This window comes from Aptenodytes patagonicus, chromosome 11, assembly GCF_965638725.1.
Source record: "Aptenodytes patagonicus chromosome 11, bAptPat1.pri.cur, whole genome shotgun sequence".
In the NCBI taxonomy this organism is placed as follows: domain Eukaryota; kingdom Metazoa; phylum Chordata; class Aves; order Sphenisciformes; family Spheniscidae; genus Aptenodytes; species Aptenodytes patagonicus.
The window spans coordinates 4,041,359-4,285,151 of record NC_134959.1 but is presented as its reverse complement, the minus strand read 5'-3'; the positions used below and the strand labels follow the sequence as shown (position 1 = coordinate 4,285,151).

The 243,793-nt window shown below is 41.8% G+C and overlaps 6 protein-coding genes across 13 annotated transcripts; 3 read left to right on the top strand and 3 right to left on the bottom strand.

Annotated features, from left to right (window-relative positions):
- Window positions 1–18,268: 18,268 nt before the first annotated feature.
- Window positions 18,269–21,343, bottom strand: HSBP1 (heat shock factor binding protein 1). The gene is made up of 4 exons (XM_076349043.1): window positions 21,219–21,343; window positions 20,320–20,386; window positions 19,982–20,101; window positions 18,269–18,527 (listed from the first exon to the last, which is right to left on the bottom strand). The coding sequence occupies exons 1-3, from the start codon at window positions 21,261–21,263 to the stop codon at window positions 19,983–19,985; spliced, it is 231 nt and encodes a 76-aa protein (XP_076205158.1). The 5' UTR covers window positions 21,264–21,343; the 3' UTR covers window positions 18,269–18,527; window position 19,982.
- LOC143165540 (uncharacterized) lies at window positions 20,763–147,131 on the top strand. Of its 2 annotated transcripts, XM_076349040.1 has the most exons (7): window positions 20,763–20,818; window positions 50,893–50,972; window positions 130,810–130,869; window positions 134,572–134,788; window positions 141,306–141,382; window positions 144,543–144,665; window positions 147,034–147,131. In XM_076349040.1, the coding sequence occupies exons 4-7, from the start codon at window positions 134,705–134,707 to the stop codon at window positions 147,116–147,118; spliced, it is 369 nt and encodes a 122-aa protein (XP_076205155.1). In that variant the 5' UTR covers window positions 20,763–20,818; window positions 50,893–50,972; window positions 130,810–130,869; window positions 134,572–134,704; the 3' UTR covers window positions 147,119–147,131. The 2 variants fall into 2 exon arrangements, with proteins under 2 accessions (XP_076205155.1, XP_076205156.1); XM_076349041.1 differs by lacking the exons at window positions 20,763–20,818; window positions 50,893–50,972 and adding an exon at window positions 121,060–121,117.
- On the bottom strand, window positions 58,107–77,491 carry KCNG4 (potassium voltage-gated channel modifier subfamily G member 4). Its single transcript, XM_076349036.1, has 3 exons — window positions 77,286–77,491; window positions 75,602–76,401; window positions 58,107–58,892 (listed from the first exon to the last, which is right to left on the bottom strand). Exons 2-3 carry the CDS (start codon window positions 76,349–76,351, stop codon window positions 58,107–58,109), a joined length of 1,536 nt encoding a protein of 511 aa, XP_076205151.1. The 5' UTR covers window positions 76,352–76,401; window positions 77,286–77,491.
- A 13-nt stretch (window positions 147,132–147,144) lies between the features above and the next one.
- Window positions 147,145–164,098, top strand: WFDC1 (WAP four-disulfide core domain 1). 3 transcript variants are annotated; one of them, XM_076349037.1, is made up of 8 exons: window positions 147,148–147,707; window positions 148,223–148,299; window positions 155,501–155,696; window positions 156,292–156,375; window positions 158,083–158,223; window positions 159,444–159,485; window positions 160,338–160,412; window positions 161,349–164,098. In XM_076349037.1, the coding sequence occupies exons 1-7, from the start codon at window positions 147,611–147,613 to the stop codon at window positions 160,394–160,396; spliced, it is 696 nt and encodes a 231-aa protein (XP_076205152.1). In that variant the 5' UTR covers window positions 147,148–147,610; the 3' UTR covers window positions 160,397–160,412; window positions 161,349–164,098. The 3 variants fall into 3 exon arrangements, with proteins under 3 accessions (XP_076205154.1, XP_076205152.1, XP_076205153.1); XM_076349039.1 differs by lacking the exon at window positions 156,292–156,375 and having other exon boundaries at window positions 147,145–147,707; XM_076349038.1 differs by lacking the exon at window positions 147,148–147,707 and having other exon boundaries at window positions 147,719–148,299.
- A 4,939-nt stretch (window positions 164,099–169,037) lies between these two features.
- ATP2C2 (ATPase secretory pathway Ca2+ transporting 2) lies at window positions 169,038–197,478 on the top strand. Of its 2 annotated transcripts, XM_076349029.1 has the most exons (28): window positions 169,038–169,225; window positions 169,415–169,453; window positions 176,368–176,478; window positions 177,810–177,926; window positions 179,724–179,813; window positions 179,896–179,931; window positions 180,024–180,085; window positions 181,276–181,384; window positions 181,465–181,614; window positions 181,707–181,775; window positions 182,604–182,679; window positions 182,925–182,991; window positions 184,243–184,367; window positions 186,363–186,460; window positions 187,193–187,294; window positions 187,946–188,035; window positions 189,464–189,565; window positions 190,133–190,289; window positions 191,687–191,857; window positions 192,465–192,562; window positions 192,648–192,698; window positions 193,187–193,353; window positions 194,008–194,076; window positions 194,159–194,275; window positions 194,976–195,123; window positions 195,724–195,819; window positions 196,133–196,274; window positions 196,977–197,478. In XM_076349029.1, the coding sequence occupies exons 1-28, from the start codon at window positions 169,142–169,144 to the stop codon at window positions 197,090–197,092; spliced, it is 2,859 nt and encodes a 952-aa protein (XP_076205144.1). In that variant the 5' UTR covers window positions 169,038–169,141; the 3' UTR covers window positions 197,093–197,478. The 2 variants fall into 2 exon arrangements, with proteins under 2 accessions (XP_076205144.1, XP_076205145.1); XM_076349030.1 differs by lacking the exon at window positions 169,038–169,225 and having other exon boundaries at window positions 169,232–169,453.
- Window positions 197,479–197,772: 294 nt separating this feature from the next.
- Window positions 197,773–211,512, bottom strand: MEAK7 (MTOR associated protein MEAK7). 4 transcript variants are annotated; one of them, XM_076349032.1, is made up of 9 exons: window positions 211,417–211,512; window positions 210,720–210,994; window positions 209,518–209,694; window positions 206,555–206,785; window positions 205,652–205,796; window positions 204,566–205,006; window positions 203,165–203,283; window positions 201,763–201,942; window positions 197,773–200,706 (listed from the first exon to the last, which is right to left on the bottom strand). In XM_076349032.1, exons 3-9 carry the CDS (start codon window positions 209,683–209,685, stop codon window positions 200,560–200,562), a joined length of 1,431 nt encoding a protein of 476 aa, XP_076205147.1. In that variant the 5' UTR covers window positions 209,686–209,694; window positions 210,720–210,994; window positions 211,417–211,512; the 3' UTR covers window positions 197,773–200,559. The 4 variants fall into 4 exon arrangements, with proteins under 4 accessions (XP_076205147.1, XP_076205146.1, XP_076205150.1 ...); XM_076349031.1 differs by having other exon boundaries at window positions 210,725–210,994; XM_076349035.1 differs by lacking the exon at window positions 201,763–201,942 and having other exon boundaries at window positions 210,725–210,994.
- Window positions 211,513–243,793: the final 32,281 nt, after the last annotated feature.

The window sequence follows — 243,793 nt, the reverse complement described above, 5'->3', positions numbered from 1 at the left end:
ACCCGTCTGTACCAACTGCCTCTTCCATTAAGTTCCACAGGGAACACTAACTGCTGCTGTGGATATCTTGTGTGACTGAACCACTAACAAGAAATAGGTTACTGCTGAACACGCTAGCTTTGAATTCTGCTTTAGGGTCAGAAGTGATTTCAGCAAGGGGGATTTCTTAGCAGTATTGTTCATGGCTCTTGATCGTAAACCTCACAGCAACAGGTCAGCAGGGACCAACTCTGGGACCTTCCACACAGAAAGCACTGGCCTCTATCAACTAAAATAGAAATATTTCTGGTAAAGGCCAACTGCTTGTGTTAGCTCTCCTCTGTTCTGGAACAAGAACGTATACTATTGTAATCTTGAGCAGGGAAGCTCTGAACTTGAGAGGCTGATAATGGGAGACACGTCTTTGTTTATGGCCAATTTCTGAAGAGGTAATTGGCAGATTATTGCTTTGCTCTGCCATCATTCATTTCTTAGCAGTCTGCAGTGGTAAAAATATGCTAAAGCCGTTCCTGAGTTTTCTGTGAGGACACTTCCGTTTGTGACCTGTGATACCTCAATGGAGGAGAATCTTTGGCTCTGTTTTTTGCCTTTACTATCCACGGTGTACCTCACTCCACAGAAAACCCGTCTGCCCACACGTTGCTTTTTCTCATTTTTAGATTACTGTCTTAGTAGGGTGCATTCTCTTGAAACAAACTTTGCGTGATTGTAAAGATAAAGTATGTATAGGAACATTAAAAATTGTTTGGCTGGGTCAGTTTATCATGAGAAAGTAGAGGCTTCCCATTCCTCCAGCACAGGACTAGCAGTAAAGCTAGCTCTTTTGACTTTGTCAGTGACCTACTGAGTGACTTTATCCAGCAAGGACACCAATTAGCAGTAGTTTAGTCCAATGGGATTAGCTAGAGACTGCTAAATTCATGTCATGTGTGCCTCTGAAAGGCCAGCACCAGCCTGTCCTTGCTGGATTGGGTATGAATGGGCGTATGAAAGGTGAACTATTCTATATTCTATTACTTATCCCCTTGGGCCACGCAATCTTCCCCTGTAAAGCTGAACTTTAAATATGATAGTTATTAAGGCTTGTCCAGGCTTGAGATTTAGCTCATATAAATTCTGACAGGAACAAATGACTGTAAATTGTGACCAAACCTTTCTTTCTCCCTATTCCTTTGCCCTTCCAGGTCTGCTGTTCGAAGAGGAAACTGAATCAGAATAGCTCAGGAAGATAAACAGCTGCTTTAAAACAAAGTTTTCCAGTTCTCTTCCTAATATAAAAGTTTACTGCAACATGCTGTGCTACAGTTGAAAGCAACATGGTTGTGATAGAAACTTTTCTATTTTAAAATTGGCTCTTCGAGCAGGTAATAAGTGGAGTGGAGCATCTCAAGCTGCATGCAGAGCTCCGTGGAGGAGAAAACATGGTGGAATTCAGTTTCCTGGGTAAAAGCTCTATCAGATAATACAAGAAAGTGTTGATGGAAAAGCAGGTAGGCCAAGACAAATCACTAAAACGTATTAGGAACCAGCTAGATCTGGGAGTTAGGACACTAGGCACGAGGGGCTCTGGGAATTATTTCTGACTATGCTATTGAAGGGCATATCGTTTCCCCACTTCGTCCCTGTTCTGCTCCATCTTTTTTTTTTTTTTCCTATTCACGTGGCAGGCACCAAAGAGCAATGACTGTGGGTACTGCAAAGTTGGATTAATGTACGGTCTGACTTCAAATCAACTGATTGACTCAAACTCATGTCAGAGAGCTGCAATCTGTTCTTTCAGTTTGAGTGAAACAGCATATTCAGAATGGCAAATGAAAAGCAAGGGCAGGGCTGGGAGCCTGCTGCCACTGATATTTGGGGTAGGAGGGGTCACTAACTAACGCCTCAGCCCATCCCAACTCTTCTTTTGTCAGGAAGCAGCACTAGCCATTCAGACTTTTCGTGGATCCGGCACAGGCAAAGTTGGCGGGAAGCCCATGGCCGTTTTGTTACTCACAGCAGTCTGCTGCTCAAGGCAACTGCCTGCTTTGCCTCTACCTAGAGCTGACCATGAAAATACACCGCTGTTAAAGACAGCCCGCATAGCACATTTGTCAGTTCAATTAAATTAGCTTAAAAAGATCTCTTATGTTAAATATGTAAGAAAGCTGCATCTATTCAAGGACTGTTTTTCAAGGACTGTGTGTACAGCATCTAGCCTGCCAGGGCTCTGATCTCATTGGGGATCTTGAAGCAGTATCAGGAGCTGATTAAATACAGTTTTACTTAGGTTGAAACAACATGTCCTTTGACTTAAGATAATGGTACTCTGCAAAGCTGCATGAGTCTGCTATTAGTCAATGGTCCCTGTAAAAATACTCAGTGATGTTGCAAAGGGAAAGAGGATAAAACCAAACTGTCTTGTGCCAAGTGATAAAACCTTTTGCGTATGGTTATACTACTATCCTTTGCCCTTATAATGCCTTTCACAGAAGGATCTTGAGACATTTTCCAGACGTTAGTTAATTAATCTCCATAACATCCCTGTGAATTAGGTGACTTATCTACTATTTTACAGATGGGTGAACTGAGGCGCATAGAGGTTAAGTGTCTTTCCCAAAGTTAAACAGTGAATTAGAGGGAAATGCTAGGAGTAAAATGAAGGGCCACAATTCTGTTTAACAGACCTGTTCTCTCACCAACACTGTGGTTACCCAAGAAAGCTACCTCCCTCTCTACACCATGTCCTGTTTAAAAGGAAAGTGGTTAAGTTCAAATATTTCTGTGGGTGTCTGCAAAACATTAGCTCATTAGTAAGTATTTTACTTGTAATTTAAACACATAACACGGATTCTTGGGTATTAAGTGGAAGATTGTACTGTGTAAAACAGTGATTTCTTATTTGAAGCCAATAAATCTTTCTCACGGGGGAATAAAATTGGGTTTAAAGACACCAACTGCGTGTGTATGTTTTGCCATAAAAGCACTAACACCTCAAACTGAAATGTCTATTTTTGAATGGCTTCCAAGTTTGGCAATGTAGGCTCTCTTGTACCTTAGAGAAACTGATTTTCTGTAAATGTTCAGCAGATTTTTTTTTTATCATACTTCCCCACCCTCCCATCAGAAAAAGGAACTACTGAATTGCTTCATGTTTAAGTAGACATTCTGGAAGTCTGAGAATACATGTTTTATATTTGCAACTTTTGACAACCTGGGAAAAGGAGGTAGGTATTTAAATACCTGTCTCACATGGTATAGCCTGTCCAATACATACAACAGGAAGGGCAGCAGTCTTGTAGAGCATTGCAGTTATAGCTGCCACCTGGTTTTTTGCAAGTACCATATTTACTGGCATAAAGCCCATTCATCTTTGAAATGTTCCAGCTGCTGATGATCTATTCTATTTTAATAAGGTGTTTAAAAATCTCCAGCTGTTTATGAAGAACCAGTGCAAAGGAGATGATCTATTTGACAGGCAGAACGTGAGTATGGGCCTCACAAATACTCCATTGTGACTTTGGTGATTAATATTGACATGTTGAATTTGGCAGCTCTTACTGAAGCAATCTACTGCCAGATGGTGAAAGAATGGAGGGAGCCTGGAAGGAGAGGCAGAGGGACTTTCCACCTGCTGCTACCCAGTCAGTAGTCACAGTGGCGGCACAGCTGGGGATGAAGAGGAGGCTGGAGGGTAGTACTGCTACATGATGGGCTGGGTGGGATGCACCTTCTGGTCCTGCATCCCATTTTCTGTCGATGACAAACCTAGGATAGGTCATCAGTTCTTCTCCCATAAGGAAAACAAGCATCCATGGCCTCATTCCAACCCGCAACAAATTACCTTTGTTCTTCCAATTAATTTAGCCTTCTGCTTAGTGTGTAGCAAATGTATAATTAGCTCTAGAAAGACAGAAATGTTATTTCAAAAAACTGTTTGAAATGTCCCAAAGAGGCATTCCAGCAGGCTTTACCCAGTGTTCCTTTATCTCCATTCCCACTCTAATTACCAGTGAGCCTCCTTGTTTAATACTATTTTATGGAGCTCTTCTTTCCTTCTCTGCTGCTATTAGAAAGTTGCTGATGTGGAAAAAACATGGAAAGTGTCATGAGAAGAATCATGGCAGAATGAGTTCACTTTGAAAAAAATCACTATTCAAAACTAAAGAGGAAGCTTGCTTTTTTTTTTGGTCTGAAACACCAAAACACTGAGGGACAGGGATGAATTCTCAGCAGAAGAATGCTGAATCTGCCATTCTTTCCTCTTTTTGCTTGGGGAGATGGGAGTAGCATGATGGGTGGAACATCATCTCTCTCGACCACCTATTCTCTTATGAGAGTGGAACAGTGCAGGCATAACAGTACAACATAAATTTGACTTTCACTGTAATCAGAAGTTGTGCTTATCCTGTATTTGTCAAGGTGGGGTTTGAAATTCAAGTGAATATAAGAAGAGAGAAGGTTGTTATTTTCATCCAAAAGTGAGATAACAGGGTGATCTGTGGCTTTCATCTGTGGATTCCCTGCCTCGCCATCCCTAGAGTCATGGGTCCTCAGTATTCCAAACTGTCACCTGAGTTGGGGGGAGGAGGAGGACATTAGTAATGCATCCATCCATCCCACCTCACTCATGGTGCCAGCCCTCAGGAACAAAAAGATTTATTTTCTCACACCATTCTGATTCTGCCTCATTGAAGTGAGTTGTTTCTGATTTGTGCTGGGATAATAATAGAGAATAAGATTTTTGCAGAGGAACATAGAGATTCTACAGATTCTTGCTTTGCTTAGAAAGAAGTTTGAAACCTTCTTTATCTATTTTTGTAGGAGAAAGTGGAAATGCTGCTTCCTATTTGGTCACCAACACAATCTCACTGCGAAGTTTCTGACCCATTTCATTTTTCAGTCACCAGTTTTACAGTAAGTAAAATACTTTGATTGTTGTACTGCTTGTGTTGAATTTTGCAGTACCTTCCCACGCCCATTATATCCCTAAAATGCTGTACATGTATGCCCACATGGTTTTATTCATAGTTGATATGCAGCCTATGTACAGGATTGGAATACTGCTATCAGCAGTGATTTAAGACATGATGTAAAGGATACCATTCTGTCCAGTTTCAACACTGTGGGGAATTTGGTTGCAGTCTGACCCTGTACTGCAGCAACGGCTCGTGTTCACAGAGGTGCTACTATTGAAATGGGTCTGTCTATCTCTTTTAGACTGAGGTCAGAGAATGACTTCCTTAGCAGATAAAGAGTTGAAAAAAGGGAAGCACACCATGAAGGAGACTGGCTGTGAAAAACTGAAGGACCATGTCTTCATTTGCTTAATTATGTAACTTGTAAAGTGCCTCGCCTAAGCAAAATATCTTTACTGTCTGAGATGTCTCTTCATCCCCAGTGGATTACCAAGTATTGTACTTACACATCCAGAAATCATCCAGCACAGGCTGGAATACAATTCACTGCTGGATTGGGAAGTGGCACTGAAATGACCAAGGAGTTTAGGACAGGAAATGAATGATGCCATTATGCCCAATTTCAACTTCACAGGAATTTTGGGAGGCAGATTGTCAATACCCAATCTACAACTGGGTCATTGGGCTATCAAGCCTGGAGTTGAAAAGCACCCTGGATCCTGCCATCTGTTAAGGCCTATCAGTGGCACTTACTGCCACGGTATCTGAGCATCTAATGACTACAAGGAGTAAGGATCTCAGCTGTACTTCTCATCCAGAACCTGATTCTTCCCTTAGTGCTGTGCTGAAGCATGGCTTCGTTACAGAGGGTAGAGTGCCATCTACTGAATCAGACTGACAATATGTTTTTGTACCTTCCTCAAAAATGTGAAACGATCTTGTACATTTATTGATTTACCCTAGCGCTCTCTGCTGACTATTCATTTAAGATAGCGCTCTCCACTCCTTCAGTTCGTTCTGAGTCCTCCTATATGTTCTGTCTAGAGCTTAGTACACTAACAATAAATAATGGACAACAACTTAGCGTCAGTGGTACAGAATAATCACACAAGCAATTTTGAAATCACATTATTCCAACCACTTTCCTGTATGGTTTTGTGTCAATTTGAAGACTATTTGACAGGTTTCATTGAAAATGTCTAGTCTTTATCCAAATCACATATCTTTCCATCAGCTTTTAGACTCTTTTGCAGTTGTATAGCTCTTGAACTCTTAGCTGTTTGTGAACGATTATTGTATATGCCACTTACTTGAAAGCTTCCTAGTTATACTGACTAACATACACAGAAACGCGGCTGTTCTGAGAGAGGAAGGGAATATGGGATCTACTTGGTGGGCCAGAGTCCTGCAGTAGATGGAGACTGATTCTTAAACAAACACTGAGGTTTTCTATAGCTAATGAATTAAATAGTACTGTCCTGGGTGTTTTTAAAGGCTATACACACCTGTCATCTAAAGGAGAAATGGATGAGATTCGCTCTTTTCATGTAACCTGGGAGGTTTGCTATCCCATGGGCTCTAGGTTTGACAGTTGTAAATGCTTTAGTGCTGCTTCGCTCCTTCCCTTCAGGCAATAAATCTGTTCCTGCTCTTTGGAACAGGAGAAATCAAGGGATCGTTCTTGCTGTCATCACGAGGCTCTGACTCCAGTGTAACAACTGCAGATTCGTAGGTTGTTGAACTATCTTGCTAAAGGCTGTGGAGACAAGGATTTTTGGCTCTGAACCTTACCAAAATTCAGGGTCTAGGTTGGGTCTGGCCTATGCGTCTGCTCACTGATGTGATCTCTTCAGAAGCCAGTAAGTTCCAACCAACTATACCTGAAAAGTGGTAAAAACAAAGCAATGGCTAAAGTAGAAGATTTATGTATTTTCCATGCAAGTCAGCTTACCTGGACTCTCAAAAACCTGAACTAATTTCACACTGAAGCAAAACTTCAGCTGTAATAAGCTCCTGTAATAGAAATGTAGCACCAGTCCAAAGAGGTCTGCTCAGAAAAAAGTATATTTCTGCTCCTGAACCTATAGAAGTATTTCCTCTGTTAGCAAGATTTTTGCCACCCAGTTGACAATTCAGTTCTATGCACTAGAGAACAGTGGGAATCTAATCAGTTAACATTACTATAAGACTAGGATTTAACAAATGGTCATTGTAACAAAATGGGCTGATGTTTAAATAGCAATAGATATTTGGGTGAAGATTAGAGGATTTTTAGTCATGGATCCAAATTCCTTAGTTAAATAAAAATTCTAGTGACATTTGTGCAATAATTCTGAGGAATTATACTGTGTATATTTAGTTTGTGATAAAGCTTAACGTGTAGGATCTCCTCCTACAGAAGTATAAGAGCCTAGTTTATCATATAAAAGTTGACCTGCTTGACCTGATCTCACTGTTTCTGGTCTTCCACCTTGGCACGCATCATCCAAAGCCCAAAGAATTACAGGTTGAGCATGGTCCGTGAGGCTGGTCCAAGAGGATGCTCAACTGGGAGTGCTCCAGAATCACAAAACCTCGCTGAAATTTCTATCACTGAGCATCTGTAAGAACAGTTAAACTAAATCTGTCAGACTTCATAGCATAGGTATGCTTTGGAGCAGACTGAGAGACAGCTGACTTCTCAAGGTACTTTCTAGTTTTTTCTATGGTTCTAAAGACAGAATCATAGAAAACAGAGCTAGAAAAACCTTGATATGGTGTAATTGCCGTTAGCAGTTCCAATTTCCCATTTAACAGAAACAGACACTTTTCAAGTAGACTTGCGTTGTGTGGCACATAGCCTTTCCCATCTTTAAAGAAAATTTCCAATAACTGTATATTTATGCTATGCTGTGAGTGTGTGTTCACCATCACCTTGGAGTTGGAGATACTGTTTGCAGTACCCTGAGGTAAAGCATGTATCATCGGTGTCCTTGCAGTAAGGGCATGCGCCCTCGCCCCTTTCTCCCTTTGAGAGCTGAAATTCCCTGTTTATCTCCAAATAACAATTTTTCTACTCAGACCCAGTTAATACATGCTAACCTTAGTGTAAACAGTTTTTCATAGATAAATTCCCTCAGGAAAACTTTCTGCTTGATTTTTTTCGAGTTACTCAGCTGTAATCATGCAGAATTCTCTGGGTTTCTAGCCGTGTGCCTCCTGCAGAGGTGTTCTGCCTGCTAATGATAGGCACTCAAGCTGTTCATTTTGTTTAGGCAAGGGCACTTGAAGGACAACTCTCTACTTTTACCACTCCTTCCTATCTTGTACAAGAAAAACTGCAGAACTTTTGCAAAGTGTCACAGTCCCTTTGCTTAGTAAACCTTCCTCAGAAAATATATGGGTGTTGCTATCAAGAATGAGCCACTTGTTTCTGTGGTTTTTAAGAGGTTGCTATAGGGAGAGATTTCCATCCTTTACTGGGACTAGCTGTAAAACAGTAAGAAAAAGACTAACTGATACCAAAAAAGAAAGCTTTCTGTCCTCAGAATGAAGATTCATTACACAAACACCAGGCAGATCTTTAAGAGTGAATTTGGAGTATGCAGTGAAAACAACTGTTCACTTAGTTCTAGGCAAAGCTGTCTCCTTCAGATTATCTGCTCCTTTTTATAGGAATCAGGCTTATTTAGCAGGGTTTCTGAGACAGCCCTGTCGCAGACATAGAAAAGGTTGCTACAGTCTTTGCTGTGCCACTATGAAGCATTGCACTACGCTTCTGCCTTCTCCATGGCAGGCACCAGCTTTGTAAATCCCAGTTCCAGTGCAAGTCCCTCTGCTACCTGAAGTGGCAACTGCCCTGTGGGTACCTGGCACTGAATCATATCTACACGTTCCTTTGAAGGGGCAAAGACTTGCATCTATGCCAACTGGTTTTTGAGACATGGACAGACACGCCCTACACTGCCCCGATCTCCCTGTGCCTTTCAAGCAATCTGCAATATCCCTCCTTTCTTGGAGGAGTTGGGGAAGGATGTGAACAGTTGCCCCCCCATTCCTTCTGCAAAGAGCGCAAGTCCTTCTGCTAGACAAGTAGTTAGTCTGAGATGCTTGGGAATGCATATTCCAATAGTGGACTATATTTATACACAATATGTCTTGAACAAGAAAAGGTAATGAATCACTTTACTGTCTGTATGCATGCAATTAATAAAGCATTAATAATACAGGGGATGGTAGCCCCTGTGTTAATGTTGCCTGCCAGCTGAATTCCTATAAATAAGCTTCTCCTCAAATTTCACTCATTTCTTTGCCAATGCTCGGAATACAAAATCATTTATCCTGCAACGGTGATTCTGTCTCCTTGTTTATCTAGCGTGTTGTTTCCTTTAGTAGTGAATGAATGGAACTCGGGGCCGTGGTAGGGGCTCCAAAACATGCAGTGTGCTTCAGTGATCCGAACCCCCTAATATCTTCTCATTGCAGGGCTGTACGCAGTGAAACCAAGTCAGTGCAAAGAATAGAGGAAAATTTGCAGAAACTGGAGGTGCAGGTAATGCAAAGAGGAAAATGAGCTAATAGCCTCTGGCGCCTTCAGACTCGGCTATCTGGATCCTAAGATTTTGTAGCGTGGTACGTGGCGAGTGCTTGCTCTCCCTGCCCGGAGAGACAGGCTGTTTGTGTAACAGTTCAGTTTGAAGAGATTTAGTTGATGCCTGATAATTTTAGCATTCACGGCAGGAGTGACTGCACCTATATACTCCCTGTAGAGCTCTACATTCACCTGTTACTGATGTTAAATAATCATTCTTTCCAGGTATAAAACATGGGGTTCCAGTGGGGAAAATCTGCAGGAAAAGCCAGCCAGGTGAGTACATTTGGGTATTAAACATGGCTGAGAGAGGTTTCAAATTCTAATCATGACTTTTCCTGAAGTATTTGTTCTGCCCTATCAGCTAATACAGCAATGGTGCATGCATTAACATCCTGAAATTGAAATAGAGATCAAGGGTATAGGGTATAAATTGGTTTTAGAGCATAACGTTAAATAATCAAACCATGCTGGAGCAGCCTCTGTGACAAAATGACTTACATTTTTGGTGCTGCTTTTTAAATGTGATTATGCATTTTAATTGTTAACTTCAGTCTATGGAGTACTTTCAAAGATGTTTTAAAATAACTTACGGCATGAAAAGCCTCCTGATTTTTAAATACGCCTCAAGTTCAATAAATTTGTTTTTAATTTTGTGTGATGTGTGAAACAGTGATTTTTTTTTTTTCAGTGCTTTCAGGGGGATGGAGCAGGATTTCCTAAAACACACTGGATCAACGAGGCTACAAATTTGTAAAGGCGGTAGAAATTTCCATTCTGTTTGTTGTCTTGTATCACTGGAAGAACACAGAGCTCCTATAAATTTCACAGTGTTTGGAAGAACAGGACACTTCTGCTAGTCCAAGCCTTAGAAGGAACAGCACTGGGACATAAAAGGCCTCCAAATAAAGACGCAAAGGTGACTGGTTTGTCTTGCTCCTCTTCAGCCATTCATCTCGTTATCTCCACGAAGCAGAACCCTATCCCTAGTTCCAGGTGGCCCAACCGAATGCAGAACCAATTACAAACCTCAGTAAATGTACTTCAGCAGTGTCCATATCCCCTCCCATGAACATGAGGCAGGAGCGGGTTAATCTGGAAACACATCGCACAAGCTCAATAATGTGTGAAAACTGAGGTTTAAATCTGCACTTTATTTGGTTTTGCTCCCGACTATTCAGAGAGCAGAAAATCATAATTTATAGTGCCAATTGTCAGTATTTATAACCAAATCCTTGCTTCAAACACCGGAAAGATGGTGCAAAAAAAAAAAAAAAGCAGATGGTGTCATTCTGCTAAATATTGTTTACTGCTGCCTGTTGTTCTAGAAGTGCTCAAAATGGAATTTAAACAAGAGCTTTATTGTGCAAGCGACAGACCTTTCCTTCAAGGGCTTCAATTTAGTACATTTCTTGCTAATGAGTGGCACTAACAATCTAGTTTGTCAAACACCTCGGGTCCCAAACAGTGTCTTTAGTGGGGGTGTGGGGGGGAAGGCCTTGAGCATGTCTGGGATCTCTGTGAAGCAACTGAAACTTCGTGGTCATACTCGCTTCCGCAGTTGCTCAGTAGTAAAGTCTTAAACTGCTCTCTTGATTTTTATTTAAAAGTGGTTCTGACCTGAAAGAAAACCAATGTTAATGTGAAGACCTTGTATAAAAATAAAATTAAGAACATTTAAAACCGTATTATCAAAGGTACCCCAATCATCTCCTCCACTGCCACCTGCAACAGTCAAAGAATTAAGAGCTCTTGCTTATGGATTCTGTACTGGTTCTGAATACATTTTTTATTAAAATGTTCAGTTAAAAAGGTGAGAATTGGGGCTACTCATGAAGAAGAGCACAATTCTGTACCTTCTCATACGACCGGACAACACTAATAATTTGGAAAAAGGACTTGCAAAGAATTTCCAGAGCAGTGAATCCTGTTCAAAGATCTACAGTTAATTGTCTTTTAAGATGCACCCAATTCTCAGTTGCATGGTACACTTGTCGAATTTATTAAAATGACACATCTATTTGTAACCCTCTGATAAGAACCTGATTAAATTTTTTGCCTGACTTGTTGGCGATCCCAATGATATCCCTTCTAATAAATGTCGATTGCATTTGTCATTAATTTTAACATTTGCAGTCCCATTAATTTTTTTAAGAAGATTTGGTCTGATTTATGCTTTGTCTGTCAATAGCAGGAGGCTGGCTTTATTGAAAATAGCGTAAGGTTTTGGTTTGTTTTTTCTCCCCTTATATCACATTAATGTTCATTAACAATCACTCTTTCAGTTGTTGGCTCTAGGTTACTATTTTTTTAAAAGATAATAACGTGACTGAGGCCCTGTACTTGTGTTTCTCAGCATGAATTTAGGCAAGCAGGCACTCAGGTTGTTTTACCTTTGGTGACCAGTCATGTACATTAAAAATTTGCTGCTCTGTAGAGCCAGGAAGAAATTCACATACTTTTTCCTAAAAGATCTGGTGATGAGCCTTGAAGGGTCGTCTTTCTGGTACTTCACAAGTGAACAAAATCCTTGCAGAATCAATCTGTTTGCAAAGATCAATGACATTTGCACTTTTGGGCCTTAGATATTTAACTATTGTAGTGCTCTTTCTTTGATTTTTTTTTTTTTTTTAATTGCCTTCTAGCTCTAAAGAATACTTTTTAGAGTGAACATGTCTTGAAGAGAGGATTTGGCTGAGGTTCAGCTTCTTACAGTCTAACTTAATTGGGCACTTGTATGATACAAAACTTCTCCTGTTTTATAGCAGTTGGCAAGCTAAACGAATTGCTGCTCTGCTGTTGAGCAGCCTCTTGGGAAGCTAACGAACGCTCCTTTGTTATTGCCACTGGGATGTGTCATATGTCAGAGCTCAGACCATGGTGGACACTTTACCACACACAGTCTTCACACACGGAGTCTTAAATGCCTAGAAACTAGCAGCTAGCCTCATGTCTTAACGTTGGTCTCTCTTTCCTTTGTGTTATCAGTTGCTTTAATTTCCCCAAACTACACAACATCTGTCCTGGATATCCTTGGCCTCCTGACTTCTCAAAGTGCATGTGAAAATAAACGAACCAACAAAAACTTCCTGGACACCTTTCTGTGTTGCTCCTAAGGAACTGCTATTTCTATGTCAGTGGATAGAGAACAGCTGAATTCAGTGACTTCCTCCAGTGTGGTGGTGCAGGTTAAAATATGCAGGGACATGGTTTAGTGGACATGGTGGTCTTGTGTTGACGGTTGGACTCGATGATCTTAGAGGTCTTTTCCAACCTCAGTGATTCTATGATTCTATGAAAATGCAAAAAGCTTCCCTAATAGGCTTTAAAGAGACAGGGAGCTGGTCTTCAAAACCAAACACGTCTGCAACAGAAATCAGTGAAATATTTATTAGAGCTGTGTGGGAATCAGAAACTTTTATCCATTGGGAAACCCATATTCTCAGAGAAGGAGGAATTGGACCGAGGAGGAATGTAAGTAAAAACTGAGGTGCCCTGCAGGTGAATTACTTTGAGCCCGAGCAACTGGACATGTCAGCTGGCAGAATACCAGACAGGTCTTTGTCAGTAATCCACCTAGCCTGAGCTGATGATATTCCTACGTGCCATGCGATAGCATTTGGACAAACATTTCTCCACTTGACACCTACATATAACAGAACGCTATGCTGCATCAAAATTTGGGATACCTTTTGCTGAAGACGAGCAGACTATGGAGCATGTGGGGTTTTTTCTGATCTAAACTCTTAAGGGGATTCAGATGTGAAGGAGCAGATTCTGATTTTGCAAGTACACCTGCCTGCCTACCTGTTCTGGGAGAAAGGCAAGTGCTACATAGTCTGTCTCAAGTGTTTTTTGCAGGTGGCTTAAGAAAGATTTAAATCTAAGGCCTGGCTCAGCCACTGATACGCTGTGAAACCTTAAGTAATTTGTCTCATCTCTTTTGCCTCCGCTTTTCAGGTAGCTCCTTGCCCGTTTTCCCCATTTTGCCCTTAAAAGGATAGATTATTTTGCTGCATTTTCCATATCTGTACAGGGGCTTGCATAAAAGGGTCACGGGCCTTCCATCCAGACTTGTTGTATTAACACCTATGAATCTGAGACTTGAGAAACACTTAACTCCATCACTTCTCCAGTTGCTATTTCGAAGAGGATTTAATCTCTTGAGCAAGGATTGCATACTCTGCAGCTTTGTAAACTGAAGAAATTTTTACATATGTATCTAACTACAAGAGCTTCATAAATAAAAATGTCAGGTCTGTGGCAAAATGACATAAAAGAACACTTTCTATTAATACATGTGCATTTTTCAGAGAGACAATACCTGCTTAGCCATTCTTATCTCGGAGTGCTCATATGATGTAAAGTCTCTATTCCCATGCTGTATTTTCCTAATGACCTGATTTCATTAACTCTACATCGGAGTCAGAAAAAAAATCTCAGTGAGCATCAGGTCTTTTCAAAACACAGTGAAGCTTAAAGCTCAGGAAGGGATTTGTGTATCCTATTAATTTTCTTAATTGTAAACAAAGCCTCAGTGTCTTGTGTAATAACCACATTTCAAAACAGCACGTGGCTCGTTAAAGTCCTAACATCTGAACTTGTACGTTAAAGGTAACTGAATAATTAATCTGGGTAGTGTTCCTTCTATTAGTGAGAGTGTGCCCACTAGAAGGCAGTATCTGCTAGAGAGTTTTAATCTTGAGGAAAAGTAAAATGCTTCATTAAATAATTCCATGTGAAAACCTCCAGGAAAACTGCAGACTCAGGTGTCGTTTTAGAGAGAGGATGGACAGTGTCTCTGGCCTTGGTTACAGGTGTTCTACAGCAAAACCATACAGAATCAAAATTTTTTTCTTTTTGAAGGCACGGTGTCAAATATGTTTACAATATGAAGGAATGAATTTTGTGAGCTTTCAAGTTTGGAGGAAGAACGAGTGAGCAACTTCAGCACTCCCCCAGCGTTTGGAGGACAGGCGGGTGAGGTCTCTTACCGATTCCCACAGTAATCTCAGGCAAACCAATTCCCCGTGCCTCATTCCACCTAAGGGAAGGAGCCAATGGTACCTTATTGGGAGTGTTGAGACAGTAAGTCTAGAGGAGGCCAGATATAACATGAATTTGCACAAATGTTCCCTGTCTCCACTGCCAACAATAGATTGTGAGAATTGCAAGATGAAGTCCAAGTAATTTCTCGTGAGCTCCGTCCCAAAGCAGGCAGCGATGCAGGCAGTGGTACGTGCCAGGCATCTGGGAGACCTGGGTTCAACTCAGGGAGAGGACGGCTTTGAAACCAGCTCTTGCAGACAGCGAGTCGTAGTTTAGTGTCTCTCTCCAGCCTATAACCAGCTTCATTTAGCGCACGGACCAGATGGTATTAGTTGAAGAGCTATCTGTGTGCAGTCTTATTTACTGTACATTGTCTTTAGGGCAGAGATTAAATGAAAAATCCTCTTAAGGATACCGTAATTCTGGATCACTTATCAATGGGCCTAAGTGTTTCAAAACATGGATTTATTATAACACTATTCCTCTGTACTGAGAGAGTATCATTCCTGCTATAAAGATAGGAATTAAGACACCAGACGAGACGAGACAGGAGTTTCGAATTTATTCCTGTTGCCCAGTGTAAAATGCATAGGCCACACAGCTCCTGGGATCTTCAGCTTGTTTCTGGGTTCTCAGGTCTTAAGTCTAGCATTCAGAAAACACTACTGCTATTAACGATTGGCTATGAAAACTGTGGTTGAAGACTTGCATGGTGTCACTCATAATTCCTGTCATAGAAAAAAGCTGATTCTATTTGCTGTTCCTAATGTAGATTTTTTTGTGAAAGAGCATCTATACTCAGTAGCTACCTGGAGGCAGTTTGGAAACAATGGCTTTTTCCTCAGTAACAGCTGAAATTGAGCCTTGAAGAGTCAAGAGTGGAAAAGAAGCTGGGGCTGAAGAGGATGGTGGTAACGGAAATTTGGAGTAGAAGTGGCGAGAGGTGAGAGCAGGGACAATGGAGAGCTTGAGGAACTTGGACAGGAGCAGGGGGGGTTCTGTCTTCTCCAGCCCCAGCTGTTCTTCCTTTTCCCCATAAATGCAGGACCCATAGAGTCTACTCGTTCTGTGTAATTCCATACCTCACGCTCACTTACAAAAAGTAGCTTTGCTATCCCCTTACTTGCTGCTTGGGCTAGGACGGGAAAGAACGAAGGAAGCGGCAAGTTCAAGAGAGTGCATTTTCCATCATCTACCTCGCCTCCTCCTAGACGGCAGCTATTACACCAGAAACCCTCTCCCCTCTTGCAGGTAGGCGGGAGGCAGATGTGAGCAGACACCCACGCTCGCTCACACAGGCAGAGCAGACTATTCTGCTGCCGCAGCGTGGGTCTGCTGTGCTCATGAATTGCAGCAGGTCTGCTCAAAGTTACACCAGCTTTGAATTGCAAACAGGAAAATGCAGCATCCGCCGTGCCCGCTGGTACAAGGAAATCGGAGTAGGGTGCATTTAACCTGTAACCGTTTGTGAAAATAAACTGTAGGAGGTAAACACATCAATGATAAAATCCGAGCGTATGTTACCGTGATGACAGGTAGCAGAAAATTTCTCTTAAAGTAGAAAGTGCTTACGTAGACTTTGGCGTAGAGACAAATAACTAAAAAAAGCAAGCTGCAGTCTCAAAGGATGGTCCTAAACAAAACGCAGCACTACATAGTTTGATTTAAATTAATATATGGAACGGCTTGCTTGCTGTTCTAGTACGGAACACAGTCCCTGTTCACGAGCTTGATCCTCAGACTTTTTTTTTCTTTGTGAGTGAGGCAGCCCAGTGGAAAGGACAAATATTTATCAGATAAGATGTGAACCAGCATACCGAGAAAAAAAACAAGGATGCTATTGTTTTGTTAAAGTGTTATCAAATCCATATAAAGTAACACTTAAGAACAGTCATCTTCTGCTTTGCTGTGTGTATTAAACTAACCGCGCTTTAGGAAATTGTGGCCAAAAGGGATTCTACTTTGGCTTGCATGTGCTGTTTCTACGTAGAAGCTCTATCGCTGGTTCGGAGCAAGAATAAAAAATATTTCTCAGAAATATGCAGTATTTAAAGAGCTACAAGTAATACCTTCCTGTCCGAAAGGCTTGTTTTGAATTGATTTGTTACTTTTCAAAATCAGTTAAGTGTTAAATTTATGAGGGAAAACTACCCCTACTGAAAAGTGTTTAGAATCTTAAAGCTGAAATAATTTCCCAGTAAGTTATTCTGACAAAATAAACTCCAGGAAAGCAGGCTTACTACTGCCGTAGATAGGATAGCACAAGCAAATTCAAGAACGACCATTTCTCCTACAGGAGGAAGGCGGCCAGATGAGAATTTATAGTTGTGTAAACATCGTACAAAATGATCCTCCGCTTTAATATGCTTGCCTATGAATTTGGTCTATATTGTCATTACCTAGGAAAATCCAGATTTGGCAAGGCATGACTCATGCTCACCCGTTTATTACACAGCACACGCCTCTCTTCTATTCTGTAAGCAGAGGCTGTGCTAAAGTCTTTCCATAACTCGTAACGAAATACAATCTCACATATAATGGTATACTGATGCTAGATTTTGCTTTAATATATATGACCTGACTATTTGTGACAATGTAATAGTTTATTAGATTTTTTAAATGACATTACAAAGAGCCTAAGGCTGGTATTACAAGGTATATCGATACATTTCCTATGTTCACAAAATTCCCCTATTATTATGAGCTTTTATTACAATTTCCCCTCAGTTTTGAAAAATGACCTGTCATATTGCCTTTGTAATACACAGGCGCTAATCTGGTGGCGTTCAAAGAGCAGTCTTGAGTGTGGTCCAGGTGTAACTGCTGACTGCCACTAGTGCTTTCTTAAATTTATATTTCAAGCTGGAGGAGCATTGCAACGATTGTCAGTAAAATCCGACATCGGTCATTTTTCTTCACAAGTGACATAGTACAGACTCTTCTAAATACACTTTTCATTGCCAAAATACTCTAACGTAATCCATTAAACTCCAGGCCCATAAATGTGGATATGATTATAAAAGCAAACACCTTTCTAAACCAAATGCTTTGAAGAGTTCCGGCTAGCTGTTATTCAAAGAGAAGCAAGGCTTTACAATTCTAACTGGGTTCTCTCCTTTTTTCGTTACTGGGTGTATCGTTGCTTTGTCAGCAAACTGTTTACTACAACGAGCCAGTGATTTAAACAGAAAGACCGCACAAAGACACTCCCGCAATCCCATCCCCATTCTGTCCAGTATCACTATTTTACCCGCAATTGTTGTTCAAAGGTGATGCTAAATGACGCTCTGTCACTTTCAAAGCGGAGATTTACAGGATTAAAAACCTTAAATCCCATAGTGAGATTTTTCATAGTTAATAGTTCCTCGTCTGTCTACATGTAACAGATTTTGAATGGCAGTGCTTGCCCAACTGTGTACAGATGGCACCAATGTTAAATCTCTATGTCTGGTTTATGTTCTAGGAACGCACAGGTAAGGTGACACCAGGAGTAGGAGTGTCTTATGTTTCCAAAATCACCGCATTACATTTATGAGAAAACAACACACAGTCCTCAACTAGTTGAGTGACTGATGCTTAGAGCTAAGATTAACGCTAAGTTTCAATCTTGTGCTTCACTCCACAAAGTTACGTAGGACAAGTTAAGATTTCCATTTGACAGGAGTCACTAGATGTTTAGCTATCAAAAATGAGACGTCTAGAAAAATATGAGAGAGAAAAAAGTGACTTCACAAAAAAATACACCCAGTAGTTGCGATCCATAAGATCTGTGTTTTAATAACACAACTCATTGATCCTCATAACAAGAATTCAAAAAGTGAAATTACAGTACACAAATCAAAATATAAACTAACCTATCCCTAACTATACAATATACATTAGGAATGCAAGCTCTGTAACAATATAAAAATGCTTTTACACACAGTAGTTGCAAAAAGCTGTTCTGTAATTCCAAGGATTTGTAGAAAAAGAAAGAAGTCTTCCAGGATTCATCTTAAGTTACTGGCAACCTGTTGGGGAAAAATAATTTAAAAAAATATATTACTGAGAAGAATTAAGAGAATCATGCTCATCAGAAATTTTCATTTGTGGGGTTCAGGCTAAGGGAACTGGCACTGGGGGCAATGAAGCCCACAATAATTTGTATTTTTGTCAAAGCATCACAAAAAATAGGTACCTTAACAAGCAAGTTGTACACCTGTTTCAAACACCCATGCCTATTATACGGGCTGCATAGTATTCTAGACGTGACCTCAGAATTTCAAGCCTAAGAGAGGCTAAGGCATGTCTTTCTTAGCCACCCTAAAAAAAGTTAATCTAACATGATATATCTAGTAGTTTATTTACCAGTTGCCTTCCATGGATTACAAAAATCAAATTCTATACAAACTGAAGTGAAATCTTAGTGCTCATATAATTATAATTACGCACCACACCCACCCACCTCGTTTATGCTGTAACAGTTTTGGCACTCTTGCATTGCCCCCATCTTCTGCAGTGCCTTTAGCAATTGTTGTAAATGCTGTGTGTGGTGCTACGTGATCACCTGAATTTATTTACATGTTTTTGTACTAGATTTTGAACTGCTGCTTGCCAAGTAGATAAAACATCTACTTCTCCGATGTTTTTGTGTAATATAGGGGCAGGTTATCAATTAAGAAATTACATAAGAAGAATATATAATAATATCGCATTTATCTTTCAATAAGAAATTTCATTTTCCAGGGAGCGTTGCCCTAGAATACGCCTTGCCTCACGTCTGAGTGTTGTCTTACACTGTCCGAGTCAGGACCTGCTGCTTTGCAGCGGTTTGTGCGAGTCATGTACTCCCAGCAAGCTCCGAACTTACACAGGAGGGATTTACAGCTGATTGACAGTAACTCACTCATTAGCCCTGGTGCACAGCAGCAAGTCCACAGTCTTTAGGAGCTTAGTGGGAGCTGAAGTCTACAGGATGCAGTGGAAGATTGAAGAGTAGCACCATGCTCACACGAGCTTTCTAGCTATGGAAATCGGAGTGGATGTTGGTAGCGTGTATGAGATTAGTGTCCTTTTCAGAAGGCACAAATATGATGAGAGAAGGGAAGAGAACAGCTCGCTTTGCTACTGATATTTTTTCCCCGTCTCTTCTTCCCATGCTGCAAAGACAGTCATTATTTCAGATCTTACTAAGAGCACCAGAGTGAGTAACAGAGGATGAATATAGCTATTGCACTTCCTCAAAACTAAATGGACGTGAATAACTCTCCTCCCAATATTGGCGAAGAAAACATCCTTGCTGAAGAGGCTAGTAGGAGCCTGCTGAGGACAGCTTTTTAAAGCTTCTTGTATTATACTGTACAGAGCTGCTCTGAATTAATTTCAGACTACCTCACAAATCAAAGGAGAAAGTCCATCTACTTTAAAGTCAGTAATTTCAGGTGACCTGAGGATTTGTTTCAAGGCTAGCAAGCAATTGTCTCACTTTAACTCTTGTTAGTAGCAGGGGTCTTGTTCTCGCCTTCCAATTCTTCCACTCCCGCTTGCGTCATGAGGTCTGCTATGTTCTTCTCCAGGTCATCTATGCGACAGCTCATGTCATCAAGTTCACTGGGGTTAAGGACTACAACCGCAATCTAGTCATGGTTGGGTTGGGATTTTAGGATTTTTTTTCATTATTGTTGTTTGGGGTTTTTTATTACGGCTTTGCTCAAGCACTTATGGTCACTTTAAATTTATCTTCTAAATCCCACTGGTAAATATACTGCAAAATACTTGTGCATCTGTAGTATATAGCACCTATCTGACTTTAAAAAAGGATATTTCTTCCAATTATTTGGTCAGACATGGTTTGAAATTTGTCCTGCATTTGCTGAAGCAATGTCTGCACCTAATAGAAAAGAAAGAAATCTGTTTTGTTTTCATTAAAGAGGTTGTTGCAGTATATAATCTCATGTAATGAGGTAAGTACAATGTTTTCTTTCATCGCTGAGCTCAACTGTGCACAAACTCTGCAGTATAATTCCATATTTAAGTAACATTTTTACATATATATCTGTGTACACACAGGAGAACTGAGGCTCACGGTAAACAACTTTAAGATCTAGAAAATGCCTGCGTTCCACAACCAGGACTAAACCCACAGCAGCTGCTTCCAGTGTCCTGCCTTAATCGCATGATGACACTTTTTTCGGTTTCGGAAGAGCAGCCTTCCCCTCCGCACTCCCAAACCCCCTCCCAGACCCCGTAACTCCTCCTCACCCAAGGAGCCCCGGCTGGCAGCACAGCCAGCCTGCGAGGCGGCACTAGCGGGGCGCTTCAGGTAAGCGAGCGGCTTTAGTGCCGCCGTGGGAAACACGACTGCAGCCGGGCTCTGACCCGAGCCGTCCCTGGGGGACTCGGCAGAAACAGCTCTGCAGTGGAAGCGGTTTATCGTAGGGCCCGGGAAAAAAGGCCCAGGCAACACCGCGAGCCCAGCAGCCCCTCCAACGGCAGGCAGACGCGGGTCACCCAACCTCGGCCGCGCCGGGCCCCAGGAGGCAACGCCAGGGCCCGCGAACGGGGCGAGGCCGGCGGCTTCCACCCCCTTCCGCGGGGGCCTCTCCTCAGGGAGGCCGCGGCCCGCCCGCCCCGCCCCGCGGCCGCCCCGGGGCGGCGCTCCCCGCTCCCCCCAGAGGCGGCGGACCCGGTCCCGGCGGCGGACCCGGTCCCGGCGGCCTCACCACGGCGGTGAGGTCCTGCACGGTCTTCGGGTCGGTCTCGGCCATGGTCGGCTCGGCGGGCGCTCGGGTCCCGGCTCCCGTCTCCACGGCAGCGGCGCTTCCGGGCCGCGCCTCGCGACTTCCGCCGCCTCTGGCGAGAAGAGACGACCCGAGGGGCATTCTGGGAAGCGTAGTCCGCGCCGCCTCAGCTCCTGAGGGGCGAGGGTGGGGACAGGGGAGCGCCGGGCGATGGCCGGCGAAATCCACCGAAAGCCCCGTCGCCAGGCTGCCCGCCGCCCCCGTGGCGGGGAGGGTGTCCCCCGGCAGGGTGCCGGAGCCCGCCCACGCCTCGCCAGGCTGCTCCGCGGCGGCGGGGGCCGCGGCCCCCTGGGCTGCAGGCGGCCTCTCCGCAGGCTGCCGGCCTGGACTGCGGCCTCTTCCCCTTCCGCCCCCTTCACGGCCGTGGCAGGCCCCCCGCAGGCAGCGGGATACGGAAAGTGAGGAGCTTGTGGGGCTCCCCGGTACATGCTAACTCAGCGTAGGAGGTGAAGCCTCGTATAAACTGAGCGCTGGCACAGCTGCGTGGAAGGCAGGGCATTAAAACATCTTTTTTTTCCCCAGAGCATTAAGCTTACACGTAATCTTACACTTAGAATAAAAGCTTTCCTCACAGTGAGATTTAATAGTTTTGCTTATGCTCTTAAAAAATAACTGCAAGTTGGCGAGATTACAGATGTGTTTTTCTAGACTGAGAAACGGTGCTGTCTGAAGAGGCCGTCTGCCTTTTTACCAATTAATTTAAAAGCGAATGAGCAGTTAAGCCCGGCCAGCAAATACGTGCAGGTAGTCTGGCTTCAGAAAGGGGCTCGCTGTAGGAAGGGTGGCATTACGGATTAGCGCTGGAAGTCGGGAATGTTACGCAAGTGGATTGATGATTAAAGGGAATATATTATTGTGGCATATTGTCTTCATGAAAGAAAGTACAAATAACAAAGTTGCATGCATTAGATTAAATTCACGTCTGCCACAGATTAGTGACATGGTCTTTAAGATACTGTAAAGCTTTGTAGACTGGATTTTTGCGGTGGGGATGGACGCAGGGTAAGCATTTCCTAAGTGTAAGTTTATAGGCTTTTTAGACCAAAACTACTCATTTGTAGTTTCCATTTGTGAAGTGAGTCAATGTTTACACGGCTGGGTTATTGTGTCCTGAGATAAGATCTAAACTGAAGTTAACAAAAACATTGAATATAAATTTGTAAATGAATAACGTTTCCCATTAGCAGCAGATGATTTTCAAATGTCTCATCTCACCTGAAAGCCAATACAATGCACTGACACACTCTGCTTTATATCATAACTAGTAACAAATGTGAGATGCAGGGTGTTTGCATTATTTATGTGCCTTTTGGAGCACTGCAGTAGTAATAAAAAAACTACTTAATGCTAGTTTGGGGAAATTTTGTTGTCTGTTTAAAAGTAAATACGGCTTCTGGTTCTGAAAAATGCTAAGAAATTAACTCCCGTTTATTTGTTTGATGTGTTTACGAAAGGTGGTTGTTTTTATAACTGCTATTTTGAATCACATGAACTATTGTTTTGAAAAGGTCGTCATACCTGGTCTCTTGGTGCACGTCAAAGCATAGATCTCTCAGCTCCCCCGAATGCTGGTGTGAGTCGCATGGCAGGTAGTGGTGCTTACAGGGTCGGGCTGTGGCTGCTGCCTGCCCGCTCCAGACCCCAAAGGATGTGGCATAGCAGTGTCTGTCCGGGGACCGTGTCTTCCCCAGCACATGTTTGAACATGTAACTACAGGGAGACCACACGGTGCTCACTGACATGGACTCTCTCCCGTGTGCACCGTGTGTTGCTCAGTCAGGCAATTGTGGCTTTCTGCAATGAGTCCAGCAGATGCAGACACAGTGGGGAGAGACACGCGCAGAGCAGGAGAGGTCTGGTGTGCGTGCTTGTGTCATCTTGCTCCCAGCTGAGGGTGATCTTTATTCTATTACGTGTTCTTCTGGTAAAACTAAATTGCTGTGTCCCGTTATCTTCTTAGTATTTGCTGTTCTTAGGTAGTGCAGAAAAGGGGGGAGCTCTCAGGAAGCTGCTTGACATATCAAGATATTGGAGGCCATTTCTGACTCTCTAGCCTCCTGACCGGGGTGCAAGGCTACAGCCTGTAGCTAGATGCCTCCCACAGAAGACATACAGCCCAAGGCCCACTCTATGCAGCAGTCCTCCAGGAGTTTCAGCAGGTGACAATGCACGTGCCTTTATTGGTTCTCCATCATTTAACAAGAAAAAATATGGATTGGCCTGATTCTCCGGCTTTTTTCTTGTAGATAGTTCTGTTGCAGCTTGACCTTGAGAGTGAGACGTTAGTGATTTGACTTCAGCACTTTGGAACCGTGACCATACCATTACCAATTGTGGCAAGTTTAGATGGGGCACTTTATAGATTCAGCTGGTGCATTTTCTAGCTCAAACAGCCCAATACCATGTTCCATTTTAGGGTATGGGCAAGCCCTAGATGGTTTTGACATATCATTTAACATGTGTGTCCACTAAACTGGTATAACGGCCCTTGTTATGCAGGGAGTCAGATCTGACTAACAAAATGATTCCTCAGGCCATTAAGGTTTTTAATAAGTGTCAAATGGCTGCACACTTGTTCTCATAACTTTAGGAATTTTTTTTCATGGTGGGATAAAACATTTTCATTATTCATTTGCTTCCTAGCACGGCATAGTTAAACAATGACTGACTTAAAATTTGCAGGGTTTTGTCTCCTTTTTGAGACTGGACTGAAAGAAAATGCTATGCAAGGAGGACTGGTAGGATTAATGATCCTTTCACAGTAATGTTCAGAGATTACTAAAATGAATGGAGCTGTAGAAGGCTGAATTTTCTTGCTAGCTTTTTACTGACAGTCTTAATTTAAAGTATACAGAGAAGGAGGACCTTAAAAATTTACAAAGAGCCTGTTGTTTTCTTTAAAATCAAGGGAAATTTGCAAAGATTAATTTAAAAATTGTTATTGAAACTCCTTTAAAATGCGGGGATATGTAATTCCAAAGTAGAATGGTTGGACCTCATATAGCAGTAAGTCATGGTCAGGCTTTGTACAAAAGCAGGCACATCTTCAGTTTTCCACAGAACTGAAAATGAACTTTGCCTTTGTGGAAACATGATAGACGTTGCAGGTATTGGCGTCTTTAGGTCTGATTCAGTTCCTGTTTCCTTTGGTGACGCAGGACTAGGGCTCAACATAATTCTCATCAAGTAACCACTTGAAAAAAAGGCTGTTAATTTAACAGCTTATTTTTTGTGCCAGTTAATGCCAAAATCACCTTAAGTGGTTAATGCTGCAGAATTAATTGTGTATTTGTTGTTAGGCATCCTTTCCAGTAATCATAACACAGGGATTGGGAGGCATCTAATGAAATACAAGTTTAAAAAGGCAGAATAAAATTTCCCAAAGGCAATTTTTGCAAAGACAGATGTTTTTGCAAAAGACCCTGTTCTTGCTAAAAACACTGTTGTGGATTCTGTAATGACTTCAAAGAGTTGTGGTCTTATATTTACGTCTTTTAAATAGCAGCTCTTCCAGAGGACCATGTTCCTGGTAGAATTCTGGTGCATTAGCTCAGTGGTAACAATTTAGAAAAGATTATATTGTTATGTCTGTGTATTCTATGAGGCAACAAATAGCAACTATACTTTAATTGCTTTGACCATCAGATCTTATTTGGGCTCCCTGATGACTTTCAGATAATTGTGGTAGTTCTGAGTATTATTCATACAATGATTGTGCACTGAAACTGTTGCAACTGTTCTTGCCTGCTCCCTCATTTGAGTGTGCTGAGTTTATGGATCTTAAGATACTCAGCACGTAAAATCACAGATATATATTGCTTTTATTCAAGCCAAAGACTTACAATGAAATCTTGAGAATGAAATTTTAATATCTCAATTGCAACCTGAGTTGCTCATGGCAGAAATTCTTGAGAAAATATAAAAATGTAACAAATAGAACTCATTTATTACTTCCAGAGGAATAACGCTCCTTAGAGGCTGTCAAATATACATGAGGTCAGGACATATTAAACAAAGAACTGTGCTCAGAAAACAACTGTCAAGGGAAAAGTAAATGTTCAATATCATGACTCGTGAATATTTAACTGGATAAACCACAAATTATGGAAACAGCAAAACCAGGTCTAGAATAAATGTGAAAGTGATTTGTATTAAACCAGAAACAATTCTCTGTGCTGTTTTCAGATTATTCTTCAGCAACTAAAACAAATAGCTTTTGTATGAGTAGTTCTCACATGAAGTTAACTCCTGTTACAAAAGGAAATTATTTTTGCGGTAGTTATTCCCCTCTGGTAATTTATCCTGTGTTTTGCATTTTCAGTCGTTGATTAGCTTGCTGTTACCTGCCATCAGAACTGATAAAGGAGTAGTTCCCTGGGCACTTCAGATCTTTTGGGCCACGTGAGGGAAGAGAAAGACAAGCAGGGATTCATTAAGAGTAGACAGATTTCATTTTAGGAGGTCGGACCAGAGGAAGGTGAGCAAGGTAAGAGATGGAGGTATGAGGGATATTACCATATTTCGTACATTACCCTTTCACTGTCTCTTTCCTCCTCACTCTCCCACTTCATTCTTGTACACAGACACTTCAGAATGTTACTTCCTTAGCATTGCTACTAAACCCTTTGTGACGGAGAGAAGAAAAGCTTTTGTAATCTATATTTTAGAAGGGAAAGGCTTGCTGATGGTCAATGACCACAAAGACAAAAGCCCTTTCCAAAACTGCTGAGGTGCTGGAAGGAGAAGGATGTTACACTGTTCTTCCTTTAGATTTGCTAAGCTTTCAGCAGCAGAAAGCAGTCAGAAACAATGCCAAAGTGTGACAATGCATGGCAGTATCAGCGGCCTAATAACAACTGCTTTGTAATTCATGGTAATGTATCGTATTGCTTATTGGCATCTCTAGGGCCAGGACAAGAGGAACTGTGCTCAAGGAACAACCTGTAAGAGGACAGTGAAGAGATTATAAGATTATACTTTGTTATCTTTAGTGGAACCAATAGTTCTGTAAGGAAAAGGACAAGTCGTACAAAATCAGACATTTTACTAGTAGAAAAGTCAACTAATTATAGACACTCTCATTGTTGACAGGTGAGCCTTAAAAGAAACTACTAAGATATGTTTTGCTTCACACAGCCATCTGTCCTCTGGTAGATTCAGTCTTTGGAGATGTTGATCAAAGAATCCATGACCAGCACATGCCTAAAAATATGTATGTGATCCACATGACCAGCATGTGTACAATTCATTTGGTAGCAGTCCATTAAATGCAATAATTAAATTCACCAAGAGAAATGCGTGATTGTACAAGAGCAAAAAAGTGCAGTAACTTTATAAAGCTATTTGAATTTTGGTATTTTATATATGGGGACATTTTAAATTGAGTGTGGGAAAAGACTACAAGATAGGAGAGGTAAGGAAGGGTGGAGCTCAAAAAGAGACTTGACTTTAAAACTGCAGCTTCCAGTTCTAACTCTGCCTTGATAAAATTTTCATGAGGACCACTGAATCCTGAATCCCGTTATTTCTGATGGGCGTCTGCACAGGACAGAAAAATCGGGCTGTGGAATTGTTTCAATTGAGTGCCAAAGGACCAGGAGGAATTCCTACTGAAAAGAGAAAGTCTTTATTAGTGTGAGGTTGTCTGAGCTGCTCCTTGCCTCAATGCTACTGCAGCTAAGGCAGTATGAGGAGAAAAGAAAGGGCCATACTCTGCTAACACGAAGTATTGCTGTCTTGGTCTCCTTTGGGCAGTTCTAGAGATGACAGTCTCACTGATACCCCCCTCTTTCACTGCCAATTTCAGGTCCATCCCTGACTTGTTGCCCCTTAGCACCAAATACCAGCTGATTCTTCTGTGAAGAATCACAGAGTCCAACTTCAGTGGAAGGGAATGAGCTCTCTGGCTGTCCAGTACCTTACAGGTAAAATGTTAATGTAGGGATATGAATCTTTCATCATAGCTATGTGCAGTGTGGACCATGCACCAAAATGAAATATTTTCTTCTCACATACATTGACATTTATGACCTATAGTGCCTGAAGACCTTCATTTTTAGAAACCTGACGTCCATTTTCTCCTTCAATTATAAGCATTCCAGAGGGCATCTCATTAAGGTTCCTGAAAAGAGCAAGCATGCCACAGATAGGAGTAATTTTGTTGTGCTAATTAAATGTAAGTGATCAGATTTTTCAATCAAGTAATTACTGGGAACATTGGCTGAAATTTTCTGTGGCAAAAGGAGATTTGCAGTGCAGAAAGAGAGTAGTTCTTAATGGAGATTCAGTTTCTTCTCCAGATAGTGATGCCAGTGAAATGTTTTGTATCTTGCTGGGTCTGGCTGTGGTGTAGGTTCATGATGCTTTTTAGTACAGATCACTACCTCTGTAACAGTCACTGATGTGCTGCTTTCAGAGGTGCTTGAGTGGCTGTTGTCGCCCTATCCTAGGAGTTGCAAGGCTCCAGTAAGATACAAAACTTGTGTCCAGGATCACTGGAAGTGATCTTCCTTTGTCTTGAATTCTGGCATTTCCTGGTGATGCATCTTCAGAGCAGAGACACATCAAGCTGTTTTGTAGATTGTACTGCAGGGAGAAGAATTGGCTTTTAACCACAAAGAGATACACTTATGCACCAAGAGACATTGCAGTGCTTTATCTGCAAACGTTGGGTTGATATTATAGTGTTGCTGCTGAGCACTTAAGGGTGGGGGTCAAACTAACATCTGACCCACTTCAGTGAAAATTTGTTGGGTTTGAAGATGCAGCCAAACCATTTTGAACTTGACTTTGAGCATGCAGTCTTACTGTTCATGTTCCTAAATTAAGGAAAGGATAGTCAGTAAGTGCTAAATAATGTATTTAGTTTTGCAGTAGTTTTTCTGAGCTTAAAGGAACTGGAATTGCACTTGGGCAGCAGGCTAGTTTACTTGCAGCTTTCAATTGAAATTATAACAAATAGAACAACTGGATGCTGGTTTTGCAGTCTTTGCATTTCAAGTCTAATCAATCAAGCCAGGGAATTACTTGAAGGTTCACAAAGGTATAGTACAATGCAGTTATTTTATGGTTTAACTCAGAGGCAGATAAGCCTGTGTCTTTACAGTTTTATCCTGTTAATTAGCCCTGTCTACTTCTTTGCCAAAAAAAGAACGGGTACTGAGAGTCTGATCCTGCACATTACTGATTTTCCACGGCTGTCACATGGAATTACAGGTGCTGAGCACCTCAGGACATTGCAGGATTGAACCATGTTTCTTCTACAGAGCTAGGTCAGTGTCACACAGAAGGTGGAAAAACACAGCCTGCAAAACTAGTCATTTCCTTGAGGAAGACACTGCAGGTTATAGAGTGTGCCAGACACTAATTAAATGTTGGCCAGTTTCTGGTTTCAATACTAAAAGTGCTCAGAGATGTTTGGGCTACAGATGAGGTGATAATATTTAATCTCAGCTGGGAAAGTTTGAAGAGCAAAAAATAAATTTAATACAAGGTTATAATAGCAACCTCCGTAAAGGACACAAATTACATTGGTTTACTCTTGTGTAAAAATCCCATGTTGGGTATGGGAAGAGAAGTGCTTTGGAGGTTACAGACTCCAGTGGGGTGAGGGCGGAATTTCCATCCAATGATTGTTGAGGCTTGAGTGCTGTAAACTGTATGCGAACAATGACTGTAACTACATGGTAAGATTGTTTCACCTTTGTTTTCCTGAAAAATTGTTATCATTGTTAGTTGTTAGAGTTTTCTGAGAGACATCAGTACTGTTATTCTCGTGTCTTCTAACTCCATTCATTATATTTGTCATTCTATTAAAAGAGCTGCTCTGCTCTAACAATTACACATTTTTGTTTGAATTACAGCTGTTGTCTCTGTTTAATATATCTCCATGTACAACTTGTTTGCTGAAGTCCTCATTTCTTTCCACAAAGATAATACAACAATTTATTTCCCAGTTTTAGTTTTTTATGCACAATAATGAAATGTTCCCTTAATTTATTTCTTGCCTTCTTCTGGATGAGCAGTTACGTTTAGGTATGTCTTACCTTTTGAATGTTAACAATCTACCCAGAATTAGCTGAAAATTTAAAGGATGACATTTCCTTGAATATTTCTTAAAGAATTCATTGGCATTTCTGCTGCTTCAAATAGACAAAGCTGGATGTATTTAATTATAAATACTTCATGTGTGGAGGCGAATAGGTAATTATTCTTAGTGTCTGCTCCACTAAGATGTTTTTTCCCTCTGTTATTGAGTTAAAAGAAGTTTGGCAAATCAATCACAAATTTACAACTACATATCCTAGACTAAAATTAAGGACAGTCGAAATTTTTCCTTATTGAAATTTGAAATGTTTCCTTCCAATTCCAACTCTATAAAGCCAGGAGAAAGGCGTCATTTGTAAATGGACAGAGGTGCCACCTGGAAAACAAATGGACAACCGTGGAAGCCAGCAGGGAAGTCAGACCAGAAGAGGGGGCAATTACACGGTTGTGCAGCCACTCTGAATAACGGGGTAATTATAACGGCAGAATGTGTAAATCTATAACACTGGACATCTTGGGGCAGTGAGAGTCAATTCCTACTGTGGCTAAATCTGATGTTAAATTGCTGTTGATTCTGGTGCGATCGCAATTAGGTCAATGCTGAGCTCTTTTTCAAAATCCACCCACCAAGGAATGAATAAAACCAGCATTTGTATGTTCAGTACCGTGATAGGAAAGGAAAGGTTTTCTAACTGCAACATCCAGGCAAATATGGGTCTACATTTAGCTCCCCAAATTACTCATTAGAATGACTTCTTCATTTCCTGCCCAAACTGTGCACCAGTGCTCTCATCACATAAAAATCTGCAGTTGTCTCATCTGTTGTAGGTAGACTGTGATATATTCATGTTGCAAACAGGGGATTATCTGCTTTAGTATACACTTCTTTAAATGTTAGCAACCTTAAAAGTAATGCCTGTAGTACCCTGTAGTTGTCCATGTGCTAAAAGAGTTTTTGACAATGGACAACAAAAAAGAATTCCTCCATGTTCATCATCCTTTTCCCAATTTTGGGCCATGTTGTTAGCAATTCAGCATGATGCATAAGCAATAAATACTATTCTGTGCCTCAGATCTAGACAGCTGGTTCCCAGATTTTATGCAGAACTGTTTTACAACCTGTTTGCTTGGCATACAGCAGTTCCCTGCTGAATTACTCACTTTATTCTGTGGCCAACAGACTGGATAGTTGTGACATGTCAAGTGAAATTCAATCACTACATTTGATGTAAACAAACTCTCAAGACTTGTCTCTTTGAGGAATAGAGCTTTTGATAATGTGATCATCTTCTCCCAGTCTGTCCTTAGCACTCCCAAGGGAGGCATTTATAAAGTGAAGGCAAGATCCTCATCATTTAATGGTAGTGCACTCCCTGCCCTTAGTCCAGTTTAGATCTGGTTGGGGTGAGAATGAGTACGAATCAGAAAAGGAAAAGGTAGTTTGCTCACAAGAATCCACACTCGAAACCACTGAAGTATAGAATCATAGAATTATTAAGGTTGGAAAAGACCTCTAAGATCATTGAGTCCAACCGTCGACCCAACACCACCATGCCCACTAAACCATGTCCCTAAGCGCCTCATCTACACGTCTTTTAAATACCTCCAGGGATGGGGACTCAACCACTTCCCTGGGCAGCCTGTGCCAATGTTTAACCACTCTTTCAGCAAAGAAATTTTTCCTCATGTTCAAGTAAAAGGGGTCTTTCCAGTAACCCTGGTGGGATTTGGGGCTTACATGGATCCTTTTCAACAGATAGTGGGGCAGAAGGACAGAATACATTTGTGCACATGAGCATACTTTTTTTTAGTAAAACATATCTTGTTTGGGGGCAATCGCGTAGGTTCTGGAGTCTGACTTTGGATTTTTGAGTCTTCAAGCTGCTGGTGCTGGACACTATCCATATCAGTTGCCTCAGTGTGGGACACTGATTGATTTTTTCATCCCTAGAGTCAGGGGGTAAGGAATGGGGTGGAGAGTGTACTCCTGTTGCCCCTGCTGCAGGAAGGGAAGATCATGTGTTTAAAAAATGGCAAAATGGTACTGTAAAATTCAAGCCTTAGATTTAGATTTCCTCAAGTTCTAGATGTGGCGTGGAAGCCACATATGTATCATTTGTTCTACCACACAGCAAAAACTGATAGCACAAAGGAGATGGTTGGATTTTTTTTTCTTCCAATACTGGGGAAAAAAATATCGTTTGTTTTACTCCCTTCTCCTTCTGAAGAAAAGCTTGAACTGTCCTCAGTAGAAAAAATACAGAAAATTGTTATCACAGACAAACTAGAAATACCACTAGTGAAAAATAGGTGCTTCTTCAGGCACATTGTAACTGGCAATATGAGGTGCTTCAAAGTAAAAAAAATCAGCTTTAATTACAGGTGACACCTCATATTGGCATAACATTCCTAGATTGCCTCTTTTTTGGGGCCCTTCCCTTTATCTCTGAGAAGAATGAAAACTTTTCACCATTTTCCTGAGCTTGACTGTGACAATCCATGTACTAGGTGAGATGATGGAGGAGGATTGTAGGAAAGATTGCAGCTGGCAGATCTGTTCCCTTTAAAGGCACTCCTTTGAGAACAAGAGCTGGGCTGAAAGCATGCACCTCTTATTGCCACGCAACAGTCAGACAGAACCCCGGGTACCAGACACAGCTCATCCATAATTTCATGGTTTTTCAATATCCTTTTCAAATGTGGCTTCCAGATCTGCACACAGTCTTCCAGCCTCTGCCTCAGCTGTGCTGTAAAATAACTTTCTTACTCCTACTTATTAGTCCCACACACATACATTTAAAGATCCTGTTAGTCTTTTGTGCTGCCACACCTCATCAATTTGTCTCTTAGTTTCACATTATGTCAGTGCTGTTCTGTCTCCATTCATCATAATGCAACAAGGTCTCCTCGTGAATTTAACAGCAGATCAGTCCTAACATTGGACTTAGGTCTCTGCTAAGATAAATAAGACTCTCAGTGCAGGGAAAGCAGTTAACGCATGGCTGTGGAAAAAATGTCCACTGATCCACATTTCTTCTGTTTCTAAGTAAGCATTTCCTATGGGAAGCTGTGTTCTTCACGCTGGATTCAGTGTGTTGGTATAGCTGTGACACAGTGCTAAGAATATGTTATAAGGCTATTTCCTTGCCAGATTCGATGAAGACCAGGTTTTAACATCTTGCTCTCTTTTCCCCTTATATCAGTAATATGAGTTCTTACTAGTTCTTTCTTTATGTTGTTATAAACTATATAAAGATGCTCAGAGCATGTGATAAATGAGGTTACACTTGTCTGCGTGTGAGAGAACATATCTGTTCTTGGGTCTCAAAACACTGCCTGTTTTTAGACTGCATTGATAGTACATGATTATTTTCAGTTCTCGGATGCAATACGTTTCCATACATTTCCTTTGATATTCAATAGTGAACGCTTATGTATGCAGTAAAATGCATAACAAGGTACAGTATCAAGCTATAAAAGTGTATGCAGGACTACTGCTATAATCTCCTGTTGCATAAATATAGTTTTGACTAGCTCCGTGCAAAAATGTGAAGGCTATGCCAAGCAGAAGGTTATTGAAAAGATCATAGAGTCATAACCCATTTGGAAGAAACAACCAGCAAGTTTAAGAAGAAATGAAATTAAACTTTAACAGCACCCTAATTGCATGGCAGTAAAATTCAACTGTTATAATTCTGGTTACATTATCTTAGAAACGCTTTTACTGTATCTTAAGCTGTAGAAGAAATCCATTAGAAGCATAACCTGAAAGGAACATGAAGAGGTCATCTTTCATTTTCCTGCTGTAAGGCTGAAAAACTTCAAGCGATGTATTGTTTCAAAAATGGTGTGTGCATGCATGGCTGCCAGGGGAAGAGTTAAGGTTATATACTATAAGTTTCCTACTTTCAGATGTCAAAATACATAACTTGAGCAGGGTCAGTAACGCATAGTCATGTAACTAAGAGGAAGATGGAAACTGAGAGGAGTCACATTTTGAAAATAAATTGGAACTGGAAAACAATCCTAGAAACAGTGTGATAAATACTTGCGAATCAATACTTGTCAACATGTTATTTGTGCACATTGTGGTTTCATTATTCAGCCAGCCATGAATAGAACTCCATCTAAAGCTAGTGGTTATTTTCCTGCATTTTCCATAGTCAAAGACCATTGAAATTAAACTAGTGCAGAGTTAATAATGTATGCTGACTGTTTTAGTTACCACTTCTGTTCAGATCTGCACTGGTAGTGTCTGGGGAACACAAACAGTAGTAGTCTCAGAGCACCTGTAATTATTTCTGCAAATTACTAAATTGACCTTGTCAGAAAAAATGGAGCAAAAGTTCTCTTGTTAATTAATTTTCTCAAATGCTTTTGTAACTTGTTTGTATAGTATGGAGATAGGCCAGATAAAGAAAAGGCAGGCACCGGAGAGATGCACTTAGGGTGGTAAATGATGGATGAAGTACTGTTAGCAATTTGGGCATTGCATTTTTACATGTACTAATCTGAGGAATACCACAATTATTAGGTACTGATGCCTTGAGAAAATTGGTTAAAATGTTCTAAAAATGTTAAAAAATAAAGGCAATTAAAAAGGACATTTCTTTATTACAGTCTGCAAGTGAGGGTTCTGCTCTGGTGGCAAGGAACTTGCGGAATATTCTTGTTTGAGTTGGTTGATCTTGGAATAGAGCCGTTTCCCTTACTTGCCACTGGCTTGCAGATTACAACACAGGTTTGAAAGCAGCATCTGCAGGTAATACCTGTCCTTCTGTGGGAAGCAAACTTCCACTGCTTTGGGCCTTAGCCAGCACAGCTAAATGTAAAAGGACGAAAGCTGCACAAAGCAAGAGAAGGGTCACCAGATTGTGCTTCTGACCTCCTGTTCTGCTTGCAGAGTTGCATATCTATGGACTGCTGTTATGCAGGACAGTTTGCAAGATACTCTGTTGATAAACTATGAAATCAAGTTACTGATAACATCCTGGGTATGTTTGGAAATGCCAAATGTTCAAAGGATCTTCAGGTATCAGAAAAGATGGACTGATGAGGGTTTTTTTTTTTAATTGGCATTTCTTATAATCCCAATGTCCACTGTGTTCAGTAGTTTAACTTCTGGGGCGATAGGACAATGGGACCCTTTGGCTGGGCTATGGACGAGGCAAGTGCTGGTGGTTTGGCAGGATCTGGAAAGGAGAAGGAAGAGGAGGGGGAAAAGCACTTCTTTCGCCCTTTAAATCAAAGCCAATGGCAACCATTGGTTTAATCAGAAAATTACTGCTACTGTCAGGAGGAACTCTAGGGACATTCCTTCCCAAAAGCTCCTTTGCTCTAGAAGGATGAAGGAGTTGCTTCATTTCACAAGGTTTCTTGCGTTTAATTTTCTGCTCTGCCTTCCTTTATTCAAAGTGGAGAATACTGAATGACTGTCCCTGCTTTTCCATACTGCAGCCATGCTGCCTCCTTTGCTTGACTAGGAAAGGGTAAGATCACCTGAGCCCTGCCTGTTACTGTCTGGGGCAGAACTGAGGTAAGGAGCTGCCCAGGTGGATGTTGAAGCTGGTTTATGCTTGCCGCAGAGTCCTCTTGGCAGAGATTTCTAGTGCTTTATCAAAGTGTCTGGCTGCATCAGTTAATTGCTTGTTACAAAGTCATATCAAAGTGCTTAAAGGTTGCAATGCACTTGTTAATTTGATTCTTTGAATAGTTTAGGAGAGCTCAGTTGTGCTGGGGTAACACAAAAGCAATCTTACAATGTACCTGCAGCATGCATGCCTGCCAAAGGCAAGGGTAATCAGTCAGTGTGTTGCCACTACTATTGATGTAGTCTGAGATGGAGTTTGACTTGAAAGATGAAGAGGAAATTAAGCATAACAGAGTGATAATAGAATGATCAATGCTGCTTGCTGCAGACTTTGCATGTGTATTGAAAAGGAAGAAATTTTGTCAATGCTAGCCACAGATGTGTAAATGAGGTGATAAGTCTTATCTTAAATACAAAGCTAAATAGAAGTGACTAGTATGGTAGAGTTAACATTGGTGCTTTACTAACAAAGCAAGAAAACCAAGAAGGATGAAATAATGTTCCAAACTTTCTCTTTCAAGAAAGCATAGATAGTTCTGGTTGTTGTCATGAAATTCCTTTTTCTCAGTATTTGAATCATGGCTCTGTTTTCTCTCATAAACATTGAGTGGAGAAGTCATTTTCCTCTAGCACTTGAGTAGCCTGGGTTGTGAACTAGAAACCTGTTGTCGTAAAAACTCTTTCTTGTTATTAAAAGACTGCTTTCAATGGCAATAAAGTCATCAGTTTGGGACAAAATTTTTCTCTTCAATGGGATATTCTGTAAAAGGAGCCTTCATTCAATAGCAAAATTTGTGCTGAGTATCATGGGCCTCAGATTCGCTAGTATGAAGCCTTTTGTTTACCAGAGTGTTCCTGAATACTAACATGGGGAGGAATACATTTGTAAGTGTCTCACCTTGGGAATCCTCTGCAGTCAATAGGATTGGTCTCTGTAGCAGGCATGTTTGCCAAATTCTGTTTGTGTAATGTGATTATTTTATTATGTTAATAGTTTCCATAAGGGAAAACGAGACTTCTGAATGTCTGTTTGCTTATAGGATCTAGCATTTATTATTTATTCTACATGCTTTTATTGATGGTTGTTGCTAAAGAGGTATCCTCATCCTTGTGGGTTTTCTAGTGCTTTTACAGAATGTCAAGTTCTCAGGAAATCATTAAGGAAATCATTAGGGATCTTCATCTATTTCGCATCCTTCCGTGCATGTAAGAGTTTCAGTGTCACCCCAACTATGTTATTTTCAGCATTCTGACTTGCTGCAAAGACTAAGGGATGCATTTCCACACCCTGGCCTTTTTTTGAAAGCCCTCAAGGTTTCACAGCATCTAACCCACTCTCTGAAATGTTCTTAGCTACTTTCCCCAATAATATCAGATGATGAACCAGATAATTGGATTGCTATATCCCAATCATATGCTTTAAAAGATCTTGCGGCGTCACAATTTCATTATTTTAATGTTCCATTGACCATTATATGAACTCCTTCAATTCACTGTGGCTTTTCTACAAAATTGCATTACCCAGCAGTGGCTTGTATGAAATCTTTTTTTAATATCCTTGAATAGTCAATAGCTTTTTAATAGAAGATTTTGTTCTAAAATTCCTTTTCTGTGTAGTAAACTTTTATTTCTTGGCGTTACTGTCCATTCAAATGCCGTGTCATTTACCTTTGGTTTTCATTTAATGTTAACCTCAGGTTAAACCCATTCACACGTCAGTCGCCACTTAGCTTTAAATCCGTGTAGATACATTCTATAGAACTTTTAATTAGTTGAACAGATATCCGTAGTGAATCATAGCAGTCTTCTAATCCAGAATGACTGTAGCAGTCTGACCACCACCTGAGCAATTCTATTTATAGTTTAGATGATGACAATCGCTACATCATTGTTGGTGCTCTGAAATTGGCAGTCTTTGTCAAAACAGGAAGTTTTGAAGCAAACAGGAGAGAATTGGATTGATATTTGGGTAATCATTTGAATATGGAGGCCAGTCACCAGTTTCAGAGATCATTTGAGTTTTAAAAGCCTTGGGTGAGTAGGAATTTTTCAGAGTACACTACAGTGGATTAGGCATTCAGAGAGAAACTCAGCTGTGAGCAAGAGCTTGTCATGAAGCCTCTGCTCCATCAGTGTGCTTCTTAGGTTCCGTTTTCAACCCACTGTCAGTCAATTTCAATCTCTCAGTACACGACTGTGTAGTTCTTTGAAATTCATTGCATTCAAAATCAGTATTGTTGGGGATTTTCTTCTTTTTCCTTTACTTTTGTGAAAGGTTATTTTTAAGTATATACATTTTCAAATTGGATGCAACCTAAGCCAAAACTCTGGAGTGTTTTCACCATATATCTGGATTTGGCCAAACATTTTATATCTGAATTTAGATATTCGTATAACAGATATTAGACTCGACCTTTAGAGCTTTGAATGCATGTGGATCCTATTTTTTTTGAGAGATCATGCTTTTCCTAAACTTTTGTCTTCCTTCCGGGACTTTTCAGTCGAGCCAATGCCAGTGCAGAGCAAGATCTGTTGTTATGATCAGCATGATCTTCTTGATCTTGCCCACACCACGTAATGTCTTCTGATAAGTGCAGCTAGAAATGAGACTCCCTGCAGCACAGAGGCAAGAGTTCACCTTCTCTCCCACAACAGTCATGCCGGCGTGCCCCTGCCTTGCATCAACTGAGATATTCAATCTCTTGTGTTTGTGAAGGATGTGGGCTCCACACCCCTAATCTTTAGCATACCTTCCCCTCCTGAAGCATCGATGGTAGGTAATAAAAATCTCTCAGAGCTGCTCTAACAATCCCATATCTTTGAAATGAGCAAGAAATAAAGTACTGCAGGAATCACACTAGGTAGATGACATGCTTTAACTGAGCTGAGTCCTTGAAGAATTAGTCTGGTGATTATGGGAAGACTACAGCTGAGTGTCTTTTTAAATCAGGTAATTTGAAATTAAGTCTCTTTTCCTTATCTAGTTAGTACAGTCCATTGTTCTGATGGTTGTTATCTGATGTTTAAAACATAGCATTTCCCAGAGTGTCTCCTGATGAGTTTAATGTAATTTGAGACTCTCTCATTCTTGAATGCTACAATTGCAATGAGATTAGGAAGCAGAGTGGTTAAAATGAGTTTCCATTGCTAAAAAAGATATTGGTAGATAATTCAGAACTTCTCAAAAGTAATCCATATTGAGAGACTGCCTGCTGTCCAGAGCAAGCATGGAGTCCAGCTTCTTCAAGCTGCAGTTCCCTTTGCTTTCTGATAATATGCGAGATGTAACATGAATGTCTCCCAGATCAAGTGTTGCTTGATTAAAATGGGTTAGAGAAAAGAAATGCAGTGAGAGCTTGCCACTTTCTACTCTGTGCGACTCATGCTGCCTGCCAGGCAAACAGGCAGCAGAGCTATTATCATTCAAATAGCAATAAGATGTGTGATTTAGGTTTTTCAGGTCTCTGCCTTTTATACTCTCATAATAGAAATCATTAGGGATCCACTGAAATACTCCATTTATCACAGTAGATTTAGATGACTGGAGACATTAAGTGCTGTTATGGGTCTGGGTCATGATTACTGCCAAGCAGAGTCCTGTTCTGGCTGAGTGAGTATGCATTAATTCAAATAACTAGATTATTATCCATCATGGCTGTTGAATAAGGCCCAGTTTTTCTAGCAACAGGGTGGGTAGGAAAATGTCCAAGAGAAGTGTCTGCCTCTTGCACCTGAGAATGAATTCAGGATCAAGTCTTCATGCTTTTACTTGGGTAAATCAAAAGTGTTTGAGCTAATTCAGCCTTTCCAAATTGCACTTTTCTGCTTCTGCATGCTGACTGAGGCCAACTCCTATTTATGCACTGGAGGAGAGTTATTACCTATGTGCCTAAGAAAAGGAAAGGAAGAGGCAGGCATCTCTGGAGCTAGACAGTGATGAGTTGCAAGGAAATTACACTCCCAACTACAAACATACAGAATTATCACATACGATTAAGTGTTTTTCTCTTCTGTCACACAGTTTATGTCCAATCTGTCATGGCAATCTAGCTCTGGAATTTGAGTGAATCTCAGCCTTTGACTTCCATCCTCTCTAGACAGGTTTTTACCTTTACAACCAAAAATCAGGTAGCTTACAACATAAATTCACTATCTTGAGTTCCAAACACTGGCTTTACAAATTGCACTTTCATTATGTAAAATAAAGCAATTTATATCCATTGACAGTAGATACAATGCTTCAGTGCACACTGTTTGGCTTGATGTATTTGGTAGCTTGAAACTAGCTGCCTTCCAAACGTACGAGGGCTTGTCCTGCTGCATGATCCTTGTGTCTATAAGCACTAGCCTGCTCATCTTCCAGAATGAAGTAGGTCGGTTTTGAATTATGAGTTTAGCCATTTAAATCTGGAATGAAATGCACAAATAAAATAAGTTAATTTGTTTGTCTTGCTGGTAAACCTCAGGCTTCTGCTATTATAAGACTGCATATCAGAAATAATAATAAAATGCACTTTTTTCCTCTGAAACACTGGCAAGGTATAATTATATTATGATTTATTTTACAACTTGAAGACCAGAACCTGAAATACTTACTCAGGCAAAATTAGAAATCAAGGAGAGTAATCAATCATTCACAACTAGGGAACGGTAATTCTTTCTAAGTCCATTTAGTAAACTGAGTACAGAATAACCCTCTTGTTTGGACCTCTGACAAATGCAAAGAATAAAAATCAGGTTTCTTGATTTCTAATGCCCTTTTACTCTGAGCCTTATTAATGCACCTCACCCTGAGTAACAGTCATAAACAGTAGTTCAGCCTTTCTAATACCCAGGATACAAGGTATTAGTGGAAATGGTGATAATTTGGGACCCCAATTACCTAGCTAAACGGGCGCACTGGACAAGGCATTCTCCAACTTCACCATTTCCTTCCATGTGGATATGGCAAGTTGGTGGGATTTCTCTCACTGGTCAGATCTACTCCAAAAGCTACCAGTTGTGTAAGATTGCGCTTGGTTTTTGGGGGACGGATGTGTTACTGGTTTTTGCCCATGATATTTTCCTCTTCTCCAGGCCATGCTAGGCATTCCTGATGGATAGCTGTCCTACTGTGTGTTTTAAGATCCCAAAGTCACTACAACTTTGGATGTAAACAGAAAAACTTCTTACGGCATTTAACTGTATGGAGATACAAAAGTAGATTACAAATCAGCAATGTGTTCAGGGTAGAAAACTGCCCACCAAGGAACTGTTAGTGTATGATTACTCAAGCTGATTTGAGAAAGAACAATTAGTATGTTTCTGAAAGACACTTTAAGAATTATCCCTATTTTCAAGCCTGAATCTTTAGGTAACTGTAAATCAGTATGTAGAAAATGGTTTTTCATGTCTAATTCATGTTTAGTGAAAAGGTCATAAACGTCTCCAGATTCTGCATTCTTTTAATTTCCAGCTATCTCAGGAAAACTAAGAATTGTCACCATAACTCTAAGTCTTGATATGCGTTTAGTTAACAAAACACTTAGTAACATCACTCCATAAGTCTTGACATGAATAGTCAATTTTTCAGCTTCTTTCTTCAAGTGAATGGTGAGTCTAGAATAATAAAATACAATGGAATCGGTGTCAACCAAAATGATTATTCAATGAAAATTTAAGTAACTGAGCAGGCAGGTAACCATACCTGAATCGCAGAATGAGGTCAGCTGCTGAGATTTAAGTCTTCACTGTTTAATAATTTTGATAGGTGCTTAGGGTTCATTTTGTAGCCTATTAAAAATGAGACATCATTGTGTCATCTTGTCCCTTAGAAATGAACTGCACAGAGGCAATCTCATACAGTTCATTTAAGAAATTATTAGCTGAATCTGTTAGAAGTTGGTTTTATTTATTTCACTGGAGTTATGCTGGTTTATATCAGCTGAGGATATGATGGATATTTCCTTGGATCTTCCACAAATCACTGCACATACAGTATTTTGGGAATACGTACTTGTGAATGTGAATAAAAATTTCTGACTGTGTGGTTTTTGAGGTATGTTGTGCGTGGAAGGACTCTAGGCCCTACCTATCAAATATATGCAGGTGTATTTTGGCCAAAACACTCTGGAAATGATGCTGTTCATACCTTTGATTTCGAAGTGGAACATTCACTGAAATTAGAATAATGCCTGAAAAATTCTGAACAGATCTTCTGCCTTCTGATTTCGGGTCTGTTAGGAAAGTTATTTTCCAGTGGAAAAAAAAACAGCTATGCCATTTTATTCAGGCTACAGGAGCTATTAATCCTCCAAAATGGCTGTTTGCAAACAGTAATGTCTGGTAAGTTCTTCCTTACAGCTTTTTTCAGCTGGCCTGCACAGAATATGGGTATAGATGTGCTCATCCCTTACGCTTTTACAGATGCTGCTCTGGCAAGTGTCATTGCAGCAATGTCCATCAAAAATGTCACTCAAGAGAAACATTTGCCAGATCTGCCTGCCAGCATGAGCTAAATCATCTCACTGTGGATCGAATGTAGTTCATCCTTGCCTCTCCCTCCCTAAGAAAATCATTAGGGAGCCATAGAAGAGCTGATAACTAGCCGTGAGTGACTTGCAGCAGATGCTAAATATTGTAACACTGATAACAGTTAATTTTTTACTGTGAGATCTGAAACTCTACCAACTTTATTCATTACTGAGGAATGGTTATTCTATTTAAGGGATTGGATAGAGGAACTTGTGGTAACAGAACAAGCTAGTAAGTGAATATATGATCTAACTAATAAACCTTCCATACTAGCCCTTAGCCTGCAGTATCCTGACTGTCAGGATAGTGTCAGCTAGCTGACACTCTCACTTATTTATGCAATGATGGACCTCATTGAAACTACGAATCAGTAAGAGGCCTTCCATGGGTTCACTGAACACTGATTTGGTTCATGTTTCCTGAGAGAGGTACAAGGCAACATTAAGTCAGGTGCCATAAGTGGGATACGTAGGAGACGGAGAGCAAAGCAACATAGAGATAAAAGGTACAAGGACTTTTAAGCTTGTTGTAATTTGCCTAATCCTGTTGAGATGAATGTTTCATGTATTTTATTTCTGATAAGTAGTCTTAACATTTTTCTCCTGCAGATTAGCACTTTCCATGGCTTGTCAATCTATGCTGAGTTTCAGTCTGAAAGGATAGACAGTTGTGTGCTGCAAGACTGACAAGAAATATTAAAATTAATTCAGGAAGTCAAAGTTGGTTCTCACGTTTTCCTACATAGTCCAACTGAAGGGGATGTACAGTGCAGACCTAAGACCCCAGTCCTGCTGCTGCCAGTTTCTTAGCAGATCACTGCATCCATGTCAGAACTTCCTTGAAGGCAAAAAGTGCCCGCTACCAACTGCTGGGTCCAGACCTTGCCACGGGAAAGATCTGACCCTGGAGCAGATGAGCAGGAACTTCCTAGGTGACCTCTCCAGCTGTCAGAGTCACTCCCACTGAGGTGCCTTTGATCCCAAGGACAGGCATGAACCGATGCATCGCTGTTAAGGTAACTAATTTTAGCGGCTTCATCTGTTTAACTGGGACTCTCAGCAGAACATGACTGCAGAGGGAGCCTGGAGGAAAGTAAGAGATCACTCGGGTATGAATTGCAAATGTTTTAAAGCTTCACTCTTCCCTGGATAAATCTTCCCAGGAACCGCGATATTTGTGCTACTGCCATTCCTGGCCAATCTCCTGCACTTGGATGGGAGGTTTCTTCCAGTGCAGGAGAATATCTAATAGAAGTATACAAGAGTTCTACTTAATATGTGGCATTTCTCTGTCATACAGCATGATACTAAATATTTTCCAGAGCTACTGAAAATATTTGGACATTTCGAAGGCTATTTTAGACCATTTTCATAATTTTCTGCATGAGTTGAGTGCTAAACTCCTGGATTTTTTGTTGATAGCTGTAAAAGGTCCCTTAAATACTAAAAATATCTTTAAAATGTCTAGAACCGAAGCCACCTTTGAAAATCTTAAGTATTGTGTAGGAGGCATATCAGTTGCTCTCTGTGTCTTTTGTTACCAAGAACCGTATCTATCATTGTTACCTTTTACCTGTTTATCAGAGTCCTGAATGCCACTGATATTTCCAATAGAGAACTTGGTGAGAGGTGCTGCTGAAAATGTAATACTTAAATATAAGAGGAAAGCCTGATGTAGAATTGTATTAGGAGGTTGGCTCTAAATCCACCGTCTTTCTCATATAAAAAATTAACGTTATTTCAATATCATGCTAAATGAAAATTTATCTATTTCATTGTTGATCTATTTTGAAGAATGTGACAGTGCTGCATAGTCAAGAACTGGATATAACCTTTTCCATCAGTATGTCAATAATACATTGTTTCTACATTTAGAAACAGAGTGCCAAAAGGTAAGACTTGAACGTGCATCTGCTTTGGGTTAGATTTACAGGCCGTCATGGAAACACAAGAAAAGAATAAAGAGGCATTGCTTATAACCTGGAATAATCTGATTTCAGGTTTTGCATCCAAAACTCAGATTGTTATTCTCTTTTGAAAATAACTAAAGGTTGGCAGCACTCGCAGTTATGTGAGAGTGACAGTATCCTTTGTAGTAAGGGATTTTTGGTAGAACACGATGTGTCGAACTGATCTCCTTGTTCTCTTAGAAGATGGATCCTACAGCTGGTAAGTCAGTGACGAGAACTTGAAATATGCTTTATACCGTGCATTCAAGTTAAAATAAATGTTGAATCTGCCAGCAGTTTTCTTCAAAATACACATAAACACTTTCCACAGCATTTTGTTTATCAGTGGTTTGCTGAATACCTCTTCAAACTTTGTGGCAGTCTGATGTGTCAGGCTTTTCCAGTTGTGTCAAACTCTGACCACCAGTGCAACAAAAGAGTTGCCTGATTTATAGAAAAATTCATTATTGTTAGTGCTAAGCTGTCAAAAAAATGAACAACACCGGAGCTTCCTGATCCGTAATGTTCTGTAATACACAGTTGTTGGAAGCTGCATTCCTCTGGGAGAGGTGGATGGGAAAGTGTTGCTGTTGAGAAAAACTGTCTTACCGAGACGGCAAGCGGGAAGCCAGCTTTTGAGAACCTGCAAGCTGTGAATTCTTTTTCCTGAAAAAGAAACAAAGGATTTTGTCCTACTTTTCTAGAGATTAGCTTTTGTTTAATCTCCCAATCTTCTGGCATACTGAATCACTGACTACTCTAATAACAACATACTAGTTAATCCTTATGAAACATGTGGTGATAATTCAGCCTAAGAAACAATTCGTGTTTTACTGCTGCCAGCTAAAAGTTTATGTTAAATTTTCTGCTGTTACAGAAAAAAATGAAATGTGATTTTTTTTTTTCTCCCCAATTTTCTTTTTTTTTTCAGTGAACTCTCTAGTCACAGTATTCTCAGTTATTTCAGGCATCCTCATCATATATGGTCAGTTCTCACTGGGTTTCACTTTATATTCTCTTAGAGCAGACCAAAGGTCCACCCTCCCACTTCATCAGTAAACAAGTAAGAAAAGAAAACCTGTTGATTACAGTTGGTGTTTATGTCTAAAGATCTGATCTAGCTTCACATAAATCAACAATTTTAATTGTCTTGGGAAGAAAAACAGCTGTTTGGTAAAAAGAAAAAAATAATCTATAAATAGAAAAAAATCTGCAAAATGTCAATATTTTTTGCTGATAGGAGGAAAAATTTTTTTGAGAAAAGGACAGTTTGAGATAAAAATGTCATATCAACAATTTCTCTTAAAGACATTTCAGCAGTATTATGCTAGTTCAAAAGATACGTATTCCTAATCTGCCACTTTCTGCTCATTTCCTGCATAAAAAAACCTTCCTAAGACTCCAGGTTCCACAGCAGCAATCATACAAGCTGGCAAAAAGATAACTTTAAGTAAGTTTAAAAACTACCAGGCCAACAGCAAAATGTCTGGTCAGGCTGAGATGTACACTTTAAGCTACTCTTCATGGACCTACTGTGCTGCTTCATGCTTAGTATGTGATACTTGAACAGCTCAGGGGCATTTTCAGTACGTTAATATGTAAGGAGCAGAGCAGTAGAGAATTGGGTCAGGATTGAGCTTTGTAAACTTCAATTCAGGTGTCAGCTTTGGTTTTCAGCTGGAATTTGTGAAAATCTTGTGTGGTGCTCTCCCAGGATTTGAATCTTCACATGTCAGTAACGTAACTAATGATTTTGCACTGTACCTGAAGTGGGGAAAATCTGCTTGTTAAACAGTACTAATGAACATACTGCTTCTGCTATTAACCTTTCTGCATATTTACTGCTGTCATGTGGGAGGGGAAATGGCCACTGTTTTCTTGTTGGGTACATGCCACACAAAATACAGGCTTGACAGTACTTCACAGACAAGTCAGTAGTACAGTGAAAATCAGTGAGACCTGGTGATGACAAGCTTTAGGGCTACAATTAAAGCCACATTTCAAAATGTGCTTTTATGGCAGTGAGACAGCTCTCCTGCATTGTACATGTTCCAGCCCAGTTCCCTATGCATGGACTTGCCTTCTTAACCTTGTCCACTGTGCTTCATTTTTCTCTTTTTAATTTGCCTCCTTCAGATCTTTCCACTGCCTCATTTACTAGCACATCTTTCTGAGATGTTTTAAAAATAGATGGCTGAAAATAAGAATGTTACATAAAAGTGTGGAACCGCTGAGACACATGGAAAATCTTCATAATAAATCACTCTCCCTCCTTTACCTTTTGCATTGACTGTGAACTCTTTTGAGCAGATACCTTACATTTTCTCTATAGGTAATACACTCAGTATACGATGTTGCTGGACCTGCAGACAATCAGCAATGAGTAACCCTGTGTCAGGCTTAGATTCAGTCATTTCAGTGGCTTAATGTGAAGGCAAAGTCTACAGGCCAGACTGGATGATCAAAATCATGTTTTTGGGCTTCCAGTTTAATGGGACCACATTTGTAGGTGCTTGTCAATGTAACATGGTACAGTAATAACTACTGTGTTCAAGAATAATTGTCTTAAGAATTTTATGCTTTACTTCAAATAGCATTGGGTATCAGTACTCAGTGTAAAAACAAACCATTGTCAAAAATATGACAATTATAGATTAAATAAATTTAATGTAATATAAAAACACGATGAAGGAATTTAAATCTTTTAAATGTGGCATTTAATCTTTTGTCAGTATAAAGATGTGAGTTAATTTTCAATATTCCCTATTTTCCTATTGCTCTTACATTACTAACTCGAATTATTTTTTGGTTTTGTGGTTAGATTTTTTAATCTGGCTTACTTATGTTTAATTTCAACAGAGGTTTATCTGCAGAGAAAAGGCTGAGGTCTAAAGATCAATTAATTTTGTTATGTTTTCTTCCCAACCACCTTTTCAAGTTTCAGAGGGATAGGGAGTAATTTGTTTGCTTTTCTGTATGCTTGCACACATTGTATTTGCATTTGTAAATGACAAAATACCAGCCTGATTTTTAATACTTCTGTAATTTGGTCCATTTGCTCTGATACATTAAAAAAAGAAGTAATTTGTTTCACCAGGAGCTCCCAGGTAGCTTTTGAGCTATTAGTTGGAGCTTCCATTCTGGAAAGGTACACATCAGTAATCAAGTCTATTTACTTCTTTCAGTGTGCATTCGTTGTGAAGGAGGGCCGGTCCTGAGACCTCTCTGTGATTGATGCCTCTGAACTGTGAAAGGAGCTAGTATAAAGTCTATGACAAAACCCGCTGCCTTTTTTCATGGGGGCAAAAAAGCTGAAAGTTAATTACTCAGAGAGTGCATAACGCAGCATTCTTTTGCTGCACTATGTCCTGGGAAACTTATTGTGTCATTTTTCCTCCCTAAGGATATTATCTTCCATGTAAAGATACATGTTTGGATGAGTGCCAGCTAAAGCTTTTCCATTTCTCTTCTTCCTTTTGGTTGCTTGCAGGACTTTACAAAGAGACAGAGCCACAGCAAGTGAAGAAACATCCCTGTGTTAATTAACCAGGCTGGGGGATGAGGGCCAGCTGGGATCATTATAAATTACTAGGAACAGCATGTATACACCAGTTCAGACAGCTGGGGCTGGGTGGTCAGCATGCTGGCAGATACAAGGAAAAGTATCTTCTTTTCTGTAGAGAATTCAGGCTGGAGGAAGTAAGGGGGTGTTCTCTGTCAATCTTTAAAGTTAGAACTAGTTTCTCTTGCATTATTTACTGGTTGTAGGGTTTCATGTATCCCTTCTGAGTGCTGGAGGAAAACATTGCATACAATTTCTCTACAAGGCATCTCTGCTGAGATAAGCTGAGGAGTTTAATTGAGTTAGGGCTTGAATGTATTGAAGGTAGAGGAGAAGCAAGCTTGAAGTCCAGTATGCTGAGATCTGCCAATATCCTTATCTTTGTAGCTGACCAGAACTAACATTCCTTCAAATCCTATTTACAAGATTTCTTTCTAGTAGGAACCCTGGGCTGAGTAATCTGCCTGATGCCACTCGGATAGTAGTTTGAGTAGCTACTGTATTCTGGGGTCAAATCATGCTTTTGGCAATGAGATGTTCCCCTGAACCGTGTCAAGCTATCTACTATGAATTAACCTCTACACGTACAGCTAAAGGCAAACACTGGAGGCAGCTGGCTTTCTTTGGGTTGCTTGTGGTATATGGAATAATCACATCTGACTCTGAATACTCATGCTGACTCTAAATCTTCTTTTTCCTTTCTTTCTTCCCTTGACACTAGAATACATTCTTGCCCTCTGGGTAAACCTGAATAAAACTTAACATTAATTTTCAATCTTCCTGCCTTCATGCTAAGCTACCCAAGATATTTTACTGTTAATTTCACAGTTCTCAGAACCTCAAGGCAATGCAGCACCTGTAAAGTCTCAAAACTAGTGAACGATGTCTATAGTTAGGAATGAGTGCAATGGTCTACAGAGCTTAGAAATGTGATCAGCATTACATGGGTTTCTGTTACTTTGTCATGCAAAGTATCTTGTAGATTTGTTTTAGCTCTCATTGCTTCTGCTGGGGACAATGCAGACCGAGGAGGTTTACAGAAGGGGATATGTGAAGACAAAAGCATGACAAAGATCTCTAGGTGATTCTGGGCAGGTGCTGTAAATCTGAGCATTTAGAATACAAAAGGATGCAATTGGTAACTGAGGAAGAAACTAGAAAAGTTCAGGTTGTATTTGTTACAGTGGGCAAGAAGTACTTTGAGTCAACTGGAAGTTAACTGTAGCAAGGAGCTTCGTCTGCAGAAGGAATCTGACGACTTTTAATTGAGTTGCACAAGATGCATGCTTGAAAGCAGGGGAGGGATAAGAGGGGCGCTGAGGAGGAGTATGCAGCAGCAGCCATTAGAATCAATGCCGTGTGCGTTTCATAATGAAAACCTTTTGGCAAGACTTTCAGAGAGGCTAGAGTGGTATCGTCAGTGTCTGTGTCCGTGGTTGAACCACTTGTATACCTTGTATATGTCCTGGAGCAATCACCCATTGGGCAGCAGTGCAGGAAGAAAGCGGGAATACCCCATGCTTAGTTTCCCCCTAGAGAGGAAGTGAGGCCTGGCTGCAGGAAGGAGGGAGGTCTTGCACCAACGTTTGTTCGAAGGAAGAAGCTGTGCTAGCCCTGTTATCCGTTACCTCGTCTCACCTCAGAGGCAGGATGCATTGAAGAGTACAGTTGGCAACCCTAAAAAGTTGCCAGCCACAAACAGCATTGTGGTGATGTGTTTAATGTATTATACATAGTAATTTTTTACAGGATAATGGCAAATAAATAAAGTGACATAAGTATAGAGTATACATTGCATCCTCCCAGAACAGCTGCTGGTTCTAACAGGAGAGAACCCGTCTGTCTGAGCACTGTGTTGGCTGCTCCTTTACCTTGCTAAGTAGTGCAGGTACCACTAGATGGCTGTCAGACAGAAGGTGTGAGGACCCTCTGGGAGAGCATCCAGGGCAGATCAGGATTCAATGCAGAGCCTTTACAAAGTGGTTTTGAGGTGGGGTCTTAACTATCAGAAAGTTTTGGAGGGGGGAAGAGACTTAATCGCACTGAATTGTGTTTGTATGATGCGAGCTGTCACTGTTAATTATAAATGAACTGATGTTTTGGCTTGGAAGGCATCATTCAGAGGCAGGGTGCTCATGGTCTGCTATGGGGGTTTCATAGGCTGGAGGCATCTCTGTGAGCCACCGGTGTCAGGTTAAGTGAACTCTGATTTGGTAGTTCATATGTTGAAGAGACAGAAGGTCCCAGAGGCAAAAAGGGCTGAATCACTGGAGCATTTTCCTTTTTTCAACTTAGTGTTATAATTCGTGTAACAGCATTAGAAGTGTATCTTAAAGCTGCCTTGTGATAATACGAAGTGTTTGTCTCAGAAGGCAGTAACAAAATTGAGAAGATGTTGAATAAGAAGGGGGCCAGCACAGTGACTTTACTGTGGGGGTCCTGTTTGGCCCCTAGTCTTAGGCTCAGATCTGTCTGGAACAGAGCTCGAACAGAGCCCCTGAAGAGTGAGCACATCATCCGTGCATGTGTGCTTCACGTCTTTGATGGACTGGAAGAGTGGGAGAAAATCCTGAACGCTGACGTCTTAATATTGGCTCAACACCAAAGCGGTGTTCCTGCAGATTCAGTTACACTCATCTGGACGTTTGGCGCACATGTTGATAAGATGCTTCTTCAATAATTTTCTTCAGTCAGTAAAAGTACACCAAGTGACTATATTGGAAGGGAGGCCAATGCAATGTTACAAAAATACTCTTCACTCCTCAGATGTGCAACTGCAGGTCACAGCTGAGGAGATGTTAGCTTAAAAATTGTGTGCCATGGCACAGCTTATTTACTGATCCTCCTAAAGCCTATGAATGGATTGCCCCCATGCAGCACAAAAGACATGAATGGAAAGAAAGAAAGAGGAAACTATATCTGTGGCAACCAGTGAGCTGTGGAAATTGGAGTCATTTCTTACAGGCAAACCCACAGGTTTCCTGAGGAAAAACCTCCATTAGTACTTGTTCCTCTAGACCTGCTTTGCTGCTATTTTGTGAGACCCGGTCATGCAAATACAGTTCCTTGGGACAATTCCCATGCATAAATTTTGGCAGGGTTAAGCTCTCTGCAGTCTTCATCTTAGAAGCCACTGGACTTACCCACCATATCGTGGAAGAGGAAAACTTCCAAAACTAATATAAGCTTGATTATTCAACAGAAAAGCAGTTAGGAGAAATGAGTGCTATTGCTGTCTTGTTATGTTCAGGGTGCTCCAAGACTTCTTGGCTGGCTGTTCTTGCTCTCTGAATAAAATGAGAGAATCACATAAATATTGGCAGTCCTCAGTGCTGCTTTTAGGCCAGAATTGAGCAAGCAAACGGCTATGACTACGCCAGCTTTTCTCTCAAATAAGCATGCCCTTAAGGAGCAGGTTTAGCACCTCCTTGTAGTTATAATTGGAGTGTATTCTCTCCCATGCACAGGAACACAACAATTGTCTAATAATGGTTTACAGGTTGGGATATTCCCTGCTATTAGAGACCCTTTGGTGGTCCCTCTTCTCTCTGTTGGAAACAGAATGAATCAAGAATTGCATCCCTTTTCTTCTAGTTTCCCACCCAGAATCAGCCACGGTGGAAATCTTTGAAGGTCTTATGAAACTCCCTCCCTTTTGGAAATGCAAGTGTTTGAGAGCATTCAGTGTAACCGTTTCAGAGAGTGCATGGTCTGTGTTTTTAGGAAGATCAACATAGATATAAAACCACAGCATGCAGTGGGAGGAGTATAGATAAGAATGGAAATACTAAGGCTTGTGTTTGTGTCTGGGTTTGCAATTCTTGTCAACAGGTTACAGGGGTCACAGTCCAACAAAACTTGTGAAGTCTGAAGCATTGATCGTGGCTGGTGGTAAAAGGAAGGTTGATCTTTCTCTTCAGCTTTCTTTACATTTCAGAATCACTTGATGAAGGAAGAAAATGACAGCAAACATATTGCAGCAATGTAGAAGTGCTTACAGCCTTATTCTCAGCTGCGGTAAGTTGGACTAAGTCTATGGATTTTAAAAGTGATACTGATTTGCACCACATCTAGGCTGCTTTGCTTTTCTTTTTTTCTTTGGTATCCCAAGCTGAGATACAGAAGCAGGCAGTGTGAAACACAGAGGTCTTTTCTAAAACCAGACAGGATCTGTGTTACTTCAATGAAATAGTGTAGTCAAGCATAAAATTTAACTACCTTATCATAATATTTAGTTGCAGTTCTTAGAGTTTTCAGTATACTGGGTGATTCAAACTCTCTAGACTTTCCCAAAGCCAGAGGCACTTAGCAGCTCACAGGAATGATCTGACAACCTGCAAAAATGGGCCTTTAATTTGCTGTTATTTCAACAAACAGTGATTAAGGACGAGCAAACCTATTACCCTGTACTGCTGACATGTTTTGCTCTTTTGGGCGATAATTTGAAACTGATTTATCTGTTGTTCTGTGTAGTGTTCCCTCCAATATTCTTGCTCTTGAAATGCATTTCTGTGTTTTTTGCTTTGTTTTTCTTTTTAATGCCACTTGTGTAATAACTCTGAGGAATGGACCCTTGGTTACAGTTTTATTCAGAAATTCTGTAGACAAAATGCAGTTTTAAATTCTGTGGACAAAATGCAGTTTTGAATTCTGTAAGAACATTTCACAATCTCTGAATCACTAATGGCATAAATCTATTTGACCTCAATTTCCCTTAGGTATCTTTGTATCAGTACGAAATTAGTTTAATTTGTTTAAGCATGCATACTTACACCTTAATGAGCTGATAGCATTACCTTTATCAACTCTGGAAATGACTGTACTAAATCCTACTGACTGCAAGCACCGTTCAAGGTATGAACCTATGTATCAGACTTGGAATTATAGATAAAGCTGGTTTCAACCTATATGATTTCACCCTCTCTTTCCTAAAAACATCCTGTAAAAAACATAGTAATTGTGCTGTATGAATCTATTAATGTATCTTTGCTGAACTGTGTAATAATTTTTGTTTCTTTAATCGTGGGTAGCTCATAGCTCTTTCATCTCTCTGAAGCTTTGAAATTTCCTGGAGTTTGTTGTCTTTGAGCTGAGATGATTTTTGTGAAATTCTCATATAAAAGTCTCTCAGAGGTAGAACAGCTCTAACTAATCTGGTGTGGAACTAGGCAGTTAGGAAAGCTTCAGGATAGCTAGGTAAAACACCAGACTGATGAAAACATATAATTTGGAGAAGTAGATCCTCAAGGCATAAAGTTTTATGATTGTTGCCTGCTCTGTTGTTTTGGTGAAGATATTTCAAGAACAGTGATTTGCAAGTCTAATTTTAATTAGAAAATTTTAGCGGATATTTTCCTAAAAGACAGTGTAAGACACTTAAAGGACAGTACAAGACCTGTTGATTGAAGGACATAAAAGCACTTCCTTTGTTTTATTAGTATTCTCTGTTCATGAGTGCAATCCAATTATCTTTAGTATTTGTCACACGGTACCTTTAAGGTTATGAATTTTAATATGAAAATTCTTTAACGAGATGGCTTTTTAGATAGCAAAAGAGCAATTCCTGATGTGGGGTTCCAAAGTGGGCAGGCGAAAACAAAAGAAGCTGCGGAACTAGGAAGGTGCTTGGTCAGCGTCCTGTCCGTGTGGGAAGTGATGTGGACCTGGATGCGGAGTTAAAGCAAATGGAACATCAGCAAATGATCATGCTGTTTGTCTGAAATTAAGTGAAACATCATTGGATTCTCACAGAGGCATTGTGAGGGCTTCATTGCCCTGCAAGGTCAATATAAATTGTACCTCATCTGCTTTAACTTTAGGCAGAAGAAAGATTCTGTACCACTCCATTTGTTCTTACTGAGAATAGCCACAGTTTCTTGAAAGCTGATGGAAAGAAATTATTTTGAAGAAGCTGAGATAAAACCTGTTGACTCGTAGTTAGTCTCTAACTGACTAATATTTGTCTGAATGCTAGAACTGGCAAGCAGGAAATTTTGGAAGATATTATGACTTTATTATATGCATGTATAGAGTTCTATGCTAATACATTAAATCCTAAAGGATTTTTTTAAACAAAATTGTCAGGCATGAAGCAGTAGACCTTTTAATTTAAGATTTAAAAATTTTAAGTGTTGTTTCAGGATGATTAAGTTTTATTACTTAGTTATGGTACTTATTACTGGTGATATAACAGACTATAACTTTCAGAAGAGAAACACCGGAAGGGTCTTCTACAGCCCTTCCCTTTTAGACATATGCTTGTTTTTTACAACTGGTGTAGTTATGGCAGGAATCAAGTATGGAAATAATGAAATCTGAGCTGGATTTTTACCCCTCTTGCTGAATCTACTGTAATATTCTGCTAAGGTGCTCCTTAAGCACTTCTACTTGGTGCTGATGATCCAGGCCTGCAATTTTTACATGCGTTTCCTTGGTACTATTTTGAATGCAGATCTCTCTTATAGTGAAGTAGCTTTGGGTTAGGTTTTTTTCCCTTCTATGTGAGCTTTTCATGGTGATCAGATACAGGCAGAAGGGAACTACAGGAACATTAAACTTTGGGAAAATAAGTTTTTGAGAACTAGCTTCTATTGAGAGTAAAACGGTAAAGGCAGGAGCACAGGGGCAAGGGAAACACCTTAGTTCTTTCTCTTCATCATCTTTTCCTCGTTTTAGTCATCCAGAAAAAAAAAATAGAGTAACCTAGAGTATTAGGTTTCATCCTAATATTGCAAATTAAGAACTGAAGGTTCCAAACAAGATCTGCACCCCATATGCAACAACTGGTTTGCCCAAACCTAGTCGGGGAGTTCTGCAGACCTCGGTTGAGCTGAATGCTGGTGTCCTGTAAGGAGCGAGGAGTATTCAGCTCAGTCTCTGTGCTTTGCCTGCTGGGAAAATCCGGTTTAATGCCCCATGTCAGAGGCCAGCAGAGAATCCAGCGTGCGTATTGAGTACCTGATATATTCACAACCTAGTCCCATTTCTTAGGGCTTTGCCAGGTATTGTGCCATGGCTAGGACTCAGGGAAGCGGTGAAAGCCCCATTTACCTCAGATAAGTCATTGCTATGGAAGCAAAATAGTTCACAGGGAGGAATTTAATACTTTCAGTAAAATGTGCTAGAATATCTAGGTTTTTACCTTGCAGAAACCAGACTCCATTTAGGAAATGTGAGTATTATATCAGCCTTTTATCAGTTTTAACTTTAACATGTGGCTAATAATTTATTACTTGTAGAAGTAAAAACTTTCTAACACTCCTTCAGGGAATGTGCTGTACTTTTCATTTCCTTGACCTTCTAGGTTTTCATCATTATTTATAGATTACTGCAATATATTAAAATAATTTTCTGAACAAAAAAAAAGGGAAAAAATCTTCCATTGCGAACAAAATCAGAGGGGGCATGCAGAGTGTAATTTTTATCAACAGATGTGCTTAATTGTTCAAAATAACTGCAGAATACTGTTTGGTTATGTTTGAAATAAAAATATTGAACAATACAAGTTTTAAATAGTTCTGCTGTAATTTATGCATAGGATATGCAGTACACTTAGTGAATTCTTTTGCAATTTACTCCTAAAGTAATGTACTATTCCATGCAATGAATTTATGTGACTTAAATAATAAACCTGGTAACTTTAATTTTACTATGAATACTAGTGACTGAATGCAAACTTCAGATTGCCGAAGACAGATGGAAAGCGAATTTCAGGAGATCTAACAGTAGGTTGAAAGAATAAAATACTGAACCTATGAAACCAATGGGAGTTCATTACTGAAATAATAATACGTCCACCTTATGTAATGCTTCTCTACCAGAGGAACAGATGAAAGTCAAAGAGGAGAAACAGCTGGAGAATGGCTGGGAGGTACGAGGGCTGCAGTGAGAATTTGAAACAATCTGCAGAATCCCGGAAGAAATGAGAGCTAGGTCAAAGCAAAGGTCTTAGCCCCTCAGTACTATTTCCACATCATAGAAAATTTGCATTTAGTCCGTGATCAAAACCCGTTCACTGTGTTTTGGTTCCAAGTCAGACCACTAATTGGAAGGGTCCTGTGTTGCATTTTCATGTGACTCTGTCATTCTCTGTCTGGTGTCCCTAGCTGATTTACAGAGCAGGATATCTATCAACTTCCCCAAACAAAGCAGCATAGTGGGGAGTTTTGTGGGTCCTTTCATTATATGGTAGATTTGTTGCTATATCAGAGTGGCAATTAGAAGCTTAAAAAGAGATGTCATGCATTGGTGAGGGCTGAACAACATGGTTTCCCCTGGAAAATGGGTGCTGTTCCTCTGCTGCTTCTAGGATTTAGATTCGGGGAAAAGGCTTTGAACTAAGAGAAGCTGGATGCCAGGCACCTAAACTGCTCTTTTAATTAAGTCTGGTTATGAGATGATATGATCTTGGCAACAACAATATCTGCTAATTGTAACCGCTTGTTCTGAATTTGTTACTCAGTTGAGTTACACAGGAACTAAATGTTCCTCTCAACATATTTTTTCCCTCCCTAGTAATACAATGAATCATGAAGGACATTTTCTATGAAAGCTGGTGCAGCTCAGACCCAGCTATAGGAAGAGATTAAGTTAGAAACAGAAATATATGCTATGGTCCTGATTCTGCTGAAAGTGCAAGCACTTACTTCAGTGTTAAACACTGGTGATTGTTTGTTTGTTTGTTTGTTTTACCTCCATGTTTCAGCACATTCTTAGATTGTGTTTTGGAAGAACTTACCCAAGCTTGACACTGAGTCAAGGTTTGGATTGCTGTGAATTTGGATGCGTGTTATGTCCACAACCCCACCTACATCACAGAACCTGTTGGACATTAAGCTGTTATAAGTACTTGGGCAGTAAAAGCTCCGATATGTTTCCAGCTATCTACATGTTTAGAGCAATGTGGCTGGGCTAATTTTCTGTGGGACCATGTTGAACTAACTCCTGAACTAGCAAGAAAACTGTTAATTAGGAAAAGCAAATCAATTGTACTACCTAATTGTATTTCCAAAGAGTGTGTCAGTGGGGAGAAATGTCTTTTTAAAGATGTGGCTATTCTGCATCAGGATACGTGTTCTAGCAGGGATCAGTCAGCAGGGGGCAAGCACTGTCTTTGGCTCTGCCAGACCAGAGGGGCAGAAGTGGACTGTGCTGGGTATTGTGGCAGCGTGCAATTGTTTTTCCTAAGAAACTGGCATAACTCTAAAGGAATATAGACTCTCCCAGAGAAATGCAGGTCGCATCACCATGAGTAGGACCCTGGAGAGGTCTGGGTCATGGTCCAGATTGGGGTTGGATTTTGTCTCGTTTACCATCTTAGTCCTATTGTAGAGAATTGCTGGCAAAAAATAAATGCTAATTGTGAAAAATAAAAAATCAGATGGACCTATGCATAAACCAGCAGAAATTCCACCCTTTATGTTGCAAATATAAATGCCTGTCATCTAGTGTCGACTTGTTCCAATTGTGTTGGAACATCCCATCTATAATCCGCTACAGTTTCTCTGGTTTAAATCATAGGGTCAATAGCAAGATAAATCCAAGAGATTAATTTGAGTCGCGTCATCCAAATTGTGCCAGCAACTGTGCTTTTCTGTACTTAAGCTATGCAGCGCAGTAAGGATAGTATCTAAAAACTGAAACTCCCAAATGCCTGCATGAAGTTGCATAACTCTGCAAGTGACTGTGTTCGTGTGTCCACGTGGGAGACAGGTCACAATGCCTGGAAGTATCCCCTGGGCTCCAAACTGCACCGTACTGTGCAAGAATGGTGCCTGCTGAAAACTGGAACTGAATCGTCACTTCACTGAGCTTTGCTCCGTCACAAGGTCATGGGGACCTTGGTAAGATTTAAGGAATGGAATAATGAAAGCTGAAAATCTGATTAAAAAATAATTGAGGCCTTGATTCATCTCAGCACTTAAAATACATGCCTGACATTCAGCGTGTCAAAGTTCTGCGGGTATCAACAGGCCTGCTTACAAACTGAGGACCTGTGAGCTGACACAGGCCCTAAACACACAGGTGTTTGCACAGCCCTGGCCTTCATGTCTCGGTATCGGTTTCACCAACTGCATTCACAGCATCCAAAAGGTTGAACTGTAAAAGATCATCTAGACTATCCCATGAAGTAGCATTGTTGACTTCTGTGTAGTCCTATCGCTTTCTTCTGGCTATACTTGGATATCCCAAAAGGGACATCTTCCATTTGCATTAGGAAACCACTTCCACTGCCTCTCTGGCAATCATTCACCTCATTCTGTGCTATTTATACCTTTGGATACTTCTGAGCTGTCATCTCATTTTCAATAACTCTATTTTTTATCGTTCTTCCAGAGAAGCCATCACCATTCAGTAAAAAAGATAACACCAACGCTTTTTAATATGGTCAATAAGCTTGGGGTTTTTATTCCTCATTATTATTTTAAATAAGTATATGAAAAAGAGGTTTGAAAACTTTTGCTGTCTAGTATGAAATGTTTACAGTTTGCAGACCGCAACTGCATTTCAAGCAAATTCTCTTGCAAACACTATGTATTTTATACAATAGCAGTGCAATTGGTTATTTATAGATTGATCGTCTGGCTACAGGCAAACTTTGAAAGTTTTCACATACATACAGTGCTTTTATTTTAAGCTTATTAGTGGCTTTAGATACAGAATTCAGATTTGTATCGAGGCTTCTTCTGTATGCCTGGTGGATGAGCATTGCATAAACAACACTGGTGCGTAGCCCTGAAAGAATCCATTCTAATGCTTGGCTCAAGATGTTAATTGCAAGAACATTGGAAACTCAAAGGCAAATAAAATAACAAGTGTATTTGTGCCAACAGAATCTGTTTTGTTTGTTGCTCGTTCAATATTAGGTATTCAGCAAGATACATGACTGGCAGAGACAAAGTTTATTCTTATTAGTCATAGAGAAGAATGAATATTTATTATTGAATAAATTCTGACTTTTGACATTCTCAAAACCTCCAGCTCCATAATGATGTGTTGGAGCTAGCTGCGTTGGCTTGACTGCTTATTATACCTATGCTGGCAGAGAAAATTAGCATCGTAACTTATGTTGTTGCTTTGCTTTGTGTATTATGTTGACATACATATGTGTGTATTTCTATTCCTGTCCTTGGGAACGTTTTACAACCAGGCTTAGTTCCCTGTGTAAATGTATTTGACTGGTGATGCTTGATCCTCCAGGATCAAGCTGTCTGTCTCATTGAAGGTGTCACTTTCACTAGAGTGATTGGCATTTTTTACTCTGTGTAGCCGAGACTGCAGTCGTTCATGTTCTTTTCTCAACTCCGAGTAGGAATGGGAGAAAGTGTGGAATATTGATGTTGCAGGAAAAGACATGATGAGAATCCCACTGAGGATGCTGCTTAAAGCCACCATCTGGCCTGGGATGCTCCGTGGTACCATATCTCCATACCCCACAGTGGTCATTGAAATGATAGCCCACCAGTAAGAAGCAGGTATGCTTGTAAATTCAAGCACCTTCCCAGATTCATTCTCGGCGAGATAGACCAAAGGAGAGAACAGAGTGACAGCCACGCATAAGAAGAGTAAAAGCAGGCCAAATTCCCGTGTGCATCTCCGAACTGTGAGGCCCAAAGTCTGCAAGCCCAAGGAGTGTCGGGCAAGGCGCATTACATACAAGATCCTCAAGGCACGTAAAACCCGTAGCACCAAACCAACCTTCTCCAAATATGTGTTGCTGCTTGGCCTGTCATCCTCCTCATTTGAGTCATCCTCTGAGAAGATGAGGGAAATGTAATAGGGTGAAATGGCCAAGAAGTCAATGATATTTAGGGGTCCTTTGAAGAACTGACACTTGCTCTTTGCCTGAATGAATCGGAGGCAGAACTCCAGGGAAAACCAAGCCACACAGATGGTCTCTATGACGAAGATGTAATAGCACTTCTGGGAACACTCGCCCTGACACAAAACAAAAAGAGAATTAAATAAAAGAACAGTGTGTGAACTGGCATCCAAAAGCACTAAGAAAGAAGCAATATGTATCTGCTTGAGTCACTGGTATCAGAAATGAACAAATCCCAGCTAGCAGGTGTCGTACGGCAGCCATCTTTTAATGGTGTATAGACGATAATGAGCATGTGAAGTATCTGAATGAGCAGATATATCTACCTGCTTATTTTTATTATGTTGCTTCTTCCAGTCTAAATGAATGAAACTCGTCTCTGTATAAAGTCTTGGCATGCAGCCTGTAAGTCCCAAATGAGTCCCACTTTCTGCTCCCAAACAGAAATTAATTTAAACTTGACTGGTTTATAAGCCTGTACAAAAATCAGTTTCTCTTCGAAAGAAAGATTAATGTTTGAATGTCTCTGTAAACTTCTGGTGCTGTTCAATGCACGGTGCTTTCACAAATGCTCTGTACTCTGGTGCAATTAAAAGTGGTTCAGAGATATTCATTAAGTCATCTGGATCCTTGGCTCAGTTATGCCACATATGAATCATGTTTCTTTCTGTACATGCAAATGTTTTAATCTAAAGGAAAATAAATATCCACCCAGTAGGTGAAACTTGCCTTGAAGAATCCTCTCCCAGCATTGAGGCCACACGCTACAAGCAGTATTTTCTCAGTTTTGTTATCAAAGGAATTGCTTTAGTTGAATTACCTTGGATTCACATTTTTTATTTTCCTGAGCTGAGCTTAAAAAATGAAACTTCTTTTGGCCTATTCCAGTGAAACGAAGAGGCAAATGTCAATTAACTCGTAATTATTGGGGTAAGCAGGAGACTACATTGAGCTTTGTCCTTTAGTGATGGGCAGCCACTAGGTTACATCCATGCAGAGAGCAAGCTAACAGATGGACACATTGGTTGCAGGGACTGAGGTGTACATACTGCCTCCTTCATATGCACAAGTGTCTGCTTACTGTATTTCAGCTGGTAGAAAACAAACCAGGTCCTGCCACCATTTTTTGCCTTATGGAAGATAAGAAATAGCAACGAAAGCAGCATGTACTGCTTAGCAGCTGGACACCTCCCCCTGAAAGGAACACATTGTTTTTAAATACTGGTGTCACTGCTTTCTTACGCACCCTATCCATCCTATTGATAAATACATTCCTGTACCTGTCCAGAGAATTAATATGTTCTTAAGAAACCTGGTCTTGTGATTGGGCTAATGCTGGTTTTTTGCTTTTAAGCATTGTGAATAAGTCTGTTGAAGAATTCCACCTAATAGATACTTGTATGATATTTTCACAGTGGCATGCTGCTATTTACATTAAGTTCTTGCATCGGTGCAAATATTTGGATTACAGTTCTAACCCAAACCCAGTTCAAGTGAACTGGAGTCTTTCATGGACTTTGGCTGACTTTGAAGCACCCTTGTGTGCTTTTCTTTGCTGAGCACATTATCAAAACACTGGCATATGAAGTGTACGGGGTTTGGATTTTTGGTGAAGATGAGAAATCTCAGCTATAACTGGGAACCAGAGAAAGGGATTCACTAGTATCGCAACCCTTTGAAATTCCAGGCTGGACTCTGAATATGGGTTGTCACTGCATTTGTTCCAGAAAACGCAAATGGAGAAGGCGGTAATTTCATTTTAGATTCTTAAGCTGCTTGAAAGTTAATATTTAGCAAATAGCTCTTTCCAGCTACAACTCTGGTACATGAAGGCTTTGCAAGGTTAAAGAGTCTTCTCCCTGTATTCTTGCTGAACAGGGACTTGCGTCTCTGAGATGTTCACAACTACAGAAGATCAAGCAGAACTAGGGATGATGAAGGAGGATCTGTGCAGAGAAAGAACCTCCTTTTGGGAGAGCAGAGTGGCCATGTGTTATTCAGGAATAACTGCAGACTCTTGGTTCGTGAAAGGCTTTTTTGTAACCTGTAGAATGAAGTCAGGGCTGCTGTATGCATCTCTCCTGAGAGCCTGTCTCTGAAATGAAGCAATTTAGAGGAATAGTTCCTCATATAGTGTTGCCCATTCTCAGCCAAATTTCATGGGCAATGTTGATTAAAAACACCATGGGAAACACATACTTCTACTACTAATTAAACTTACTACCAATGTTCAGTTACCCTCTGCATTGCAATGCGATGGTGGTTTTTTAGAGTGTCCCTTGTAATAGAACTACTGCTATTCTTGGGAGTAACAGTCTTTTTGTTCAGGCAGTGTTTATATCGTTGGCTATCTGAGGTTCCCCAGGTAAAATGGTAACATATCCTTTACATATATGTTCTACCCTGTCTAGCCCTCAGAACAACTTAGCTCTGTAGCACCGTTTGGGGATTTTTCCTCTTTCTGAACAGTAGACTGTCAAGATCATAATTTATCTTTTAAAGTAAACATCGCAAAAGGTAATGCAGACTTGGCCGTGCTAGAGTTACGCGTACAGGATCAGGTTATATAGCCCCATTTGAAGTCATTGCCATGGCAGTGCCGAGAGTGCATTGATGTTTGCAGAGCTGCTGACTTGGCTTGATGAGATTGCTTGCAATCAGCAGTTGTGTTAGGCAGTGTTCACTTTTTCTGAGTCCTAAATTATTTGAACAGTGCAGCCTGGACTCTGCACAGACCTGCCTGTGGTCACTCTAGTGATGTGGCCTGTGAATTATTCATTGTTCCCATCAAGATTTATTTTATTTTTTGTTAACTGGGCTGAATTTCCAGTACATCTGTTACTTATTTACCTTTATACATTTACAGGTGACGTTGCTCTCAGATCATCATGTAGCTTTCACTATTCCTTCCTTGGAAAATACAAGAAAAGAAATTTTGTTTGCTGGAAGTTTTAACCATTAAGATCTAGGGTGTCTTTTGAATTGAGTGTGAAATTTCAAGGTGTAGCATTGTAAGGACTGGTTGGGAGATTTTTTTCTTCTCGCTGTCATCGCTTGCCTCAGTATTCCCCGTGTAAAGTTATGTATATTTAGAGAAAGCAATTTGTGCAGTCAGCTTCCTAAATGTGTATTTCATTTTTCAGAAGAGCATCCTTCAAATCAAACTTTTCAGGAATGTTACTGTGCATTTTATTTCTCCTTTGTGCGTAGTTGTGGATGTAAAGGACGGTGAGTTCTCCCCTGTTAGCACACTTTGTCTTTTTTATGTACTTTGCAAAAGACATTTCAGAAATGTTTGCATATGATTCAAACCACAGACCCTTTTTCTGCTGCAGCAAACAAAAGAGTGACAATATCACAGTCTCTGACACTGTGACTAATGCAGAGAATTCTGTGCTTCATTTTTTTTGGAAGAGACAGAAAAAGAAGGATGTGTTTGCTTCAGATATGCCTACACTACGTGAAGGCATGTGGCAAAAACACCCTGTTTCTCTCAGAGGGAACCAATTTATCCATGCAGCACAGGAGTTCTGTATGGAGGTGACTAACTCGAGCCCTAGCAATAATGCAACTGGGCTGCCATCTCGCAGCAGGGCCATTTCACTCCATTACGTAGTGTAGACGTACCATGATTTAATCAGTCCATATACAACATCTGCCAGAAACTTCCAAGCCTCTTTCTCTGCCTGTCTCTATTTTGCTGTCACCAGTGTCTGGAAAGAGAGTGTAAGACCCTGGCTCTGTGGTATTTAATGAGAACATGTTCATTGATTTCACACTGGGAGATAGATTTCATCCAGTGAGTTTGTATGTGAATGTTTTATATATTAGGAATATTTGTATATATTACGTAATATGTGTGATATGGTTTATAGAGAATATCCCTCTCTAATGTCAGTCTCTTTGAAGATTCTTGATCCTTTTGAACATCCTGTTCAAAAGCAGTGAATATTGAAATAGGAGGGAAAAAGGAAATATTAAGTACCAAAGCAAATTTCTGTTTCTCCCAGTATTTTTGATGATTTTTAGACCTTAGAGTGCTTTATGTTCCACTTACAACTGTTGTCCAAAGAGCAGGGAGAATAACATACTGACTTCAAATACTACGTTCTTACCAAAATATGGATGCCTCTATGTCAGTGGTAGATTTCAAATTTGCTGTTGTCACCAAATGTCCGTTAGCTGTTAGTTTCTTTCAGTGAACTGTCAAATTATGGCCCAAATACTCTGATCCATGAAAGGGTTTTTTTGCATAAATGGCCAATAAAGGAATTTCTGCGCCGCAATGACTTCTATATATTTCCTCTTTCTGAACAAAGCAACCACATTTGGGAAATTCTAGTGATCAGTGCCTGCCAACACAAAACACAACAACCAACTCTCTCTCTTGACCTCACCATTAACTAGAGCAGAATTCTGAGCTTTTATTTTCAGATCTTTGAGTCAAATTTGTCACTGACTGCTTTCTCATCTTGTCTGCATTTTTGCACCTAAAGTACCATGGTGTAGTGGAACGTATAAAAGCTCCAAGCCAGTATGGTGTTGACTATGAACACGAGGGAAAGATGAGGTTTTATTTATAACTGATCACAACATATTTTGGGTGGGCTTTTTCAACAAAACCCTCTGACATGTTTTACACTACCGTAGCATCCATCAGTACTCAAACTATCATCGACTCTGACGAGAGAACAGTTATCACAAAGCCAGTGGTGTGTGAGTATCTAACTCTTTATACTTTATTCATCCTGAAGATTTAGTTTTGAACAATGCAAGAATTTATCAGGATTTATGGAACTTGTCTCTAGCTGAAATTCTACAATGTATGATATAAATGTAATAAAATGAGCGCCTGGTATTGATCTTGCGTGTGAAAAGAGCATTTGGCTCAACAATGAAGGAAACAATATTTTGTATGTAAACAGATATACTGAGCCTGATGCCTGAAATATTGAGTGATTTCTTAAATTTATAAACCACCTCAAAGAAGCAAAGTAGCTGTTTCAAACTTCTGTACCACCAGAGATAATAAGCAATTCATGCTTCCTTTTCGTTATTGCCTTCCGCTGTATAAGGCAATGGCTCATTTTCTGGGTTCTCTTAGGCGTTGGAATGTTTATGGTGTTACAGTAAAATTTCTCATTTTAGGATACTTCTATTAACTTCTCTTTAGATATGAAAAAATAGGCTCATAATAAAATACAAGAATGGCAGTACTGAGCCCCGTTAGCCCAGTGCCCTGTTCCCACAGCCTGAGAAAACAGATGCCCAAGGCAAATCTCCCAGCTGCTATTTTCCACTCCAGAGCTTTCTGAGCTGAAGGTGGTGTTCGTGTAAGCAAACTGAATTGCTCTTCTATAAAGTTCAGCCATTCTTTTATCTGCTGCCTATTGCATGGAGACTCACCTCTTTCTTTGCTTTGAACAAGGTTCCTGTTAGTCTCATCTGACGCCCCTAAGCTCTGTCACTGGAAGGGACGCTGGTTGCTTGATTGACATTTACTCGTTTCCTGCCATTTGCGATTTTGTAGACCTCTGTTGCAGCCGCTGTTGTAGCTTGTTCCCATCCTGAGGAATTCTGCCTGCCTTAGTCCTTGTGTGAAGTCGTTCCATCCTTGTTGCCTTTCTCGGGCCCTTTTCCTTTTTGAGGTGGAAGGGACCGAGACTGCAGTTTTAAAGTGTGGGTGAACTGTAGGTTTATATAGTCAAATTTACATCCAGTTTATGATCAAGAATTCAATAAATTTTGCTTTTTATTGTGCACTCCTTACAAAAGTTTAAGCAAGCTGGATCTCTGTAGGGACAATGCTTGGAATGTAATATTTCTAATAGTGAGAAATTGTGTGACTCTGGTAAGGGTTACTGCAGCTTTCTTGCAGTACCTTTTTCGAAAGGATCTGAGGTTCAGGAATTCAGCACCTCCGAGGCCAGGACTGGCCAGGGTAATGTGTGGTGGCTAAATCTCAGACCTCAATTGCACAGGTGTGTTTACAGAAGAGAAATTTATTCACTAACTGAATTCAAGCTAAATGAACTTGAGATATGTGCCACTCACAAGATAAAATAAATAAGATAAATTTCCTGGCCAAGTGCCCTCTTAGTTTACCAGAAACATTAGTTAAGGCATAATGACATCTAGGATAATAAACAAAACCAGATCTCAGAGTTATGCTGCACTAACCTATCTTACAAGAGATATAAATGTCATCTAGCAAAAATAATATCTTTACATGCATCAATAATTATAGCAATGCCCAGGGAGACTGAATCAGAATTTCCCCAGCGGAATATATATCTTGTCTATCCACCTTGGTTTTCAGATGCAACTCACTTTGTTACATTTTCTAGACAAGGAAAAAATGTATTATTCATAGATAACTGGATGAGAACACCAAGGAACTATTCTTATGCCTTCAGGGTCTGCTCTGTGCTGCCCATTTGTGTCCCACTTTGTTGCACTCTAAGACACTTTATAATTAAAATATGCTCTGGAAAACTTGTTCTGAAACATTACCTGATCTGCCAATTAATCCCCTACTGCCCAAGATTTACCCCAATACCTTTTGCAGTGGATATTCACTCTTTAGTCCATTGTAAGGTGTTTTCCCATAAATGCTGAAGCAAACACAAAACAGAGTGATAATCTATATTTTGCAAATCGCACACTTCGGTATGTTCCTCTTGTAAAACCGTTTGAGGATTCTGAGCGTTCGAACCTGAGTCTGTCTGGCCTGTTAGCAGCTGAAGGCTGTGTTGCACATTGGTAGAAAGGGTGTCAGGTTTTACCTCTGGTCCCCTCACCAGTATCAACTGGAACAGATCTGTTCTTTCTAATCCTCTGCAGAGCACCGTGGAAATCAGTGGCACCATTTTGATGGTAAGGTAGTGGCTGACTACTTACCAGCAGGCTAGCAAAGTTTGGCACTTTTCTGAAAAGGGGTGTTATATCCCTGCCTGCTCTATATTGTGGCCATGGACTCTTCTTGTTTTGTTACTGATTCTTAAAAACAAAAAAACCCCAAACAAATCCTTTTAAAGCAATTTCTGGAGTGTAAAACAGGGAGCTGAAACTATCTGAAAACCTTAGAGGGAGGCATGCAAAGTTTCTCTTAATCTGAGGAAAAATGGGGAGAGAAATCCTGTTGTTCCCATTATATTGGAAGTGCAGTGCTGCAGCTGTATTGGGATAGGAATTGGATAGGTACCAACTTTCTGCCCTTGGTGTGACTGACTCTAAGTGGAATTTCATTGGCAGCAATCTGAACCTGTTTTCCGTGGTGTGTAATTTGGGATTTCACACAATCTAGAAATAGGGTGGAGTCTGAGGTGTAAGACAAGCAAACCTGCAGCATTCCTCATGATCTCCTTTCTGTGCTTGCCAGTTAACACTGTTCATGATGACGTTAGTGATTTTAAGTGTTTCTTGTGTCAAATAATCTATTTCCTAGTTAAATGGCGAAAGTTGCACCAATGCTTGTAGAACACTTTGCTAATAAGTACGGCTAGATCAGTATATGGATTATTTCAGAATCACGTCATCCCTACAGAGATTAATATTTTCAAAGCTTTAGAGTGGAAATCAACATGTACATCAGCAATAAGTGTGTATGTTGCTTATACAGCTTACTTATGAGAAAGGCAACTGATATTATTTATGAAGCCAAGTTGATAAAAGTCCTTGAACCCAGCTAGAAGTCATGATTGAACCACTGTATGTAAACACTCTCACTCCCAGTGTGTAAACACTCTCATTCCCAGGGTATATTTATGGAAACCAGCTGGCTCATCATCATAAAACAAATGAGCAATGGACAGAAAGGATCTGAAACCTCTTCCCAGCTAGATCCACCCTAGATGCAGTAGTGATTGCTTCCGAGTAAAGGCTGTTTTGGTGTTCAGTCACCCATACTAAACAGTCTCAGAACAAAGCAGGGAAGGAACTCTTAAAGCAATATGCTTGATTCTTCTTGATTCAGACTCCTGATGGAGTCCTAAAGGAGAGTTTCCTTAAACATAGGACCTGGACCTGCTTAGCACTCTGCAGTCGAAGGCTAGGTTGCCAGAACATCATCTTTCACACCAGAAATGTGCCTGGCTCCATGGCTGATACAAGGTCAATTCACATCTGCTAAACCTACCCTGGCAGGTCCAGATTTTGTTTGACACATTCAAGTACAGCCAGTTACTGCTCAGATCCTTCCCTCTGATACACACACTGTTTTGTGGACGGAGGCCAGTGTCCACTGAAGTGGTAGCAGATGGGATCAGTCTGTATTGTGCGTATCGACCTGCCTTCTGCCTGCTTGTGCTATCCAACACTTAGTAGGGAGGCTTATCTCAGCAAGACTGCTCTTCTTGCAGTCTGGCCTTTTGGCCACTCAGAGAAAAAACATTCAGCCCTCTATGTGGAGGATTTAGAATCAAAACTCGCAGGAATTTTCCTCCCTATGCCCAAGGTTGACATTTCCTGGGCAGGGTGCTGTTTTCCAGCTTTCTGCACTTCTCTCAAGGTTATACATGGGCACTGCATCCTGGTCTACAGCTTCTCCTCGGGCAATTCCCTCTGTGGAAAAAAATACGAGCTAAGGTAATAGTGAAAAAACAAGCTTCGGTTCTTGCTCTTGCCTGCCCACAAATCCAAGGTGGTGGGTCTACAGAGTGAGGCTACAAGTCTAGAGAGTGGTTGGGGAGGAGCAGAGGCAAATCAAGACCTCAGTGTAGGGAACCGAGATACCTGACCGGCTCCCGGCTGTTCTTATCCCAGTCCGCAGCAGGAAATGAACAGATGCAGGGGAGAAATCCCTTTTGGCTGTAAAATGATGATTCGGTTAGTAAGTGTTGTGCCAATCTGTGTTCCCTGCTTACCTGGAGCTGTGGGATCCAGCTGCAGTGCTGCAGGTACTGCTGAATCACTGCGACCGCATTGCCGCTATTATTTGAATAATTAAACCATGCTCTGCTGAATCAAATGATGGTTAGGGAGAACTTGAAAACCCTACGTTATGGATCACTTCAGTACTTGGATTTGTGGTTACAGACTGATGCAATAAAATCAAAAGGTTTACAGCCTGATGAGAAAGAGACTGTAACCTGATTTACAGAATGATGAGCTTCTGCGTATTCTGATCACAGAACAATTTCCCGCTCACTTTGCTTTACGGGAAAGAAGTCTGGACTTATGAAAACATTTACTACAACTACTACATTTGAGGAAACTAAACGAATATTGGGATTATATTAATGTGGACAGTAGAAAGAACATAGAAGGAAATTATTATCTCTATATCCAACACATAATTATCTCCTCTGGGGCAGAAGTGTAACTAAAATAAAATATTTCAATTAACTTTTAAGCTTGGGTCCTTATTCTGCAAACACCGTGAGAATCAGTCTGAAGAATTTGAATTTGATTTAAACCAATTGGTGACCCCAATTGGTCAGGTTAGGAGAAAGATGTGGAAGTATTATCTTTGTCTTGGTTTTCCAGTAAAATTTAACAGGCTGCATTTTGTAACTGTGAAGAAATATAGTCAAAATGACAATCTGGGACTTAGGAGGATGACCTTCAATTTCCAGTTTTGCTGCTGGTCAAATCATTTGCCTTGTTACTGTTTCTTCTCTGCTTCTCTCCTCACTGCATTATAAGTTCTTTGGAGCAGAAACTACTTGTTATTGTACCTGTGTAGTACAGGGTGTACAGCAGGGTTCCAAATATGGTTGAATCTGTTATAAGGGAAAATACTAGTGCTAACAGGAGATGCTGACACTGGGGGAATAAACACAACATACACAGTTCATAGCCCTGATGCTGCAATGAAATTAGCAATTAGATTTGCTCAGAATTAAAATACCAGATTGTGAATTTGACTGCAGCAGTAGACTGAAGAGTCCTCAAAGATTTCCATCATACTCAAAGAGGACATTCTAAAACACATACAAATTTGGGTGGTTGTTTATTTTTAATTTTTATTTTAATACTCGATGCATTATTGCTACGAACTTGGAGGATGCATTGATTTCAAAGAGCGTTTTCCAAAGATAGAGTGCTTCCCTTAGAGGAAATACCCATCTTCCCAAAGAAGGCATTTATTAAGCAATCATCTGTGCTGAGTCAAGTGAGGGAAGTAAACAGGATTTTTTTCCTATTGTAAGTATTACAAACTTGAAAGCAGCAACAGGGAGAGGAAAGCATGATTCCCAGTGAGGAACACATGTGCTGGCACATTGAATAGCAGTTGATGGACTGCCTGTTGCAGAGCAGCTAGAACAGCTGGGTGTCCCCCCAGGATAGCGTGCAAAGCCAGGGGACTTAGTGCTGCTGGGATACAGCCAAAACTGGATGAACACAAGGCAGACTAATAATGTCTAATTGTGCTTTCTGAACGTTGGACCTTGTACTGGCAGAGCCAGCTTTTGAAAACCGTGCAGAATCCATTTACTCATTGGAGTGTCCAGCCTTTCTGAAGAAAATTGTTTTCTGTGGCAGCGAGGGTAAGCTGAGACACAGATGTTCAGCAGCGTCTACCCCCCACTGGTGCCCCTCTTTGGTTATGTTGAGCAGGGCTTAAGTAACGTGAACTTCACCAATGTTGTACATATTAGATTTAATGCTGAAATATGCAATTCTGTTTGCGGATGCTTGGAAAACAGTTACTAATAATGTGGAATTATGAAATCAGAGCCTTAACATAATGGTGCAATTTCAAGGTCAAAGCTTTTGACCTTACTGAACGGATACGCAAACCTCAAAAAAAGGCAGATCCCATAAAGCAATAATTTCTATATATATCAAAGTCCCAGGCTTGAATATTCTGATTTCTGTTGTTTCACGGCTTCTTATTTCATATCTTTCTTCAGTTGTTATTAATTTAACTAAATCAATCCACGAAGCAAGTAAGTCAGCTGGATTCTACTGTGCCGAGTACACCTAGTAGACTGGGAGTTTTTTGGTGCTTCAGTGAAGCACATTTTCCTACTTTAAAATGCTGCGATACTTTCATTGCTGATCAAAATGGTTAGAAGAAATCAGAATTGTACTAGATGACTAGATAATTTAGGAGAGTGAGTGGCCGCAGTAAGTGTCCTGATAAGAACTCAGAAAAATGTACTGCACAGATGCAATAAAACCAAAGCACATCCAGCTTTATTTTGTTCCAAGTTATTTCACGTCATATGTATATACCAATATATTTATAGATGGGCATGTACACATACACCTTTATAGTCTTACACTTTTAAATGAGCATTAGAAGCGTTTCCGAAAGTCAGGATTTCATTAATCTCTTTGCAATAGAGCAAGTCATTCCGGGCCATGCTTTGTGTGACGTATGCTTGTGTTAGAAGGTAAGTTTGAACACCAAGTTACTGTGAAATACCCCTGCTTTTCAGGTATATTCTGAATAGCACCCCACTTCGTTAGTAGTACTCTGTACTAGTCGTTGAAAAAGATATTTTTCAGCAGGTATCATTTTGCCCTGGCTAATCAGCTAGAAAATTCTTTTTTGATCAGTATTTTAGACCCCCTTATTTAAAAGCTATCAAAATGGTAGCCAGCAGTATCTGTCAAAATCTGACTGTCATATTCAATTTACCAAAGGTGATTGGTTCTAACCGTTGGCCAAATTCCCCTTTGATGAAGAGTCTTATCTTTGCAGACTACCTGAGCAGCAGAAATAGGTTTACACTCCTCTCATTGACACTCTCCATATGGATTATTATCTCCTCCAGTCACTCCCAAGTTCTTCAGGTTTTCCTTTAATAAGTTCACTAGATATATTTAATGTTATCTGCAGGTTATGGGCAGGGTTGGAGCTTTACGTTCTAATGCTTTTGTAATGGATTTAATAGCTTGAATACTGAGAGTATATTCCCCTTGCAAGCATATCTTCATATGTGGAACTGGCTAGGTACAAGTCAATGTGAATTTTTACAATTAACGTATTCAGCTGTGGCAATGGTAACCCTGATGAAACAAATATCTTGTTTGATTTTCCTTCTCTTCACAGTAAGACCAAAAAATTGTTTTTTCCCCTATAAAGTAAAATTACTCCACTTTTAAAGAAAATGTGTTTCTCGGCAGTTTCCTCTAGTGTACAAGCCAAATATGCTGGGTTTAGTATCATATAGACAACATCAGCAACATCAAACATTGACAAACGTTAAGTCAGGCCCCCCAGAATAATGGTGTGGAATGAAAAAATAATTTTTAAATGATTCTATATATTAGGTACTGGATTCTTTTCCTCTGTTCATGTTTTCTGGATTCTCAGTGCAACCAGAGACTAAAAACTTACTCTTTTAAAAGGAATTAGATTTTCACATAATCAAATGACCCCAGGAGTGGGAGCTTTAAAAAAATGAATATTCTAAGTTTCAAGATAAAATTATTAGGTCTGGCAATACTTGTTGCAGCTTACGTTGGTTATGTTTCATTAGGTTATATACAATACATAAAACAATTACAAGCTTGTCAAGGTCAGTTAAGAGCAAATACAAAATTTAGTAGTAACAAGGTCTGACCACTCACTGATCACCAGAGAAGAGAGGGAGAACAGAGAATAGACATCTCCTTTTCTCTTAAACCACACTTACATACGACATCATGTAAGCGTGATTTACTGGGAGCCGTCTGCACTGGGAGAAAATTATTTGGTTGTTACTGGTGCTGAGGGACAGGGAATGGAAGCGTCTGGGGTTTCTTTTTCTTCTCCCCTGCCCGACCTTAATTTGCTTGCCTTCCTGAAGAAAAGACCTTGCTGTATCCTTTCTGCTGAGTCATTTCTCTAGAGGACGCCAATTTTAGGGACTCATTAAAAGAAATACCTCTTCCTAAAGAAAATCCCAAGAGTGCTTCAAAGCACTGTCCAAGCTCTTTCTGCGGTGGTTTTATTCCGTAGTTTTCTGGTATAATTATGTTTTTTTCCTTTGGGTTAGATGTGCTGAGCAGTGACTAGTTCAGTTACACCTCTTGGATCCTGATTGTAACTCTTATGTGGGACTGGGACTTTCAGGGGACTTTGATGGGACTTTTGCCTTGTCTCTGGTGGGATAATCTTAATTCTTTCATTTGAGGGAAATACCGGTAGATTTTGTCGTTTCAGCTTTCTTATCCTGTATGCATAGTCTCTGATTCAGATTTGTAGTTCTCTCAGGCTACCCGTTCAGATCAATAATAAACAGAGTTCCTCACCTCCAAATATGCCTTTTTTTCTATCTCTACATACACACGTGCCTTAGTACATTTTGGTGATATTATATTTGCTTCCTTACTGAAGACAGTTTGGTCTCCATAAAGGGCAGATGCAAATATCCTGGAAAAGGACGTACTGCCATTGGAGGATGTGACATTTCAGTTGTTTTATGCCCAAATAAAATAATTTGTTACTAATGAGTCCTCTTTCCTTAGCATCATGTATGATAAATCCGTTTGTATATCTGTTTCATGGTCAGACTTAAACTTGAGGTCACTAGAGCTGTACATTTACTGCTCCAGAGTTTTCCTGAACTTTTGGCTTCCTTCGCCTGGGGCTGTTCCCTCTGGGTTGGGATTCACGGCAGGCGCTTGTGTGATATATAGTTACAGAACTGTTTGCCCATCTATCTGTGTTTTTCTTTCATATCTCTAATGAGGAGGTTCCTAAATGTCATTTGACATATTCTAGTGTGTGCGTGGCATCAATTATAACTCGTTCTTTATTTTACTTTCAGCTGTATTCCTACCTTTAAGCTAACCCTCCCCTCCCTTTTCTGCTGCCCATAGAGATGGCTCCTTCCCTCCCCTCTGGTTGCCAGGGTGACTGGGCTTCCCTGATGCGGATGCTCTTGCCTTGGCTCCTTGCCATCCCTCTCCCGGAGACTGGAGTTTTCGCTTTCCCTCGGATGGTGAGGACTCCTGTTTGCTCTTCTGCCTGCCCAGGCAGCTATTCTCCCTTCTAAGCAGACCTGGTTTAGCAACAGCTAAAAGGACAAGTGAGTTCATGTGCCTGCAGGGTGGGATCAGCCAAGCCTCTGAGTGAAGTGGAAGTCACCTTGTATGATTTTTCCTTTTTTTTTTTTTGACTCTCATCCTTCTCCTTGAGCTGGAGTCCAGCCAGTTGTCACTCTCTTAATGTGGCTGTGATGATGAGAAAAAGAACCCTAGAGTGGTACATATGCAGCAGAGGTAAAGCCTTTTTTACTTGTATTTCAGAATGGATAAATTCAATTTCCAGTGTTAGTGACATTGGAAAACGGATCCTTGCAGTACTTGTAAGCACATTTACGCACAGAGGTTTTGCCAAGCTTTAACTCAGAAATGAATAAGCCTCAGGACAGGGCATCTTTGAATGCAGGTGTGGAATTACAGGTTGTTCAGAAACTTTATTGAAGGAATTTGACTGGTTTTTGTCACTGAGCAAACAGATATTGTGTGATCTTTATGTTTAGCCCAAAGAGCCAAAATTTCAGATGCTGCATGCCTGTCCCAGGCTGCAGGTAAATATGGCCCCATCTTGGAATCACTTTCAGAGGTCAGCAAGTGAACAATTTTGGGTTACAAATCAACGTAGAGTTGCAATTTGCCTGGGTGTGACTCAGCCACAACTAAGAAGTAGTATTTTTAGTCAATTAAGATCTCAGAGTTATTTGTCCAGTTCTACCTAAAATGCTTTTTTGAGATCCCAGTAAGAAAATCTTAGGTATTGCAGGCTAAGAATTTACGGATGGAAATTTAGGGAATTTTCCATCCCTGGGGATGGAAAAACTACTATTTATTAGTTCCTATTCTCTGCTTTTCCACAAGGCATGAGTATTTTGTCTCGTATATTCCCCTATGTTTTCTCTGGCATAATTTTAAATGATTCAAATAATAGGACTTTTAATACTCTGTTCTGTGCCTCTGGGACACAATGACAAAGTGCATTAGACTGGTGCTGTAAGTGCAAATTATGTATTGTTTCCAAATATTTGGACAAATGTGGTCCTTTGCTCAAGTTCATCCTTCATCCTCTCCTCTGCACTTTAAACATTCCATCTTCTGAGCTTGTTTCAATCCAGTTTGCTTGTTTTTAAAGTAGTGATTTATATACAGATCTCTAAGTAGTAATGAAATCTGTGTTTTATAGGAAATCCAGGAACAGCAGCTACACTGCAGCTACCAGATATAACCCTCAACATGCTTCCTGTTCTAACACACGGTTAATTATTTTTAAAACACACAACATATTACATCTAGCTGAGCTCTGAAACATTATGTGCTTGTTCTTTTGCATGAAAAGTATTTATAAAAGCTTCTTCTGCAGTGCTTGGGAAATTAAGATAAAATGCATCGGGCTACTTCCATTAACAAAGTTAGCAGGAAGCACTTGCTAGAGCAGAGTTTGTAATGTTTTTACATCAACTGTAAGAAGGGTGTTCTATATTTAAAGCACTTCCTTGGAAGAAGCATTGGAACAGTGTTACAGTTTTTCCTGCCAAAAGTAATAGCTGTGGAAGGCTGCAAGAGCACCAGACTTACTACTGAAAGGTAATAGTCTTCCTATGCAAATGTAAGTTAATATTCAAGGGGTTAAATGGAACAGGGAATGAGCTTAAATTTCAGCCTTCCGTGCAGTCCTTAGTTTTATTCAAAGACATCAAATATCATGACATATCTTCACCATGACTCTGCTGCTTTGACTTACTGCTTGAGCAATAAAATACGTACAGATTTTTGTATTGTGCACGCCATGCTGTGCTATAAATGTAAAAATGACTTTATTCATCAATATATGACATTCTGCGGAGTGTCTTGTCTTATAGCAGTGGTTGGGGCAGGGAGTTTATTTGACCTGGATTTCCTCAACACTTCTGGAATGGCAGTGTGCAAATGAAGTGCAGGATTCATTAAAGAGATTAGTCGAGGTTATTTGATTAATTTGGACATTACTACATCTGAAATAACTTGGGATTGTTACTTTCCTCTGTTTTATTATTAGAATAGCAAATCTTTAAAATGCTGAAATAGTCACAACAACGTTATAGAAAAGATCCTTCATGTATGACACAGGTTTGATTTATCTGCCCTGAATTAATGTGGATGACTTACTTGAAAAGGGTTTAAATGCAGTTAGCAGTTCAGCTAGTATTTGGCACTACTCCTACTATATGTACATATATATGTGGGCAAATACAGAATTCTATTAGCATGGAATCACGATTTTTGGAGGTGCAGCTTTTAAGTATCAGTATCTGTGAAAATACTTCATCTGTCTCTCATGCTTTAATCTTTACGCAACTATTGAAATGTAACATTATAAAAATTAATGAGTATTTCTTCCTCTTTAAAGATTTGACTGTATTATCACAAGGGAAGATACCCGGCTATTTTAAAAGTAAAAATGTCAGAGGAAAATATTTCTTTAGCTGATGTGTCCAAACGAGAGATTGCTTTTAACTAGAGAGTAAGGTGTGTTGGAGAGAAAACTCCACGATATTAGTTTGAGAGTCTCAGTGCTAACAAGTTAATATAACTTACACTAGCAACTGCTTCTTAAGAAGGAAGAACAATGCCGTATTAGAGAGCTGCAATATCTATTCTGTCCAGAAGCTCTTTCCTGTGTTTTAGCTAACAATTATTAAAATACTTTGTTCACATTATTCTTAACTGAATATCACTTTGAAAATGATAGAACTAATTCAAGCCATTGTTGCATTTTCTGTTACAGACCATTCTATTACCAGCGACAGGTTTGAACCTCATCGCTATGGATTTTCTGTATCTCTTTTATCTTTTTAATGATGTATGCCTAGCAAGACAGATAAATTTCTTTTAATTCTGTAGTTAGACCAGTTAAAAAGGACTTACTTACCCTGTCTTCTTCAGCTCTTAAGTCTGGCATTGTGCTAACACAAAGGCTTATAGCTGTGGTGGCCACAAAGAGAATGGAGAGACAAGCAAAGACTTTGCCTGGGAGTCCTGACTGGGGATTTTCTACCATATCTCTGAGTCTGGTCATAAACTGTCCAAATTTGGTTTTCTCATCCAAGACACATGTAGCTTCTTTGCTGCTCCGAAGCTCCTCTTCTTTGCGTACCTCGGCCAACTCCTGCAGTTTTTGAAATAGTTTTCGAAAGCAGCAGTTCTCCAGGTTGGATTCCTCAATCCCCCAGTATCTCAGCTCCTCCTGAAAAGACAAGGCACACATGTCTCTTAAGAGCATCAGCTTTCCTGCCGCTAGAAAGCTGACAATCATCCCAAAAGCATTGGGGTTCCTGTCAAAGAAGAACTCATGGGTGTCTTCATCGTAATCGTCACACAGCTGAATTATTTCTTCATAGCTGCTGCAAAACTTAAGTTTGCTCAGTCTGGTCAGGGGAAATTCATCTAAAGTACTCCAAGGTAGCAGGTACTTGATGCCTCCAACATTTATCATGATCTCTGTCTTTAGATCGACTGCAGAGACTTGATCAGGATGGTAAATCCTCCTGGCTCTTTGGTAACGGACCCCTTTGACAGAAGGGGTTTCAACAGAGACAGGAAAGAAGTGGCTCAAGGAATTACAAGAATTGTAGCTAATGTTACTATAGTCTTGGTCACTGCCTCCGGAGAGAATAGGCATCTCTAAGAGTTCTCACTGGGACATCCGAAATGGCGTCAGAGCAGGATTATCTGTCAGCCAAAAGATACAGGAAGGAGGAGAAAACATAGTAGAGGTTATTGCAAGAGAAAAGGTGTTTCAGGCTACTTTCCTAAATCACAAAATTAATGAGTGCCAGTTTTGTAAGTAAAAGTCACCTCTATGCTTCTTCCTGAAATCTGCAGCCTGTGAATGCGATTTGCTTTGCAGCCTCATTGGTTGTCTGGCAACACACAGACACAGAGGAGAGCTAAAGCCTCGTTCATAATTATCGTGAAGGGTCGGATGCCTGCAAATCCAAATGTGAACAGATCGGTCTCTTCTCCCAGCAGATCTCGGTCATCATTAGATCGTTGTATTTTCTGGTGGTTGTCGCGTTGTTTTCTTGTTTCTATAAACCCTTAAATACATGCTAACTCAACTAAGCTGCTTAATAGTTATTAGAGTTAGAGTGGTTAATTACCTGCCATCAGCTGGATGTGAAGTTCTTAATTGCTTTAACTTGAATGCTCAGATTGCAATTCCTCTTCCTTTCACTGCACGCCTGTTTTGCCTGCCTCTCAGGCGTATTGCAAGGATTAGCTAGTAGGTGTTTGTAAAATGCTTTAAGAGGTAAAGTGCTGTATAAATGATGACTATTCTTATCAACCCGGTCTCATGTGACTGCGAATTACTGAGAAGATACAGGGAACATTAACCCACCCTGGAGAAAACTTTGTTAGACAGGCAGAAAGCAAAAAAGTATTTTGTCAGCTCAGGGAGGGGGGGAAGCAATTGAAAGACACCTTCCCTTCACTTCCCCCTTTCAGGAACAAACCCATGTTTTTGTTCATAATCTCCAAAGATTCAAAGGCATTTATTACCGCAAGACAGTGAACTGCAAAAATTGCAAGGAAACTTCCCCGAAGTTACTTACCATCGCACCACAGGCTGCTGCCCGGTGCCTGGCTTCCCCGCAGGTGAAGTACACATGCCGCAAACTGATCAGCTGTCCTCTGAGTTACGATCCAGCAGAAAGACCTGGGGATATTTTATGGTATTGATTACAGGAAAAATCACTATAGCACTCTGGAGATCGCAGTCTCTTTCTTCTTTCTCTTTCTCTCCTTCTTCCCTGGAAGGGGAAAATATTCGTATGTGTTCATATAATATATGTTGTACTAAAAGATCCTTTGCAAAGGAGCCAGTGTCCTAAGTGGCAGCTCCTCTTCCTGACTCCTGGGGCTTCCTGGTGAAATATGCTGAGTGAGAGCTGGTGGATCCTGCCCGCTCCCTGTCTCTCCTCTGTTTCCCTTGGGACTGTCAGTGTGGTCCTGGAAGAGGAGGGGAGAGGGAAGGGGGAAGGGCTTAGAAATAATCTCTCCAGCATCACTCCGTCTATTCAGCAGGCAGCAGGCAGCAACTGGGTAAGAACATGGAGTACAAGGACAGTCTCCAACTAATGAGGTTTAATAATAAGTAAATTCTGGCAAACCTACTTAATAAAACAATTTCAATGTCTATTAACTCCTTCCCTTGTAGTCATACCACAGTTGCTTGCTCTGGAGACACCAGTCAAATTTATCGGGAGCAGTTTCCATGTCCTGCATCCCTCTTGAAATTGGGATTTGCTCTTAGATATCCCTAGATGAAGTGGGAAGTTTTTTGGGTCCATGGATGCTGGGCCTCAGCATTCCTTTGGCTACTAGGGACGTGCTTTCCTCCCGTAAAAGAAAGGGTCTCTGGCATGCAAAGAATAGCTGCTGAGCACTTTCTTTTCCAGATCTGCAGTGCTTTTCCAACAGCCAAGAACTTTCTCCTCTCTTCTTTACAGATGATGGGAAATCAAACATAATCCTTTTCTGACATTTCTCATACATGGCTGTAGGGGGGGTGGGCTTGCTGTAATTCTTTCGGGTTCTGTACTGCCAGAAGGTCTTGGACTGCCTCAGTCTAAAATTGGGATGACATTGATTTGACCCATATTCTACTTGCTTGGCCTCAGTCAGTGAGTTCAAGAAGCCTACGATCAGATCCTATTGACAAGTACCCTCTGTGGTACTCCCAAATGCAGTAAGAAATGCCTTAGCTTATGTTTATCCCCCAGTGTGGCTGAAAGCACTGAATCTGAATCCTATTACTAGAGGTGTGTGTGAATCTGTAGGATTTACATGTCCCCTGTGAGTATGAAGGTCACGTGGAGAAGTGTTATGAGCTTGGATCACAGAGCTGCTTTTCTGCCATTTGCACAGTGGGTACAAGGTGCAGGTGGTGCCCTTTGCTTGCACTGTGCTACTTACCCTTGTAACGTATGTGGGACTTGTGCACTGCTGAACTGACGCACCTTGGAAGCGGATGTTGCAGCTGTTTATCAGCGCTGAGCAATGCTGTGGCACAGCCTAGGATGGGAAGCCTTTGCTAATTGGACTTTTTGGCACATCTCTCTTGGCCCACGTGGTGCCCAGAAGATTAACTTCTTATCAGGCTTCACCACTGGGGTTTTCACTCAAGTCCTAATTATGCCATCCACAGAGAAAGACCAGATAGATGCCTGAAGGCAACTGAGTTCTGGGAGCATAGCTTAAATCCTACCACCTTTGTGCAAGATGCAGTTTGCTCTGCCTCTCAGTCTTTCTTATGGATTATTTTTGCAAAGAAAAAGCAAACCTATTCTAATTAACTTTGGATGGATTGTTTCACAAAAGGATAAAACCAATTAGCATTTCCTTCTTACCTTGTGAAGCCCTTGTGTGGTGGTGTTAAAGGTTGTATTTCTGAAACCAGCTGACAAGAAGGTGAATAAATCCAAAACAATGAGTAAATGTTGTACATAGCTGAGTAATTTGTTACTTATTTATCAAGAAGTACATATATTTTAACTTTTAAGACTTCACTTCCAATACTGGGTACTCTAATATTTGCTTTATTGGGATCTGCAGCTGTGTCTGTAGCTAGATCAGGACCTCATTGCCGGCTAGAACCATACAAGTATCTGTCAGTCAGTCCTTAAGAGTCACCTGTCTTCATAAATGAGACAGAGAAAGTATAGAAATATTTTTATCTAAATTTTATTAATGGGAGATGAAGGCACAAAAAAGAGACATACTTTATTTGGTGTCTGAGGAAGCCGGGCCCTGAACCCATCTCTGAAGGTCTTAAACATGTAACTTACCCCCAAAGCTGTCCTTCCGCCCTGGCCAGTCTCTGCCTTCTGCTCTCCTGGACCCTACTACCATGTCTTTATGAGAGACCCCTTAGTAGTGGAGTATCTAAAACTATTAATGCTGATACCCCAAATTGAAATCTCTCCCCAGGTGGGACAGGCATATTCCTGGCTCAATTCTAACCTCTGCTGGCTTGTTTTTTCACTTTTTTTTTTTGTTTTTCATAACTACTGCTGTAGTTTTCCTGTTAAATTCCCTTTGGACCTGCCCTATTCATTATGAAGTTCATAATCTTCATTCAGTTTTTCTGTTCTCTATTTCCTTTACAGTTTCTGGAATTGCTGTCTCCTTGCTCCTTAGCCATCTGGTCATGTCAACTTCTTTTACATGCCCTTTATGCCTTAAATGCAGTTTCCATATGCTTCATTTATTTGTTGACATGAATGTCATTCCTCTCTCCGCCCTGTTGTTTCCCCCCTTTTGTTGTTTTGCCATTCTACTGTAATTTGTTTTAGACCTGTCTCTCGCATCCGCTTTGTACAAGGGCAACATGCTACTGCTGAGAAGAAAGCTGAGCAGAAGAGGTAGTTCTACCCCAGTGGCTCCAGGGACAAAGCAATTGCACGCTGTTGTACAGCTCTCTCAGCAGGACTAAGCCTAACCCTATGTAAACCAAGGTTAAAGCCTCAATCTAGGCTGTATGGTAACTGATGGTGTAACTCTTACTGAATTCAAATTCAAACACACAGAGCAGAGATCTACTAGGCTGGCTTGAAAGTTTGTGGGTATGATGGTGCAGTTATCATCACGTCCCTGTGACACGCACAGGAGAATCTGGTAAGAGACATCCATTACGGTGAACAGATTTTTCTTACGTAGTTCAATAATGAAATCATTAGCAGGACTAGTATTTAGATATTGATAATAGTTAAATGCTGTAGAAGATGGGAAAGCCAGTGACGTTCACTGGCACTTGCTTACCTATGATGTCATCTCCTGTATTTTGTTCTCTGCAATTATGCCAGAATCCTGTAGCAAGCAGCAGAGACATACAGAATATAGATATACAGAAGCAAGCACTTTTTTCACAAAACACATAATAAAACTGTAGAATTTATTGGCACATGATGTTGTGGTGGCCAAAAGTGTAAAGTATTCTGAAAAGGACTGAGCAAATTTATGCAAGGAAGGTCCAGCAGGTAGATCCAACGTCTGGCACGGAAAGTCAGTAATCCACATATTGCTGGGCAGCAGGGAGGTATTTTACCACAATGTATATGCTTGGCCTGTTCTGTTTTTTCCTAGATTTTTGATAGATGATGCTGCTGCACAGACCCTGGTGTGGCCCCGTGGAGATGTTCTTATGCTGAGAAACCTGAGGAGGGTGGCCTAGGCTCTACTAGTTTGGTCACGCATTTCTGGGTTGATCATGCACTACTTACCTGACAGTATTTCTCTGTCAGAACAGCAAAAAAGAGCTGAAGACAAAACTCTGATTATAGATGTATGTGCATGTATATATATCAAGACTAATGATGTCTGTATATAATGGGCAATCTCACCAAGGGGTAGACTGTACACTCTGAAATTGTATGTGCTTGCAGGTCTTCCAGTCATTCTGCAGGGAGCAGGCATGTAATTTGATAAAGGCGCTGTTGTCAATCTTCCTTCCTTCCCAACTGGGCTTTTTGTAACACTTAAATATAATACAAAGAAAATTACTTTGCCTGGCATCTATAACAGAAGACACATTTCAGGCTTTTAAAGTTAGAGAGAAAACAAAAGTGTAAATCGAAATAATTATTTAAGGAAATATGAATGCACTCAAAAAGAGGAGAAAAAATAAGAAAGTAAGTAATTTTAAAAACCCGTATTGTCTTCATTCATTGGCTTAGAAATTAGCCCAGTGCTGAATCTTCAGTTGGTGCAATTTTATCACAAAATTATTGGGTGTTGTTTCTTTTATCAATTGAGTATACAGTCTTTTGTCTGTGACGGATAATTCTTCTCTAAGCTTCAGCCAATGTATAGACCTGGCCTTTCCCAGGTTCTTTAGGTTTGTGCCATATGAACTCTTATGATAAATAAAATAATTTTTCATTTATTTGCAAAATAATTGACATGGGATTGAAAAGAGCATTTTAACACTCAAAAATTAGTTTAAATGCTTCCATTGTGTTCACAGGTGGTTAACACTTCTGGAAATAATTGGATTTAGATAGCCTTGTTACATGGAAATTCAAGATCTTTTCAGATCCTTGTATTACTCATTGGGCATAAAGAATAGCTTAGCCTTCTTTTCTTAGTTTAATTATGACATTATGCATTGCAAGGTAAACTTTCAGGATTTATGCCAACATTTTATTCAGTCCAGCAATGTTAGCTTCATGTTCCTGTTTATTTCCTCATAATTTGTCTTTATGGAGCAATAGAAATACCCTTTCTTGCCAAATGCCTAGTTTGTATGGATAATTAAATTGACAGTAAAGGGCTAGATTCACCTCTTCATTATTCAAGTCTTACTGAATTGCAGCATTATTGATTCCAGCAGAATAATGCAGCAATTGCCCAGGATTATGTGGTAAATCAGGCAATGGGTACCCTTGGTTTGTTAAGCACTTTTATAATATATTGCTAGTTCATCCCAGCTCTTAGAAACCCCAGTCATGATCCATGGTCCTGTTGTGCCACAAACTGTCTTGGAAGATTGAGTCACATATTGTTGGCGGTGTTTTATTCCTTATTTCCATCCTTGTCTTTTTGTAAAAGTTGTTTCTTTTTTCTCTGTCGAGTTTGATGAAAGCCAAAAGGGGCCACTTCTCATTAGGCAAAATACCACTAAAGCAAATGAACTATTTGGAGCATTCCTTTGCTATGTAAATGTAAAATAAGGTTCATATGTAATGCATAAATTTCTGTATCCTTTCACTCTTCTTCATGCATGAAGACTGAGCCTAGGAATTAACTTCAGATAAGTTTCCCAGTTTTCTGTGCTCATTTCCTCTTGACCGTCTAGAAAATTATACCTGTTAATGGACAGTAGCCAAGGAAACTAATTTCAAATGGATAATCATTCCTATGTCAATCCAAATGAATTTTGCATAAGGGCTGAATCACTTAGGTTTAAAAGGTTTTAGGGGATTAAAATGTTGTGTGGCATGGGCAGAGGAAACAGAGAGCTGAATGCCATGGCTTAGAGCTCAGTGCTATTATCTCTCCACATAGCAAGACTGATTAAGTGAGATATGCCCAGGTAATGCGAGAGTCATGCTTTAGAGGAAGATAATCTCAAGTCTTTCACAACCTGATCTAGAGAATAATTCCCTCCTGATTACAGTTCTGGTGATCAGTCTCACCCTGAGCACCACGCACAAGTTGAGCATTTGAGGAAGAAGTTTTTCTACCATCTCTGAGCACTGGTCCATTCGGAGGTGCCAAAACTTTTTATGGGAAACACGTGCAACCTTCCCTTCCTTGAGTCCAAACCAAAGGGCACATCTGTCTAATTGCATGCACATCAGGAAAAAAATTTGGTTGGTATTTTTGACCTCACTGAGAGCCTAGCAACTGAGGGAATTAAAACAGAGTCCCTGGTGATAATCAGCATGAGGCTGTTGCTGATAAATGGAAGTTTTCTTCAAGAGTACAAACTTCCATTTTCTGTCTTACTCTGCAGGCAGATTTGGACTGTGCATGTTGATGTTTCTATCAAAGTTGGAAACATCTTGACAGTGTAAAACCTTTGGTGAGATAAAAATTGGGAATGATATAAATATTTTTCTTACCAAATGCTTTTCATTTCAAAATTACAAAGTATTTATGAATCACACCATTTTCATGACTGGTATTGAAAGAGTCATTTCAGTGATCCACCTCAGAATCACTGAAATACCACAAATACCCAATATATAGTATTGGGTACAGCTATACACATGTAACTTCTACTATTTCTGAAGACCCTCGAAAACCTGGTATTTCACTGCCATTTGAGTGTCTAGGTTGGGGGGGGGTTGCCATTTTCATGCATTTCTACAGTCGGTAACAAGAGACATGATTAAGAAAGAGAAAGCTTTGCTTCAAAGAGAAGCTATCAGAAGGGCATCTGCACAGGGATAGGTAACAGAGAAATTGTATCTGTGCCACCATGCGTTAGGGAAAAATAACACCCATTTCAGAATTTGAAGAGGGAAATGGGCAGAAGACGATGTTGCAAATTTGCTAGGAAGAAAAACTGAAGAAACACTTGACCAGATGTTTAAAGTAGCATGAACACTGTTGTTACGTGCTGAGGAGAATGCTCACTCGGGGGATATGTATGTCTATAAGTACCATTGATTTTGGAGATCACAGGATAGTGGGTATCTATCTGTATACATAGACACACACCTGACTTACTGTGCACACTAAGACGTCTGCCATCGGGCAATGCAGTATTGAAAAAGGTAATATTGTGGTTACAATCCAGAAGTGCTCTGTTTATCTCTTACCATTGTAAAATTCTTTCTTTGTCATCCCAGGCATATGACTTAATATCTCTGTGCCTTGGTTTCCTAGTCATAAATCAAATAAATATAACTACCGTGGTCTTGTAAGGAGAACTCTGTTTATAATACTAAGATATGACAGCAAGCTCCCATTCGGGGACAAGGACAGGAGGCATTAAAAAGTTGATCTTCAACTAACTATGCTGGAGAAGACTGTTTTTTAATAGGTGGGTAAGTTACTAGTAAGACTGATTGTCTGAAGTTATGTAGTTTAAGAATAAAATACAGCAATGCTTTCAGTTTTCAAATAGAAAGCAGAAACAGTGTTAAAATTACAGTAGCTACTGTGACGAACTGCCAGATGAAAACGTGAATTGCTAAGCAGGTGAGGTGGGTTTGAATACTGAATGTTGCTGATTTTTTTTTCCCTCTCCTGTTAGAGTTTATTTCTCGAATCGTTTAAAACTAGTGAAGGAAGGTCTGAGAATTTTTTTATAGTTGTTACTGGTGAGATTGATTACTTCATCTTGGTTTTTTCTAATACCATACTGTTCAAATGAACTACCGTGCAAATCCAGTTCTCCATTTATGATGCATTAAATGTCAAAAAAAAAGAATCATTCCAATTATATTTCTTCCCAAGTCCTGAGACCTTGTGTTAAAAAGCAATATACATAAAAGACATTGTTGTGCATGTAGTACCACCCAGTTGTTAAAAAGTACCCGTAAGCTCTTCTTAATCACTTAGCTAGTTCCTCATTGAGATCTGTATCTATTTTAATCAATGAAAAGTTAGCCTCATTCAGGCTAAAATACAAAGATATTATGATTTGATCATACTAGTATGAAACTAGTTGAAAGAGACTATGTGCTTGCATTGCAGTATCTGCAAACCCGTGGGAAGATCCCCATCCACTGAGCTCTGAATAACTGTTTTGCTTTTCCCTTTGAGAGGAAAGGAGAGAATTTTTCCTCCTTGTGCTGGTTTTGGGAGTTCCACCATCTGCTTTGGGGACAACTTTATTAGGCCGACACTGAACATTTTTTAAAAGCCCACCATCAGGTGGGAAACCGAGCTCTTCCCTTGAACCCCCTCCTCAGACCCATTTTTCAATCCATCTGACAACACCTACTCTGTGCGAGTTCATATTTCAAAAGTGAATTAAGAGCTGCAGAGCCATTTTCAAAAGTAAGCCCTTGGTTTGAGCTTTCCTCCCTTCAAACTCCTTCCCCGTTTGTTTGGAAATTCACATTAGCAACCCAGGGACAGACCCCTCTCAGCACACAGGGCTGCAAGGCTTCAGCAGTGAAAAGCTTCAGTACTGCAAGACCTAAAGGATTGCTCAAGTTCCAGTCCTGCTGTCAATAAGTAAGTATTTTCCACTTTTCCCTGATCTCTGGCTGCTTCGTCAGCCCTTCATGTAGAGGAAGTTTTGGATTGCTTTAAGGTACGCTAGAGAGCTGGCTTGGCATGCAACGGCAGAAGGATTAGGAAGGTACAGGTGCCCCTTGTGAGCTTCCCTGCCTGAAGCTGACATTCTGGGCCATTGCCTTTTCGAAACTGATCTGTTCTCAATCTGTATTCCCTACCTCCTTCTAGCCTACAAAGTCAGGAGGACTTAGCAGCTGCAAGTGCTGAACTACTAGAGGGGAAAAATAATCAGAAAGTGTTTCATTCACCGTAATCTTAATATTATCAGCATAGTGATTCAGAAAAGGTGTGACTCTGAGTGGCTGGGCAACGAATGGATATGTGATTCACGTTTATAATCCAGCTTTTGTTGTAAACACTACAAAGATGCATTAATTAATGATAAAATCAAGGGAAATGTCTGGCAGGATAGAGAGAGAGACAGAGACGGAGCTAGAGAGATTAGAGAAAATGGTAGGCATTAATAAAATTAGGCTGAACCTGGTGAAAAACAGACTAATATGTCCACTATGGGGGACTAATCTAAAGGCAAACAGCCATAAAGTAGGAAGAGAGGTGAGTGCAATGAAAAGCACGTGTCTGGAAAGCAGAAATGCTGTTTGGTTTTATAATATGATGGGGTAGCATAAAGCAAAACATAAAATTACTCCATGTATCATCCATACATCCACCAAACTAATCAAAAGACGCTTGTAGAGATATCTAAAAAGATGATGCTATGGATCATGGATTAAATGGAAGTAAGTGTTAAGTTTTCAGTTCCTGTGGCTTTGGATTTAATTGTTTGAAAAAGATTTGCAGAATTTGAAAGGAGTGGGGTTGGCAAAGTCATTTAAAGACATGAAAGTTTTGTCTTATGAAAAAAAGGCAAAAAAAAAGAAAATAAGAACGTAAAAGATTATCAGTGACATGACAACCATTCACGGTTGTTGAATGGGTGTTAACATGAAGCGAAAGGAAATATTGCTTTGAATGATTCAGGTAAAGACACAAAATTTCAGTCTGAATGCTTGGGCTAGACAATAGAAAATGTCTTAAATAAAAAGGACACTTAGGCTCCTGAAGGGAGGGGAGCTTTTCCAGTGAAGCTGCTCTTCTACCCAAAAGTTTTGTCCTGCCAGGAGGTGTTAGCAGCCAGTGGCTGGTCTGGATGAGTGCAAGCCCTTGGTGTAAGCAGGAGAGAACGTTGTTTGAGAGAATGATTTTTACCCTTGAGTCAAGTAAGGGCAAGATACACTGCTGTACACTGTAAAAGTAATGGTCCTGAAGGGCTGGTCAGACAGAGAGGAGGCGTTGGAAAATGCCAGTATTCCGCTGTCCTTCACTGAGGTGCCTCCTGAAGCTGTGATGAGAGGAGGTTGCCGTGTAGAAGCACGTTGGGTACTGTTGGGTATTCCCCCAGTGTTGGACCTCCCCATGCTGCAGAGAGGTAAGTAAGTTGTGTGGGAACTCAAACATACCCTACTCTCTGTGAAGCAGTACAAACACCGGTCAGAGCATTTTCACATTCACTGCTCTCATTTGTGCTTTAAAACCTCTTACGTGGAGCTTAAATGACAGATACTCCTGTTTCTGCAGCGCTTTCTTCCTAGTCCCTTTCAATTATTCATATTCGTCTACACCTCATTCCCGTGCTCCTTTTCATTGCTCCTTCGATAATTAAACAACAGGACATGAAAGGTATGTGAGATGCTGAGATATTACCGTGGCTCAAAATACACCTGACGTTTGAATGAAGTAACTTAATTACCACTTGGTCTCTTATCGCTTGCTTGGGAAATAACCAGGCAGTTGTGTTACAATGTATGGCAGCAAGCGAGAGAGAAAAGAGAATTTGAAGGCTCGTTGTGGCTGTAATATTTCTTCACATGTTGAAGTCAGAATTCCTGTAGTTCATTTTAACCATTTCATGTGGAAAAACACAATAAACATGACTCCGTGCATCCCTTTTCTTGAGGTAAGCAGAAATTATCATGTTTAGTTGAAGTGGTTTTACCCTCAGTAAAAATTCCTTGGTTTAGACATGGGCTGCAGAAACTTTAAGTCCCTGGTAATTTTACATCAGCGCATGCATTTTGTTCACAGACTGTGCCCAGGACGAATCCTGTCTTCAAGATGTCGCTGTTTAGAACTTCCCTTTTTAATAGTGTTGTAGAAGGACTTAAGTAAATGGCAGCACTTGGCATAGATCCATCTCACTTAATGAAGGAGACTAATTTGAAATGTATTCATTCCAGACTATTTATGTGGATAGCAGAAAACAAGAAACTACTTAGAGGGTGATAAAGGTCTCAGAAAGGCTGACTCTCTCCTGATGCTTGTCCTTCTCTACTGGGTATATAGCTGACCAAAAGGGACTGTCTTTCAACCTTAATGACCTCAATTAGATAACTAAACTCAATGGATGAGTCCAGGCTTTGTGCATGGGTGTCAATTTTCCTTCTAGTGATATTTAATCTGCTGAAGGGATTAGAAATATGAAAAGGTTTTGATTAGAATGAAATAACCCAAGTTGTCATAAGCTCATAAAGTAATACAGGCAGCAGAAGTATCCGTAAGCTTTCTCTAGTATCACTCTTGATGGGCTCTTTCAACTCCCTGGTTCCTAATCATATACCTAATGAGTTTTCATAATGCTCCACACTGATTGCTGCTGCGGTTTGTTGGTGCTGCCATTTTGTACTACTGCTGCAGTAATTGTCCTTTTCAGAGGAACTTTCACCAGCCTGTTGTCCTCTCAGGAATCATCTCGGTGTATCAGTCCATGCCGATGGAACCAGGCAATATAACGCATCTTTTTATTCATTAGGTGACAGTATAGTGTATTATTGCTTGTATTCTCCTCTGAGCCCTACTGATCATATGTTACTGCAAAAGCTTGTAAAATCAATGCAGATACTTACTTCTTTTATCTGTAAATGCATCAGCAGATAAAAACAGGGAGAGTACTTGAGGTGATGTGATCTAAACACAAGATTAGCAGAGGGCATCAGTTGAAAGCACAGTCTACCCTGAACAGTGACTAAGGAAAAAATTGTACTGCTTTACTCAGCACCTCTGATTCCCTACTTGAACTCAGAGGCAGAACTGCTGCTGATACTGACAATGTTGCTCTCCTCTAGCTTTGGGGAAGCAATCTTGCTAGCAGAAAAGCAGCTAAATCATCTTCCTTTCTATGCATTGTCAACAGAATTGGTCACTATGTCCAGGCAGAGTTCGGTGACGAACGAGAGATAAAAGGGACCCAAGGGCATGGAGGGCATAACTGGGACTGCAAGTTCTTCATTACCGGTGATACAAGAAGGAAAAAACTAAAGCTGATTGGAAAAAACAAAAGTGGTGTAATGTTCTCCTGGTTTTAGGATGAGATCTTAATTTTAAGAAACAGCTTTGTGAAGCTTCGTATTCCAACATATTTTGGCTGGCTGCAGGGCTTTGGAAGGACCAGTAGATTCCAGATTCACATTCTGGTAGGGCTGATGATAACTATTTTACTGTTAGAGAAGTGTTACGAGATTCAACAAGACCAAGTGCCGGGTCCTGCACTTGGGTCACAACAACCCCATGCAGTGCTACAGGCTTGGGGAAGAGTGGCTGGAAAGCTGCCTGGCGGAAAAGGACCTGGGGGTGCTGGTCGACAGCCGGCTGAACATGAGCCGGCAGTGTGCCCAGGCGGCCAAGAAGGCCAATGGCATCCTGGCCTGTATCAGAACTAGTGTGGCCAGCAGGAGTAGGGAAGTGATCGTGCCCCTGTACTCGGCACTGGTGAGGCCGCACCTCCAATACTGTGTTCAGTTTTGGGCCCCTCACTACAAGAAGGACGTTGAGGTGCTGGAGCGTGTCCAGAGAAGGGCAACGAGGCTGGTGAGGGGTCTGGAGAACAAGTCTTATGAGGAGCGGCTGAGGGAACTGGGGTTGTTTAGCCTGCAGAAAAGGAGGCTGAGGGGAGACCTCATCGCTCTCTACAACTACCTGAAAGGAGGTTGTAGCGAGGTGGGGGTCGGTCTCTTCTCCCAAGTAACAAGTGATAGGATGAGAGAAAATGGCTTCAAGTTGCGCCAGGGGAGGTTTAGATTGGACGTGAGGAAAAATTTCTTTACTGAAAGAGTGGTGAAACATTGGCACAGGCTGCCCAGGGAAGTGGTGGAGTCCCCATCCCTGGAAGTATTTAAAAGACGTGTGGATGAGGCGCTTAGGGACATGGTTTAGTGGGCATGGTGGTGTTGGGTTGATGGTTGGACTCGATGATCTTAGAGGTCTTTTCCAACCTTAATGATTCTATGATTCTATGATTCTATTATTTTCATGTAAACTGATATTATCTCATATTTATATTCCAACTCAAAGCAAGTGTTTCAGGGTATTGGAGTCCAACCACCTCTGCAGTGCGTCCATCTTGCCATGTACTTTCTCTGATGTTTTTGCTATATTATGGTTCTGATCTCCAGCAAAACCCAATGTTTTGTTACATGAATATTGTCTAGAAATCAATGCTGTCTCTCTGGTATCTGAGACAAGATTGGTTTTGCTATTACTTGGTCATTAGGGGTGTTGCAGCAGGGCTTAAGAATCCAAGAAAAAGACTTGAACACCCTCTTGTTTGGTAAAAAACACAGGACAAACAGATGGTTGTTGTCTCAGGAAGCTCACCCTTGAAATAGATGCAACAGACTAAGCCAGGCACTGTGGGTTTGTTTGGACTTCAGTATCGTATGAAAACATTTACCATTTTCAAGGCAAAATTGGGTCTCCGGTTTCACTGAGAGGCTCTTGAGTGAATTCCCATAATTGTCATTAACTGGCCAGCTGCCTGATGCATCTAATTTAAAGGCGAAATCCTGTTTGCCTCTGTCCCAGGATTATTCTGTTCATTTCAGTCATACTGGATGCTGTCTTGTTAGTTGCGAGCAGAAAATGTTCATATGGACATGACAAGCAAAATCTGTCAGCACTTGTTCGAGAAAAAGAAGGACCGTATGTTTTCAGGCCAAGGCCAAAGCTAAATGTTTTAGACTACAGTAAAGTTGATGCTGAGCTGTAGATTGTACGTGGAAAAGACTGTCGAGAAGAAGTGTTAGTATCATTCATATCTTCAACTTTAAATTCACTTCACAGTAAAAGAGTCTTTGGCTGATATTAGCACATGTTAAGCTAATGAGTCCTTTGAATTGTAGTCCCTTCCAGAATCTATTTACAATGGACTTAATTGGCTAATGGTTATATGTTTGAACTTCATTGTTTAATAATAAATTCCACTGATAATTCTTTGCTTTTCTGAAGTTTTGTCCTGTTAGATTCACACCACGTATCTCTCCTAGGGTGTCTTTATAATAAGAGCAGATTGCAGTTACGTAGTCAGAAGCTTCAGAAGCTACACACCTTAATAAAAGATGGAGTAGTCTTCAAAATACCTTGTTTTAAAAAGATTTTAATTTCATTACATTTACAACTCTAACACTTAGTGTTTGTTCGATAAGTGTTTTGATTTTATGTTCCCAGTATATGGAAGCTGGAGTGAATTTGTTATAAGGGGTAAACTCTTCTGGTTGGGGACACAATATGGAGATACAAGCATTCCCATATCCTTGTATTCCCATTAAATTCAAGTTTTTAAAAATCAGTTTTTAATTACTGATGCCAAGCATGCCCAGAATACAGAATGTTGATTCACTGGTGGTCCTTTTAGTGTTGTTAGCATAGCAAAGTGCTTGTGACCATCTCACCCAGCCCTACTGCCCTGCATGTTCCTGAATTCAAGATTGTCCTTTATCATGCCCTTCATAGCATGAAGTTGTGGGGGACATGTCACAATATCAGCAAATGTTTTCCTTCTTTTTGCTAGATATACTCGGCTACAGTTAAAGTTTGTTTAGGCTGACTTAAAGACGAAAATAGAACCTATCCATCCTTTTGATATTACTAAGAGTTATATCATCTTTCAGTATGAATGTAGACTCTTCAAAAATACAGTCTTCTGACTAACTCATTTAAGATGCTTTATTCATGAGAAAGCCCCAGAAAGTGCCAGTTGACTTATTATTAACATTTTCATTACAATACTCATAAAAAAAATTCCAAAGCAATTTTTTTTATTACATTTGATCATTTTTATGCAGAAACCATAATGTCCTCAGTTAGTTGCCTCACAGTTCAATACATAATTGACAGGAAAGTGATTTTATTGCTGTTCCTTGTAGCATTTGTTTCAAATAAGCACAAGAGGAAAAAAAAGCCGGATTCATTTGTGGATAGAATCATAGAATCATAGAATCATAGAATCACTGAGGTTGGAAAAGACCTCTAAGATCATCGAGTCCAACCGTCAACCCAACACCACCATGCCCACTAAACCATGTCCCTAAGCGCCTCATCCACACGTCTTTTAAATACCTCCAGGGATGGTGACTCCACCACTTCCCTGGGCAGCCTGTGCCAATGTTTAACCACTCTTTCAGTAAAGACATTTTTCCTCATGTCCAATCTAAACCTCCCCTGGCGCAACTTGAGGCCATTTTCTCTCATCCTATCACTAGTAACTTGGGAGAAGAGACCGACCCCCACCTCGCTACATCCTCCTTTCAGGTGGTTGTAGAGAGCGATGAGGTCTCCCCTCAGCCTCCTTTTCTCCAGGCTAAACAACCCCAGTTCCCTCAGCCGCTCCTCATCAGACTTGTTCTCCAGACCCCTCACCAGCCTCGTTGCCCTTCTCTGGACACGCTCCAGCACCTCAACGTCCTTCTTGTAGTGAGGGGCCCAAAACTGAACACAGTATTCGAGGTGCGGCCTCATCAGGGCCGAGTACAGGGGCACGATCACTTCCCTCCTCCTGCTGGCCACACTAGTTCTGATACAGGCCAGGATGCCATTGGCCTTCTTGGCCGCCTGGGCACACTGCCGGCTCATGTTCAGCCGGCTGTCGACCAGCACCCCCAGGTCCTTTTCCGCCAGGCAGCTTTCCAGCCACTCTTCCCCAAGCCTGTAGCGCTGCATGGGGTTGTTGTGGCCAAAGTGCAGGACCCGGCACTTGGCCTTGTTGAACCTCATACAGTTGGCCTGGGCCCATCGATCCAGCCTGTCCAGGTCCCTCTGCAGAGCCTGAATAGTTTAGCTTTGAGAGTACATGAGACTATTCCCATAGTTTCATCATCTTAAAGCAGTTACCTGCTATGCTGTTTATTTGTCCTATTGGGTGGGTTCAAGGAAACCTAATTTTAATCCTTCAGTGTTTAATCTATGCCGTAGCTTTCTTTTGTTACCTGAGGATATCGAATAACAAGTTTGGGCTTAACCTCATTTTTGCTTCCCGACACTGCTACTCCCCCAGGCATGCGCTTAAATGAAGATCCAACCCTTTGTGCTTTGGTTTCCCATCTGTAGACTGATGATGTTTCTTCTCTCTGTAGATTTAAAGCCTTTGGGAGATGATCTATCCCTCAGTATGTGTCTGCACAAGACCTAGTACATAAGGGGCTACTTCTACTAGGAAACTCTAGGAGCTCCTCAACAAAGAAATAATAAGAAAATAAGTTTTGGAGGAAACTCTGTAGTATTTATGAAAAGAGAGGGACTTGGTACCTCTGAACTTGTCCAAGACAGCAGTACAATAAACCGATTAAAGCAATATACAGTGACTAAGATCCAAACAACCTAAAGCAATCAGGTATTAGGGAAGTTTGCTTTTGATATATATAGAAAAATGCATGATAAAAATTGGTGCAGAAGCACTCACCCTGCAGTCCAACACTATTTTATTGTGTAAGTTGCACTTTACTTCTCCCACATCAAACTCTCTCCATAGTGGAGCAGGAAATACTGGGTTTACACTAGTGACACCAGTACTTGTTTTTTACACTAGTGTTCACTGCTGAATCTTTCCCTTCTGTGTGCTGGTAGGTAGTACGCTCATTTTAAGGAATTCATGCTGCATGAATAGATGAACTGCAGTCTGACCAGAGACTGAACTCTCATGCAAACTAGCTGCAGAATGACAGTTAACGTTCTTCATTCAAGAAAGGCAGTTTCACAGATCTTGTAAAAGGGTGATTTTTCTAGGGTTCTGGTATCTGTTCCTTGCACTTATTCCATATTGTTCTTCCAGATCAACGTTTGTGTTGTAATAATGCTGGATGTGGAAATGGTAGGGATTAAAAATCTTTTCTTTTTTCTCAGCCTGCTTCAGTGAATAAACTTTCAGTGCCTTTGATATCCTGGCATTTAGAATTTAGTTTTTTAAGGGACATAAATGCTTTGATACCTATATGAGTAAGGAATAAGTCCACTCGTGTATTTGAAGTTGCAGAGTCTGGAATGTCTGGCCCATGCTGGAGGTAAAATGAAGGCACATATTGAAGGAGAGTGAACCATGACTTTTTGTTTGGGTATTTCTGGATTTTAGATATGAATTTCTTGGTCGCTTCTCTCTGGGAATATTCAAATGGTGTTGTCTAATGCTGATTAACCTGACCTTTAATTTTTGCCTATTCATTTGTCTTCTTACCTAGACAAAAATATAGACACATGATTTCTGCCAGTTTCTGACTTTGTCTGACACTTCGCACAGGGGAGCAAGTTATGTTCTGACTTTTTGGAATCATTTCCAGTTGTAACTTCATTTCTGCATCTGATTTTATCCCCTCAAGAGCAAAGCTATTATATTCCTTGGGATTACACCAGCTAAGAGAGATTAATTGAGTAGAAAATCGGGCCAGGGATGTTGAAATGTATTTATTGCATTGACACATTTTGATTAAACTGTATATTTAATGTTCTTTTTAAAATCGTTCACTTATGCAAAATAATGTTATTGCAAAACAAATGGAGTCATCACATTTGTGAATGAACCTTTATCGTCTGTATTTCTGCCTTTAATGCTGTCATTGATAGCATCTAAAGAGGATGCTACTGTCAATCTTAATATTTTTCATTGCTTCATCCTTTTGCAGTTTGGTTCCACTGTTGCTAATCCTATTCTTTTTAAGGAAAAGTTGTTTCTTACTTATCTGTTATCAAAGTTGAATCTGGGTCATTTGACCCATGACAGACACCCTACTCTTTCAGAGGAGAAGGTTGGGCTCCTAAAATGACCTAATCCAGTGAGTTATCCAGCAGGAACCGAGTGGGAATACTTCCAAAGCGTTTGGGAGGCAATCAGCTGCTGAGCCGCACCAGCTATCCACACTTGGGTTGTGCCAGCGGTTGTGGATAGGTACCTTCTCTGGCAAGAGTTAGCTCTCGTCTCTTTGGCAAACAACGAGAGAAAGCCAGACATTTGGGGTCACCTCAAACACCTGTTAAAACATCCTATTCTGCGAATTTGTCATTTTTGTTTGGAATCAGTAGAGCTGCATGACAGAGGATTAGTTTTCTTCATTGCCAAGTCTTGGTTTTGCTCAGTGTGTGGAACTGTTCTCCTCTGACATTTAATGAAGGAAAATATCTCTCTTCCCAAAGGCTGTTTATCCTCCTTTTAATATACAGTCCTGCTGCTGTCAAATATCTTATTAATGGTTTAACCAAACAGGAGTCGTTTGATTAAGGTCTTCTCTTAAGTCATGAGCAGCGAGAGGTCATCATTAAAACTAGTGACTCAGTCATGGAAAGAATCATTCCAGGAGAGGAGGTTTAGAAGTCTGTCGTCAAAGAGCCCATCTCTTCAGTGGTATCGTGTTTGTTTTGAAATTGGCCTGTTTGGTGGTGTTTGCCTAGCAGATGATCTTGCTCTTCTGCCTTGCCCTTGCGTCCCTCCTGCCTGCCTTTGTGCCCCCTAACAATGCTGAAACCTGAGGCTGGGGCTTCCTTCACACCCTGTCAGTGCAACAACATCGCAAGGTGTCGGATCACGGCCGCTTGGTTTGCAGGAGAGTAGCACTGGGTTTTGGTAGCAGTCACAAAAAATATCCAAAGAAAACATGAACAATTTAAAGGAGCATTTTGTTAGGAATGAAAGTATTTTTCCTGAATTGGCAAGGATTGGTTATTTACTGAGAGGAATATGACAAATACTCATATTTATGTAATTTCAAAAGCATTTTATTTTCATGCAGTGTATATGCAGAAGATGATGTATAAAGACCATTTTCTCACAGCCATTTTTGTAGGGATCGCTTTCATGCATGTTTTATAAGAATTGTTGTTTACCTCCACTGTGTAACACTGCATAACTTTATTTTCTTAATTCTTACTACTTGTGTTGAACATATTTGTGTGTGTAAATAAATATACATATGCATACCCACTGTAGGATATAGACACGTCACAAATGATGAATGATATATCATACCTGATTTTGAGAAATGCAGGAGGCACAGTCACTGCTCTGGCTCCTTTAAGAAATCTTTGGGGTCTCTCTAGACAGGAATGGGGAGTTTTCTCTTCGACATTCCTGCAGGACTGGTTCGCAAAATGCAGAAATCATTTCCTGCATAACATTTCAGTGTTACAATTTCCTGTAAAGAGATTTAACATACTCCACAACATTTTCTATTTCAATACAATTATTTTGAGAGAATTAATGCTCTTTTATTAGCTAGAGAAATCAGGGGGAAGTTATTTAAATGGCTGATGGATTATTCACACTGGCTTGTCTGGTGCTAACAATCAAAAGGGTTGTACTGGCTGTGGACTCGGAGCTCACAAGCAGCAGATTTCAGGCTCAGTCCTTTCAACTTCCATGTTCAATGAAGAGTTCAAAGTCTCTTGCAAAATTATGTCTGATCTTGACTAGTTTAGACGTGCTAGCAAAACAGCAGCCACTGCAATTGGTGAGGCTATGGCTTATGGCTAATAATAATGTCTCATTCAGTAATTATCTTACGAAACAGGCAGATTAAGCAATCATATGGCCACACAGATGCAGAGCACTGTCATGTGGGTGACTTTGGCAGATTGTGCTCATATTAAGCATTTTGTCTAAGAAAGGGTGAGGAAAGAGAGCCATGTAACATGGCTCCTCACCCCTTTTGCTTTCCTGTGTTATGTATCTCTGGGGCAGAGTGTGGAAAGGTTTTGAAAATTGCATAGAAAGTCCTAGTGAACGAACTGACGGTGTAAAAGCTAAAGCTTGTCTTTGATAGAAAAGGAAGTGAAGAGAGATTGCTGTCTAGAAATGACATTCTTCCAGTCTAAGTTGCTTGTATGGGTGTGTTATCACAGGATCTGAGTATCTTGCCAGCTTTAATGCAAGTACCTTTCCAATCTCAGGAGGGGTAAGGAACCCTTATCCCCATTTTTTCTATAGAGGATAGAGGTGCGGCGATTGCACCTTTCCTTGCCTACTGGAGTGACCTATGATGCACTCCAGGATCCTCATCCCCTCACTATCCAGGCCACGAACCCCGTGTAGGACATGCTGTACCCCCTGCACACGCAGGTTTCCTTCCTCAGAAGCCATGGTGCGAGGAGGAGTCCCCCACGTTGCCAGATCTTGCTGCAGTGTGGGATCACAGCACTGCCAGAGGGAATACCTGGATCAAGGAATGTGGAAGTGTTCCTGCAGTCTGTGCAATAGGCAGAGGCAGAATAAGAAAGGATGATACCGATACTGAAAATGGGACTGAGGTGGGGGGGATGGATGGCGGATGATGGAATTACAATCCTAAAAACCCACAGTCAGTTTCCATCCCCATTTGGAGGTAGCTGCCCTCTGTAGCTACTTGAGTTCTTAAGTCACCTGAGGAGCCCGGTGCTTTGCTTCTGCTCCTTCACCCCATGCCCAAGTCCAGTGGGGACCCAGAAATGAGACGCGCCTTCCACATGCCTCTCAACAGAGCATTTCTGGGTTCAAAACATGCACGTGACCCATCCAGTTCAAACCCATCACAAAGTGTAAGGGTGGGAATCACTTTTTTTATGCAAAGGGTGAGAATCACTTTTTTTTTCCCCGTTTTTTTTTGTGTTGTTGTTTATGCTAACTACCTGTGTTGAGAAACAAAGTCACGTCCAGTGGTTCAGGTTCCTGCCATCATGTTTCAGTAGGGTCAGAGCTGAACGTGTGGCTGCTTGCTACAACCAGAGTTGCCTTTCAGGATACTACTTATCCCATCACCTTTTTCAAGGATCAGGCTGTTGTTTGGCAAAAGCGGATTTCCTGCCTACGCCCTACTGGTCAGAGCAAAATCAGTTCCAGCAGGCCAAATTAAGCAAAAGAACAAAAAGCTTCATGTAGGCACGAATACTGCTCGCTCCGGTGCAAAGGTCAGTCCTCCCTCCTTGCCACAGCTCTTTGCTCACACTGAGTGCATGGGTGCTCTGATGCAATATGGGTGCAAATGTGAAGCACATGGCACCGCAGGGCTGTGCGGAGAAAAAAAAAATCACCATATTCGAAGTAACTGTGTCTATATGCGTATTTTATACATTCTATAATGTTGTATAAATCTTGTACTCTAAACATTTCATAAAATACATGGGTTTTAAAATTGCTGAATATTTAGATTTAAAAGCTTGTAATGAAAATTCCAAGAACCATATATCGGGTTCCTATAAAATCCTAAAAATGAAATTATCTCTGAAATTTCATAACTTGGGACGATTTGCTCCCAGTGAGTTCAAATTCTAAGAACTGTATTTCGAAACCATTCTGGAAAATGGCTTACTCTTGATTAATTCTTCCCTACGAACTCTGAATTCTTGTTGCTGATCTCAGCATAATGAGTGATAGTACAGATTTTTGGTATTGCAATAAAGTGACCTGGTGCTGTGGTTGCAGCTGTATCAAGGTGAATAAAACCTTGAAGATCTAAAGGATTAAAGTACCTCGTATACCCCAGGATTATAGAAAAGAGAATGGGAGAAAGAAATAAGGAACAAGAAATTGTATTCAAAGGCCTAATGTTGGAGCAAAGCCTTTCAAATGCGACCTATATATTAATTCAGCATCACTCACGTGGCTGGAAATGAAAGAAATGCTCCATTTGTTTTGAATGCTTTGGGTTTGCATTTGAAAGTAAAACTGCCAAGGTTAAAGTAGCCTTTTATTTGCTTGGCTTTTCTGTGTCTGTATGTTTTCAGAGTCGGATAAACTTTATTACTTTAATTTTAATAACATATCTGGAAGATGTTTGCTCATATGTTTTTTATATTCAGCATACCAACATCAACTTTTTTTCATGGATTTGTGGATAATTCTGGCTCACGTGTTTCTGGAAAATGTAAAGGCTGACCAGCAAAAATCAAGTGTGAGAGGGGATCTGGATGTCGCAGTTAATAAGTATCTAAAGAGAAGAGGTGATTTTGGACTCAGTCTAGTAGTTCTTAAAACATATTTCATAAAGTAAGTGTGTTCCCTGTTAAAAGGTCACCCATCAAGACTTGAGAATATCCTTCTTGGTTGAGAGAGGGGCAGTTGCCTTCATAAGCGAGTGCTCCCTTGTCTGAAACCCTGCCAGTTATCTGAAGTCCGGTTTGAAGCCTGCAGTCACCAGTACCCAGCTTAGAGATTCCCATCAAGGAGGACTTTCTACATCTGGGTTGTCCAGTAGTACCTGTTTTAATGCAATATCTCACACCTCTCTCTCCCCTCTCTACTTTCTGTGAACAAGTTGTTAAAAAAAAGTAAAAATACTCCTATTTCACCTGAGGATCTGTAGCTTTATATTTTCGAGAGGTCTGCCCTCTAGTCAAACCCAGATGTGACTGGCCCATTGCCTATTTGTGAGTTTAACTAATGCCTTCCATCCCCACGTTTGGATATTCCAAGAAAGAAAAGTATGTGTTGTTAATAAAATACAACAGGCCTCTGGCATATGGCTGTATGACCCTGAAGTTTGAAGAGCTCTAGAATCACACCTGGGTCTAAATTTTAAATCTAACCCTTAAGGTCTGTAAAATGAGCTGACCCTGACCCTACTTCTCTGTGTGCCACTGTACAGTGAGAGAGGTCATTTCTCATTGTCCTGCCTTTGTAATATATTCATCTCTATTTCATAGGGAATGCTTTATCACCGTTCAACTAAAGCTGTTTGCTGAACACAAATTTTTTTCTGTTTAGCTTTTTATATATGTTTTTTGCATATGTTAGAACTCTCCTTTTTTCTCTCTTTTTTGGTGAATGTAGAAGTATCCAGGCCAGCAGGATGGAAGAATTTAAATATTTAGTATCATGAATATTTTAATATCTTCAGGATTATATTTGAGTCTGAAAAGAATGAAAAGGAACATTTACTTCTGCCCATCTCTCAGACTGTCATGAGCCTGGGTCCAGCAGCTACGGACTTGCTTAGCAAAATAATCACAACATTTTAGAGATTATACTATTAGGAGATGTTTATTTAACTGTAAGGAGTTTTAGTCATACAAGCCTTAGTGTCTAAGATTATGTGACAAGGTGTGTCACATATGTGAATGTCTTATGTATATGTGTATTTTTTAAAGCGTAAGCCCAGTAAAGCCAATGGAAAACCTTTATTGACTTCAGGACCACTGAGAAACTGGAGGTGGCTTTGTGGTGCTTCTTAGGTGGGTTTTCTTGACCAGGGCACGGTCTCACTTTGTACTTGTGTTCCTGCCATTTTTCACCCTGTTGCCCAAAATGTGTGGAAGAAGATATTTCACTTTCCAGACCTCCCTCCCACCACAGTTAGCAGTAGCCTAGGGCTTCACTAGGTTGAAGGTATGCTTTTTGGTGTGCTCCTCTTGCCCCGTCCCTACCAGGGACCTCTGTGGAGGTGCTCTGAGCACACTGTGGTCACCGCAGGTGTGAGCTAGCACCTCCAGGACCCTGCGCTGCACCCACGTTATCCAGCACTGATTGAAACAAAAAACATTTTGAGGAATTTTGAAACATTCCCAGTGTTTTTTATTATGTCGTTTTTGTAGCTGTTCCTCTTTAAGACTCAGGACAAATTGGTCAGAGGTTTTAAATCTTAAAACAAATTCAATAACTTCTTTATCAAAAAAAGTGTCATCCTGTATATTATCATTTTGAGGACTAGAAGCAAGTTAATTGCTGTGTAGTCCACTAGAAAATCTCTGCTCATCTAAAGCTGTTGTTCAACCCAAGAAGGACTGCAATAATAAGATACTTCAGAGACAGGTGGTTGTTCCAAGCATGGATATCAGTCAGGCTGCCATCCTCTTAAGTGGGGTTTTCTAAGTGTTCAGAGGAGAAGCAAATTTTACTGGTGCATTTATTCTGATTTATAGTGCTCAGAGATTTCTAATGATGCTAGTAGTCTCAGGAACAGCAGAATAGTGAGCAAGGCAGAAGTTAATTAATTAAATTACTCTGTCAAGTTCATCAAACTGCTACAACTGTCATCTCTCTCTTCCAATAAGTGATGTAATGAAACACAGTTTCTTGTCTGAATTCAGAGTTCTGAGCGGCATTGCAGTCCATTTGTGTGGTAGCTATAATACTCAGCCTTTGCAATAACTTAAGAATGTGTTTTATTTCTTACTGCTAATGTTTGTTTGAAATTGGGGGAAGGGGTTATATTTTTAACCATTATTGTCCACTTACGATCTGTAAAGGAAAAAGGAAAAGCAGATGTACAAGCAAACTCTAGCTTTATAGGCAGGGAACAAGACAACCTGTCACTGCACTGTTAAGTACTAAAACCGCTCAGTTACAGCCTATCTTTACAGGGCAGAGTGTCTTCAGGTTACTTGCTAACTTCTGGTGACCCGTATTGTATGTGGAGCTGATCTCTAGATTGGTTTTCTGTATACCTGACACTGGCAACACAGTGCTCATTAAGCAAAAAGAAACTAATCCTTACCTTTGTCTGTGTCTGACATGTTCTTCTGACAGTTCTCTGCCATAATTAAATATAAAAGCATTTGTTTCAATGACGAGGAATAATAAGGGTGCCCAGGCATTCATTTGCAGTTCAGTATATCCACAGGCAATGCTCACTGTAATTTTTGAATGAAGGAGTCGTGTGACTACAGCTTACTCTAAGAAGTATAATTACACCTGATACCTGATTATGCCACTTTCTTACCTGTCAAAAGGCTTCTGCAGAGCATGATTCAGCCAACACTTTTCATCTCAAATACATGGTGTTCTTGCAGCATACTAGAATTTAAGTACTTACAATACAGAGTATGTGACAGTCTCCCAGCATTAGTACTATTTCAAGCATCCATACTGCTCTGTCCGTAATAACTCTCTATTCTGAAAGACCAGCTGAGAAACTTCACCTTGCTCCATTAACAGAACTGTGAAATACCTGTCTCTATACCTCCGTGCGTACATGAGTACCGGAGAGAGTTTTATAACCAAAGTGATCTATAGCATCTATTCTGATCTGTGTAACAGGGTCAGAATCCTGATTCCATTGGTCTTGTGTCAATCCCACTAGCTTGTGGCCACCCAAAGCATTCACTGCTCTCACTGTGAGTTTGCTCAGCGGTCAGTTTTCTCACTGCTATAAATCTCCCATTGGATTTTGTTACGTCTATTTATGTATTATATCAAGAGTAAATAATGAAATTTTAAAACAGAGAGAAAGAAGATCAAGAGTACATTGTCTGCTCCAAATTAAAAAAAAAAAGTTTCTTTTTTCCCTCCCCCTCCTTCTTTGAATGTCTTTCTACAATAATTAACATAATGGAGCAAAACGAAATACCTAGATTATAATTTCAGCCTAAAGTGAGTACCTCAGGGGGTCAGAACAAGGGGAATGTGATAAATTTTGAAATGCCAGCAGTCTGACAAGGACCGAGATCATAAGCTACACGCTGGCAAAAAATACACATGCTGGGGAAAAATGTGCATGTACTGTAGTTGTGTTCATTAGGATGGAGGATAGTGTGACTGTGGAGGTTTATAAACATAAGGTGGGACTGAAAATTATTTGTGGATTGGAATAAGTAGGAGATAAGTCTCATTGTACAGCATTTTAGTTTTAGACTGTCCCATAGACATCTGAGTTTTGCTTTTACCACAACCATTCTTGTTAAGAAACCGAGGGAGGAGGTACTTAATGCTGCACTTTACATGAATTACTTCCTTGAGGAACACAGGAATAGTTAACACAAGCCATACATCCCCTGTTGCTGGGTGAGACTCTCCTTGGGAGAAATACTGTTGCCTTTGAGCAGTCGCAGAATCATCTTTGCCTAGAGGGCCTGCAGAAATCTTCCAGCTATACTTAACACAGAGTAATAAAAAATAAGGAAGGAAACAATTTCTAGAGGCCACATAATCCTGATCCCAAAGCAGGCTTAACTTTTCTATCCCATTTGTAACAGATACTTGCCAAAGTTGATCCCCTTGCTGTCCATTCCCCCTCCGTTGCCATAATGGCAAATTCAGAAAACCCATGTTGATCCGTTACTGTGCTGCTGGTGCTGAACTCTCTCTAACAGCAGAAGGGCATTTGTTGGGTTTTTTCCTAGTTTTCAAGCTCCTTTCTGCAGTTCAAGCCTGCTCTTTCTGGTCCATCACCAGTGGATATGGAGAACTGCAAAGAGAAGAGCAGTCAGCAAAATCATCTCGTGTAGCTTAAGGCTGTTATAACTTCTTTTAGTGTCCGGACTAAACATTCCCAGTTCCACTCTTTCCTTGTAAGCGATGTTTTCCAGCTCTCCCATTAGCTTTATTGCTCTCCTCTTATTTCAAGGGACATGCTATAATATTCTTTACACCCCTGGGCTACAGATACCAAAATAGTTCAGATTGTAAAGATGGGAACTTGTGGTGTTGTGCAGCACCTTGCATAGCAGTCTGATTGGGGGCCCACAACCACAAAAATAGAGCTTTATCTTGCACTTTCAGAAATAATGGACATTTTGGTACCAACTTAGGAAAGGATCAAACCCTTGAGGATGTTTGCATATTGTTTGCAACAGTTCAGGCAACCCAGTAATATGCTGAGTCTGCAAAGCAGGGATTGGCTTGCATAATGTATTATTGCGGTTAGGAATAGATGTAATGATTTTTGAACACAGAATAGCTGGCAGGAAAACACCTGGATTGTAAATGATCTTTATAAAATTAACTGACCCCGGTCCTATTGAGAATGTGTGTTGTGACTGTATCTGGAAGCACTCTCAGGGGTACTCTTACTTCTCACTTTCCCAGCCTCGAAGACATTAACCTGCATATTGTTGCCAAGTATCGTACATGGAAGACGCTATAAAGCATCATTCATTCATTTCATATGTCAACACAACTTTAATGTGAGCACTGGAGGAAGATTTAGAGTCATTCTTTCTGGAAATATAGCAGAGGAACTTAACTTCTGAAGCTTTTCATTTAAAGTCTACAATTTTTAGAGTGAATATGAGTTAAAACCAGCAGAAGACTTCAGAAATTAGAAAACAGAGTTTCATGCAAATAACTAGTGTAGATGTCACTCAGCATCAAGGTGACTTAACACACATTTTAGTCCTGTTAGATTATTAAAAGAAATTGGACTAACATGCCAGATAGGAACGTTAATACGGAGTTACTGTTACTATGTCACTCTGCTGCAGTACTTTATATTATCAATGCAACATATTTTTGAGGCATAAGATAAATATCATAATACCTTTGTTATTTGCAGAAAAAAGATATATTGTTTCCACTCATAAACATTGTGCTGCCTATGCCCAGTTCACGTCTAGAATATGACACGGTTTCCCAGAGAAAGCAAATACTTCAGTGAGCTGAAGATGTACGTTAAATGCAAGGTGAAAGGCAGCAATAAGGAGCATCAACAACAAACACAGTCCTGCCTTGCAAAGTGGAGCCACCTCATGAGGTGGGTGCTTTTAGTCATGTAGCTCAGCATCTTTGCAAAGATCCCAGCTGACCCCTGCTATGTGGACAGAAAGGTACAAATATCATGGCAGCAACTTTTTATCTGAATCTTGTTAAGTTTAGGATTTGAAAATTATCCAAATGCGTATGCTTCTAGTAAGATATCAGAGAGAATAGGTTATTCTTGTAATATAACTATGTTGGGAATAGAGACATTTTTATTTAATCTTGGAATAAACCAGTGCAGCCACAATTTTAGGTTTTCATTCTGCAGAGATGTTGAGAAGTTTTGTGAAAAACCTGTTACTGATCAGAGCTACTAAATAACAAAGCTAAGGCAGGGCTGAATTTATTTTTCTGTCATTTTTATTTCAATAATATGAAAGTTAGGAGAAAATTTGGCTCTAGGCCTGTATTTAATGAGAGGTACCAAGGCACTAAAATCTTGACAGCTGGTTGCCTGTCTAGATATTATTTCTTTATAAGTATACCTATCTACAGCTTTTCATGTACACATTTAGATGCAAGAAGCCCATAATATCTCTTTATATATTTACTATCATTTGTTGCTACTTGTATAATACCACTTCTTTGTATAGAGCCAATTGGTTATTTTGTCATGGAGCAGAATGTGTCCACTCATTGCCAATGCTGATAGAAATGTCCTTCAATATTAAATTAAAAATATGTGATTCTATCATAATGTGTCTAGACCAGTGACTTTCATCCTTCTGTTGCCTGCTGCATCATAACAGTTTTCACATCTTTCCACAATTTCATCTCCATTTTAGGTATGAGCAGCAGCACACGTGGCAACCAGAAATAGCCTGATTGTCTTCCAGCAAAATGTCAGTCACCCGATAAAGCTAATAAAAAGCCCAATACCTCACTTTTTCTGCACTGCAGTTTCCATCTCACACGTCAGGAGAATGTACGTCCAAGGCTGTAGGACTGGCCATCTGTTCTGCTTACACAGTGCTAGTACTTGGGAGTACTGAATTACTCAGATGCTCCAATTTTTGTAGGCATCTGGAACTGGTGGCCATCTATTAAAAAAAATGCAACAGTATAGAAAAAATGAAATTGTGCTGAGTGCCCTCCCCATGGGATCACGAGAAATTGCAGGACCAGCATTTCCTGGTATCATCTATCTGCCTGGTGATATGATAAACATGCAGCATAGTTCACTGTGGTATTTTTTTATAACAAGGAAAACTTTTGTCCCATAGTCTGCCTCAAGGCATCTTCTCAACGTTTCAAAGAAATTAGACATTGTATTTAATTCTAGGGAAATTAAATATAAAGCTGGAGGGGATGACATCAAAGTTAGTCGGTCTTACTAGTTTGTTTTCTTAATGATGCCATAAAGCATATGATGAAGTAGCAGAAGACAATCAAGAGACTGATGAGTGCAGAAAGTTAGTAAAATCAAACTGGGTGACTTAAGTTATATACAGACAAACGGGTCAGGTCGTCAAGGCCTTTATAATGGAAGTACAATAAATATATTTTAGCATTATAGTATTAATTGGTACAGAGGAATCCGAAAGATGTTCTAATGCATAAGACAGTTCTGTATTTCATGTGGGTTTATCAGTTAGCCAAGGGGACTTTGGCCCATCCCAGTAGTCAAAGGAAGATTTCATGTGTAGCGTGACGTGGTAATTCAGCTGCCAGCCCTCCTCTGCCCAGCTCCGCTGGAATCAGCTGTCCCTGGGCTGGAAGAGAAATGGATGTTTGCAAACATGGAAACCTCTGCTCGCAGTGAAGAGAAGTTGTTCTTCCTTGGTGAGGAGTGAAGGAGCAGGCAGCTGGTGTGGACTCACTGCGAAACACATTCCTCAACAGTCATCGAGTCAGTGCTTCATCTGGAAGTATGGCAGAGAGAGGGCCCTCGGGTAAGGTGCTTTTTAATGCAAGTGCAAAGTCAGGATGGCAGAAGTGGGTACAGCAGCAAGATGACTAATAACTCTTCATTAATTGCAGCTTCAGTAGACACAGTGTGTTGTAGGAGCACACACGGACGCTCACGCAATGAGCAATGAGCAACAGTCCCTTGTCCCATCTCACTCGATGTCACGGTTTCCTGGGGAAATCGAGCATCTGCCATGGGCACTTACTGGGCAAAATTGTTATCCCCTTGCATGTCCGTGGAATGTCACATTTGCACTCTCACAAGGCATTTACACTAGACAACACTCGCTTTTAAAAGTAGAATAAACGCACTAACAATATAAAGAACATTTTTTCAGTATTGAAACTATTGGAAATTGCTTGCAAGTCCCTCTTCGGTCCTTGAAACAGTGATCAAGATCATCTACAATTGCTTTTCTTTCTAATACAGAATTTGTTTCAGTTTGACTGTTTAAGCAATCAGAGCAGGGAATTTTGTTGGAGAAGTTTGGAGATCAATTACCTTAAAATTCAGTCTTGCTGGGAAATTTCCTGCCAGCAGCTTTTGTTTAGCAACATAGTTGTTCATGTACTTAAATTTAAGTGAGAAAGTCAAATGAGCCAACAGGATTTCACATGGATGGAGCAGGTGCTTAACAATAGTATTGCCAACACCTGCTGTTAAATCACAAATTAAGCTTCCTAAATTATTACTGGTTTACAAAAAAATGAAGATATTCTCTTACTTGTACCTCCTGTTTGGTTCTGAAAGGCATATTTAGACAACCTTTTTAATCTTTTCATTGCAGCCATGAAGTCTTATTGTTGAATTTCTTTTTTTTAATTATTTTTTATTTAATATGGGCTAAAACTCTTAGAACCACCAACTTGCTGGACCTGAAACTTAAAGAAAGAGGGGAAAGCACCAAAGAATGGAAAATAAAATTGCAAATACTGGCTACGTGGCTTAATCTTGTGTATTGCTGCTGTGAAACCTTAAAGCATGTATTCTATACAATGATGCCGCAATGAAAACGCTACTTGCAGGCCGGGCAGGTAGTTTACACCTGTGGAGCTGGCGATTTCTGGCTTTTTCCTTTATTTAGCAGCAATGGCTTTAGCTGAAACATTTTCACACAAAGCTGCCTCCCGTGGAGAGAACTTGAACACCTGGGTAGTAAGTAACCTGTGAGACCTCAAGAAGTGGGATTTTATCTTTCAGAACTGACATGTCTTCAACTGTGCAGAGCAAATGTTTACGTGGGAGCTTGTGAACCTCAGAAACATTAAATCACCCTTTATGAGAAACATTGCTTGCGGGGTCTGCTAAAACAATCAGTTTAGAAATTCATGTCCAGTCTTTTCTCTGAATTACCATCATTTTATTGCTTCAGGTCTAAATATTAGCTGTTGTAAAGTAATACAGGCTATCTGTATCTACTGCAGGATATTATTCCTGATAGTGCAAATTTGAAGTGACTCATCACTTGGTTTACTTAAGGAGGTGCTTGTTCACATATATATAAAATGTTCGTATATATATTAAATGTTCAGTTGAATTTTCTGCCTTTATTGTAGCAAAGTAGTTAAATATGGGCTTAATGCTCATTATATGACTTGTTTCTTGGGCTTCGCTGCTACTACACATGTTTAAAACCAACCGCTCACTCACATGCTTTGCTGCGTCCGGGCTAAGGCGCTCAGTGCCTTTGAAGACTGAACCCCCAGTGAGCAAGCCACAGATGGCAATTTGTGCCAGAATACATGGGTTTATTATTTAACATCTCAGATGGCTATTTAATTTGTTACCATTTTTGGCTGGAAAACTAGCTGTTAATGTAATCAAACGCCTGCTTTCTGTCAGGCCCGAGGCATTTATTTTCATTACTGTGGTTGCCTCAAACAAACTAGAGGACGGGTGTTGGAATTAACATCTTTGGAGATCTGTATGTCCATCTGGTGTGTCAGTTTGGAATAAATAATTTCATCATGGTGGAAACAGGGCCTGATGCATCCTTCAGGAGGTGTGCGAGCAGGATACTTAATAATAGTCAGTGGGAAAGTTGCCTGAGGACCACAAGATTTAACTCAGGTTGAAAGGATCTTAAGGGAGTGAGGAGTCCAGGAGGCACTGAAATTAGATGGAAGTTTTCACCCTCAGCCCCCTCAGTTTCTCTAGTTATAATTTTTAGCTATGTTTTTGAATTACTTTCACAGTGCGTTCATTTCTCAAGGCTGTCGTCCCTCACAGTCCTCGGTTGGATTGCCCACCTCTGGCTCCTGGCTTCTCTCTTGCTTCCCAGCATACGACTGCAGGACTTTCATCCCTCCTGCTTTTTTCCTGGCTGCAGCTGCAGGGATTTGAAAAACAAAAGCAGCTGGAAGGACTGGGGGTATTGCAGGGCACCTGCAGCTCAAGATAAAGGAGAAAGATAAGGAAGATAGAAAATCAAAGGAAATGGAGTAAAATGAGAAGAAGAGGAGGGAAAAAAAATCACATTGGATAGAGAAAAATGAGGGCAAAAAAAAAAGAACATTGGAAGTGTCTGAGGGATGCAGTAACCTTTCTGCAACATGTTTTCCATAAGGCACTGAGCAAGATACTGCTGATCAGGGAGTGAAAAACAACACAAGGGAGACAAAATCTGTTAAAATATTTGTTATTTCTTAGCTGAAAAGGTAGTCCTGTGACATTATGCTAAACAACCCAATTAAAAAGTATTAAAAATTAGTTTGGGTAGAAACAAGGGAGAGAGCTGCTAATGTTTGCCTAAGGCTGCAAAAGCCTACAGCCATCCAGGTTCAACAGGGCAACATTACAAAATAAAAGCCAAAAAGCAGGCAGGACACGGGGAGGAAGGCAGATGTTAACACAGTGTCAGTGGTGGCCAGAAGAAAATATTTTCAATCCGTTTCTTTAGGGAACAGTGTCTATCAGGTGCCACGTCTCTGCTCTACAGGCACTGACCGCCCTCTCATTTCCTGGAGGACAGCTGGAGCCCGTCATTTGTGGCAAGGTGCTAAGGATCGCACCTGTGTCAGCATGTCCCAAGCCCTCGCACCGAAGATCGGTTGCCTTTTTTTTTTCCCTTTCCTTCCATCCAAACATGCTGGAGGCTTTGGACAGATGAATGTGCTTTTCTCACTTAGAGCAGTGACTATAAGGCAGGGGCGGACAACATGGCAAATGCCAGTTTGTTTGTAAGTGTGAAGAGCAGAAGTATCTGCTTATCTATTATTTCACACGCTTATCTAGAAGAGAAGGAAAGTTACCTAGGTAAGTCCAGTCTGTTGGCTCTAACGGCTGAATGTTTTATCTGTGGGAAGCTGTCTCTTGTTTACAAGTATCATGGACAAGTGTAATAGCCCTAGACTTGGAAAACAGTGAACTGGGATAAGATTCGGCTTCATTAAGCTCTTGAGAGCTTTTTACCTGTTTCGGCAAAGTGGAGACGTCAGGGTCTTGGGCTGAAATGCTCATCACAGATCGGTCTGCTAAGGTCAGCTTCAACTCTCTTCCTGTATGCATGATCGGGGAGAGAGGCAGCTTCTCTGGGGGTGGCCCCGGACTGCTGTGGAGAAGGAGGTTGAATTGCACAACATTGCCGTTCCTCTATTTAATCATCTACGCAAGACAGATGTCTTCCACAGGGTTTGGGAGCCTGTGCAAACACAGGGAGGATTTCTGTAAGGTGACATTTGAAACATATAAATGTTGTGGTCTGGGTTTCGCTGTAATTAAGAGAAAGTATATAGCAGGGAGCAGAGTCCCGTCTCCGTAACTTCCTCAATGGGAAGGGAGAGCGAGTTTGGTATCTAGATGCTGCAGCAGCCTTTCCCGGCATGGAGCTGCTGGCCTTGCCTGTGCTATGGATGTGCTAACTTGTGTGCCGAAGGTCAGAGAGCTGTAACATACGTAAACAGACCTTATTTTAAAAAGAATCAGCCTCTGAAAAACGAGAAGGAAAAAAGTCTTCCTTCCACAAGTGATCCCACTTAACTACCAAAGAAATATACAACAAGAGATGGAATAGAGATGAAACACATCTCTGTTGTCCCCAAAATCTTTCTGCAAGACTCGTGCCAACTTTACATTTCCTTTTTCCCTGACCACAGAGATGGAAGATTAGACCTGAGCTGGACAAGCCAAGCACTGTGTTAGAATACGGATCAAGCCGTTCCGTGCCATAGTTCACTACGTTATTGCTGTTTGTCGACATGTTCTGTGTAACTTAAGAAACCAACTGGTTTCTCTGGCAGTAAAGTCATATGGGTGTCTGGGATTTTCTGTCCTGTACTTGATTATTTCTTCTGTCTACACAGTAAGAGTCCAATCTGTCACCGGATTATGTAAATTTACTTAGCAGAGAGATTTTAAGACTGAAACAGCTGTGTGAGAACTGTCTGCTGAAATCCTAAAGCCCGTAGGTCTGTGAAAGTGAAATGTTGTTGGGGCGGTTGAATAATATATTCTGCACAATACAGCCAATACACAAGAAGCCAATCAGCGAAGGCAAGTGACTCATTCCTTTCTCTCTTTTTCTATCATGCATGTGTTTTATTTTTAATTCAGTGTATAGGTAACAGGGGTTTTTTTAGAAGATAATTTGCCGAGGAGTTTCTCTGGGTTGTTTTTCTTTTTACAGTGTAATGCCCCCGATTACTTTTTGAGGTCTATCATTGGCAAAAGTCACTGGAAAATGAAAACACGGGAATCCAGAATGAATGTTTGAAGCTGAACTAAAACGCTGGGGAAAATCTTTGGCCAGTCAGGGCAAAGGGTCTTCCATAACCCCAAGAGCAGTCCATGTTGCTACGTGCTGCTCTTGCCCATTAGTTTCACTGGGGTTGGAGCCTGACTGGGAAGGTCAGGAAATATTATGCATTCTCCAAATTCATGATATTTATAACAGCATAGCTGGAAGCAGCCAGAAAAAGCTGCTGATGGATCTCTTATAGTTTATTTTCTTTCACAGTAGAAAAATAAGCAAGAAGGTGACATGAATGTACCGATATATACAGCAACTGGAGTTGCTTTTATTCCCATTTCTTAGTATGGATTTACATTCAGTCTTCTCTCACCCCCCTCTTAGCTCAGGAAAGTCAATTAGCTTCCTCCAAATATGACCCATATCGCCACGATCCTTTGGAGGAGGAAGTGTAGCAAATAGCACAGATGTTTGTGGGATGACTCCACAGCTAGAGCTTCTCCAAGTACGCTCATGTATTTATGTGGGAGTATGTGGGTATCTGTGAGTGACTGCATGGATGTTTTGACCTACCATGCAATGTGACATCTTCCACTGAGCTTTGGTCTCAGTCCTGCTCTACCTCTGAGTCATTCTGTGGATTTTCTTGTTCTTGGAGGTTGTTAGTGGAGGCACAGAAGATGAAAAGGGCAAGACCTCGGCAGCAGATGGTGGCTTCTTCATTGCAATGCACCCAGGAGTTTAGTAAAGCCAAACTGGACGGTGATGCAGCAGATGTTTATGGCTATTTCGCATTTTAAATCAGATTACAGTGATGTAGTGATTCAGTCCATTAGGGATTGTCCTAAAGTAACGAAGGATATTGTATGTGATAGCTCGTTTAGACAGCACCGTAACAAGAGTCGTGGCGTCTGCTTCCAGCTCTTCCCAAGCCAGACTTGCTGAGCGGGCACTGATTGCACACCCATAATCTCTTGCTGCATCTCATGATTGTTTGTTCCAGCCTTTGTTCAAATGACATTAAATGCAAAGCATGGGAAACCGTTTTACTTGACCTTTCAAAATTAACCAAATGTTTTAAAAAATGCATGAGTTAAAAAAATCTCCAACTCTGTAATGTAGAGACAATCAAGGACAAAGTGCACAGAGCAATCTCATTGCATTTAGCTGTGTGACTAATTTGTACATGCCATAGGCTTGAAATCTCTTGCAGTCATTGAAACATGATAATGACAAAGCCTGAACCTTCAAACGGAACCATAGAATTTATGAAAAAAAAAAATCTTAAATTAATTGTCTAAAGAAAGGTTGAAGCACTGGTCTAGAAGGTCAAGAGATCAAAGGTCAGTCTCCAGTCCTGCCAGCAACTTTTGTTGTATCTTTGCCCAAGTCCTATGAACTATCTGTGACGTAGTTTTAAAAATGTGGATAAAAGTAAAATGATGGGGGGGTTCTACTTAAAGAGTCAAAATAAAAAAAAAAAATTGTCATTGAGACCAAATGAAACCTAGAGGAAGTAGTTACATCACTGAATGAACTATTTTCATCAAGCAATATTGCGTTTTCAAGCTTTTCTGGTTTCCTAGGAAACACATTTTTTGCCATCACCCAGCCTGTCTGTGTCCCCTGGCTGGCTGAGTGAACCCACCGACTGAGTTACGGAGCTTTCACAGCAACTCTGGATGGGCAGGGCACGTGTCAAACCTCTGCAGGCTCTTCCCTGGGGCTGGCATCAGCGGTGTGCAGGTCAGTGTGGAAATACTTGGCAGGACAGAATGGGAAGGAATGTGTGAAGGAAAGATATAGTATAGGTGTAGTCAAGAAATCACAGAAATGCTTTCTGTTTTCAATTACAAAAGTCAAACCCAGACACATATATTTCATTAATGCTTTTGTTTGTGAAATCCCTTGGTTCGTACGCTTCTGTTTCAAAAAACTATTTTCTTTTAGAAAGGTTGTGAAGAAAAGATCCCACTTTTTTTAGACTGAGATTTTAGAGAGTAACCGGAAAAGCCAAAAACATTTCAGTCAAAATGGGGACAGCTTTTGCCTCTGTAAACTTCCAATTTCCATAAAAGAAAATCATGTAGCAGTATTTTCCTTAATTAAATCGTGAGGGATATTTAATATTTGTAAGATTCCTGGGTAGAAACATATGTCTACTTCATTAAACAGATAGCAGCCAGCTGCCCTCCACTGTTCCCTGTCTTCCCCTGGATATTGCACTGGTAATACAATGCCACGGTACAGTAGTTCTCTTTGGCTCTTATTCAAGTTGACTATTTTAATTCGGACACTATAATACAGGTAACTGAGGCCACAGACCTATTGATTCCTAAAGAAATAGTCACCCTGAGAAATTCTTACCTGAAATTAATAGAATTTTTCCTTTGGTAAATGACAAATTTTTAAAGGACTTTCTTGGCTTAATTTTTAATGATTTTAAAAATAATTTTCAAAATAAGAAAATTGGTGTTTTTCTAGAAGGCATTATTTTTTCATTGCAATATTTTAGGTAATATCTCCAGTTCAAAAAATGTAAATGCTTCAAATAGGAACAAAATGTTTTCAAATTACAGGAATGAAACTTTTTAGCTACACATAACCGATGACAAGAAATCTGATTTCTGTTCCTTGAAGATTTTCAAAGTGTTGATAGATTGTCCCGATGCACAACATGAAACATTTCCAAAACCTTACAGCTCTTCAGGGAACAGGAAAAATCTTCCCACTCAGTTGTTGTCGCAATGGAGGTATTTCATACTGAACTTTAAAAACATTGACAGATTTCTTCCTTCAGTCGAAGGAAGGCAGTGTGAGTTTATATATTTCAAAGAAAATTGATATTCTGGCAGACAACATTAATGTCTATGTGTGTATCTTTCAAAATGCAGTTGTCATCTGATGCAGTTGTACTATGAATCATATCCTGAAGAGTTACATAAGGTTTGGGCTATGATTAAAATCTGGGGTTTTTTCCAGGGAAAGTTTGAATCTAGTGAAAAGTGAAATGTATTATTATTTGAGATATAATTGCAACAATTACTGAAAAGCTGAAAGCCCTAAAATTAGGAGCCTAGTTATCCGAGTTCAGTGTATTGTATTTATAAATGGATAAATATCAGTGTAGAGTGGGTGAGTTTAGAGAACAGCTTTTCTGGCCTGAATTTAGAAAACACTCGATTCTGATGATAAATAAGAAAGGTCCCCTTGGTTATGTAAGGGGAAGAGGGAAGCGTCTCGCTGAATAATCCCAACAGATTATGCGGTCCCAGCGAAAGTCCAGTATTAGCCACCAGCCAATAGCGTCACATCTGGAATCGGGAGCCGAAAGTCAGATAGTGGGTGGCACTCATTAAAAATAGATCCGCTGAACAGTTAAGATGATTATTGGTCCTGATTCGCAGGATTAGACACAGGGAACAGTCTGTCGGGCTATTTCTTTACTTGACTACACAAAAAAGCTTCTCCAGGGCTCAGACAAAAATCGATTATATGGCCAGGGAGGGGAGAGGGCAGCGTCTGGGAGGAGGAGAGGAAAGACACCTTCCCTCTGCTCGCCTGACTTTATGCTCCCTTGCACAGCAATGCTTGAAGCCAGAGCTGAGCACATAATCAGTCCTGCAGAGATTTATATGGCTTAAACGCTGTAGATGTAAATGTAAATTATTAACATGATGTCTCTGCCTGATGCTGTGAAATCTTTGCAGCTGGATTTATATTGAGTTTATTGAAATTGCAGGGTAAGGGGGAATTTGCAGGTTCGTTTCTTTGACAATGAGGATGACTGAGGGGAAGAACAATCTGGATATATGAGAGTCTGAGAGTAGTGGGTGCAGTTCATAGTTTGAAATGAAACACGTCAGCAGGACTACACAGTGTAGTGGCTAGCTGAACAGAAATGGAAATATGCAATAATCTGACTGGGAAACCCTTGTCTTGCTTGTTACTGTTTCTTCTTTATGCTTATTTGCAAAAGTGTTCTGTTTTGCAAGAAAACACTTAGCAAATATTGCAGGGGAAGAATAGATTTCCATTCAGGAACAGAAAATTACGCACTTTTTGTGACTAAACATACAGATTGAATAACCACCGGTATTTGTTTCCTAGCAATCCATTTGCCTTCATTTGCTGAGACAATGACAGAACAAACAGTTTAAAATAATAAGCACATTCAGAAAAATTACATGTGCTCTCTGTCAGAAGGAAAAGTTTCATTCAGCAAAGAAACTATTACAGGTAGTTTGCCCAGATCTTGCTAATTTCAATAGCTACAAGGAATTTCTCATCTAACTCCTGTTGCGTGCGTTTACTGCTGGCAAATGAATGTTCTGTTGAATCATTTGAGCACCGGGCTTTTAACTGGCCATTAATTTAACTGCTGGACAGTCAGACCTGAACCTCAGAAATGCAGATTCAGACGACTTATTTGGTAATTGTTTCATCAACAGTTCCTGCTGAATTGCTACATGAATTTTGTTTTACCTGGGGTTGTGTCATCCATAGTTAGAGTCCAGACTAACCTTTCAGCTCAAGTGAGAGTAAAAAAAGTACTTTTTAATTGGGTTTTTAATGCTCCCATCTGTGGCTTGGACAAAATATTTAAAGATCCTTTTCCACCTTCATTCAGATACTCTCTCCTGACACACGTGAGTGTTGCTTAAAAAAACCTAGCCGTCAACAACAGTCAATTCCCCATCGCAGAAGCAGGTGGATTCGAAGGGGATCCACGTCTCAACGGCACTGATAATAAGGGAAGCCCGCAAACCCAGGTATTGAAGCCATTACAGGCAACAGCACTTCCTAAGCCTAACGGCTGCAAACAGCGTGTGATTTGGAGACAATCTCACTTAGTGCTTTCCCTGTACATAATAATAAGATACAATGGATCTGTGGGAATTAAGTTCTTAGGAGGCGATGATGTCATCTCTGCAGATTCAGGGCACTATTCACTTGCTTTTGGGAAACATTTTATAGTTATGTAATATTCCTCAATCCATGTTCTGGATCAGCTTTGTTCCATCAGGCTTTTCCCATTACTTTAATAACTTCTGTCCCCAGCTTCACAAGTTTATTTGAAATATGCAAATGGATTTAAAGAAATAAAAGAAAAAAAGCCAGGGAAGCCAGCATCTTCTAAACCATGATCATTGCTCACATGGATATAAATAATAGGGGTGTTTAATTGAGGGCAGCTTATTTCTTATCTGCAGAAATATTAATGCCCTCCCTGTTATCTAATTCAGCATAGTGTAAGGGGATTTAGTGGAGATTAAGAGGAAAAAGTGGGAGAAGGATTTATATTCTTTTGGGCCATGCTTGTGCTCCCAGGAGTTTTGGCATCACTTCCATTAGAAGAGGTGATTGCTCTCCGAGGAGTTAAAAAGAATTGGAAAGAGAGGCATGGTCTTACACTGGAGTGAAAAAGTCCTGCGGAAAAAAGAAGCAATTGTTCAAGTTTCAGACTCCCTGCCCTGCTGCTGGAGGGAAACATCTTTGTTCTCAGACCTGGATCCTGAGAAAAGGCCAGTACACCGACAGCACTTAATTTTCAACAGCTTTGTTCCTCTGCGTGGAACAGAAATAGGCTCTGCAGAGATTCACTCCCTCTGGATCGTACAGCCTGGCCAGACAGTGACAGAGCACAATTCTATAATATAATATTATCGAATCAGTAAAATTATATATACAGCTCCTTGGGGTGCTTCAGGTTCTGGGAAAGAGAAAGGCTGTAATACAGACAGGCTATATATTCAACATTCCCCGAGTGAATGGATTAAGGTTTATGAATATGTATCGGTTTGATACAGGGAGAAACTTTCTTTATAGGGGAGCTTTCTTAGAAGTATGTTTCTATTTGTCCCAAACAGTTTGTTGTGATTGGTGGTGTATCTAAGGATCAAGGCCCCAAATTTACCATTGCAGCCAAGAATTCAAGGAAGTCTGCGTACCAGAGTGCCTCTTTCTAGTAAAAACATGAAATATTAGAATAACATTTGCTTAGCTGCTCATCAGTCTCAGAGCATAAAGTATCACCTTGTTTTCTGAAGGTTGCAGATTTCCAGAAGCATTTTGGAGAAGTAAGATGAGTCTTTTTGTTGCTGACTTACCCTTGATAAGTACTTCCTAAGCAGAAAAACACTTATGCAAGGTCAACCACTATTCTGTGGTTTTAGTGAGATTTCAGCTGATGCCAATAACAGACTCATGTAAATTGTATGGGAGCCTGATTGTGTTAAATAGCCTGCACAGCGATAGAAGTTTTCTTTAGCATCACTGACAGCATCTCAGATTGTGTGTAAAATGCAAAGTCGACATTTTTCCCCGTGGATGTGACATTGGTAGATATGCACAATTATACCTCGATGAGGATGAAAATATGATACCTTCAGGGCAGAATTAGGGCACTGGGCTATTTATGACATTTGATCTTACGGTTATGCTGAATGTCACTGCTCATTTTGGTTTTAACTGAGCAAAAGCAGGTTAGAAACTCGATACTTCTTGTGCTAGGCTGTATAGTGAAACAAATACCACCTCTCCACACCCCCACAGATATAGCAAAGGATGTTTGAAGGGCAGGAACAATCTTAAAATGTGAATTTTCACTGAGGAAGACTACCTATACAGTCATCCTTCTGCATCCTGTGAGTGTGGAAGTCTGTGAATGTCTGTCCCTCCCGGGACTGCAGCAGACTTCTGGCCATGGTCTGTTATCGCTGTCATTTGTGACCAGGGATCATGAACATTAGCTGTTTTGAAGCAGGTTGGGGGTAAATCCATCCAGATCACTGGGTTTTACAGCCCATTTTTATTGCTTATTATTCTAGGCAAAAGTAGTAATCCTCTGGGAAGTGAAAGAAAAAATCATCCTAGATAAAATAATATAGCTGTAACTATGCTGTTCACTCATTTGCATTCACAAATGGAAACTATTGTGTTTTGTGAAAGTGAAGGTTGTAGCCATTCTCTGGTCAGCTTAATCCAGACAGTGATCCCATAATCCATGTTACATTTACTGGCTTCCCCTTCTAATCGGTTTGGAGTCGGCATGATTTCTTCCAAATGTTAATGAAAACCAGGGAGCACTTACTCAGGAAAGCAAATGGAAATAAAATCCACATTTCCAGCCATTATTACAGCTAGTGTCTGACTTTGTTTTTATGTTGAGCTCAGCTTCCAGTCTTTGTTCTTTTCTGACCTGGAATATTAAAGGAGTTTGACATGACCAAGAAAATACTTGCTTAGGAAATCAAAGAAACGGCTTCCTATGGAATCCTCAAATATAAACAAACTTGTTTTGTTTGTGTTTTCTTTCCAAGAAATATGAAAATTACGTGCCAGATTTCTGAACTTCCTCTGTTTATCACCCCGTTTTCCCTCTTCTTTGAATGTGTGCAGCCTTCTTGTTGGGCTTATCCCATGAGCATCTTTTGTACCAGGAATGCCACCCCACTCGACTCATTTATTCCTTCCCTAGTGCGTGGACATCCCTGCCTGGACCTGCGAAGCCACTGGGTGGATTCTCACCAGAATCCCTCTTCTGGAACAACCACTGCTGTAACTCCAATGCAACGTCTACTTCTGGTTGTGTGGTTGTACATTTTTACTGCAGCTCGGTGTCAGAAAATAAGTGAGATGCTGCCCTCTATTCAGTTTCTAATACCTGGAGGTCCTCAGAGGAGAGGTCTGGCAGACTCAGTAAATCAAATGGGAATTCAACGTTGTGATAAATGAATATAAGGCTGAACTACCCTCTCTGTTAGGGCTAAGCCAGTCCATGACTTGGACTGAGCAGGCAGTGGTGTGGCATGGCACTGCAGAGCGTGTGTCACCACCTTGGCTTCTGTGGGTCCTGTCTTAAGACCAGAGATGCATTTCTGGTGTACTCACAGCTGAGATTTTCTGAGGGATGCTCATTTCCCAGGAGCACAACCTCATTTGGTTTAGCTGAGGATGCTGTTGGCAAGAGAAATGGTCTGTGTTCATTAACCTGATGGAAGAAAAGAGGTGTTTACTTTTTGACTAATTTCCTCTTGACTTATTTTCCACCTGAAGGCGTGTTCTTGGATGACTTGTGGTTAATTTGTAATCTTCTGTAAAGTACCATATGTGAAGTAATCTGACTCTCATTGAACCTGAAATAAGAACCCTAAATCAGGCCTCCATTTCAGTAGTCTGCAGCAGGTTTCTTCAACACCACCTTACTTTAGTCATTCCTGACTGAATTATGTGTGGAGACACTGAGTTTAATTGTGTTATTCCTGGCAAAGAAGGGGGGGGGGGGGGAAGGCAGAAGAAAACTAGTTCTAACAATCCAATTTGTGAGTTATAACTGTACACTCTCATCTAATCATGTTTCTCTTTCCCCAGATGTGGAGAATTTTAAGAGTGCCTCATTACCGACCACTAATTAAATCTAATGGGAAAGAAATGTTGGATGAAATCCTGCCAGTGTTGAAGTTTCTGGCAAAGCTCCCATTGACTTCAGTGGAACTCAAATTTTGCTTTTTGGGTTTTGGACTCTGCTGAAGATGATAATTATAATTATTTATTATCTGGCAGCATCTGGGATCTCCAGTTAAAGCTCAGGCCTCATGGCTCTGGGCAGGTGAAGTGGCTATTTGTTTTTTAGATCGTTACACTCAATGTGACAAGCAGAAGAAGCCACTGAATGAAACAGCTAGGCAAGGTGGAAGGCGGTGGGGAGAGGGAGCTGACCTTGAGACTAACGAAGTTTGTCATAACAGTGAATAGTTTGTTAGAAAACATAACATAGTGCTTTCCTTTCACCGTGGGTAAAATGTTCAGAAGTGCCTGCTTATAACCAAATGATTTATTCCTGGGGCCAGCCAGCCCTCTTTGAAGACAGAGTCTTTTAAGAATGTGTGTTCGGGTCTAATGAGAAGAATTATCAGTCCCAAATGAGAAGGGCTCAGTGGTTCATATAAAAGCCAGACATCCTGGGCAATCCTGGCTGGAGTTACCTGTGTAGGTGTTATCCACACATATGGATGTTGTGACAGGAATGGGGGCTCGTGCAAGAGGGATCTGTAATGACATCCGTAACGTACGAGAAAGGAGTAAAGAATGTGGGGTCTGGCTTGAGGGGGATGATCTGCACAGGCATCTGTAAGAGCTGTTGCAAGCAATATGTGTGAAAATCCATTATATTGTTGTACTCAGATCTGTGATATTTGCAACTATGTCCTGGCTTGATTGCGACTTTCCTAATTCCTTCCTAAAACTCATTTAAATTCCTCACTGGTTTGTTTTTCTCTTCCCTTTAGCACTCCTTGATCTATGTAGTTCAATTAAAAGGCAGCATGAGGGCAGTATCTACAAGAAGTTGTTTATTTCTGCACTTTGTTGCAAACAGAAGTTCTCTAAATGCTCAGCTTCTAAAGCAATGTATTTTCCACTTCTTAGGGGAGAGAGAAATAAAAAGCTGCTAAAACTTTGCTTTAAAACTGCAGCGTGGGTTAACAAATGTGTGCCCAAATGTCTGCCTGTTGGTATAAACTGAATTTTCCATTAGTGACAACTCACATGATTTGTCAGGCTAATAGGGCAGATACAGAGTGTATCAAATTTGGTTTCTTGATTTTCCACTTTGCTCATGGTGGCACTGCAAAGAAGGGGATTTTTCTAGCTGTGTTTTACCTTTCTCTTTCATCAGCGCTTTTGGACTAGATACCTTCTTGTTTCATCCGTAAGGTTAATTGCAGATGAAAAAGGATATAATTAGGTCTTTTTCACCGCAATGTGTTTGCTGCTTTTCTTGGTTTATTGTATGCAGGTTTCAATGTCTCCCTGTCAGCTGCTCCCATGTTGTACTCGGAGATGAAGGTCTCAGGCAGAGTCTCCTTGCTGGCTGCGTAGGGCAGTGAGGGAACCTGGGAGAAGCAGAGGAGCATTAGTTTGAAGAGCAGATATGTTAGGCTAGGACTAACTTTAAGAATATTCTTGGGAAGTCCCCACCAGCTCCAAGGAGCTTGTAAGAGGGTATTTCCTTGATGCTGGAAGTCAGACATCTCCCACCAGTAAGTTTCTCTGAGACTTAGTAAATAATTTATTTCGTACAAGCTCTTTCTGAAGTGCTTTTCCTGTATTCGGTGTACATCATGATTTTTTTCCGATTATGCTTTAAATATAATTGAGTGCTTGTTTACATGATCAGTTGAGGGGATATGTGTGCCCTTACCCTGTAGTGCTTAGTTTGGCTAATTACAAACCTGTTCAGTAATTCCCTTTCATTTGTGCCAACTGTTTACATCTCTGAAGAAAGATTGCTTAACATGACGATGTCTGCAACACTCAGCTGTGGAACATCGCTGCGTGATCACCAGAAGAACAGTCCTTTCGTTTCAACTGTAGTGTGACTGCTTCGTGAGGAAAGGTAAAGGCTGTTGTGGAAATTTATCCTAAGTAGTTTTTTATGATACTGTGTTAATTCAGGAGCTGTAACTGCTACAGGTGTATTGCTTCTGTCTATCATTGAAATGTGGATAGATTTTTCTTTTAATGTAGGGGAGGCCATGTGAGTTTCTGGGAGAAGTTCTTTGTCTTAAGCAGTTCATATATCCAGCTGATGTTAAGAGGTCTCCTAGTGTCTGTGTCGTGTCTTCTATTCTCAGATGGATATTCAGTGTTAAAAATGGCAGTACATCAATATCAGGTTATACATTTAGAAGAACCAGTATGCGATAAAAATAAAAAATCCCACTGCCTTTCATCTGTACTATTTTCTTCTGTAGAACATGTGGTTTATGTCTGTGGAGACAAATCTGAATCAGAGGTTGTCAATGGGGTGTGAAAGGCAGTGCAAAGCTTTTAGCTGACATTAATCAATGCTGTTAAAAGGCAGAAAAATAGATGGCGTCCCAGGTACCTCATAGTGTCTACGCTAGCAAGCAGTGCAGCAAAACAGGAACCAGTCTGGAGAGCTGAGTTGCGGCTAAGGACCCAGATGTTGCTGAGGACCCAGTCTCCACGCCACGGGACTTTACGTATCAATTGCCATTTGGAAGCAGGGGTTCTCGGGTAGCTCCTTAATCTCAGCTTGCATATCCAGATGTTTTCACAAGTCATTACGTGGGCAATTGTATTCAAGCAGCAAGGACTGTACATCTTCTTCCTCCTATTAAGAAAGCATCATACGCATGAACATTGCAATATCTTCATTTAAAAAAAACCTCTTTATTTTGATAGGGACAGTTGCATTCTTAAAAAATGACTAAGACACTCTTAAATGTCTCGGCAAAGACATCTCCCAGTCTAATTCTAAAGTGGGTCTGAGCCCCCAGGCCAGTCCCAGTTTGCAGTGCCATGCCATGCTTTCAGAAGGTGGAGGATCCTTGTATTCTGGAAGAAGGCTGTTTCTATTGTGACATTTTCTGCACAATAAAAACACTCATCCTTTCAAGTTAAATCAACAGTTGTAGCAAAATGGCTAACAGAATTGCAGTCAGATTCTCAATTGCTTTTAAAAGAAGAGAAAATGTTATGACATTTGAGGATGACACTAACAGCATCACTAAAATAAATTAAATGAATGTTATCTATTTTTCTGAGTGGCTTTTAGAGTCTTTAGAATGTTTTTTGGGTTGTTACTGCTGAGTAGTATTAACAAAGTACCAAACCTCTATTTCCACATAATTCATCTTTTGCAATATTTGATAGTCTTGAAGTAATGGAAGAGTCAATTGTAACTGGAAATGGAAGAAATGAAGCATCAGAAAAGATAGGGTGCTATCAAATAAGAAAGTAAACAAGTTTCTGAAATCAGAAAATGTGAGTTTGCAGCTTCGAGAACCTTACTCAAAACAGGTGTGATAACGCTGTGTGGGGTTACACAAGACTTAACCATAGCTGTTAAGCTGCAAAGAGCTTGTGTAAATAGATTTCATTTCCAAACAAAATCAGACCTCACTCAAAATGAACACTTCCCTCTATGTTCATCTGGAAATGGCAAATTTCTCAAGAAAGTTTGAGCCCTGACTTCTAGGCCCCCACTTGCAAAAAGCAAGCCTGGTTGTGAGTTTGAAGCTAGAATCTCACAGCAGGTGGATTTCAGGAATTTAAGGATTTATTCTGAACTTTGTCTAACAATCTAGAGTACTCTGAAAAAAAGAGAAAAATATGTGTTTTGACTTATGAAAAGGATTAAAAGCTAGAGATGACATAAATCGTGGATAATTGTTTTGAGGAAGAGTGCGATTCTCCAGACGTGCTGTTCTCAATCTGCAGTGGCAGAGAATTAGAGAATTTCAGTGATCACCTTTGACTAAAAAGGATACACAAGCCTTTGCCCTTGTTCATTAGTAGACCATGACACCATGGAGGTACTACAGCATTCACCATCCCTGGGATGGTGTAGGCCACATTTGTGTTTGTCGGGATGTGCCTTTCACATGTTCAACAGCAATACGATCAGGAGCTCAAGCAAACAGTCTGATGCTAAGATCCTGTCTCAGCTCACTAATCCAAACTGCAGTGGTCGTTCTTGCCCCATTTTCTATATGATAGCATAATGCAACACTTTTCAGCTGTTGATGAGGTCTCAGAAGTCCCTGAATGGAGTCCCACTGAAGGACCAATTCCAGCCCTTACGGTCAAGGCACAAGAGTCCTGAAAAAGAGCCTGTTTGTGGAATCGCTGCATTACAATTAGCTCAGCACAATCCTTCCATGAGGAATTACAGGACCTTATTTGCAGTATCTGTCGAAATAATTGCACCTCCCAGTGATTTTTTTTTATCCCTCTATTCCTTGTTTTAAGTACATTCATTAATTAAATGGCTCAGCTTAATTCAACGTGGCCCTGAACTGAAATGAACAGTACATGATACTCATTATCCTCTGAGTATATTGCTTTGAACTCGCACAAATTAAAAGGCTTTCTGTCTGCTCATCCTCTTTCTTTGTGCCTTTTCTATTTCTTTGCTTCTTCTTGTTACGGACACGATACTGTAAGTTGAAAGGCTGAATGTTACCTGTTGAGTTGTAGGTGAGAGGAAAGCACCAGCACACCAGAGGGCCACAACTGCAGGGGTGTGGGCACACGAGGTGTCCAGAGGATCAGGGTTTTGGAAATAGGTGCGGTTTTCCTTCTGGAGACAGAGGAATGGTACAGATCAGGGTGAGTTAGGGAGCGTAAGGCTGGGGAACTGAGATACTAAATGGAGGTGCCAGGATGGTAGGCAGGAAGGGATGGAGGGAGCATGGATTGACAATCCTTGTTGGAAGGGATGGTATGGGGAGGGCCAGGATGGGAAGGGTGCAGGTCTGTTGGCCCAGGGAGATGGGGGCACCTATGGCAGGACAGCGGGACCTGCAAACGGCACTTCTCTGGTGCAGAAGTTCATCCTGTGCTGCTCCTCAAGCATCTCTGCTGAAACCACTCAACAGGAAAAGGCAGATGAACAAAATTGAAATCATCTGCAAAGAAGCAGTAATTGAGGGATATTTTAATGGCTTCCCATTTCCTGCTAGGGAAATGTGTAACTAATTAAGTCTTTGACATCCATTTAACTCAAACAATAAAAAGTGCTTCACATCATCAGAGGTATTTATTAAACATACATTTTCCTGATGGGGGGAGGGGAGAGTTTGTAAATGAAACATGAAAATATCTGTTTATCACCATTCTGAATTCCAGATAAAGCTGTTGTTGGCACTGGTTAGGACTAGTGGCACTGATTAGTATTAGTGTCTGCAGTAGCAGGACTTCTTTGAGACTGGGAAATAATACTTATTTTAAGGTGAGGACTCATGTTTAAAGCTAGTCAGAGGAATAAGTCTTGTACCTCCAATACCAGACGTTGGCTAAGTGTGTGCTTATTTGCTCTGTTGCTCACTTGTGCCATGAGAAGAGACCTCAACGTACTGCAGGACTGAGTGGGAGGATAGCTGGGATTACCCAGTGCTGTAAAGCAAGTAATCTGTTACTTATTCCTACAGTGACATTTTACATGAGGGCTGAATACAAAATTAGAGAAAAAAACCAAACCTGTAGTATGAAGTCCTAGCAGTCTCAGAATAAAGTCTCAACTGGTAATCTGAAAATTACAGCAGAGTCTAGGATTGAGTGGGGATTGTCCCGTTAAACACTCAGAACAAAAAGGTCCTGCACAGCTCTGCAAACCAGCCTCAACTGCGGATGCCTCATCCCTCCCTGCGCGCAGTAAGCACTGCTTTGAAGCCCCTTTGTAGCCAGAATAACTCACAGTATCATTTCTGTGCAGAGCTGCTGACTCTCGGATCTTGTTTTGCTTTGAACAAGCAGATGCTTCTGTGCCGCTTGTTGCCATCTAGTACCGATAATGCCGGTGTCTCACCGCTGCAAGGAAATTGTGACTTTGCAGAAGGAGGCAGCTGTTTTCCCCGGAGCCAGCAGAAAGCTGGGCACTGCCGGTGTCTGCCCTTAAGACAGCCCCTGCCTTTCTACAAAGCTGAGGAATTTGCTTGGTGTCTCCTCACATTGCAAGGCAAGCGTGCCAAGAATTTGACACCTACACTTCACTGCTGGCCCACATCACATACCTGCCAGCAAATCTCATCATGTCTAGTCATGCAGAGTGGCAGGGGACCCTTGAGCGTATGTTTTGCTTAGTCTGCTCATTTAGCTTCGGTGCTTGGCAGTACCTGATTTATGTCTGGTTTCCCAGCAGAATCAGTTGTGTCTAACTGGAGATTATTCCAAGTGTCACAACAGCGACCAAATCTGACAGTTCAGCTGAGCACCGAAGTAATGAGTTAAATAATGCACCTTGGAAAAGTTAATCCTTAAAAATCCGTTAGACATATCTTATTTTCCAGGTCAAAGCAGAACTATGTTTAACCTTTTAGAGGAATTCAAGAATTTGGTGATGGGGGACAAACAGAGGACAGAGCAGTTACTCTGTGGAGTGTGCAATCTCATCTCATGGTGCAAAAGAGACTTGCTCCTACTGTGGAAGATGCAACAAAAGTTGGATTTTGTTTCACTTCTCCAAGATCTTGTCCCAGCAGATGACAGCCAGACACAGAAATAAAACAAAATACCGTACTGAAGAGATATTAAATCTGCTGCCAACAATTGGCTTCATTTTTCTAGTTATTGATTGCTGTCAAGGTCCTGTCTGGGGAAGGATACATAGTCCTGGTTTATGACAGCTCACAGAAACACCGAATCTTCACATTTTTGCTCTGAGCACATTTCAATCTTGCTGCTTAAATTTTCCCACAAACACTGTTACTTTATTCCCTAGATCAAGCGGTCCAGGTAGGCACAAAGTTATACCCTATCTCCTCAGGGACAAGAAGGCAGGCTGATGGAAATGTCCTGCTGGTCAGGCCATGTCATCTGAAGTTACATTACAGAGAGCATGTGTCTGTGACTCCTTTATGTGAGGAGCAATGCAGCATGTCACATGCCTACAGCAGAGACACTCCGAAGAGATCAGAAGCCTCAAAGCCAGCTTTTTTCTTTACTCTTTGATTTCAACAGCGACCTCAGAGAGCCACACAACTTGGCACCTAATTCCCCAAGCCCTTTGGATTGTCCTGTGCCGTATATACTCTACAGATGTTGGGAATACAAAAGCCATCCCATCCTCTCCCATCTGGAATCACTTCTGCCTAACCACTTCTCCCGGGAGGCTAAAAGAACCCATTTTCTCCAAGGAGGCGAAAGAAGTTGGCAGCAAACTACTCAGGCCAGTAGTTGTAGCAGTTGTAGCAGTTTTGGGGGTTTGTCTGAAGCAGTCACAGGACTGCAACAAAATTCCTGCATTCCCCAGTCCTCGCTACTAGTCAACAGGCAGAGTCTCTTTACCAAATGTAGTGAATCTTTCACAGATTGAAACCCCATTCATTGTTTTCTTATATTTGTTCCGTTTTTCTCCATCTATTTCACACATGGAGACACAAGCTAGCCCAGTGTACAACTGTTTCTTTGATCTGTGCACCAGAAAAACTGTATCAAGTCAGCTGCACATTTCTAGGGAGATTAAATTTGCCCTTGTGGTTCATCTGAAGCCTGGCAGATCTCCTTTGTGTGTTTTGTGGTCCAAGATCCCAAACCAGCAAAACCCTACAGCCCATCTGTAATTTTAAGCATACGAGCCCACCTTCTATGGGACTTACTCATTTAAGGTTAAGCATATGCTTAAAGCCTTGTGCAAATGAAATGCTCTGCTTTTTACACTTACAAGTGGCCTTCACCTGAAGACTAATGAAATGTTCTGGGGTTGTAAATTGATTTTTTTTCTTGGGACTGCTATAGAAAAGTGAAAAATGCCTGCAGTCTTCACATGAAGAGGTGGAGGCCCTTTGGTGTTTATGCGTGATGGAGACGTAAGGACCTAAGGTAGGACATTAGTTCAAAAGGCAAGACAAGGACATAGCTAAGAGGTTTTGAGAAAGTTATAAGAAATTGTGTGTGGCAGAGTATCTGCTCTTTGGCTCCATGAGGTTACAGGTTCATTTTCTCTTTCCGTGGCTCAGCCTAAGTTCAAAGGAAGGTATGTAGCCGAGAGAGGGACCTGAGGTGCAGGAAAGTGCGAGGACTTGACGGAGGATGTTACCAAGGGCTGAAGTGATGTGGGACTTGTGGTTGCAAGCAAAATAGACTGCTTTTCCCGACAGTAATTAGGGAAGGTCCATTTTGGGGATCTAACACGTACCCCCAGGTTCCAGGAAGCAGCTTTACCACGAAAACAACCTTTGACAGAGGTAAAGGCTCTGAACCAACTCTAGGTCTACTAGGCTCAGCTCCCTCCCATAATTAACAATAGAAATGGAGTGTTCTCTTCCAGATCTGAGCTATTTGCCCACATGGCAAGGAAAAGAACTGGAGACACAGTGTAACATTACCATCCAGTGGTCAACATCGTAAGAATGTGTTTGTCAACTAATTTGTCCGAACTTTTTCTTGATTGCAAAACAAAGCCGAAAGGCTGTCATGCCTGGGGAAATTGATGTCTTGGTACATTTTTATAAAAATGCCTTTTTTGCTTTGGGTTGCTATATTTAGCCAAGCATATCCTGCAAGCTATATTTGAGTGTCATTCACAGTTGAAAATAGTCTTGTGAGGTCAGTAGCCAAACACAGAAGGGAACCACCCTCAAAAGTATTCTTCTGGACTGTGCACACCCTCTCTCATCAATGGAAATATTCCCATTTTGGTGCACAACATTTATCTTTTAAATGGCAAATGTCAAGGTAAAATATTATGAAAGCAGTGGGAGCAAGAGGAAACCGTGCCTAGTTTTCCTCTCCTTTTGCACTGTTTTGTAGCCTTTTTGAAAGCTGAAAGTTTTTCCCAAATATGTTTCCTCTGAATAAACTGCATGTTTATTTATGGTTTCTGATGAGAATCTAAGCTACTGATAGCTTTGGTTTGCATATTTATTTGTTTTTTTGCAAGAAAAATAGAGAGCAGTTGCTTGTGTGAATCTGAAATCTATTACAAGTGTCCCAATTCCTGACTAGGCGGTGTTCAGTGAAATACGTTATCTGAAAAATGAATTGCTCCTTCTAATCTTTTCAACCTACCGGGGGGGTGGGGGGGGGAACCCACACCAAAATGAGCTGAAAAGCAGCAAACCAGTTTGATTCAAATGGGACTGAGGAAAATCTAAACTGACGGGGGAAAAATCCTGGCTGGTGTTATTTGTGGGATCTGCAACCTGGGAAAGCTGAGGGAGATAATCTTAAGGGGACATCTTTGATTTAGGTCCTAGGACTGAGGGGATAAAGGGATCTCTCTGCTAACATAAAGTCAGGAACGAGCAGGGCTTTTATATTATTTTGATGATATTGATAAAGCCATTTTGACTTCTTGTGCCAGTGACTTTAATTGCTGGAGTAAGACAGCCCAGAGGGCTATGCTAACGCAGTGCCTTCAACATCGATCCAACCCTGATGCTTCAAAACCCAGGTCTAACCTCATCATCTCCTGTGCCTCCACTTCCATATTTATTCACTGCACAGAAGTAAATGGCACTGTAGCTCTGAGGAATCAGGAGATTTGTGCTTGCTGCCATCAAGACTACATTTGGTATTTAATCTTCAGCCCATAAAAGTTGCAACCCATACTTCTAAAATACATTCACAGAAGCTGAACTGATTGAGCCATTGCTGCTGCACATAGCTAGAAGGGAAGAGAGGCAAGTTGCCATGTTTTTTCAACCCTTCCTCATAAATAGCCTTTGCTTTGATGTTTCAGATGGCCTTAACATCGATCAACAGTTACAGCCCTCAATAGCTTATTCAGTAAGCTGATGTTTGTAAATAAAGCAGAGGTTTTAATCCACCGTAGCAAAAGGTCAGTTTGAAAAGGAGGAATGATTTACACATGGATCCCATCTCTGCTCTCACAGAAGAACTGGGCAGCCCCTCAGGCTGTAAAAGTCACAAACATTTTTTGCACAGAATCAGAAAAAAATAAATTTAAGTAGATCGTGACATATTGCTATGATATCAAGGAAGCAAAGGTGGTGAGGGATTTCTGGCAATTTGGGTTCTCTTTTTAGCAAAGCATCTTTTGTAAACCATTCTCATGGTCTTTATTCACAAGCCTTTAAAACTCTGGGAGCCCTCCTCATCCCCAAACATCTCTGCCATTGCTCTCAATGACTCCACGTGGGAGCTAGCTCGTGTACTGAAATACCGTTCTTCCTCAATGATTCCCTGCCAGAGGCGGAGGTCATGGCAGGGGCCCCGCAGGGAGAGGTGCTCCCGGCAGCTGCCTTTTCTTTCCCTGAGCCACAAGCTCTTTGCTGACAGTTTTCTAGCTTTTGTGATCTCTGGAATTCATCACTTTCAGCAAAAAACCAGCATCTGTGCAGGAAACGTCCTTGGTAGCTCAGCATTGAAGGACTGCGTACACATAAACCATGGATAACCGCAGTAAGCAACCCAGAGCTTCGTCTAATGACGAGAAGGGGAAATCTCCCATAAATTACAATTGTGCTTTTAGAAGTTTGTAAGCAAACAGCCATGAACCTCCTTTGTTCTTCACAAGGGCCTGCTTGTGCAGTGTGCTGCATAGCTGCTGTGTGGGGAGGGCAGCCCTTGAGCAATGGAGGATGCCCGCATTCAAGGTCTTCCATGAGTGCCACAGCAATGGGGCAAATGGGCGTCCCCCCAAAACCAAATATTGTGAGGAAAAGGGAAATGGCAAGCTTTCTTAAACCAGGCTGTTTAAGAAAGAAGTCTGCAGTTTGCAAGAAGCTGGTTTGTGAGGATGAGCAGTGAGCCCGGTGTTTTGCTGGTGAATTCAGAAAGGTTTGCACTGGTTTGTAAAGCAGCACCGGCCAGCTGAAGGAGCACCGGGCTCCCTGCGTGCCAGTGGCATCTGCTGGTACATCTGGCCTCACTACTGAAAGTTTTATGCCGGTTATGTCTCCTCCAATGCTGAATGGCCATAACGTCCTCAAAGCCCATGCGACTGCTGATGCAACAGGTACCCAGCATTGCCCCGTTGTTTCTTTCTTCTTGTACGTCTGTCAGCAACTGTTTCACTGCTGGTTGTGAACGGCGAGGAGCAGCACGGAGCTGTCTTACTCCTACAGACTCCTGCAAACGTGATTTAGCCAGCTCTGAAGCATGGGTGCTTCGGAAGGGCCGTGGAACTGAAGGGCCAGATCCACACCACGCTGCCTGCATGGATGTTACAACACACCCCTGTAGCTCTCTTCTTTGCTGTCAAAGAGGAAACTGCTCTGGTGCTGGCTGCTAAGCCCATTTTTTAAAAAATATCATTATTTTAAGCAGTGGTTATTTAATTACTGTGGTAAAAGAGATTGTGGCCATTTGAAGGACCATGATAGAGTCTGTAATATAATTAGATGATCCTGAAAAAGCAATACTGGAATTCAATCACTCTGAGCAATCCACATGCGCTTCCTGAAGGTAATCAATCCCTGTGTCAAAGGAAGCCTATTGTTCTCCTTCCCCAGGGTCTCCTTCTCCTACAATGTACAAAGGGCTTTTTTGTCAGGACCAACAATTCTACTTCCCCAGCTTAGCTAAAGATAAGAAAACAATGCCTGGACTATCTAAACAATTTGTCTTTCTTTAGACACTTTGCTTTTCTCTTTCTAGGTTTCACTGTTTCCCTGCTTTGGAGATTGCTGACGTACAACTGATAATACTGTCCCTGGGGTAAGGCTCTGCTGATCTTTACCCCAGTGTAGAACTGAAAATCAGTGAAAATCATTCTGCATTTGGAACAGGGTACTGAAGGGCAGCATTCACATCCCCAACTCCATGGCTCGTATAGAATTGATAAAAAGTTATTAAAAATATAAGCCAGCATCCAAGCTCCTCCTTTGGTGGCCCTAATGTAGAATTAGGCTTTTTATTGTCCCTTCCCGCCTGTGTACTGTGAGATTTGATTTGTACACACTGGTCCCGGATTTGGCATTCATTAATTCTACCAAGAATGTTCTGTTTTGTAAATTGAATTGCTTCCTGTACTTAATTTTAGTGCTTTCCACCTTTTGGCTAGGAAAGTGAATTATCCAGGTTGTTTTTCTCTTTCCACTGTGTAATAATACACAACTCTTCTATGTTAAAATATATACGATGTCCTTCCAGCAGGTAAAATGCCACCTAATTCATACCTGTCCAAGCTTGTTGAGGTTAATAGGAGTTATGTTAGTGAAACTGAAGCCAGAATTGAGTCAGTATCTATCTTCTGTGGAAGGCCTCCAGGGCTCAGACAACCTGGGAGAAGTAAAATGAAGCCTCTGACTCAATGAAGCTGCCATTAGCTAATGGTTCTCGATTGCAGTTGATGCAGTTTTTTCTAAAGGGAAAACTTTGCTTAAGAATCACATCTCCCCAGCAGCAGCGAGAACCCTAGTAGGCACCCTCCGTAAACATGCAGTGCTGCAGCAGTCAGAAGAGATTAACGGCATTTCCCCAAGGCTTCCCGGTGGAATCAATGCTTGCTAATCTTTAGAAAATTACACTAACAAGCTCCAGGCCTGAACTGCAGGAATTCGACGCACCAGTCTCTGAAATCATGCACAGGCCATTAATGTATCAAGGCTTTAATGAACTAGAAAATCTCTACTAAGCAGAAGCCAGAGGGATGCTTTAAGGTTCCCACCTCTCCTAATCTGGTTTTATCGGACAGTCAACTCCAAAAGCAAAAATGCTACTTTTGGGACTGATCCAATCTGGGGAGCAGCCCCAGGTCCTTACAGGTATTTAGGCTTTGAAGTCCATGCAGGTGATGATCAGCAGCTCTTGAGAAGTCCTGAACTCCAAAATCCTTGAATGGCAAGATCAGGAAAGACTGCTGGTTGTTGTGCTATAGATGCTGCGTGTAGTTTCATGAAAAAAACCTTTTTTCTCCTCTTTCAAACGACCAGACAGAACTAGAATGTGTAGCTGGCCAAAATGCGATTGCTAGAAAGGCTGGCAACTTGAATGAAATCTTGCTATAGCCTGCATTAAAAGAAAAAAAGCCTTTTTTTTTCCTATCAGTCATAAAATCTACTTATTTCCTGAGCAATGTACTGGTTTGCTTGATGCTTATGAGATATATTGCCTGTTTTCTGCTCCCTTTCCTGTTGGGCAGTCTGCAAGGTTGTCTAATCTCTAAAAGAAATAAGCATCTGTTTCCTTCATGGTCTATGTCTGATTTAAGGTAATTATACTCCTATTATACGCCTACGCAACATATCCTAGAGAAAATAAGAACAGCCAATGTGTTTTTTTTCTCGAAAGATTTTTTAACTTGCAGTCCAAGAGGAATGCACATTGGATCATTCTTTAAAAGAAAGAGCTTGCAAACTTTTGTCCCCAGTCCAGGGAAGAGTTCGGTGAGCCAGCTCCGTATCGTTGCCATGGACCAGGTGCTGATGTCTTTGCAGAATTGGCACCCAAGGGGCTCCAAGTTCTCACCACTGGCACATCCTTGTCCGTCCTGATGCAACAGCAATTCGAGCATCCCAGGGCTGTGAAGGTAGAAATAAGAAAGCTGTTTTTTCAAGGGAGGGTAGCAGAAGGAAAAAGCAAAATGTTGGGAAAAGGACAGAGTGCAGGAGGCAAAGTCTTGGAGCTCATCACGTCACCCTGTGGCGGCAGGTGAGGTATTTTCTCTCACCCCGCTGTATTTTGAAACAGTTTGAGTAAGTTCTCTGCATGTGTTGGCACTGACAATGAATGGCCCATCAGAGGTTTTTGCAGAGCATCAATAGGCAGACGACCATGTCTCCTCGTCAAGAAAGCCACGTGAATCCGCATCTTTATGTGTGGTCCTTATATTTGCAGTAATTAAAAAAAATAACATAGCATCTTTATGTTTGTTCTTTGGGGTCAAGTATTTGACTTCCAAATCCCTAGGGGTCAGTTCCTCCAAAACAAAAGACACTCGGTGTCTCCACTGCCCTGAGGTGGAGTCTCAGTTCCATTTTTGTTCTCGGATGTGGGGCTTTTCTTCATCTCTATCAGCAGCCATTGTTTCCATTCTGCAAACCCTGTCGCTTAAAAGGCTCAAACAAAGCAACTTTTCCATTCAGACAAAAGCAACCAGACATGCAACTTAAGCATTTCTGTTTTCCAGAGCTCCTTAACCTCTGTGACCTCACTTCTTAGATTTTAACAAGAAATCTTTTGTCATTTTTTTTTCATATTGCTGATTCCGACATGGGGAAAGGGTATTAACTTAAATTTGGCTCTGAATTAAAAATGGTGCAGAACCAGCATTTTTTTAATGCAGCCTTTGAACAATTGGAACGTTTCCTTGCATAAAATCCTCAATGAAAACTGTGTCTGAAGCCAATATTTCCCCCCTGCAGAGTGTGAAACCCACAGATTTCAGCACAAATGCTGCAATCCTTGTGCTATGAGAATCAATAGCAATTTCACTTGCAATGGGAACAGGATTTCATCCTAAAATACAATGGTCCCAGAGCAGTTTATTCCAGCTGAGGATCTGCTACTAAGTGGGAAAATTAAAGCAGGAGGGACATAGCTTTAAACCTTGCCACTTGAAAAAAATGAATTAGAAATAGTTTCAGGTTCTTCTCTCCCTGTTGTCAGTTTTCTGACTTTACACTCCCCACATTCCTACTTTACAGGGTTGGGTTTTTTCTTTTCTCTGTTGTTTTCTGCAACATACACCCAAACAACAAGGGCAGTCAGTCATAAATGAGAATCAATCCCAAAATATTCCCCACGTGCAAAGAGGGAGGCCAAGCACAGACGGTTGAATGCAGAGCCCTCTGATGAAGTTTGGTTTCTATAAACTAGAATTTCACTCATACTCTGCTGTAAACCCTTACTCCCTATCCCAGGTGGGATGGGGTGGGATTGTATTACATTTCAGAGTGCCCTGACCCAGAGAAGCCCTTAGAGCCTGTAAACACAACCCCTGCTCATCCCCGCCTCTTGGAAACACTCATCTGCTGTCAACACCGGTCTGCTGTCAACCATCACTGCTCTTCTAGCTTTTCACTGTTCCCTTTCTACCAGTCCATGACCCCACCAAGGCTCAAAACTTGCAGACTGGGGAACAGGATAATTGCCATTCCAAGTGTTAACTGTGCTTTGGGGTGAGGACCATCATTGTGTTCGTTTTGTACCGCAGCTGGAACAACAAAGTCTTGCTCTGCAATGAGACCTCCCCAGTATTAAACTCATACTTACAATGTCAGCAGATAAAACATTTTCACGGGGACACGTTTTGGGGTGTACCTTGGCAGTGCCATCCATTAATTCTCAAGGTCCAAGCTGACTGAAACATAAAAACCATCTGCTTTGATTTGAATTGCTCACGTTAATGTTTTTCCTTGCCTCATTCTGGACCTAGTCGTAAAACCCTCTCTTAGTTTTTCTTCTTTCCTTAAATAGGAGTTTCATCCCCTCTGAGGAATAGCTGCGGATTCCAGGATTTGCCCTCGTCTCCCAGCCTTGGGCTCCCACTGCCTCCCGGCACGGTGGGAGGAAGGCAGCATGCACCGTACAAGGACAAACAGCAGCAGCAATGGGCCGATCCACCCCCACTTCGTGCGATGGAAAGGCTCCAGCTGGCTCCAGTGGGAGCTGGATCAGTCCCGTACCGGGAAGGGTAACGATCTAGCCATTTAGCCTGGCATTTGTTAGATCAGAGCAGCAGCAGAAGTGCAGACATTACTCATGTCCCAAGATATGCAGGGCTAAGGCCAAGATTCCTTGTGGATCTGCAGGCTCAGTGGGGCTCCTTGGGGCCCTTTCCACGTCTCAGTGGTTTTGCCAGTAACCCCTCGTCTTCTGGGCAGTGCATCAGGGCACTCGCTAATCTCTGATCAGCAAGCCCCTCTTTTCATGATGGCCCCAAACCTCTGATCTGGAAGGAGCTAGTTTACAAAGCCCTCAATCAAAAATATGCTGCTCATGTTTCAGAGAAACCAGAAATTTTTCTCTACATCTGTTCTCCACTGAGTACGGAAATTTAAACCACTTTGAGCTAGTATATAATGAGGAGAAGGTGAAACCAGCTGAAATGTCTCTCGATGAAACTGGTTGGCACACTCTCAGCCTTTCTATTTGAAATTCCCGTTCCAGGCAAACAGAGTTGAAGTCCATAGGACTTTTTTTTTCCGAAAATTTGGAAACTGATGAAATATATTGGCATTTGTGTTTGTGATATACCTGGCAAAAAGATTTTTATTAAGAGTGACTCTTACTACCTAAAGTATACATGTTTAGGTGGTCACTTTATAAGTAGTGACAACTTACAATAATTACTCCCCTTCTGGGGGGAAAAGCCATTAGTTATTCCTGTGCTGAACATGTTTTTTCCATGTTTCCAGAAGCTGCTTTGTTTAATGAATCACTGCTCCAGTAGATGTATTGTGTCTAATGCGTTTGCTTATGCATTCCTGAGATTTTGCATTTGTCCCAGCAGCCGCGTGGAAATTGCTGACTGCGACTCTCACTAACAGGCTGATCTTGCAAATATTCACTTGAAGGAAGTTGCTTATATTCTCAGTTATTATCTGTTCTAATCTCTTAGCAAACAACTACTTGCAAAGCAGTCAGGATGATACCGTGTTACATGTAATTATAAATCTAAGTTGGTGTAGAGGAGGGAGAGCAGCACGTTTTCTTCCTAAGAGAGAGAGGAAGACTGTAGGACCTTGGCTGCTGTGCCAGGTCATGTGTGACCTGTGTGTAAGTTGTGGAATTTCTGACCTAAATTCCAATGTTTTCTCATGGTGCCTTCCTATAGCATAGACTGCAGGAGTGGTTTATTAGTCTTCATTCTCCCTTAATTTGAGTAACTTCCTTCTATTGATTCAGACAACATTTAAATCTGTTTTCCTTGATAGTTCTTTGAGGATGAGGAATTGCTTTGTAATAATTCACAATTATTGTATACAAGCTGATTATTGAGATGTTTAAATATGCCAGTTTAAGTTAATAACAGCAGTGTGAAAAATTGCCTGTATGGGAATTCAAGACCACAGCTCCAAACAAGACCTCTCCTCGAGGCAGCTCAGCAACGAATCCTAAGCTAGTAGTTGGGAAGATCCTACTTCAGCCAAGTTTTGCAGCTTTGTCAACGTTGACACAGAGATGACTGCAGAGAATGGAGGGTTCTCTGCTCAAGCAATTGCTGGGAAGATGTTTGAAGGAGGTAGAGAGCTGCCTTGAAGTTCCTAGAAGCAGGACTGTCCAGTCATCTAGCTGGTAATCATTCAATAAATAGCTATGCAGAGGGTGCTAATTGTTACTCACCCGTTAGAGCCTTATGTTCAGATTAAATAATACTTTGATTTGCAAAGGCTGCCTCAGACTTAGTGCCGGCAACAAGCTCCCAAAGGAAAGAGCTAGAGGAATGGGAACCTAGATGGAGCTACATAGGTTTTCTACAAAGCTAATTTGTGAGAAGCGTGATTTCACCCCTTGAGACAAAGACAGGAGGCCTCACATCTGAGGGACATGCATCCAGAGATTAAGAGACACAGCTAACACTTCCGCTGTTACATTTCAGTTAAGAGTCTGGAAAAGCTCAACTGTAAATGCCATAACTTTTCAGTCACAGTCTGAAACAGCTGTTTAAGTCTGCACAGAAAAGTAAATCTGCGCTGCTGCAAACAGCATGTCCTGGGTTTCTTTGGCAGAAGTGTTGAGTTAATTGAGACAGAAAGTTTGTAATAACTGCAGGTTCTGCTGAAATGAAGCCCCAGATGAAAGGGGTTGCACAGCATTTGTCTCCATTACCTTGTCATGAGAAGGATTTTCCCTCTATATGTGCATACATGCTCAGCAAAATATGAAAGCGGTGGGACTTGCAAATCTCAGTGCCCCAAAAACATCTAGCAGACCCATTGCTCCAGTGCTGACTTTCGACATTGCGGTGCATCCTCCTTACAAGGATCCTTCCCGTGCCTACAGCTGCTCCAAGGAGCCATGGGAGGTGTCCTTCAGCTGAATTAGCCTTGCCGTTTTAGCTCTGAAAGACTTGATGGAGTAAGAAATGCTTTGAACCCTCTACTCCAGCAACTGAGTCTCCACTTACTCCAAAAACATGGACTTTAGTCTGCATCACTCCTCTGATATAAAGTCTGAAGGGAAAAAATGTACAGTGGAAGAGGATTTCACTGTAGGTGGAAGAGATGAAGGTCAGAGCACCCAAATGTATGTGGACAATAAAGGAGTTGGTATTTAACCACACAAGAAGCTATGATTAAACTAATACACCATTCTTCTTTTTGCAGCTCTTTGGGGGAATTAGATCAAGAAAGTAACAAAGGAATGCCACAGTCTGCCAATAATGTAATTAAGGAGTCAAGCCTCATCTGAGCTTTCTCTTGCCAAATAGCTTGCTGGATATAAGTTGGGAAAAAAAATCAAATTCAAGACTTTAAAGAGAAGATGGAGAGATATTGTGAAAAAGTATTTGAATATTCCGCTGTTCACTTCCTCCAGTTCCCTTAATACTCTCAGAATGCAGAAAACATGAAAGATGAAATAATGCAGCTACTTTGGGAAGACTAGGCAGAAAAAGTGATTTGTTGGGGCTTGTTGCACTCAAGAATAGGTTAATGGCTTTGAAAGACAGGTAGACTTGGAAGGGGATCTGGAACTTGTGCCAAATCAACTGCAAATGTTTATCCCATACTGTGAAAACATGCTAAAAGAGTGGTCCAAACAAACCAGATGTCCTAGTTTGGCCTGGACACTTCTGGAGCGTCCTGATAATAATTTGGAGGGTCTTGGTTTTTCCCTCTCTTTTGCCTAGGGTACTGCATTTTCTCTTGCTCCCCATTTTGAGGCACAACAGTGGGAACTTCAGCAAACAAGGAGGAAGCAGAAACCTTGGCCTGTCTGACGCCTGAATGGACAGTGGGGCTTGAGTGTCACTCATCATATGACTCCATGTGTAGACGTGTCTCATAGCCTAAGGCAAGGGGCAGGCCCTTCACCTCGATGCCTGTGTCAGACCATTCAATGTAGACTGGCAAAACATTTATGATTCCACTGACAAAACCAGCACAAAGTCCACCAAATCCTAATTGGCCCATGGGACTAGTGTGTTCAGAGGTCTCTACGATACTTTAAGAAAGTTCTCCTACTCCTACTGATTAGATACCTAGTCACAGAGGACTTAGGTTGCCATGTTTCAGGCTGGACAAAATATACAACTACTTGCTCTATAGAAATGATTTGCATTGAAACATGCCCAGAATTGCTGGGCACTGGAAATCTCAGATAAATGAACCCTGAAGAAGCAAAAAAGTTGCCAAGTGGGGCAAAACTTGAGGTAAATCTGAACTCAGACTCTGGCAAGCCCTGCACCCACTCCGCAGGTATTAAGTAGCCTGCATTAGGAAGAGCTATAATGTACCAAGCAGAAGGTTTGATGATGTTGCTCCATTACTTTTTGAGGGGGCAGGCTGGGAGGTTATGGACAAACAAGAAACATGCTGGAGATTGAAGTTTTTATATATATGTAAACATATATAATTATATAGAAATATATATAAAATCATTTTAATATAACATATATAGTTATAGGATATATAATATTTAACTAGAACATTGAACCAAAACTGAAATAAACATTTTCCAGCATATAAAATTCACATGGTGAATGGCAGAAGCAGCTGTCTCATGCAGAGCTGGGAGTAAACTCTCATGAGAGTTAGAGATGTGACCGTCTTCTGTAGCCAGTCTGGTTTTCAGCACTGCTTTTAATCTCTGCCTGGTGCTAATAGGGTGTTTAGAGAGTTTTTGCTTTGTGCTTAGCTAACGACGTCCAGATTGTTTTGCTGCACAAGTAGGGACGCCCATTGCTGAAGTCTCCGTGCAACATTCAGAACATTGACTTTGTAATGGAGATGTCACCATTTCTCATGCTGTTGTTCTCCCATAATGTAAACATCCTTCTCTGTTCCCTTGTCTCTGCCTTGCCCAAATGGTTTACGCATGAGAGTGGAGCATGGAAGCAAACTGAACATGGCAGCGAATGCAAAGCATCGCTTGACTGCGGCTGAGGCACAGCGCGTCCAAAGTACCTTCATGTTTCCCCTTTATGTCAGGAATGGGAAACGTTGTAATAGGCAACATCTGTGGCAAAATGCAAGTTACTGTCATCCTGAAAATGAGTGGCTCACTGGAGGACAATAACTTTCCCATTAAAGAGACTCTATTCAGATGGAAAGTTAGTGCCGAGATAAAAGGTGGAAACTCTCCATGTGTCTCTCCCAGCCTGCTAAACGATTCAGAAGGAATTCAGCTGGAATACTAAACCTTGCTGTTCAGGACCTCACACGGAGACACAAGGGGAGGAAACCCGTTCTATTATACTTCTTCCAGCACCTTCAAAAATTAAGCTATGTCTGACTGCTAAAAGAAGTCCCTTGCTGAGCTGAGGAATGAAATCGGCCAAGATATAAGCTATGAGATGCATCCTCTTAATTAGGGGTACATACATCAAAAAAGGACACTAGCTGAGGTCTCTTGTGTTTTACTGCCATGCCAAAGCTTGTAAAAGCTGTCTGTCTGCCCAGAAGGCTTGTGGAGAAGGCTTATCCCCAGGTGTTCAAGGGTATGTGTGGATATCAGCAAGCAGTTTTCAGAACTCTTTTGCAGGAATATTTTGCTTTGCACTTCCAGTTTTGCATCTCTTGATTTCTGATTTTGAAATGACATCTAATTATATTTAACGCCCAAGCCAATAGAGGATTCAAAACAATGCCTAGGCAGAGTGCAAGGATGGAAGCCCGAGTCTGAGCTCTGTCTGGGCACCAGGAGTCAGTGGTGAATGAGATCCAGCCCACTGAGCAGAGCTGTTAGACAGGAGAGAGCATGCATGTCCCCTTCAAAGCAGGTAGATGATAGAAACACATGTACTGACTTCCAGACACTCTGCTGAAGGACATAAAAGGGAACACTCCCAGATAAGCCCAGTCTGCAACAGCTCAAAATACTGCTGTCTATCTTCAACCAGCTTTAGATAAGACATTTATCAAGAGGTCAAAGGCAAGTGGGATTTTCTATGGCTTGTTTAACCCTGCTCCTCGGATAAGAGAAGACAAGAAAAACCATCTGCCTTCTCATAGCAAACGCCTTAAGAGCAATGGGATGATACAGCAAATGTGACTCTCAGGCTCCAAAATCCTTGGATCTCTTCTAAGAAATTCTGAAGCAACATTACTGACTGCAAGTCTTAATATCCCCGTATGGCTGATGAGCTGCAGTGATGCTCCCTGCCCTACCAGGTCCCTGCACGGCTGCTGGTTCCCATAGAGCGCTGAGGCTGTGCTGTGGTAGAAGCACAGCTCAAGGTGCACATCACCAGCTATTCTGGAGAGCATTGACATCCTCAGAGCTGACATAAGGAGCTGTAGATTTTTCAGAGCTTTTAAGACATTTGCCTTGTGGTTGGACCTGGGAAATCACTTAGTGTCCTTGCCAAAGTACTCATTGCCTCAGAGCAGCCACAGCAAAGAGCGAGGGAGTTCACTTGTAATAGTATGTGGGAAGCGGAGGTTAAAAGTTACATAAAGGAAATCATATGCAAGCACAATGCTGATATATATCTGGCCCTTCCTGTGCCTTGTTCGGTGTTTGCAGGTGCTACTGACAGCACTTCGTCTATTAAATTGCTATTTCTGGATGTAGGCAGGACACTTTTGTTATGGGAAACCATCTGTCTCTGGGGCTACAGGCGGGCAGATTTCAAACACAAAGAGATGCAGCCCCCAAAACAAACTGCTTGGCCCTGGCCAAGTCTTTGTGGGTCAGTGCAGGGAATCAGCCACCAAATAACCCCTGTTTCAATGTCGTGTAAAATTGTGAATTTGCTAATGGCACGTGCCTTTTATATGGTTTTATTAGTGTCCATGCTGACATGACTGCATGGTCCCTGGCTCTGCCTTACCGTGGTCCAAGCAAGATATCACGTGCCCCATCCTTCTTTGGAGCCCCCAGAACACAGCTCTGGTTTTTTAGGGCCAGGGGTCCCTGAGGGCAGCAAGACTGCACCCAGGGAATTCAGTCTGGCAGTTGTGCAGAGCATTGTAAAGGGCTGCGGATTTGCTGTGAAATCCATGTGAATCCACAGAGAGAATAACTCCCCATGTCTTTCATTTTAGGGTGAAATCTGTCCTCCAGGGAGATTTCCAGTCCATGACTCAGCTTTTCTCAGCAGTCGCAGTGTGAGAGCTTCACGGTATGTCTCCCACCATCCAAAACATGCAGCAATCCCCACTGGCCTGAGAGGGAAAGGGCCCCTGCTCCCCCCCAGCCCCTCCGACCTTCTCCCCTGCCTCCCTGCGGGATGCTAACTGCTCACAGAGGCCTCTTTGGAGACAAAAGACTTTGGGACAACAATGCCCCAGAGGGAACTGGCTCAGGGGAACGTGTGGGCAAGAACCGCAGCTCTGGTTGTCCCACCCAGAGGAATTGTTCAGGATTCGCAGCGGTCTGCCCGGGGCACACGGCATCGCAGCGGAGGCACTGCCGCACGCTGCACCCCAAAGGCAAGCCTCTCCCCCAGACAAGACCTTTCTGCCTTGTAATTAATACGATGTTTTGATCATATATTCGAAGACTTCCTGCTGATTTTGTTAGTGGGATGCAGCACTCATGAGAATGCTTCTCTAATAACATTCATCTGCTTAATTTATATCTCATATGCAATAAAGCTAGTTAAAAGTAGAGACACTTTATATTCTTCTTTATAGGCCTTTCCAAATGGATAGGGGCCGCTTAACATTGACCTCTGCCAGGCTTTGTGAGGGCTTGAGGCCATATGCTTAAAGAGAATCACCTGTCTGTGTTTTGAATTGCTTTTGATCTTTTATTTCATCCTATAAATTCCCAGTGGAGTTCACTGGTAGCGAACATCTGGCAGAGACACAATAGCCAGCTTTTCCTGCTCAGAGAAGGAATGAATCCATACTGAAAACCCAGATTTGGTGTCTTCCTGTAGAGCTGGCAGTAAAAATAACTCCCTTGGTGAGGGGGTGTATCCTCTGCATTCAGTGTCACCCCTCAAGAGATGCGGTTTCTTTTATTTGTTGATTATCACATTCACCCACCTGGGTGGGCACACGTAAGGAACTCCTGCTAGTCCATGCCATGAGCAATCCCAATCGCTGGCCGGGCTCTTAGGCAAGAAAAAAAAGTAACAATTATAATATTGCTGCTTTAGGATATCTTACACAAAGCACAGGTTGGAGGGGTGACCGTACAGATAAAAGTGATGCCATTTATCATTGCTGGGGAGCCCAGCACTTACTATAGGTTTCCCTGAATTTCACGTGGCAGGTTTAGCTGAGGGAAGCTGAATCAGGACTACAGTTTTTTCTGTGCTCATATTCACAGCAAAAACACTCTGGATTTACTTGTTTTTGCTGATTTCCTAAAACTGAGTGGAAGTCTGATGGGTAAGCCCCCAGGGCTGAGCCTTCACAAGGCAGCCGGGAGTAGCAGGGAGGAGCGTTAGCTTGGTTTTCTGTCACTGTGATCAGCGGAGTTGTTCCCCTGATGTATCTGACCCATAAGAAGCCCTGGGAAGTGCTCTATCACCCTTTGCTGATCCCAGCACGCACCTGCAGGTCTCCCCCAGGCCACATAAACCCCGTTCCCTGGAGCGGTACGTCAGGCAGGACCCCCCGGGCTGGCCACCAGCAGCTGGGTGCGCAGGAGATGGGGGGAGGCAGAGCAGCTGTAACCTTGCCTTCCCACCGGATCAGGTAATATCAACAATCTCTAACCTGCTTAACCCCCAGAAAACCGTTGTCCTTTGCTATTGGCAACAGAACCTATACAGAGCTGGCGAGGAAACAGCAGGCCTGTAAGCGCCACGGATAAGGAATTGCAGCAACCCCTGGCATGAAGGTACTGTGATTATATCAAGCCAAAATGAGTCACCTCATGCTGCTGGAGTTGTGTGCTCTGAGGAAACTTTCTCTTTGACATAATCTTTCCTTAAAAGTCAGATCTTTCCTCTGGGAAAGGGGAAGTCGTGGCTTAGGCTGACCTACCTCACTTGTTTTTGGCTGGAGAAAGACATTTTTCCTTGGCTGCACAAACACCCTACGACTTTCACTCAGAACCTCCCTGAGAACATTTTTAAAAAACATTATTTATTTATTTCTAATCAGGCAGCACGAATCCTGGTTCCAAAAGTTATTTTATTCTCCTAGCCTGGTAAAATGCCCGTCCTTTTATTCAGATACATCTTCCTCGCTGTAACAAATGATGCTGAAGGTTTCAGAGGTCCTGGGGAGATGCTCAAGTCTCAGCCACATTCCCCCACTATCGTCTGACTGTAATTTATGTTACTGCAGAATTTGCCTTATTGAAACCATTTGTGGAATGGAAATTCGCACAGATTCATGCACAGAAGGTGACTCTCTGCTTAGTGATGATGTATGAAGCAATCTCATTTAACATCCTTGAAGGCAGCGGGAATTTTGTGTGAGGAACTGCACCGCAAATCTTGAAGCAGAGAAATCTTGACTTAGCGATGCTCTGCGTATTCCCTAGACAAGCATATAGAAAAAAATCATTTTATTATGAATGACACAACTGAGCACACTGTAAACTTGCACTAATAGATGATTTGCTTACTGCTTGGTTCACACACGTTTTGCACCTGGCCAGACATGCTGGTTAGGCGTGTGGCTTTTCACTTTTACGCTTTTCATGGGCTAATTGCTCAGCGTGGATACAGTTGTATACGTTACTATACTTGTCGCTTTTCTCCAACTGTCAGTCTAACTGCCTGCCTGCTGAATGCCCAAGATTTCAGACAAGCAGGAGCCAAATCTCGCCAAGACATTCTAATAATACAAGGATGTCTTATACCAGCATCACTTGATAGCCATACAGCAACTATATGGATGTAACCATCACCAGAGTAAATGACTGTGGCCCAACTGTTGTGTGTAGATAAGATGTAGTTTAAGAGAAAATGGCAGTTAATTTTCTCTCTTTCTTGTAATAATAGTTTTAAAAATATCATACGTCATCAAATACCTAGCATTTAAAGTAACACAACTCAGAAATCTGCTTAGTAGTAAATTTTAAATTTCTAATTATTGCCAGTGGCTGTGTTTGCTAAGGATTTGTGCCCGATTCCTATAATTACTTCACAAGCTGCTAAGAATGCTTTATGCTAATAGTTGGAGCCATAAACCTGCCGAGAACTGCTTTGTTAAACAAGAAATTCTTCAGAAAGTCAAAGCTGCTTCTCTTTTTTTTTTCCTTTTTTTTTTTTCTGAATGGGCCATTCAAAAGCGCGCTTGGTAAGACATGAACCGCTCTGTAGTGGGAGCGAGGAGCCTCCGTAACTGAGTGGACTAAAGTCTCTCTCGGCTTAGGTGTGCACTGGGCTCCAAATGGGAGGGCAATGTGGATATGAAGTGGGCTAAAGCTGTCCTGCAGTTGTCCTGTGACGACACAGCCCTGCCAGGGACTACCAGAAAGAAGAATATCCAGAAAAGGTGAGGAATGTATTCTTTCCAATGTTGCCAGCTAAAGAAGTTTTTCTTAATCCTATAAAAAATGTAAAATCCTTTGCCTACTTTCCAAGACAGACTAGAAGTTGATGCATGTGAGGAATGGAAATGTGTGGCATGAAGAATTCCCTATTGAATGTGAGTATAGAGCATTGAAGCACAGAGCCCTGGCCTAGTCTGAGCTGTTACAACTCTAGCAGTTTGGTCGTGCAGATGGAAGAAGGTCTAACGTCAGCAAATCACCCACCCCGTGCCTCAGTTTCCCCAGCTGATAGTAGGGATAATCCAGTCCGGGCATTGCATGCAGTACTTTGGGAGGTTAAGGTGAAATGGTTGTGTGCAGGAGGCCTAAGTGTTTTAACATCAACGTTCATTTTTGTGGTCTTCAACCATGACAGCTGTTGAAGTTTGGTCCTGCAGAATTCTCACTGCTTTGGTATACAGTCCATGAACTGTAATGCACAGGCCCTGTTTTCTCCCGGGTAAATGTCAAAGCTGTATATCTGCCCAAAGAAAGGCTGGTAAATGTTGTCTGAAGCAGCTATTAATCTTTAGAATTAGTTGCTCCAAGTATATGAAACAAACAACAAAAATGAAATTAAATTAGGGAGATTTATCGTGAACAGTTGTTGTTTCACACTGGTTTGGGTTTCAGCAAGAGCACAGACAAGTGAAATAACAGCACAAAGTCATAAATTAAGTAGGAATACTCTAAGACAAAATCTTGTTTATTCTGTGCAACCAGCCATGTCATTTGTCACCTTACAACACAGGAGTCAGGACATTGGTGGGAGCTCCTGGTTGTGCCTGAAAGGTGCTTTATCAAGGTGCAGATATTAATATTGCAACAAACAGGGGAGATTTGTTTTTAAAAGGAATTGGAGGCATCCTGTTGTGTCAGACAAAGTTCTCCGAGCAATAAAAAATAAAGCCACAGTTGAAGTCTTATGGTAGTGATATATTCCTTTCTGGGTGTACTGAAGATGTCTGAGTGTGCCTTTCACTAACTCCAGCACAAATCTGCTGATTTCAGATGTCATTTGGATGAGATTTGGGTGGAGATGACAGTGACCTGTAGGTGCTGAGCTCTGCCTTCATCTGAAGGTAACGCTTCAGTCATTAGGCAGTCACTTTCCGTAGCTGTAGACTGACCTGTGGACATGAGTTGTCCACAGTTGTCCTTATTAAATGCAGAAGAGAAGACAGCCTGAGGGAAATGACCCGTTTAAAGGAAAACTGGGATAAATACTGCTTTAAATGGGTGACTACAGCTCTGGGAGAGAGGAGAACCAGCAGGATGGTGCAAAGCAGGTGACAGGGACCTGGAGCCATGCTTTCTGCTGAGACGTTCTTCTCAGCAGCCTAGTGGAGGGTGGTGAAGCCTCTGTGCCATGAAAGGCTCTCCAGCCCAAATGCACGCTCCCTGTCCCCATCCGTGCCTGAAACAACTGTGCCATGGGGTCCCCCCAAATCCTGTCAGCCCCCCAAAACCCTGCTCAAGCCTTAAGGAGCGACTGTCATGTTATTGCAGGAGCAACCTATGGATCGAGCAGTGATGAAAATTATACAAACACAGAGCAATACACGGTCATTGCATCTCCGTAGAGATCACCTCTAGGACACTTGCCATCAGAGCTCCTTTGGGAGTCCATAGACTCCACGCAGAGGCAAGGCAGCTTGCTCTGCCCCAGGAGGACCTCCTTATATTGCTGCAGCTGTGAGGGAGGTGACCCTCCCCAGTTTAACTCTTCATTCTCTTTCCCCACCCTTCTTTCTCTACTTTCCTCCCATAACAGTAGTCCCTGGTCGGCTTTTCTTACCAACTAAATTCACTGGCATGAACCGAACAGGTTTTGTTGCTAAGAAGCTTTCTACAGCAGTAGAGATATGGACAGGACTGTCCCAAAGCACAGTTACTGCTAGAAACCCTGTAAACCCCTTATCTCTAAATAAATCAAATATATTCCATTAAATACAGAGATTTTTAAAACCCACACCTCACTTATTCTTCAGATTCCCATCACCGTATTCTGGCAAGCTTGGAGATTAAATCCTTTGGCTACCACCTACGTGCAGCTATTGACACTTAGGCATGGATCAAAGTGACTTGCCACGGCTTTCAGGTGTAAGGAAGAATTGGAAGATTTTTTTTGTATTTGTCCACAGTGCCTAACACTCCTGTGCAGACCCATTTTACAGCAGATATAAAATAAATTCAGTGCACCCAGCAAGCCTCCACTCTGCTCTGCCTAGGCTACAGAGCGGGTCTGCAGTCAGGGTAAACTGAAGGCAAGCAGGGCTTAGTGCTCGTATCTTGACTAGCTTTGTGGTTCCCTTTCTTCCTTCATTCCAGGTGGAGGCTGGACAAGCTGCTGGAGGAGAAATTCATGGAGGATTATAAAATAAACAACCCCCACATTTGGCTCGGGAAGCCCTGAACAACATTACTGAAGGCTGTGAAAGTATAAGCATGCATACATATACATATGTATATACGTATCTATACTCATGTATATGTAACAGTTGCCCTGTTCTCATACTTTTTATTTGGCACCTGCCTCTGTCCCCGTCCCAGGCAGGATGCTGGGATGCTTTCAGCCTGATTTCATAAGTCCATTCTTGTCCTTCAGGCACTTGGGTGCCTGAATGTCCATGTAGGTGTCTAATACCCCACGTCCAGTCTCTCTGTCTCTCCCATTGTCAGGCACAACCTGACTCACGTCCCCTTCCTCACTTTCCATTTGGTCATGTCATTTCTAAACCACCTTCCTTCCCTATTCCCCACCCATGCGTATGGATTTATTTTTCCCCAATGGCCACGTCTTCCCCTTCTTTGAAATCATTTGCAGAAAGCTAACGTCAGCTTGGTTTAATTAAAGCCCCTGCATGTTTATCATGTCTTTAAATCATTTCCTTCAAGCAATCTTCATATGAAGTTATCGCTTTGTCAAAACGTGATCCAAACCCACGGCTCAGGGCACAGTGGGAAGCACACAAAGGGAGATCCGAGGAGCTTGGAAAGTTTGGGTGAGCTGTTTGCTAGAAGCTGCCGAGCCCACCCCTCCAAGACCTTTATTTCCCCCTGCGGCAGCTGTCATCTGATCCCACGCTTTGGCTTTGAATGGGGCTCTCTGAGGATGCCAGATGTTGGGAACAAAGGTCTAAAAATAATCTTTCCAAATAATCTTCCCATCTATCATTCAAGGAGAGCATGTGCTTTGTGTGAACATGTGAGCCGAGAACCTGATCTAACTTTGAGTAAAGAAGTTCAACAGCAGCTCCTTGCTTCTGCTTGTGGGCTCCTTTTTTTTTTCCCCCCTTTCCCTTCCCAGAAGCTGCGCAGCGAAAAGCAGCTCTCACCAGCGATCAGCCCTCGCTCTCCCTCCCTCCCCGTCTCCCTCCCTCCTTGCCAAGACTCTGAATCGTCTGGATCCCGAAAGCCAGGCTCCTTATTTCATCTCTCCTTGGGAAAATGGATTCCAGGGTGCTGTCAGAGATGCATTTCTGTAAAAAGATTTTCACTGCAGCCTTGTGTGTCTTAGTTTTGCTGCCAGATTCGGGCTGTGCAAGGAATCTCTGGAAGCGTGCTCTACATCTGAAAATGACGGAGAAATATGATGTGAGTAAACTGTGGTGGGGTGATTTTGGGGGAGCTGGATATGCTCACTGTGAAAGGGGAGTTGTCTTTACGTGTGTGTATCATTTTAGAATAAGAAGCATTTGAATCCCCAGGCTGCCTCTTTATAAAAGGGTTGCATTAAGTTTCCCAGGCTGTACTAAACTTTTGCCACCTAGCTGCTGCAGTGGGAAACTTGTAAAGCACGCTTGGAACAGTGAGAAGACATGGGTACGGCAGCCGTCACTGCTTTTCCTAGAAACTTCATAGGGCAGCAAGCGAAGCGTGAACGGGGAGAAGGGGAATGCAAAACCTATGTGTCTGGGGATAGATTTAGTGAAGATAATGTTATTCATTGGTTAGAGCAGGGAGGAGGGTTCCCTGCCCAGTGCCTCCACTGCTTTTTGGGGTAACTTTGGGTAAATGTCTCCAACTCCTAGTGATAATGTGTACTAGAGGGATGGTGGCATTGCCCAGGGTTTTGTGAATCACTGGAGCACAGAGACCTCCAGCTCCACAGTGTCAGAGTAACGTGCCGATCGCACGTTAAGCCACCTTCTCATCCTTAAGCCATCACAAGTAAGAACAAACCAGGGAAGGGCAGAAGACTTGCTGTGCAAGAAAACAGCATGGAGCTGCAGAGGCTGCAGTGTCCCCTGCGTGCCCAGGGAGTGCTGGAGCACTTGCTGTGCCTGCCCAGTGTGTTAGAGGGGAAAAAGAGCCAGGCGGTTATTCGCCAGTGGGGTACTGAGCGCAACCACTGTTTCCAGATCTGCGGTGGTACTTAGAGCAGTACTGGAACTGAAACTGAAGCAGCAACAAGTTATTGTATTGAGTATTGTACAAGTATTGAGGGGTCTGGAGAACAAGTCTTATGAGGAGCGGCTGAGGGAACTGGGACTGTTCAGCCTGGAGAAAAGGAGGCTGAGGGGAGACCTCATCGCTCTCTACAACTACCTGAAAGGAGGTTGTAGCGAGGTGGGTGTTGGTCTTTTCTCCGAAGTAACAAGCGATAGGACGAGAGGAAATGGCCTCAAGTTGCGGCAGGGGAGGTTTAGATTGGATGTAAGGAAAAATGTCTTTACTGAAAGAGTGGTGAAACATTGGAACAGGCTGCCCAGGGAAGTGGTGGAGTCCCCATCCCTGGAGGTATTTAAAAGACGTGTAGATGAGGCGCTTAGGGACATGGTTTAGTGGGCATGGTGATGTTGGGTTGACGGTTGGACTCGATGATCTTAGAGGTCTTTTCCAACCTCAATGATTCTATGATTCTATGATTCTATGATTGTGAGTGGAGAAAAGGATGGTGCTGGGTCTTGTTCTGGTGTGTCTGGGCCAAAAGGCTGTTAGAGATGGGCATGGAGGAAATTTAAAAAAAAAGGAAAATAATTTGATAGCTTGACTTTCAGGACCTGCTGTTTAGAAAGAAAAAAAATTTGAATTTGAAGTTTTTACTTGCTCCATTAAAGTCCCCTTAGAAGCCAGCACTGACCCAAGGCTTCTGCCCCTTGAATCGCCTAGGTGGAAGCCCCAGCCAGTCTGTTTTCTCATGCTCGGGTTTGATTGCATCTTCCAGCCATTGCATGTGCATAAACAGCTCCTTGGTGTCACAGGGGGATTCCTCCACCTGTTTTCTGCAGCCACATATAAAAGCTTTTAATTTAAAATGGATGCTTCTTTGCCCATGTCCTCTAGAGTGATGTTTGGGGACAGCTAAATTTGGTTTGTGTGATTGCTGACTCAGAAATATGGTGCTCTTGTCTCCTTGAAATTTTCCAGAAAACATTGTGCTAATATTTGAATATTGTTTGAAAGGCACTCCAGTATTTTACAATAAGAAATTTTCTTCATTGTAGCCTCCCTCGGGACAGGGTATCATCTGGTTTGCACTTTAATTGGAAAATGGTGACCTGAAGAGCTGTGTTTCCTGCAAAATCACTCACTGGAAAGTGTATTTATTAGTATGTTCTTCTGTCATATTTCAATGCAAAGCTCAAATTCAGTAGGAGCTATGAAGTAAATGACCCAGAGAGATAGGAGTCAGGAGTAGAACAAGAATTTACATGTTGATCTTCAGATAACGTGCTCTGTAGAGGCACAGAGCCCACTCCCCTGAGGATATATCCTCTTCTTTCAATCTGCAGTTCTTCAAAGGACTGTTTTTTCTGGCAGCCGTGAATCCAGGTGCTCCTGATCTGGCAAGCTCAGCTAGAATTGCTCATATTGACAGAAACATCTTATCTAGGGAAAACAGAAAATGCTTTTCTTTTTCCTTCCTCTCAAAGCCTTGGAAGGAGGAAGGCGTCCACTCTCCATCCTCATCCACCAAGAGTCTGTTTTGGCAGCCCCTCTTGTTTCTCAGAGAGATGCTTTCTTTTCTATCAAATGCTGCATGCTCCCTACAGTTTGAAAATCAGAGGCTGTGGGTGGAACAGTTGATTTGTGAGTCACTTGGATAGAGGGGTAACAGTTGGAGGTGCTCACGGCAACATGCAGCCGTACAGGAGATGGGCCATAGACATCCCTGTGGGACCCCCAGAAGGACACAGGCAAGGTCTGTAGAGGGAAGAGGCGGTGAGGGGTAGGGAGATGACTGAGAGTGATGTTTTCTGAGTCCAAAAAATCTGAGTCCACAGTAAGAGCAATGCATCCACCGAACTGCTGGCTGCAGAATGACGAGCAGGTGTTATGATGAGGAGCTGGCTTGAGGTCCGGCCAGGAGTCTTTCATTAAGGACTCTGGGGAAGGGTGCTGGTTGGCAAGGAGGGGTCAAGTGGGAATGGAGGAAGGAGAAAGAGGAGAGGGAATGCAGTGAGAAGAAAAAAATGGCAGTCAGTGGGATGGAGGAGCTGGGCTTCCAGCTTTTAGCAAATCCATGTATTTTACAGCCAGCGGGACGCTCGTCAAGTTTGCTGATGTGCAGCTGGTATTCTGCAGCCCCCACACAGGCTGTGGACTGTTCCCAAAGGGCAGAGGGAGGGAGCTACCTGGGGGTGCTCTTCAATTCCTTATCAAGACACCCACATGTCTGTTGGAAAAACCTGGGGCAGTCTTGATTTTATTCCAGTGTCAACTGTATCAAGCATTTTAGAAAAAAATCCAGCCTTCTTTTAAAGATTTCCAGAAATGAAGAATTCCTTGCAGCTGCTGTAATGTTCTTCCAACAATTTATTTACCCTCCAGCTAGCTGTCGTAAATCAACACTGAGATACCCTCTTCGTCTACCAGATTAGCACATCTCCCATGGGAGCTCTGTCCCGCGTTTGCCTCAGAGTAACGTATGAGCAGAGCAGCCTTCAGCCTCCCCTTTGGAACCTGCATGCGCACATACAAGCCTTGCACTGTAGTCTCTGCTTCCAGTCGTCTAATCGCTATTGTGCATCTTCTTTGAGCCCACCCTAATTTTGCAATAATCTTCCAGTACTGCAGACACCAGAACCAAAACTACTAACCCAGAGTCAGTAGCAGGAGAATATTATTCCTATTGTTTTGGTCTTGTCCTTCAGATTATTTAACCCTCCTTCAGTCTGATATTTGCAACTTTGATCACTGATGATCTGGGTTTTTCCAGGTCTTTGACAGAAATATTGGAGGGCTCTAAATTCCTCCAGACTGTGTATTGTTTCAGAGGAAAGGTGGTTTATGCCCAGTGTTTGGAAATACCTGCCAGGGGCAGAACTGGTGACCGGAGGCTGGGCATAAACCTCACGCGTGATCTCGGGGGTGGCCATGCAGAATACGAATTAGCAGAGAATTGTGCTTTGACACAAGCCCAGGGTCTAGTTTCAGGCACAAAAAATAGAACAGATCTGGGATTTTTTGGAGGCAGGCGGCATCCCACAGTTACTGTAGAAAATATGGGTGGAAAGTGAGTGATTGCATTCAGGTTTTTCCTAGTCGTCTTTACTGACCTCCAGGGTTCCTCGGCTGAACTCTGAACTTTTCCCCTTACTTTCTTTCTGTATATCTCTAAGGCAGATACTGTCATTAAAATGATTTAATAAGTCTCCATGGGAAACAGCAATTTGCCTCCTGCATTGAAAAATATTCTTAAAAGAAATTTTGACTGTTGTCACAATCTGTAAAAATAATAAATCCGAGCTATGCTCAGAGCCGAACTGTGAATCCTGGGAGAGCTTTTAAAAAGGCCTTGTAACTCATACCTGGAGACATCCTTAACCAGGCTATTTTGGGAATGAGGGAATCCTGTTTCCCACTGGGAAGGTTTATGCATATATAAACCAGTGGCAATGGTTTTATTAGATCAAATGCACAAAAAATATTTTTTTGGCCATGAGGTTTTGAAAGAAAGGGGTTCAGAGCAATAGGTGAACAGAGAAAATGGGCAGGGAGGTCATGAAGTACAAAGTTATTTGGCTAAAAATGTTGTATTGTTCCCAAATGGAAATCTCATTCATTGAGCCAACTGTTCATTGCAATTTTGGCTTCTTGGTTTCTGAATCATCTGTGAAGCAACTGCAGTAATTGTTTGGGGTTTTGGTTTTTTTCTCATGTATCCATTATTTGCCAGTATTATTTTTCAGTCTGCAGCTGACATTTCAAATAATAGAATAGTAAACTGTGAGCTTCCCAGATGAATGCTCCCTCCAACAAGGAGACCTGTTAAATGTTTGGAACTGCATAGATTTACTATTAAATGCTCTCTTATATCCCAAAATTATACTTGGTCCAAGCATTTTCTCTATTTAAAATCCAACAGCAGCAAAAAAAGTTGAACTTGCAATATCTTCAATTTAAAAGCACATTATTTCAAAGCTGGATATTTATGGCCTCAAGTTGCACCAAGGGAGGTTTAGATCAGACGTGAGGAAAAATGTCTTTACTGAAAGAGTGGTTAAACGTTGGAACAGGCTGCCCAGGGAAGTGGTGGAGTCCCCATCCCTGGAGGTATTTAAAAGACGAGTAGATGAGGCGCTTAGGGACATGGTTTAGTGGGCATGGTGGTGTTGGGTCGACGGTTGGACTCGATGATCTTAGAGGTCTTTTCCAACCTCAATGATTCTATGATTCTATGATTCTATGGAGTGTTTTCAGCTTCTGAGGAATGGGATGATGCGATAGCTTACACCTTGTTTTACACTTTAACATTGAAAACATCATCAAAATTAGGAAATATTTTTTGTCAAGCCTATTTTGTGGTTCAAAGAGCCTATCAATTCATGGGTTAACAACCTCACAGAAGGGTTTTTGAGCAGTTTCTTGTTCACTGAATGGAAACAACTGAAGAAAAAGCAGAAGAAAATTGTTTATTGATATTGAGAACAGGGCAGGCTGATACTGGGAACAGGGAAGGATATTGTCGTTTGTGGAAATACTAGGAAGTCTCTGTCTCTCACACACAGACACAAACACACACATTATTTAACCAGTTATAGATATAACCAGGATGTGGATTTTCTTTAACATACACCCTGTAACAGAAATTAAAACTTTTAATCATCCTGCCTTTTCTCTAAACTTCTACATTGGCTGACACTCAATCCCTGTGCAACCAGGCAGCGGAGAAACTTTGCTGCTCTCCATTTCCCCCTAGCTATGGCTCAAAGAACGGAGGTCAGCTTTGGTGTAAAAACCACCACCTTGTCGATACGATTCTACGCTATGTACAATATGGAAGTAAAATTTCTCACATCAGTACCACAAACAATGTGCATCGGTATTTCTTTTGGTGTCCCTTGGGATTGCCTTCATTCTCTACATTACAAATTATCCCAAGGGAGTGAAGATGATATTGTTTTCACCGTTACTGATAACTGATTGCTGCTCGATCACAGGTAGCAGCAGAGGCCGTGCGGGCCAGCGGTCAGTCCCCAGGGCAATGGACCTCCTGGGGCCTCTCCTTGGCCATTTTTTTGGACAGTACATGTGGGGACATGCTGTTTCGCAAAGGCACACATGCTCCACAGAAGCCATCGGGAGGTTTCAACAATGAGGATGTAGCAGCATGTAGGTAAAGAGGGATATTAGTCTCACCACAAATTTCTCCATAGCCTGATGGTGAAATTTCCTGGAGACCCCCTTGGGCACAGTTGCACCATGTTGTTTCTTGGAAGAACTCCCCAGTTGTTCATCACTGATTTCGTAACACAACAGTGATCGGGCCAAGTATACGTAGGACTCAAACTCAACAGCCTGCTAGCGAGTGCATGGCAGCACTCACTTCGTACCTCTGGCTAGATGCTGATCTCTTTTAAAAGTGCAAATCCAGAATCCATCTTTTGATTTGATTAGAGCTTATTAATGTTTGTTAATAAATCTGAGAACTGATTGCCCTTTCTGAGTACTTTATGCTGCTGTGGGGACCTGAGCTCAAGCCCAGAGAGGAGTAGTTTAGCCATAGGTGAGAAAGGAGTGGGCTCGGGTGATTCACCTCTCTGTTGGAGGGACTTGGCTTGTTTCTAAAATGCCACCAGCATGAATAATATCTGAATGCTGCCTCTTATAAATGCTTTTGCTAAAATCCTGTGCCTGTTAATCCACTTTAAATCTCCCTTGTCCTTTCTGTGTGCAATGAGCAGCTGGCCTGCTTTCTGCTATAGTCAAGCACAGCCTCATTTTCTTTGGGATTAAACTGACATCACCCGCACAGATCTCAGATCATCTCATGTTTTTGAAATGGTCGCTAATTCAACAACCCAGGACCCCACAGTGGATAAGCTTGAAAAACTCCCCTGTAAGTTCTGGTCCAGAAGAAGGTGATGAAGGTAGAAGGAGCCTATTGAGGAGACAGGTGCTACCTGGGACATTAGTTCCAGGTCCCATTTGGGGACGTAACCTCAAAACAATACAGTGTCATCATTTCCACTGCTTTACTATCAAAGTGTTTCGGCATGCTTGTCATGAGGATGCCTGGAGTCTTTCTCTCTGTTTCCCAGACAAGTATAAAAGACTTTAAAGGATTTTTTTTTTTTTACCTCCTCATTGTCATTACAACAACCTTAATTATAAAATGAGTTCCACACAATAATTTGGTGGTTTGGTGTTTCCAAAGCAGTGTGCTAAGGTGGTCATATAGCGCTCTCTTCAGTGTGCTGAAGACAGGGCTGGGGGAGCTGAACAGTTAATTCTCCTCTGTAATGAATACTTGAAAACCACTTTGAAAATCCCTCTTCTGTTTCGACTGATGGGATGTTTGGTATTCACCTTATGCCAAACCTTTGTTTCCTTTTCTTTTCTTTGCAAGGATTATGAGTACCCTCTTCATTCTCACAGTTCGCACTACCAGAAGAACGACCGCTGCCCCCCACCGCCCCAGACTTTGCCTGACCGAGCCTGCGAGGTGCCCAGCTGCCGGTCGGATTCAGAGTGTGAAAGGCACAAGCGCTGCTGCTATAACGGGTGCATCTATGCCTGCCTGGAATCTGTGCAGCCACCGCCAGGTAGAGTGGACCCAGCAATCAAATTATGGCAGAGAGAAGCATGCAGAAATCATGGTAGTCACCCCCATGTGCTTTGGGTCTCAGGTGGGAGGCACAGTTTGAGCGTGAGTTGAGGATAAAGCTTCGGTTCCACACTTCTGATTTCTGGGATGATTGCTGAATTAAGAAATTATCCAAGGTCAGCTGGTGTGGCAAAATTTCCACCAGCACAAATGGTAGAAATCATTTGAGGCCAGTTCTTTTCCTGGGATTATATATTCAGGAAAAGAAGTAATCCCAACCTGAATTAGTGCTCACAGAAGCCAGGCAGCCATCTCATCTGATCCATGCCATGGGAATGGAGGATGGGAAACAACAGCTGCTTTGGCCCTTGCGACACCAGGTTCCTGGGGCCCTGGATAACATCCATGGCTCTCTTGCCACTGGGACAACAATAGCATGAATACAAGTATCTTGCTGAAAACTCAAATCCATCCTTCAGGAGCCTGGCAGCCTTGTCACTGGCTGTTAGAGGAAGTCTGTGACTTTTCCATAACTGTGCCCCCTATGGCTACTCCACCTTGACTCTGTCATTTCTTGTTTCTGTCTTTCACAGTTTTAGACTGGTTGGTTCAGCCCAAACCCCGCTGGCTGGGAGGCAATGGGTGGCTTTTGGATGGCCCAGAGGAAGTCTTACAGGGTACAGTACATTTCACTGTCTTCTCTGTCAGATCGGTAATTATACCAAAGGCACTAAATAATATATTCATCATACACAGGGCCTGCCGGGGTTGTTGAGATGCTGGGGCTACAGGTATTTGTCTGGAGTGTCCGTAGGAATAACGCTGTGTTGTGCAGGGGGCTAGTTTCTGGTGCAGTAAATCGGTTGCTTTTTATGGATATGGCTTATCCAGCAGAGCACTAGGAATACTGCAGGGAACTGGCTTTGTATCCATTCTTGAAATAAGTAGAAATATGTAATTTTTTAGAAAAAGGCTTTGTCAGCATACACAGATTTTCTGCCAGCTGCCTGATAGACTGTGGGCAGACTTGGATTAGGAGGTCTCTTAATCCGGAGTGGCCTCACTGCACAGATGCCTTGGGCTGGGGCTTTCAAGTCTGAAGGCTGCTTTGAACAAGAGCCCTGGCAAACTGCTGCAGAGTTGTGTCAAGCTGACGTGGAGCTGGGAGCATCTAAGCTTGGGGACTGCTAATGAGATTGGGCTTCTCAGGTTAATTCCATAGAGAAAGGTCCTTTAATTTATTTTTTCCAATACCTCAAAGTGAAACAAAGAGGGAGTGGGGAGGTGGGAAGAGAAGTTTTCTTCTACAAGACATCCCCAGGTGTATGTATGCCTGAAGTTCTTAATTTCTTCATGGAAAGGCTATTCCAGCTTTTGATCAGCTTTAGTCAGACACAGGTAGTGCCAATAAATTACCCTTTTTGGTCTTACGCAGATGCTATCAGACTCACCGAATTCTCATCTATTATGGAAACTCCTAGTTCTTCAAGAGAAAATTCTGCCTCCAGCTCATTGGAGTTGCACTGCTAGAAATAAGATAAAATAGGTTCCTCCTCATCCATTCCTGTCATGCTAATATTATTTGTTCTTATCTTAACACCTTCATCTCAGCTTGAGGGAGTAATTAGTGAAGTAAGAACCATCAGTCATGGCATGACAATTACAGCAGAGGTCCTTGATATTAAAATCCTGGCAAATGAAAGGGTGGAGTGTCCCTGCATAGTCTGTACATTTAATGGACACAACCACTGCCTATAAGTCCTGCTTTACTTTCTTATTCTGCTCTGCACTTGTTGAAAATCCAGGGTCAAGACGGTTAAAGTCTCCATTGGTAACAAGGGGTGGTACTGCCTTACTCCATAGTGAGTCACATCTGAGGTTTAAATTCATCGGTAAGGTAGTGGGTGTGGAGCAAAGAACAAAGCAGCAAGCTGCCAGCTTCCTGGTCATGTTTCCCCGATTCCTCACCCACCCAGCCCGAAACACTGGCTGGAACAGACTTATGGCTGCTTGGAGGAAGAAGGCGCACGGAGGAACAACCCATCAGTGCGAGCATGGTGGTCAGTGGTGGTCTGTCTTCACTGTTCTCCAGCCCTCGCACAGAGCCTGCACAACAGGCTCTGGGGAGGGCGTCGTTACAGGTAATCGGGCTGACCTGCACTCCCCATATAGGGCTAGACACATAAGTTTTTGTGTAAGGTGTGAACTGGATCACCTGCTCTGCCAGGCTTCTTTGGAGGTGTTAGCTCCTTGGTACCCTTGCATGGGAAGTAGTCTGAGATCCTGTCTGGGAGGAGATACAGAAGAAGGTGGCCGTGTTGTCATATTTTGGTTACCTGTGGGTGTTAAAGCCGTGATTTATGACCTGCAGGCTTCTTTTGCAGCTGAGGCCTGCAGTACCACTGAGGATGGAGATGAGCCTCTGCATTGCCCCACAGGCTATGAATGCCATATCATCAACCCGGGTAACATGGCTGAAGGGATCCCTAACAGGGGCCAGTGCATCAAGCTCCGTGGAAATCCAGGTCAGTTGACCGCAAATCTCCCTTCCTTTCTTGTTCTGTCATGCAAACACCAGTAAGGGACGGTGCGCTCTCACTGGCTTTGGTGGAGATCTGCTGGTACGTCTGCTCTCATGGGCTTCCTAGGTTTTCTGGGCAGCCCAAGGCCCCAAGGCAGTGTGTGACAGCTGGGCTGGGAGACAGTCCCCCCTCTGCAGCAATCTCAGGTCTCTAATGCTCTTGATGTTGGCTGAGCTGTGTGAAATACCCAAAGCAGGGGACACAGTTCTTGTTTGCTCTGTATGCCAGTGTCCTCTGGGATTGTGTAAGCAGAGCAGGTAGTAACCTGCATATGCCATTATTACGCAGCACAAAAAAATAGAAATGTTTATATATTACTACACACTTAACTAAGAAATATGAGTTTCAAATCCCAGTTTTGACTTACGACTTTGCTTTCTGCATCCAAAACATTGTTTCCTTTATTCTGCTGACACATTTGCTCAATAAAGGAACTTACAGAGGCCAAGCTATTTTCCAGGAAAGCTCGTAACATGTCTAGGTATGTGTAACTTCATTGAATAGTAGGATATGTATGTCTGCACTGGGCTACAAATCATCTCAGTGTAGAGACATGAGACATCAGTTTTGCCATTTCATCACTGTAAAAGCCAGGGGAAGCATCAAACCAGATCCCTGAACTGCTTCCATAAAAGACTAAGATTTTTTCCAGGGCTTTTTGATCATCTCTTTTATTCTTTTATAACTTTTTCTTTAATAACATCCGTAGTAACTAAGGTAATGTATAGCTGTTTGGTTCTTAGACACGAGGTATTTCTAAGAGCTTAAATAATTATATAAATGGTAAACAGAAAAACCTAGCTGAAACTTGAATTATATAAAACACTAATAGATGGTCTGAAACTTTACCCAAATTTTCTTTTGAGAAAGTCTGTGATTCCTTGACTCACAGCTACTGAAAAGAACATAACATGCTAGTGGCCAGCAGTTAACCACTCTCAGGGAAAGTGAGTTTTGTCCACATAGTTCAATAATCTAAACAGTTTTATAAGAGGTTTATAGCAGCCTACACTACTTCAGCTACACAGATCTTTTATTTTCCTGTTTGTGAGGTCATTATTTCCATATGTATAACTTCTCTTTGCTGTACACAGAAGGTTGGAGTTTAACACAAAGAATGAAGGCTGACGAGATATGTTCTCATTACGTACCTTCTTTTTCAGATGGACGCAACCTGAGGCATAAATATTACAAGGAATATTTTGGTAAGCCACTGGCATTAAGTGTTTGCTATTATTAAGCTTTATAGTTATTGCATTGCTTACAAGGAATTTGCTGCTTATGAAATGAAGGTTTGTAGATAGCAAAAAGAGATTCTTTAGCCTCAACTCTCTACGCCTTGGTCAAAAGATCTTATTTTAAGTTCTGCAATGCCCTGACTGCGGACTCTTGAGAATCAGTATCTCCAGTTGTGACACAATGTGCTAAATGATGCAGCCTTCTGCCAGGGGTTCCCACCCAAGGGGTGAGAAACACCCAATCCAATAACCTTTTGTTATTTTTAGGTATATTTTTGGAGCTTTGCTCATGGCCCAGGGCTCCTTGCAGATGGACATAGAACTCTGTCAAAAGCAGGGTCTTTTGCCAGGAGCTTGTATTGTGGTATGTGATAAGAGATGACTGGAGCCCAGTGAATGAGTCCCTTGTTGTTATCTGCAACCACAGGAGGTGTCAGGTCCCTTGCACAAATTGATAGATATGTGTCTCAAAGAAAGCAGGAGGATCTTCCAGAAGATCTCTTTTCTCATGGCTTCAAAGCTCCTGGTTTCTGCTAACTCTTAGATCTAGAGGGGGACAGTCAGATCAGATTGGAAGTGATATTCAGATATAACTAGACAACATCTTTGATATGATAAGATTTACGAACAGCCAAATTTGGCCAGTATAGCTGATAAAACTATGAAAGGATTTCCTTTCCTCTGTCCAGTGAGCTATCGCAGCTCCCCCAGAGAACTGCTAAATAATGAGACCGGTAAAACTGTACTGTGTAGAGAATCTTGAGAAAACATTTGCCAAAGACTAACTTAAAATCTAACTTGCTGATATTTGTTTTACAGGGAGCAATTCCAACAATGTGGTCGGCTATGTGAAAAACCAGCAGAAGCATTTAGGCTAATCAAAGGTGTGCCTGGGTAAGTGTCCTGTGAATAAAGGGAAAGCTGGGTGAAAATAGTCGGTGCTTAGTATGCAATTATTTAAAGAAATGGTTGTTGGAGGGTGAAATTACCTGTCATCAAAACGCCAGTGTAAGGACAGCACCTTAAAACTATGTACAGGTGCATACCGCAGGCTCCATGAAACACCTATGCCGACAAATAGATGGTGCTGTAAAAGTATCCTGAGAACCTGTGGCACTGGAGATTGAGCTCTGCAAACTGTCCATGGAGAATTCAATCTTTCCCAACGCTTACTTTCCCCCTCCCACTTTTTATTCTAATTTCACAAGATGCACCTGATTTCTTTGAAGAACCTTTGCCTCGTGGGCGTTTAGAGGATGGAGTGATTTTCAGGACGAATAATAAATGCTGCAAAACTTTGTGTGCCTTAAGACACTAAACTTTATGTTTAGGGGCTTCTTCTAATGCAGGTATAACTGCTCCTGCAAGACAAATTAAAAAGCTCTTTATTCTGGACTGATTGCAGTAAGGGTCAGTCTTGGAAATACTTAGGCATATGGGTGATTTTGTGGGGTAACTTTATGTGTGTGAACAGTTGCACTGAACAGTGTGACCCACTCATGTGAGTAAACGTGCTTGTATCCGGCCAGAGTGAAGCCAACTGAAAAAGCTCCAATCATTTTATCAGGCTTTGAATTAGGCAAGAATGACAATATTTATTATACCAAAGGTTCTGTCCCAGGATGGTTTTCTCAACACTTTCAGCTTCACTTTAAAACTAACTTGAGTTTAACCGGCAGTTATGCAAACAAAGCAGTTCAGTGTGTCTTTTATGTACCTACGTCAGGCTGACTGTTAAGATTACACAGCTACGTAAGGACAAGTTCTGTGCAAACTTCCCAGGAAGGATAAATATTTTAATTCTTTTTTTTTTGTTTGATTTTCACCCAGCTGGACCACTCTGTTAAGCAGCTGTCAAGGAATGCTTTACCCATCAGTTTTCTGTTTTGGAAGAATTCTGGTCCCAAACCTCCACGAGCCCGTCTCCAGCATTACCCTGATCCCTGCCCACCAGTGATAAAAAGTCTTCGCTGTTCAAGGAACAGGATGAGTCTAGATTTTAAGCCTATCAGCAGGGGGAGAAATGCGATCCCCTGAAAGAACCACGCCGTTTATCAGCTGCCCTTCTACCAATGAATTGTAAATACCTCTGAGCGGATCCCTATAAGCCACAGCGCCATTATCAGGCTGCTGGAACAGAGCCTGCCCTTTATGTGCATGTTATGTGACCGATCCGGATTCCATGACCATGAACATAACTCAGTATTATACAAATGAAGCGACGTCAGAATTGTACCTAAATATCATATCTAAGTTACATTAACATAGGCAAGAGTGTAAGACTAAAGAGGCTCTCTGGATCAAATCCAGTGCCTGCCTATCTCAAACAACTACTTTAAATAAGCCTTTTCATAAGTTTAAAGTTTGAAGAAACCTGCAGGTTTCTTCTTTTCCTATTTATACCTAGGGTTCACCAGGTTTGACACCCCATCTACAAGCCTAAACCTGAAATCTTAAGAATTTGAGGAACTCTGAGCTAGGAGCAAAACAGGTTCTATAAATTTTTTTTTAAAGTTACTTTCCTTTAGCTTCTCAGTCTGGTGAGCTGCAGATCGAGAGCAAATGATGGAATAGATTTCTTTCTACAATATCTAAGCAGACACACGTGCGTGCCAGTCTTTTTAAGTTGTTGTTTTTAGCCAGCACATTTAATACTCACAAAATGTAAATCCGCATTTTTGTACCTGCAAAACCTCAGCAAGAGGGCTGGAGTCTGGATTATTTGTTGCACATATTAGAAAAGAAAAATCAGGATAAATTTGTGTGATTAAAAGGATTATCTGGCAGATGGGCAACTGCTTTTTAGAAGTCCTGTACCTTTATGTTGACTGTCATAAATCCTTACGGTCAAGTTATTTGTATTTGGACCTTACAGCTTCTTTTGGCTGTTTAGCGTTATAAAATGGAAAACACATTTTCTATGAATGTTTTTCTTTTCTGTGGCAGTCCTAAAGGGACAGTTGCATTTCATTTTAACAAATCTGCCAGAATTGCTAGGCAAAAGAAGCCATGTTTGCTCCCTTGTTTAGTACGTGTCCCCATCTGCATGCATAAAATTAGCATTTTAATATGCAGAGTAGTAGCGGTGTATATAAATACCCAATTCACAAATACAAGTGCCTGCTTCCACCCACAAACTATGGGATTTTTTTCCACTCACCAAATGTTTTAAGCCAAAGCTAAGACGCCTATAAAACACTTGATCCTTTGCATACGACGTTTGCAGCTGGAGAGATGAAAGATGCCAAACTGCTCTTCTGTTTCCTATCATAAACAGGCACACTGCTCGGTGCTTTACAGAGCAAAGGAACAGATGAAGGGCTCCACATTTTCCTAAATATCTTCATTTGTTGAACTCCGTTCACTTCTTTGTGCCTTTGTTCCAAGTTCTAGGTATTAAATGCAACACCATATTCGGACAGATCTAGTTCTAGAATTTTATCATACACAACTTCATACAATGATGTCTTCTTAACTCCTGCTGGATGGACAGGAGTCCGTCCGTGTTTTCTAGTTCCAATCTCAGTTTAGGCCAGAAACTTGCCGCTTTGCCGCTGACACAACTTGACAACTTAAAGCAACACAGCTCATAATGAAAGTCTTGCTCCTGGGTGCTGCTCAGTGAAATGGGTTGATTTTTTTCAGCATTACTTGTTGCAGAAAAATCAAACTCTGATTAAATGAGCAAAGCCCTTCAATGGTTACTGCTAAGCCCCAAAGAGTGAATGCCAAATTGTTCTATTTTTAAATAAAAAATTCAGTGCCTAAAACCAGCAGAGGATCCAGTTGAAAAAAATGTCTTGAGCATTAACAAATTTGCAAGATTAAAACTTCAGATCTCAAGCTAATCTTGCAAAGGATCCAAAAATATGCTTAATTTGAGTGGACACATTCACTTCAGTGGCTGCTTTTTTGTAGCTACAAAAGCACATACCTGACCACCTTGCTGGATGGGATGGTAAAGATATTTTCTACTTGCAAAAGGAATTTTTAAAAAAGAATATTGACAAATTAATAATTTGTTGATGAATTTGTTTACTGGGTGTTATCAAAGACATCACCCTTCCTCATGGTGCTATAATGCTTGGGGTTTTTTTCAAGTTAATTCTTTTCAAGTTATCGATTGTCAAACTCAGAAACAAAAGCCACAGAAGAGACTTGTCTAAATGCTGTGTTTTCAACACTGACATCCATCACATGTTGAACCGAAAACACAGACCAAATGAGTTGTCCTCAGCTTGTCTTCTCTCCAAAGACAAATGGCTTAACAACAATCTTGTGAAGCACAGTAGGAAATCACTAATGTAGGTTGTTTTTAATGTTCCCATGTACACTTTAAAGCATGTTTGGTGCTATAATAAACTTTACATGTATCACTGTGTGCTAGCAATGCTCACGGCCTTGCAGATCCTCGAGCGCTGCCGGCGCTGCCAGTGGAGCTGCTCTGCCTTGCAGCAGCCGAGGATCTGCAGCAGCCCCAGGCAGACCCTTCCTGGTTTGTGCCCCTGGTGCTTAGACGTGTACGGGTTCTGCTACTTCGGTGCTCAATAAAAAGTGACCAGTATATTTTTCAACTCTGCCTAGTTTCCGTTGTGTGTTCTTGACATGCGCTTGGCTTCGAATTATGAAAAAAAGGACAAATCTTTTCAATTTTAGTTGGTGGAAGAGCTCAGAAAACATGGGCACAGGGAGGCAAAAGTCATTTTGTCCACTGGAAGGGAGGTGATAGACCCCCAAAACACATCTACCACCAGTGTCCCCTTTCAGAGGGGCCACCTTTGTGGGTCAGACGCTCACTCAGTTCTTGGCGCTTTCACTTCTATTGCCCAAAGAGGAGCTGATGGACAGTACTGTAAAGAGGATAGTGATGGTGACCCAAGTAGAAGGTGACCCTTTTATTTGACCAGGCATTTTCCTTCTTGATTCAGAGCTGTTGTTTGTTGCCGGATGGGTTTCAGCTGCCAGCTCAGGCGGTTTGCGCTGCACAAGCAGCTGCTCAGACAGCTTTGCAGGAGGCCAAGGCTTGCTCGAAGGGTGGAAAAGTAAACCAAGTCAGAGACCAGCGTTGGGCTGGTGCCCACTGCAGGATACCGGAGCTGAAAGAGGAGCCTGGCGCTGAGAGGTTGGGCTGCTGAGCCCTGCGTTTCCAGGAGCAGGCAAGACTTCACCATCCCACGAGCTCCACCCACACCAGTCTTGCTATACCTGCTCCTCAGGAGCAGGCAGGTGTCCTTCTGCATTGCTTCCCTTCTGCCCTGAAACCATAACAGGAGTCACAGAGAGAGAAACTGCCTCTAATTTGGCCAAGGAGGGAATAGCAGTGGGTTTCATTGCTTTGGAAATGTTTTCTGTGGGTTTTGAGAAGATGCCAGCTAGCACTAGGTGTCAGGGTAGCTCTTCAGTCTGGCAGTGAAGTCATCCTTGGGATCACTTGAACTTCTCATGGCAATGGTCATATGGCCTGTTTGGATGGGGAGATTACGGGATGTGCGTAACAACTTGGGCCTCCTGCTGTGAAGTGTGAGGTGGACTAAGTACCTTGGCTTTCAAGAGAAGGATCTATTTCATGAACACCACAAAATTATGTTTTGATTTCAACTTGTTTCCATGTTAATGCAAGCAAATATAGTTTCTGTTGATGTAGCTGGCTAAGGCTAACGGTCGTTGTGGAAAAAACTTTGTGTGACCTAAGGCATCATCTGCAGATGACACTGAAGTACTATCGGTGCATCCATGAACCCAACAGCTGGGATCAACAGAAGGACAAACATTATAATAGATCTTCAAGAAGTCAGGGGTCTGCGTTGAAACCACAGCGTGCATCTCTAGGTCAGCAATCTGCAGCAGTTGTAAATATGAGAATAATAAAAAAAAACGCTGTAATTTTAACATGCCTAGTTCAGAGCTCCATTAAGCTTTATGGTGCTTATTAACACTTATTAAGCAGAAGTGTTCTGGTTACCTTCAGGAAGCTGTTCCACAGTTTCATGAGCAGTGAAGAAGCCTACAAGGTTGAGACAACCCATAGCAGAGTCTTTGGAGACTGACAGTTTCTCTTTGCCCACTACATAGCAGGGATTTGTTCATATAGGGGGTTGTTCACTTCTCCCACCTCACACTGTCTACGTAGGCTAGAATTTTTCTCTGGAGGTGGTGTCAGGTGAGCATCAATTGTCTGTCTATGGTAAAAGGATTTACAGCATCATTTAGCGTCACTTAAATAAAAAAGACACCTTTTGCTGGTGAGTCTACAGAGGTAAGTCCTATTTCTTCCCATTATTTTCTCCTTCTTGTTACCTTTCTATGTAGACAAGGTAGCAAGAACCACGGGAGAAGCTGTGCAAAACAAAAAAGACCTTTTGCCAGTTTCCAAGACGGAGATGTAGATGGTGGGGCTCATTCCCCCCAGCCTGAGCCGCCCCACCAGACGAGTCTCCCAATTTAAGCAGCGGAGGCTGTGCAAACAGAAACCAGGAGATGTAATTAAATTCCCCCTTCCTTCCTGGTGACACACCTACGGACAGACCTAAGGATTTTACCCAGCCCCTATCAGTAGCATTGACAAGACGGAAAGGAACCGTGGCCCAAAACTTTGTTCTTTGCTTTTGTAACCAGGAGCAGCGGATGTTCTGCCCAGGGGCCTGGGAAAAACCCGGCCTGAAAGCAGAGTCTTTGGATTTTGGGGTAGCAGCAAACTCAGTAAATTCTGCCCATGCACCAGAGGTTTTTTACCTCGAGGTGGCACAAGAGGAACAGAAGTGTGACGAGCCCTGGTCATGGCGAGGGAAGCAGGTGAAGGAGCTGTGAGTTTTGAACTGAAAGCAGCACCCTGCCCTCACAGCGGCAACCTTTTGGGCTCACGTAATCTCAGATTACAGCTGCTTTGCTGTATGCGTATTCATAACAGATACTTTCTATTTAAAAAAAGGTTTCCCAAATAACCTACTTAGAACTGGAGTCCGACCCTGAGCTTTATTATCCAATTAAATAGGAAATACTATAAACGTACTGTAATTGGGCTGTGTGTTGTATTTTTATAGTGTGAAAATTATGTCTTATACCAGAATGAAGAAATACAACTTGTATTAGTGTTGTTTTCTTTATATTATAGTCTTGATGCAGTTTATTCCCAGCATTTTCTGAGCCATGAGATAGCAAAATACATTATTTTCCATTAGAATTCCTAACAGGCAGAAATCAAAAGCAGCAAGAAAATGAAACTTCAGTCTGTTCAGCAATTTTGCAGAATGTGTGGTGAATAGTCAGCAACAACTACATTTTCTTTCTGCATTTATTCAATTTCATTGGTGCTAAAATGTAATTTCACGTTACAGAACTGAATGAACATAAAGATGACAGGCAGGGCCATGGTCCTGAGCCCAAACAATGCTGTTTCTCTCGAACTGCAGGTCTGCTGGATAATAAACCAAAACACACCGATTATTATGGTGCATTATCATGCTCATCAACTCATATTTCTCCTTTTCTATGTCCTGTTTGTCTCGGTATTTTTGTCGTATCCCTCACCGTATCATTCCCCCCCCAGTCGAGGCTGGGAGAGGAGGAATGTGACCGCAGTGCCGGAGCACAGCGGGTGCCTCCATGCCAACCCGGGATGTGGCGTCTTGGCCCGTGTCCACATTGCACAGATTCTGGATTTTGTTCTTCTCCGGGTTGTGCACACAGCACTGAGCTACATGTGTTTCCACAAGCAGCAGCTTTTTGCCAAGAGGACGAAGTTAAATAAGGAGACTCTCAGCGAGAGCCTGTTGCTCAATTAGCCGTATTGTCAGCAGCGCTTGGCTAACGAGAGCCGCGCTCGGGACTGCGCAGTCCGCGTACACGTTGCACACAGCAGAGCCCCAGAGGGACGCCCGGGCTCCTCACGGGTGCCAGCTCCCCTTGCCGTATGCCGGTTGCGTGGATGATGGGTGAGTTTTCAGGATGAGAAAAGCAAGAACAAAACCAAGGAAATCTTTTTCCTACCTGCCTAGAGAGCGGGAAGATGTTTTTCACCACTTTTCTATCAGAGACATGAGGAACGACTCAATATCCCAATATGATCCCAAGGCTCTGACTACTACAAACACACTCAGATGAACAGAAGAATGTATTTCCTTGCCAGGCAGTGCCTGCTTTGCCTTATCAGGACCACGGCAGAGCCAGCTGGCTGTGCTCCAGATCCTTAAAAAAGCTACAGAAGGAGGGGACCAGTTCAAAAGCAGATGTGAGCTGAGAGATGTTTTGCCACCTAATTCCTATGCATTTCGATAAGGTCTAAATCTCTATATACCTCTGGGAGCCTGGGCTGCCTTCGAGCCCTGGCAAAGCACCTTACTTAAGCCCTGGGCAGGGCCTGGATGTGAGCTGCCTGAAAATCAGTGCCCAGCATTATCCCTGGATATTTTCCCATGGGAAGGAGGGCTGTCGCAGCGATGCAGGAACTTCCTCCATCTGCCTGACACATCCAGTTCGGGTCATTAAGAAAGCATTTCTCAATCAGGAGCCAAGGGATTTAGGAAGCCCCAGCTGTGTTTTACAAGAACCCGTCTATTTGCAGGGTGTTTCCCAATCGCTCCACTTTCCCCTCGGTCTTTGGAAAGAAGCCCTCCCACCAGACCACTTCAGTGGGACACAGCTTGGGACAATGTGTATTATCCGTAGCTGCTAGCAGCGTCATGCTGGTGGGGTGTCCCATGGGGCTCACCAGCTTTCGCTAGACTGGTGGGACCTGGGAGATGTAGATAGGCAACACTGAAATGCTCCATGGGGAAAGCACTAGTTTGACGGAAGTTGGCCAGGTTTTGGGTACTGTGGGCTGTCACACAGGTAAGGGTCTGGGGTTTTGGTCCCATCATGGCCCAGGTGTCACCACCTCTGCTGCCCCAGAGGTAGGAAGGAGGCACCTGGATGTCCTAGGAGAAAACTATTCTTCTGCAGAAAACACATTTTTCTCTGACTGGGAATGATATTTATTCCCTCAGTGCAGTTTCTACTGTCAAAGGAGGGTCTTAATCTCATAGTTTACACCTTAGAGACAATTTAAGCCTAAGTGAATCCTGTAGTCATGATGCCTGGGGGAGGATGTAGGTGTCCTGGTGCAAACCAGAGCACGATGCTCCCTGACAGGCAGCTATGAATCTTCAGAAAAGATGTAACTGGTTAACTTCAGCCATATGTTGAGAACCACCATGAAAGCGCTCCCCTCTACCGAGTGAAAGACTGTTGTTTCTTAATGAATGAGCATCACATATTCACACATCACGCATTTATGCCCTCTCTCCGATGTAAATACTTATAAATACCGGCGTTATGCTGACTGGAGTGTTTCTCAAGGAGGATTTCCCCAGCCTGGAAGTTTACAAACAGGCTCGGCAGTGTGTGTAACCCGTCTTGCCGCTGCACGCAGCGGCCTTGGCAAAACAACCTCCCTATCTGCCTGCCCAAGATGTAGCACCTGCCGACACTCCTCCCGCAACAATTTTTCAGAGGGCGGAGGAGAACATAGAGCTGCAAGACCTCAACCTGCTCTTCGGGTGCCAGCCGTGCACACACGTAGGGCCACCTCACTCCTGTATCAGCCACGGTCTTAAACACAGACGAGCTTCCCCTGCCAGGGTTTTATGGGCGAAGCATCCTGTGTCGCTGCTCGAAGGGTGCGCAGCCTCCCTCCAGCACCTGCGGTCGAAGGCGTGACTTGGCGGCAGGTAAACGCTGCCTCTCCCTACCCGTAACCATAGCCCCGCGCTTGCAGGGGAATTCGAGCCAGCGCTGCCGGCGGCGGGTGGCACCGTCCCTGTGGCCCCCGGGGTGCTTCCCGCTGCTGTGCAGCGAAGATGGTAGAAGGAGGTTTCACCAAACTCTTCCAGAAAAGGTCGTTTTTCCACTTTGCACAGAAATATCAGCCCCTTGGGAGCGGCGAGCCGGAAGAGGAGGTGAGGATTGCCTATGCCTCTTGCCTGGACCTGCTGAAATAGTTTGTGTAATTGGCATTAAATTTGTCTAGTATGTCTGCTTTGTCCCACCGGTAACTTGATATTGCTGCTGCTGTGCTCTCCTCTCTCTGCTATTGCTGCTGCTGTGCTCTCCTCTCTCTGCGCCGAGTCATTCCCTGTACAACAGGCGACGAGATTAATGATGTTTACCAGGCAGCGGGGTGAGATGGGGATACTAGTTTCTATGCGATACTCCCAGGACGTATAGCTCAGGCCAAAGTCCTGGCCAGGAACATTGTTCTCTGCACTGAGGAGGTTCAAAATTAACAACAGTCGTAGCAGAGCAAGTGCCGTGAGGCCCATGGGCGCTGTGTGGGGTGCTTGCACAAAACGCAAACGCTGTCTCAGCAGAAGGGTAAATGAAGAGCGAGGCTAACCCTGTCCCCGGGGGTACCCCCTGCCACCGGTGCCAGTCACGGGTGGTGGGCTGTGACCCCTCGTCTGTCTCTTGTGTTGCTGCAGTCATTACTGGTAACGAACGGCCGAGAAGAGCTTTAGCTCAGAGCTGTGGAGTCCACTTTGAAATAATGCTTTCTTTGCTTGAAAAATGCTGATGTATGAACATTCTTTTTTTTCCCTCCTCCCTTCACTACCTCTCCTCGGTGCAGATGGACCAAAGAGTGCCCGGTGGCGATTTAGGTGTCACATTTGCTGTTCTTGGCTTTTTGCCACAAAACCTTCAGGACCAGGATTATTTTATTATCACGTTTGCTCAGCACAGGGATCTCCATTGCTCAAGCCCCATTTTGTTCTCCCACACGACAGATTGGTTGGGTGCCCTCCCACGTAAACCTCATTTGTCTAATTCCTTCAGCATGCAGGCTTAGCCCTTAGTCCCGTCCCAACAAGCACCATCTACACACTTTTGAGATATTCATGTTCTTTTCCGTGGCTGTCTGACTGAGGTCTTTTCTCAGATGTTATTTCAGCTAATCCTCTGCTCTCTTCTGAGTCTCGTCTTTCCAGTATGGGGGTTGGTCAGTGCTACAGGGAGACGAAAACAAGACATTGAGCAGTGCGTTGTGCAATGCTACTCTACAGTACTTAAACATAGCTCAAAATCCCAGGAAAGGAAGATCTTGTTGAGGTTACAGAAAGTGTCTGTAATCTCGCTTTGATGGGAAGCTGAGATTTCTGACCGTACATAGGCAGGAGGCCACCAGCAATTAGTCTGGCTTGTTCTTTGGCGGTACCATTTCTGTTGCGCCAAAATAAATGATACATATTTACTTCCAAATATAAACCCTTCTTGAATTTTAGCTCTGGTCCGTGCAGAGTGTGATACCTTTATAACAGGACAGGGAAATGACCGGCGTTTTGGCTACAGGGGTAGGAAGTAGGCAGCAATGTGAAATGACAACAGGAGCTTGATAAATCAAGAACGTATTCTCAGGTTATGATTTAGGCTGGTGAATGACTCACATTTCCTCTAAGGATGGTATTTTGCTTCTTTATTTGAAAACAGAGCACTTTCAGTCTTATAGATCTTTTGAGTATTTTGGTCAAAGGGTTGTCCTGGGCCTTAAAGATGTGAGTCCAGGTGATCTGATGGGACTCAAGCCAGGATAAATACACAAATTGTGGGTTGTGAAGGAAAAGCCCCGGCGCTGGTAGCTGCGAGGTGATGGCCAGCTCACAGGCTCTGGTGATGGTGTTATCTGGAGAGGGCAGAACAGTTAACTTACACATCAAAGCACAGGCACAACCTGTGTCTAGACTCTGCCGTATACGGTTTCAACTCTTTTTCTACAGTGGCCCCTTCAGAATCACAGGAAATTTTTGTGGTGCCAATTTACAGTTTATGAGAACCATGTGTTTCCTGCAGAAATCTGAAAAGCATCCAAAGATTTTTCTTCTGAGCATCCAAGTGTGTGTGTGTGTGTGTGTGCACGTGTGCACAAGCACACGTACCTGTGCGTGTATGTGTGTTTGAAAGTGAAAAAAACCTCTGTGCACTGTGTGGGTCACATCTCCTTTTCCTTTCACCATGTACCAGGGTCACCCCCGTGGCACCCAGTGCACCCAATGGATACAGACAAGGGCAGATTTCCCGGGGGGCTGCAGCCCTCAGCTCCCAATAGTTTTTAACCTGATGAGATGGGTGGGTTTTGTAACACCATCCAGGGCAATCTGTCCATCTCCGCACCGTGGGGTGGCCTCCCTTTCGACACATGGTGCCGCTGGGACCGGCGATGCTCAGCCCCCTCCCTCCCCAGAGGGAGGGAGCCATATACGCAGTCACAGGCCTCCCTCTGCCTCCTTCAGCCCGAAATAACTGAAGCCCAGGGCAAGATGGAAACACCTTTAAGGTCTTGGAGAGCATCAGGATGGGAGAAGACTTCGTCATGGATATCTACTGCCAACCCACCAGGGACCTGCTGTGATTTAGGGGCTTTTTCTCTTGGCTTTAGAAAGAGCTGGTTCCCACCCCAGGCACGTCTGGGTAGTAGATTTTAGTGCATTAAGATCTTCAGAGTTTCTGGACTTTTCCATTGCAATTGTTCCATTTCTCCTCACCAAAACCCCTTTTGATCCTTTCCCCCACCACACCTGATCCATTCAGGATTCAGTAGCCATGAGATGGAGTATGGGTATTTCCCAGCCCTGTCCTACGTTCAGGGCTAAATTACTACTCCAGTTTGGGTTGAGGCTTTTTTCCATTTCAGGTTCCACACCAATCAACATTTATCTCCTGGAGACTTTCACAGGCTCCATATCCTCCTGGATATGCAGAGCATCCTTATCAGAATAGTTTTATTATCATGCAGGTACCTATTTTTATATGCCCTCAAAATAAACTAAATAGTGCAGCTTTCCTTCCAGGTGACAAAAGAAAGACCGTGGGATCGCCTCTACACAGCAGAGACACAGGATTCACTTACACACGTGTGTTTACAGCCCCTTAGAGGTGTCGAGCCCAATTCCTCGCTTCTGAAAAGCTTCCAGCAGGCAAGGAGTTAACTCCCTCCCTCTCTCCACCTCCCACAGGTTTTTGGGCTGAGGGCTTGCAGCACCTCCCTCCCAGGAGACCTTATATATGGAGTTGCCTTAAACTCTTGAGTTTTTAGGGTTTTTTGGGCCTGGGTGGGACTGGTTTGGGTGGGTGAGGAGGCTCCTCAACTGGGATCGCTGTCGGCTGTGGAGCTGCAGTGACAGGGTTTTCCTGCAGGGATGGCAATGCCATCTTTCAGCTCAAGGGGCTTTGCTTTAAATTAAAAGGAGCTACATGATCTTTTTCTTCAATTAAGAAGAAAAAAAAAAAGCCAGGTTTGAGCAGGAGCAAGAGAGCAGTGAGGGTGAGGGGAGGGGCACGTGCAGCTGGGGGCAATAAGCCCAAGGTTTGGGCACTGCCCACCCAGCCTGAGTCAGCCCTCCAGTACCCCTGGGGGAAACTTAAAATCCAGGGAATAGTTTTAAAGCAGCTTTTCTGGAAAACCCTTGGCTTTTTGCACGAAGTGTCTATTTTGAGGCTTATATCTGCAAGCAGGGAGACCAGAGGCTTTACTTCACGTAGAAAGTCTGCAATTCTGCGATAGACGTGCGATGGGGGAGTGAGAAACTGTGCGAGAGGAGCTGAAACCACAGCGGTGGGTGGGAAACGGCTGGGGGCTCCGATAACGAAGCCCAGTGAGGCAGCCTCTCGCTTGCAGGGCTGTGGTTTGCTCTGGGTTGGTTTCTGCATGCTGCCTGCACCCCTGAAACGCAGGTCCTCCGCCTGCCACATGCACCAAAAAAAGCAATGCAAAGGGCTTTTGCGGGAATGGTTTGATTTATTTCTTTTAGTGAGGATGAAGAATATAAAAGAGGGTTTCTGCTTAACGTTTTAAAGGGCTTCTTGTTAGACTAAGTAACCCAGCCCACTTTTGACTGGGTTACAATATATTAGCTTGGTCTAAAGTAATCTAAGACAGGGGGGAAAAAATATGCAAAACCTCAGTAAAGGCAGAGGCGGGGGGGTAAATCCCGAGGACTGATCTTTTGGGCTGTTTGCCAGAGTATACAGAAAGGGCTATGTGCTCTGCAGAAAGCCCCATGCTTTCTTCCTTCCCGCATGGGCTGCTCGGCATGACAATTGATGGATTGTTTCAGGGCGAGGGACGCGGAGGCAGCAGCACAGGTACCGGCAGCACCGGGCATGCTCCGAGGTGCGCTGGGGCAGGCTGCTGCATGGGTTCCAGCCATGACCAGCTGCTCTTTACAGCCTCCAATGTCTCCTGATCTTGCAAAGCAATAGATAAACTAATAATTTTATTTTTTTTTTTTACTTCTTCCTGCCCTGCTGTATGGAGTCGTGCACTCTTGTGCTTGAGTTATGCCTAAAGGATAAAGGTTAAAAATGTAAATGGATAATGTTGATAGCCCACATCTGTTTTACAATGTAAGTAGAAAAGAAAGTAATGCACAACGAGAGGTTAGTTTATGAAGAGGTTTGCTCAGGACACTGCCTGGTGCCTAACAGACGTGGGGTGGGATGTGCTTAGGGGCAAAGGGGCTCTGCACCGGCAGCGCCTTGCAGGGGAGGAGGGAGATGGGGCTCCGCGGATGCGTTTCCAACTTGTGCGTTGCTGGAGCTGTTCACCTGGCAGGAAAAGCTGTGCCACGTTCGTCCAGCGGAAATCACTTACAGGCCTAAGTTAATCAACGCAAACTAACTCATCCCAATAAAGCTGTTCATTTCACAGCAGCCCCCGACTGTAAGGAGCACGGAGCTGCCCGCGTATCTATTGAGCTGCAGCCAGCGTATCTATTGAGCTGCAGCCAGCGTATCTATTGAGCTGCAGCCAGCGCTGGCTGCGTACAGCTGGGGCACATCCATACGCTTTTGTCATTCATTTCCTCCACGCCTTTTCGAAGGTAAATATTAGTGATAGAGCTGGGCCCTGGCTTCCCCCGCTGGCTCTGAGGGACTGTAGGCATGTTACCCTCGTGCCCGGGTCTCTTCCCACCCTCCGGCTCCTCTAATTAAAATTTAAACTCCTTCAAGGCAAGGCTGTGCCTTGATACCTGCATGTGCCACCAGCAGCACAGAGGAGCCCGTAGAAACCGCGTTAATCAAATCAGCAGAGTAATGAATGCAAAGTATGTTTCTATATGTGACAGCCCTGTATTTTCTTCCCAGCAAGTCCTTCCACCTCCTTAGGTGCATGGGTGGCTTGCGGCCTTGCAGGGTCTGGGAGTCAACAAAGTTACATGGAACCAATGAATTTGCACAAGTAGGAATAAATCATCAGTTTTAAAGATGGAAGGACATTTTGTTGTCCTTTCTAGGGATGTCTGTTAAGGAAATGTTGAAATAAGGGTGCTGCCTGGTGCTAGTACACCTCAAAATGGTGGAGAAATACTGCAGGTTCTTTGGGCAAAATGTGGTCACCAGCGTGAGGGATTTATGGAAGCAGGAAAGTCCTTGGAAAACTTGGGCAAATTGCTGGGGTTTTGGAAAGGCAGGTTGTTCCTGGGGCAAAATGGCTCCTGAATGAGCACTGCACAGACCAAGGGATCACAGCAAACTCTTCCGCGTTTCTGCTGGGAGCAGGTCAGTGCTGGTATCTCATGTGTTAGCAGCTGTACTGTGGGTCAGTAAACGGCGATAAAAAGGGGGCTGCAACGTATGGACGTGGCAAAAGCCTTTTTAAGGAGCAGGACTTAGAGATGCTCCTATCTCATCTGCTACGAGCTCTCCAGAAGACAGAAACCGATTCTGTGTACCCACGTGAGCGAACAGCCAAAGAGATTTTCTGCATTTATCTCGGGCTTTAGATTGCAAAACACTGGATGTTCCTAGAAACCTCCTGAATATTCATAGAAGGGCTAATTCTCCAAATAACACTGCAGGCATCTCTGAAGTCCTCCAAACCCTTGCTCAGGTGCTGATGAGCCGGACCTGAATGTTTCCCCCAGCAAACACCCCAGGGTGCTGGTAGCAGGGAACTGGTGCCAAATTCCTCCCGCCCTGCCGAGCGTGAGCTGGCCGCAGGGCTGAGCTCTGCCGGGGGCTGAGCACCATGCTCTCTCGAGATCCCTCTCGTAACGAACAGGCGATTTTGTGCTTTATGAATGAAAGCAAATGGGAATGGATTTTCCTGTCCCTTGGGAAGGGTGAGATTTCTCCCTCTCCGTACTTACCCTGCAACAGCGATCACACCACCTCCACCGTGGGCCTGGCTGAGATTTCAGGGGATGCTGCTGCTCTGGAAAGAGCATTTTGGCAAAGGAGACAAGGGATCCCGAAAGGGAAGAGAGGTCAGGGTGCTAAGCCCCTGGGTGCTGGGAACTCGGCGCAGCCCTTGGGCTGCCTGGATGGGACAGGAGGGGTTTGTCCTGCTCAGAGGCATTTGCAGAGCCAGTGGTGGAGGAAAACAGTTGTGCAGACGGGAGAGGAGACTTTTGCTTTCTCCCACTGGCTCAGACATTTTTCTAGCTCACGTTTTCTGTTCATTTATTATGTCTTTAACAAGGGAAAAGGTTTTTTCCTTGCTCTGAGCACTGAGCGTGCAGTGGGCTGTGAGACACTGGCATGGAAAAATGCTCATCTCAGGCAGGATACCTGCAAACAGCAGAGCCCGGCACACTTTTCTGACCACGGTGGTGGCGTGTGCTTGTCTTTTTGGTGATCCAGCTCCTAACAGCCTTTCTTTCCACTACAAGATTGTGCACCTGGCTTTGGGGCTGTAATGAAGATTAATTAGTGAACATTATAAAGCGCTGTGATTTAGGAAGTGTTTTAGCTAACTGTGGAGTCACACGGCTGGCAAGGTGAGGGAAGGGAGTGGGATTAAGGGAGGAAGCAAAGAGATGCTGAAACGCTTTTATGAACCATGCTCTTGCCTAACGATTGCTTTATCTCGTTTACTCAGACCCATGAGGAGTGTGAGCTGAAAATAGTTGAGCAGGAGAAGGAGGTGACAGTTCTGCCCCCGAAAGACGCATGTAAATGCCCCAAAGAAGACTTGGCAAAAGCTTTAAACGTAAGGGTTTGTAGAGGTCCTTGTGAACATAGCAACGCAGTCTGTGTAATCTGACTCTGGGAAGAGACCGAGCAGCAAAATTTGTCTTTGGTTTCCTGTGCAAACTCCTGGACTGCCCAACGCCTCTGCCCTTACGTGGGACGAACCCTCGTGTTGGCCATGTTCGAGGCTCAGCATTGGGCATTTGTGCTTCACTTTGTCCTGGGGAAGGATTTCACCGAAGTGAGGGGGTCTGTGAGCTGCAGGTGAAAGAGTTCAATTGTCCAGCCTGGAAAATGAAGCGCTCGCAGTGCTCTGCCAAGGCTGGCAGAGGAGCCCCAGGCGCAGGCTGCACAGCTTACCCACTTGAATTGTCGGCAGCTCCTTGGAAAACGTTGTGCAAATGCACACAGCGCTTCTTCCCCTGCTTTTCGTAGCAGGTTTCGTTTCAGAGGCAAAACTCATCACATTTATTGGCCTAGATGACTTCTCAAAGGCTTGCTCACAGCTTGAATTGTTAGATTTAAATTCACCTCGCCATCCCTACCCCAAGCAAACAGCGAAGCTGTAGCCATCACCTGGTTCAGCTCGTGCTGAGACCCGCTTGCCCACGCGGAGCGGGGAGATCAGCCCTGGCAGGGAAGTTTGCTGGGGCAGGACCGGCCGCTCTGCCCCGGCCCCACTCGAGCTTCCCCGCAGCTGCGGCGTGGACGTAGCCGGAGGGATGGGGGGACGCTGGGGCTCAGGAAGAAAACTCCGGTTACTCGGTCTGCACTGGAGTTTGCCCTTGGGCACATCTGATGTGATAACTCACGCTTAACCCCACGTATGAAAAATATATGGAAATTTGGAAAGGCTGAGTCCCCACGACCAGGGAAAGCTATAAAGCTTAGTGATATTTTGGTGTCTGACCTTGCTATTTTGTTAAATCCAGGCAAAATAGATCTTATTCCTTCTCCATTTGTTCTGTTTGAATTTTGTAAGGGTATTTTTATTTTTATTTTTTCTTTAAATGTACAGTGAAACCAGAAATCAATTCTTTCCTTTACTATTTTAGATTTCTAATTTGTCACCTATTGTATGGTTTCTCATTTGAGGATTTTTTTTTTTTTAATTAACTTGTGCTTACTTTATGGGTTTCTATGATGGTTGATGGTAAAGTTTTATAGTTTAACAAAAATAAATACCTAAACCGAAAAACAGTGGATAGATTTGTTTTTTTGTGGGGGACTGAACCATGAACATCTTGCCCAGTCTGCTTACAGGTTTTTAACATAACTTTGCCTTAAGAAGTTTTTTATAACTATTCTACAATATGTAATGTTTGGGGTTTTTTTTAAATTTCCTTCTAGGTTGACTTACAAACTGGACTCTCTGAGTTTTCTGTGCTACAGCGCAGGTTAAAACATGGCTGGAATGAATTTTCAGTAGAGAATACAGAGCCGATATGGAAGAAATATCTAGACCAGGTAAGGATTTTCTGCATATATTCTCATTTCCTGGCAAAAACCCCTGTCTGGGTTGGCCTAAGTATGTCTCTACATTGAAATATTCAGGATTTCTGCTTCCACGGATTCAGCCTTGGAACAGGATGTGCTTCGGATACAGAAACTGTCTGTTCCCCCAGGAAAGCCATTGTGAGATTCAGATGCGGGATCATTTAATGTCAAGTCAACATCTTAAAAACAAAAACCTTTTTATCTCCACGCAGCCCACAAATCAAAAGCCGTAGATCAGTGACCTGATTTCTGGAGCGTATTTATTCCCTTTAAGGCAAGTGATAAAATCATGAAAGGTTTGAGGAAAACCAATAGTAGCTGAAAGCCACCCTGATTTCGGTTACCCCAGTGAAGGAAAGCCCTAAACGTCCAGCAAAAGCAGAGGCAGTTGTAGAGCTCAGGTGAGTGTTAGCGTCTCTATTAGCAACACGGCAGTAACGGGTACATCCATACACGGTGCCATGCGTGGTGAAGATCCACGGTTTCAATCCAGCTGCCCCCAAAAAGCCAGGCAGAAAGTGGTATTTGCGATCTTATTTTTCCCCAGCTGAGTTATCCTTGAGCTTTGCTTTTATTAACTGGTTCTCATCAGTATTTAATGCACCTGTCACCTCTCTTTTAGGGCTTTTAACCAAGCAGGAGGGGTCGTCTTTTTGTTGTTTATTTTCAACCAGCAATTTGACTGATTTTCTTCTTGCCGGGTCATGAAGATTTTAGTTGCTTTGGAAGACTTTATTTTTATTTCACGTATTTTTCTATGTGATCAATATTCTTTAAGCACTTTGTAACCATCACTAGGTCTCTTCAAAGATTCTTTTATTCTTAATAAAAAGTGAGATGGTGGGTGTTTTCTGCTCATCCTTAACAAGTTCTTTCTCCTACGGGGACACCAAGCGAATTCTTTAGTGCATCTCTGACCCTTCCGCAACCTGTCGGTGTCTCTGGAAGAGCTGCTTGCAGTCCCACACCGTTCACACCTCTGCACCTGAGCATCGTCCCTCAGCAGATGTGGCTTCTTCCAGCTGCTATTTTTTGTAAAGCCTCCCCTTCAGCCCAGTCTTTCTAAAGAGAAACAAAGGGACTTTCATCTTCGGCTTCAGCAAGGAATAAGTTTAAACCTTGGCTTTCCTACCGTGCTTCGCCACGCATCTGTTACCCAAAACAGGCAGTCTTGTCTTTGCCTGACTTAATTCCCTTACACCAATTCCCACATTAGCTAAACGGAGCTGTAACTTTCTCAGGTAGGAGAAAGGTCCTTAAAATCTGTGTTTAAAAGTGAAAAAAGTGAGGATCTGACTCCTGCAGCCCTGGGTCCAGCACAGAGTTTAGCAGATTAATTAAAGGGAAGAAAAAAAAGAAAGAGGATTTCTGGTTTCAAATTCTAAAAAGACAATAAAGTTTTTGTTTGTACCTATCGTGCCTCCAAGGAGCTTTTAGAGTCAGTCCTGCGCTGTATGTCTGCAAAGGCGAGCCGAGCCTGCGCAAGCAGGGGAAAAGAGAGGAAACTCATGTCTTTTGGTGTGAGCCTCTGCCTTGTCCTGCTGGTCCCTGATGCCGCCTGTCCCCTGTACGGGCGCAGGATCCGGCTTCAGCCCAACCACAGGTGCTGCACCCTCTCTGTCTGGGCAGAGCGATGCTGCTGTCATGAGCAAGGAGGGTCTCTGCAGCAAAACCACATGTCTATTCCTTCCCGAAGAGGTCTGAGGCCAGCTCAGCTTCGGCAGTGCCATATTTAACTTTATATCGCAATTTGTTTATTTTTTTCAGTTCAAAAATCCCCTCATTCTCTTGTTGCTGGCTTCCGCTTTAGTAAGCGTCATCACGAAAGAATTTGAGGACGCCGTGAGCATCGCCATGGTAGGTGGCACCTCTCCTGCAACCCAACCCTTCACTCTCTGAAGCTGGTGTGCCCACGCCTGTAATGCCTCTTTGTTCACAGGCAGTGCTCATCGTGGTCACCGTGGCCTTCATCCAGGTACATTAGCCGGAGCTCGGCTCCGCAGCCGGGGCTGCCATGAGCGAGCCTGCTCGTGTAACTTGGCTTTCTTCTCCTTTCTCGTTTAAAAGGAATATCGCTCGGAAAAATCTCTGGAAGAACTTAACAAGCTGGTGCCCCCCGAGTGCAACTGGTGAGGCATGCCTGGCTCAGTGGGTTTTAGGAGGGTTTGGGTTATGAGAGCAGAACCGACCGGTGAAGAAAATTACTTCAGGTTGTCATGCACATAAGAAGAACCCGGTGTCTGGAGGAGTGGCACCGTGTGCGGGTGCAGCTGTAAGGCACGGTGAAAGGGGATGAAATAACTCTGATTTTTAAAGTAGGCACCCAGTGGAATTGAATAAATGCTGAGAGACAGGACGGTCCCAGAAACGTCCTGCTCCACACCCTGCATAAGGGTCCCTGCAGCCTCTTGCGTGTCGCTGACTCCCTGTGCAGGAAAAACCTCACCTGCGTGGTTTTTTGGCTTTGGGATAGTTTTGCCCCTGGGAGATGATTGGCACAAAACGGCTTGTGAGCGGAGGTGCACGTGGGCCGGGTTTCCTTGCCCACGCCTGCCCGTCGCTGCACGTACGGGCCGGGCACGGGCACAGCAGGTGTTTCGGTGCAGATCGGCCACACACGAGTGCAGTCACGCCGTTGCCCGTGGAGCAGTTGTAGGGTGTATCAGATACCGCTTCCCTGACTACTCTGATGTTCGGTATCGGTGCTTTAGATTACAGGAAACACTTTTCCCACTTATGTCTTTGCTAATCAGTTTTCTCACAGCCAACATAAATAAGCTGTGAGGCTCAGAGAAACCTTGCACTGCAAAAGCAGCATGGGGTTTTCTTCTGGTCCAAAGTTCACCCAGGTTTGGATCTTACGAACACCACTGTTTGTTCTTTATTTATTTGTGATATGACACATCTAACCACTCGAAAGGCTGTACTTTTAATACAATAGTGAAATGCCAGCGGTAATTCTAGCTTTAAACCCCTTCTTTTTAGGTTAAAGAATCTGCATTTCATTATTTAAAGCATGAGCCACAGGAAAATACACCATCTTGTCACTCCTATCTATTGTATAAGTATTGTTTAAGTTACTTATTGCTGAAATGCAAGTCTTCCATAACCTGCCCGTCTGTTTATGAATTAAAACTGAGCCCAAACTGAAGATAATCATCTCTCCTCATTGTTATGAAGATTTTATGTTCTTATTTACTTTGGAAGCTCTCTGGGGCAGGGCTCTTGCTTTCTTGCCAGTCACATTCCCAAGCCTGCAGAAGGAATAAAAACCTCACAGCCTAGTTTTCGTCCTTCTTTTTCCATTTGTCTAATGTAGCCTGAGGGAAGGAAAACTGCAGCATCTTCTAGCGCGAGAGCTTGTGCCTGGAGATATCATATATCTGTCTGTTGGTGACAGGGTTCCTGCAGACCTCAGGCTGATAGAGGTAAATACAGCTATACGTACAAAGGACTGTTTTGGAAATTTCTTGTCTTAATAGTGCCAGAAATGTGCCTTTTTAATTAGGTTACAGATCTGCTGGTGGATGAATCCAGTTTTACCGGAGAAGCTGAGCCTTGCAACAAGACTGACGGTGTCTTACTGGAAGCCGGAGACATAACCACGCTGAGCAATGTTGTTTTCATGGGGACCCTAGTGCGATACGGCAAGGGAAAAGTGAGTCCTGTCAGCCTCAATCTTTTCCTTGACATTATTTACAGAATCTCTAGATTTTTTCATCTCCCCCTCTCTTTTTTCCCTCTTTTCAGGGTGTGGTTATTGGGACGGGTGAAAATTCACAGTTTGGAGAAGTGTTCAAAATGATGCAAGCTGAAGAGGTAAAAAAGTCTCTGTGTCTCTCTGGAAATGATGGATGTTCTGGATGAAAGTTTGTGAGGAAAAGCAGTTCCAAGGGTTAATGCACTGGATTCATTTCTGTTTCTGCTACAAAATGCCTGTGTGACTGAGGGACACCAAAGTTCTGTCTCCAAAAAAGAAGGCTATAAGCAGGATTTAGGCTTCTGAATCCAGACTTGTGATGCTCAGCTTGTGTCTAACTTGGTAGTCACCCAAACATCATGGTTTCTTCTTCCCCCTCCCCCCAACTTTCCACTACATATATAAAATTTTGCTTCTATACGTGCCAAAATTTCATGGGCCAGAGCTCTGAACCAACACAGATGAGGGTCTAGAAACTAGTTAACTCTTGATCCGTTAATGCAAGAAATCACAGCAAAGCAGAAGTGGATGCCTCTGGGTAATGTGTGTGCAAAGCCTCTGGGACAGGGATGGGGGTCCAGACTTTTTATCGCTGTCTCAGAGGCTTTGCACACACATTATCCAGTCCTCGACTCAGTTGCTAAGGTCCTTTTCCAATTTAGCCCTTAGTCTGTCTCCACCTTGGCTCCCCAGCTATAATTGAATATAATTCCTCTTTTTCTCCCACTTTTTGTCTGTCTTGAGTGCATTGAGGCAGAGACTCTCTCCCTGCGGGACAGTCTGTGCCCAGCAGACCCCGTTGGGGGTTTGGGGTGGGTATATCGGGCAGCTGTAGGGATCACGGTAATGATAACCAGGACTGTGTGGGTCTGTTGTTCTGGGCTGAGTGTCATCTTCTTATCTTATGTAACAAGCAAAGAAAACCAGCTATACTCTAATGTTTCCAGACCCCCAAAACACCTCTCCAGAAAAGCATGGACAGACTGGGGAAGCAACTCACTCTTTTCTCCTTTGGCATAATCGGTGAGTCGGACGCAATGCTCGTACTTGCATGGTCAGCTGTGAAAGCCCTCTGTGCTCCAGGGCCACTTTTTCCAAAAGTACTTGTTGATGTGGGTTACCTGGACTTTGGGGGTTCAAGCAGAGACACCTCAGAAAGAGAGATATGGGGGCCTCATTGCATACTCGGTTCCCCAACAACAGCTAAAGCAGGTTAGAGATTTATAAATTTCTTGAAGTTTTTTAATCGGATGGTTTTCCCCCACCAGGTTTAATAATGCTTCTTGGCTGGTTACAAGGGAAGCATCTCCTCAGCATGTTCACGATCGGAGTTAGGTAAGGACTGGAGAGCACCTTTCTCTTTGATTTCTAATGAAACACGTCCCAGGGAATTCCCTGTTCAAAACAATGGACATTTCATAAAAGAGAACTTGAGGAAGACCCTTCATAAATACATATTGATCTTGCACTGGTGAAATTAATGTGAGCTTTACAACAGAGTTTAGTAGAAAAAAATAAAGTTTGAGGGTTTATTTAATTTTGGAAATCAGTATTTTGAAAAGTTTCACTGGCTTTTCCAGCTCATCCTGCTGTGAATGTCCTTTCCTATCTGTACTATGAATTTAGTGGGAGTGTAGCAACAGCAAATATTAGTCTTTGCTGTTCTTACTGGATTTACGTCTAAACATAGGAATGTGCATTTTATGCGGCCTAAAAAGCATGCACAACCTCTTAATCAAGCATAATAAACCACGTGCTTTTAGTAGTACCCATAAAACCTATGTTTGGTTTTGTCATGGCTCTAAAATCAATCCTTTTTTAAAAGAAACTAAAAGTATTCTATGGAAATAAAACCAAAACCACGGATGAGGATACAACAGAGAAGCCAAACCGGCTCGGTGCCCACCTTCCTGTCTCCTGGGGGGATGTGGTGGCAAAGAAGAGTGTTTAAGCCTGAGTTTTGGAGAGCAGCCTATGGTTTTGAAAGTCCTCCTTGATTGCTTTTTGCACATACCTAGAAGTTCAGTTACTCAAGGAATAACTAAGGGACAGATACAGACTGTGTCTGGATTCTTCTAGCAAGTTAGGTGTTGCAGGTTGATGTTGCTCTGATTCACTGTGTGCAGCATGGGGACACCTGGGGAGCTGATTCTGTTCTGCCATAGCTTGTACCCACATGTAAGAGAGGAGATGAGGGACTGCGTGTGGCCAGGAGCCAGTAGCTAACGTGTGAGCCGTGTTGTCAAGGAATATTCAACTTCCATCCTCAGAAAGTTAAATAAATGAAATGAAATCCCACCCCTAAATCCCTACTTAGCCAGAAATTAATGCTCTTTGGCAATGTAAGGAAGAAAAGTAATTGCTCTGTCAAAATCATCCAGAAAAACATTGAAGGGTCGGATAAATATCCTGCTTTTGTATTTACAGTGTGCCAGGAGTCCCAGTGGTTAGCACTGCACACTCCCATTCAGATATGCATGTATAAGCAGGAAAACTCACCCCATGGAAATGTCCCTTTGACAGGTTTTGGTCAGTACTTGTAGTTTGACCCCTGTGTTGAAGCTGTTTTCTCTCCGCTGTCCCCAGCCTGGCGGTGGCTGCCATCCCAGAGGGTCTTCCCATCGTGGTCACCGTAACACTGGTGCTGGGTATTCTCCGGATGGCCAAGAAAAGGGTGATTGTGAAGAAGCTGCCCATAGTAGAAACCTTAGGTAAGGCTGCAAAGGGGCCACACAGCTTGGTCATCTGCCAGGCTTCAAAATCTGAGCTGAATAGCAACGGGCTGGTCAAGTGAGCCTTGGTCTGATTAAAAAAATTAAATTTGGAGTATACTTACTGGGCCAGAGCAACCCACTCAGACTTAAATACATTTTCTACCCTGTGTTTCTCACCCTTTTCCCTTATTTCAGTGATATTAACACAGGCAGGTGCTAGGAATGGTGCAACCCAACCCATGGCACTGGCCCACGGGGAGCAGAGCACCTCTGCAGATATGCATGCCCTGGTCGGGTTGAAAGGCTTGGTTTCTCCTTCCTCCCCATTCTGTGGGATCATCCTGCAGGTCCATCCTGTCTGCTTCTTCAGTATCTGGCTAAAAAATCTTGCAGCCCCTCAAGTCGAGCCTGGTGGCGTAAACAAAACTATTTGTCCTTCTGCAGCCTGTGTGGCCGTCTCCCTGATATCCAAAAAGTCATGGAAAACAGGGACAGAGAGGACCTTGAGAAGGCATCCAGCCCATCCTCAGAACTGCAGGGCAGAATGAACTGTAATGAAATTATTCTTTCACCTCCCCTTATCTTCAAATTGGCCCTTATTCCCAGGTCACTGTATTCCAGGCTTTGCTGCTCTGACCTTGGTCAGTATGGCAGTTATATGAAGGAGAAGACATGTTGTGTATTTAGTACCACTATTAAAAAGTACACTAAATGCCAAGCCTGGCCCGTGCAGTCACAAATATCTGCTGCACAGCCGGATCCTTCAGCTAAAATACATCTTCCTTGGAAATGCTGCTATTGTTTGAACTGCCCTTGTTTGTTCTGCAGCTAAGGAATCTTATCACCCTTATTTTATTGTATCTGCCCTGACCCAGGACATCTGAAACGGCCTTATCTCATGAAGAATTTCGTTCTGGTAGGGCTGCGCCCAAACAGGTGTAACTGCCAGATGCCCGGCTACTCGGCAAGACAGCCTAAGCACGGCGAAAACTGTACTCTCCCACACATTAATTGTGCCACGTCTGTTAAACTTCTGAAAAGGAGAAAAATAAGCCGCCTTCTTTATCTGATTCTTTAATTGTCAGTAACTAAAAATGAAATATTGGAGGTGATAGCTTTGCTCTGTGCTAATCCTTCAAAACTGCGATTAATTTAATTGCAGCCCAATCTGCTTTATTCTCTCCAGGCTTTTACCTGGTGGTCATCATGCTCCTGGGGTCTGTGCCTAAGCAGCGTGGTCATCTCCAGAGCCAGGGAAGATATTCAGACTTAGAATGGAGCTGGAGTCTGATTCTTTTTTGCATTAAAGTCATTTTTCCCCTTCTTGGGAGTGGAAACTAGCCTGAATGTGGTGACTCAGCTAATTCACTCCTTTGCTGTATTGTGGTGTAAATGGGCCCTGGAAGAAATGTGCTTTACTGAAGCAGGATTGTCAGAGCAGGGCACGAGTGGGGCAGCTCCTGCTCTTAGCTGTGGATTTTAAAGTATTTTCTGTAGCAGTCTTTAACACGTCTACCCTCACAATCCCTTGGTGAGGCAGGGTAGAGCTGTTATTCCTGATTTAGAGAAGCAAGGGTTAAACGGCCCTTCTGAGGAAGCATGTGGCAGAGTGGGAATTTGACACGTCTTTTCAGAATATAACAGCTGTTCTGTTGTGTGATATTGCAGCTCAGAAACATTGATCAACTCCCTGGAGATCAATGCCTTCTCTGACTGCCCACTATATGATACTCAAGACGATGTGGCCCTCTTCTGATGTCTCCTACCATATCTCGCATCCAAATTATGTGCACGATACCCTGACGTGCACTCAAATCCTTTCCTTACAACACCCTGTTAGAAAACTCATCCGTTTCTTGGTGCTTTCTCCCTTTTCTCACTGGTGCAGTTTGAGTGACGCTGGGGAAACACGTTCTCCCTCTTCTGGGGCCCTGAATCTCATTGTTTGGTTGCATTATTTATTAGTTCTGATTAAAAACTTTCCTGCATCAGGTTGCTGCAATGTCATCTGCTCAGATAAGACAGGCACTCTGACAGCCAACGAGATGACGGTGACTCGGCTCGTGACCTCGGATGGGTTCCAGGCAGAGGTATGGCCGAGGCGGTAATACGGACTTTCCTGTTCAAGCTCAGCAGCGCCAATTTGCTTTTAGTTCAATTAGGCCCAAATCAGGGATGCTGAGTCAGCCCCAAAACAAGCAGTTTCTTGCACATCACTGGTTCCATTAAGAGAAGGGACTTTTGTGGTGCTGGAGACAGGCAGAGGTGGGTCTGAGTGTACAAAAGCTGCTCAGATGCCTTAAAGATGTTCATCGACATCATCTGCTATTCTCTGCAATAACTGTAAATACTGAAACCTGCCACCGACCCTTGTGGGCCCATCTTCTGTAGCAATATTTATTATACGAGTGACCTGATCCTTCTGCTTGGTTCATTTATCTGCGTGCAGAGTGGATGAAAAATGCAGGGATGCAAAATGTCAGGCAGTGGAGACACAGGCCAGTCATCAGTAGGGTAAGACCAGTGAACCCACTGCTACCAAAGGGCTGGATCTCTCGACTGAGCTGCCGGAGACTTCTGAACTCATGGCGAACAAGTTCTGTATAAGACAAGCTGGTTCTTTTTGTTCCCATACAGCTGTTGTAAAATTATACTTTCATTATCTGCAGCCTTTCCTATAAGCATTGCTTTGAGCTAGAAAGGATAACCCCAGCACGCCTTCAAAATCAGAAATTCGCTCAAGTGCACCCCAACAGATACGGATGTAGGATAGTCCTGCCCGGCACTGGGAAATTTGCTCTTTCTGTCTCTCCCTTCCTCAGGTCAGTGGGGTGGGCTACAATGGAGAAGGAAATGTTTATCTTCTGCCATCAAAGGAGATTCTTAAAGAATTTTCCAACGTCTCAGTTGGGAAACTAGTGGAGGTAAGTATAAATTATAAACCAGATTGTCCTGTTTACATTCAATTTTCATTTGTACAGATCACTTTGGGTTATGAGCATGAAAAAAGCCACTTTTGTAACTCTAAAATGAACTGCCTTGCTAGAGCATTCTCGTGGAAAAGCTCTGAGTAATTGTGATATAATATCTGAAGCTTATGGGTGCAAGGTAGCAATCGTAAGACATGTAAAGGGAGACCAGAGTCATCAGCTTAAAGTGTCAATGACATTTTGGATAAAAATACAATTCTGGCAGAGGAGACACTGATTAATTTTACCACGTTCAGGTTTTTAATGTGGACAGATTCTAGACTTTAGCTAGCTACATAGTCAATATATAAACGTGCTGTGGTGGTCCCTGGGTTTCGTGTTAGCGTTAAATAAAATCTTGCACATTCGACTGTAGGCTAAAGCGGAGTGTTTGGGTAGTGAAATGATCTGAGCTGGAATCTCAAATGGAGGTTAGGTCTTATTCTATCCATACTGCACGTTAGAAGCAATAGGAGGAGAGACTAAGTTTTCATTTTCATGATTTATCAAGCTGGTTAGACATATATTGTGTTTTGCTTGATGTTAATTTATCCAAAATGTAACATTTTACCAAAATACAGCATATAAATTTGTCCCTTTCTCTAGGCTGGCTGTGTAGTCAATAATGCCATTATCAGGAAAAATGGTGTGATGGGACAGCCCACAGAAGGAGCTCTCATTGCCCTTGCAATGAAGGTAAGTTTTAAAATTTTCCAGAACTTAAAAAAAAAAAAAAAAAAGCTGGAATTGTTAGGTCTGAGAGCAGTGATCAGACCCCTTCAAAGTCCCTGGACTGGTTTTAGTCTTCCTTTGTCTCTCCTCCCCAAGGTCATAGATGTACACCTCTCCCATGTAAACCTCTTGTCACAGACAAACACCTTCCCTGAGCTTCTGTGCTAACAGCAATAATTGTTTTGCTTGGTTAATCTGTGCAATTACGCTGCTTAATGGATTTCTTTCGGGCTTAGACCGGACGGCCTTTTTTATATTTTCTACACATGCCAATTAAGAGTTCAGGAGGAAGACAAGAGAGTGAAAAATGAGCAAGAACAGGCCATATGAGAAAGCATGGCAGAGGGTCATCATCGATTTGGGTCATCTGCTAGCTTTTTACTTTTTTCTAGTCACGTTTATGTAAAACAAGAATCTTTGATGAATATTGCATTCGTGCTCATAGGCAGAGGGCCATAAAACACCTCAGGTTATCATCTAATCAGCATTATGCAGCCTGTGATCCACAGACCTCAGGTGGGCTGTAAAGCACAGGAGGTGCCTGATGAAATGATGCACCTGCAAATGTCTGTTCTTACCTCTTGTTTTTAAAGCTTGTAACTCTAACAGTGAAACCACGATTTTTTTTGTAAAACAATGACATTTTATTTCCCGAAATGCTAAATTAAACTCTTCCTTCTGCTCTGCCATTCAGTAGCCAAGCCATAGCAGAATACGAAGGGGGTTGTCTCTTCTATTTTTTTTTTCTTTTTAATTTTTTAGTTTGGTGGGAGCCAGGGGAGAGAGAGACTGGAAGCTACTTCTGATCACTACCACTGCGCCTAGAGCACCACGCGTGCTGCTAAAGCAGGCGTGTATCGATTTGGACTGTCGTACTTCATAGCTGAAGGGTCGTCTTGTGGTGAATAGCTTTTTGAGTTTAACCCACCAGGAAATAATTTGAAACCACATCCATGACTGACCATTCAGTTATATGCAATTTCCCTTTTTCTTCCAAGTAGGGTGGCTGGGAAATAACCGAGGTGGGGGAGGCTGAGCCTGGGCTGGAAGAAACCTGCTCTGCCCATCCCTTAGCCGCAGGTTTAGGGAAAGGACTTGAGCCTCCTTTGACCCAAAGCCCTACCGAGACGGCAGTGCAGCTCCCTAGTTCTTGCAAAAGTCAACAGGGATCAAGCTTCAAACTCCAGTTTCATTTATCCCCTATCAGGCACCAAAAGGGAAAGATGGGTTTGAAAAATGGGGTTTACTCTCCCCATGCTTTCTCTTGAGCTCTGTGTTGTATGACTGCCTGGAAGTACATGGTCAACAGTCAATGCTTGTAATACGGAAAATATATACAAGCTTTGGCATTGTTCAGCATTACAGTGCTCTTTTTGTTTTACCTTACTTTAGATGGAATTACCTGACATAAAAGATATTTATGTAAGAAAGAAGGAAATTCCGTTTAGCTCTGAACAAAAGTGGATGGCTGTGAAATGCGCGCTGAAAAATGAGGTAAAGCAACCAATGGTGTTGGCTGGTCTCATGTTTCTAATTGTGCAGTTCAACAATGGGCATGAAATGGTATCTCTTTAGCAAATAATGTTTTCAGAAGTTAACTGTGTCAGGAGAAAAACTGAACAAACCTCAAAATTCCCAACTTGGGTGTAATTTTAGCTTGTAAAGCTGTGTTTGAATGGGAGAAGATAATACTTTTCATACAGTGGTTTGAGCAGAAAAACAAAAGCTTTTCAGAAAGATACGATGTTTGGAAGAAAATGTTGGCCGTTTTTCCCTTACCGGGTTAAGGAGCTCATTTTGGCTGATTTTGTACTCCGGTGTAAAAACTTACCAACCTTTTCATTACCATTCTGTCTGTGATGGTTGAACATGAAAAATGGCTAGGGCAAAAATATCACGTCCTATAAATAATACATGCACCCGGGCATTTTACAAAACCGGTAAAAGAGCAAACAAAAGACCTTTTTTACTTACAACGTGAAGCCTTATGCATTATCAGTATTTTTTAAATGTGCTCTTTTCTCTTTTTTTGATCAAGTATATTATCTCCTTACTTTAAAGGATCAGGAAGATATTTACTTCATGAAAGGAGCATTTGAAGAAGTCATTCGATATTGCACTCTGTATAACAGCGGTGGCATCTCGTTATCACTTACACCCCAGCAGAAAGCCTTCTACCAGCAGGAAGAAAAACAAATGGGCTCCTCAGGTCTACGGGGTCAGTCATTACTGCCTATGTCACTTAAGCTTACAGGTTATCACGCCCTAATAGTTTCCTGCTCTGTTTTGTTCGGGATGGACAGAGGCTCGATCCTTAGCATCACTTGCATGATCTCTTCACAATACTTGTGAGAGTTTGCCAAGCGGCCTGTCTTAGGTCTGCTGGATGCCTGCTTTCCACTAATCTTTATTTGTCGGGTTTAAATTAGTGAGATTGAAAGGAGCTGAAAATAAGCACGGGCAACGGTGAATGTTTTTCCTCCATGGAGTGTTGTGATTGCCTGGGATACGGTCTGAATGTTGCATTGAAAAGCTTTGTGCTGGACCTGATCTAAGCACTGCCCTGCCAAGTTTTGCTTTTAGAGAAGCTGTTTCAAGAGCCACAAAAAGCAACTTTGAAAGGGGTTCAAAACATGGATTTGGGCACCGAGATTTTTATTTGAAGTTGGGTTCAATTCTTTGTTAGGACCAAATCTAATGATCTGCTTTGGATCCTGACTGCATGTCAGCGCACAGCCCACAAAAGTTTTTATACGCGTGTTATTTCCTTCATCACTAGAAACATCCTTTCAGAAACGTCTTAGATTTCATACAATAACAGAGACGCCATCTCCTGTGCGTGTTCCCAGGATGTCAGTAGATGAGAACAAGTCTTGGCAGCCGGGTCTGGAAGATGGTATAGTTAATGTACATGTTCTCCAGCCCTGTGTCTTGCGGTTAGTAACTCATGTACGGAGCTTGCTTTACAATATCTGAATCATCTGCCATTGTGAATGGCAAATTACTGCTCTGAAGAAAAGCGATTAGCTCAGGCAGCTGCTGCGAGCTTGTGATTCAATCATCAAAGCAACACTGACATGAACCCCTGGCAAAATATCCTTGAATGATTTAAGAATGATTGAATGATATGGTTAGGCACCAAGAACAGAAACAAAATGTTCAGAGCCTTGATGTTTACACAATGGAAGTTTCACTGGTTTAACTTAATTTACATTTCACATTTTTAGATTTAAAAAAAAAAAAAAGTTTCAGTTTTTACAGGAGCACTGTTGTTTACCACAGTAGTTTAATAGTGTCTGGTCTAACATTGTACTGTCCCAATTTAATCCATCTGTGTTTAGGCAAGACTTGGTAGACAGATTTAAATTAGACAAAAATAAATCCTAAGAGAAACGTGAAACAGAAATGCTCTGATTCAGATAAAATGGTATTATCTGAATGAACCAAATTTTTGTGACTGTACAAGGTCTGAATATAATGACTAAAGATCTGGCTTTAATGACTTTTTCTGCTGGAAAACTGGCAATTTAATATCTCCTCTAAATGTTCATTTTAATGTATGGAAACACATTATTAATAATCTAGTCTTTTCTTTTTTCCCCCCTCTGTTTCTAGTACTTGCTTTGGCTTCAGGTCCAGAACTCGGCAAACTAACATTTTTAGGACTGGTTGGAATAATTGATCCCCCGAGGGCTGGAGTGAGAGAAGCTGTTCAAGTCCTTTTTGAGTCTGGTGTATCAGTAAAGATGATAACTGGAGATGCCCTGGAAACTGCTGTGGCTATAGGTAACAAACTTAGCTTCTTTCCTGTGGGTCTGTATTATGTCTGTCAGATCAGTCAAATGTTACGTCACTCAATAATCAACTTTATCATTCTTTTTGTGTGTGCAATAGAGGTTTTAAATGCCACCGAGTTCTTGCTTTTCCTTTGAAACAAATCATGTTAAATGCAGTAATAGAGCAGCTATGGACTATGGGCCAAATTCCAGTAATTTAATTCCACTATTTTAGCGCCAGAAATGGCAAAATCTCAGTGTAAGACCCTTCAATGAGACAGATGGCATTGCTGGGATTGTAGACTCCACTAATGTTTGGAGTGTGAGTATCTCTGCGCTTCCCATTTTTGCATTTTGCCATTAGAAATACACAGAGCAAGCAGCAGAGAGGAGAGCGACAGACCTGGGTATTGTATTGCTTCCGTAACTCCAGCTGAGTAAGGACAGGGTGACCGGCCCAGCTCAGAGCCAGAGACCTGTGTGCCCTGTCAGATGCCCCACGTTCAGAAGTATTTCCCAGTAAATTCTTTAATTGCTGCCTCTATTCTTTGAGTTGGGAAATAGTTGGCTGTTTCCAGAGCTGATGGGCAGATCTCATTTTGGGCTTTTTTTTGCAGGACAGAATATTGGTCTCTGCAACGGAAAGCTGAAAGCCATGTCTGGGGAAGAGCTGGACCAATTGGCAGAGGCAGAGCTATCATCCACCGTCAAAAATGTAATGGTTTTGATTACAAAAACAAGGCCTGGTTCCATTTCCAATAGCATCTATCTAACACAAGATTGTATTTTTTGTTTTTCAGGTTTCCATTTTCTTCAGAACAAGTCCAAAGCACAAACTAAAAATCATAAAGGTGCTAAGAGCCTTTCAAAGCCATTGTATGCCTCACAAAAACAAGGTGTAGGGGCTGTCCCTCAGTTCTCTGGACCACCTGCTCTTCCAAGACAGGATCAGCTCAAGCTAAAGGACCATAAAACCCAAGCAAGAGCATTGGCACTATTTACACTGAAAGCATTAGCATTTCTCTTGCAGATCTGGCCTGGGTCATTTGAAAGACACTAGTGAGATATTAGCAAGCATAATACCAAGAGAATGATTTCTGAGGACTTTACTCCCCTCTTCTAACTCCTGCTGAAGTTGTGAGGTGCTCTATACTCCTGAAAATCCGGCCTCTGAATTCTTGGTCTGAGTTTTGTCCTCAGTGGGCTGCTGAGTCTGCTTTACCCTCAAAGTCACATAGCGCTTCTGCTCTTTCAATATTACGTGCAAATCCTGTGATTGCCAACAGGACTGACTTACCTTCTCCTGGCTTCAGTCCCTCTTGTCTCTCCACTCTCACAGGCTTTGCAGAGGGCTGGTGCTGTTGTGTCAATGACAGGAGATGGTGTTAACGACGCCGTGGCCCTTAAATCTGCTGATATCGGGATTGCAATGGGACAAGCTGGTACAGACGTCAGCAAAGAGGCTGCCAACATGATTCTCGTGGACGATGACTTCTCAACAGTAATGTAGGTTTAGCGACTTTCTTACTATATCAGACGCTTTCTTACTTCAGCTACTTTCTGGCTATCCATTGCAACAGGTCTGCTATGTGACTAGCCCAGGCAATGACACAAGATGCCGGACATGTAAGTCAACAGGCAGTAAGTGGAGATACCTAGTGTGGGTCTGGCTCATTTTCAGTTGCACACACGGCAATGAATTTTTGTTTCAAGTCTTGGTGACAAAGCTACCTTTCATCTGAAAGCCCTGGTCTCTCACTGCTGTAGCTAACTGGGAATTTCAAAGCGCCCAGAAATCTGGGTAGATCATAACTTGTGCTCTCTGCCTTATCCAGGAAGCTCAGAGGAAAGACATAATTTGCAATGCTCTGTTGGTTCGTAACAACAGAGAGAGCAGGCAGAGTAGAGTGAGGATATAAATAGCTCGCATGCCTGCTTTATGAACCAAGATCTGGCCATATAAAGCAGGGTTTTCAGATCTACTGGTCCTGATAAAGTCATTTTAACTGAGACTCTGCATTGATGTCCTCCCAAGCTGGGGTCTGAATCTCATCTGAAATAAGTGCTAGAGAAGACACTTTGTATTTTGAGTGTCACAGGGAGCTCAATGTAAAATAGTGTGAGTATTAGTTATTTAATAAACTCTCCTTTCCCTTCCAGGAATGCAATAGAAGAGGGAAAAGGAATATTTTACAACATAAAAAATTTTGTCCGGTTCCAGTTGAGCACGTAAGTTCCTGTTTGCTTCGATTCCAGTGAAGGCACTTTTTAGGTGAGGCCATGCGGAATAATGTTCTTCTGTGCTTTGCAGGAGCATTTCAGCTTTGAGCCTAATTACTCTGTCAACAGTGCTCAACCTACCAAATCCACTCAATGCTATGCAGATCTTATGGATCAACATCATCATGGATGGGCCGCCAGCCCAGAGGTATGGAAGAGTCAAATGAGCAAAATATTCTTGGTTTTAATATGTCTGAATTTGGCTCAGGAACACAAGCTGTTATGATTTCTTATCAATGCGCCAGTCATTTGGTGGTTAGATAAGACAAAAGTTGTACTTTTACTCCCTCCTGGTCCCTCCAAAAGCATTTACTTCAGGTTTACTTGAGGTTTTACGTATTCCTGCTTTGTGGTGGAATCATTTAACTATTCCACTTTTTTACTACTAACGGTCTGTTGTCCTGGGTGCATCACCTGCTAGTAGCCCTGCAGATCTGACTGGCAAGGGAATACTGGGTACATATGGTGGTATATGCCCCAAAATCACAAGACTTAGGAACCTCCTCCACCTGCTAATTACAACTACTGCTAGTTACAATTAGTACTTCCACAATGTAGAAGAGATGTTGTCCACCATCTCACAGCTAGCTCTCCCTCTGGGATGGGACACTGATATGATGTACTACGGTAGTCTAATACATCATTTTAGCAGCTCATTATGCAAAAAAGACCTTTGGTGTAGGTGTTTCAGACAAACCTGGGGCCTTACGTAATCCTGCCAGAACACTGATCTCTCACACCGTACTTCAGAGAATTTCATCCTCCACATCCACCCTGTTTTATCAACAGTACCGTTTCGGGATGATCCGCATGAACTAAACACGTCCCTCTGCTTCTCTTTGAGGCAGCTTGGGAGTTGAACCTGTTGATAGGGATACTATCAAACAGCCACCCCGACGTATCACGGATTCTATACTCAGCAAATCATTGATCCTGAAAATCTTCATGTCAGCTATAATTATCATCAGTGGAACCCTCTTTGTCTTCTGGAAGGAGGTGAGGGAAATCTGCAATCGTATCTTGTTTTCATCAGGGTGGAAAACAAAGTGAAGGGCAATTTCTGAAGTACACGCGAAGGACTTTCTGAAATACATCCCATGGGGAAGGATCAGGACGGGCAGAGGGTTAAGAAACCAGGGCCAGCTCCTAGCTCTGCTTCTGCATTCCTGTGTTGCCCCTGATTTGGAGCTTCCTATCTAGAGTGGGAAAACTATTACTTGATATGATTTCAATGCTTTAAGGTACTTTTCACCTCTAGCTTTCCATGTAAGTAGAAAATGCCAAGTACCTAAGTACTATGAATCGCTGTTAGTAAATAGTGACTGTTACTGTAGCAGTTTAAGTCAACTAATTTACAATATTCTTCAGTCAAATTCCACATCAGTTTAAGAATTCAAAACATGGTTAAGATCATAAACTCAACCATTAGCAGAGAGAAATTAATGCTATCTATAATGGTTAGAACTAGATTTATTCCTTTGTTTTACTACCCTTCAAATCGACTGGGGTCATTAAAGGGAATATTTAATTTGTTTGTTAAATTGACATATTTTTGTAAGGCTTAACTGGCCCCTGAATTTTTACGTGTGCTTTCAGAATCCAAAAAGTGGCATAACTCCTCGAACCACAACAATGACTTTTACCTGTTTTGTGTTTTTTGACCTCTTCAATGCCCTGACATGCCGCTCTCAGGTGAGATCGCTCTGTCAGCAGTAATTTCTTGTCTCAAAACACTAACATAAACATCAGAATACTAGTATTTTGCATAGGAAGGGGTTTCTTTAATGTCATTTAAAGCCGCACAATTTTTATCACCTTTATAAATGAAGTTATCCATCATAGTTCAACTGCAACTACACTTTCAACTATGTAGCTCTGCCTAAGTTGGCATTCATGTAACTTCAAAAAATAATGGCATTTGCATGCAAAGAAACAGCGTAACATTCAAGTACCAACAGGAGATTGGGAAATGTTACATTTCTCTTTTTTTTTTCCCCTTCTCTAGACAAAGCTGATATTTGAAATAGGCTTTTTTCGAAACCGCATGTTCTTGTATTCTGTCCTTGGGTCATTTTTGGGACAGCTGGCTGTTATATACGTCCCTCCATTACAGAAGATCTTCCAGACAGAGAATTTGGGAGTGCTAGGTAAGTTGCAAAATAAATAATGTGGTTTTTTTCATTAAAGCTACTTTAAAAAGCAGATGCGATTGCCAAATTGTTACATGACAGCTCCCAACAGATTGCTGGCAGGGGAAATCAATCAACAGCTCCTGTACCTATATATGTACACATAGCTATGCACAAATAGCAGTAGTATTTAATGATAATATCCCAGTCTAGGTTTTGAATTTTGATTTACTGCACATAAATGCATGTAAATGGAGACATGCCAAGATTTTCCACAAGCTCCGTATGATGATATTTCTCTACGTAAATCTAGGATCATTATGCAATCACTCCATTTGGGAAAAGCAGGGTGAATGTTTCCTAGCTGAAATGCAATGCATATTTTACCATTTGAATCAGTCCAAGCAAACTCTGCCACACTACACTGTATTGCATCTCCATTGGGCATGTTGTTAGAAGCAGGGCTCAAGGATCCCAAATGATTAACGCAGAGGTTACCACCCGTCAAGTGGACTATACCAACTGAGTGTATGGGTATTCCTAGTCTATTGCAGTCATTTCTCTAATTCTACAGCTAGCAAAAGCATAGCTAGGCCATACATCTATGGAGTTACACCAGCACAAATACCCACTGCAGGAAGGCCCTTAACTGGGGATTCCTGCCCGGCGCAAAATCCAGCTCTCCACTGTGTTCATCTCCGCTCTGTTTCCTCTCGGCAGACCTGCTGTTTCTGACCGGACTGGCTTCCTCAGTTTTCATTGTGTCCGAGTTTGTCAAACTCTGTGAAAAACGCTGCTGCCGCCGACCGAAGCACACAAAGGGGTGTCATAACTGATGCAAACTTCCTCTAAAGATACACTTGGAATGGAGCTGTGATGCTGGATAATTCAAAAGCACCGGTTTCTGACGCCACACATCCTTTCTGAAGATACTCAAGTGAATCTGTACCGACAGTCCTTCCTACTCCAGAGTCTGTTCCTTCTACATGCTCTACCTGAGCGGTTTGAGCTGCCTACAGAAACCTCTGGAGCGGCTCCTGTTTTAAACCAAGATCAGGTATATTTTTATAACATTGATCTATATGTCAAGAATGCTGTGACAGTCCTAGAGAAAATAAAGCAGTTTCACACCTGTACAGAAAAATCTATTGTGCATAAACTGAAATTGTATTTATTTAAATCAAAATGATTTTTATTAATAAAATCTACATTTTAAAATGTCACAGGTAAAGATCTGAACGAGACTCTTGATTTAGACCCATCCTTTTATATTAAATTACAAGAATGGAAAAGACCTGCTTTCACTAGCACTTCTTCTCCTATAGTCAATCTATAGTGTTTCTAGATTCCCAGATATCTAGCCTTGATTCAGCAAGGCTCTCAAGGAATCTGTGGGGAGATGCCAAACAAAGAGTAGCGAGCTGAAGTGCCACCCCTCGGCTGTCAGCTTCTGCCGAACACCGCAGTGATTTTTGTGTGCCTGTATGACTAATAGGAGCGAAGCAGAAGGCTGATCTGATCTGATGCACAGTAGTGGATGGATTTAATGGGGAAGGGACTCACTTGCACAAGCACATGAGAATAAAGATGGCTCACATACGTACCAGGGATGTTAAGCTTTGCAGTTGGATCAACAGCTGCATAAAAGTGATTGAAAGATGTTTAGATCATAGCTAAGCCCACTGCTGACAAAGGCTTTCTGGACATTTTTAGATGCATGAACACGAAACACAGATTGCTTAATCATTAGATTCAGAAAAAAAAATGTTGAGCCTCTTCCAAGCCAATCTTTTACATTTAAAGAACAATTTTGAATAAGCCCATCTGCTGCTTGGATCAGTAGTTTCCTAGTAAACAATGCTTCGCTGATACATTTGGTAAAAGTGCCATAGTGTCAGTTTTCTTCTTGCCCCAGCTTAACACCCTCACTTCAAAGTGAAGATGAAGAGTCTCAAATATAAACTTGTCATAAAACACAATTTCAGAGGTCAAAATGCTATGCTGATCTTCACAAGATGATGTTTAAACAGGATTACATTTTGGATTCATAGCCTAGAAAGAACCAGCTATACTGATATTTATTTGAAATCAAAGAAAACTTGGCCACTGAAATATTTTTGGTGAAGAGTAGCTTTGTGCAATTCACTCTCCCCAGATAGAGTCTGCAAAGGTGTCTGCTCACTATTTTTTTAAAAATCGTTGCAAATGGTTTCAGTCCTCAAAGAAAGGTCTCTGCCTTGTAATGGAAGGAAAAGAAAGTCTAGTTGTTTATTTTATGTGTAACTGCAGAAATTCAACTGTCTCATTCCTGTATGCCACCCACTTCAAGTATTTAGCACGCTTAGTCAACGCCTAAGTGAAGAATACCTCTGAGACTTATGGGGGGAGAATGTTAAAACAAAAGCCAGCATCACCACACATAGAGAGAGCATCATGTACTTACTTGCTGTCTATATAGCACTCCCTACTTTGTACCATTTAAAATTCTTATTAAAATATACAGAGAAGAAAATGATACAAAAGTATCAGTGTAATTGTTTTAATACTTACATTTTTTTCTATGTGTTACAAACTTGGGAGACTATCTGGTTTATTTAAGCAAATACAAGAGAAAAGGACATTAGCTCAGGTCTTTCACAGCATACTCTTTACTGGACCAAATAGCATATATGCCCCGATCATTAGTTCAGGTAGTATACAAAATGCACAGTTGAGTTCTAGGATGTCTGGCTGGAGTGATTTCTTCATGCTCTCCTTTCAAGCCTAAATTCATATTGTTTAATAAAATTTTTAAAAATGGGATCTATGTTAAGGCACAAGTACAGATTATTCAGAATATTCAAATCTGGCTCCCTATGAAAAACATCAGGTGGAAAAAAAAAAAAAAGACCACATACAAGAAAATGCTAAGGGAAAGAATTTGAAGGAAGGCCACAGGATCAGGAATCACAGTAATTTTATACTGTTACAGCACATTTTTTGCTCTAAGCTGCACGGAAGACAAACTCATGCTAGGACAAAGGGGACTTGATACAGTCCTCCTCCTTAGGAGGAGAAAGACTGACAATCATACATACTAATAACCAAACACAATTTGCTGAGTTAGAAATGACAGTCCCTGGTAGAAATTAGGGTTATTTTTGGCGAGTTAATTATACATAGAATTAGCAAGGTCAAACTAATAATTACTGATAGATGTGAACGGATTCAAGTAGAAAAAGCCCTGAGTATAAGAGACCTGACAAAACTGGCGTTGACTGGTGAACAGCCAACAAAACAGAGCAAAACCCCCAACCCACTAGTTACATTTCACACTGCGGGCTTTTCCATAATACAGTAATGATTAACTGTGTGGAAATAAAGCATACAGCAGTCTTCTTTAAACGTTACAGACATAACCCTGGTTGTTGGGGTTTTTTATAAGGTATCTGCAGATACTATTCCCAATTAACTGTGCATGCTTCTTACTTAATCCTTTTTACAGCCTGATCTTTTACTCCAGTCTCAAGTGAGGCTACTAAAGAAGGTACCTTCCCTAGAGGATTTCTGCTGGAGGTATGGCCCATTCTTAGGATAAATATGGCTGAATGACTCCCACTGGCTCTGTTCTACTAAGTTTAAAAAGCAATAGGCAAATTTCTGCAGAAACCTCTGAAGTGAAACGCACTAAGGTGTAGTGTAGTATTATAAAACTGGATACTGTATACTTAGCATTCTGGACATTTTACAGCCCATATAGAGTCACTTGCTGACAATCTGACTTAGAAAACATGAAATTTAATGCTTTAACTGGAGCAATGCAAATTAATAGCATCCTTCATATGGAATCACGTAGACTATTCCATGTTTACCAATGTAAGACATCATTACAATTTGCAAGCTTCGCTGACTGATTTCATTGCATGCAAATAAATATGTGCAGCTGAGGTATAAGAGCCATAATCAGTGTCTTGAACAGTCTTTCTATAAATACGTATCAATTCTCCAAGTCAGTAAGCCGTACTGTCGATAACTTCATCTTTTGTTTTTAATTCTGTATGCAGACAGGATCTATCAGGAATGCTAGCAAATTCATACTCAGCTAGAACTTAGAGGTGTCTAATGATTAAGTACCTAGTTAACTTTTCTGTCCTCCCCAAACAAAACCCTTCAGGCAGGATACTGTATTGGACCTAAATATTACATAAGTATGATAATTAGGTAAATGTAAGGAAAAAAAATGAGGAAAAAATATCCTGTCCAAGGAACATTAACACTCAAGAGCAAAAAAAAAGAAAAGGTTTTTCATGTTACTGTGATTCTTTTAGTTATCATCATCATCATCATCATCATCATCATCATCTTCTTCAATGGGTTCTCGTAGACCTTCGCTCTGACGACTTTTTCCAGTCATTTCTAATAAGGCTCGAGCCTCAGGATCTACATCCAGGATACTCTTCTTACCTTTTGTCTTCAAAACAAAATGAAATATAGTCAATTTAAAATGTCATTATGAATTAATCAATATCAGGCTACAAGAAAGAGACATACTCAAAAGTCCACAAGTAATCTGGTTTGCAAGCTTGTCACAGTGAAGCATATATACTTTCCAACTAAGGCATTTAAGATTCACTGGGATACATCAAATGATTTTTATTGCTGCAGTTACACAAAATAGTCATAAACTTTTCCTAAGATGACAGTAAACTATTTCAAGTTTATTCAGGTTACAAGCCAGCCAGAACATCCTGGTTAACCTGACCTCAGCTTGAAGTGGAGATGTGAACTTTTTTATAAAGAAGAGATTCAAGTACAAGTCAACATTTTTTGTAAACAATTTGTTCTGTTTCTATTTAGAGCTATGTGTCCTCTGAATAGACAGAGCACAAGAATTTAGTATGAAAAGAAATTAAAATTAAAAAAAAAACCAAAACACCAAAATGTGGAGACCAGACAGTTTAGTAAGAGAATAAATTACAGGGACAGAGGAGACTGGAAAGAGGTCTCCTACTCATTCCCAGAAATAAACCAGGTGCAGAAAGACTAGCATAAATCTATTGACATAAATTTACTGTAAAACTATAGTAAATTTAAAGTTACTGATAAAGAAATCTTTTGGGTTCTCTTCCTGAGCTTTACTTGTAGAGCTTTAGATTAGGCTTTACTTGTGAGCTTCCAGTGCTTGCTTTCTGTTTTACAAATAAACCCCTCCAAGGAGGTTCCTTCTGGAGACCATTCCTCAATATCAGAAAGGCCTTTCGAAATTCAGAATAAAGTACGGCTCTTCTGACTCTATCATTTCATGGCTCCTGATGTTATTTCTTGTTGGCACTCTCAATAATCCCACTACTGTTTTGCCATTTACTTGCTACAAAATATATGGCACCACAGGGCCAGTTAAAGAAAACATTATTCATTACAACGGAGAGACAGTGTTTAATCAGAAAACTGCCACTGCAAGCTTTGCATTTGTATCTCCCGTTCCAGTCAGGACAGAATTTCATAGGTTTCAGTTTTGTTCACCTACCCCTGCACTTTCAGGGAGGTCTCCCACTGCCCAAACTTCCATGGCATCCAGTGTAAAATCCTCTTTAGCTGACAGCTGGGGGCTGTTGTAGGTGGTACATCGAGGTTTTGCTTTACTGTGTCCCTTCCCATAGTCACTGTCTACCCAGAGTCCAAAGTAACCGTGTTGTCCACCCATACCCTGTGAACCAAAGCAGCACACTAAACACTTGCTGCACATGTAAAACAGACTGGGCAAGTTATGAAACCAAGAGTATAAATTGCTATTTTCAGTATTTATGCCACTCTTCTATGGGTAGGTGAAAAAGGGTAGTCTTAGTGAACCTGTGCTTCTGTACCCAAATCCAGTATTCCTGAAGACAAACAAGAATTTACCTGAGTGATACTGCCCTCCCTCTACGCTTTCCAGAATACCAGTATCTGCAAGCACTTCAGCTGTCTATTGTGTCAGACATGTAGCTCACTGGGTTTTGTTTATTGACTAACAGTTCCATTTTAAACAGTGAAAATATTGAAACATTTTAAACAGGGTGGAAGTGCTCGGTTTTGCTGCCTCTCTTCCATTTAGAAAAGTATCTACAGAAACAAATAATGTACTTTGATGTTGTTTGCTTTCTTTAGAGCAAATTTACTCCAGACTGCTGCAATTCCCAAAGTTATGGGCACATAATGCCACAAAACCGTAAGGCACTTTTCAAAACAGGCAGTGTTGTAGCTCTGTAGAAACTCCTCTGCATCTGGAGAGCTCATTTGTGGAGTAAAAGGAGCTTCTGCCACTGTAATTACACAACAGCAGCAGCCTACATGCAACTCTTGTACTCTAATTCTGTTGGGCTTTCTCAGCCTTCCATAATTTAAAAAGCAGTTAGCGTGGCAGTGAGAACAGCCAGTGGAAGGATCCTCAATTACACAGATCAGCTAGCTTGCGCTGCTTCAGTGATGCGGATACATGCAGTCAATTCTTCCAGACAACAGGGAGGACGGCTAGAAGGGCTTGCGTGATAACCAAACTTGGCAAAAAGATTTCTCCCCAGAACCTCCATGAATCTAACCTACATAAAGCCCACCTACTTGGGTCAAACACAAATAAATTCCATCTTCGTTGAATCAGTACTTCAATATACATACAAACTGTAAAGAAAAGTATAGACTCTATCAGTACTGTAAGCGGTTCTCCATCATTATCCATAGTTCACACTTTACACTGATGCTTTAACGCAAAAAAAGAAAAAAAATTCTCCTACTAAAAATGTGGCACAAATAGCATAGGGAAGGGATGAAAACTTCCTCAGAGAATAACAAGTGAAATAAATCTGCTCACAGTAACAGAAGCAAAAACCATGAAACACTTCTGAACACCAGCCACGAATCCAATTTCCAAATCGTCATTTCTTAATACTTACAAGGCCATTTGGCATTGTTTGTTGGCCATGGTTCAAATACATGTAGTGGTCATTGTACCCGGTATACGTGTACACAGCAAGAGAGGGGAAAACAGAAAACAGAAAGCATCTGTTGTCACCTGTAAACAGAAAAGCATCTAAGGTCAGACAACTGGCCAAGCAATAACTTGCCTACAAATAGGGCAGGAGAAAAATATTGAAGAAGTGCAGCTGAATAAATCAGAGACAGCAGCTGCAATCTCAGAAAGCCAATACCTACCTCTCATCAAGATCTAGACCTATTGTTTATTCTCAGTTAACTCTGTGCAGGGTCACAGAAATCAATGCGATTATACGGCTGTGACCAAGGGCAGAGTTAGAGGCATGACTAGTACATTACATGACTTTGTAAGGGTACACCTGTCACGGGCTTGCATTGTATCATCTAAAACTGGCCAACCGCTAGATCTGTACAAACTGATATGAGTGCAGACACCCTTCATTCTGACTATATTGATATATAGATCAGTTTAGGGTCAATGATTTAGAGTACAATTTTCATTATGCCCAGTTTGGTATTCAAAGGGACCTTTAGTGTGATTGTCTAGTACCCTACGTGTGTTATTCTATCAGGAAAAAATACAAGGAAAGTGTTGTGTAATCAATGTAACATAACATTATATTAACTGACTGAAGTGGTAATTATCAAATACTAATTAAGTATAGGAATTGAGTTTTTAATGTAGCAAATGTGAGGATTCCCAGCAGGACAGATTATAGAGAGTCCAAAATTTTTTTTCGGAAAGCCATCACAAAAGTTCTTTCCAAAGAGTTACAAAAAAACCCTCTCTTCTCCCCAGAGGTTTCAAGGGAACACAAAGTTTAGCTTGTCCAAAGGACCCTTTTGCTGCTGGATTTTAAAAGGGAAACAAAGACAAGACAGTGCACAGATGGCAACAGGAGGCTTAGCCTGGTGTTCGGCTCATCTGTTCTGAGATGGAAGATTGCCATCTGCTGGACATGTTATTTAAACTCTAATTCATCATCTATGCTATATTTCCTTCATTTTCATTTCATTTTCAACCTATGCAGCTGCAAGGGTTGATAGATTTCACTGAAAAGAAAACTTGTTCCATGGTCAATAAGTCTTGCAGTTTTAAAAGTCTTATCAAATAACAGACAAACTAGAAACATTAATCAGTAATATGCCTGACTGGGTACAAAGCAGGAATAACTTAGCATGTATTTTTTAAAAATGAGTGTTATTTTTGCCACAGGAAAATACACTTGGAAGTATAAGAAATACTGCGTGCCATGAAAGTAAAATGACAGTATCCATTAAGTGGACAGGATTCTTGTACCTGTACAGAATAGGCAATGTTTACCAGAGCCATGAGATACCAGAAGAAAAGTGAGTTTTACCTTGAAACTGTGGCTTCGCCTCCCAGGAGTGAGATGCAAACCCACCAAAGATATAACCATCTACGTCCTTTAAGATCACTACGCAAGGACCTTTGTTCACTATATGCCCACATAACTGTGAAAAGCTTTCTCCATGAAGCCTAGAAGAAAATAAAAGCTGCCACTTGTGCTGTAGCTCTGCAGGCAGATGGGAGTTGATGTATATGATGGATGGGATGTCGAAAAGACTGACAAGTCCTCTTCCTTTGATGCCTTTGCAGCCTGGAACCAGGTTGAGTATGTCTTTGGTTTGGTCTGGGAGAGAATGCAGAACATGGAGGCCTTGCCTGATAACAACACTGAGGAAAATTGAGATCTGTGGAACTTGGTACACCCAATCCTCAATGACACTCTGATCAAAATTTGTCTCCATCAGCTGAGGACCCACAGGTTTTGTCCCATCTAAATGATAAGACACACAGGAACAGTAGTGAGTCTCCCAGTCTGGAAAATAAGCAGTTGATTTTTAAGTGTAAACACAATATTCCATTATTTTAATGGACATGAAACCACATATGAAAGGTGCCAGCAACAGTAAAGTGTCAACATCATTAAACAGATGCATCCACAGAACTGAGAAACATTTCCCTGTGACATCCATTGGTTGGGCTGTCATGATTAAGAAACAGGGACTCCTAGTTACAACTTACGAGATGTTCTTTGCAAGACAGCAAAATCTATTATTACAGCAGTGCAAAGGTAAACCTATGCTTTGCAAAAGGACGTACAGTCACAAATACATGCACGTGCATCTAAATGCCTGTCACTCGGAAGTCAGGTATTTGTAAAACAGACATGTTCCATGACAAATAGTTTTGCATGTCCACTTAAACCAGGACTTCAAACCAAAGCTCTCCTGAATTTAGGAGGGAAAGACGGTAAGGTAAAATAAATAAAATTCCCAAGTCATTTGCAAAGCACTAGGTTTGAAGTACTGGTCTCACCATTTAAATTCAAAGATGGGACCCAAAGTGAAAAATTCGTGTGAGATCAGTGATTACGTGAGCTTTGTGCCATTCTGGGATACACTACATCAGTGCTACTTACCTGCAAGCTTCAATTCTGATAGCAGCTGAGAAGCCAGAGCCTTTACTCCACTTGCAGAATCCCTAGTATTCTCCAAATTCCAACCTTTCAGTTCCTTCCTGTAGCTCAGTACATGGACTACACTTATGATCAGATCCTCTGTGAACTTAAAAAGTTAAAACGTCACAATTTTGGCATTTCTTAAATAAAATTGCCAAGAGCTTCAAAGGACTTTCTAAAAATAAAGTCAAGTAGTATTGATGTTGCAATCCCAATGGCAGAAACTTCTCTTTTCATGACAAGTCAGAAATAACAGAAATGCTATGTCAGTGTCATAGGTCTTGAAAAGTATCTTTTTTCAAGACATTTTGTAAATGTTACTTCACAAAGCATCTCCATAAAATATGGCATGAAAGAGGGAGGGGAGGTCCAAATTTTGGAGTGGTAGGAGCTGCCAGTGAATTATTGTTTTGTGAGATCCCGCTCTTCTACCTTGCAAGCTACGTATTTGATTCACACATCTATCCTGCAACTAAAGCTGTAGAAAGCATTTTACTCAATCCCCAGAAGCACCAGCCACACCACAACCCTTGCTGGCTCTTAAATATAGCCAGTCTCTGCACCCTTCAGAATGAGCCTGTGAACCATCAGACAAATCAGTCAGTGTACTCCACAAAATCCAGATCCTGGTTCTCAAAGTAGGCAAGTCAGCATGGAAAAGCTGACAGCTGAAACGGTCATCCCATATAACCTGGTTGGCCTACACTGTTTGTCCCAGATCAGCGTCAGTAGTAAAGAGAATAAAAAAATACAAGAGTCAGGAATCTCTGTTCTGAACCTTGTGTTCTAAAGGTTACCTTCAAATTACCTATCCGTCTCTGTTCTCTTACTGTCCCCCAAACATACATTTAACTGCCTGTTTACCTCTTGGATTTGTTTGCCCTTCACAGGCCCTTCTGTCTTAGCGATCATTCTCATTATTATGGTAATCTTCTCATCTACATTCCCTTTTAAGAGGTTTGACATAAAAATTACAAACTGCTCCTTAGCAATCTGTTCACTCAGCCCAGATGATTTCCCAGTCAAGCCAATACTTTTCATTCCGTTGTATAACCGAACAGTCATTTGCTCTGGTAATGGCTCCCGCGTATACGCCTACAAGAAAAAGAGCAAAGAACATGTTTTAAAAATGAAGAATAACTAATATATTCCAGCTAATCTGTGCTGAGATATACCGCTATGAATGAAGGATTTCAATACCAAGTATCTATCAGCCACAAACTTTTACCAAAGGTCTAGTTTTCCAAGAGAAAAAAAATCTCTATTTTTATAGTATCTTCTTTCTGATAAAATTTAGTGATTTAAGTTGATACTGTTTTTCTACAAATGCCACGGACTTAAAAAAACTCAACACTGTAAAGTGTTAACAGGATATTAGCAAAGGATTTCTATATGATAACTCTGTTGTAAAGGTTTACAACTCTGCCAGTCCAACATTTAAAAATGTGTTTTGACCCTGCTTTTGATAGTGGAGCTCACAGATACTTAAAAACAATGAGAAAGTAAAGTTTTTTTCCATATCTCAGTTTTGGCCTCGAGACAATGCAGGCAATGTGTTTAACCCTACGTGCACACGTAGAAACAATTCTGAGAAGTTTCCCTCTGCATAGCAACATCTAATCCAAGCACGGAACAAAATTGAGATCACCTGATTTTTATAAGGCATCCCTGATGTTAAGACAGTCGAAATCAAAACTTATTCATCTAAATTGCATGACTGGACCTTTGAATTGAAATCTAAGTGGTATACTTCATCATACATTGCAACACTGTGGGAAAGATCTGACTCTGGATTCAAGAAACTTTCACAGCATTCAAGATAATTACACAGTTTAAAAATAAATCATCTAAAATACATCCATACACTAGGACATGATTACACAGTGTCCTGACTGTGCAAAGCACTGTGCATAACATGCTGAACACCTGACTTGACTCTCATATACAGGGGTGTAGCCCAGTGGGGACTATGCTGAAATCAATGGAGCTCCAACTGCGTAAAAGCACTCCAGCTCTATTCAGTGGAGCTGCTATTACCAATCTATTGCTGGCTCAATCTCAATACCGCTCCTATTGAAGCCACCAGGGCCGTTCCTATTTGACGTTAATGGCTGTTGCTGAGCATATAGGGCGAGATCCAATATGCCAAGCTCTACCCTGCTTTTGTTGACATCAGTGGTAAAACTCCCATTGATTTCAGTAGAAGCAGAATTAGCAGCCACAGTCTTGCACATTAGAGTGCTTCATATTGAGGCAGGGACAGTCACAGGGGGTACAGCTGTCTTTAAGAGGCTTTCTAAAAGTGCTGCATGAGCCTGAAGTGAGACAAGCAGCAGGGAACATAATTAAAAGCACTATACTCAAGGGCTTTTTACTTCACACTGCAGTATTACCTACCTACCCTTTCCCACCCACCACTAACTTCGTTGCACTGTTTTGTTATGCTTATAGCTATTCCAATGAGTAGACCTGGGGTGCGGAAAAGGAGGACTGTAAAAAGGGAATCTTTAATAAACATCTAACAGACTCACACCTCTGACAGTTTAGAATCCTGGTCTCAAATAGCTTCAAGAAAGTATCTAGAGATAGCTGCTCTACCTGCTTTCCAAGCTATGCAGTGCAGCCTGCTCTGGTCCAGAAACCGTGTAGTTTCCTCCTAGTAAAGCACTGAGAGCCTAAGCAGAGTACATGAGGTCATGCCTGGGGCCCCGTCAACAACAGACTGTTACCAGTCTGTTGCTAGATCAAATCTGCCATGTTATCAATCTAGCTCAGGCATGAGCATGGACACCTACGAGGCAGGCATGCCATTGCAATAGTCCCCGCACTAAGGAATTAGGCACCTACAGGCAGTCTTTCAAAAGATTTTAATTTAAGTTGGCAAACAAAAAGGCAGGAAGGGAAAATACAAACGTTCATCAAACGTCACATTGATCTAGGGGCAAAGCTAGAAAGAGAACTTCTTCCAGGTCCCAATCAAATAACAGACACCAAGGACCAGGTTCTTGGACGTTATCAGGGCTAAAAAAGCCGGGCAGCAGCAACACTGTTTCCAAACTGGTGATAGCTCATAAACAGCCAGGCTGCAGGAAGGCTAAAGCTGGTCTGTACACAGATGCATTTGTAAGTACCTTAAAACAACCTGCTTCTTTCATCGAGTTTTAATTTGATTCCACTAACTGTGTAACATATATAAAAACGTACTTTTACTACTACGTTCATTTGGCCACTTGGTTCCTGCCTAACTGAAGTTATCAAGTATTGCAGCGAATCATTTTCCTCTTCTTTCTTGATTAGAAAATTAATGCAAAGTTAATCAGAAAGCATAATGTATGTTAATTAGCTAAAACAGGGAGCCACAGCTTAATCAAGCAAAACTGAATTCTCCCTTTTTTAATGCAAGTGAAAAGATTAGAGACGGTGACGCAATTGAGGGAGAAAGATATAACCACATACAAACTGACTTTGTGACAGCTTCTCAAGAAAATCTGTAAATAATCACACACTATAGACTCTGGGGGGAAGAATATTCTTCCCATTTTTCAGGTTTCTGTAAAATATTTTCATATGTCCCAACTTACTTCAGAATCAGGAAAGCTGCAAATTGACCCAGCAGTGCAATTTAAGAGAGAAATACAAACCTGAAAGTCACTACTCATGTTAAACTGTAAGAAAAAGTTAAATATCCATCCTGCCCCAAAACATTAAGTATTAAATCGAGATGAGCAATCCTTAAAAAGCAACTATTGCCACATCTTTGGTTTCTTTCTGGAATTACATTCAATGCACTACATCCCAGATATATCAGGAATAATAGATTGTCTTGCCTGTAGTGCTGCCAGAGTCACAGTTTTCTTTGTAGCTTTGCCATTTTTTGCTCCAGCTGAGCTGCTCAATCCTGATAAGGTATCAAATACTCCATCAATGTCAGACTGCTCCTCAGGAAGAAATCTGCAAAGGTGATTCTGATAGGCATTGCTTTCTGCATTTCCCATCTCTTCAACCTGAAGCAAAGGAAAAGGAATAAAAACCCCCCAGTAAACACAGAAAGGTATCACAATGGCCATGAAAGACACATCAATCAGACTAACATACCAGTGCAAGTTTTACAAGAGCAAATTACTAGCCTTCTAGGAAACTATTAAAACTGTTTAGTCTCTGTATTCACTGAGACTTAATGAACTTGAAGAACATCCGTGAACAGTAACCGTACTTTAAAAAATGACAATATCTGCCAGGTCTTTGCTAAAACCACCCTGTCTACCAATTCAAACCTCATTCGAGTCTTAACAAATGGAAAAACCAATATGATTTAATGATTAAATTAGCTTGTACAAAGTGACCATGAGTCTGTCAGCTGGAATACATCAGTAACATGAAGGGAATAGCCTGATTATGGATTATTTATGACAGAATACGCTACATCTTTCTGATGCATTAATGGACTGAAGCTAAGTCTGCCAATAATACGTGGCGCTAAAACACCATCACTGTAAAGTCTCTGAAGGTGACATGAGAACCTTTTTTCTAAGGACGCAATACAAAAATAGTTCAAAAAGCTGCCAAGAAACACAGTAACAAGAACATTTAGGAAGATGACTCAAGACCCATCAAAAGCACACAGCTTCATATGAAGTCCATAAATTGTTGAGAGCTGGTACCCAGAGAATTAAGGGGTGTGGGGTTGGTTTGGGGGGTTTTTTGTTTGTTTTATACATTTAATGTTACAACTATGATTTCTCTCACTGTCCCAGGATTCACCTGCATTACAGAGACTAATTTTTTAGTGTTGTCTGGGCCACGTGCTCTGGCTTTCTCCTTGGAGCAGCACGGCACAGACCTAACAGTGCCACAGTAGGGCCTGAAATCCCAAATTCCACCATGACTGCAATGAGTCACCACTGTAAATGGCCTTCCCATCTATCTGGGGTAGACACACTCCTGGGGTGACAATATAAAAAAGATGAGAAGTGGAATAAAACATCCTTTCATCATTTTCTTCCCACAAATTCCCCATCCTTTCTGGCACCTCACTTTTGGTTCAGGATTCCCAGTTCCACAGAAATCTCTTTTTGCAGACAAGCCCGTCACACAGCCCTTCAGCAGCAGCAGGACTCTTTGTTTAGCCTAATCCAATCTTTCTGTTGTTAACCGATGCTGACTTTGATAAACAACTGTACGTAAGAGGCTGGGTTGGGCTGCTTTGCCTTCACTGAACAGTACAGGCCCAAAAGCCTTGTTTGGCTGTGAGGAAGATGTCGATCGTGGGGTAAACACCAAAGGGTTAATGGAAACGACTGTAACCTGGAAGACAAACCGTGAAGACATTACTAATTTAAGCGGCGAGCCGCTGGAGAAAGAGGGTCCTTGACCCCTCTCCCTCAGCCCGGGCAAGCACAAGCCGGGGGAGGCTCCCGCCGTGACAGGGCCTGCCCAGCCGCCTGGCGGGGCTGTCCTCGGCTGCAGCCCGGCAGCAGGGCCGAGGCCCGGCGCCGGCACACCGCTCTCCCCGCACCGGCGCGAAGGCGGGATCGGCACAGGGCCGGGCAAAAGGCTTCGCGTTTTGCCATTTTGTCGGTTTATTTCCCGGTGTGCTTAGTCCATCCCTCCCCACCCGGTTGGCAACAGCCCGGGCGTCCCTCCGCCCCACCTCCCGGCGATGGGCGTGAGGCGAGAGACCCCTGCTCCGGGGCGGGGCGGCACAGCGGGCCCACCTCTCTGCTTACCGGCAGGGATCCCCCGGCCCCTCTCCGCCCCCCTGGATCGGCCCCTGGATTTTACACACTCCCCGGCAGACGGGGCCGGCGCCCTCCGGCGCCTGCAGGCCGCCCGGCTGGGGCGGAGCGCGGCGGGGGCGGGCGCTGGGCCGCGGCGGGGGATGGCGCCGCGCGGTGCCGCCCCTCAGGCGGCGGCGGCGGCGGCGGCGGGGAGGGGCTGGCGCCGTTGGCCCCGCGACGCGAAAGGGAGAGGCGGGCGGTGTCGAAGCCCGCTGTGGAAAGCGGTGAGGCGGCGGCCTGCGAGCTGAGGAGCCGAGAGGGGCCGCGGCGGCCCTCCTCCCTGAGGAGGCTTTCCTCCCTGAGGGGGCCCTTCTCCCTGAGGGGACCCTTCTCCCTGAGCCCCCCTGGCCCTAAAACGTGGTTGAAAAAGAAGGTGAAAATTCAGAGTTATAGCAGGGACAGACCGACAACCCCAGGCGGTCCCTGCCAGAGAGCTGAAGTGCCTGGGTGCCCGGTGCTGAAGCGGTTTTAAAAAGTGCCGGGACAGGTCCCAGAAGGGTCTGTGGGAAAAGGCGTTGCTGGCCCTGATCTGTGCTGGAATCAGCTCTTGGCTTTTGGGAAAGAAAAAGATGTGTGTGCCTGTGTGTAATATATATACACACACATATATGTCATTTTCAAAGTATACAGTCAGGCTCGAGGGAATTTCCATGGCAATAGGGAGTGGAGAGAAAACACAAAAACTTCTCAATGAATAGGTTAAACTTCGATCTTGAGGCTGGCAAAATCACGCCAGCCTGCAGGCTGAGAAGTATAAAGGCTGTGCAAGGGCTGAGGGACAAATGCAAGGTTACAGGGACAGCGCTTTAGGGGTCAGCCATGCCTTTGGTCAGAGACATGAATACTTAGGAGAAAAATTGTAGCCTCAGTGATTGCAAAACTGGTCCCAGAACTCGCTTTTGTCAGATCAACACCTTTTCATCTCAGTTACGTTAATTCAGCAGCGCTCCCCTTGTACTTTCAGCCACAGGATTTGGTTCCTGTAATATATCAAGGCCTTTGCCTTCATAGCAGCGACGCCTCATTTGTCTGTGGTTCATCTAACTCTGGTTTGTTCGTTTGCAGCCAGGCAGAGGTCAGAATGAAGCCTCCTTCCAGCCAGGGGAAAGACATGCAGATTCTCACAAAGCTGGTGTTGTTTGCGTTCCTGCAACCAGATTCCATGGAACAGGTTAGCAGCTTTAGCATTTAACTTTCAATAATAGTCTGATCAGTGTGTTTTCAACAGAAAGCATCTATGTTCCTTTATACGTACAAAAGAAAGAAAATTATCTGTACTAGCCATGGCAGCACTCCCATTTTTTTGTTCTTTTGCACCAAGTAAAAAATCCTGATAAAGTTAAGTTCCAAAAATACACCTTTTTTTTTTTAAATCTCCATGGTATGCAAAACTTCATAAAAGCCTGTAGAATATTCTCCTTGTTGCCAGCTCAGAGTTAGAAACACATTGACCAGAATTCCAAGACGGTCACGTTTGAATAAATGGATCCTGATTCAGGTTTGTTGTGGTCATCGCTAAAGCCATGGAAGTTAACCAGCTTGTATCAGCAGGATCAGGACATAGCAACCAAAACCTGAGGAAATGAATGGGAAGTTCATGCAATGTGAGTACAAATTCAGCAAAGCTCATCTGGAAACTGCTTGAGACTTATTTGTCCACACGGTGGCATCGTATGTTTAGAAAGTTAGCTGTGTAGCCTACTCTGAGGGCTTCAACACTGTTCAAAGTGTGTTTAGATTCCCACGTTTATAGACTGCATGTGTGTAGAAGTAAAAGCTCCTATAAGGAATTATTTTCATCTCTTTCCCATTAACTCTGCAAACATAATATGGACCATGAGGACAAAACTCCGTTCCTGGTGAAGCTCCCTCCCTAGGCTACGTAAGCAGGTCCTGGAAAAAGTCTGCTGTGGTGGTTTGGTTTATATCATTCCAGTTGATGTCCAAGGAGAAAAATGAAACATACAGAATAAGAAAAACAAAGGGTTTGAATTCAAGTTAGGTTTTTCTTCTTTATTTTTAAAGGCTAATGTTTCTGTGGACGTATTGTTTCACATGCAAATGGATGATTTTTATTTTTTTTTTTAAGGGCTGTGTTTCGTATTGTAGCTCTGTCTGTAGGATACCTTTTCAGTCTGGAAATACAGGACTAGATATTCTAGTTTAACTGACTTTGCGCTAAGACTGACTGCCAGCCAGCTAAGACTGACCAACCAGTATCATCTTCACAAACATATGGTGACATCATGACCTCTCTTCTCGTAACTATTGAGCTCAAAACCAGTCAAAAGCTACTGAAGAGTACCTGGCCTTCCTTAGCTCCAAGCAGCCGCTTTTGCAAAGAATCATAGAATCATAGAATCATTGAGGTTGGAAAAGACCTCTAAGATCATCGAGTCCAACCGTCAAAGAAGAACCAACCAAGAAGATGTGTGCTGCTTTGCCCTCTTTCATTCAAGTCTTGCCCATTTGTAATGGAGGTGACTCTATGAACTATGGGTTTATTTGCCCTGCCTGTCAATCTAAACTGAGCTTCCTGCTACTACTGGATGGCGTGTTGTCACTTGCCTATACACTAGGCTGTAATCTGCAGGGTAGACATACTCTTAAAGCCACAAGATACTAACACTAAATTGCATAGATTATGCTCCTACTGTGGGGGAATTTCCAGGTCACAGGCTAACACCCTTTCATAGCCTTTTTGGCACCAAGACTGTATAAAGTCAAGCTAGAAACCTGCTCCATAAGGGTAACAGTTTGCAACACTCTTTAAATGACTAGTCACTTCCTCATGTGTATTTTCAGATGCTCTAGCTGAGCTAGTTAGGTGTCTCAAGTCACTTTGTTTCTGCCAGTAAGAAAGAGAGGATACACTAAGAAGCCTTTTAAGGACATTCAAGAATATACTGGTATATAAAAAAGAGGAAGAAGACACAAGAGGTTTCTGGAAACAATTGTGGCTAATTTTGTGAACTAGTGATAGATGTGTATTTGTTTGCAGAGTGAAAAAACAAACCCACAAAACCCCAAACTCTTTTATTTAGAACACTGTATACTTTTGACTTGCATAAAATGGAGTAGGTTTGGTTTTATTAGTTTGCCAAGACGATAGAAAATCTAAATGGCCTTAGTTCCAGGTAATTCTAATAATACTCTTTCAGTTAAAGGAAATTATTGCAAGGTAACAACCTAGAATGTAAATGATGAGCTGAGCAGCTGTGTGTTTATGTCAAGCATATCTGTTTTACCTAGATTATCGTTTAGTTTCTTTAAAATTATTTTTTTTATATCTTGAGTTAGAACAGAAAGAAATTTTGCTGCTCATCAGTCTTGTATACATATGTTAAGGTTGTTACCCTCTGGTGGCAGTGATGCAGAGAATCGTTCTGATTCACCTTTGATATGATACATACCTTCCACTGTGTTCTTATTAAAGGCCAGCTGAGAATGGGATCCCTTTGTGCCAAAGACTATGCAGACAGAGAGACACAGATGATTTCTGTTCCAAAGAGCTTATAATTAGCTGCATTCATACATGCATTGAGCACAAAACCAGACCTCTCAGGCCATAGGCATCAGAGAATTTTGTGAACTCCGAAGAGTGGTGATAACACATCAGTGGCACCTTTCAGCAGGGTATTTTGGGGGTATATTCCCCTTTTGTGAAGGGGAGACTGGGACTATGCTTCTGAACAAGCTATTGGGCTTCAAAACTTTCTTCCAGCCTGTAGTCTAAATAAGCAGTATTTTAAGTCACAGGGAGGGAACACATTTGATACTTTCAACTTCCCAGTTATTACTCAGCATTTTAGTTACATTATATTGCAGACCTCTGGCCTTTGCAGAAGAGGTCAAACTTGACCTCGTGAAAACAGTGGAGCTAAATTATAAAAGATCCTTGTTCATATTTTAGAGTCTAGTGAACACAAAAGTCATTGTACCTCTTTTTAATGCCATTATGCTCTGTGTTTCCTGTTTTGTCTGTAGACTGGAATTTTTACAAGCCACCTACAGTCATAGTAAGTGAAATCCTGCAAAAATGTTGATATTTGATGGAACTAGTTGTAGGCTCAGCCCACTGATCATCTTGTAGTGTGACCTCAGCACAAAATTCCTTTGACTTTAAAAGGTATAGTCCAAACCTACACACTGATGCCCTTTTATATACGTATTATTCAGCTCTGCATTTAATTGGCTGCTGTGACAGCTATAACCTTGCAGTTACTTACCTGATTTGTCTTCTGGTTTTTATGGGATTGCCATATATGGCTAAAAGAAAGAGTCTGACTGTAATCAGAACTGCATCCTTAGGTAGTCACAAAGGAAGTTACGGGTTTTGCAAGTCTTTGCACTTCCCTTTTCAAAAACCTCTGCCTGCTAGTAACCAACTCCCTTCTATAAAAGGAGAAAGAAAGGGTGCAGTGAAGAGGTGAATCTGATTATGGGTAAAGATGCGGTATCTTAGAAAATGTACTTACAGGTAGGATAAAAGCCTCCTGCCGTAGCCTATTAACTGAGAGGAAACATGTTGTCGCCGAGATGCAGCCTCTGTGTCTACAGCAAAACTGCGATGCCTAACTTTACTAAATTAAATTGTAGTATGTCTTGCATATATATAGATCATAAAGATTACTCTGGGCTGTGGACTAGATCCTGGTGACTGGAAGAAATGCATGACCCATAGTGAGGGGAGAATACGAATATGAAGTTGTCCTAGGCTGCCCTAGCCTTGTCTTCCTTGAAATACTGTAGTATGTGTTTTGAGTGGGGGTTGGATCCAGAGATCCTTTCCATCCTGTACTGTTCTATGATTCAGAGCTGTTTCATGGGAAGAGCTAGGTGGAATTATTACATGGCTAGATCAAATAGTTGAAAGGTGGGATAATTTATGTGCGAAAACATTCTAGGGCTTATCTATGGAGCACTACTGAAGATACAAGATGTTGACCATGCTGACTTCTGGACTCCACAGAACTAAAGGAAATGAAAACCAAACTCTCTGGAGTGAGGAGAAGAGATATTTTTGTTGCTTCCACTTTGGGAGAATTTGGAGGAAGACATTACTCTGTTGTTATCCAGATTTTCTTTATAAAAAACACTGCAAATTATGTTAGCCTAAATACATATACAGTTTAACAATCAAAAATGTTGAACTAGGACTTACTTTGTTGTTCTTAGAAGAGATTTACATAAAGAAAAAGCTGATTCCAGTGTCTTTTACAAGTCAGCTTTCTTTCAGTTTACTGATTGTAGGAAGTGCAGGGCAGCTGAAATATGAGAGAATATAGTTTGGGTCAGGTGTTCACAAGATATATGTGTAAGCAGTATAGCTGTTTATATAGCTGCTCCTGCTGTGCATACAGCTGTGATTGTTCATGCAACTGAGAAATATGATTGTGCATCAAACTGGAAGAATATCCATCTACTTCAGACTGAAGGGGGATTCACATGGCAGAGAGAATTTAGCCAGGGTACACGTCTGAAGTCCTCTCCACTTCTGCAGGCTGTATGGTGGAAACTCTAAGGCTTTCACGTGCCCCAGGTGTCAGGCTTGTGCTGCTCTGCAGCTGTACCTGTTGAAACCGAGAAAGAGAGTTCCTGGTTCATCCAGTGATAAGACTAGCTGACAAGCTGTCCTGAGCTCTGGCATTTCCCAGTTTTGGGATGCTTATGTTGGCCATTTTAACATGCTTTTAATGTAGTTTGATATACAGCACTTATAACTTATTTCATAACAAGGCCTATGGCCCAGGTTGGAGTATGAGATCTTTTACTTTGAGAAACCATCTGCTATAATCTTCATATAAACTAGAGTAAATTTAACAAGGCAACTGATCCTTAACAAGGGAAGCTTCTCCATGAAATATGCAATCTGTGATGCTTAGAAACTGTACACAACCACTTCTGTTTATTTTCTGCTTAGCCCAGGCCCAGTCAGAATTAAATATGCCAGATTACTTACTGCATTACCTAACTCTTTTGTATTGTTTGTGAAGATTTGCAATCTGTGTTTAGTAAAAACTGTAGAGGAGTAGAGCAAGTCTGTAACTGAATAAAGGAGTCAAATGGGAGAATTCTGTCTCTCACTGAGTATCAACAGTCCTTGGTTTTGTTTCTTTTTTGTTTGTTTTTGTTTTGTTTTCTTTTTAAAAAGGCTGCTTTCCATGAAGGAATTTCAGAATTTGTTCAGGCTATTTGTTCTAATAAGGAAGTTTTCCACAGAGTCTGACGATTCATAACTTCAGCTGTTTCCATATATAGTACTTCAGGATGAAAAGCAGAGGACCTTTTTGCTCCGGGTGGAAACAGAAGGTCTCATTTCCTCAGAGCACGGCCTGCATTTCATCAGTTTCAATTGCAATGTGGGCAGCACTACGCATAGTAGAACTGTGGCCCAGATTTTTTGAACTGGATATGAACATGGATAGTCTCACAGTGTGCTATCAGAATTGTGTTCTTATGGTCAGACTGTTTGGTCTACCGATCCAAAACTCTGGAAGTGTTAACACCAGCAAAGACAGTAAGGTGGAAATACAGTGAAAAGATCAAACAATTTTAGAGCATTGTATCTGGCAAAAAAAAAAGTGTTTGAGTAGGAGATGGGAAAATCTCGGTAACATTCCTGAACTCATTTTCACCCTTGTTCACCTCTTTAATGCATACAGACTCTCTCTTTTTCTCCAAACAGTGGGAGAAAACCCCTTACAAACATCTTAGATTTGTAGTTACTAGTGAAGGAAGTCTTTTTCAGCAGGACAGCTGTGTTTCTTGGCACTGTACAGTATTTACACCCACCATGTAACAAGAAACCAGTGTTTTGTCATCTGCTGTATGGTGAACTCTTAGGTTTTGAAAAGAAGTGATGGAAACATGATCAGGGCTTGTGTGATTTTTAAGAGCCATTAAGTAAACTAATAAATTTCTTGCAATTTTAGGGTGTTTGTGCAACTAGCATTGCACTGCTTTAATTGTTACTTGCAGCTTCTTTTCCTGTATCATTAGCTTCATCCCTACCACCTGGGCTGGATTTCATCTATTAATTTTCTTTTTGTGCAGTGCAGTTTATTTTTCAGCGTAGCTCATCTTTTTGACTGCTTCCTATATTTCTGTCCAGGTTAAGTGGTGTGTCTATCGGAGTCCGAAGTCCTTGGCTTACCTTTCACCGAGTAAACAAGTGCCCATGATGGGATGGTTATCGCCCAAAGCAATACTTGCCAAACCAGTGCAGACTGTGGGAGCACCCAGTTGTTGCTGACTGCTCAGTGCTGGGATCTCTGCTCCAAGAGTATCTGGATGAGACACCAGATTAAAGTGCGAGAGATGAAGCTGGTCCTGCCTCATGCCTTTCCCACAGGTTGCTGCCTCCATGGCTGCAACAATAGTATGCATCCACGTCCCTGTACATTTCAGCATCACCAGATTATTCCAATCAGTTACAGGGTTTTTTTCAGAACTTTGGGCTATAAAAGCCTGGTTCTGGAGCAGCTTGCTGTGTGGTCCAGCTGTCCTGGCTACCAGAGCTATAGGCTCTGGGAGGAAGGTGGGGCAGTAAATTGCTTCCATCTCTGTGTTTATCCCATGTGTGGGTAGTCCAGTACCTTCACAAAACAAGTGTGGCAGATCTGTGTCTCATGGATGCTTTCCAGAGCAGAACATACCAGCTTTCTCTTTATTTTCTGTTTTCAAGTTGCACTTTATTACATTAGAGTGAAACCATCATTAACAACAAATGGTCTTGAGCTGTAAATCCAACTATTCTCCACAGTATAATGAGATGTCTTGAAGGCCAGACTGGCTTTTTACAGCTTGGGCCCCATTATGTATTACACAAGCAAAAGGATAACGTGCTTTTATACTGAGTAAGGTACCAGTGAGATCAAGATGGTAAGAGAGAGCTGTGATAGCTTTAAAGGGCTGCCGTGTAAGTCATCTGCTGCTAGAGCTGACTCAGAGCATGTGTGTCCCTAGACAAGGCTCAAGTTGCAGTTTAAAGTGGCAATTTCCAACATTAAACAGGAGGTATGTCACAGATCAGAGTCCAAACCAACAAGCTCTGCCAGGCCTTTAGGTTGGGCTCTCTGCTGGCAGCTGACGTGGGGAAGAGGAGATTCAGGGTGGCGGGGAAAGAAGGTGAAGCGGTGAAACACTCTGTGTGAATGGTTGGGAGCCACTGGGGAATTAAAATAAGCTCCTGAACTAAGAGGTGGGAAAACTCTGAGCGAAAAATGAAAAAACATTTTTTTCAAGGTCTGTCCTTGTCTTGCTGTATGGCCTCAGGCAGGTTAGTTGTTCTCTTGTACGTCTCTCTAGCTCGTGGAGTCATGCTGCAAGCATGCTGTGGCAGAGATTGTCTGTACAAGTATTGAAAGAGTGCAGAGCATAATGGCCCTGACTTTACTCAAGTGCTGTAGCAATAAGCTTTCTAACAACACAGGGAAAAAATAGCATTGTTGTTACAAGTACCCCTGGAACCACCTTTTATTCTCATCCTGCAGAAGGAACCCCCCTCCCTTAGGTATCTCCTTTCAGAGCCAGCATACCTGCCAAGCGGTGGAGTTGTGCAGAATAAAATGTGCTGGTTCCAGTGGCTTGAGGTGCACCAACCCCCCCACCTCGCGCTCAAAAGCAGCCACACAGCTGGCAGGAGCGTGAGGCCACCACCAAAACTGTGTGTTACATGATACCTTATGCCACTCAGGAAGAGCAGGCTGTTTCTATGGCTACTACTGCCTTTCCCTCAAATGCATGTACCATTGGTTCTGACGAGATCATATTGTATTATAGAAAATAATTACTTACGTACTGCAGCATTTGTTGAGCTAGTAAATATCTGTCTTCCTATAATGAAGACATTTTCCACTTAATGTATTGTTATAAATGGGTAGGATTTTCCTCATCTCTGATTTATAAATGCATCTAGTTTGGCCTCGAAAATCCTTGTTCTGGTTTCCATGACAACAGGTCTGATTTTTGAGGCTATTTCTTCCCCTTCATCTTGGGTGGAAAAGAGTTGTTGTCCCCTTCCAGTAACAGTGCGATGGGCAAGCAAAATGATTGTCTTGAAGAAAAATCTGCAGACCTGAAACCAGAAACTTCAGCCAGTTTTTTGAAACACGAGTGAGAAATGCATGAGAAGAATGGCACTGCAAACCTAGCGCAGGCTTGAGTCAGATTTTTTGTACACAGAAAGTCAAGTGCATATGTAACCCCATAAATGTAGTCATATACCACACACACCCCATACACCACACCATTAACAAACTGATCCAGTAGCCCTGAATAACACTGTGTTGTTACGTAGGACAATAAGCAAACAAAGAGGATCTAGCCAGTCTGTTCATATTGTAACTTTATAGACGAATTAGTACTGAATGCACTTTATTGTTTGAAACAGACTATCACTATCTATATTTTCTTCCCTCAATAGATCCCATTTAGATCCCATTTTCAGTAATGGACTGCTAGGACTGTCTCTTTCATAGATCATTCATGGGTCAACCATACTCCTTCAGTGTGAAACAGTGCATTTGAGACTGTGGGTAGTAAAGGCATCATAAATAATCCACAGCTGTTTTGCAACGATCTTTCTAGTGGTTTTTTGCACTTTTAACATTTCCAGGAAAAATGAAGATAGACAGCTGCTGGTACTCCACGGTCGAAGTAGTTTAGTAACTGCTGTTCTAAAATGATAAAGAGGTGGTTTTTGCAAACTCCTCAGAAAATCCCTAGAGAGGGTCTTGGTTCCCTTTTCCTACAGAGAAGAATCACAATGTACCTACATCTTCGTGGTACTAAGTGCCTTCAAATGTGCAGTCCACTAAGGTTGCAGATGAAATGTTTGTCTTTTGCTTACCATAGAGTTCTTCTTAATTTATGTGAGTAAAAGACGTTATGGAACCATAATGTCTAAGGTATCATTGTATTATGGCATTATAATCTCATTTGCATTTGAGCTGGGAGCAGCGTGATAAATCATCTAGCTGTTCCTTAAACTAGTACAGGGTTGCTCCAAGTGTTTAATCCGAATGCTGGAGTTTCCAGCCCATCTTTTGGAGCAGAAGATCCAAGTGTAGCTTAGGTATTCCCCGTTAAGACAGAATGCAGGAATATCTCATTTAGGCATGTTTTATCCATACTATTGTAACCTGTGCAAAGGGAGATCGTATCTGTAATTTACATTAGAGGCTAATCTTTGAATCCTAAACAAAGAACATGTAGTCCCTAACTATGCAATACCTAATGCATCTCGTGGTAGGATGAGATTGCTGACCATACATAAGCATCACTGAAAGCCAAGCACAGTTAAGAGTGAATCAATATCAGACACAACACAAAAGTGATTTAGTGATTGCCTTAAATAACCATGCACAGGTTTTCCCTTTTGTCATGACTAAAACATGATGATCAGCCTGCCGTAACAGCAAGTCCCTTGGTGAGAATGAAGTCATTGCAGTACAATTCCTAGCTGCACAGCCAACTAGAAACAATATAAACACGCTTGTTTTCTGTGCCCTACTGTTACATGTAGGGGATTAAAAAAGTGAGTCATTTGCTGGAAAACGTACTGATCCTGTGGCAGTAGGATGACTCTTACAAAAGCTCTTGCATTCTGTAAAGGCTAATTATAAGAGTGGTGTGTGATTAATTTTTGCTTTGACTAAAGCAAGGACATAGCAAGTAGACACAATTGAAAACAGTGAAACCTACAAAATTGCATATTGCACTTTTAACTTTTCAAATATCAACTTTTCCTTCTCTAAGTTGCTATCACACTTCAAACACTTTCGTGATTTTATAAACCAGGGCATTGAAAAAGACATGATTTTTACAGGTTTGGGTTTGTCTTCATTTCTTGTGGTACAACTTCATGCAATATTGCACCCCACAGAAGTATTGTGTTGCATTTCTAAATTTTGTTTGTGGCACTGTCTGAAAGTTCCTCCAAATAGTTAACTGATCCCTGCTTTTCATGTAGCCCGGGGCAAGTTTAGAGGAAATAAATGTAACATGAGTTAGTCATCCTTAAATAATCTTAAAGCAGGGAGCCCTACATTAACAGCAGGCTGATAATAAGCTTTGCAGTGCTATCTCCAGTAAAGCTTTCTCATGACTCAGAATAAATTTATGAGCTGTCATTTATTTGTTTGTTTGCTTTTTCTCAGCAGGACAATTTACTGTCTGGTTGCTGAAGTATCAATTATTCTTGTAAAATTGAACAGTACTGTCTTAGGATCATGCACATAGAAGCTAACACAATTTGAGACATGATAAAAATTAGTAAGATACCAACTCTGTTAAGAAATCTGTGTTAGGTACTTTTTTTTGTGCTGGAGGATAACAGCAAAGAATGGGGTTAAAAAGAAGCAGCAGACTTGATCTAACCCTGTAATTTTTTATTTTTGCAGGCTTCTGCTGTCAGGCCATCTGCAGCTGTTGTCGGTCAACCATTGATCTGACCTCTGAGCGGTAGAAACCCATTCTGTTCCCTAGCTGGTCATTCAAGTCTTTTTATTCTAGCATTTAAATTGGATTTTATTCCATTTTATTTAAATCCATTATATCAACACTTAATGAACAGAAGCTCTCCCACTCTGCTCTGTGGCATCCCATTGTATACCGACATTTTATTCTTTTTTATGTCCTATACATATTCATTTCCCTTAATCTTTCATGCTAATATATGTTTCCCCTTCCCATTCTTTTTCTCTTCTTGATTATTATTAAATGCCTGGATGATACTTAAATGTGAGAAAAGCCCTGAGAAATCTCACATACTGGAGGAGAACACAATAGTTTCTCTTTAAAAAGCCCTGAGCATGGTAATATCTGCTTTTCAGGCTGTGGGGCTGTTCTGGCCACCTCTCAGAAAAAATAGAACGCTTAAGAGAAATAGATTTATGTTGCTGATGGTGTTTTGATTTGGAAATGAATCCTATCTTCTCTCTGGTTCATCTCTGCCCTGACATGATAATGGGTCACTTGGAACAATCAGCTGGGTTCATTAATTATTAATGCTAACACATGGCAAAAGCAATTTGGAGATTCACTGGATGTGTGTGGGTCTGTTGATGGAAATGTAAAGGGGGCAATTATCAATCTGAAAATAAAGGAGAGTGGCAAGTGCCAAAGAGGAGGGGGAATCAGCAGAAGGCTTAGGTATAGCTGGAAGAATAAAACCATATTTTATTTTACAGTCAGATGCATATCTTGTTACATTAAAGTGAAAATTCCTAAAGCAGGGCATGTAGTTCACAAGAGTATTAGGTTACTTGGCTGAACTGTGGTCTATGCAAATATGCACTTATAAACCTTTACAAGAATTTTAATACTTGCTGAGTGTATAGAAAGAGCAGTAAGCTATTCACTGTTAGGGAGCTGTATACCTAGACAAACAAGAATATAACTCTCGTCCATGCATTTTAGTAGCTTTCTTGTGTATTTATGCTGAGGGGAGAAAACAGAAGTCTTGAGACCATGGAATAAGAGCTGCTATGTAACGTGAGTGCTATTTGAAGGTGACGTTTAATCTACACCAGCTTAGGTAGTCTAATGAACAACGATACTTACTGCCACTGTAGAAAAGGAACTGTATGAATTTGCCCCAAAGGGTGATACAATGGGAGGGGTTATTCCTATGGTCTCTCCCTCTCTTTGCTGCATGGGCACTGTGCATCGTAACAGGAGCCCATGTTCTGGTAGTTTCAAAATGGCTGAAAAAATCAAGAGCAGAAGGAGCTCTCCATACATTTTCTTTCTATCTCGCTAAAGAAAAAGACTACATTGACAAGCTTTGTGCGCAACAATAACATCTTATTTGAATATCTCAAAGAACAGTTCCTGAGAGAGTGGTGTGTTCAAAACTCGTACCCTGGTCTGTGATGTATCACCAAGGTCTGCTGGCCTCCTCTAGAAGTTGTCTGGATTCAGCTTCCAGGAGAGCTTTCCCTCCCGACGGCCACAGGCCCCAGTGACAGCAGGGCCATCTGTGACACAGCTCCAGATATGTCAGCCCAGTTTTATTCTGCATTATCTAACCACAGTGGCACTGGAAGGCAAGGCTAGAAAGGTTAGCAACTCCCCCCTGCCCCCAAATCGCTAAGGAGCGTTGGCACAGGGAAGAATAAAACACGAAGCGGCTTTCTTTTGCTCAGGCTGCCGCAGCTCATGCAATGCCACAGATTAATGAAACTCCAGACTGTCTGATGGAGTTTTTCCCACAGAGCAAAATATTAACTAAGTCAATTGATTGCATTTTCATTTCTTGAGGGAGCATTCAGCCCACACATCCTATCGTGTGTCTGATCACAAAGACATGTCTGCTGTAGCAATATTGTGTTATCTCACAGGTGCTTTGTGCTACATCTTGAGCTGTTGCCTCTGATGTAAAAAGAAATGGAAATTCTTGCCCAGAAGACCTACCTGACAAAGAAATAAGTTCTTGTAAATTCGGTGTCCCAAACTTAGGAAATTACAGTAGCTGCTGCCGAAAAATACTGTGATAAATCCCCATCCATCTGGAACGTTTCCATAATCCACTACAGATTGCCAATTAATTGCACACTTAGTTCTCTGTAATAAGGACAGATAATAGACTGTATTAGTGTAAGTCCCCCAGAGGCAGTGGAAATACATCACAATGTTCTTAAATAGCATATTTTTATTAAAGCAATGCCTGCAAGCTTCTGTCTGGTACTAGAAACCTATTGTGCTACGAACTGTACATGTAATGAAAGGCCAGATTTACAGCAGAGAGTCCTATTTAGTGAAGCACTCAATTGCTTACTTCAAGTACCAGTTTAAATAAACTGATCTCATCTATTTTCTAACTATATGTGGGAAATTATAGTGTGGCTGGTTGGGACACAAGGTTTTTAAATCCTCTTCTAGAGCAGGAGAAACTGTAAATACTCTGTCTTATGCTGTTAAGATTAAAATGAGACTTGTATTACAGAAAGATACCTTTAAACAATGGTGTATGAAATATTTAGGATTTTACGCACATAAATAAATCACAGATTTTTTGCTAACTTATGGAGAACCTTTTGTGGCCAGTTAGGATTTAAACTAAAATTCCTATTCATTAAACCAGTTACCTAATGGGAAGATGTCATTTTTAAAAACACACATATTTAATTTTATTTGGATTAATCAAGTTTTTCTGTGCTCTACTGCACATAGTGTAATTGGTGACCTTTTCCCGCTTACAGTAGTTTTAATATTTTACTGCAGTGTGTCTGGGAGGCAACTCAGTAAACAGTAATTGTTGTCCAAAGGATAAAAAAGGGAAAAATCTGTATGTTTTGAAATCCAGTCAGATTGTCACAGGATTGTTAGAGTCAAGGGAAAAAATGCATCTTCACATTTTATTTTCATTTATTGCTACAGTTAGTTGTTCCTGCATATCTGTGACAACCATGAGAGTTGTGCAATTTCTTCAGTTTAAAAACTTTCTGAACGTTCTGTGTTTGTCTTGTATAACTGGTGACATTTTAGTACACGAAGTCATAATACTAGGTATAACTCTGTGCATCCGTGTGAAAATCAGTAATGTAGTACCAGAGATGGCTGCACTGGTGCAGAGAGTTCATTTTAACTTGAATTGCTCTCAGAAAAGTTTTGGATTAATCTAGAATGCCTTGGAGGGCTCCCACTGAAATGCCTCCACCTGTAACTATAAGCTGTCCTGAAAAGTAGCTGATTTTTTACTTTCCGAACATGTTGCTCCTGTGTGTGAGTTTTTCAGAAAGGAGAAAGCTCACCACTTAGAACAGTTTGCTGCTATAAAGAAGAACCAATTTTCTTTGCTGTTTCCTTCCTTTTCTTGAGGTTGCCACATGACTGATGAGGCAAAAATTCTGTCATGAACCACTACGTGTAAGAAAAGCCAGACTGAGCCTGGACCTCTCTGCCTCCTCATGCATTATACATCTGAAACTCATGATAATTTCATAGGATTTCACTCTCTAAAAATAGTGTCTTCATGACCTAGGGCCTCTGGGTCTTCCTAGTAGCAGGCACCACATAAATTAAGCATTCAGCTCCACCTTCACTTTTGTGCTATAGACTCAGTTTAGCTTAATTCCCAGGAGTGCCAAGCACGCATTTGCCAGTTACAACAAGGGATACTTTATTTATTATCCCTGGAAGCATGAAGCACTTGTGTCCATTGGGAGAGTCATCTTGCATTTAGCGTCCCACAAGCCCATGTGCAAGAGACATTATTATTTTAGAACAATTTAGCTTTTCTATGTTTACAGGGAGAAGTCACTTCAATAGATTACACCTAGATGGGAGGGGTTTCCTCTCTCTTAAATGCAAGGGTTTGGGGTTTTTTTGCTGTTCTCAAATGGTTTTTATACTATCAAACTAGAGAATCTGCTTCCTGTAATCCAATCAAATATGTTAGTAATGACAGCAGTGGTTACTAACCAAATAGAAAACTGCCACTGTCTCTTTTCAGTCCTGATGAGACTCTTTCCTTTTAGCTGTCTCTGAAATCTGCCAGTCTGGGAAGCATCTGCGTCACTCGTAGGCACATGCCTGCCTTGATAGTAGGTTGTGGAAATGCTGATTAGAGCCATTCGATCTGGACTGGTATTGAAGTGCCTAGAGGAACTTCCACAGTGCAAGATAAAACTATTGGTTCCTCACATGTGACAGATTTCAGGAGGTTTCTCACACCTTCAAATACAAGGGGAAGGTTTCCTGAATCTACAGTCTTCTAAATCTTACAACAGAATTCCATCAAAGTTTCTCTGTGATAGAGATAACTTGCTCCTAGCTAGTCTTTTTTTTCTTTTTAACTAACAAAAAAAGCCACTTCTGAGTATAAGACTGGATTTTCCTCTAACTTCAAGACATCTTCTCACTAAGTATGGCAAATTACCAGCACCTTTCTCATGTCCAGCTGCAAAGTATTTTTACATGTGATCATGATGTTATAAGAACACCTAATAAATAACAAATGAATGCCTACTGGCAGAAAAGAAAAAAAAAGCATGCTATCCAGTTAGCACATGTATGTGAATGTGTCTGTAAAATAAATATACATGAGTGCACATCTACACAGACATGCACACCATTATAGCTGTGTATATTTATACATTGGATAGATATAATCTTCTTTTTTCTTTGCTGTGTTGATGGATTAATTTCAGAACAGATACACCAAGTCCTCAGCCGTACAAATGATTTGAGTTGTATTAAAGTCCTGGTCATTTATACCACCCATGTAGTTATGGGCCTGTGTTCTCCCAACTGTATAACCAGCTGTTTGCATTTCTCATGTACCTTTGCTGAAATGCGTTGTTCTGAAGTAACTGTTCTGTTTTGATGCCACAACTGAGTGATAACAAGAACTGACAAATCTTTTTGTGTGTGTGTGTGTGTGTAGAGCTGCTATATATTTAACAAACAACATTCTTTTTCCTCCCACCTCCACAAACACACTCCCGTAAATCTAAATCAAAGCCCATTCAGGACATTTCATTTTAAGTGGTTTCATCTTACTGTAATTACCAAGTCATGTGAGGAGTAGCTAAACAATTATCTGCACAACAATGGAGATGAAATAAAGATAGCCTCTAATTAATTCCATCTAGGTTATAATTAATTTTGACTGAGTTGCTCAGGACAATATCCTTAAGTCTCACAGACTTCTATGAAGAGGACTGCTCGCCAGCTGCTGCTCTTTGATTTTTAAAGCAGATGGGGCTATTTCCAGCTATTGCTTAAAAGGAAATGATGAGGATGAGGGTAGAGGGTGATTGATTGGCTTATGAATAGGCCCTGGGGTAAGACTGCTGGAAGGAATGCTCTGTTGGCAAACTAGTCTCTGGCAAGGTCTTTTAAATATTTTAGAGGTGTTTTGTTGTAATTTGTCTTTAAATTTGTAAGAAACCCTTTTTGCTTTATTAGAAAAAAGTAAAAATCTGTGATGCAATGCCATGTCAGTAAATATTTCATCATATGCTTTATGTTAAATCTGCTTTGGGTCACAGTGGTGCTAGAGGTAGTGATGAAGGATACAAATATGAATGTTTCTAGTGTTTGTCATTTTGTAGAAACAAAAGATGAAAAATACCCGTTAGACTGTTATCCTAGTTCTGTCAATGTAGAATTGCTCTCTGCTTCATTATACAGGAAGCTTTGGTGAATAATTCATTAAAACTAATTTATCTGAGAAATTCTGCTGCTTCCTTTGTTTGCTGACAAATTGCAAAATTCTCAGATGGATTTGTTGTTAGAAATTATTCATAAACTTCTGGAATAAATAAAACCTAGCTTGCTGGTAGGCTGTGCTCAGTGGGAGTAATGGATGTATAAACTGACAGTGTGGTAGTTTCTCAAATACCACAGTACTTAGATTTCTTGACTGGATAGCTTTTAGAACTAGCTAATACCTGGCACGTTCTTAGTTATGTGTTTAAATGCAAAAGGTGAAAATCAAAGTTAGAAATTTGCTTTCTCTGACTATCTCTAGTAAAACACTTGTGTAAAAAGAGAGCGAATACGTGACAACTTTGGAGTTAAAATTTTCAAAGCTGAGAACCACCACCTGCAATTGTTAGCAGGGAGGGAAAAGTAAAAATTATTTCCCCATTATGATATGCATTAGGAATAAATAGAAAGCCTAGTGACTTAAATGTTAAATGATGGTGTATCGCATACTTTTTCTAGGAATGTCTTGTTCAGTATATATTTTCATGTGCTAGATTTTCTGCTTCCTATAATTTTGTTTGGCTGTCTTTCATTGCTGTAATGTACGCACTATCCTACTAATTCTTAAAGACCCAGTGCCATGTGCTTTCGAAGGTGAAAATCCCACTGAAAGCAATGTTTAAAAGCTTATATGAAAGATCTGTTAATATGTGAGAAAAGAAATTGCCAAAGAAATTAGATGAGCAATCTATGTCTTATGCTGGGGTTTTGAAATTGGTACAAAATGCATTCACCAGTATAATCTTTCTACTATGCATGATATGCAGCTCAAGTCCAAATCAGTTCTTGTGTCCTGTTTAGTCTGAGAGACTTACAGTTCTGCTTTTAGGAAAGCATTAATGTAGTGTGTGGAAACACTGCTTTGTCATCTGTGTTACCCTGAATGTGATAGTTATTGAATCTGTTTAGTGCCTTTTTTGTGTGTGTTCATTCAGAAGTCTGTTTCCTCGTTTGCCCTACAGTGCATTAATTTTTTGGAGCCAATGAGATCATTATAGTGCTTTAATCTGCCTTTTACATAATGAAGGCCACAAAGTTTCACCTAGTAATTCTTGCATTGAGCCCAAGAATCACAATTATAAATTCCCTCTTTTTCCCCTTAACACAGGTGTCCTTAAACTCTGGTTTTCCCAAGTAGATAGTGTATTTTAGTAATTGTAGGCATGTCTGTGTTGTACAGAGCTGGTACATTACTCAATCAGTTCTAGGCAGGCTGGCATCCCTAAAGCAACATGCAACACCCTGAGAAGCTACTACCTCAAGTAAAGGTACAGCTTGTCACCAGCTATGTGATGATGGGCTGAATACTTTAACAATCTTCAGCTGGCTTCACTTGCTCAGTATTGTTGCTGATTTTTGTAGGGAAGAGGCATGTCCCATCTATTTTATAAAGCTGTCATAATCCTGCTGAATATATGTCTATGTCTTGAAGAATGAAGACTGGAAGTGGTTTTTTTCCCCCCTTCGGTTCTCCCTCTTTAGCAATGTCCTTCTAGTTTTAGGTCCTGTAAAGCACTGCATGGACAGCTTCCCTGCTCTGGTAATTTCCAGCCTGCCTGGACAACAGGAATAAACTGTCTTCTGAGACACTAACATACTAATGCAGTAGAGTTATGACTTTCAGCCTAATACCTGTCCCCACTAGAGTGGGCGAGTAATTCACTTCTTTGTTTAAAAGGAGGTATTTTTAAGTGACTCACGCACTTGTTCCTTTTCTTCAAAGGATTCTTCCATGCTGGCAAAATCTCCCATGGAAAGTTCTAGAGAAAATTCAAGGAAGATGTACAGGTTTGGCAGTTTTGCGTTGCTTACTTCTGGCTTATTCAGGTATGTTGTTAAATTAGTCATAATTCCTTATTATCTACTCATGGACTGCATGACAGGAGCAGAAATCCCTCTCCATGTACTAACAAACTGGCAGACTTGGCTTGTGACTCATTACTGAATAGGCACAGGAGGCCTGTCCTTTTCCAGGATTTCTAAGATAGTTCCTCACTAAACTCTTCAGGAGAAAGAGGAGGAAAAAAAGCCCCAAAACCCAAAAAAAGCCCCAAAACCCAAAAAAAGCCCCAAAAAAACACAGAAAACCCCAACAACAACAAAATGACGGAACTCTCTGAAATCCCTACCTGAGAGTTTTCAGAGCAAACACCCATCGTGTGCATCAGGCTGGGATGTAAAAATCTTAGTTAAGGGGCTTTATGTATAAATATTAAGGTGTTCTAAACATCGTCATGTTGAGAAAGAATGGCTGCATATGCTCATTCTGGTTCAAGGCATTCAGTAGCTTTCTCAAGTGGGGGTTTCTCAAGCTGAAGTCTTCTGAGGCTGAGGGCACAAGCAGCTTTCCACAACTACCTATCATCAGTATGAATACCTAATCCTGCTAAGGCACAGTAATGTGATTTCTGTAGTGATTTTTGACTTGAATGACTTTATTCAGTGGTAATACCGGCTTACTGTATTCCTGCCCTTCTAGTTTCTTCTTCCATTTTCACTTGTTCCTGCTCTTGTCCTGCCCTCGGTTTTGTCAAAGGAATTTGTAATACAGCAAAGTGGATCAGTTCCCTGATCCAGCTTAACAAATCACCCGATTTTAAAGCCAGGTCAGTCTCCTGACAGGTTCATGTTGTGGCCTCTTGGGCACCTATGAGGAAGAAAAGGGTGGTATTATCATGAGCTAGTGACATGACATGAAGTCTTTAGCCGCATAAATCTAGTCTGAGGGACATGTTTGTGATGTTGGCTGGGCTCTCTGTACTGAACAGGGAAAAAAATACTGCAGCTCTTCTGAAAGATGTGTTAACGTCTGACCAAGGGGCCAGTCACTCACAAAAAAGCAGCACAACCCTGAGATCAGTCTAAGAAGCGTTGTTTGGTAGGAAGGTGTAGCTCGATGTAGAGAAGCAATTTCAGTTTTGTGAAGAGAGTGCACGTAAACTCTGTCCACCCACCTTATTTTCACCTGGCTTCCTGCTCTTTTGGGCTGTGACCCTATTTGTAACAATGCCAAGTGCACGTGTTGCTGCAAGTGGGGTCTGGGAGCATCTCTTCTCAGAAATACATTGTGTGAATTTATTGTGGGTTGACTTTTGCTTTAAGTTTGGTAAGGGGCTGTCAGTTTGCACTGTTGCACTGGGATACTCATTGAGTCCTGGACTCAGTGGGTTATGGATCCGACTCGGGATTTCTTTGGTACCGCTAACACACACTTGCTCCCTCAAAATAAGCAGTATCTTGAAAGGTCATAACCCCCTGTCTCGTAAAACCCTGGTTTTGGGGCAGCGATTTCCTTCTGCAGTCCTTTGAGACCAGTTTCTGCACTGAGTAAGTTCTTTCTTTGTCCAGTAAGAATTCCTGTCTCATTCCCATGTCTCTATACGGTATCTGCTCTTTGTTTCCTGCACATCTGTATTTTTAGATCGTATCTGCTAGTGTGAAATACTTTTGCTTGTTCCATACATTAGAAACTGGAAAAATGTAGATGTAAATCTGGGTACTATTTCCAACCTTTCTTCTCCTTTCTAGATGTTGATCTATTCATGACCAGTGGTGGAGCATGGCCTCCACAAGCTGGAGTACCTAGAATTAAGTGGGTGTGGTGAGGGATCCAACAGACTTCTCCACTTTTAAGCTGGACCCCATCACAAAAGGCACCAATTCAGATGTGGGAACAGCTTGCTCTAGGATGGTTATGAGTCTCCTCTGTCAGCTAGCTACCTGTCCTGCTTCTACCTCAGAAATTCCCACGGAAACTCTAGTTTTTGTCAAAAGGGTTCTTAGGGGAATAGTAATAATTAATCAGAAAGAATAAGAATGCTTTAGTTTCTAGTCCTGCAAAGATCCATTTTCAGAACTCGGGCCATAATCCTCCAAGGTGATTTTAGTGTGGATAACTGCAAGAGATGATTAGCCTTCTGACTTTTTCTTTTGGTGTGTCATTGGGGGAAAAATGTTTGAGGAGAAACCGAGGCATACTGAAGCAAACAAGCTTGCCTGAAACGTAGCCAGCTAAGAGCAGACTAGTAGAACTGAGCAGTAGAATCAGGTCTCTGAATATCTTGCTTAGCTCCCCCCCCTTTTTTTTTTTTGTGGACCCTTGATTAATAAATTTAGAAAGACAATGGGCTTGCTTTTCTTAGTTCCCTTCTCGGTCCCTTCAGAGTAATCTACAGACCTCTAGTGCTTCATGCACTGCAGTTTAAAAATGCACCAAGCAATCTCATATCCTGTTCTTTGACTTTCCTCAACTTTCCTTTGTAATTATTTCTGAATTATAGTTCAACAGAAATAAGCAAAGCACGTGTCTCTAGAAATACTTTAGTATTTGTGAGAGTTTCAAAATTATAAGCTATGGAAATGGCCTGATCGCGGATGATTCTTCTGTAGCCAAGATCTTGACCAACTTGTTTACTATCTTTTCCTGATGTATTGCTGAGATATGCAGAATAGATTTTTGCCTTTTCTCTGTGAATAATTTTTCACACGGCTTCCAGTTAGTATTGAAAAGGAACTTAGTCTGATCGTCTGAGAGAAATGTAGAAAGGAGAACTAGAGAGCCACACCCTGTTTCCACATATCTCTGTATTCATGCTTACTCTGCTCTTTGCAATTGGTGTCTCAGTGTTAGTTGCCACTTGGACACATAAAATGATACCAGGATGGCATTTCAAGTTGCAGACACTGAAACCAAAGGCCTTTTTACGGTGTCTCAGTTGCACCTCCTTTGTCTACTTGAAACAGGTTTTTTGAATATAAGAAGCTTACTTAACCCAGGGTTTAAAGCTATTTTTATCCAGCGTGAAATGTACATGGAGACAAGGCATTCAGAGATAGCGGACAGCACTGTTTTTCCTCAAGGTCTCCTTTATACTTGGGAGAGATGAAGCTATTTTCCAGAAAACCTAGATAATATTCAGATATCTTGCACACCTATACTGTTTGGGTCAACTCCTTGAGGGACAAAGAGGTAGATTCATTTGCAAAAGCCCACTGGTGTAGTCAATTCAAATCAACTGTAATTCCATTGCTTTGGATGGCATTAACTTCTACTGAGATTCCGGATCCTTACCTCTGAGATCTTACTGAGTCCTACCAAACACACGTGGAAATTTCTCCTTCCCAGACTACTGCTCCTGCACTTTTTGTAATAATAAGAGCCCTCCTGTGTTCACCTCATTGATTAGGTACCAAAATTGCCACTATTGTAATAATGTATCAAAGTGTGGGGTCTCTTTAAAACACAGATCCATAGTACAACTTGGAGGTTAGCAGACCCCTTCATGCTTCCATTACCCAATACTTATTGCAAGTGTTTATGTAGGTGCCAACTTGTGGGGGTGAGCTTTGCAGAATTAAAAATACTGGCGCAAAGATGACTGATACACTCTTGCAAGCTTTATAAGAGCAGCCATGCCACCATTATGAGACAGTTTCACTTCCACCTTAAATGAAGAAGCATGTCTGTTGCCTTTGTGAGCTTTTAATCACTCCAATTACAGTGCTTTTCCCATCCTGACAGCCGGCATGCACAGGAGTCCCTTCCTAAGGCTTGCATGAGAGGTGGATTTTTTTAGTTGAGTAAATGACCACAGCACCAAGCCCAGTCCCAACACCACCCAGCAATTTGCTCAGCTGGAGAGTTTGCTGATTTCACACAGCAGATATTTAATGCAGTACCCACTATAATGTGTACAATAACTGCCCTTCCAGAGTATGCAGCAACACAAAGCATACTGAATCCAGGGGGTTATTAAAAAGCCACTATACCAGAGTTAACATTAAACAAGAGCTTGGTTAAAAAAGCTGTGCTTGTTGTAGCTGGAGGTTTAGCAACACAGTACAGGCTACTTGGCTTTTGAGTCAAAAGTGAGTAAACTCTATGGTATCAGAATAAAAATACATGTGAGTCTATAGAAGAAAACATTCTGCAGTCCACATAAAGGATCAACATTGTCTCAAGTGTAAGGAGAAGTTCTAGTACTCAGCCTTGCTCTCTTATAGTTTCTCCTGAACGGCTGCACTATGCTGACTTATCAAGCAAGATTACTGCGGAGTTTTTGGCTAATGGAGGTGAACCCTTTCCTCTTCCTAGGATCATGAAAAGTTCTGGCATTTTCACTGGGAATGTTGCTTCTGAAGTACTTGATGAACAAAGAGACAAAGTCCAGTCCCAGTTGCACTGAGGGTTTTCACAGGAATCCTAATTTGCTGCTTTAACACTCATATCCCAGAAGTAGATCTTGTTGCTCTTATACAAACTGAGTACCAAAGCCTGAAGAAGAGCTGTGGATTTCACGCTCCATGAGGCCTGTCATGACTTGTGATGGGTCAAAGATTTAGTAACTAGCCAAAGGCCAGAGAAGTTCAGTATGTGTTTTTGTCTGGGTGGCAATGCCAGCTTATGCAACTCTCTGGTTAACCATCCAGTGTCCTGAACTGTGGAACTGTTTAGGCTGAAAATTTACTTTTTAAAAAAAATTTGGTTGTGGTTTTTTTTCCTTCCAGTATAGCCTGCTCTCTTCCTTCACTTGGCTTATCCAAACAGTCTGATAGATGCTTCTTCTGGCACAATGAAAGAGATATGGTTCTAGATCATGCTTAGTTGGTTCTTGCAGCTGTGTTATCCAGTATCTTACTATTACTGCAATGTCACTAAACTCCCAGGAGTTCCTCAGAATGTCTTCAGAAATGTGTTCTCTGGAAAATCTCTCCAAATAGCACTGAGTTGAGAACCCCCACTTAAAACGGATGGTACAAATCAGATGCAAAAACCCTATTTGACAAGAAACAAGTTGATGTGTTTGCCACCCTGGCCCATTAACCCAAACTAATTTATGCACCAAAACCAGCTGCGTTGGAAAGTTCTCCAAAGGCACTAGTGTAACCTGGCTACTTCCTGCATCCCCATCTCAGCTTTTCTTAGAGAGTAGGTAACCCCTGGGCCATACAAGGCTGTGTTAGCAAATGCCAGGTCTCAGACTAGTAAAGAACCTGCCTGAGAAGAATGGGTCTATACCAGCTCCCTTGCAAATCTTTCCTCTTAATCCCAGTGGGCCTTACAGCTCTGTGGAGCTGGCTGCTTTGACCTTTTTTATTTTTGGTTTAATATACAGCTGCTTCTCTTCAGTGCTGAGCTGGAACTGTAGCTGTTAGTGCCTTCTCTAGTGATCAGAAAGGCTTGCAGAAGTGTTGGCTTCAGCTCCCATACAAATAACAATGAAACCAGGAGCCAAGAAATGTGAGCAGAACACAAATACCCTGGAGAGAGTATGTGTCATGGCTGTGGTTTTACACCCGCCTCCCATGCCCTTCTTCTCCCTGCTGTAAAAGTTTGTTTGAAAGTTGCAGAATAAAAGTTGCTATGGGATCTCTTTCTCATTTATAACAGTGCAGAGCTACAGGCTTTCTTGTCTGTATGACCCCAGAGAAACTGCCTGCAGGATTACGTGCTCACCCTCTATATATGCTGGGAGGTACAGGTCCCCTTTGGGATTCCAAGTGTGCTCTAGCAAGCAAATGGGTGCTGGTCGTTCTCAGCACCTTGCAGAAATAACCTTGGTGTGCTGTGGGGCAGGAGGAGTTTAGTATTCCCCCCCCCCCCCCCCAAGATTCAGTTCTGCTGTCCGAAGGTAACTTCAAGCTTTCATTGATTTCACTGTGTGAGTGTCTAGATCCCAGGTTTGCTGTGCCCAGAATCTCCCCAGCCAGACCTCTCCATGAGACCCTGAACACCTACTCTAAAGGCCCAGCTTTGCTGACTGCCTCTGCACAGCAACCTTTATTCCCTGTTCCTCTCCAAAGTAAGAAGGTAGCTTAGCATGCCTTGGGAACAGGCTTTGAAATAAGAATTTGTGTTTAAAAGGCACCTCTTAGTTGTGCTAATTAATTGTACTAATCCTTACCCAAAGTTTGTGATGCAGGCATCTGCTTGGTGATATTGCAGGCAGTTGCAGGTACCCAGGCAGCTACAAGGAGGGCTGCTCTGAATGTGTACAGACACCAGAGAGGGTACGAACACTGCCTGCTTCTATATTGCTTCAGGTCCACCTTTATTCAGAAAGGCTCCCGATTGCTATGGCAACCCCAATCACAAACTGTAAAGAATTCATGCAAAAGCCCAAAAAGGTGCACACTTTAAGGGCTTTTCTCTCTTCCTCTCCCTCCTTCTTGTTTTCTCCATCACAGAAATCACTTCTGAGCAGATGGGCCTATAGCAGTTTTATCATGGACCCTTTGTGTACTGCAAGCCCTTTGTTCCCCAGCTTTGGTGTTTGTTTTCTAGTTACTTAGATCAGCAGGATCCTTGCAATGAAATCACCCAGTCCAGTGGCTCTTTTCAGTTCCAGAATATCTTGGTGGGGTGAGGTCTATAACTGCTGGTCTTGCATTGCTCTGTTTGGAAAGATTCTCCCTTACTTCACCCAGAAAAGCTTTGGTGCATTTTCTGTGTGCCAAAATTTTAGGGCCCTGGGACGTGAGCTCTGTCAAATCTTGTAGGAGTGGTGTAAGAGATTATTGCCTCATCTATTCCTTACACCCTGCTCCGAAAGGTTACTAACTTGATCACAAAAGCACTTACTCATTAGCTACATGCACACCTCTAGCCCCAGCTTAGAAGAGTACTGTGAGCTTCCACAGATGGGAATTTATTTGGCTACTTCATGGACTGTGATGGTTTTGTCTCTGTAGCTGCTTGCCTGGTCCCATCTTGGATATCTGTTTACAGTGGCATAATCACACCTTTAATTTTTTCCATCCTTATCCTACTTATGCAAATAATGTGTTTACACAAAGCTCTGTCCATCGGATGAGCTTTGTGTTGAACAGGAGATTTGGGGAATTCCTTTGCTTGCCCACAATATAGCAGAATAGCTCAGGGGAATCTCTCATCATGTTTTATTCTCTATATGCTGAATGCACTTCAGAACCATCTTCTTCTCCCAAACTGAAACGTGAAAAGCAGTTCTGTTCAACCCACTGACCTTCATATCCTTGCCCTGGTGGACAGAAGGAATTCCTACACAGCTAGTATTTTCTCTGCTTCTGAGAAAAACTTCTCCTTTATTTGCTCTGAGTCACATTGGATGTAATCAGTGGCTCCATGGTTACACAATTCACCCTTCTGCTACCTGCCTAGAATTTACCACAAGATTATCAATTGACAGAAACTGGAAGACCTCTATAGGTATGAACCTGAATTTCCCTGATTTATCTCAGCTGATGGTGACTGTTTGCTGAAACAGCTCCCTCTAAGTCCCTCCAAGACTTTACACAAATGGATGCGGTGTGCACAACTTATAGAACAACACATTTGCACTTGCATCCTTTGGCTGAAAGGGGAACCAGCTGTGTGTGTGTGTGGGGATTTCCTGGATCATAGCAGTTGAAACAGGGAAAATTCAGCCAAAATACTTTTTCAATTCTCTAAAAAACACGCCTCGGTGAGCTTCCAGACAAATCTGGCTTTGATTGTCTCTTACTTACTTGATATAATGAAAAGAGAGATCTCAATTTTTTATTTTTAAACAGAAGTAGCAGATCAGCATGGCCAAAAGTGAATAGGAACAATCTGAGGAACTGCTAAATACTAAAAGAAAGTAAAGGTGATGTGAGGGGTTATATTGTTATTGTCTGATAGAGCTTTAAAGAACAGAATGTACAGTATTTAATCATACAATCTTACATGATTGTGTTTTATGAATATATCTGTTAAATAGTGAGGTTGGTTCAGTCGTGCACTTGGTGCCTACTGTGGCAAGATCGCCTCCTTTTTGTTTTGATACCAGGTCTGAGCAGCTGTAGTCTCTCAAATGATATTTCTGGCAATGAATAAATTGCAGTGCATATGAAACTGGTGCAGCATGAAGACTCTCCCACACAAATAGTTCACGAGTGATTACTCCCTCTCTATCTCAAGCATACAGCACAGCAAATGTTTGCAGGGCATAGCAATCTAGCAATAATTATAGTGTCAATCCTATTACTTCTGAATTAAAATGCACAAGAGAACTATAAGTACAAACCCCCAAAATATTTCCTGGGCATAAAGCTAAAGCAGAATAATTTAACCACATCAAAGTATTTCATGTTTTGGGGACTTTTTTACATGCTAACAAACACATGAAAATCAACATGTTCTCAAAGAAAGCAGAGGTTTTGCAGAAACAGTCCTTTGTATCAGCAAAACATTTTGTCACTGAATTTTGACCCATTTTCCCAAGCTGATCTCTAGAGGCATAATGTTCAAAACTCAGGTGCATGTGCAAATTCGAGGCAAAAGTCTAATTTGTACATGTATTTGCCATGACTATAAGAATGGCATTAAACTGATTAATAATACTCCGGGTCTGAACAGAAGAGAAGTGTGAGGGGGTGGGAGGTGGTTCTAATTTCGTGATTCCTGCCAATGTCAACCCTGGCATATATATAATTAGCCTACTTGATTAGCATCACAGAATAAAAATATGAATGGGGGAGCTATTCTACTCTGCCAGCCTCTAGACTGAGGACCTGGAAGGAGCAGAGAAAGGCTGTGAGGGGTGGGCAGCGAAGCCTTGCGGATATAACAGTTGGTAATGAACTTTTGCTAGCTAGAGGCTTAGCATGACTTCCTTTTCCCCTGTTTATGGCAAAGATCCAGTCACAGCCTCCTTCCTGAACTGAAGTCGCGGTCTCTCTCCAGGACACAAGGCAGCTTGTACAGTCCTGTTCTCATTGCTCATGTTAAAAGGCATGGAGAAATGACTGCTCTGCTTCTTGACAAGCTGCGGAGTCACAGATATGTGTTCCCTGGGCCCTCGTGTTAAGTACAACAGCCCTCCAGAATAAATAACTGCAACAGTTCTTGCTGAATAACACAATTCACGCAGACAAAGGAGGTAGCATTAGCTGCTTTTTTTTCTGTCCGCAAGCAAAATAACTAAGGCAATCCATCCCTTCCCCAGAAAGTGGAAGTAAGAATAAGCAGCTGTAGAATCCTATGGGGCAGATGTCCGATAACAAATCCATTCAGTTTAGCTCTCACTCATGGAAAATAAAGGAATATAAGAACTCATTATTACCAGTGCCCCAAGCAGGAGCTTAGCAGCTAACGGTAGCGACAGCTTAGATTATTAGTGTATTTATAATAAAGTCTTTTAAGTCTGCCGCATGGAAGGATTTGTGAGTCAGCAAATATAGCAAATAGGTCTGCAAGGGACAGGCCAGCAGAGAAAGGAAAATTGTCGGGAATTATTCAACCCTGAACATGCTCAAGTCTGCCTCTGTTTCCTTTAGCAATAATTACTGTTCTGGGAATGAGGGTTCGTTATTTTTAATTTCTTCGAAAGCTAAGTGTACAGAAGGCAAAGAGAAGTGTTGGTTTGTAATAGATTATAATAAAGCAGGTCAGCCTGCCCGAGTTGGCATGAGCACAGAGGCAAACTGTGCACAAGGATGTTCTACCAAATCACCCGTCGTGCAAAGACTGCTACCCAGTTTACCCTCTTAACCTACATTTGGAAACATATCGTGCTTTACAGATGCATATTGCAGTAGGTTTGGGAGAACTGATTGACTTTCTAATAGGTTTAGAGCTGGAGATACCAATTTAGGGCTCGTAGGAAGGAGAGCCCTTAATCCTGTTCAACCTGGAGGTTCCTTGCAGGACTGAGACCACAGACGGCCCAAAAACAAAAGGCAAAAAGAGATGTCTAGCTGTCTTGTTTAGCATTTAGTACCTTTTTTTTAAATAATGTGGAATACCGCAATGATATGTAATTTTTTGCATTTAAACTTTGGGTAAAAATAAATTACATTTACTGCTGTGACTAGCCAGAAAGCAGCAGCTGAATGCCGCAGCATAAAGGGGAGATTTCAATGAAACAGATGCACAACTCATACCAAAAGTTGGTTGGAATGGGATGCTCAATTCACATTAGTATCTTTAAAAGCTTTTGCTAAACACAGATCCTAATCACTCGTGCTCACTGATGGTCCCATTCTGCTTTTTTTAGCAGTAGTAATCCAGGTAACCTGGACAAACTCCAACTTGGGTAATTATGTTCTCCTGACCTAAATTCTTCTTGGTGTTTCAAATGGATACTATTCTTGGTCTGATATCCTAAATGAGTAATTGCTGTTTTGTGTACTCTTAAAGGTTTTCTGTGTTTCATCTGAGTTAGCTATATCACTGGATATACAGCATGTCTTGGGTACATTATGGTATGTTTATAAACTTAAAAATCCCTTTGTAGGGGTAAAGTGGGAGAGGAATTAGTAAATTTCATTTACATTTTTACAGCACCTACTTAAAAAAATTTGTGTTGCTATGTATCAGATATGTGTTAGATTAAATCAGATATTTTAGCATACATACATGCTCTGTGATGTGGTCATTATAGGCACTTTAATAGGCAGTCCTAAACTTCAGATTTTCTTGGCATTTATCACTGACTTTGGAGAGTGAATGCTCATAATTCTGCCAAACGCTCTGTAATGAGAATTTCAGCTGAACATTTCCAGCTTGTTCTTCCCGGTTCCAGCTGGTCAGCCAGTACCTGAAACACACCAGTGGTTCCTGGAACTACGTGTCTGTCCTCCAGGAAGGCTCAGCACAGACCAATACACAGACTAAAACATACATACAGATGAACCCTGTTTGTTTTTTGGGGAGAGTGGGTGTGTTGATTTTTTTTTTAATTTTTTTTTTTTTAATGAGGACTCCAAGATGAGGCAATGGCCTGAGGAAACTGCAAAAGGATAAAGCAGTTCTAGTGGATCATCCTGGGGACATCAGCTGAATCAACATTAGCTAAATTTACTAGACTTTCTTCCACATCTTGATTTTGGTCTGCTCTGAGTGTGAGATATGCACTTACTTTCACTGTTGTGCTATCCATTTTGTGTTTTTTATCAAAAGCGTTTTACTAAACCTCATCCTTTAGCCGGTGCTTGGACCTTACCTGCCCTTTTTCACATGCTGTGATTTGTTAGATCTTTTGTATGACCGAGCTCCTGGCACATACCCAGACAGGCTCCATTCTCCAGTCAGGCAAGCACAGGAAAACAGCAAGGTGGGACCAACATTTCAGGGATAAGTACAGGAAACAAAGAAATGTGTGTAGGAAGGGATCAGAAGGGAAATCGGTGTCAAAACGCAGATTTGAAGAAGGATGGGACAGGAAGTAGGAGGGTGGCTGGAGAGGAAGGGAAAAGCTGCTGCTGCTAAAGGACATAGCAGTAGAGTACGAAAAAGCTCTGTGCAGCGGGAAGTGGAAAGGTGGAGTGTCAGTGGGCGAAAGAAAAGAGTAGAGGATGGAGCCATGAGTAGAAAGGACAAGGCCTGGGACTGGAAACAGGAAATAGCACAAAGCCACTGCCAAGAGGAAGCTGGCAAGAATCCGGTCTCATCAGCGCCCCAGCCTTGCTGACGTTCCCACTTTCACTCCTTTCAGTGTAACACCTAAAGTGAGCTACAGCCATTCACAGTAAAAACTCATTGTTTTATGTCAGGTCACAGCCACGAAGTCATTGCATTTTCATTAGTGCAGTAAAATCCATGAATTATATATGTTTGACTATGTAAGTCTTGTTCTTTGCTTGGATACAGGCACAGTTGCTGTTTTAAACAGTCAAACAAATTGAGATGCACAAAGTGGGCCAGATCATTCCCTGATGCATTAAATGTGGATGAACTTGACCCAAAATCTTTTAAAATCACATTTACTTCTGTCACTAGCAGAAGTGTGAGTTATGAGTGCTGGAGCCAGCTGGGGCCACTGATTCCTTAAAAGAAGGACATTTTTTATTTCAAACCACTTGCAATGAGCACAAGAATGATTGCAGTCTATAGCTTAGTATCTTGAATAAAGTACTCCTGGGATTTTGGAGAGGACTTGGGTAGTTAACTGTGCTGTGTTGCTGCAGCCACTCTGAGTGTCTGAACCCAGAGCAGAGCCCACTGTGATGTTTTCCAGAGACGTTACGAGAATTAAGAGATTACACAATCACCTTCAGTTGGCTTCCAAAATGGTTTTGTTACTGGTTTCAGGATGTGAGTAAACTAAGCAGGTTAATTGTTTTTTATTTCCTTGTACTTCAATGGAAAGAAAAGTAGGAAACTCCCTTGCAAATTAATCTGCCTTGAACTCAGCCTGTTTCTTAGCATTATCATTTTTTGCTCCTTTTCACTTCTGTTTTTGGGCTACATTCATGCTTCAGCCTTGGGAAGCTTTAGACATAGAAGACCTTTGGTCTCCCCATATACATGTTATGTAAAGCCCCTTTCTCTGTGTAAGCACAGGCATGAGCAGCCTGAGATAGGCAACAGCTTCTGAGAGGAACTGAGAAAGAGAGACTTTCTTTAATAGGAAGTGCATACTGAAACGTATAACAAAAACATGGTCAAAAGCCCACAGTGTTACTGCCACTGTTGAGTGTGGTATAGAAGAAAACTTTCACAGTACCATTTTCAGAACTACATCATTAAATGGTTAATGATAATAACCATTGCCACAATGACACTGTCTTTCTCCAGCCTTTTATCTTTGAGCTGAAAGCATGTCATACACATGTTCACTATTAAACTTCATAGCACTATCCTGGAATAGGTAACTGTATAGGGAGAGTAGTTAATGGAATTGGAGTCACTTAGTGCTTACCTCAACTTACCTCACAGTAAAAATAGTATTTTTATATGGTGAGGCTTTGTTTATGCTGGAATGTGCTTTAGCCACAGCAAATTGTCTGACATTTACAGAACAAGACAATATCAAGATTTTAGGCTGAAGAGTTCTTCCTGGTCATTCTGGAGATATCCCAGGTTACATACTTTGTCACCAAAAGTTAGACACAGCCAAAGAGATTCTCATCATCCTGAGCCATTCCCTTCCTTTCATCCTTACAGGTGTGTCTATCTGTATCACTGCTTTTATGTATGATTTCGTTCTTACCCTCTCCTTCCATCTCTGTCACTCTGAAATGATGTGAAATACCACAGGAAAAAGAGCTGAAGTGCTGAGGAGCTGATATATCGGCAGTGCTAGATTAACGGTTGGACTTGATGATCTTAAAGGTCTTTTCCAACCTAAATGATTCTGAGTCTAAAAAAGTTTTCCCTTAGGGC

Excerpts from the sequence above, each read along its gene's own strand:
- HSBP1 (XM_076349043.1), bottom strand. The coding sequence starts at position 21,263 with ATGGCCGAGACCGACCCGAAGACCGTGCAGGACCTCACCGCCGTG. Across the intron at positions 20,387-21,218 it reads TGCAGGACCTCACCGCCGTG|GTGCAGACATTGCTTCAGCA; the intron begins GTGAGGCCGCCG and ends CTTTTCTATTAG. Across the intron at positions 20,102-20,319 it reads TGACCAAATAATTGGAAGAA|TTGATGACATGAGCTGTCGC; the intron begins ATATCCTTTTTT and ends ACCCCAGTGAAC.
- KCNG4 (XM_076349036.1), bottom strand. The coding sequence starts at position 76,351 with ATGCCTATTCTCTCCGGAGGCAGTGACCAAGACTATAGTAACATTAGC. Across the intron at positions 58,893-75,601 it reads TAAGAGCTGAAGAAGACAGG|GGCGAGTGTTCCCAGAAGTG; the intron begins GTAAGTAAGTCC and ends GTTTTGTGTCAG.
- LOC143165540 (XM_076349040.1), top strand. The coding sequence starts at position 134,705 with ATGGGCCGATCCACCCCCACTTCGTGCGATGGAAAGGCTCCAGCTGGC. Across the intron at positions 134,789-141,305 it reads TCAGTCCCGTACCGGGAAGG|GGTGAAATCTGTCCTCCAGG; the intron begins GTAACGATCTAG and ends CTTTCATTTTAG. Across the intron at positions 144,666-147,033 it reads AAGAAGAATATCCAGAAAAG|GTGGAGGCTGGACAAGCTGC; the intron begins GTGAGGAATGTA and ends CCTTCATTCCAG.
- WFDC1 (XM_076349037.1), top strand. The coding sequence starts at position 147,611 with ATGAAGTTATCGCTTTGTCAAAACGTGATCCAAACCCACGGCTCAGGG. Across the intron at positions 158,224-159,443 it reads CAAGCTCCGTGGAAATCCAG|ATGGACGCAACCTGAGGCAT; the intron begins GTCAGTTGACCG and ends CTTCTTTTTCAG. Across the intron at positions 159,486-160,337 it reads ATATTACAAGGAATATTTTG|GGAGCAATTCCAACAATGTG; the intron begins GTAAGCCACTGG and ends TTTGTTTTACAG.
- ATP2C2 (XM_076349029.1), top strand. The coding sequence starts at position 169,142 with ATGGGCGAAGCATCCTGTGTCGCTGCTCGAAGGGTGCGCAGCCTCCCT. Across the intron at positions 188,036-189,463 it reads TCATTGCCCTTGCAATGAAG|ATGGAATTACCTGACATAAA; the intron begins GTAAGTTTTAAA and ends ACCTTACTTTAG. Across the intron at positions 190,290-191,686 it reads GGGCTCCTCAGGTCTACGGG|TACTTGCTTTGGCTTCAGGT; the intron begins GTCAGTCATTAC and ends CTCTGTTTCTAG.
- MEAK7 (XM_076349032.1), bottom strand. The coding sequence starts at position 209,685 with ATGGGAAATGCAGAAAGCAATGCCTATCAGAATCACCTTTGCAGATTT. Across the intron at positions 205,007-205,651 it reads ATCAGAATTGAAGCTTGCAG|ATGGGACAAAACCTGTGGGT; the intron begins GTAAGTAGCACT and ends CTTATCATTTAG. Across the intron at positions 200,707-201,762 it reads ACCTCCCTGAAAGTGCAGGG|ACAAAAGGTAAGAAGAGTAT; the intron begins GTAGGTGAACAA and ends TTTGTTTTGAAG.